The sequence below is a fragment of the Macrotis lagotis genome, chromosome 7 (genome assembly GCF_037893015.1).
Source record: "Macrotis lagotis isolate mMagLag1 chromosome 7, bilby.v1.9.chrom.fasta, whole genome shotgun sequence".
NCBI lineage: Eukaryota > Metazoa > Chordata > Mammalia > Peramelemorphia > Peramelidae > Macrotis > Macrotis lagotis.
This window is the reverse complement of record NC_133664.1, coordinates 113,827,700-114,116,057: the sequence shown is the minus strand read 5'-3', so window position 1 is coordinate 114,116,057 and position 288,358 is coordinate 113,827,700. Positions and strand designations below refer to the sequence as shown.

The 288,358-nt window shown below is 37.0% G+C and overlaps 3 protein-coding genes, 2 long non-coding RNA genes, 1 other non-coding gene and 2 pseudogenes across 11 annotated transcripts; 2 read left to right on the top strand and 6 right to left on the bottom strand.

The window, feature by feature from the left end:
* Positions 1 to 28,303: 28,303 nt before the first annotated feature.
* On the bottom strand, positions 28,304 to 28,411 carry LOC141494628 (U6 spliceosomal RNA). Its single transcript, XR_012470520.1, has one exon. It is a non-coding gene; the product is annotated as a U6 spliceosomal RNA (small nuclear RNA).
* Positions 28,412 to 54,957: 26,546 nt separating this feature from the next.
* NUP205 (nucleoporin 205) lies at positions 54,958 to 150,233 on the top strand. 2 transcript variants are annotated; one of them, XM_074193612.1, is made up of 43 exons: positions 54,958 to 55,064; positions 61,364 to 61,506; positions 62,312 to 62,483; positions 65,881 to 66,025; positions 66,659 to 66,818; positions 67,220 to 67,448; positions 69,017 to 69,181; positions 70,693 to 70,868; positions 72,569 to 72,685; positions 73,434 to 73,571; positions 76,240 to 76,390; positions 77,606 to 77,811; positions 80,127 to 80,309; positions 85,441 to 85,491; positions 86,609 to 86,818; positions 91,027 to 91,126; positions 91,585 to 91,722; positions 94,067 to 94,256; positions 95,077 to 95,197; positions 96,478 to 96,559; positions 96,860 to 97,024; positions 97,852 to 97,976; positions 98,746 to 98,860; positions 105,395 to 105,544; positions 106,345 to 106,416; positions 107,647 to 107,804; positions 108,456 to 108,536; positions 109,727 to 109,918; positions 110,255 to 110,540; positions 110,632 to 110,730; positions 114,893 to 115,041; positions 115,768 to 115,959; positions 117,302 to 117,423; positions 125,789 to 125,927; positions 127,808 to 127,934; positions 130,074 to 130,150; positions 132,709 to 132,834; positions 133,005 to 133,131; positions 135,270 to 135,436; positions 137,667 to 137,790; positions 144,545 to 144,673; positions 146,173 to 146,246; positions 147,893 to 150,233. In XM_074193612.1, exons 1-43 carry the CDS (start codon positions 55,037 to 55,039, stop codon positions 148,043 to 148,045), a joined length of 6,054 nt encoding a protein of 2,017 aa, XP_074049713.1. In that variant the 5' UTR covers positions 54,958 to 55,036; the 3' UTR covers positions 148,046 to 150,233. The 2 variants fall into 2 exon arrangements, with proteins under 2 accessions (XP_074049713.1, XP_074049712.1); XM_074193611.1 differs by having other exon boundaries at positions 106,342 to 106,416; positions 147,893 to 150,232.
* On the bottom strand, positions 92,172 to 157,268 carry LOC141492903 (uncharacterized). 4 transcript variants are annotated; one of them, XR_012470072.1, is made up of 6 exons: positions 157,108 to 157,268; positions 156,810 to 156,976; positions 147,498 to 147,594; positions 125,600 to 125,909; positions 122,778 to 122,943; positions 92,172 to 94,267 (listed from the first exon to the last, which is right to left on the bottom strand). It is a non-coding gene; the product is annotated as an uncharacterized LOC141492903 (long non-coding RNA). The 4 variants fall into 4 exon arrangements; XR_012470074.1 differs by lacking the exon at positions 92,172 to 94,267 and adding an exon at positions 116,039 to 118,228; XR_012470071.1 differs by lacking the exon at positions 92,172 to 94,267 and having other exon boundaries at positions 116,039 to 122,943.
* Positions 157,088 to 172,653, top strand: LOC141492902 (uncharacterized). The gene is made up of 3 exons (XR_012470070.1): positions 157,088 to 157,216; positions 170,578 to 170,631; positions 172,023 to 172,653. It is a non-coding gene; the product is annotated as an uncharacterized LOC141492902 (long non-coding RNA).
* Positions 172,654 to 177,891: 5,238 nt separating this feature from the next.
* On the bottom strand, positions 177,892 to 227,332 carry SLC13A4 (solute carrier family 13 member 4). 2 transcript variants are annotated; one of them, XM_074193613.1, is made up of 16 exons: positions 227,044 to 227,332; positions 219,599 to 219,727; positions 202,609 to 202,745; positions 200,018 to 200,196; positions 199,481 to 199,535; positions 198,902 to 198,941; positions 197,317 to 197,388; positions 195,369 to 195,553; positions 194,471 to 194,590; positions 191,156 to 191,257; positions 189,543 to 189,644; positions 186,831 to 186,928; positions 186,169 to 186,299; positions 184,659 to 184,820; positions 183,193 to 183,330; positions 177,892 to 179,648 (listed from the first exon to the last, which is right to left on the bottom strand). In XM_074193613.1, exons 1-16 carry the CDS (start codon positions 227,140 to 227,142, stop codon positions 179,511 to 179,513), a joined length of 1,887 nt encoding a protein of 628 aa, XP_074049714.1. In that variant the 5' UTR covers positions 227,143 to 227,332; the 3' UTR covers positions 177,892 to 179,510. The 2 variants fall into 2 exon arrangements, with proteins under 2 accessions (XP_074049714.1, XP_074049715.1); XM_074193614.1 differs by lacking the exon at positions 227,044 to 227,332 and adding an exon at positions 223,351 to 223,524.
* Positions 227,333 to 234,574: 7,242 nt separating this feature from the next.
* On the bottom strand, positions 234,575 to 263,205 carry FAM180A (family with sequence similarity 180 member A). Its single transcript, XM_074193610.1, has 3 exons — positions 262,885 to 263,205; positions 239,728 to 239,828; positions 234,575 to 238,048 (listed from the first exon to the last, which is right to left on the bottom strand). Exons 1-3 carry the CDS (start codon positions 262,958 to 262,960, stop codon positions 237,704 to 237,706), a joined length of 522 nt encoding a protein of 173 aa, XP_074049711.1. The 5' UTR covers positions 262,961 to 263,205; the 3' UTR covers positions 234,575 to 237,703.
* A 5,337-nt stretch (positions 263,206 to 268,542) lies between these two features.
* Positions 268,543 to 269,339, bottom strand: LOC141494132 (heat shock cognate 71 kDa protein pseudogene; annotated as a pseudogene).
* On the bottom strand, positions 269,336 to 274,907 carry LOC141494131 (heat shock cognate 71 kDa protein pseudogene; annotated as a pseudogene).
* Positions 274,908 to 288,358: the final 13,451 nt, after the last annotated feature.

Genomic DNA, 288,358 nt, shown 5'->3' with positions numbered 1-288,358 from the left:
TTTATGTATTCCCAGGATTTGCATACTTTGGACATAATGGATACTTAATAAATCCTTTTTTTTTTTTTTTAGATTTTTGCAAGGCAGATGGGGTTAAGTGGCTTGCCCAAGGCCACACAGCTAGGTAATTATTGTCTGAGGTCAAATTTGAACCCAGGAGTCAGGAGTACCTGGGTTCAAATCCGGTCTCAGACACTTAATAATTACCTAGCTATGTGGCCTTGGGCAAGCCACTTAACCCCATCTGCCTTGCAAAAACCTAAAAAAAAAGGATTTATAACATCTGCAACTTCTTTAATAGGAGAATTTAGAAAAAAAATCATTATATGATATTTGGTTTTCTAAGTCACAAACCCTCTAATTTCTAACCTGGAATTTATTTTTATAGAAACTTGCAGGAAAACAAAGATTGATTTCATTTTTAGTGTCTTGGGAAAATATAATCTGCTTCTACCTTCTTCCCTGTGTCAAACTTCATTATATTTCACTAGTGCCTCTGTGCCTAGAGAGATATTATTTCAGGGAACTGGGGAAGGATAAAGTGAGATAAACCTGCATTTATTGGGGGTATAGGCTGGGTCCTATATAATGGGTAATTATTAGTGCTGCTAAGTATACAGATGCAGACAAGAAATAAATATGGCTCAAGAGGAGAAACTTTCAGTTACTGCACAAGGATGAAGTGTAAAGGGAATGTAAGAAATATAAATTATGAGATACAATAATTCAGAATGAAAATATAACTTATGGAACAAAGGAAAAATAGACATAGACATAGATGAGGAAAAGGCACAAGGATAGGATTGTGAAAAGAGGGAGGGACACTTTAGTAAGTGATAAAATGTACTGATTGGGTTATTAATCAAATGTTCCAGGTGGGTTACTAATCTGGTACATTTGGATTTTATAAATTTAGGAGTTAGTAGAGGTGGAAATCTAGGCATTCCCTACCATAGTAAAGGAAATTCTCAATATTGCTGGTCTTCACAAGTTCTGGTCAACAACAGTGTTATGAATTTCAGAACCTTTTTTTTCTCTCTCACCCTCATTTTTTTTAATTTTAGAAAGGTTTTATTTATTTTGAGTTTTACAATTTTTCCCCCAATCTCATGTCCCTCCCCCGCCCACAGAAGGCAGTTTGCTAGTCTACATCATTACCATAGTATGGATTGATTTAAGTTGAAAGTGATGAGAGAGAAATCATATCCTTAAGGAAGAAACATATAGTATGAGATATAGCAGAATTACATAATAAGACAACATTTTTTTAAAATTAAAAGTAATAGTCCTTGGTCTTCAAATTCCACAATTTTTTCTCAGGATACAGATGGCATTCTGTGTCACAGACACCCCAAAATTGTGCCTGCTTGCTGCCCTGTTGATATGAGCAAGTCCATTAAGGTTGATCATCGCTCCTATGTTGCTGTTAAGGGTGTATAATGTTCTTCTGATTCTGCCCATCTCGAAAATCCTTCCAGGCTTCCCTGAATTCCCATCCCTCCTGGTTACTAATGGAATAATAGTGTTCCATCACATACACATACCACAGTTTGTTAAGCCATTCCCCAATTGATGGACTTTCCCTCAGTTTCCATTTCTTTGCCAACACAGAGCTGCTATGAACATTTTTGTATAGGTGACATTTTTACCCTTTTTCATAATCTCTTCAGGGTATAGACCCAGTAGTGGTATTGGGTCAAAGGGTACAGAAACTTTTTAAAGCAAATAGGCCTAGGGTATATTACAGAGCAAAGAATGCATCATGTTTTTTATTACCTATTAATACTATTATTTGATTTATTGGTTTTTACCCAAAGCAGTAAATATAGCCTAGGTATCTGATAAAGTAGTTCCCTATCATTATGCCCTGAAAATGTTTTCAATCTCTTCCTTACTTAGGAAGAACTCTTATGAAAAATTCAGTGCAATAATGGTTCATCCTTTGATTTTGATGCTAAAACTTCATTGGGGATATAATATAGCTAAGTAACAAAGGAAACTTAGAAGATTAAATAATAATAATAATAATACTGTAGACTGTGGTCCGGTGCCCCCTACCCTCTAGGCCCTGCCCTGGGTTTACATGAACTTGTAGTAGAGGAAATATTGAATAGAGAAATATGCACTATCATTAATTTCTTCTTTCAGCACTGATCATGTTAAATTAACACTGAAGTCCATCCCATAGTACAAGCTATCAAGATGAAGTCAAGGAACTTTTTAGTAAAGTACTTTGGCCCTCCCAGACAAGGTCTAGGTAAATTACTGCCCCCAGACCCAAGACAAGTCCCTATCAAAAAAAAATGGGTCCCTGCTGTAGCTTGAAAGAATTAAGTCTTTGAGCTACTACCCCTCAACTAAATAATTAATTCATCTTGTCTCTTTGAACTACATTCTTTATCTACATATCCCTCATTACCTCATCTCTGCTCTCACCTCTCCTCAAGTGAGTTGTACCTCTTCCTTTGGGAGACTAGCCTGCTCTTTGGGATACCCTAGATAATCTCTTGGTTATCTAGAAGCAATGGCTGCTGCTTCTGCCTTCTCTCTCTCTCTCTCTGGAAGATATTCCAGGTCCTGATTTTTGCAGACTAAAGGACTGCAGTAGAAGTGCACATTACATGCTCTGTGTCTGAAAAACAATCTTTTTTTTCCATTAACTGTGACTAGAACTCATCTTTAAAATGACTTAACTAAGCAATGACATTGGACTTTCAATAACATTCCTATCTAAGCCTTGTAGTAAAAATTGTAAGGTATACATCCTCCCCTCTCCACACACACACACACACACACACACAGTGAGCTTCCCATGCCTCAGTCTATATGTGTGTGTATATGACTATACACAAACATATAAGTGGAGCAAATAAAAGGCATAGTGCATAGAATTCTGGCAGGCTCATCTCTCTTCTTTCTTTTCTTCTTTTCCTTCTTTTTTTCCCCTTTCTTTGTTTCTCTTCTTTTTTCCCTTTATTTTGGGTGCTCTCCCTAAAACCTTGTTCTGGTTCTCCATGATTGATCAACAATGGCTAATTGATTCAGAGTGAATGTAAATAGTAATTGTTTCTGTTTTGGCCAAAAACACAGTTTGACCCCCCCCTTCTTTTTGGATTTTACAAAAGAGACTTTTTGCTTCTTTTCTTTCTTACCTGCTCACCAAGAAACCCATAGGCTCTTATCCTTCCAACTTCATTCTTGGCCTCTTCATCTTCTCTTACCCAGCCTTAATCACTGAATTGTCTCAGTCAAATTGTGACCTGGGAAAGACCTAGTTTTTAAAAGGCCAAGGTTGCCCACTATATCTCGGGCCATCCCCAGTCATCCTGATCCATATCTGGCCACTGAACTCAGATGACTCTGGAAGAGAAAGTGAGCCTGATGGCCTGGCCCTCAAACAGTCTCATAATCAAATTATAATGGCTACAAATGCAAGTAAGAGCATCATCAATAGTCAAAATATCAAAGCATATATAGTACAGTTTTTATTTCATAGAAAAGAAAACAGGAGAAATATATAAAGCATTCAAGGTAGTTTATAAAAGATCAATGTAATTCTTCCTTTCTAACTAGCTCGACTTTTCCCTAGAAGTACATAAAGGAGGCAAGTCCATGCAATGACTTTAGTATCTTTCTGTCTCTCCAATTTTAGGGCCCTGGTACAATCCTGCTCCAGAAACTAGCAATGGTCAGGAATTAGACCTTTCTCTAGAAGTCTTGATTCTTGAACTCTCCAACTCTGAGGCAGCTATAATAAAAATGTTTTCCTTCACTTTCGAAGAAGACCATGACATCAGGGAGGTGATGCCATGAGAAGCACATGAATTGGATTTGAGTGACAGGGTCCTGTGCTAAGTCACCAGCCTCACTTTCTCATCCATAGCCACGCTTCAGTGGCCCGATATGGATCAAGATGCCTGGCGATGACCCTGGATGTAAGGTAGTCAGGGTTAAGTGACTTGCCCAAGTTCACACACCTAGGAAGAAAAGCAACCCTAAGAGTGATACTCTCTGGGAGATCCCTTTTTGCTCTCTGGGGTTTGAATCTTCCCACTAATGAACCTCATGATATCCTAAAGATAGATGTTTCAAATTCTCCATGCCTCCTTCACTGACCCTTAAGTGGGCTCTAGGCCCCCTTGCTCTCCTCCAATCTCACTTTGGCACAGAGACTGTCATTTCAGACTTGGAGAGGTACAGCTGGTCAGTGCCTGAGGCACCATGCCAATTTCACAGACATCTCCCCTCCAGGAACTGTTAACCATAATTTTCTTAGGCTAAAATTGAAAGAAAAAAACAAAAGTCAGTTTTATCCATGAAGTTTTATTTTCTAGGATCTTACCAAACCCTGGATGGGTAGTATCATTAAAAATACCAACCATGATACAAAATTTGGAGGGCATTTTATACAGAAATGACAAAGAATTATAAAAGTGAGTTAGGTTGTGCAGTGGACCTGAGTTCAAATGTGACCTGAGACACAATAATTACCTAGCTGTGTGGCCTTGGGCAAGCCACTTAACCCCATTTGCCTTGCAAAAACCTAAAAACACAAAAGCAAAAACAAAAAAGTGAGTTAGGTTACAATGAGTTTTCATATAGATGATCCATTATGATCCTCTTACACATTTTATATTTGTTTCAAATTCCTATTGATAAGAATCCCACTCAGGCTGTTTACAAACAATCTCCTTATCTTTTGATTTGTTGACCCAAGTAAAGGAATTTATTGATGCCTTACAAAGCTGACCAGGTAGTATTGACATAGACCAGATATAGGAGATTAAGTCTTTTTTTAAATATTTAACATTTATTTATTCTCATTTTGTACAAATAATGTTTTTATACATTAATAAAATATTCTTGTTTAAGAGTAAACAAAATACCCCCTCCCCCAAAAAATATAGACTCACTTAAGCAATAAAGGGGGGAGATTAAGTCTTGACATAACAGATTGATATTTTTACACCCAGAGAAAAATTCAGATTTGTAATTCTTAGTTGGAAGCTAAATAACCAATTTTTGATTAGAAATACAGAATGAGACTTAGAACCAATGATACTCTCAATCTCTGGCCTTTGATATGCTCAGAAAAGAACTGGGGGAGAGGGATCAAAAGTAATCCAACCCGGATGACTCTGCTTCACCAAGGCCCTCAAATTAACTAAAAATTAGAGTTTTCAGCAAAGACTCACCATCTCATTAAGCCCTATCAATTTGAACAACCTCCTACAGTAACAAGTCATGTTGATAAAGTCTTTCAGTTGTAGTATGTGCTAATAGTTACATTTTTATTGTACTTTATAAAGTACTTTGCATTCACTGTTTCATTTTATCGTCTCAACAATCCTGAAAAGGAGAATAAATACTAGAAAACAAGGATGAGAAAACCAAGGCCAAGTTCACAGAAGCAATATTAGTAGTGAGCCAAATTTCCACACTAACATCCTTCCAAACTTAGTAGTATCCTCACTTTACAATTTAGAAAACTGAAATTCAGGTGATTTGAGTAGAGGTTATAAAGCTAGCAAGAGTCATAAAGACTCACCCGGATCTGATTCTAAAAGCAATGTCCTTTCCTCTCCTACTATTATCTTGTAAGCACTTCTTTTACTTCTCTTCTGAATTTGTTGCTAAGGCTAAGGACGCATCTTAACCGAGACTGGTCAATGAATAGGTTAAGCAGGAAGTCACATCTGTGCTGAGTGATTTGAGAGACCTTAATGATCAAGTACCACCTGCCCAGGCTTCTCTTTCCTACCAGATGCCTCACTGCCTTAAATTCTTCCATGAAATATTTATTACTCTGAGTAAAATATTCCCCTCTCCAGGCCTTTTTTTTAAAACATTAATACTAACAATAGCTGACAATTTGATAGTACTTTAAAGTTTGCAAAGCACTTTCCTTAACATTATCTCAATTTGAGTCTCATAACCAAATTCAGATACCTCTCAGGAAGTACCATATTGTTACCCACACCTTAGTGTACATTCAATTATCAAATCTTTTTCCTTGGTTCAGGAACACCCAGGGCAGCATGAGAGTGAATACTAGACACCTGAGAAAGCAAGAAATGCTGAATTGGGGGGCGGGGGCGGGTGGGTAGGAAACATGTGTACCCAGGGAAAGGTGAGAGCACTAAATAGAAACTTTTTCCACTTCAAAATTGTCTCCCCCCTCCTGCCTCTGGTCTCTCGATTTAAATCTGTAAACTGGAGAATAGAACAAAGGACCATAATTAGGTCAAGAGAAGCAGGGTTTTGTTCAAGGGCACGTAAAAACAACTAAGCTTTACTCTTACATTAGCAAGAATAATTAATTGAAATAGCAAGCTACCAGTTGGCCATTGACTGCTCCACCCTAGGTGCACTCTTCCCCAACCCACAGCCTCTCACATATCCTTCATACAGCTTCCCCATCAATTATTTTCAAGCTATATGCCTGAGCACAAAAATTACAGGTGACACCGGAATCTTCTCATCAGACTTGGCTTAAAGTCAACTTACACATATTTAGTTAACTTAAAAAACATCCAATCTTTCAGGTATTAAAAGGGGAAAAGGAGTGGGGATAGAGAATGGGAGGGAGAGGGGAGAAAAAAGGGGAACTAACAAAAGGAAGGGAAGGGAAAAGGGAAAAAGGGAAAGGGGAAAGAAAGGGGAGGGAGTGATATAGGAGAGCAAACACACTGAAGAGGGTGATATTCAGAAACAAAATATTGGGGAATACGGATAAAAGGGGGGAAGGGGGAAATACAAACAGAGGGAAGATAGCATGGAGGGCAATAAAGAATTAGTAATCATAACTTTGAATGTGAATGGGATGAACTCTCCCTTAAAACGTAAGCAAATAGCAGAGTGGATTAAAAACCAGAACCCTACAATATGATTTCTCTCTCAACACACTCAATTTGGATCAATTTGCAACATAGAAACAAAATAAAGATTGACAGATTGCTTTCCATGGGGGATGGGGGGTGGGAGGTAAGATTGGGAGAAAAAATGTAAAACTCAAATAAAATCTGTAAAAAAAAATTACAGGTGACAGCTTTGAAAAAAAAAACCTACCATAGATGTTTGTCACTCTCAAAGGATTAGAAGGAGGTGGTATTTCAGGGCATTGCTCCTCTTAGTCACTGCAATAATCCCCTATTTGCTTACAACTTTTCATTTGTACCTATTGCTTATGTTTTTCAGGGATTATTTTGTATTACCATTTTTTATCTAAATGTCATATCTCCCTGTGAGACCATATTGGACTGTGTGTTATCTAATTTTTTTCATCTTCCCCAGGGTCTAGTGAAATGCTGTGTTCACAGTCGGTATTTAATGTTTGTTGAATCAAATTGAATGAAGACTAATCAAAATGATGCTGAAACATAATGGGAATATATTTGATTTCTACAACAGTGAAAGAAAGGAAATCATAAAAATGTGAGCATATGTCTTACAAAAATTAGCTGGTGACTAGGTTTGTGTAGCATGAATGAAATGAATGTATGACCAAAAAGATTCATTCAGAAATTTTCCCTAATGACTTGCTCTCTTGATGAAATACCAGTTTACAATCTAGTATTTTCTAGTTTCTGCCTGCCACTTATGGATACACCTGTATGCACAAAGACAAAGTGGGGCAAATGGAAGGGAATATTGAACTTGTTGAAACTTGACTGATTACCAAGATTTCATGGCCTTCATCAAGCAGACCAGACCAACCTTCATAATTCCAGACTAGGTGAAGTTTCAGTTGCTGGAAGGTCACTGTTTGACTCTATTCATCCACTCTTCCTGCACCTCTTAATAAGACCAGTAAGTATAGGTTATCCCAGAAGCTACCAAGCAAATGCTTAATTGCCTTTTGAGATAGTTTGACTCTAGTTGTAGCATAGTAAGATCATTATTAGGTCATGGATAATGATGCTTCAATCCAAAGCATTCCCCATGTGTACCCTAAAATTGGGAAATAGTAATGTCATATTTCTATAGCTTATTAAAGTTTTTTCAAAGTTCTTAACTCAGTAATTCTGTGAGAAAGGTTATATGAGTATTACTGCCCCTGTTTTACAGATGAGAAAATTAATATTACAAATGAGAGAGGTTGTGACAGATCAGACAAATAATGAATGGGAGAGCCAAATAACTGTGAAGAGATGGAAGGAAATGACAACTTAAATCAGCATTTTATTTATCATGTGCCATGAACTATGCTAAATACTAGGAATACAAAGAAAGGTAAAAATTTGCCCTCATGGAGCTTATAATCTAATCAGGTAGCATATATTTGAGATCATTTTAGAGGGAAGTCACAACTATTCAAGGAGACCAGGCTCAAATTTGTGTTCTAATGCTTGCTGTCTCATCATGTATGGCCCATACTCTTATTTCTTGTAGAATGAGGTCAGGAATGGGCCCCTGGAAGTTTTGTAATCAACATTCCCCTTCCACACAGCACAATGGCATCCAAAGCATCTGAATGAGCTGTGTACACTTTACAAATGTTTCTTAAATGAATCTAGCTTTTTTAAAAAAAATGAGATCTTGTACTTTAAAAAAAATTGAGAGTTTTTAAAAAGTTGAAAGTACTAAAGAAATACACTATGTGACTGTTAATATTGTTATTATGTGCATATTAAAATCATTGCCATTATAAATTGTAAGATTCTGGAGAGAAGCAACTGACTGTGTATCTTGCTTCTTAGAGTGTCATGTGGCTTCTTGTACATATTCCATTTAGTACTCTATAGACATAAATCAATGATGATTTTGTCTCCTGAGACCAACTGATTTCTGCTTTGGTGGGAGTAGCTGTGCACTCTTATGGGTGTAAAGGAAAGAATGAGTTGCCTATATCCATCTGACTCAAAGATACATACTAGTAATAAGGCTGCAGGCTGAAGAGGGGCATAGATAGATAGATAGATGGATGGATAGAGACAGAGATATTGCTTCAAGTGTTCAAAATGCTCTCTTCATTAAGGAGGGTGGCAGAAATAGAGAGTACACTGATAAAATAACTTAACTCCACTCTTGGCCTTTTCATCTTACCCTGGAAAATAGCTTCTGTTGGAACTACAGTGTAGCATTTGAGTGTCAATCATCCTGCAATACCTATAAATTGAAGAAGGGATTCTCTTGTGTTTAGGCACATCAGCATACATGTATGTGTACTATACCCAGAAAGTTAATCAGTTTTTGCATTTAGTTCTCTTTTTTTCCTACTAGTTAAAACTGTTCTTTTTTGTACTTTTATTTATTTACTCATTTATTAAATAATAATTTTTTTAACATTCATTTTAAAAAATTTTCTCCTCCCTGAGATAGTAGGCAGTTTGATATTATGTTTAATTATGCAAAATCTATTTATATTTAATTTTATATAGGATTCTTATGTTTAATCATGAAAAAATTACTATAATATTAGTCTTGTTGTTAAAGACCGAAAAGGAGAAAAACATGAAAAAAATACAGAAAGTGAAAAATAGTTTGCTTCTATCTGCACTCATATTTCATCAGTTCTTGTTCTGGAAGTAGCTAGCAGTTTTGGTCATGAGTCCCTTGCAATTGTCTTAGATCACTGTATTCCTGAGAATAACTAAGTCATAAATGGTCAAAGGATATGCAAAGGCAATTTACAGATGAGGAGATCAAAGCAATCCATAGCCATATGAAAAAATGCTCTAAATCATTAATTATTAGAGAAATGCAAATTAAAGCTTCTCTGAGGTACCACCTCACACCTCTCAGATTGGCCAATATGACCAGGAAGGATAATGATCATTGTTGGAAGGGTTGTGGGAAATCTGGGACACTATTACACTGTTGGTGGAGCTGTGAACTCATCCAACCCTTCTGGAGAGCCATTTGGAACTATGCCCAAAGGGCAACAAAAATGTGCATACTCTTTGACCCAGCAATACCACTACTGGGTCTATACCCTGAAGAGATGAAGAAAAAGGGTAAAAACATTACTTGTACAAAAATATTTATAGCAGCCCTGTTTGTGGTGGCAAAGAATTGGAAATCAAGTAAATGTCCTTCAGTTGGGGAATGGCTTAGCAAACTGTGGTATATGTATGTCATGGAACACTATTGTTCTATTAGAAACAAGGAGGGACGGGATTTCAGGGAACCCTGGAGGGATTTGCATGAGCTGATGCTGAGTGAGATGAGCAGAACCAGAAAAACACTGTACACCCTGACAGCAACATGGGAGTGATGTTCAACCTTGAAGGACTTGCTCATTCCATCAGTGCAATAATCAAGAGTGCCATCTGTATCCAGATAAGGAGCTGTGGAATTTGAACAAAGTGCTAGGACTATTCCCTTTAATTTAGAAAAAAAAACCAGATATCTTATTGTCTGATCTTGTTACCTCTGAGACTTCTATTCTCTTCTTTAAGGATATGATTTCTCTCTCATCACACCCAATTTGGATCAAGGTACAACATGGAAACAAAGTAAAGACTGACAGAGTGCTTTCCAAGGGGGGGGGGGAGGGAAGCAAGATTGGGGGGGAAATTGTAAAACTCAAATAATATCTTTAATAAAAATAAATTAAAAAAAGAATAACTAAGTTATTCACAAGTGATCATTGCACAAAATTGCTTTTGCTGTGCATCAGTTCATATAAGTCTTTCTAGGCTTTTCTGAAAAATGCCTGCTCATGATTTCTTATATCATACTAATATTCTATTACAGTCATACTACAGTTTGTTTAGCCATTCTCCAATTGGGATACAGACCTAGTTGTGGTATTTGTATTTTTTTTAGTTTTTTTGCAAGGCAAGCGGGGTTAAGTGGCTTGCCCAAGGCCACACAGCTAGGTAATTATTAAGTGTCTGAGACCAGATTTGAACCCAGGTACTCCTGACTCCAAGGCTTTATCCACTACGCCACCTAGCCGCCCCGTATTTGGTTCTTAATCCAGGCTCTTTAAATGCCAGGGAAGGAAGGGAAGGAAGAAGGAAGAGAGGAAAGGAAAAAGGAAGGGAGGAAGAGAGAGAGAGAGAGAGAGAGGAGAAAAGAAAGAGAAAGAAGGAAAATTTATATTCTCTAGTATATTCAGGTATATTTACTCCCCAATAAAATGCATCATTTCCCAATTTTACAAAGAAACCGTTTCCAATTTTCATACCAATGACTTTTTTTAGTGAGGAACTCCCTATTAGAAACTTCAGAGCACAATTGTTTCTAAATATGTATCACAATGTTATTATGCAGTCTTAGGCAAAGCAGCAAAAGAATGTTACATATGCTGAGATAAAGGTCCTCTTCTCTCTTTTATTCCCTGTTGACCAATGCTTCCACCCACCGAAAATTTTTCTTTCTGTCTTTTGCAAAAATCTTAGAGAAATCGTTTCCAGCTCAAGACATTTGCAAAGACTAAACAAAAAGCAAAGAAATTGAGACAGAAATATGCACTCCTCTATCCAGCCAAGTTCATCCTGCAATGTGTCTCTTCTTTTCACTGGGAGAGGTCAATGAAAATTTATTGCCCCCCCCATACACACACAAAGAAAGCTGCCACTAGTAAGGACAATGTTACACAAACCACATCACATCCCCCCCCACACACACACATACACACACACTAACAAACATATAATTGAAGATGCTCACCAAGTCAATACAATGTGCTATGGTGTTTATATGTACACACAAGCACATCATTTTCTTGTTCCAGTTTATTTTTTTAAAGGGTTCTTCTTTCTCTTCTTTTTAAATAGTATGAGATTTGGGAAATATATGATCTTCCTTCAAGCTCTGTCTAAGGCAGTGACATGACGGTAAACAAATCTATATTGAATATTTTCTATGTGAAAATTATTTTGCTGGGGATACAAAGAAAAAAATAAGAGACAGCACCTATCCCCAAGGAACTCCCAGGCTAATGGGGAAGATGAAATGCACATGAATAGTTACAAACAAGATGCCCCCCTTTTATTTTAAATAAAATTTTAAAACAATTGTAATCACTATCAATCAACAAACATTTAGTATTTACTAGTATTTACTATGGGTTCAGTAGTGTTACAGAGCTCCAGTGATACAAAAACAGGTAAAAATATGATCCTTGTCTTCAAGGATATCTCTCTCTCACCTCAATCTCTCTCTCTCTCTCTCTCTCTCTCTCTCTGTATTAGAAATAGAAGGTGATCTCAGAGAAAAGGCACCAGGACTGGGAAATGCTTGGGCATAGGCAGTTGCCAGTTCAAAGGTGTAGGGATAGAAGACGGAACTTTGTGAGTAAGAAATAAGCACTTTGGCCAGTAGGATTTATCCATAGAGTACTGGTGTACATGTAATGGAGTTCTGTATAAGAAGACTGGAACAAAAAGAAGGAAATAGCTTGTGAAGAACCTGCATTTTCAAATAGAAGACCTTATGTTTGAGGCTAGAGGTGATATGAGTCAACTGGAACATATTAAGTAGGAGTAATATGATCTTACCTGCATTTAGGAAAATCACTTCGGCAGTTGTGTGGAGGATGGGTTGGAATGGGGAAAGTTTTGAGGCAGGGTACCATCTCCAGTTGTTGATCTCTTGTCTTGGCTTCCTAGCCTGATAACCTTACTAGGAGGATTCTTGTGCCCCAACATTGCAAGGTCTAAAATTGACTCAAATAAAGCCCATACTTATAAAATGAGATCACTTTCTTTTTCATTTTTCATTTCAACTGAAAAGAGAAGCCTATCTCCCCAAATCAAAGAGAAAAAGAAAAAGCTAGAAAAAGAAATATTGCGTGTCCATTCCATTTCCCAGTTGTTGTTGATCCTTCATTCTGGAAGAGGACCAATTGACTAGTACATTGTACATTGACTTGTAAATTAATTGGATTTAACCAAAGTAGAGCTGTACAAAGTTACAGCCTCACTCTCTCCTCCCTAGAACCATTCTTCCATGTTCCCCAATTACCCACCAGATATTACTTATACCCAACCTACCTATCCCGTATCAAAAATGAGAGAGAAGTTAAAGAAGAGAAACTTGGTTGTAACACTCCTAAAGCTAACCCTGGTAATTCAGGTAATCCAGCCAATAGATCTAGTCCTTGACCATGATGTCCCACAATTCTGAGTTGTATCAATATAGTTCAAATCCAGAAAGGTTCCATGAATTTGGGAAATAGAAGACCAGAAAACAGAAAGAAAACTTGACAGTTTGTTTTGTTAAAGGTGTATCTCTAGAATAATTTCTGCTAATACAAACTGATACAGAAAGTCTGTTTTGTTTAAGTGAAAAGCAACATAAAGTGTTAATGTCACCTAAGGTTCAGTCCTAGAACCTCTTCTCCGCTCTCCATAATCTCTCACTCTACAATCAGCTGCTACAGCTGTTATCTCCCTGGGATGTGGAATGGTAACAGGACCTATGGTTTCATTGAGAGAAAGAACTGCTAAATAGAAGTATGTATAGAATGATTTTACAAAAATGTGCATATTTGTGACTAACATGATAACTTTATACACATTTGAATTGAATATCAAATTGGACAGAATCGATTTGCAGTTTCATGTGAATTTTTGAAATTATGATGTTATGTATCTTACAGTCTTATAAAGACTTGTCTAGAGATTAAACAGTTAAACGAATTCCCTTTAACATCCTGTATGAGTCAGATGTCTGCCTTGTCTCTCAGGCCAATTTGCTATTCATATTGTGTGTGTGTTTCTGTCTGTACAAATGCCTATCAAATTCATCTTTCTTAACACTCTTGAACTCCAATCCCATATTATGACTATATTACTGAATAACTTTTTTTCTGTCTGTTTTGTGAGATTCTCTTACTCAAGTAATTCCAATGACTTTTTTTTTAGGTTTGTGCAAGGCAAATGGGGTTAAGTGGCTTGCCCAAGGCCACACAGCTAGGTAATTACTAAGTGTCAGAGGTCCATCTCTCCAGGATAATATCCTTATCTCTGAGCAGTGTGACTCTATTAGCCCTGTTTAATTGAAATTCATCAAAAGTCTTTGGTCCACAGATAGCCTTCAGAATATCACAAAAGTTCTTTTGATTTTCTGAAGAATTTTTTTTTTGGCAAGACAATGGGGTTAAGTGACTTGACCAAAGTCACACAGCCAGGCAATTAGTAAGTGTCTGAGGCTGGATTTGAACTCAGGTTCTCCTGATGCCAGGGCCGGTGCTGTATCCACTGCACCACCTAGCTGCCCCAGAACTGTTGAATTGAATGTATGCTTTGGTAGGCACTGACACATGGTCTCCTAGCATGGCGGACCCTCATCAAAGAAGGTGTTGCGCTCCATGAGCAAAGAAGAATTGCAGTAGAAACATAAGACATGCAAATTTAGAGAACCTACTTCAAATATTCATATAAGTTATTTGTGCTTAACCTGTGGGTATTCCAAACTCATATTAATCTGATCAGCCACTCTTGGACATACTATAACTTGACTCTAATATGGTGATGCCATTTTGATCCTCTGAGAATGAAGGACAACAATCAACCAACATGACTCTCCCTCTTATATTCTGTGAACCAACCAAGCTGGTCTTCTCTCTGTTCCTCATAATACTTCATCTCCCTGTCCATGCCTTTGCACTGTCTCCATACCTGCAATGTACACTCTCTTTTCTAATATATTCTCTCAGATTCCCTCCTTTTATTTAAGATACAGGTCAGAAGTCATCTTTTTATTGAATCTCTTCTTTATTCCTAGATACTAAATCCCTCCTTCCTATACAACAACATATTTAATAGCTTTGTATATATTTGTATTTGTTAGCTTTATATTTGTGGGTAATATATTTTAATATATAATTGACTACCTTTTTAATATGTAAGCCTATAAGAAACAGAGTGGTGGACCAGTGGAATAGACTAGGTGCAATAGCAGGAAACGATTATAGTAATCTGCTGTTTCATAAACCCAAAGAGACCAGCTATTGGATAAAAACTCCCTCTTTGATAAAAACTGCTGGGAAAATTGGAAGTTAGTATGGAAGAAACTTAGATTAAACCAACATCTCGCATCCTTTACCAAGATAAGATCCAAATAGATATAGGATTCAGACATAAAAAAAATACTATAAGCAAATTATAAGATCACGGTCTATGGCAAGTGAAGTAGTTTATGACTAAGGAAGAGATGGAGAACATCACTAAAAACAAACTAGATGATTTTGATTACAATAAATTAAAAAGATTTTGCACTGTAAAACCACTATAGCCAAAATCAAAAGAAATGTAGGAAACTGGAAAACAATCTTTACAACTAATGTTTCAGACAAAGAATTCATTTCTAAAATATACAGAGAAATGAGTCATATTTTAAAAAAAACATTCCCCAGTTGATAAATGGTCAAAGGATATGCAAAGGCAATTTACAGATGAGGAGATCAAAGCAATCCATAGACATATGAAAAATTGTTCTAAATCATTACTTATTAGAGATGCAAATTAAAGCTTCTCTGAGGTACCACCTTACACCTCTCAGACTGGCCAATATGACCAAAAAAGATAATGATCATTGTTGGAAGGGTTGTGGGAAATCTGGGACACTATTATAGTGTTGGGAACTCATCCAGCCTTTCTGGAGAGAAATTTGGATCTACTCCCAAAGGGCAACAAAAATGTGCATACCCTTTGACCCAGCAATACCACTACTGGGTCTATACCCTGAAGAGATGATGAAAAAGTGTAAAAACATCACTTGTACAAAAATATTCATAGCATCCCTGTTTGTGGTGACAAAGAATTGGAAAATAAGTAAATGTCCTTCAATTGGGTTCTGGCTTAGCAAACTGTGGTATGTATGTCATGGAAAACTATTGTTCTATTAGAAACCAGGAGGAATGGGAATTCAGGGAAGTCTGGAGGGATTTGCATGAACTGATGCTGAGTGAGATGAGCAGAACCAGAAAAACACTGTACACCCTAACAGCAACATGGGAGTGATGATCAACCTTGATGGACTTGCTCATTCCATCAGTGCAACAATCAGGGATAATTTTGGGCTGTCTGCAATGGAGAATACCATCTGTATCCAGATAAGAACTATGGAGTTTGAACAAAATACAAGGACTATTCCCTTTAATTTAGAAAAAAACCCCTGCTATCTTATTGTCTGATCTTACTATCTCTTATACTTTATGTTTCTTCCTTAAGGATATGATTTCTCTCTCATCACACTCAATTTGGATCAATGTACAACATGGAAACAATGTAAAGACTGACAAATTGCTTTCTGTGGCGGGGGGGAAGGAAGTAAAATTAGGGGAAAAATTGTAAAATTCAAAATAAATAAAATCCTTAATAAAAATAAATAAATCAAATGTAAGCTTAGTGCAGGTAGGGATTATTTTATTCTTTGTCCTTATCCCTACCTGCCAACACACAAAAAATGCTTAATAAACATTTGTTGATTGATTAATGGAAGTAATAGAAGTAAGAAGACTAATCTAGACTTATAATTAAAGGATTGTATGTAGTAGGAGAGTGGTTATATAAATAAAAAGGAGGTCCCAGAAAGAAGGAGAGGGTAAAGTTCTAGATTCTAAATCCTAGGAAATACTATTAGTAGCATCATAAAAACTGCATTAAGAAGGAAGGATGGGTTTACTGGAGTTACAAGTTTGGTTGCAGACATCATCTATTAATTCTGTTCAGAGGCAAGGGAGAACTCCCAGCCTGAATATTTAAGTAAGCAGTTGTTTCTCTGAGGTAGGTGATACCTCTGCTGCCTCAGAACACTAGAGATCTGAAGTCCCTAAGTCTTTCTATTGGGTTAAATGCTGCCCTAGAGTCAGAGATTTATCAAGTTTGAGAAGGTGGGAGAGGAAGGAGTAGCTAATCCTGTATGCCCTCTATTTACTCAGGAAGTCTCTTTCCTATTAAAATGCCCAAAGATACCTGCTCTTTAGGCATTTCACTCCTGGGGAAATTCTTTATTGACTCATGGCAACTCTTCTTTGTTTGGAATCTAACCTGATACATCTCCACCTCAATTTCTAGCTTATCACAGTCATATTTGAGGTCCTCAAGGAACATCCTACTGTATAAATTTATAGGTAATTTGTTGTTTTGTTTTGTTTTCTTTTGCAAGGCAATGGGGTTAAGTGGCTTGCCTAAGGCCACACATCTAGGTAATTATTAAGTGACTGAGACCGGATTTGAACTCAGGTACTTCTGTCTCCAGGGCCGGTGCTTTATCCACTTCGCCACCTAGCAGCCCCATAATCTATAGGTAATTTGATATGCAGGTCTAGAATTTGAAGAAAAGGACAACTTGAATTATGATTTTATTGTCATTGATATGATTTTATTGTCATATTTATTTAAACTATAATTACAGGATTATTAAGGAGATATCAAGTCCATGTCAAAGAGTTCATGAGTATGCTGCACATCTGCAGGGATATAGTGCCTAAGTATAAGAGATTATCCTTGATCATTCATTGTAATTTATTCCCTCTGGACCTAGAGCAAGGGTCTTAAAGTTATTCTTGCACCAAACATTATCAGTAAGGTAGAACAGTTGATCTATGGGGCAAAAATACAGTAGCTATTAATGGGTACAATGTTCTCCTGGCTTTGCTCACTTTTCTCAGTTCTGATCAACTATGATGGACTCAGCTTCTCTCAGCAGTTCATAGACCAAGGACAGTCCTCAAAGACTTGTGGTGGAAATGCCATCTACTTCCAGAGGAAAAACTATAGACACTGACTGCAGACAAAAGCATACTATGTTCCTTTTTAAAACTTCTTTTTGTTTTTTGTCTTTCTCATGTTTTCCCCTTTATTTCTGATTCTTCTTTCACAACACAACTAATATGGAAATGTGTTAAACACAATTTTATATTATAACCTATGTCAGATTACTGGCTGCTGGGGCAGCTAGGTGGCATAGTGGATAAAGCACCGGCCCTGGAGTCAGGAGTACCTGGGTTCAAATCCGGTCTCAGACACTTAATAATTACCTAGCTGTGTGGCCTTGGGCAAGCCACTTAACCCCGTTTGCCTTGCAAAAACCTAAAAAACCCCAAAAAACCAAAAAACAGATTACTGGCTGCCATGGGGAGGGGGGGAAAGAAGAAAGGAAGGGAGAAAAATGTGGACCTTAAAAACTTACAATAATGAATGTTGAAAATTATCTTTACAGGTAATTAGAAAAAAATAACATTAAAAAAAGAATGAGTAATTATTGCCAATTCAGCCATTATTCAGCCACATTCAACTCTTTATGACCCCATTTGGGATTTTCTTGATAGGATATTTTAGAGTGTTTAGCCTTTTTCTTCTCCAGCTCATTTTACAGATGAAGAACTATGACAAACAGGGTTAAATGACTTTCACAGTAAGCATCTAGGGCCAGAATTGAACTCATGAAGATGAATATTCCTTATTCCAAGTCCATTCTCTATACATCACCTAGTTACCCTATGGCTTTTGCCAATGGCTTACAGAATACATTAGAGTTTTTTTTTTCATTTTCAGGCTGAAAGGATAAAAATAGGAGATCTTAGACCTCTAAAATGTTGAACTATTATGGCTATTATACTTTGATAGTAGAACTGTATTTGGGGAAGAGGAAGAACAAGGTGAAAGAGCTTTTATGTGCCAGTATGGGACACTTCTGGGCATCCAATTATCCCAGTGGTTTGAATAGTTCAGCAAGAGGCTGAGCAGCAGTAACTAAATCCTTGACAGAGGCTTCCCAGTACTCTGAGATGAGCTTATGTCAAAAATCCCATGTCCTGACCCCAAAATTTTGGGATTATAGGATCATAGAAGTTAAACTGAAAGGAATCTTAGAGATCTAGTCCAATGCCCTTATTTTACAGATGAGCAAATTAAGGGTCTTGCCCAAGATCATGGAAGTAGTAAGTGGTAAAGTCCAAATTTAATCAAGTTCAGCTTTCTTTCCTCTGTATCTGTATCCACTATCTCCAGACTTGGTAGTCTAGAAGATCAAAGTCCACTGAGAAAAAAGTAATCCATTCTGTTCCTCTCTCTCTCTCTCTCTCTCTCTCTCTCTCTCTCTCTCTCTCTCTCCATATACACACACACACACACACACACACACACATATGTATATATGTGTGTGTGTATGTGTATTGTGTGCCCTTTGGAGAAATAGTTTGCAAAATAGTTGTCTGGTAGGCTGCAATTCAAATGGAAGCTTTCTTCCAATCTCTCTGACTATCCTACAGGAATCAACTATGAAAAAGTCCTTCCCCCAGCTACATAGGCTCTTCCTGGTCAAACATGGTGAAGCTGGATGGGGCTGAGAGGGGCAATACAATATATAAAGGGGTAGGCTCACTTCAGGACCAGATTTCTGAGAGAAAGGTGATTACCATCTAGACTTAGACTGACAGTCCCTCTCTTTAACTAGTCCAGTAATTGTAGTTCATTTCAAGTCAAGTTCTGGCTGAGAACCTAGAAGAAGCTGGCACAATCCAGGAATCTTAGTTCTATAGTGTGTGTGTACTGCTCTGCAAAATTATAACTTGCAGCCTGTTATCCCTGGGTTCAAAGGAATGTATAACCAGATTAAGAAGTCTTTATGGCAAAATGCTATCCACCTTTAGAGAAAGAATTGATGAAGTCTGATTGTAGATTAAAGCATACTTTTTTTTTTTGCTTTTTGCAAGGCAGTGGGGTTAAGTGACTTGCTCAAAGTCATACAACTAGAGAATTATTAAGTGCCAGAGGTTAGATTTGAACTCAGGTCCTCTTGAGTCCAGGGCCTATGCTCTATCCACTGCACTACCTAGCTGCCCTATAGTTTTTTTAACTTTCTTTTTCTTTTTATCTGTGCTTTTTTTTTGCATCATGGCTAATATGGAAATACGTTTTGCATGACTGTACATGTATAATTTATATCAAATTGTTTGCCTTTTCAAGGAGCAGGGAGAGAAAGGAAGAAGAGAATTTGGGACTGAAATTTTTAAAAATGAATGTTTAATGTTATTACAAGTAATTTGAAAAATAGAAAAAATTTTAAATCAAAAAAGTATTTATGAATAGAAACAATATTCAGTTAGCAGTAAAGTATTTAGGGACATTAACTTGGATATGTAATTTTATTTGCTTATCACTGGCATGATTTTGCTTTCTATTATGCCAGAGATTCCTGATATATTGTTTAGAAGAGGTAGTCCTAAAAGGAATGTCAGATCCCTACTGGAATAACTGAAGGCAAGCCTCCTATTTCACCAGTAAAAGGCTACCCTGAATTATACATGGTGTATCCTAAGATATGTGCCAAAATTGAAAGCTCTCCTAATTAGATGTATTCTTCCTGTAAGCACAGCTTCACAAAATGACCGACCTGAGTGAGAAACACCAGGATCCCTTTAACCTACCCAATAAATTTATCTGGAGAACTGACAGAGTATGGTTTTATAATATATTTGGACATCTTACTCCACTTGCTTACAAGGTCATAGCATGGACATTAACTGAGCTTTATAGGATTGCTTTTCCAGGCATATTTTCTTTCTTTCTTTTTTTTTTAAAGAAAGATTTTATTTATTTTGAATTTTACAATTTTCCCCCTATTCTTACTTTCCTCCCCCCACCCCCACAGAAGGCAGTCTGTTAGTCTTCACATTGTTTCCATGGTATACATTGATCTAAGTTGAATGGGATGAGAGAGAAATCATATCCATAAGGAAGAAAAAATAAAGTATAAGAGATAACAAAATTACATAATAAGGGTTTTTTACTATATTGAAGGTAATAGTCTTTGTTCTTTGTTCAAATTCCACAATTCTTTCTCTGTATACAGATGGTATTCTCCATTGTAGATAGCCCGAAATTGTCCCTAATTGTTGCACTGATTGAAGGAGCAAGTCAATCAAGGTTGATCATCACCCCCATGTTGCTGTTAGGTTGTACAATATTTTTCTGGTTCTGCTCATCTCACTCAGCATCGGTTCATGCAAATCCTTCCATGCTTCCTCCAGGCTTATTTTCAATAGAGAGAACAAGTGTAGTAGCCAAAAGTCCTCAGGACCTGGTACTAAAATGGAGCACAGCAACTATACCATATCTCACCAGTGCCATAACCAGGAATCTTGGTGCCTTAGGTAAACTTCATTAAGTCAGAAAGTGGTGGTACCAGAGGAGAGGTTAATCTTAGATGAAGTTGTTCCAGGAGGGAAGATGATCCATATCCTAGATAGTCTGGCCTTTTCCTTTAGGAAATTTATGGTGTAAGTGAAGGTCCCTAGGTTAGTGACAAAACAATGATGGCATTATTGGGGTGGTGCCATAGAGGAGTCTGCTGCATGGAAGACTGGGAAGATGGAGGAGACTTACATAATGGGATGTGAGAAAGAAGCCCAATTTCCCAGGAAGAAAGCATGCCTATTTACCTGCTAGAAGACAGTGTTCCATAGAAAAACCTCTCACTACTGATGCTTTGTGTCCCACCAGTATGTGATAGTTAATCAAAGGTTAATAGTCAGAAATTCAGCAAATCTAGGCATCTGCCATAAAGGAAAAGGAATTTGCTATTATTAGAATTTTGAGCAAAGATTAAAAAGATTAGAATCTTTTGTATAAATTATATAGTTCAGAGAAAGGGGGCCTTGGTTGAGAATCTAAAGATCTTTTATTCAAGGTTTATTTCTAACATTGGAGGACCTTTAATTCCTCTGAGCCTAAGTAATAGAAATAATATACATTTCTATACCATAGGGTTGGTGTATACATGGTGCATAGGGATAGTGGACCATGAAATATTCAGATACAGCTTTTAACAAACTCTTTAGTTTAAGAGCTCAGGTCCTATAGAGAGATGAGCATTTGTAGCATCCAACATTTATAGCAGGTCAGAATCTTCTTAGCAGTGAACTAACATATGTTAGCCATATTTCCTTCTGCTCCTTAAAAGGGGCAAGCTTGAAACAAGCTGAGTTCTTTTTTTTCAATGCCATCATTTTCCAAGTTTGGCTAATTCATTCACTTGAAGACAACAACCAATGTTTCTTGAGTAAGGGAAAAGATATTAAATTTTCAATAATAAAAAAATAAAAAAATTTTCAGTACAGATGCTATCAATAATCTGATCTAACCATGGATAGTTAAAATTCACATATAACTTTTAAACCTCATTTCATTCAATGGTTTCCATTTTTTTCCTACCATAATATATATTTTTTTGCTGTCAAACCTTCAAAATACCACAAGCAATTTAGTTCATATAATCTTCTATCTATCTGTAGATAACTCATTAGTATCAATAATTTCTCATTGGATGTCAATTTGTATCACAGGACATTAGGACTCTATAGACTAAAACTAGGGAAACCACAGTGCACATTTCAAAACTTCACTTTGGATTGGAAAGCCTGCGGTCCCCCTCCAATCCAAAGATTCTATTTCTTTGCATTCCAATTCAATTGGTACAGATAATACAGAGTTAATTATAATTATATAAGAAATGGGCAACAGTGCCTGTTCAATCATTTTGTTTTCTCTAATACTCAGATGGGAAAAATCTATAAAGTCTGAAGTCTATATAGCATAGTCTTACATGTATGATACTGTCTTCTGCTATGAAGACACTTTTCCCCTCCTATGATCCCTCCTGTTAGGAACACACTAGCAGATAATGAGGTCCCAAACCTGTCATTTTCTTATAGATTTTCTTATAGATCATTTTGCAATCATTATTTTCTTAAAAGGTCTGAAAGAACAAATAGGTTTAGGAGGTAGGTAGTTTAGCCTACTGGAGAAAATGAATAGCTGAATTCTGGAGACACTGGATTTATTGATCTTTGGTCCATTGTCAGTAGGAATCCTTTAACCATTTTATACCGCACAGTCAGAATAATAGGGGACATGCAATTTATTCCTTTATCATCCAGTTCTTAGTATAAAGATATGAAGTAAAAGATGAGAGCTATGGGATTAGAAGGAGCATATTAGCAACAATATTTTACATGTGTTACCCATGACCCAGAACTCACATTCTGGGTTTACATAGACCAATCTTCAGCTTGGAAGGCACTTCACATATCAGTCCTTTGTGCTAATTTTGTCTTCTCACAAGATTCTGCCATAGAGATATCAGAATGTAATTCATATCTAGATCTCTACAAAAGAGATGAAGACTCTCTTTTATAATGCTAGAACTTGGGCTAACTACACGCAAGGATCCCCGTAGGCCCATATGACTTAGAAAACCACAATCTAATATTATTTATGTTTTATTATTTTTTTATATTGTCAAATATTTCCCAATAACATTTTAATCTGATTTAAGTCACGTCACACTCAAGAAAATTGTAGACTATGTGTTTGACACATTTATAGACAAAAATAATTTTGAAAGACTGTAGAGCTCTGACCAATGCAATAAGAATCCAAAAGAATGAAGGATGTCCTTCACTTTCCAACAGAGAATTGGATTTTTTTAAAAAGCTATTTTCAGTTACAAAGATATCATTATAATATTACTGTTACTGTATATGATGCTCTAGTTCTGCATTCTTCACTTTGTGATAAATATAACATGCAGAAACAGACATATTTTTAGACATGACCAATGTGGAAATTTGCTTTGCCATAGTATACAGTTATGTACTGAAGTTTTTGGGGGGATATTCTTTTATTATTGTTATTCAGGGCTTTTAGGGGAGAAGGAGCTACTCATTCGGGGCCAGAGAGAGAGAGACAGATCAATCAAACAAACAAACGAGAAATATATATTGCTCAGGGTTGCTCTAGGAGATCTAATGTTTGTTAGATCAAGTGGTTTTTAGACTTTTTGGAATTTCTTGAATAAATTGATATACATGTCAAACTTCCTTAAAGAATTCTGATATCCTGTGATGATGTCATTTCATATGTTCCCCATTTGGAAATATCAACTTTGGAGTCACTTCTATTATATACCATGATCCTTTTGTTTTAATTATTCTTATTTCTTTTTGCTTTTGACTACTACTCTAACAAGCCAGTAGGTTGACTGCTAACAGACTGCTGACAGAAATAACTTTCAGATCATTAATAGATTGTTTTCTACTGTGAAGTTATAATCAATTTAATACTTGCCAATAATGCCTCTTAACTCTCTGCTTGATGAAAGCTTTCATGTTCAAATGGTGTGAGGTTTATATATAATGTATAAGTCTCTATGTTTTTTCCTACTTTCTTACTCCTGAGACAAGTTTTCCAATATATTTTTCATCATCTTTCCTTAAGATAACCTTTTCACTTGTCATCAAGTATGAAAAGTATATGTTGATGTAATGTGATGAGTTCTTGGCAGAGTTTTTATACCTCCTCATCTTCTGTCACAGATATTGATGCATTTGGCCTCAATTATCTACATGGTGGCTTTATTAGATGATATAAGTCCAATTAAGTAACTTTCATATTACTTTGGACACATGATGTAAGAAATCCTACTAACTCCTTCATCTGCCTCTCCAAGGAAGACCTGTGAGTCATCTACTATTAATTTGCTTCTACTAATGTATAAAGATTATCAAATATGAAAGGAATTAGGATTGGAATAAATGTAAAAATGATTCTGAATGAGGTTACAATATTTATCATAGAATAAAATATCAATTACACCTGTTTAAAATTTGATAATACTGCCAGGACCGTGTCTTAATATTTATTCTCTGAACCTCTAGAAAGAATATATCCTAGCTTACATCCCTTTCTTCCTTTTCATTCCCTATCCCAGATGTCCCTTACACCAATAATATTCAATCACGAATTATAATTCACATAAATACCTTTCTTTATCCCTCATTCTTTGAAATTATTAACCTTGTCATCTTTTTTCCAAGTAATCAATTTTTTAAAAATTTTATTTATTGGGGGTGGCTAGGTGGCGCAGTGGATAAAGCACTGGCTCTGGAGTCAGGAGTACCTGGGTTCAAATCCGATCTCAGACGCTTAATAATTACCTAGCTGTGTGGCTTTGGGAAAGCCACTTAAACCCATTTGCCTTGCAAAAACCTAAAAAATAATTTTACTTATTGGAGCAGCTAGGTGGAACAGTGGACAGAGCACCAGCCCTGGAGTCAGGAGGACTTGAGTCCAAATGTGGCCTCACTTACTTAATAATCACCTAGTTGTATGACCTTGGGCAAGTCACTTCATCCCACTGCCTTGCCAAAAACAAATTATTTCTTTATTTTTCCAACTACATGTAAAAATAGTTTATTTACAATAACCATTTTTTTGGTAAAATTTTGAGTTCAACATTTTTCTCCCTCCTTCCCTTCCTCCCTCCCTTCCCTCACCCTTCCCTTAGAGAGAGAGAGAGAGAGAGATCTAATACAGATTATACATGAATAACTGTATTAAACATATTTCCATATTGATCATGTTGGGAAAGAAGAATCAGAACAAAAAGGAAAAAACTGAGAAGAGAAAAAATAAACAAATTTAAAGGATTGAAAGTAGTATGTTTTGGTCTGCATTCAGAATCCATAGTTCCTTCTCTAAATATGGATGGTATTTTCCATTACAAGGCCTGTCGAATTGTCTTTGATAATTAAAAAATTGAGTAGAGTAATTCCATCATAGTTGTTCATCATACAATGTATATAATGTATACAATATTCTACTGGTTCTGCTCTCCCCCCACTCAGATCAGTTCATTCAAGTTCTCCAAGCAATTCTGTTGGGTTTTTGTTTAATTGAATTTTTTTTTTCAAATTTCATGTAATGATCGTTTTTCTACTACTCTCCCTTCCCTTCCCCCTCCGCATGGTGACAAACAGTACAGAAAAAATAGTACATGTACATTCCTGTTTAACATATTTACATATTAGTCATGTTGTGAAAGAGGAATTAGAACTAAGGAGAAAGAAAAAAACTCATGGAAAAAAGGGGAAACATAAAGAAGTTTTTTAAAAGTGAACATAGCATGCTTTATTCTGCATTCAGACTGTAGATTTTTCTGTGAATGTGAATGGCATTTTCTATCACAAAACTCTCAAGTTGTCCTTGATCTCTGAACTGCTGAAAGGAGCTGTATCCATCATAGTTGATCATCTTACAATGTTGTTGTTAATGTATACATGTTCTCTTGATTCTGCTCACTTCACTATATCAGTTCATGGAAATCTTTTCATGCTTCTCTACGTCTGATCAATCATGATTTCGTGTAGAACAATAGTACTCCCTAACATTCATATACTGTACCTTTTTTCAGCCATTCCCCAATTGATGGGCATCCCCTGAATTTCCAATTCTTTGCCACTACAAAAAGAGCTGCTATAAATATTTTTGAACATGTAAGACTTTTCCCAATAGCTATAGAACTAGCATTAGTATTGATTGATGGACCAAAGGGTATGATGATCAGTTTTAATGCTCTTTGGGCATAGTTCCAGATTGTTCTCCAGAATGGCTGGATCAGTTTACAACTCCAGCAACAGTGCACTATTGTCCCAGTTTTACCACATCTTGTCCAACATTAATCATTGTCTTTTTTTTGTCATCTTAGCCGATCTGATAGGTGTGGGGTAATAGAATTGTTTTAATTTGCATTTCTCTAATCAATAATTACTTGGAGCATTTTTTTCATATGACCAAAAATAGCTTTAATCTCTTCTTCTGAAAACTGACTGTTCACATGCTTTCTCCAAGCAATTTTTAAGATAACAAGGTCCTCCCTCCCCCCATAGGGACACATATGCCTATAAGAAGAAATCATTGTATAACATTGTTGCAAAGATATATCATGTATTAATAATATTTTAAAATGTGAAGATGAAGATAAAAGAGAACCTAGACTTCAAATTTTTCTAGAGTACGTTATATTTTTATTTTTTAATTTAAAATTAAATTTTAAAAGGAGAATTTCTATATAATAGAACAAAAAAAGAGCACTATATCTGGATTTGAACCCAGGTACTCCTGACTCCAGGGCCAGTGCTTTATACACTGCACTTTATACACTTTATACTAGCTGCTCCTACACTTTACTTTCAAAACTGTTGTGCTTCTCCAGTTTATGAGCAAGGAAAAGATGGAAAGCATCATTAAAAACAAACTAGATAATTTTGTTTACATTAAATCGAAAAGCTTTTGCAGAGACAAAGCCACTGTAACCAAGATAAAAAGAAACTTAGTAAATTGGGAAACAATTTTTAAACCAGTATTTCTGACAAAGGACTCATTTCTAAAATATTCAGAGAACTGAGTCAAATTAAAAAAAAAGTCATTCCCCAAATGACAAATGGTCAAAGGATATGCAAATGCGATTTACAGCTGAAATCAAAGCAATCCACAGTCATGAAAAATTGCTCTAAATCATTACTTATTAGAGAAACGCAAATAAAAGCATCTCAGAGATACCACCTCATACCTCTCAGACTGGCCAATATAGCCAGAAAGGACAATGATCAATGTTGGAAGGGATGTGGGATATCTGGAACACTAATACATTGTTGGTGGAGCTATGAACTCATCCAAACTTTCTGGAGAGCAATTTGGAATTATGCCCAAAAGGCAACAAAAATGTGTATGCCCTTTGATCCAGCAATACCAGTACTGAGTCTATACCCTGAAGAGATGATGAAAAAGGGTAAAAACACCACTTGTACAAAAATATTCATAGTAGCTCTGTTTGTGGTGGTAAAGAATTGGAAATTAAGTGAATGTCCTTCAATTGGGGAATGGCTTAACAGATTCTTTTTTTTTTTAGTTTTTTTTTTTTTTGCAAGGCAATGGGGTTAAGTGGCTTGCCCTAGGCCACACAGCTAGGTAATCATTAAGTGTCTGAGGTCGGACTTCAACTCAGGTACTCCTGACTCCAAGGCCAGTGGTCTATCCACTGTGCCACCTAGCTGCCCCCAGGGGAATGGCTTAACAAATTGTGGTATATGTATGTCATGGAACACTATTGTTCTGTTAGAAAACAGGAGGGATGGGAATTCAGGGAAGCCTGGAGGGATTTACATGAACTGATGCTGAGTGAGATGAGCAGAACCAGAAAAACACTGTACACCCTAACAGCAACATGGAGATGATGATCAACCTTGATGGACTCACTCATCCCATCAGTGCAATCAGGGACAATTTTGGGTTATCTGCAATGGAGAATACCATCTGTATCTAGAGCAAGAATTGTGGAGTTTGAACAAAGACCAAAGACTATTACTTTCTTTTTTTTTTTTTAAATATGGAACACTGGGGTGGCTAGGTGGCGTAGTGGATAAAGCACCGGCCTTGGAGTCAGGAGTACCTGGGTTCAAATCCGGTCTCAGACACTTAATGATTACCTAGCTGTGTGGCCTTGGGCAAGCCACTTAACCCTGTTTGCCTTTCAAAAACCTAAAAATAAATAAATAAATAAATAAAATATGGAAGGCTTCATGAATTTACATGTTATCCTTGAGCAGGGGGCCATGCTAATCTTCTCTGTATCATTCCAATTTTAGTACATGTGCTGCTGAAGCGAGCACTATTACTTTCAATTTAGAAAAAACAACCCATTGTCTTATTATGTAATTTTGTTATCTCTTATACTTTATTTTTCTTCCTTAAGGATATGATTTCTCTCTCATCACATTCAACTTAGATCAATGTATACCATGGAAACAATGTGAAGACTAACAGACTGCCTTCTTTGGGGGGTGGGGGGAGGGAATCAAGAATGGGGGGGGGGAATTGTAGAACTCAAAATCTTTCTTAAAAAAACAGTGGTGCTTCACTTCTATGATTCCTTTTTGAACTTTCTTTTATTCTCTTCTGTGCCTTTAAAAAGATGTTATAATGGGGGGTGGCTAAGTGGCTCAGTGGATAGAGCACCAGCCCTGGAGTCAGAAGTACTCCTTGAGTTCAAATCTGGCCTCAGGCATTTTATAATTACCTAGCTGTGTGGTCTTGGGCAGGCCTTGAAAAAAAAAGCTAAAAAAAAAAGATTTTATAATGAACCTCTTCTTTCTTTTTTTCTTTTCTGCCATCTCTGTTGATGTGAGTGGTGAAGTGAATAAAAATGAGTATTTGGAGTTAGGGGGAATCTGAGAGCAATTTCTGCATCATAGTATCTATTGATCAAATCTCTTAACCTCTCAGCTTCAGTTTCTTTTTATGGAGGCAGTAATAACACCTCCCACAGGATTGTTGTGAAGATCAACTGAGATTGAGACAAATTTGCAGATTTTAAAGCACTATATATAATTCTAGAATATTATATATTTCACACAATACTATATAAAACACTACATTAATTCTCCCTTTAAATTAAAACAAATAAACATAAGTAAAATGAACATACTCAGTGACTGTGTTCAAAAAATGTTTGCCTCTACCTTGTGTCTATCACTCTTGTGTCAGGAAGTATGTAATAAATTTCATCACAAGTCTGTCCACTGTAGACATGGGTTGATTATTGCCTTGATCTGAGACTTTCAAAGTTATTTTTCTTCATAATGTTGTGCTTGAACATATTGTTTTCCTAGATCTACTCACACTAGAGATCAGTTCATCCTACCTAGGATTCGCTGAAATCTCCTATGTTGTAATTTCTTACAGTATAATAATAATATTCCATTGCATTCACATACCACAGTTCAATTACCCAGTTGTCTAAAATGCAGTCTAAAGTACTCTGTTGCATTCTCATTCTTTTCTTTTTTCTTCCCCCCCCCTTTTATTCTTTTTTTAAAAATTTATTTAAGGCAATGGGGTTAAGTGACTTACCCAAAGTCAAACAGCTAGACAATTATTAAGTATTTGAGGTCACATTTGACTTCAGGTCCTCCTGACAACAGGGCTAGTGCTCTATCCACCTAGCTGCTCCCTTTTTATTCGTTTTTTTGTTTGGTTCCAAAGTTCTTTATTTAATATTTATTTATTCTCATTTTGTACAATATTTTTTATACATTAATAAAATATTCTTGTTTAAGAATAAACAGTAAACCACCTCCCCCGAAAAAAATAGACTCACTTGAGTGATAAAGTAAAGGGGAGAGAAAAAAATTAAAATTAAAAAATAATAGTAATAATTGTAGTTATGGCCAGGTGGCACAGTGGACAGAGCACTAGCCCTGGAGTCAGGAGTACCGAAGCCCATATCCAGCCCTGAACACCCAACAATGACCCAGCTGTGTGACGTGCAAACCACCCCAACCCCACTGCCTTGAATAAACCAAAAAAAAGAAAAAAAAAAGACTGGGTGGTGGACAGAGCACTGGCCCTTGAGCCAGGAGCACCTGGGTCTGAATCTGGCCTCAGACACCCAATGATCACCCTCCTATGTAGCCCCAGGCAGGCCACCCAGCCCCATTTGCTCTGCACCCCCCCCAAAGAATAATAATAAAAAATGTTCTTCAGTCTGTGTTCCAACACCACCAACTCTGTTGTGGGTGGAAAGTTACTTCCATACTTTTCCAGGGCTGCCATTGCTGATCGCAACTCCCTCCTTTTGTATTTCTCCACTACCATGTACTATATTTTCTCTCTCCTTTCACTGACTCTGCTGTAGGGTAGCTGAGTGGCAGCAGATAGATCCCTGGCCCTGGGGCCAAGAGGCCCCGAGCCCCCCTACCACCCCTTAGGCCCAGCTTCCACCTGGCCCTATGGACCCGGACAGGCCATCCAATCCCAGCCCCTTGCAAGAAATAAAAAAGAAAATGTGTTATATCTGACCACTCTGCCCCCATGATCTATCCTCTCCTCCTTCATTCACATCCCCATCCCTTCCTCCTGTCCCCTCCTCTTTCCTTCTTACTCCAGATGTCTATACTCCATTGAGTATATATGCTGTTTCTTCTCCTAGCCACCTCTGATGAGAGCAAAGATTCTCTCATTCCCCCTTGCCTTCCCCCCTTCCATATCATTGCAATAGCTCATTGTAATAAAGCAAAAACTTATTATATGAGATATCTTGGCCTGTTCCCCCTCTCTGTTTTCTTTCTCCCATTCCATTTCCCTTTTTTTCTATTGACTCCATTTTTACACCATATTTTATCTCCAAATTCAGCTTTCTCCTGTGCTTCTAGTATAAAAGCTCCCTCTACATGCTCTATTGACTGAGAAGGTTCATATGAGTATTATCAGTGTCATTTTTCTATGCAGGAATACATGCAGTTCATCATCAAGTCCCTCATATTTTCCCCCTCTCCTTCAATCCAATTCCCATACTTTACCCAAGTCTTGTATCTGAAGATCAAACCTTTTGTTCAGCTCTGGCCATTCCAACAGGAACATTTGAAATTCCCCTGGTTCATTGAAAGTCCATCTTTTTCCCTGGAAGAGGACATTCAGCCTTGCTGAGTAGTTGATTCCTGGTTGCATTCTAAGCTCTTTTGCCTTCTGGTATATTATATTTCAAGCCCTACAAGCTTCCAATGTAGTTGCTGCTAAGTCCTGTGTGATCCTGACTACAGCTCCATGATATTTGAACTGTGTCCTTCTGGCTGCTTGTAATATTTTCTCTTTGACTTGGGGGTTCTGGAACTTGGCTATAATATTCCTAGGGGTTGTTTTTTTGGGATCTCTTTCTTGGGGGGGATCGGTGGATTCTCTCCATTTCTATTTTTCCCTCTGCTTCTAGAATATCAGGGCAATTTTCCTGTAGTAATTCTTTGAAAATGATGTCAAGGCTCTTTTCCTGATCATGACTTTCAGGTATTCCAATACTTTTAAAATTATCTTTCCTAAATCTGTTTTCCATATCAGTTGCTTTTTTCAATGAGATGTTTCACATTTTCTTCTAATTTTTCATTTTTTTGGTTTTGAAGTATTGATTCCTGATTTCTGGTAAATTCATCAATCTCCCTGAATTCTATTCTTTGTCTGAAGGATTTGTTCTCCTCAGGGAGTTTTCTTATTTTTTTCCATCTGACCAATTTTGCTTTTTAAAGCATTCTTCTCCTCAATAACTTTTTGAACTGTTTTATCCATTTGACCTAAGCTGGTTTTTAGCATGCTATTTTCTTCAGCATTTTTTTGGATTTCCTTGACTAGGCTGCTGACTTCATTTTCATGTTTTTCCTGCATCTCTCTCCTTTCTTTTCCCAGTTTTTCTTCCAACTCCCACATTTGATTTTCAAAGTCTTTTTTGAGCTCTGTCATAGCCTGAGCCCAATTTCTGTTTTTCTTGGAGTCTATAGATGCAGGAGCTTGTGCTTCCTCATCTTCAGACTGAGTATTTTGATCCTTCTTGGGCTCATGAGCAAAATATTTCTCAATGGTCTTCCTCTTGTTTCTCTGCTTGTTCATTTTCCCAGCCTGGGCCTGGTTTTGGGGTGCTTCCTGAGCTTTTGGGACACTCCCACAAGGGTCTCAGTGTGTGAGGCTCTGTCCTCCCTCCTGGTCTGTGAATGACCATATGAGCCCCCCTCTGCCACAGGGCTGAGGTGGGGGTGGCCCTGCTCTTCTATGGGGGGGGCCTAGACTGCAATCAGGATCGGAATGTGGTCAGAGCCCCAGAGTCCTGTTCCAGGGGTGGAGGACAGAGCTGGGCAGTCTCTCTTCACTCCCCTCCCTAGGTTCAATGGGCTCATGCCCTGGGGCCTCCTGCTTATGGGCTCCACCTGCTTCTGTTCCCTCATCTGGCCTGTGGAAAGACCATGCTGCTTGCTGTGTGCCCTGAGGGCCAGGCTTCACATGCTTGCTCTGGCAGAGGTGCCCCGTTGTTCCCCCAATTTGTGCCTGGAACTCCCCAGGGGCATAGTTCAGGAGACTCCCCCACTGCTGTGAGTCAGGGCTCCCAGCGCCCTGGGGCTGCCTCCGGGAGGCTGAAGTTCTTTTGCTCTGTCGGGCCACCCCTCTGGGGGGCCACCCCCTCTGACCCTGGGGAGCAAAGTCTTTCTGCTCTTTTTCAGGTTACCTTGAGTAGCAGAACTCCCTCCTTGGGTCCATCTGTGGGTTGGGTCTCTCGAAAGTTTAGTTAGAGTCCTTAGTTTCGAAGTTTTATGAAAGAGCTTCTAAGAGAGGTTCCTCTTTTGTCGCCATCTTGGCTCCACCCTGGAAAGAAACTCTTGAAGGGTTCAGTCTCTGGTTGCATGGAATGAACTGGCACTGGTTTTGTTTTGTGAGAGTACCCCTTTCCCTTTGTCTGGTGAGTTTTTGTGCCACTCTCAGACAAAAGTTGCTTTTACCATAGTTTCTCATTAGATTTATTGATCATTATTTAGTCTGATTGATCATATTTTGGTCTGATTTTCTGGAGCAAACAAGCTAGGGTTGGGGGGGCACAGGGTTGCCTATGTCAGGTGACCATTTTAGCCATTGGTTTTCTAGAACAGATGAGTCAAACATGCAGTCCATAATACTCCTGAATGTCACCAAACCATAAAATATAGTTGGGAAACACTAAACAAAATAAGAAAAAAAAACAGTAAAACATGAATAACATCACATTTTATTTTACTTTTTTAAATTACTTCCTTTCTTTTTTTAAAAATTAATTCTTTTTTCCCAATTACATGCAAATATAGTTTTCAATATTCATTTTTGGGTAAGATTTTGACTTCCACATTTTTTTCCTCTATCCATTACTCCCCTTGACAGTGAGTAATCTAATGTAGGTTATACATGTATAACTAAATAATATTACACTTTAAAATTGAATCAATATGCTTATCTGATGGGATTCTTATGTATGGATTAATAGCACCCATTTCTCTTTGAGTTTGATACCACCATCCTAGAGGTCCTCTGAACCTTACTTTCCTCCTTTAGTACTGCTATATATATCTATACATGTATACATATAACTATATATATATATATATATATATATATATATATATAATATATAAAACTATACCTATATGTTTGTAAGCATCCTATCTCACTAGTATAATATAAATGCTTCGAGGATAAGAATGATCATTTTTTAAAACTTTTATATCTCTGGTATGCCTTGAATATAATCTCTAATTAGGTTTAGATGAACAGTAGGTGACAATAATTGAGTTTCTGGTCAAGAAGTGGTATTCTAATCTTTCCCTAAATACTTTTAATCCTTTATATTTAACTTAATTTGAATATCATGTTATTTATAAATAGAGATTAGAATTTTATTAATAACATTCCATTAGAATAGATATTTCAGAAATATTTGAATTGAAGGACATGGAAAAGAAAAACTGCCATGGAAACCTAGCAAACAGTATTAAAAGAGATTTATCATAAGGAAAGCTTGGATGAGTGAAGTAGATATCTGTACCAGATGGACCACTATTTGGAAAGAAATCTTCTTGGAAAGTCAAAATGCAAATGTTAGCATGTAACATGTTTTTGTTTCAGTGATGGTTTACTTTTCTACCAAACTGAGAGCTGCCAGAACTGAAAACTCAGAACTTGGGCTTTTTTTGCTCTGGAAAAAAGTGTAAACAATCTTTCCTAAGGAGCAGAGACTGTAAGTGAATGAAATGCTGAGTTTTAAAAAAAGAGGGCTTAAAGGAGGCAACTAACACTTTCATTCCGAAAAACTAGGTAGAGAAAGTCAACTCTCTTTCTAATTATGTTTAGATGAATAGTAGCTGACAATAATTGAGTTTCTGGTCAATAAGAGGTATTCTAATCTGTACCTAAATACTTTTTTTGAGTAATATTTTTTTAGGGTTTTTGCAAGGCAGATGGGGTTAAATGGTTTGCCCAAGGTCACACAGCTAGGTAATTATTAAGTGTCTGAGACTGGATTTGAACCCAGGTATGCCAGGGACAGTGCTTTATCCACTGCACCACCTAGCTGCTCTGACTTTTTTTAAAAAGGATTTTATTTATTTTGAGTTTTACAATTTTTCCCCCATTCTTGCTTCCCTCCCCCCACCCCCCACAGAAGGCATTCTGTTATTGTTTACATTGGTTCCATGTTATACATTGATCTGAGTTGAATGTGATGACAGAGAAATCATATCCTTAAAGAGGAAATATAAAGTATGAGATAGTACAATTACATTATAATATAATGCTTTTTTTTTCTAATTTGACAGGAATAGTCTTTGGTCTTTGTTCAAAGTCCATAATTCTTTCTCTGGATACAGATGGTATGCTCCATTGCAGATAGCCCAAAATTGTCCCTGGTTGTTGCACTGAAGGGTTGATCATCACCTCATGTTGCTGTAAGGGTTGTACCTAAATACTTTTAATCCTTTATATTTGACTGAATTTTAATATCATGTTGTTTATAAAAAGAAGTTTGAAATATATTAATAAAATTCTAATATTTTAATAAAGAGTTCAGTTCTTTTCAAGTAAAAAAATGTGAATATTTGTTCTATTCCAGATTCTTTAATTATATGTAATTTTTTTGTTTTGTTTATGACATCTATCCTCTTGCTCCTAACTCTTCCTTCCCTAAAAGAATGTCTTTTTATAAATTTTCTTTGAATTTTTTACAATTTTCCCCCCTAATCTTGCTTCCCTTCCCCCACTTTCCACAGAAGGCAGTCTGTTAGTTTGAACATTGTTTCCATGGTATACATTGTTCTAAGTTGAATGTGATGAGATAGAAATCATATCCTAAAGGAAGAAAAATAAAGTATTATGCCTGATTGTTGCACTAATGGAATGAGCAAGTCCATCAAGGTTGGTCATCACCCCCATGTTGCTACTAGGGTGCACAATGTTCTTCTGGTTCTGCTCATGTCACTCATCATCAGTCCATGCAAATCTTTCTGGGCTTCTCTGAATTCCCATACCTCCTGGCTTCTATCAGAATAATAGTGTTCCGTCATATACATGTACTAGATTTTGATAAGCCATTCCCCAATTGAAGGACATTTAAATTAATTTCCAATTCTTTGCTACTACAAACAGAGCTGCTATGAATATTTTTGCACAAGTGATTTTTTTTATACATTACTAGAATATTCTTGTTTAAGAGTAAACATAAGGGGTGGCTAGGTGGCGCAGTGGATAAAACACCAGCCCTGGAGTCAGGAGTTCAAATCCGGTCTCAGACACTTAATAATTACCTAGCTGTGTGGCCTTGGGCAAGCCACTTAACCCCATTTGCCTTGCAAAAAAAAAACAACTAAAAAAAAGAGTACACATAATACCCCGTCCCCCCAAAAAAATATAGACCCTCCTGAGAAATAAAGTAAAGAGAAAGAAACATGTGTTTCAGTCTGTGTTCTGATACCATCAACTGTGTCTCTGGTGGATCATATTCTTTATCATAAGTCCATCATAAAAGTTACTTCATAATGTTCCACTGTTGTTGTTGCTGATTGTAATTTCTTCTATCCATTCCTCCTCATTATCATTATATTTTCTCTCTCCTTTCACTCCATCCCTCTTCTAAAATGTGCTTAGGGTAGCTGAGTGGTGCAGCTGACTGATCACCATCCCTGGGGCCAAGAGGCCCTGAGCCCACATACCACCCCTGAGACCCAGCAACCACCTGGCCCCATGGTCCCAGCCTCTTGTAAGAAGTAGAAAAGAAAATGTGTTATATCTGACTATTCTCTCCTATGATTTACCCGTTCCTCTATCACCCACATCCCTCCTTCCCCCCTTTCCCCCTTCTCTCCTTTTTGCTCTAGATGTCTATACTCTATTGAGTGTGTATGGTATTTCCTCTCTGAGCCATTTCTAATGAGAGTGAAAGTTTCCTCATTCCCCCTTGCCTTTCCCCCTTCCATATCATTGTAAAAGCTCATTGTAAAAAACAAAAAATCTTTAAAAAAAAAATCGTGGCCTATTCCACCTCTCTTTTTCTCTTACTCCCAGTGCATTTCCATTTTGGTCATTGATTCCATTTTTACAATATATTATATGTTCAAATTCAGCTCTTTTGGGTGCTTCATCTATAGAAGCGTCTTCTCCTTACTCTATTAAATGAGATGTTTCATATGAGTCTTATCAGTTTCATTTTTCTATGCAGGAATACATGCAGTTCATCATCATTAAGTCCCTCATATTTTACCCTTCTCCTCTGCTCTCTATGCTTTACCTGAGTCCTGTATTTGAAGGTCAAACTTTCTGTTCAGCTCTGGTTCTTTCAACAGAAACATTTGAAATTCCCCTGGTTCACTGAAAGTCCATCTTTTCCCCTTGAAGAGTATGTTCAGTTTTGCTGGATAGTTGATTCTTGGTCGCATTCCAAGCTCTTTTGCCTTCTCGAATATTATATTCCAAGCTCTTTAAGTCCTTAATGTAGTTGCTGGTAAGTCCTGTGTGATCCTAACTGCAGCTCCATGATACTTGAATTGTGTCCTTCTGGTTGCTTGTAATATTTTTTCTTTGACTTGGGAGCTCTGGAACTTGGCTATAATACTTCTCGGGGGTTGCTTTTTTTTTTGCATCTCTTTCCAGGGGAGATTGGTGGATTCTCTCAGTTTCTATTTTGCCCTGTGCTTCTAGGATATTAGGTCAATTATCCTGTAGGATTTCTTTAAAAATGAGGTCAAGATTCTTTCCTGATCATGGCTTTCAGGTATCCCAATAATTTTTAAATTATCTTTCCTGAAACTGTTTTCCAGATCAGTTGTTTTTTCAATATGTTTCACATTTTCTTCTAATTTTTCATTATTTTGGTGTTGAAATATTGTGTCTTGACTTCTTGTAATGTTATCAGCATCTTTTAGCTCCATTCTACATCTGAAGGATTTGTTTTCCTCAGAGAGCTTTCTTATCTCTTTTTCCATCTGGCCACTTCTGCTTTTTAAAGCATTCTTCTCCTCAATAACTTTTGAACTGTTTTATCCATTTGACCTATGCTGGTTTTTAACATGTTATTTTCTTCAGCATTTTTTTGGATTTCCTTGACTAAGCTGCTGACTTCTTTTTCATGTTTTTCCTGCATCTCTCTCATTTCTTTTCCCAAGTTTTCTTCTATCCTGCTTACTTGTTTTTCCAGAATATTTTTTGAGCTCTATTATAGCCTGAGCCCAACTTTTATTTTTCTTGGAGTCTTTAGATGCAGGAGCTTGTACCTTCTCATGTTAAGATTGAGTATTTTGATCCTTCTTGGGATCATAGACAAAGAATTTCTCAATAGTGTTCCTCTTTTTTCTCTGTTTACTCATTTCTTCAGCCTGTGCCTGGTTTTGGGGTACTTCCTGATCTTTTCAGTATTATTGGGACACCTGCCTTGGGGGTTTTTTTGGGACACCCCACTGTGACCTTTATTCCTCCAAGGGCATATGCTCTCTTGCCTGTGCTTTGATATGTAAATGAACACTGCCACTCCTCTCTGCCCTGGAGCTGTGAGGAGGATCCCTGCTATCTTAGTATGGAAGGCCAAATTGCAACCCGGATCTGAATGTGGGCAAACAGTAGAGTCCTGCCCCAGGGAGAGCAGATAGATTTCTGCATTGTCCTCTGACCCCCTTACTGTCTCTGGGCTGTGTTCTGGAGGTGCAGGCTGGTTTCTCCCAATTCTTGCTGCACATTCTGCAGCTAGTGCTCTTCATTCCACACTCATTCTGGTGTAGCAGAGTTCTCTAACTGCCCCTTCAAGCTGTTGCAGGTGATCCCTGGGCTGTGCTGGTCTGCACTGCAGCTGCAACTTTTTTCCAACCCCTGGTCCTGGTAAAACACACCTTTCCAGTGGAACTTCTAGGTCTTTTTTTTTTAGGTTTTTGCAAGGCAAATGGGGTTAAGTGGCTTGCCCAAGGTCACACAGCTAGGTAATTATTAAGTGTCTGAGGCCGGATTTGAACCCAGGTACTCCTGACTCCAAGGCCGGTGCTATATCCACTATGCCACCTAGCCACCCCTGCTTCTAGGTCTTGAACTGGGGAAATGTATCATCCAGAATTTCTGTGGGTTCTGCCCCTCTAAATTTTGGATAGAGTCATAATTTGTTGGCTTTTGGAGTTTTGGGGGGGAAGGAGTTTCTGGGAAATGCTGCCTTCACACTGCCATCTTGGCTCCACCCCCCCCCAAGAGCCAAGAATAAGTCTTTTAAAAGACAACTTTTCAAATATATAAAGATAGTTATTGTTTATCCTGTTTTGCTTCCCTTCCTCATTCTCCATCCCTCTTGGGTTAAGTGACTTGCTCAATGTCATGCAACTAGGTTATTATTAAATGTCATGTCTGAAACTGGGTTTGAACTTAGGTCCTCCTGGCTCCAGGACCAGTATTCTTATCCATCTAGGAGCCTCAATTATGTATACTTTTTTTTTTTTACGTTTTTGCAAGGCAAATGGGGCAAAGTGGCTTGCCCAAAGCCACACAGCTAGGTAATATTAAGTATGTACTCCTGAAGTTCAGAAGCTAGATTATGAATATAGTTGTTGAAACAATGACAGTGAGATTTGAGATTGTGGAGGAAAGGGAGAGTGATGGATTGGAGAAGGACAAATGTATGAATTTTTCATAAAAGCTAATAGAATAGAATCTATAGATTTTAATTATAAGGAAATTTTTAGAATATATTATTAAAGAGATGGCCAGTATATATCTTAAAAAGGAAGCAGAGATCATAATGACATAGTCTGAACTAACCCTATTTCTTTTTTTATAAAGTTTGTAACCAGATAAATCATGTAAATGCTACATATATAGTTTAGTTCAATTTTAGTAAAGTGTTAGATAATCCTATACCTTTCATTGAAAGAATCTTTTCCATAAAAGATGGTTAAATGTGGACTAGATCACAGCACAGTTAATGCATTTGGATCAGGTTGAATGGTCAAGCTCAAAAAAGTAATCATTAAGTGTTCTATTGACTTGAAGAAAATCTCCAGTGAAATACTCTAAGGATTGGCCCTGTGCTTCTTAACATTTTATATCAATGCACAGATGGCATGATTATGAAATTTGCAGATGACAGAGAGCTACCAGGAATAGCTAACACACTGAAAGATAGTAAAATTCAAAAAAATCTTGACAGGCTAGAATACTGTTCAATAAAATGAAATATAATAGGAACTAAATGCAATGTTTTATGTCTATTGATTAAATCAATTTCACAAGTATAAGATAGAGGGAATGTGGTTTGATAGCAGCTTATTTGGAAAAGGACTGGTAATCTATAGTATCAGAAGCATTGTGTCAGGCAAACAATGTGACATGACAGTCAAAAAAAGGTAATGTAAGCTTGGGTCACAATAGAAGAGTCATACCTTCTAGGAATAAATAGGTGATATATGCCATTATTAGGCCCTATTTGGACTGCTGTGTCCAATTCTAACCACTCAGTTTTAGAAAAGACATTAATAAACTGGAGAATATTTAGAAGGCAAATAGAATAGTGAAGGAATTCAAGTCCAAGGCACATGAGAACCTATTGAAGGAAATGGGAAATTTAGCCTGGAGGAAAAAAACTGTGGGCTGGGGGAGGAGCCGGGAAAGGATGGAGGGATGGAGAATGAGGAAGGGAAGAGAAACAGATAAACAATAATTATTTTTATGTATTTGAAAAAGTTGTCTTTTAAAAGACATTCTTTTAGGGAAGTGTTAGGAGTAAGAGAATAAATGCCATAAAGTTGCTCATTTATATGAAGAAAATTTCCTAATGTTTACAGATATTCAAAAATAAAATGTGCTCTCTCAGAAGGTACTTTCATAGGTTCACTTTTATAGGAGATCTTCGAGCATAGATTAAATAAATATTTTGGATATATTGTAGTAGTGATTTGTTATTGAATATGTCTTGGACTAGATTCCTCTTAAGGTCTTTCCGAATAAGGAATTTCTATGATTCCTCCACTAGTAGCTAGAACACACACACACACCATTGTATAGTACTGAATCTGTATTACAGATTCATACTTACATTAAGTCCTCTTTTATCTCAGTCCAAGAAAAGCTACTTCTCTTTAAGAGCAGAAGTTTCCAATTGTGTTGGGATGGACTGAACCGCTTTGAGTGCTATGAGTTGGCTAGGACAAACCAAGAAGTAAAAATGATGATCCTCCAATTGATGCCAGTTTGGAGCAACTCTCCCTCTAAGGGAAGTGTAGACTAATTCGTAAAAGATAATAGCTGACTTTTATATAGGAACTTAAAGTTTGCAAAGTATTTTACACATATTATGTCACAAGTCTAAAAAAAAAACCAAATTCTGTGAGGTATTATTACTACTACAGATTTTCTAATTTCTATTTTAGAGGTGAGAAAGCTGAAGCTCAAGAGAGAGTAAATGACTTATCCAGGGAGATACAGCTGTTATGTGTCAAAGGTGAGATTTGAATATAATAATTCCCAACTATAAAGAATGAAAAGCATTTATTAAGTATTTTATACTTGAAATTATTATGTATTAAATAGTGTGCTAAGTGCTGGGTATACAAATATAAAGGTCAAAACATTCCCTCAGTGAATTTATATTTTAATAGGTAGAGACTGAAATTGATTGACATGTCCTTTTTGATAGCAATAATGATTTATGTTGCAGAATCAGAAAATAATTGGATAGAATATTTTAAAGTCCAGTGGTCTTTCAATTTCATTGTGACCCTCTCAAGTTACCAAGGCAGGGGGTGGCTAGGTGGCACAGTGCATAAAGCACTGGCCCTGGAGTCAGGAGTACCTGGGTTCAAATCTTGTCTCAGACACTTGATAATTACCTAGCTGTGTGGCCTTGGGCAAGCCACTTACCCCATTTGCCTTACAAAAACCTTAAAAAAAAGCATGCCAAGGAAAACTATAAACTTGATTAGCATTGGTTTGTGGGGAAGCCACTCTTCTAATGCATGCCTTGATTTCAGCCTAAACTTATCAGTATCATTTTCCAGTTTCCCTGATCAAATGTTTGCCTCGTGTTTTGCTAAGTATTCATCTTTGAAACTAGTGCACCAGCCTATTTTTTTGTTTATCCATTCATAATATTTGCTAGGTCAAACTCATAGAAGGACCAAATTTCATTTTTGGAAGGCAACTCAAAGACCATCAAGTCTAACTTGTACCTCAACAAGAATCTCTTCCATGATAGTCCTAGCAAATTGTCATTCTAATTCTATTTGAAAATCTCCATTAAGGAGGAATCACTTACTCCAGGGGTGAACTGGAAATTATTGCCATTCAACCAGTTCAGAATCTCCCTAAATTTATTGTCATCCAGTCTAAACTTTATCTTATACACAAGGATATTATGAGATACTGTCAAATATCTTGCTGAAATCACTGTATGTCTGTAATTTTTCTTAATCTACCAGTACAGCAACCATGTTAAAAAAAGGAAATGAATTTAGCTTAGCATGACTGGGTCTTAATGAACCAAAGTAGTGATTATTTTACCGTCCCTTTAGTAAAGAATTTCACAAAGAAGTAATATCAAGATAAACAGTTTAGAATTTGAGATCTTCACTCTTTTTTCTTTTTTTAAAAAATTGTGACATCAGTTGCCCATTTTTTAAACCTATGGAACATATCATTTCAACAATCACATCAACAATTTATTTCCTTTGAATGCAGTTGATCAGAACTAAGAATCTTCAAATTATTGATGGCAGCTGGTGTTTTCTTGCTACCTTTCCTCACTTCTCTTGGATTTTAGTCAGTAGTGTGTTGGAAAATGTATAACAATCATGCCTCTGGGAAATTTGTACACATACACCCCACACACTACTCCCTCAGTTATATATAGCATGCATATCTATGTATATTAAAATTTTGAGATTAAAAAGATTGGAGAGACATAATTTCTGCATAATTTAATCATTTTATTAAACATGCCTGCATTTTAACAAAACAGTGGCCATTTGACTGTCTCTTTCTTAGACTAAAGACAATTATGGCAATAAGCTCACAGCTTATATACCCATTGGAAGACAGATCTCAACAATGGCAATCAACTCTGACTGGTAAACAATTGATGAGAGAAGAATATATTACAATGAGAGTTCAAATCCTATTTCACTTACTTAGCTGTGTGACCCTAGGTAAGTCATTTAACCTCTCTTGACTTCAGTTTTCTCATCTCAGTAGCATCTATTTTATAGGGTTGTAAACGTTAAAGAACCATATATGGTAGATAGAGTACCAGCCCTGGTGGATAGAGCACCGGTCCTGGAGTCAGGAATACCTGAGTTCAAATCCAGCCTCAGACACTCAATAATTACTTAGCTATGTGGCCTTGGGCAAGCCACTTAACCCCATTTGCCTTGCAAAAAAAAAAAACCGAAAAAAAAGGAAAAAAAGAACCATATGAATGTTAGCTATTATTATTGATCTATTTAGTTTCCCCCTCTGTTTTTCCTCTCTGTTGTCCCCTATAACATTTATCAGAAGTCATAAGTCATAATTGTTTCCCAGATATTATTCTTAGAGTATTGTTATATTTTGTTCATCCTCATTTACCTGCCCCCATTATTCCCCTTTTTGTTTGAGTTCATTGAGGAAATGTCTCGAAATTACTTAGGTCTTTGCCTTTCATGCATTTATAATTTTTTGCTATCAGAATATAATTTTTGAGTCTCTAACAATTCATTTTACCTTATTTCTCTTTTAGTCTCAGATCATGGAACCATATCTGTCTTGTTTTGAAATTCAGTGAAAGTGACCATGGCACTATTACAACTGTAATCAATTTTTGTTATGACCATTACTTTCTAAAGTTTTTCTTCCTTACCAACTAGCCTCTCTTTATTGGTTATATTTAAGCCTCAAATACCTATTTTCTTTTGTACTTTCTTTAAGTTAAGAATGACAAAACCATCCAGAATTAACAGATATTTTCTCTTTGTTTGTATTTGTGTGTGTGTGTGTGTGTGTGTGTGTGTGACAGAAAGAGACAGAGTGAAATAGAGAGAGAGAGAGAGAGAGAGAGAGAGAGAGAATGGTTCACCTGTCTGTCAATGCATACTTGCTATTCCTTGTAATAACAATATTCTGTCTCTGTATGTATTCTAGGTCAACTAAGTGGCACATTAGATAAAACACTGGAGTTGGAATCAGAAAGACTTATCATCATGCATTCAAATCCAGCCTCAGATACTTAATAGCTGTGTGAGCAAGTCACTTAACCCTTTTTACCTCAAGTTCCTCATCTGTAAAATGAGTTGGAGAAGAAAATGATAAACCACTCCAGTATCTTTACCAAGAAAACCCCCAAATGGGTCCCAAATTATTGGACATGACTGAAATGATGTATCAAGAAACCCACTCTATGATTGCATATGGATGACATCATGCATTTTTTTCTAGATAATGATAATGTACATGTATATGAAATGCTCTTTCTATATTGTTCTATATAAATACCATTATCACCATTTTGTCAATGAGGAAATTGAGTCTTAGAGAAGTTATATGAGAATGTCCATGGTGACATAAACTAAGTATTAAAACCAGGACTTTGACACAGGTTTCTTGCCTCCAAACTCTAATGCTATTCCATTAAGTTAGAATGCCTTGGGACATTATTTTTTTATACCTTGGTAATATTTCTGTCTCAAGATTCAATCTTCATTACCAAAATATCCCTTTCCCTAGACAGTGCTGGCAAAACACTGACAAATTTTTGGTTCTTTTCTTAGATTGCATGGGGATTACCAATGATGTGCCCTCTTGTTATGATAATTTTATCTTAGATATGCTAAAATATTTTCATATAGATTAGTTTTTTAATTCTAGAAAACAAGACTAATCATTATTACACATAAGTAAGACCTTTTACCTTTTCCCAATTTCTGGTTATACTCTATCGAATGCCTTTGTCCTTCATGTACTAACTATAACATAGTACTAAAAGAGGAATTGCCTTTCTGAGTAATTTTTCTTCTATATGTTATGGGATGGCTTATGTCTGAAGGTAAAGGAATTTACTAGGAATGTGTTTAAGGTCTCCTCTAGCCTTAGGAAGCTATAATAATCAAGGATTCCCAACATCATCATAAAAAAATAATCATTAAGTGCCTAGCTTTATGTTATGTGAAATGTAGAGTTAATTTTTAAAAGCCCAAGAGCAACAATGTTCCAAAGAAGTAATCATGAGCTTTTTTTTATCAAATGCAAAAATAATTGCTTATTTTACCATTTTACAGTGTTCACATTAATACAATTTTATGGTTGGAAACTGAAATTTTCAAAAGTCATAGAAAATGGCAACTGTGAAGTTTCCTGAAGCAATATTAATTTGGTATCTAATTTTAACAGTATTTTAAATCGATGTGTCCATTACTACTTAGCCAGTTATTAAAATGTACATTTAAAAATGTTCAGCGATCTGCAATGTGGCCAAGTTAAAACTGCCACAGGATGCTCAAGGCTAGATAATTTAATAACATTCAAGGGAATAATATACTGCTGTGGCAGTAGATTTCAAATAATTTTTCAAGTCTTTCCTAGGTGATTAGAAACCATCAACCTTTGGCCTCCTTTCTTTTCTTAATTGAGGATATGTGGGAACTCCCCCTCTAGCCTTCAGTGTTCCACAAAGATGCTAGAGGAATTCAGAGCACTTTTTCCTATCTTATAATTGCTGAGCCTTCTTATCTCTTTAGTAAGACTAGTCTTGCAGTCTTTTACTTAATACATATTTTTGTACTTTTGACTAATTATTGTGGCAACAGTGGGTGAAAAGGATGAACTAAAGTACGGTAATAGACTTTAGATCCAGAGAGACTAGGTAGGACATAGCACTATTACTGAAGTTAAGGGAATAAAAGTATCTAAGACAAAGGGGTAGATAGTGCCCTAAAACTACAGAGAGATCAAGGAGAATGAGGATGAAAAAACTATTTGGATTTAGTTAATAGATCTTTGGTAATCTTGAAGAAAGCAGTTTAAATAGAGTGATGTGGTCAGAAGTCTGATTGAAAGGGGTTGAAAAGGGAATGGGTAGTTAGGAAATGTAGTTCATAAGAGTCAGATCTTGGTAGTAAGAATGCTTAGAAATAGATGACATGAACTGATGCTGAGTGAGATGAGCAGAACCAGAAAAACACTGCATACCCTAACAGCAACATGGGGGTGATGATCAACCTTAATGGACTTGCTCATTCCATCAATGCAACAATCAGGGATAATTTGGGGTTGTCTGCAAAGGAGAGTGCCATCTGTATCCAGAGAAAGAAACGTGGAGTTCGAACAAAGTTCAAGGATTATTTCCTTTAATTTAGGAAAAAAACTGATATCTTATTGTCTGATCTTGTTAACTCTTTTTTTTTTCTTTTTAGGATTTTGCAAGGAGATGGGGTTAAGTGGCTTGCCCAAGGCCACACAGCTAGGTAATTATTAAGTGTCTGAGACTAGATTTGAACCCAGGTAACTCCTGACTCCAGGGCCAGTTCTTTATCCACTGCACCACCTAGCCACCCCTTGATCTTGTTATCTCTTATACTTTTTGTTTCTTCCTTAAGGATATGCTTTCTCTCTCATCAAACTCAATTTGAATCAATGTACAACAAGGAAACAATGTAAAGATTGACAAATTGCTTTCTGTGGGGGGGTGGGGGGGAGGGAGTAAGGGAAGTAAGATTGGGGAAAAAATTGTAAAACTCAAAGTAGAATCTTTAATAAAAAAAAAATTAAAAAAAAGAAATAGATGATAGCTAGAGGAGATGGCAGGGTTAAATAAAGATTTTTTTTAAAGACCAGATCTCATCGTGTCAGTGGTCAATAGAAAAGAAGCCATTAGAAAGAGGGAACATGAGTAATTGAGGAGGTAAATTCCCAGTGAAGACTGGAAAACATGAGGCCAAGAAGGGCTATGTTGTTTGTGTTTTGTTCTCCAAAAAGACCTTTGACTTTAGGAGGGTGATGTCTTGACTTACAAATGAATTGGATTTTAAGTGAGGCAGGGCAAAAATAAAGTTGATTAACTGATTGACTGATGATTAATTAACTGACAAGCATCACTGATGAGTATTAGAACCCTTGAACTAAATTTGATCAACAGCTCAAAGGATTGAGACTGGACTAGGAATGGCTATGTGCATACCCTTTGATACAACTTTTTTATGATGGTAAAGAACTGAAAACTAAGGAGATAAACATCAATTGGGGAATGGCTAAACTATGGCATATGAATGAAAGAAATTATTAAGGAGCTTCCAAGAACCCTTGGAAAAACTGATGAAATGAACAGAACAAGGAGGACAATTTATTCAATAACAATACTACAAAGAAAGACAACTTTGAAAGATTACAGATCAATTGATGCATGGGGCTGCTAGGGGGCCCAGTGGATAGAACATTGGCCCTGTAGTCAGGAGGATCTGAGTTCAAATTCCACCTCAGACACTTAATAATTACCTAACTGTGTAGCCTTGGGCAAGCCACTTAACTCCATTGCCTTGCAAAAAAAAAAAGATCAATTGATCAACCATGATTCCAGAGGATTTAAGATGATAGCTGGCTGGGATACACAGATTACTAGACTTGAAATCAAGATGATGAGTTCAAATTTGACCTAAGACACTATAAGATTTGACCTCAAACACTATATAAGCTATATGATCCTGGGCAAGTCATTTAAATTCTATTTGCTTCAATCTTCTGAGTCTGTAAAATGGGAACATTGTTATAAGATTAAATGAGATATTTGTGAAATGCTTAGCATTTTATACAGCTAACTGTTATTAGCTTGTGATAATCATGATGATGATGATGAAATATACTTTCTACCTCCTGACAGATGATGGACTCTGGAGAGCAAATTAAGACACATACTTTTTTGCTTTGCTTGACTGCTTATTTGTTGGTTTTTTCTTAGAGATAAGAGCAAAGAAGGATAAAATAAGTGTAAAGTGATTCTCAAATGTGGACTAGGAATAAATGAGCCTCAATTTTTTAAAAACAGGAAGTGAAGTCATATCTGAGAAACAAGTTTTTGGGGATGTTAAGGTCTTGAGGAGAGAGGAAAAGTTTGGAAAAACTACAGTGGGAAGGATTGACTGAGAAGCCATAATAATTGGTAAGGGTCTAGTTGAAGTTAGGTAACATAAATTTGGTTTGGTCAATCTTCTTTGTTTTATATATGGTTTTCTTCAGTGGTACTCAGTATCATATGAGAATGAGAGAAGATGGTGGAAGGGAGGTGATCCATCACTGATGAAGTAGAAGGATTCTATCATGGTGAAAGCTATGTGAACTGATTATGAAACCTGTAGTCCAAGATTATGAAATGAAATTATGAAACAATAGTTTGTCATGCTAGTAGAGTATTACATAAAACTAGGTATTAATCTATTATTTGATTGTTACTACAAATACATCTTGGCTCTGAGATTCAATACAGAAGGCAATTTCAAACCTTTTTTTTTTAATTTTTTTGCAAGGCAGTGGGCTTAAGTGGCTTGCCCAAGGCCACACAGCTAGGTAATTATTAAGTGTCTGAGGCTGGATTTAAATTCAGGTACTCCTTGGCCCAGGGCCGGTGCTCTATTCACTGCGCCACCTAGCTGCCCCCAATTTCAAACTTCTTAAGACAGTCCACAGAAAGTGAGATTCAGGTTATTTTAGGTCTTGTGGGGCACACAAGAATAAGTATATTGGGTTGAGTTATTTGGGGGAATTGATGAATATTCTTTATTGAAAGTGTCAGCTATAATATTGAAGAAAAATAACTTGACTTTTTCCTTTTTAAGGATTCATTTAAATCAAGCTGGAGTCTTAGGGGTGGCTAGGTGGTGCAGTGGATAAAGCACCTGCTCTGGAGTCAGGAATACCTGAGTTCTAATTCGGTCTCAGACACTTAGTAATTACCTAGCTGTGTGGCCTTTGGCAAGCCACTTAACCCCATTTGCCTTGCAAAAACCTAAAAAAAAAAGCTGGAGTCTTAGGTTCTAATCTTGACTATGCCAATAGCAAGGTAGTCAATATATTTGGACTTCAATTTACTCATCTATAATATGAGGGGTCTTGGACTAGATAGCAGAATAGTATTTCATCATAATTTGATGTCTTTTTTGATGAAGTCATTATACTTTCCTTACAACACAACTTTGACTTCACATTTTCCAGGATAGCTTTCCTTATTATCATCTCAAATCAGCCCCATCATTGTTCTATCCTTACAAGACAACTTTAGTATTATATTTTCCTGGATATCTTCCCTGGTCACTACTCCCCACCCCTTCCTCATCTAGACACCATCCTTGTAGAAAACTCCTTGAGGGCATGAACTATTCTTGGGTCTTTTGGGTCTCTGATCTTTTAATAATGTTTAACCATGGTAGACTTCTTTCTCCTGGACACATTTATTAGGTACCCTTGAATCCTCCAGAAGAATGCTAACTCTTTTTAAAATTTTTATTTATCTATCTATCTATCTATCTATCTATCTATCTATCTATCTATCTATCTATTTATTTATTCATTCACTCACTCACTTATTTATTTATTTAAATTAAAGATTTTATTTATTTTGAGTTTTACAATTTCCCCCCCAATCTTACTTCCCTCCCCTCACCCTCCCACAGAAAGTAATTTGTCAGTCTTTACATTGTTTCCATATTGTACATTGATCCAAATTGAGTGTGATGAGAGAGAAATCATATCCTTAAAGAAGAAACATAAAGTATAAGAGATAACAAGATCAGACAATAAGATAGCAGCTTTTTTTTCTAAATTAAAGGGAATAGTCCTTCAACTTTGTTCAAACTCCATGGTTCTTTATCTGGATACAGATGGCATTCTCCATTGAAGACAGCCCCAAATTGCATCTGATTGTTGCACTGATGGAATGAGCAGGTCCATCAAGGCTGATCATCACCCCCATGTTGCTGTTAGGGTGTACAGTGTTTTTCTGGTTCTGTTCATCTCACTCAGCATCAGTTCATGCAAATCCCTTCAGGCTTCCCTGAATTCCCATCCCTCCTGGTTTCTAATAGAACAATAGTGCTCCATGACATACATATATCATAGTTTGCTAAGCCATTCCCCAGTTGAAGGACATTTACTTCATTTGCAATTCTTTGCTACCACAAACAGGGCTGCTATGAATATTTTTGTGCAAATGATATTTTTATCCTTTTTCATCATCTCTTCAGTGTATAGACCCTGTAGTGGTATTGCTAGATCAAAGGGTATGCACATTTTTGTTGCCCAAATTTCTCTCCAGAAAGGTTGGATGAGTTCACAGCTCCACCAACAGTGTAATAGTGTCCCAGATTTCCCACAACCCTTCCAACAATGATCATTATCCCTTCTGGTCATATTGGCCAGTCTGAGAGGTGTGAGGTGGTACCTCAGAGATGATTTAATTTGCATTTCTCTAATAAGTAATGATTTAGTTAGCTCTTTTTAAATTTTTTTCTGTTTTTTAAAATTGTATATTTTATTTATTGATATGCTCATTTATTGATGTACATATTTAGAAAAATAAATTTACCCCTAGACAGTACTCTAGTTACATCCCACAAATTTTGGTTTGTCATCTCATTCCTGTCATTTTTTTATGACATTATTGATGATTTCTCTAGTTTGTTTTTTTAATTTATTTTTTATTCTCATTTTGTACAAATGTTTTTTTACATTAATAAAATATTCTTGTTTACAAGTAAACAAAATACCCCTCCCCCATGAATATTGATAGACTTGCTTGGGCAAAAAAAGGAAAGGGGAGAGAAAAAAATTAAAATTAAAAAAAATAATAGTAATAATTGTAGGTATGGCCAGGTGGCGCAATGGATGAGGCACTAGCCCTGGAGCCAAGAGCACCTGAGTCCATATCCAGCCTCGTAAACCCAACAATCACTCAGCCATGTAACATGCAAGCCACCCGATCCCCACTGCCCTGCAAAAACCAAAAAGAAGAAAAAAAAAGACCCAAAATAAAATAAAATAGTAATAATAGTAGGGGTGGCTGGGTAGCAGACCAAGCATTGGCCCTTGAGCCAGGAGCACCTGGGTCCAAATCCGGCCCCAGACACCCAAGGATCACCCTGCTATGTGGCCCCAGACAGGCCACCCAGCCCCACTTGCCCTGCACCCTCCCCCAAATAATAATAACAAAAAATGTGCTTCAGTCTTTGTCCCAACACCAACAACTCTGTCATGGGTGGATTCCATTCTTTATGATAAGTCCATCACAAAAGTTACGTCCATATTTTTCCAACGTTGCCATTGCTGATCGCAACTCCCTCCTTTCTTATTTCTCCACTACCATGTACTATATTTTCTCTCTCTCCTTTCACTCTGACTCTGCTGTGGGGTTGCTGAGTGGTACAGCAGACAGATCCCTGGTCCTGGGGCCAAGAAGCCCTGAGCCCCCATACCACCCCTTAGGCCCAGAATCCACCTGGCCCTGTGGTCCTGGGCAGGCCTCCCAATCCCAGCCCCTTGCAAGAAGTAATAAAGAAAATGTGTTATATCTGACCACTCTCCCCCCATGGTCCATCCTCTCCTCCTTTATTCACATCCCCACCCCTTCCCCCTGCTCCCCCCTCCTTCTTACTCCAGATTTCTATACCCCATTGAGTATATTTGCTGGTTCCTCTCCTAGCCACCTCTGATGAGAGCAAAGGTTCCCTCATTCCCCCTTGCCTCCCCCCTTCCATATCATTGCAATAGCTCATTGTAATAAAAAAATCTTATTACGTGAAATATTTTGGACTATTCCCCCTCTCCTTTTTCTTTCTCCCATTCCATTTCCCTTTTTTCTTTTGACTCCATTTTTACACCATATTTTATCTTCGAATTCAGCTTTCTCCTGTGCTTCAACTATAAAAGCTCCCTCTACCTGCTCTATTAACTGAGATGGTTCATATGAATATTATCAGTATCATTTTTCTATACATGCAGTTCATCCTCATTAAGTCCCTCATATTTCCCCCCTCTCCTCCAATCTCCATGCTTCACCTGAGTCCTGTATCTGACAATCAAACCTTCTGTTCAGCTCTGGCCATTCCAAAAGGAACATTTGAAATTCCCCTGGTTCATTGAAAGTCCATCTTTTTCCCTGGAAGAGGACATTCAGTTTTGCTGGGTAGTTCATTCTTGGCTGCATTCTAAGCTCTTTTGCCTTCCAGTATATTATATTCCAAGCCCTACGAGCTTCCAATGTAGTTGCTGCTAAGTCCTGTGTGATCCTGACTGCAGCTCCACGACATTTGAACTGTGTCCTTCTGGCTGCTTGTAATATTTTCTCTTTGACTTGGGAGTTCTGGAACTTGTCTATAATATTCCTAGGGGTTGGTTTTTTGGGATCTCTTTCTTGGAGGGATTGGTGGATTCTCTCCATTTCTATTTTGCCCTCTGCTTCTAGAATATCAGGGCAATTTTCCTGTAGTAATTCTTTGAAAATGATGTCAAGGCTCTTTTCCTGATCATAACTTTCAGGTATTCCAATACTTTTAAAATTATCTTTCCTAAATCTGTTTTCCATATCAGTTGCTTTTTCAATGAGATGTTTCACATTTTCTTCTAATTTTTCATTTTTTTAGTTTTGAAGTATTGATTCCTGATTTCTGGTAAATTCATCAATCTCCCTGAATTCTATTCTTTGTCTGAAGGATTTGTTCTCCTCAGAGAGTTTTCTTATTTTTTTTCCATCTGACCAATTTTGCTTTTTAAAGCATTCTTCTCCTCAATAACTTTTTGAACTGTTTTATCCATTTGACCTAGGCTGGTTTTTAGCATGCTATTTTCTTCAGCATTTTTTTGGATTTCCTTGACTAGGCTGCTGACTTCATTTTCATGTTTTTCCTGCATCACTCTCCTTTCTTTTCCCAGTTTTTCTTCCAACTCCCACATTTGATTTTCAAAGTCTTTTTTTGAGCTCTGTCATAGCCTGAGCCCAATTTCTCTTTTTCTTGGAGTCTTTAGATGCAGGAGCTTGTACCTCCTCATCTTCAGACTGAGTATTTTGATCCTTCTTGGGCTCATTTGCAAAATATTTCTCAATAGTCTTCCTCTTATTTCTCTGCTTGCTCATTTTCCCAGCCTGGGCCTGGTTTTGGGGTGCTTCCTGAGCTTTTGGGACACTCCCACAAGGGTCTCAGTCCTGTGAGGCTCTGTCCTCCCTCCTGGTCTGTGAATGACCATAAGTGCCCCCCTCTGCCATGGGGCCGAGGTGGGGGGGCCCTGTTGTTGTATGGGGGGGCCTAGACTGGGATCAGGATCTGAATGTGGTCAGAGCCCCAGAGTCCTGTTCCAGGGGCAGAGGACAGAATTCGGCAGTCTCTCTCTCTCTTCACTCCCCTCCCTCAGCTCAATGGGCTCATGCCCTGGGGGCTCCTGCTTACCTGCTCTGCCTGCTTCTGTTTCAGGGTCTGGGCTGCCAAAAGACCAAGCTGCTGGCTGTGTGCCCTGAGGGCTGGGCTCCATGTGCTCACTTTGGCAGAGGTCCCCTGCTGTTCCCCCACTTTGTGCTGGGTGCTCCCTGGGGTGCAGCTCAGGAGACTCCCCTGCTGCTGTGAGCTGCAGCTCCCAGCGCCCTGGGGCTGCCTCCAGGAGGCTGAATTTCTTTGCCTCTGGCGGCTGCCTCTCCGACCCTGGGGAGCAGAGCCTTTCTGCTCTTTTCCAGGTTACCTTGAGTAGGAGAACTGCCTCACTGGGTTCCTTTTTGGGTTCTGTCTCTCGAAAGTTTAGTTAGAGCCCTCAGCTCATGAATTTTATCAGAGAGCTCAGAAGACTTGATGCCTTCTTGTCCCCATCTTGGCTCTCTGCCCCCCACCTCTTTTTTTAAAAAAATATTTTTTGGTTTTTGTAAGGCAATGGGGTTAAGTGACTTGCCCAAGGTCACACAGCTAGGTATTAAGTGTTGGAGGCTGGATTTTAACTTGGGTCCTTCAGACTTCAGGGCCTTTACTCTATCCACTGTGCCAGCTAGCTGCCCCAGAGTGTTAGTTCTTTTGAGGTTGGGGACCAGTATTCCCTTATTTTCTCAGAAAAGTGTAGTTGATTAATAAATACTGGATGAATTGAATCTTCCCACTAACTTCTAGGTGAACTGTAAATCCTTTAATATGTGTGTTTCAGTTTTTCCATTGTAAAGTGGTTGCAATGACTCCTGTTTCCCTTTTAACCTCTGTGGAATATTGTGAGAAATTAATGTGACTCCTAAGGCCTATGGAATATCTTTATAATAAAGTCATGGAAGTAAAGTCTCTCATCCCAGCCCTTTGCAGAGCTCAGAGATCCACTGCACACATTTTCACACTTTTCTGATGTATTGATTGATCAGTAATGTTAATTTATCTCTCATTTATTTCTATTGGTTTTGTACTCTTTGGGAGGGTGAAAGATTCTAAGGAAAGCTACAGTAATGTTTTATAAAAGTAACAAAAGAGGAAGGGAGAGCATTTAGAATTCAAAGTTTTGCAAAGTGAATGTTGAAACTTGTTTTTGTAAAGGGGAATAAAATAAAATTAAATAAGGGAGAAAAGAAAAAAGAAGAGAAAAAAGATTCCCTCCCATGAACAAACACACAAACAAATACATAAATAAATAAATTCCTTTTCCAGAAAAGAAAATATTTCTGTTAATACAGATCAAGATATTTGTGTCTACTATGGTAATGTAACAGAGGTAAGTAAAGCAACAAGCATATTCATAAAGTCTTAGTGATTTTTCTTTGCTTTGCACAGCTTACATTGATAGAGGATGCTGAAATACCGTTTTGTTTTCCTTTTTGGACGGTTGTTAACAGTAGTTGCTGGGGCAACTAGGTGGTGCAGTGGATAGAGCACCGGCCCTGGAGTCGGGAGAACCTGAGTTCAAATCCGACCTCAGACACTTAATAATGACCCGGCCATGTGGCTTTGGGCAAGGCACTTAACCTCATGGCCTTGCAAAAAAAAAAAATCCAATAGATTCAGAATCTGGTGTCTGTGTAAAGTTTTGGTAAAGACTGCCGGACAGAAGGCAGTAAGGAGAAGAGGACTTTAAACAGGCCGGACAGAAGAGCTGCGTACACGCGTGTCTCCAGGTTAGGGAGAGGCAACAGTAACAAGCGCCAGACCCTTCATCCCGCGGCTCCTGGCTGCGCTCGCTCACTGGTGGTCAAGTCCGCGGGGCCGCCTGAACTACAAGTCCCAGCATGCCCCGCGCGCAGCCGACCTTCCGTCGAAGACCCCGTCCCTCCCTGCGTGGCCTCATTTGAAAAGAAACATTCATGACGAAAGTCGCTGTTTTAGCGCCGGAGGCGGCTCCCCCGGCCGCGCCTCGCAGCTCGCGTCGCGGCGTGAGGTTGGCGGAGCGCGGGTCGGCGGGCATTTTGTGCAGGCAGCGCCGCGGCCTGCCCCCGGGTCCTCCGTGCGCCGGGAGAAGCCGGGGAGCCGCGCTCCAAGATGGCTTCGCTGTTGGCGGTAAATTCGGGTAAGCGCGGCGGCGGGCCCCGGGCCGGCCCCGGGTCCCCGTGCGGGGCGGGCGGCCGCAGGCCGCGGGCCCGGCCTCGCGGCTCGGCCTGGACGCCGCGGGCCGGCGGGGCGGCTGGGCCGGGGCTCCCATGGGCCTGGCGGGGCCGCACGCCGCCCAGCCCGGGCCGCCGAGGGGGCGGGGCGGGGCGGCGGCCGGGGGGCGCCGGGGCCCCCCCCCGCGTCGGCTCGCCCTCGCGGAAGGTAGGGGCGGCCCTGCCCCCTCCCCGGCCCCTCATCCTGGGCGTCCTGATGGGGAGCCCGAGCCGCTTGTAACCGGCAGATGGGGAAACTGAGGCAGGGGAGCCGGGGGGCAGCCCCGCGGCCTCTGCGTTCCCCAGCCTTGGGTCACCCCTCTGCCGGGGCGGGGGGCGGGGGGCCCCGGAATTGTGAGAGGTCTGAAAAGAGCCGAGAGGCCCTGGGGAAGGGGCCGAGCCTGTCACTTTGTGTGTGTGTGTGTGTGTGTGTACATATGTTTACTTATTCTTACATATCATGCATATTTATTTATATTCATATATTTACTTTGTATATTTATGTATATTCATATATTTATTTCCACATATTTATTTATATCTGTATATTTACTTTATATATTTATGCACATTCATATATTTATTTTTATATATTTATATTCGTATATTTATTTTATATATTTATGCATATCCATATATTTATTTTTATGTATTTATTTGTATTCGTATATTAACTTTATATATTTATGCATATCCATATATTTACTTTTATATATTTATTTGTATTCGTATATTTACTTTATAGATTTATGCATATCCATATATTTATTTTTATATATTTATTTGTATTCGTATATTTACTTTATATATTTATGCATATCCATATATTTATTTTTATATATTTATTTGTATTCGATATATTTGTATTCGTATATTTACTTTATATATTTATGATTTGTATTCGTATATTTACTTTATATATGTATGCATATTCATATATTTATTTTTATTTTTATATATTTATTTGTATTCGTATATTTACTTTATATATGTATGCATATTCATAATATTTATTTTTATATATTTATTTGTATTCGTATATTTACTTTATATATGTATGCATATTCATATATTTATTTTTACATATTTATATATTACTTTATATATTTATGCATATTCATGTATTTATTTTTATATATTTATTTGTATTAGTATATTTATTTTGTATATTTATGCATATTCATATATTTATTTTTATATATTTATTTATGCTCATATATTTATTTTATATATTTATGTATATTCATATGTTTGTTTTTATATATTTATATTCATATATTTATTTTCACATACATATGCACATCCATTTATTTATATATTTATATAAATATAAATATATGTGCATTTATATATATAAGTATATATGCATTTATAGTGAGATCTAATTGTGTCACGTGCCAAAGTAAGTCCAACCAGGTGCTTTGATGTCCTGTGTGGGATGGGGAGGCCAGCCCGGCCTCCTAGACAAGATAACTGAGTCTCAGGAAGGCAGAGTGACTTGCCCAAGTTCGCAGAGGTCATACGCCTTACCTTATACAGAATGGGTGATACAAAGAGGGCTAAAAATATCCCTGTAATGGGGCAGACAGCATGCCAACGGGACACCAGTGGAGATGAAAAGTCATCCCAGAGGGAAGGGGAGCATTAGCAGAGGCTGCTTTGAAGGAAGCCAGGAGGCTGAGGTAGGGAGGCAGAACATTTAGGCAGTGAAGGACTACTTGGAAAGACCCATATTGAAACTGCACTTTACTCAAAGTATGTGAATACCAAAGATCTCTGATCTGTGACATAGAGAAATCTCAGAGTGGCCTTGAGGCATAATGGAACATAAAGTACTCATCCAGAATCACAGTCCACAGAGGGATTTGCACCCACAGTTTGGTGATTCTCAGTCCATTCCTTCATGAATTCATTCAATTTCTTAGGCATCTACTCCAAGCTTGGTACTGAGGATTCAAAGAAATGTTATTTGAAACAATCCCTATCTTTGGGGAACTTGTAGCCTCTAAATAAGCTAAATGTGTGAATATTCAGATTTGCAGAAATAGTAAATGAATGCAAAAAGTGATTTCAGTTTATTTGTTGTAGGCTTTACATAAAACATTTCTTCATTAAAAAAATTTCATTGACCCACAAGAATAGGAACAAATGCCACCTACTGGAAAAAGTGAGATACTACTGTGCTGTCCACTCAGTCACTGGAAGAGGACTGAAGCAAGGAGATCTTTGTTCCACGGAACTGCCTTCCTTTGCCACTGTCGCTCAGAAGCATTGATTAAGTATCTGCTGAGGATGCAAAGGCAAAAATGAAAGGAACTTTATGGAGACACCCAAATGTCTATAGAGATGTAAAATAAATGAAAGGTGATTGGCATTAAGGAAAGTGAGGGCAGCACTGAGTAGCTGGGGAGATCAGGATGGACCTCATGAGGAGGTAACATTTGAATGGAGCGATGAAGGAAGCTTGGATTTCAGAAGAGTTAGGAGGGAATACATTCTTTGAGAAGCCAGGAGAAAAAGAGATAGCACATCCAGACTATCTCACAATACTGTTCTATCTCTTTACTTCATTAGTGGATTTTAGTCAGATTGTGAAGCATTGTCAGTGACAGAGTAATTTGTGTTTGTTCCTAGAGGTAACAGGAGTCCCTGGAGTTTGTTGAGTAGGAGAATGACCTCATTGTACTTGGGCTTTAGGAATGTATTGAGCACATCTTTTTCCTTTGAATTCCTTCCATTTCCCCCATTTCTTCCTTTGCCCAATTTCCTTCTCAGGTAAGGTGGTTAGGGATTAGGCTGGACTTTTTCATACAAATGTAACTATGGGCCATATTTCAGTCTTGCTTGATGGATACTTTCTGGAGGTTTCTGCTCCTTTATTGAAGGATTAATATCTTTGATTCTGAATGCCACAGTTTAAGAATGAAACTGCTAGGAAAGAATCCAGAGGAATTCATCCATAATTGTAAAGTTTTGGAATCCATACAATTTGAGGTTAAGTTGAAGGAAATTGGTTAAAAAAAATACTTGAAAAAGAGAAGATTTAGGGGCCATAATAGCTGCCTTCAAGTACTTGAATGGCCTGTTAAGTAGGTGGGTGACTATATTCTTTTCTTTTTGGCTTTAGGAGACAGAACCAGGAGCAAGGAGTAGAAATTGCAGAGGCAAATTTAGACTTGAGTTCAGGAAAAATTTGGGTATATCATGGGGAGAAGATTGATACTAGATGACTAGATTTATACTAGTCCAGATCTTCAATTCTGTGATTTTGTAATTCTTAAACTTCTTAGATTGAGTGAACCAGACTCCATAGACTTGTTCCTTCATATTTGCAACCAGTTGTGGAGTGTGGTGTTTAATAGTATCCTTTTACTATCTTAAAACTTTGAATTAAAATCTTAGATCTAGAAAGGACTTTAGGGGTCACAGTCCTCCACTGTCCAGTGTTTGCTTTAACATATCCACTGATGAGAGACACTCATTCTTCTCACATTTCCATTTTGGTTGAGTTGAAATCTGTTATATAATTCTTTGAAATCTACCTTTTTTATGCTTTTCACCTTATTAATTCTAGTTCTGACTTTTACAAGCTATAAAGAGTAAGTCTAAACTTTATTCCATATGCTAGCCCTTCCAGTATTTGAAGACTGTTTATGTTCCTCCTTTCTCTTGACTTTTAAATGGATTAAAATGTACCTTTATCATTTAGTACTAATATTAGGTCTGTGGTACCAATGTCAGTTTCTTCAGCAACTCTTCATGTTTCATTATTCTGGTTGTCCCCCTACTCTTCCCTCTGCATAATACATTTTGCTCTAATTTCCTTTACTTTTGTGCCCAGACAAATGCCTTTGCCAAGCCACATTTTAGTACAGTAGGAATACTATTTGCATTAGTTTTTTTAATGAGCACATCATATCTTTTCATCTTTTGAACTTGAAGGCAACTAAGCCTAGATCTTTTTCACATGAATAGTTAGGCCTCCCTGAATCAGTATTTGTACAGTTGATTTAAAAAAAAATTGACATGTAGGATTTTACTTGTGTCCCTATTATATCTAATTTTGGGCACATTGTTCTAGCCTTTAATCTTTTTTAATCTTGCTGTTATCTAGCATCTTAATTTCCTCTCCCAGCTTCATACTATCTCAGCTTTGATAAGAATTCTTTCTTTACCTTTATCTATGCTGCTAATAAAAATTTTGGACATAGCAGGGACTTGGAAAGTGCTTCAGTGCTTTGGTGCTTCTGTTGATCCTTCAGTCCATTGGTGACTTAACCCAAATCACTCTGGCTCTCATTGACTGGCCAGTAGTTCCCAGTACATGTCTTATTTGGTCATTGTTTGGGCTCTGAGTGGGTATAAATAACTGTTTCTGTATGGTCAGAAACTGAGGGTCTTCCCTCCCTAATTGATTTTTTTTCACTAAGTAATAGAGACCATTTTTTTACTTCAGTTTTTTTACCTACAACAGCCTCCATCACTTAAATCTAATTCACTTTCAAGTCCTCCTTGAGAATGAAAGACAAATAATAATCACTGAATGGATGTTACTGAGAAAGACTTTAACTTAAAAAGGCCAAGGTCTCCCATTGCATCTGTGGCCATCTCCAGTCATTCTCATCCATATCTGCTTACTGCACTCAGATGACTCTGGAGGTGACAGTGAGATTTAGTGTCACCCTCCTGATGTCATGGTCCTTTTAGAGAATAAAGGACAAACTCAAATAGAAATGGGTTTCTGTGGCAGCATGTATTAACAGAGAAAACTATAAGTTATTATTTATCAGTTTTGTACTATATTTATTTTATTAAATAAGGTTTTAATTGGGTTTGGGTTTAGCTCTTGAATGATTTGCTCAGGCTTCCACAGTAGTAAAACTTGTGACTAATGCCATGTAGAGTCTTTGTGAACCAAGACTTCAGCAGCCTGTTTTCCTTCTCTTGTGTGATTGTTTCTGTGATATTTTGCTTGCAAAATTTCTGACTTAATTTTTTGGATATTTTGCCTTTGCATTTCCAGTCCTCTTGATTTTCCTTTGCAGGGTTTCTAGTGTCTGTTCATTTTTATTTTCAGTGCCAACTCTAGTCCCTGTGCTCAAATCTCGATTGCTGTAATAATCTCCTACCTAGCCTTTGTGCCTTTAGCATCTCTCCAGTCCATTCTGTACAGCACTGCTATATTAAACTTTCAAAAACACCAATTTTGCTAAGTATTCCCTGACCTCCAAATCCCACAATGGCATTCCATTGCTTCAAGCATAAAATCCAAACGCTTTAGCCTGACCATTCAAGGCAATAAAATTGCTTCCTCTATATGTACTTCCATTTTCTCTATCATATCAGTTTTTATACTATCTTCATTATATGAATTTGTAGTAAGTATTGTAGTCAGTGCATCCTATCTGCACAGTTCCATCCTGTGTGGCTTGTATATTCCTCTATAAGTCATCTAAGAAAGTTCATTTAACCTATATCTATATAAACTTAGTAACATTCTCAAATAGCTTCTCAGAAAAGTGGCTAATTTTTTTCCTTCTTCAGATTCCTAAACTATCTTGTTCACTAACATTTCATAAAATTATCCCTGTTTTTCATATTTTTTGTATATTGTGTTCCACTGTTGTTCTTGTACTTTTAAAAGCTATGGGACTAGTATGGTGAATAGAAAACTTGCCGTAGAACTAGAAATACATGGATTCAAGTTCTGCATGAGGTGGTAAGAGAACAGGACTAACCCCTAAGTAAAGATCCCTGTGGATGACATCTTGACTTAATTTTAAATTATGATGTAACCTATGTTATGTTTTACTGTATTTTTACTTATTAAATATATTGTAATTAAATTTTAATTTGATTTGGCCTTCACTTAGAATGTTGTATCCTGTTTTTAATCCCTCTAGAGTACTCTTAGATGGTTAAGTTATAGAAAAAAGTTCTGATCTGCATTGATGAAGAGAGTTTACTATAAGAATGAAATCAGACCTAGTTTCTGTCCATCCTATGTAGGGATAAAATATCATGTATTTTTGTTCCTAAGAATATCACCATTTCTAAAAGTGTACCTCTAAGTTTGTATATAATTTACACAAAGCTTCATGTGTTTAGAAGTAGAATCATCTATCTTCTGCCAAATAATTCTCTTCATTTAAGAGTGAAATTGGAGTTTTAGACTTACAAGGTTGCATTCCCAATATAGATTTTAATTTGTTAATTTTTCTTTAAGCTGCTAGCCTCTGGGGTCCATACAAAGACATCTGGCAAACAGTGGGAAATGCCATTTGGAGAAGACAACCTGAAGCTGTCCACCTTGTTGACCTGATTTTAAAGAAACATAAACCTGATTTCATCTCTTTATTCAAGAATCCAGTAAGGAATTTTCTTCAGAGAACTATATGAGTAGAGAGGGAGTATTAACTATAAGGGAGTTGAAGAATTGAGGTTGTGATCATAAGAACTGATAGAAAAGAATGGATGGTCGAGATTTAATAGAAGTAAAATTGCTAAAACGAAGTAACGGTTTGGATATATGAGGTCAGAGTGCTGAATATGACTCTGAGGTTATGAATGGGAGAGAATTGGAGTATAATAGTGATTTCAGTGGAAATCAGGATATTTGGAGCAGTAGTAGATTTAGGGAGAGGATCATGAAATCTTTTTTTAGTTTTTTTTTTTTGCAAGGCAAATGGGGTTAAGTGGCTTGCCCAAGGCCACAGAGCTAGGTAATTATTGTCTGAGACCGGATTTGAACCCAGGTACTCCTGACTCCAGGGCCAGTGCTTTATCCACTATGCCACCTAGCTGCCCCTGAAATCTTTTTTTTAAGATATGTTGAATATCAGTTGCATATAGAATGTCAAGCAGGTAGTGAATTGGGACTAGAGTTAGAATATAGGTTAGGGCTGGGTAACAAAAATGTTTGGGGATTTTCTCCATAAACATCATAATTAAACCCATGGAAGATGAGAAAATGGTTAGACTGAAAGGAGGAGAATTAGAGTAATAATGTTTTAGATTACTACCTCAGGGCTGTCAATCTCTTTTCAGTTTATTTAAGAAAAATGTTTCTGCTAGTACTTATGTCAAGGCTTGGTTACCGAAGTCATATTTTTAGAGGTGATATGAAGCCTCTTGCTAAACAAATATTCCATTTATCATCATTTTCCCCTTTCAGGCTAAAAATGTTCAGCAGCATGAGAAGGTTCAGAAGGCAAGTACAGAAGGAGTTGCTATCCAGGGTCAGCAAGGAACCCGACTTCTTCCTGAGCAGCTCATTAAAGAAGCCTTCATCCTGAGTGACCTTTTTGACATTGGCGAGCTAGCTGCTGTTGAGCTTCTTTTGGCTGGTAAGTTGGAATTAAACCAAAGTTCTGCTGAATGCATGGGGCTGTGGTAAGTTTGGACAATTTTGTATAAAGGTGGATATTGTGATGTCATAATGTGGATGATTGTAATTATCAGTGCATATTTAGAAAATGGTAAATGATCTAGATCTAATCTGTATCTGTCCATTTTAAAAAATAAAGGAGCTAATTCACTTAATGGTCAGGGTATATCTTTTTTTCCTTTGTAACTGTTCAAAATAGTAAACCAAGAGATTCCCTGATTACATAATTCTGTGTCATAAAGTATGTATGTTCTATGTGTATATCCACACACACATATATCATTGGGTATTTATTATTATCCAAGGCATCTTCTTTAGAGAATGAATATCTTTTTATTTTTGCATATGGGGAAATTGAGGTTTTAAGAAATTCCATAAATTTTCCTTTGCCACATGAGAGACTTAGAATGGGAGAAATGGAATTAAGCTTTTCATTTCAGCAACTTTAACAAATATTTATCAGAATCTGACAAGGGCAGAACACTTGGCAGGGTGAAAGAATAGATAGATGGAACCCACTTCCTATCCTAATGGAAAACATAGTCTAGAAGGGAATTATGACATTTGCATTAGTAACAAGAGTATATGATGGTGTGCAATAAAAGCATAAGAAAAATACAAAGTTTACAAGGTCTTAGAAAGCCAGGATTGTTGTTAGCTGAGAATCTTGAAAGACTTAATGGAGGAGTTAGCATTGTAGTTGGGCCTTAATTGCCATTTAGGATTAATAAGAGGCAGACTTTGAAGGAAGTGGCATTACGTAGAGCATGCAGGGCATAGGAAATAGTATGAGCAAAGACTCAGAAACTTGACAGAGTGGGACATAGGGAAGGCTGAAAGGGAAGCAGGTTTTTTTTTGGGGGGGAAAATGTGATTTTGAGATACTAAAGGGACAAGCAGTAGGTTTTTGGTGATGTGTGGATTTGAAGATTGAAATATATATCAGGACTGTGGTCCTAGTATACCAGATTTAGTATATACCATTAGTATATACCATTTTTGTCTTATGTGGACATGTTCTTTGGAAAGCTCTGAAAACTGTAAATCTGCTTATTTTATGTAAACCCAACTACAAGCTATTAATATGATTGTATTGTTTTATTAAGGCACTTAATTGCACACAAGCACACATTCGCTGACACTCACACACATGCACTCACACACACTTATAGGCATTGACACTTGCACACTCACACACACTCACAATTCACTTGTACTCATATGCACACACACACTCATACTCACACTCTATCCTGGGGTGATATATTTTTTTTTAGGTTTTTGCTAGGCAATGGGGTTAAGTGGCTTGCCCAAGGCCACACAGCTAGGTAATTATTAAGTGTCTGAGGCTGGATTTGAACTCAGGTACTCCTGACTCCAGGGGTGGTGCTCTATCCACTGTGCCACCTAGCCTCCCCAGTTTTCTTTTTCTTTTTTTTTTTAGAAAAATTTTATTTTGAGTTTTACAATTTTTCCCCTAATCTTGCTTCTCTTTCCCCCTTCCCCCACAGAAGGCAGTATGTTAATCTTTACATTTTTCCATGGTATACATTGATGTAAGTTGAATGTGATGAGAGAGAAATAATATCGTTTAGAAAGAAAAATAAAGTATAAGAGACAGCAAAATTACACAATAAGATAACAGTTTTTTTTTTTCTAAATTAAAAGTTACAGTCTTTGGTCTTTGCTCAAACTCCACAATTCTTTCTCTGGAGACAGATGGTATTCTCCATTGCAGACAGCCCAAAATTGTCCCTGATTGTTGCACTGATGGAATGAGCAAGTCCATCAAGGTTGATCATCATCCCCATGTTGCTGTTAGAGTGTACAATGTTTTTCTGGTTCTGCTCATCTCACTTGGCATCAGTTCATGCAAATCCTTTGATGCTTCCCTAAATTCCCATCTCTCCTGGTTTCTAATAGAACAATAGTTTTCTAAGACATACATATACCACAGTTTGTTAAGCCATTCCCCAATTGAAGGACATTCACTTAATTTCCAATTCTTTGCCACCACAAACAGGGCTGCTATGAATTTTTTTGTACAAGTAATATTTTTACCTTTTTTCATCATCTCTTCAGGGTATATACCCAGTAGTTGTATTGCTGGATTAAAGGGTATGCACATTTTTGTTGCCCTTTGGATGTAGATCCAGCTCAACCAGATTTCTCACATCCCTTCCAACATTTTTCATTGTCCTTTCTGTCCATATTGGCCAATCTGAGGTGGTACATCAGAGATGCTTTAATTCGCAATTCTCTAATAAGTAATGATTTAGAACAATTTCTCGTAAGACTATGGATTGCTTTGATTTCAGCTGTAAATTGCTTTTGCATATCCTTTGACCATTTGTCATTTGGGGAATGGCTTTTTTTAAAAATTTGACTCAGTTCTTTGTATATTTTAGAAATGAGTCCTTTGTCAGAGATACTAGTTGTAAAAATTGTTTTTCTTTTAATTTCTTGGTTACTGTGATTTCTTTTGATCTTGGTTACAGTGGTTTTTGTCTGTGTAAAAGCAAAATTATGGAATAAGATAGCAGTTTTTATTTTTAAATTAAAGGTAATAGTCTTTGTTCTTTTTAAACTCCACAATTCTTTCCTCTGGATACAGATGATATTCTCCATCACAGATGCCCCAAAATTGTGTCTGATTTTTGCACTGATGGAATGAGCAAGTTCATTAAGGTTGATCATCACCCTCATATTGCTGTTAGGATGTACAATGGTCTTCTGGTTCTGCTCATCTCGTTCAGCATCAGTTCATGGAGGAAAGAATATAAATATAAATATATATATATATATATACACATACATACATACATATATATATATATATATATATATATATATATATATATATTTTTGCAAGGCATTGGGGTTAAGTGGCTTACCCAAGGCCACACAGCTAGATAATTATTAAGTGATTAAGTGTCTTGAGGCCGGATTTGAACTCAGGTACTCCTGACTCCAGGGCTGGTGCTCTATCCACTGCACCACCCAGCCACCTCTATCCACTGTGTCACCTAGCTGCCCCAGGAAAGAATATTTTAAAACAAATGTTTAACTGATATTTAAGGGCAGAGTTTAATCTTATATTTTGTATTCCTCTTTCATATAGTGTAGAGGTTTAATAAAAACATGATGGTTGCATTCTGCACGATAACTTGACTTTTAAAATTAAAGTAAAACTAGTGATCATCTTAAATGGAAATGCATTATTAAATAAACTTATATGACCTAAATAATTGTTACATTGTGTTGTTTTTCAGCTGTATATTGATCTTTCCTTTATCTTTCATATGTGTTATATTTTATTTTCAAATTTTTTTTCTTTACTGTCTTTTCACTTGTAGGAGAACACCAGCAGCCTCATTTTCCTGGCCTCACAAGAGGATTAGTAGCAGTCCTTTTGTACTGGGATGGAAAGCGATGCATTGCAAATTCTCTCAAAGCCTTGATACAGTCGAGGCGAGGCAAGACATGGACATTAGAACTCAGGTCTGTCTGTTTCTTTGAATTTCATTTGATTTTATAGATTTAAATTCAATTTAAAAGTTATGTAGGAAATCACTTAGGAAGTGATATGCAGATTTAAATCAAATATTTACAATAATCTGTACATTGATTTTTATATTCTGCCTGAGAACTATGTGATAGATTTAAAATGTGTATTATATTCATTCTACATGAGAAATGACGAGAATGTACCATGGATAGATGCCTGTTGAGTTTTCAAAACTTAAGCATTATTTAAGGGATAATTTTTTCTTAAAATACAGTTTTATTTTTTTTATTTTTTTGCAAGGCAAATGGGGTTAAGTGGCTTGCCCAAGGCCACACAGCTAGGTAATTATTAAGTGTCTGAGACCAGATTTGAACCCATGTACTCCTGACTCGAGGGCCAGTGTTTTATCCACTGCGCCACCTAGCTGCCCCCCAGTTTTATTTTTAAATAAAATAAATAGTTTTAAAATAAAAAAAACAAATCAACTAAAAATACCTTAAGTTATAAATGATCTGTTTTTGACTGTCTTATATGTGTAGCTGATATTAGCAGAATGAAGTTTCATGGTATTTTCGGGGTATATGCACAATATCTCATTTTAAACTATTTATTTCTTATCATTACAGTCCTGAACTGGTGACTATTACAACACGTTTTACAGATGAACTAATGGAACAGGGATTGACTCATAAAATCCTCACTCTTGTGTCACAAATTGATGTGAACAATGAGTTTGAGAAACTACAGCGAGAGAGAGGCTTGGGTAGTGAAAAACATCGCAAAGAGGCAAGAGTTTATCCATATTATATCTTAAGCTGTCTCTGAAAAATAAAAAATATAAGTCATTTCAAGTTATTTCAAATATATATCTAATCAAGCCCCAGGGAATAAATGCTGTGACATCTTAAGATGACTAGGGAAGTCAGCTGTAGGGAACTGCAATTGTTGTATTTTCTGTCTCTTGTTACTCTTTCTATGCATCTGAGGTGAATTCTTCAGGAAGGTCATACTACATATGGCAGTTTGGTTTCATATGGTACAGGGTTGAACAGCAGGAGCTGGCTAGACTTTTAAAAGTAGTTTAAAAATGACTCGGAGACTCAGATATTTTTTAGTTAATTAGGCCATATTAGCTTTTAGCTTCACTGTAGTTGATTCATAATGTGAGTTGTATTTTTGACTTTTAGGTTTCTGATCTCATCAAGGAATGTCGACAGTCTTTGGCAGAAAGCCTATTTTCCTGGACCTGCCAGTCACCTTTAAGCAAAGATGATACTCTTCTCCTTATTGGCCATCTTGAAAGAGTCACAGTTGAAGCTTCGGGCTCCTTGGATAGTGTGAACTTGGCTCTTGTCATGGCTCTCCTTTACTGCTTTGATATCAGTTTTATAGAGCAAGGAGCAGAGGATCGAGAAGGTACTGCAGAGTTGGAAGTGTGTGTGGGGGGGAAGACAGAGAAGCAAGAAGAAGAGAGATTGTTTTTGTACCTGAGTATATATGTGTATGCATGGGGGTTAGTATATATGTATGTGTATTCATGTATTTATTTGTGTGTATTCACTTGCATAATTGTTTTTTGCCTATGACTTCATTGCAATGGGGAGTTCCTGGTGTGGAAACTCCCTCTACCAATTACCATGGGCAATCAATTGCAACTTCATTTTCTTAAATTGAAGAATTCAGTGACTTGCCCAAAGTCTCACAGCATGAAAACAATAGAGCTGGAACTTGACATAATTTTGAGATTGACTATGTTACATGTAAAGATAATCATTTAAAAAAAGTTTTTGATATTTTGGGGTTAATGTTTACAAAATTCAGTTAAAATGAGAAATGTTAAAAACTTGTTTCCAAATAAGAGTCATTTCTTTATCAATATTTTATTATTCACATGTAAAATAATATTTTAAATATATATATGTGTGTATATATATACATATACATTTTTGTATTGATTAGTTTATATATGTAATGCATACAATTCCATTTATACTTTTGACCCTTGGAATTGGAAAAGAATTGGCACAAATGAATTCTGTATGCCCAGTACCTAATTCTAATTCTAATTGCTTATTTTTTATTTAAGGTTCCTAAATATTTCAAATATTTCCTAGAAATTTCAAAAATATATATTCTATAAGAGAATCTTGAGACTGAATTTTCAGAAAGAAATCATTTTTTTTGAGTCCTACAAAATGGGTAGAATTTCACTTTGTTTTTGTTGTTCAGTAATTTGTGACCCCATTTGGAGTTTTAATTGACAAACATTTAAAAAACTGGAATGGTTTGCTATTTCTTTCCTCCTGCTTATTTGATAGATAAGGAAACTGAGGCTAACAGGTTAAGTGATATGCTCACTTTACTAGTCTTTAAATAGATTTTCTTTAAAACTGAGAAAATCTAAAAGAAATAGTAATCTCAATTTTTATTCCTAACAAAATTATAATCATAAATATTCTCACATAAAATGTTCTCAGTTTTGTTTGTTAGACCAGATCTGATGTCATTGTATAAAGAACTAACTCTTTATGAGGAAATTCTTGATCAATGCAGATTAGCACTTCTACAATTTAGGAGTTCCTTGGGGCATTGTTGAGGTTAATGACTTATCTAAGTTCACATGACCAACATGTGTTAGTTATCTGACTTGAATTTCCTCTCTGCCAATCTGCCCTTTAATTGTCCCTTCCTTAAATTCTTTATCTTATTCTAATACCCTTAATCTGGACAGTTGATAGAATGTTGACATCTTCACCTTACCTGTGGACTGTTTCTCCATGTCTTTCCTCTTTTACGCCCTCTCTGGTGAGTAGGATAAGCTAGACACATTTTCTAACTCCTTTCTAGAGCTTATGGAGTCATAAAACTTGATTCAATAATTAATTGATAAAGATAAACCAAAGCTCTGGTAGATAGTCTTTATTTAGAACATGAGAATAATTATTATGCAGTTTTTGATATAATCATTCACTTTATAATTACAGATATAATTCATCAACTACCATTATTAACAGAGAGACAGTATATTTCATCAATTCACTCACGCCTTCAAGATTCACAGCCTTGGAAACTACCTGGCCTTCAAGCCACTGTTAGACTTGCCTGGGCATTGGCATTGCGAGGTATATCTCAGCTCTCTGATGTGCCAGGTAAATTGATTAGCAATATTGTCATTTCTGAAGTCTTTAAAACTAAAACCTTCAGTTTGTTTTACCTAGTGCAATTTCAATAGAGATGGCATCCGTTCATTGAGAAATGTCTATTAGTATAGGAAGCTATTTAGCATTATATCAAATTTAAATTTTTATGGTATGTTTTTCAGAATATAGACATCTTAAAGTTAACTTTCTTCTTGTATAAAAGAAAATTCTGAGGTAAAGAAATTCAAACTTTTTTTCTGATGAGAATTATTAATTTTATGAAAAGAACAAATAGAATTCAAGTGTATATTGAATGCCTTCTTTGAGCAAATTCCCAAGTTGGATTAATTGGAATAAGCTGTGTAAGATACTGTCCTTGTACTGAAGAGATACATTTGTATTTGCTGTAGAAAAATATTTATTTGAGGGATTATCATTTTTTGAGTATTTAATCTATTAGACTATAAATGATCTATTCTTGTTCTTCATCTTTGATGCTGTAGAGAGATCTTTTTTTGCCTCACATGTATGCTAACATTTATGCAACTCCCTCTAAAGACTTGACTCTTCTGCGGTCTGAGACACTTCTGTCCTGCCCACACAATTTCTGGAACCTAAAAGTCAGTGAAAATATCTATGTGAGGACCAGTGGGAATAAAGGAAGAGAGCTTGCTTGCCATCTGGTTCTCATTATTGTGAAACTGATGGCCACATTCAGTATTCCTTTGCAAAGGCAAAAATTATAAAAAAAAATAAAAATCCACTAACTTTATTTGAATTTTTATTAGGAAAGGTGATTTAAATTTTTGGGTTTAAAAGCTCAAGTTAATTTTATTTATGCATATTAAAATCTATTTTTAATACATTTTTATTAGATTTCATAAGGTTCTTTAGGTAAATTTAGGTCTGTTCCTGTGCAGTTTTCACGCACAATCCTTAGTATCATGCTAATATAGTAAAACTAGGATTAGTGATAGTCCAGAATTTATCTTATCTTTGATTATATCAGATCCTCCCTCCATTGTTATCTATCATCCAGTGGAGAAAACTACCCCCACCCCACCCCTACCATGTTTTTTTTTTTTTTTTTTTTTTTTTTTTTTAGTTTTTGCAAGGCTTTGGGCTTAAGTGGCTTGCCTAAAGCCACAAAGCTAGATAATTATTAAGTGTCTGAGGCTGCATTTGAACTCAGGTACTCCTGAGTCCAGGGCCAGTGCTCTAGCCATTGTGCAACCTAGCTGCCCTGAGAATGGGATTATTACTGAGACTTGATAGAAACCAGGGGAGTCAATTAGGTAGAGAAGAGAAATGAGAACATTCCAAACATGAGGGATAGCTAGATAGAATGTGAAGAGGTGAGACATGGTTGTCTTGTTCAAATACACCAGTTTATTCTGTTGTTCATTTGCACATCAGCAAATAGCATTATGACAACTTTTTTATGCAAGTATGTATTGGTATGTTACCTTCTCAATAAATAAATTTAGCATTATTTTGTTATTTTTCTAATTTCTTTTAAGCTCTCGCTGAATTTACAGAAGCAGATGAAGCAATGGCAGAACTTGCAATTGCAGACAATATCTTCCTTTTCCTAACTGAGTCTGTAGTGGGGTCAGAAAACTTCTACCAGGAAGAGTTTTATATCCGCAGAATTCATAACCTCATCACAGACTTCCTTGCACTTATGCCAATGAAGGTAAGTTATATATGGAAACCCAGAATAGCGATATAATTATCACAAGCCTAAAATTTGGTTTTGGTAAATTAGCCTTGTTTTGGAAAGAAACCCAGCTTTTCAAAATGGGCAAAACTTTGAATGTATTCACTAAACTATTTGACTTATTGTGAAAATGTGGAGGTTTGTTCTTGTGTTATGATTTGGTTTTTTGAATCCTGGAAATTGATGGCATATACTGCTAATTGAGTTGAACTAATAGGAAAGAATTTTTATCATGAGAGAGAACTGACTTTGAAAAAGGAAATAGCATATTAATGGATGATTCTATGAACAAAAATGTATGAACAATATGATTCCCAGTGAACAATGCTAGAATAGTACCAGTGATTTTATTTCACATTTTTTAAATGAAAGGGGAAAAAACAGAATACCAAAAAATCTAGATATATAATCATACCAGATCCTTCTAGGTACTAGAATCAGCATCTGTGAATTAGCAAATTTAGGAGAAAATACAAACTTTGCTTATATATTGATTTGATTTTAATCTTCCAAGGAGAGTCCTTGTAGGATTCAATATAGTTCTGTAGCCAAAAAAAGCCATCAAATTCACTTGAGGTCACTAGGGAGGACATTAAAAAGAAAGCTTCACATTGCTCAACCTTTCTGACTCTTAGTTTCCTCATTTGGAAAATGAGGGGATTTGATCAGTATGATCATAATGTCCTGTTTGCCAAAATAAAGGCTGTAATATCTATGCCTGAAATACATTTGTACAATTTTGATTGTGGTACTTCCAGAAAGAAACAATATGATTCTAAATGATGATAGCATTTCATTTGGAAATGAAATATATTTTATTGTTTTGAGGAAAACAATTATTACATGGTATCCAAAAGTCAAGAAGTTTACTTGCTATTTTGTGGGTTTTCATTAAACTGGAACTGTATTTGCTTGCCAGCTAGAAATTAACAAAGATAACTCCCATTCTTTTGTTTTTTTCCCACATTCCAGTGATTTTATTCTAGCTTTCATTAACTACTTTAATATTTCTTTTTTTATATATTTATTAAAGATTTTATTTATTTTGTTTTACAATTTTTCCCCCAGTCTTACTTCCTACCCCCCACAGAAAGCAATTTGTCAGTCTTTACATTGAATAACTCCCATTCTTAGATATTGATTTTGTGTGTATAAATGCTATGAAGATTTTGGCTTTCAGCTTTCCCAAGACAAATTGGAAATGGAAAGACTCAGGAGGAGTATAATTAATTGATACCATTCTACTGTTTGTACATGGTAGTATTTTTAATGTAAATTTGATATTCTATTTTTATCTTTTTGGAATATGTTGTAGGTTTGGTAGTAGTTGATCATAAAATATTGTTATATGGGACATCTAGGTGGCACAGTGGATAGAGCACTAGCCCTGGAGTATCTGAGTTCAAATCTTGTCTTAGGCACTTAATAATTGCCTAGATGTGTGACCTTGGGCAAGTCACTTAAGCCCATTGCCTTAAATAAAAAAAATTGTTCTATATCATAGTTGATACTGTGTGATAAAAATTCAACTGCTTATTTCTTCATTAAAATAGTGTGCAATGGGGTTAAAATTCAAAGAAAGACATTCTTTTGTACTTAGTCTCTTTAGATTAGCAGCCTATTAAAAAATAACATTACCTTTGATAAATGTTTTTAACATGTGTGATGAATAATAGGTGAAACAGTTGAGAAATAGAGCAGATGAAGATGCTCGAATGATTCACATGAGTTTGCATATGGGTAATGACCTTCCAATTTCGCTTCGGAGAGATCTGGAACACCTTATGCTTTTGGTAAGCCAACTTATTAGATACATTTTAACTTTGTTTTTGACTTATGAACTCATGAGCTGTTTTATCTTAAATTAGCTCATACCTGGAAGAAACGTTGTGAATATTTTAGATAGGCTTATTGTCTCTAAGTCTCTCTTAGAAGAATTAGGATGGGAGTTGGATTATTGAAAGTTAAATGCATTCCTCTTTGTCTAGATTCAGCTTCCTGGTAATACTTCATTAACTTTTCTCAAGTACCTTTATTTTTTAGTATTTTCTCTTACCTTTTTTTCTGGACCTGATCTTCATGGATCTCCTGTGAACAAATTCTCTTTAGTTAATGACATAGGCATCTTTTTGATATCTCATTGTGTCTTAGAGTGTAGGGGCATATGCGTGTGCACGTGCGCGCACGCACACACACACACACACACACACACACACCTACCTTAAATTACATACTTTGAGCTACATATCTATCCTGTATCAGAGATGCATCTTGAGTACAGGTTTTTGCTATCTAGTACATGGCACAGTTTCTGTTTATTATTTAGTACACCTAATTGCAGGATGAATTGGATGATGAGAAAGTGTGAAATGAAGTCATTAACTCTTTTCAGACATCCATGATTATTTCATAATTTGTAATTATAGCTAGTGATATAAATTTTTAACCTCTTTAATACTAGGATTGTAATTATTATATTTTTAAATGTTTTGTTAGGAAAAAATGGATATTTTCCCTCAAATCTTTGTTCACTACTTTCAGATTGCTGAGCTGTATAAAAAAAACCCTTTTAATTTGGAGCTTGCTTTGGAATATTGGTGTCCTTCAGAACCTCTCCAGACTTCCACTGTCATGGGATCTTATCTAGGGGTAGCTCATCAGAGACCCCCTCAACGCCAGGTTTGTTATAACATTCAAACTTTTCTTTAGTTAGATTTGTTAAGGTAGAGCCTTTAATTAAATTGTGTTTTAGTGTTTCCTAGTTATTTCCTTGATTCTAAATTTTCCAAGGTCAATGTTTTAAAATAATTGAAGCTTTTTATTTTGTGCCACTCCATACAGTGGAGCTGGAATTAAGGCCTATCTATGTACTTTCAAAAGCTCCCCTCTTATTAAATATTCTTTTTTTCAGGTTATATAATTGTCTAAATTATTATCCACCTCAGAGAATTATTTGTTGTTTTCTTAAAACTCTCCAGGAATTGAAACTTTCCTTAGTAACCCAATTGAAGTATAATATTATAATGATTAAAGAGTGCTCATAATTTAAGAATTTTAGAGTTTAGAGAAACTTAGCAGTCATTTATTTGTTGCATTTATAGATGCTTATTTCTTTTTAGCTTTCCAGAATTCCTTCTAATTGAATTCATGTTCTTCTTATTCTATTTTCTTTGAACATAAAAGACCAAATGGGAAAGCATCCTCCTCATAAAATTTAAAAGGGCACTAGGAAAAAATACAAAAGAAAAAAATTAGAGATCATAGTAACTATAAATATATTCCAGGTCAGCATTGCTATGTTGTCAAGAATCAACATGATGCTGGCATGTATTTTTAAAAAATCCAATATATAAAGATCAAGGAATTGTTAAACTGGCACACTGTCATCTCATCTTACCTTTGTGTTAATTTGATGTTCTAAAGGTTATTACACATTCATAAATATTTTGTCATATAATCTAGCCCATAATTAGTAATATTTAGAAAGATAGCATGAGTACATAGTACATGGTACATGAGCCAACCAAGTGACACAGTGGATAGATAAGAGTGCTGTAACTGAAGCCAGAAGGATCTGAGTTCAAATTAGCTCTCTGACACTTAGTAGCTGTATTATTCTAGGCAAGTCACTTGACCTTTGCCTGCCTCAGGTTCCTCATCTGTAAAATGAGGATAATAGTAGTACCCTCTTCAGAGGGTCATTATGAGGATAAAATGAAATAATATTTGTAAAACACTTTGGAAAGTTTAAAGCCATCTTTAATGCTAGCTCATAGCTGCAAGGGAAGGTATATTTTATTTGGAGTTTGAGGATTTGGCTTTGAATTCTGACATCATTTATTAGCTATGTGACCTTGAATAAGTCACTCTCTGGCTTTAGGTTCCTCATCTTATAAAATTGGAAAGTTATACTGGTTCCCTTCCTGTCAAGAATCTATGAATCTAAGAATATTTCTGAACTTGACATCTGCCTAAATTTGCGTAGAGATATATAAATATATGGGATTACACTACATATAGGCTAAGAAAAAAGAAGCAAACTAGCAAGAACCCACATGTGAGAAAAATATTTGGAAAAAATAATGATATGGGGTTGGATGTGTAGGTAAGATACCCGCTCCATTGTTTTAAATAAATTCCATATTTTACCTAATCCATATATTCCTATTCCTTATTTAACTGATAAATTGAACTAGGAGTGAAAATTTTGGTGTTTTAATTCCAAAATATATCTATGGATTTTCTGTATGCCTCTTATGTGAATTTTCTAGAGTTTCTAGAGTTGTTTTTTATTTTTAAGATGTAAGTTTTCTAGAAACATTGTTAGGACCTTCTTCATGAGTTTATTGTCATTATTTTAAATAAATGACATTTCTAGTCCATAAAGCAATTCTTTTCAATATAAGTTGATTCTGTTCACATTTGAGAGTGAATTTATGACCAGGAAGCATTTTGAAAATTAGCTTATTAATCAGCAAACATTTATAATTTGCTTGGCACATTAGCATTGGTGATATAAAGAATAACAAAAGCCAGACTGATCTTGTGGAAATCCTACCTTAGCTACTAAGCAGAGACAGCTTGCAAACAATAGCGTACAATTTTTTTGTGTATATGTGTGTGTCTGTGTTTACATTTCTATGCATGTGAGATGAATTGAACATAATCAGCAAAGTGGAGTTACTGAGATTACAGAACACTGCAAACAGCTGGTTATAGAAGGACTTTAGCTGGCACTTGAAGGAAACCAGGATGATGAGGAGGGAGAGCATTCCAGGCATGAGGGACATAGGGAATATATCTGGAATGTGAAGATGGAATCTCTTATGAAAGTAATTGCAAGGACGCTATTGTTAAAAGTTTGTAGTGAACTTGGAAATGTGTAAGACCTAAGAATTTTGGATAGTTTGGGGCAATGGATGCAGATTATAAAGGGCTTTGAATGCCAAACAGAAGATTTTATATTTGATTTTGTAGATGATAGGGATTGTCTGAAGTTTATTGAAGTTTATTCCTATACCTTAGGAAGATTTGACAGTTGAGTAAAGAGTAGATTAGAGTGAAAATAGACATGTGCAACCGTGCTAACCAGGAGCCTATTGCTGTAGTCCTGGTGGGAGGTGATGTACTGGAGTGGTAGTGAGATATATTATAAAGGTAGATATAATAAGATTAGGTAGCTGATTGGACATTGGGAGAGACAGAATGAGTTAAGGATGTTACCTAGGTTGGGAGCCTCCTATGAAACTGGAACTATTATTGATTTTAAACTGAACCTGGCCATAATGCTCGCTTAACATAGAAGAAAGATGTATTTGATGTAAATTTCAGACTTTTTTTTTTTCAGGTTGTCTTGTCAAAGTTTGTTAGGCAAATGGGAGACCTACTTCCTCCTACTATTTATATTCCATATCTGAAAATGCTCCAGGGATTGGCCAGCGGTCCACAGTGTGCTCATTACTGTTTCAGTTTGTTGAAAGTCAATGGCAGTAGTCATGGTAAGAACTATTTAGAAACTTCCCAGACTGATTGTAGTATCCCCAAGCAGAGTATTGCCATATTTCTATAGCTATTGATGAATTTTACATGGCAGTGGGCATTCTTTTCTGTGTATTTAAATTCTTTTTCAATTGTATTTTTAATGTTGAATAAGACAAAATGACAAGATTAGACTAATCTATAGTAAGGAAAACAAGAAAGAAGCAAATTGTTAGCAGAAAGGGCAGGAGCATGGGTTATTGGGAAAATGTAACTTGTGTACTGTTAACACGTGGTATTTGGTAAGTTTTGTTTTATTCTATTTTTAAAACATGGTTCAGTTTGCCAAATTTTAGTTTTCACCTACCTTTTCAAGATCACAACTATTGTCAAAAGTAAAGTATATCTGTTACACTATTCTTACACCTAGTCTTCCTGCAGTTATGATTTTACAATATTTCACTTAGTTTCATTGTTTTTCTCTAATCCTCAAGCTGTTCCCTTAATTTGGAGTATAAACTTCATTTGATCAATACAGATCATGACAAAACAATTATTTCGTGGTTCTAATGTTACTCTAAAATCCCGAAAACTTGGGAAATTTTAGATGCATGCATTTATCTCTCTGGGTACTCCCTTTAGTGTTTCAAGGTGCATCCATTTATCCCTTCTTGTTCTGTGGGATATTTTTGTCTATATAACTCCCTTAAATCCTCCAGGGAAACTATATCTATTATGCTAAGGCTTATGCTTTAAGATCTCTTGACATCAAATGATTTCCAAAAGAGCACATGAAATGTTTATCAGTTATCTCTCATGGTATGAAATAATAAAATTTAATTTGAAATTATTATCCCTTAATAATGTTATACATTACATTATAGAATATTTTTCTATTCTTTGTGGGATGAAGCAGCCCTTTTTGTAACTATAAATGACACAGGCATTCTTTGTTGTCAAAGGGTGAACTTTGTGTGACTAACCCATAAATCATCAGCTAATTAAGAAATGCATTGGCATGATCTCATGTTAGAAAATCTATGAAAATTAATCTGAATGTCCCAAAAATGTGATGTGGTATTTATAATCTTATATTTTACAACATAGTAACCTACAAACTTACAAACAGGCATTTTATCCACATGTAAAGGAGAATGAATTCAGCATTTTAAAGTTGTTTTTTCCCCCACCTTCATTTCCAAGCAATTAAGAAATTATATGTTATGTCTTAACAGCTGAAAATATTCAAGGAACAGGTGGCAGCCCTGTTTCCTGGGAACATTTCTTTCACTCCCTGATGTTGTATCATGAACACTTAAGGAAAGATCTGCCAAGTGCAGATAGTGTCCAGTACCGTCACCTGCCTTTACGAGGCATCACCCAGAAGGAGCAAGATGGATTGATTGCATTTTTGCAGCTCACAACTACAATCATTACATGGGTAGGTGTGATTAAGCCCCCTACAAGTTTCTGAGTCCTTTCTATGTGCTTTCAAAAAAAAAAAGACCTCTTTAATTTAATATTGTAGTAGATTTCTGTAATCAAAACTTTGGAGTGATAAATATGACCTGCACCTAAAATGCTATATTGAGCTCTATGTCTTCATAACCATCAGAGGGAATGGTACTCAGATTCCTTAGGATAAGCTGAACCCTAGAATCAGTTCAATATAAATAAAGGCTTTATTAAAAATTCATAATATAATCTATGATTTTGGAACTGGAACTTGATAATGAATGATATTTATTCATTGAGAAAATCATGTTATTTCAGCAATGGCATCTATACCATTGAAGAATTTTCTATGTTGATGAATTCTCTCTTGGAGAATAAGCTCTCTTGGAGAATTCTTATTCTCTAAAGCCTCAAATAGCATAGAAGTGACCCTCTGTTCTTCAGGGCTATGCCCACAGAGCGAAGCTTTGACAGGTCCTACCAGGTGTTCTTCCAGAATGGGTCTTGTGCAAAAGATAGTTTTCTGAGGACCAGCCTAGCTAAGTTTGGAAGAATTCCTTACCAGCTGGGCAAAGGGCATATGACTTTTTTGGCTAAAGGAGCTGTCAAAGACCATCTGCTAAAAGTAGAGGAGTTGCAATCTGTATCACCAGAAAATCCCAGATGCTGATTCAGAGTTAATGACTTGGTTTCTTCTTTCTCCTCTCCAGTCAAGCTGTTACTAGATGGGTTTTACTAAAACACCATTTTAAGGCGATCAGAATAAGTTGTTTCCTTAGCCTAGCCATTATCCAATGGACCCAACTTAACCATTCTGTTTTGTTTCTTTCCAATATGGTGCTTTAAATTAAGTTAAGCTACTGTTACACATATTCTCTAAGCACATTTTTGCTTTTTTCCCTTTGTTCATGTTGTCTTTTGGTATGCACTACCTTTTTTTTCCTCCCCTGGAAGTAGAAGATACATGCTTTCATCAAAGCTCCACATCACCTTTTACTTTCTTCATGCTACTTTTCCTCTTTCTTTTAGTGTCTTCAGTACTTAGCTGAACTTTCATATTTCATAAATTACTTGTATAGAGTTGTTCTTTGGTATTACATCAATGGTGTTACATTGTCTTACATCAGTAATAACAGCTGATATTTATGTACTGTTTTAAGGTTTACAAAATACAGGTCACAGTATTGAGATGTTTTAGTTTATTAGTCTCTTTGAACAAAAATATTCATTATGTAGCCCAAACTTCTTTTGATGATGCTGAGTCTGTGCTCAGACCTTGTGCTCTTGCTTAGACTGGAGTAGCCTGCATACCACAGTGGGCAGGGTGGGGTCATAAGAAAGAGAGCCTTCAGCTAGACCCATGCTTCTCCCTAGAGGTCAGCATGTCTCAGTCTGGTAGCAGTCCTATCTTGTGGTATAGTAACCAAGTGGAAAATATACAAACCTGATTTTACCAGCTGATCTTCTTGCTGGTAGAGCTCTGAATAGTACTATTATAACTTAGGTGAAGTACTGTTATAACGTAGGTGAGTCTTAGGTAAAAATCTTGTTCTTTAACTTTTTAAGTCATGGAGACTTTAGTTCAAACACAGCATTAGATGCTTACTAGTTGTGTGACTCTGAGCTAGACACTTAAACCTTTATTGCTTCTTTTCCTAAATTGCAAAATGGGGATAAGATTGGCAACTCCAGTGTCCAACACATTGTAGTCAATTAATGCTTGTTCCTTTATCAGAGTCTCTTCCCTGCTTCTGGTCTAGCACTCTTCATCACACCATCATACCTTTTAGGGAGAGAGACCATTTTTTTTTTTACTAGTTTTGTGTCCTTTGTAGTGTATAGCACAGTCGTAGCTGTACAGTAGTAAAACACTTAAGTTCTTTTTTGAATTTTTTGAATTTTTTTGCACTAGGAAGTGTAAAGGTGGCTAAAGGAAGCTCCTACTCAGGATGTTGTCATGTTCCATTTCTCTCACTGAGGTGTGAGTTCCTGAGATGAGATTCCCTTGAGTTTTTGTTTATATTGTAATTTTGAGTTCCACACTGGACTTTAAGTAAAGCTGTTTCCTTCTTTGAAATGGGAAATTGATTGAAGTATACTGATCTGATGCCAAATACTGATATCTTTAGCAGTGTGATAAAATGTTTCCCTTTATTAGTGCTAGAATAATGAATAATCATTTGGGTTAGCAGATGTTAGTAACCATTTGTCTCTTACTGATATTTTCTTTAGCTAATCAGTAATAAGCTAGACATTGAATGTTTGCCTTTTAAATTTTTATTTCTGTTTTCAATTCTTCAGAGTGAGAATGCACGTTTGGCTCTCTGTGAGCATCCTCAATGGACCCCTGTGGTTGTCATCCTTGGACTTTTGCAGTGTAGTATACCTCCTGTTTTAAAAGCTGAGTTATTGAAGACACTTACAGCCTTTGGAAAATCTCCTGAAATTGCTGCTTCCCTCTGGCAGTCTTTGGAATATACACAGGTAGAATAAATCTCAACTCTTCCATTTTAATAAGTGTACTTTGCAAAGTATTTCTTGCTAACAATGCCAACAAAGACAAGAACTAAAGCATTAGAGTATACACTATATCAGAGCAGACTTGTGTTCTACTGGATGACTCTTGCTGAAAGCCTCCCTAAATTACTAAGGGCAGATAAGGATTTCTTTATTTTCCATTATCTATTAAATGTTAATAAATAATGAACAAGATATTCTAACATCTCGTTTGTAGACTAGATTTGTACCTTTTGAAGAATCTAGTTTTACCATAGAGTAATATAGTTAAGTGATTGTAATACCCCTTTGGGACCTCTGTGTCACTTTGTGACACACTCTGGTGTCATTCCATTCTGGGACATTATCACTCACTGTTAAACTTTGTATTTAATTAATTTATTTAAAATTTTATTTACTGAAGGGAATGGGGTTGAATGACTTGTCCAATGTCTTCACTTCATTTAAAAAAATTTATTTAAGGCAATAGGAGTAAGTGACTTACCTAGGGTCACACAGCTAGGCAATTATTCCCTACCTAGCTGCTCCTTCACTTCATTTTAAGAACACTATAAAAATATGTTTATTTTCTGATGCCAAGAATTGCTTGAGATTAAGGAGAAGAAGTTTTATGGTTATTTTTTCTCATTATGTATTTCTATGCATAAAAGGAAGAATATATTTAATAATTCATATTTGCTAAACATTTTGGGGTCTTTGGGTTTAAATAATGAAGTAATAACATTTGTATTGCTTTCTATAAATGCCGATAGTGCTGGTATTTTTGTATTTGGGCTTATCTTCAGATAGTGTAGTGATGGGCAGAAAAACTTTATAAATGATTTGTAGGAACTAGTTTGAGAAACTGCAGAATGAATGAATTTTTAGAAATAATGAAAAACTTAATTCTCAATATTTCATTGTTCATTGATTTTGTTTTTGAACCTAGTTTAGGGGACGTGAAATATAGATAACCACAAAGGATTTTAGATAGTTCTAAGTTTTTAAACTAAAATACAGGGGGGCGGAGCCAAGTTGGTGACAGGAGAGGACCGTGTCTTAGTTGCTGTGGAGCAAAACTTATAAACCAAGGACTCTAACTACATTTTTGATAGACAGAACCCACAGAGGGATCCAGTGAGGCAATTCTCCAACCCAAGGTAACCTGGAAAAGAGCGGAAAGGCTCAGCTCCACGGGGTTGGAGGGGCGGCCTGCCAGAGGGGTGGCCCACCAGAGCGAAGGAACTTCAGCCTCCCAGAGGCAGCCCCAGGGCACTAGGAGCTGTGGCTCAAGGCAGCGGGGGCAGTTTTCTGACCTACACCCCAGGGAGCACCAGGCACAACTTGGGGGAACAGCGGGGGGACTTCTGTCAGAATGAGCATGTGAAGGCCAGCCCTCAGGGCACACAACAAGCAAGGTGGTCAGGGCAGCCCAGATCCAGGAACCAGAAGCAGGCAGAGCCAGTAAGCAGGGACCCCCAGGGCATGAGCACTGAACCTAGGTCTGGGAGTGAAGAGAGAGAGACTGCTGAGCTCTGTGCTCTGTCCCTGGGACAGGACTTTGACTACATTCAGATCCTGATTGCAGTCTAGGCACCCCTCCCCCCACCTCAACCCCATGGCAGAGGGGTGCACTTGTGGTCTTTCACAGACCAGGAAGGAAGACAGAGCTTCACATACTGAGATCCTTGTGGGGGTATCCCACTAATATTCAGAAGCTTAGGAAGCACCCCAAAACCAGGCACAGGCTGGGGAAATGAGTAAGCAGAGAAAAAAGAGGAACACCATTCAGAAATACTTTGCCTGTGATCCCAAGAAGGATCAAAATACTAAATCTGAAGATGAGGAAGCACAAGCTCCTGTAATCTAAAGACTCCAAGAAAAACAGAAATTGGACTCAGGTCATGACAGAGCTCAAAAAAGACTGAAAATCAAGTGAGGGAGATAGAAGAAAAATTGGGAAAAGAAATGAGAGAGTTGCAGGAAAAACATGAAAAAAAGAAGTCAGCAGCTTAGTCAAGGAGATCCAAAAAAATGCTGAAGAAAATAACATGTTAAAAACCAGCATAGTTCAAATGGATAAAACAGTTCAAAAAGTTATTGAGGAGAAGAATGCTTTAAAAAGCAGAATTGGCCAGATAGAAAAGGAGATAAGAAAGCTCTCTGAGGAAAACAAATCCTTCAGACAAAGAACAGAACTGAGGGAGATTGCTGAATTTATGAGAAATCAGGACTCAATACTTCAAAACCAAAAGAATGAAAAATTAGAAGAAAATGTGAAACATCTCATTGAACAAAACAACTGATATGGAAAACAGATTTAGGAAAGATAATTTAAAAATTATTGGAATACCTGAAAGTCATGACCAGGAAAAGAGCCTTGACATCATTTTCAAAGAATGATTACAGGAAAATTGCCCTGATATCCTAGAAGCAGAGGGCAAAATAGAAATGGAAAGAGTCCACCGATCTCCCCAAGAACGATCCAAAAAATAACAATCCCCAGGAATATTACAGCCAAGTTCCAGAACTCCCAATTCAAAGAGGAAATATTTATTACAAGCAGCCAGAAGGACAAAACTTAAATATTGTGGAGCTGCAGTCAGGATCACACGGGACTTAGCAGCAGCTACAGTAAAAGCTTGTAGGGTTTGGAATATAATATACTGGAAGGCAAAAGAGCTTAGAATGTAACCGAGAATCGACTACCCAGCAAAACAATGTTCTCTTCCAGGGAAAAAGATGGACTTTCAATGAACCAGGGGAATTTCCAACAGGAGTTGGAATAGCCAGAGCTGAACAGAAGGTTTGATTTTCAGATACAGGACTCAAGGGAAGCATGGAGAGTGGAGAAGGGGAAAATAATGAGGGACTTAATGGTGATGAACTGCATATATTCCTGTATAGAAAAATGATACTGATAATACTCATATGAACCTTCTCATTTAATAGAGCAGGCAGAAGGAGCTTTTATAGATGAAGCACAGGAGAAAACTGAATTTGAAGATATATTGTAGTGTAAAAATGGAGTCAATAGATAAAAGGGAAATGTAATGGGAGAAAGGAAAAAAGGAGAGGAGGATAGGCTAAGATATTTCATATAATTAGATTTTTTTTCTTTATTACAATGAGCTATTGCAATGATATGGAAGGGGGGAAGGTGAGGGGGAATGAGGGAATCTCTGCTCTCATCAGAGTTGGCTAGGAGAGGAAATGGCATACACACACACACACACACACACACACATATACACACACTCAATGGGGTATAGACATTTGGAGTAAGAAGGAGAGATGTCTGGGACCACAGGTCCGGGTGGATGCTGGGTAAGGGGTGGTATGTGGGCTTGGGGTTTCTTGGTCCCAGGGCCAGGGATCTGTCTGCTGCTCCCCCCTCAGCTACCCTACAGCAGAGTCAGAGTGAAAGGAGAGAGAAAATATAGTACATGGTAGTGGAGAAATATGAAAGGAGGGAGGAAAATATAGATGTAACTTTTGTGATGGACTTATCCTAAAGAATGTGATCCACCCACAACAGAGCTGGTGGTATTAGAACACAGACTGAAGCACATTTTTTATTGTTATTATTTTCTGGGGGGTGTTGCAGGGCAAATGAGACTGGGTGGCCTGCCTGGGGCTGCACAGCTTGGTGATTGTTGGGTGTCTGAAGCTTGATTTGGATCTGGGTGCTCCTGGTTCAAGGACCAGTGATCTGTCTGCCACCCAGCTGCCCCTACTACTACTACTATTATTATTATTATTATTTTATTTTATATTGGGTCTTTTTCTTTTTTGGTTTCTGTAGGGCAGTGGGGTTGGGGTGGCTTGTATCACATAGCTGGGTGATTGTTTGGAGTCTGGGGCCGGATTTGGGCTCAGGTACTCCTGGCTCCAGGGTCGGTGCTCCGTCCACTGTGCCAACTGCCCATATGTACTATTATTATTATTATCATTTTTTAATTTTAATTTTAATTTTTCCTCTCCCCTTTACTTTATTGTTTATGCGGGTCTATATTTTCTTTGGGGTAGGGGGTATTATGTTTACTCTTAAACAAGAATATTCTAGTAATGCATAAAAAATTTGTACAAAATAAGAATAAATAAAAAAATTTAAATTGAAAAAATAAAATACAAGGGAGTTGGCTTTTGTTGAGTTACAGTATTTTAACAAATTTATTATTGTTCTGTTATGTTATATATATGTCTTGGCTTGGATAAATGTAATTATATACTCAATTCATGTGCTTCATGGAAAACTTAGAATTTGTGAGTAAATAAGGTTTTTTTTTACTGTTATAAACATTTTAGGATGTATATATGAAGCTTTTTTTTTAAAGAAAGATTTCATTTATTTTTTATTTTTTTATTTTTTTAGGTTTTTGCAAGGCAAATTGGGTTAGGTTGAGTGGCTTGCCCAAGGCCACACAGCTAGGTCATTATTAAGTGTCTGAGACTGGATTTGAACCCAGGTACTCCTGACTCCAAGGCTGGTGCTTTATCCACTATGCTACCTAGCCACCCCAGATTTCATTTATTTTGAGTTTTACAATTTTCCCCCTAATCTTGCTTCTCACCCCCACCCTCCACAGAAGGCTGTCTTTGAAGCATGTCCTCGGAATTTGTGTTTTATTTTATACTTTTAGCTATAAGGGGCAGCTGGGTGAAACAGTGGATAGAATGCCAGACCTGGAGTCCAGAAGACCTGAGTTCAAATTTGATCTTTGATCCTTTTCTAGCTGTGTGACCCTGGGCAAGTCACTTAACCCTGTTTGCCTCAGTTTTCTTATCTTTAAAATGAACTGGAGAAGGAAATGGCAAACCTCAAATTATCTTTGCCAAGAACATTCTAGAGGGTGTCACAAAGAGTGACAACAGTATAGGTCTACTTGTAAATTCCTATTTGAAAATCAGCAGTTTAACACTAAATAAGATTTCATCACAGAAATAGTTTTTCATCTTCTATTAATGGAGTAATGGTGAAGACATTTGTTTGTTCCTAATATTTGTAAAATATAATCAATGATAATGGTATCTGTGATAATTGGTGACATTTGAAAACCATTGTTTCATGGACAGAAATAAAATGTCCCTAATTTCTTTTTCTTCCTATTTTTAAAAGATATTACAGACTGTAAGGATACCAAGCCAGAGACAAGCAATTGGCATTGAGGTTAGTTGAAGTGTTAATTTCATTGAATATTGGAGTAAGTTGTAAGTATTTTTTTTCTTATTTTATTTCTATATTATTTTCAGTTGTTATGCATTTTCCAATCAAGAGTAGTTTTCTGTCAGTGTTGAACTGAAACAAAATCTCTCTATATATATCTGAATTAAAGTTAACTAAGTGCTTGATGTAGAGTGGCTCTTTTTTTTTATTTTTAAAGATTTTATTTGAGTTTTACAATTTTTCTCCCATCTTACTCCCCCCCCCACAAAAAGCTATCTGTTAGTCTTTATTTTGTTTCCATGTTGTACATTGATCCAAATTGAGTGTGATGAGAGAGAAATCATATCCTTAAGGAAGAAACATAAAGTATAAGAGATAGCAAGATCAGACAATAAGATGTTTTTTTTTTTTTCTAAATTAAAGGGAATAGTCCTCGAACTTTGTTCAAACTCCACGGCTCTTTATCTGGATACAGATCGGATTCTCCATTGCAGACAGCCCAAAATTGTCCCTGGTTGTTGCACTGATGGAACGAGCAAGTCCATCAAAGTTGAACATCACCCCCATGTTGCTGTTAGGGTGTACAGTATTTTTCTGGTTCTGCTCATCTCACTCAGCATCAGTTCATGCAAATCCCTCCAGGCTTCCCTGAATTCCCGTCCCTCCTGGTTTCTAATAGAACAATAGTGTTCCATGTAGAGTGGCTCTTTTAATGGAATTTCAACATGCAAAATGGATTGCCAGATGAAATGCAGTTTCTAGATTCACTGTGGCAACCTAAGTTAGTCAACCTAAAGTTAGAATTTATTCTTTTGATTGTATTTCCAGTGTTTGAGTTTTGTCCTTTTAAAATTATTTTAGTTGAATTAAAGGTTTTTGGAGATATACAGTTCATTAAGGGGGACTCTGGATGGGAAATTTGAAATTTTTGGTTCTGTAATACATTTATTTACTGTATGTACATATATGAACCCTTTTTGCATTCTTTGAAACATGAAAATATTTGTTAGTCCTTATATTGTAGAAATGTTATGACTTGAGAGCCTCTGCTTCATTTCTTTCAGTATCAGATTTTTTTATTTTTTAGCTTTTGTCTTTAATGTTTGTTTCCATTGATAAGGTTGAACTAAATGAAATAGAATCCAGATGTGAAGAATATCCACTGACAAGGGCCTTCTGTCAGCTTATTAGCACACTAGTAGAAAGTTCATTTCCATCTAACTTGGGGGCTGGACTACGTCCACCTGGATTTGACCCATACTTGCAGTTCCTCAGAGATTCTGTGTTTCTCCGATTTCGTACGAGAGCTTATCGCAGAGCAGCTGAAAAGGTAACTTCTCAGAAGGTTTTTAGCTTTTTAAAAAATCCTGTTTTATTTGTTGTATTGTTTTTCTGTTAAAAATAGTTAAGTACTATAAATTTGCTTGATCTTTGGAAGAGACAATGATGTCCATTGGACTGTTTTCATCTCATTTTAATTTTTGAACTCTTTAGTATCAGGAGTTGATAGCGTATGATTTCTTTTTTTCTATTTTTTTAGGTTTTTTTTTTTTTAGGTTTTTGCAAGGCAAACGGGGTTAAGTGGCTAGGTAATTATTAAGTGTCTGAGACCGGATTTGAACCCAGGTACTCCTGACTCCAGGGCTGGTGCTTTATCCACTACGCCACCTAGCCCACCCCTCTTATGTTCATTTCTGTGAATCAGAAAAAAAATCTTGGTTTTTGGAATTAAAACCAGAATATTTTTATTATTTACTTATATCAGTAAGTATTTCTATTTGCTCTGACATTTTCTCCTTGATTTTGTGAATCAAATGCCATACATTTAAAGTGCGTCAGTTCTTTGACATTTTATAGATCATTGATATCACATTTATTAGATTGAATAATTATTCAGAGGTTTGACAGGAAAAACAGATTTTCTGTTATGTTGAAACTTTGACCATTGAGAACTCATCTTCCCCATGTAGTTTGATTCAAAAGACCTTGCCTTGAGAGGATCTTATATTTCCTGGACAGCACACACCTTCTAAAGCCTTATAAGACCATTTTTATTTGTAGTGCTGACTCTACCCACCTTTAAGTGAGAACTTTCAACTGGGTCTTGACTCAGTTTGGCTTAGAGTTTGCCTCCTGGGGCCTGAGATTTCATAGTTTATAAAGAAGATTGCGTTATCTTTCCAGGGAACTTTTCAGATGGATTATTTTTTACTGTCTTCTGTGGAGTAAGAGTGAGCTTTTAAAAATGTACCTCTTGAACTCTTGAAAACATATTACTAGGGGCAGTTTGGTGGTGCAGTAGATAGAGCACCGGCCCTGGAGTCAGGAGTACCTGGGTTTAAATCCGGCCTCAGACACTTAATAATTACCTAGCTGTGTGGCCTTGGGCAAGCCACTTAACCCCCATTGCCTTGCAAAAACCTAAAAAACCCCCCATATTATTAGCATTTCTTATAGTATTACAATTAATACCAAAATAATATTCATGTTTTATTGTCAAACATTTCATTATCAATTAGAATCATCAGTTAAATGCCATATAATATTTTCTGATTTTCAAAAAAATATTTTCACTTCCAGAGAGATCAGTATGACTTTAGCATCATTTACCCTAGTAAGCACTGTTTCAATTATTCTTAGTTGTAATCCAGATCCAATTAGGATTTCTTCTTTCATTAGTCAGTCATAAAAATTTTATTAAAGGTTTACTACATGCACAATATTATGCTAAAGTCAAAACAGTTCTTGTCCTTAAGGCTGACATTCTTATGATGGAGAAAATAAGCAAAGAACTATGTATACATAAGATTTATGCAAAGTAATCTTAGGGGGAAGGCATTAGTGGGAGTGAATGAGGGGAAACCTGGAAAGAAGATCACATTTGAACCAAATCTTCAAGTAAACCAGGGAATCTAGGGGGTGGAGGTGAGGAAAAGAACAATTAAGAGATCATTAATAACTTTGGAAAAATTAGTTTCAATTGAAAGATGATTTTAAAAACCAGGTAATAGAGGATTTAGAAGAGAAAAGGAAGTGGAGGCATTGATTATAGATAGATTTTTTTTTTTTTTTTTTTTTTAGGTTTCTGCAAGGCAAATGGGGTTAAGTGGCTTGCCCAAGGCCACACAGCTAGGTAATTATTAAGTATCTGAGGTTGGATTTGAACTCAGGTACTCCTGACTCCAGGGCTGGTGCTCTATTCACTATGCCACCTAGCTGCCCTGATAGATAACTTTCTTAAGGACTTTAGGCAGTAAGGGCATTAGAGATATAGGATTATAACTAGTGGGAATTGTAGGATCCATGCAAATTTTTTAAGGATAGTGGAGTCCTGGACGTTTTTGTAGCCATCAAGAAAGCAACTAGTAGAGAGGGAGAGAAAAGGAGAGATTAAAAATTAGGAAGGATAAGGTTAATAGAATGGGATAGCCTGCTAGAAAAGACAGGAGTGGAGTCAACAGTAAGTGTAAAAGGGTATGCCATCACAAGGGGAAGGACATCTCTTCATTAAAGAGTGAGATGAATTAGAAGATAGTGGGGAATGCTATCACTGATGTTAGGTAGGAATATGGGGTATCATATAATGTCTAAAAAATGGAAAAACTTTGGAATCTTCCCTGTTATTAATGGAATATTTAATTGGTTAGGAAGGTGTCAAAGGGATTGCCTTGCTGTAGTGAGTCCCCACTTGAGATTATGCAACTTAAATTTCTTTTTTTTGTACTTAAAAATTTTATTTATTTTGAGTTTTACAATTTTCCCCCTAATCATCCTTCCCTCCCCCACCCCCCACATGGTATACAATGGTACAAATTGAATTTGATGAGAGAGAAATCATATCCTTAAGGAAGAAACATAAAGTATAAGAGATAGCAAAATCAGACAATAAGATCAATTTTTTTTCCAAATTAAATTTAATGGTCTTTGTTCACACTCCACAGTTCTTTCTCTGGATACAGATGGTATTCTCCATTGCAGACAGCCTCAAATTGTCCCTGATTGTTGCACTGATGGAATGAGTGAATCCATCAAGTTTGACCCTCTCCCCCAGCAACATAAATTTCTAATGGAGCCAGTCAGTATATGATAATTCTGATTTTCTTCACTTAGAGGCATGTGAACAGTAATGGTGGCCAATAGGAATAATCCAAAATTGGGATTTGGGAGAACATAATTTGCCACAGAATAAGGGAGTAAGAGACTCAATGAGAACTGGTACACCAATAGGTAATGGGTGAGGGTATAGTCTATGCAGGATTGATGGTCTGGGAAAGAGCTGAGGGATTGATGGAGGAATTGGAGGACTTGATCAGAAAGAAGAATAAGTTTCGGAGTTGTTAGATTATGGTCAGATAAAGGAATTTCAGCACTATTTGAAATGAAAGTGGAACACTTGTAGTTGTTCACAAGGTCAAGTGAATCAAGTGTATCTCTAGATCTGCCTGAGGTAGAGAAGAGTAAGTCATGGAAAATGAGTTGCTTGAGGAATTGAGAGATTAAAATGATTGCGGGTGTGTCAATACGTATGATGAAGTTATCCTCATAGGAGGGCAGACATTGGGAAGGAGAGACAGACCTTAAATCAGGCATTGAACTCATTCTGAAAACTAGGAGAGTCCTGGCAGTGGGTTGATAAAGAGATATGGGAATCTTGATTGGGTAATCACCTTTTCTCTGCCCTTTACAGTTAATATTTGCTTCATGCCATTTTCCTTATGACTTCTAATTCTTTCATTTACACATTAGAAGATAAAAATATTTAAAGAAATTTGCTTCTTACTGAGCATATTTAGTGCTTTGGAGTGGAGTTTAGGCATCATCTTAAGTGGTTAACCAGAGCAAGTCACACACTAGGTTCACTGTTAACTATCTTAAATATATGAATAGTGGGAGCTATTTTGGGAAGGAGCAGGACAAAGCATAAGAATATAGTTTTAAACTGAAAATGCATGAAAGTAATAAGCATACTTGACTCTTACACTTTTGCACGTGAAATAAAGAAAGACAGTAAAACAAAAGTGCATTGTAATTTCATTTACTTTTAATGGGAGAAGAAAAAGAATGTAAAATGAGACAAAAATGCTGTCAAGCTCATATAAAGAATGCTATTCATTCCATAGTCAGAGCTGGTGATCTGAATACAGACTGAAGCATACATTTTTTGACTTTATTTTTCTTGAGGTTTCTCTTTTTTGGGGGGGTTATGTTTACTTTTACAACATGACTACTGTATTCATGTTTTTCATGGCTACATATTTTATAGCAAGTCATTAGCTTTCTTAATGAGGGGGAGTGGGGTGGGAGGAAGGGAAAGAGTTTGGAACTCAAGGTTTTTGAAGCAAATGTTGAAACTTGTATGTGACTGGGGGGAAAATTTTAAAATAAACTCAGTTAAAATAAACACAAAAATGTTGTCAAGAAAGGATTTTCTTTTTCTGTAAATTCTCTAAGAGTTCATGTTCATAAGTTGAAATCTTTATCTTGTCTGTCCTGTCTTCACTCATCTCCTTAATGATGTTAATATTTGATTTTCTTTAGTGGGAAGTTGCTGAGGTAGTGCTGGAGGTATTTTATAAACTGCTTACAGATTATGAACCTCAGCTGGAAGATTTTGTGGACCAGTTTGTGGAATTACGAGGTAATTTGATTCTTTTTTCTTTATATTTTCAAGCATATTATAGTTTGGAATTTAAAAATTAGGTGTTTAAAAACATTTTTCTTTTTTAAAATATATCTGTATCTGTATTTATATACCTGTCACATCAGAAAATGTAGTTCAAATCCTTTCACCAAATATGGATACTTCCTTATGGAATTCAGTTAATTGACAAATTTTTTTTGAGCATCTACTGTGTGTAGATAGATGCTTGTTGAAATTTCTCCCTACCAGGATTTCTAAGTTATTAATTAACTCTAAGCTCTTTACAAACAAAAATAGTCATTTAAGTTAGATTTTGATTTGATTTTATAATGTAAAGTTGTGCATGGTTTTAAAACAATAGGTTTCTTTTTAATACTTAAATACCTGAATGAAGAAGAATGTGAAGATTATTGATGATTCAAATCCTGGTCCATCTTTTGCTATATCCTTTTTAGGAGAAGAAATCATAGCCTATAAACCTCCAGGATTTAGTCTGATGTATCATCTTCTGAATGAGTCACCTATGCTGGAGCTCTCTCTTAGTTTGTTGGAAGAAGGGGTTAAGCAGCTTGATACCTATGCACCTTTTCCTGGTATGTATCTGGATACCATTTTATTTAATTTTCTGGCTTCATACAGTGGTAGTTTTCAACAGTCATTTTTTTGCAGGATTTTGATCACATTTTCTCCCTCCTTCCTTTCCCTCCCCTCTCCCTCAGACAGAAAGCAATCTATTATAGGCTGTATACATTTATAACTATGCTATTTCTTACATATGCAGTTTTTTGAATATAATTATTTTTTTTTTTGCAAGGCAGTGGGGTTAAGTGATTTGTTCCAAGGTTACACAGCTAGGTAGTTATTAAGTGTTTGAGGTCGGATTTGGACTCAGGTCCTCCTGACTCCAAGGATGGTGCTTTATTCTCTGCACCATCTAAAGTTGCCCCTTGAATATCATTTTATTTTTTCTAGTTACTGTAAAGAGTTCTATGACTTTTTTAACCACCCTCCTTTCCCCTCCCCTATCCCCAAGACAGCGAGTGATCTGATGTGAGTTATACACGTATAATCATCTTACACATACATTTTGATACACATATATATATATACAACACACACATCTACTGTTTACATTACCTTAGGCATTCCTGCTCCTCAAGATTGTATGAACTGCTGTTGATTCACACTTTCAGTCACTTGGTGATATACTATATAATTTCACTTCTTTAAAGTTGGAAACCAGAGATCTGCCAAAATTACTGTATTCTAGCAGAATTTATTATAAAATATGTAATTGTTGGAAATGTATTTATTAGAAGAATAATATGTGAAATGTAATATTATAATGGAGTGACTATTAGAGTGTAATAAAATAGTATTTTAGACTATTAAATAGCCTTTAAAGATTAGGTATTTAAAGGAAATATGATAAATATGATTGTAATATAGTTGTACTAGTTTGAATTTTTCCCTCTCTTTGGATCAATTTTTTTTTGAAAGGCAGTGGGGTTAAGTGACTTGCCTAAGGTCACACAGCTGGGTTATTACTGTGTTTGTGGTTGGATTTGAACTCACATCCTCCTGACTCCAGGGCTGGTGCTTTATTTACGGTGCCACCCAGCTGCCCTCTTTGGATCAAGTTTAACACTTCTCATAAAACTTTTTTATTTGGGCAGCTCAATGGTGGGGGGCAGCTAGGGGGGCAGCCTAGGTGGTGCAGTGGATAGAGCACTGGTTCTGGAGTCAGGAGGACCTGAATTCAAATTTGACCATAGACACTTAGTCTATGACACTTAGTCACCATAGTCACTGTGTGAACTTGGACAAGTTACTTAACTGCTTTGCCTTGCAAAAACCAAAAATCAAATCAAAAATAAAAAACATTCATGATGACTAAATTTACTCATTCCCCCATTATCTGTTTGTTTTGGACATTTTTACCTTAAATACTTATCTGTTGCCTTTTGCCTTATTTTGCAGTGAGGAGATAAGTGTATAAAATCTTAAATATTAATGTCTATTCCTTAGTAATCCTATTCCCTCTTGCTAGAATATGTTACTTGACAATAGCAGGCTGTTTTTCTTACTGAACTGAAAATTAATGAGTCTGTATTTACTGTTTTAGTAATCTTTAAGGTTTATTTATTAACTGACAGCTTTTGTACTCATTTTGATCTATTAGACATGAAGCTATTATCTCTTGAATCTGGTTGGGGGCGTCTAGGTGGCTTAGTGGATAAAGCACTGGCTTTGGAGGCACCAGTACCTGGGTTCAAATCCGGTCTCAGACACTTAATAATTACCTAGCTGTGTGGCCTTGGGCAAGCCACTTAACCCCGTTTGCCTTGCAAAAAACCTAAAAAAAAGAAATAAAATGGTTGCTGGAGTTTAGCTATTTATGGCATAAAGAGGGGAGAAGTTGATGCTTCAGGGTATGACAGGGTCAGGGAGAAAATTTTGCATTCCTTAGGTTAGTATGAGAACATGTAAATTTTTATTGATGCTTAGAGTTTGTGACTCAGCTTCTGAATTCTGTATACTGAAGATAATTGAATTTCTATTAAGTTAATGAGTTGTTTGATTTAGTATTTGCTCTGTAGGATCAGATATTTGTATTGTACCAGGTTAAAACATTTGCAAAATTATTCTGTGTAGCATAGATGTATGGATATGGGTTTCTACTAACCACTTTTGCATTTATATTAGATGGTAATGGATCATTAGGACCATTCATGGTTAAGACCTTGTCCATTTGTGATGCTGGGCCATTTCTCATTGTAGAAAGACATTAGTGATGAGAAATTTATTTTTCTGGTCTTCAGGAACTGTAGCTGCTTGTGGTTTGTTTTGAAGAAACTTCAGAAGTTGCCAGGCCATGTCATGTTTTAATAACTATGCCCCAAATTTTAGAGACTAAGTTCATTTTGTCAATTATAGGCAAGAAACATTTGGAGAAAGCAGTGCAGCACTGCCTTGCTCTTCTCAATTTGACTCTACAGAAGGAGAATCTCTTCATGGATCTTCTAAGAGAAAGTCAGCTGGCTTTAATAGTCACTCCATTGGAACAGCTGTTACAAGGCATCAATCCCCGAACTAAGAAGGCAGATAATGTGGTTAACATTGCTAGGTAAGTGGCCCCTGGAAATAGAAAATCACATAAAAAGATGTTTTGATTTCTATGTAGTATTTTTTTTTTAGTTCCTTTTTAAACATGATGATTCTTTTTAATGTACTTTTATTTTTTTCCAGTTACATGCATGGCTAGTTTTCTTTTTGTTGATTTTTGACTTACATATTTTTCTTTCTCCTTCCCTTCCCTTCCCTTCCCCCTCTCCATGACAGTCAATAATCTGATTTAGCTTATACATATACAATCATTAAACATGGTGGTTTTTTTGATAGAATATATTACTGTTCTGCTGTTTCTAATATTTTTGTGGTTTCAACATTTTCCAGGGTTTGTTACCTTTAAAACAATTTAATTAATCTTGAGTGTTTAAAAATGTCAAAGTCAGTACTTCTCCTTATCAGCAGTTTTTAGATTTTTACAAGGCAAACCTATATATCCCTTCACAATACCCTCAAAGCCCATTTTTAAGGTTTTTGCAAGGCAAACGGGGTTAAGTGGCTTGCCCAAGGCCACACAGCTAGGTAATTATTAAGTGTCTGAGTCTGGATTTGAACTCAGATACTCTTGACTCCAGGGGTGGTGCTCTATTCACTGTGCCACTTAGCTGCCCCCCCCCATATCAGCAGTTTTGTAAACTGTAAGAGTTCATCCATGATTTCACTATTAAAGATTTAAAAAAAAAAGATTTCTCCTGAATGCTGTATAACATATTTGGTTAAAAATAGTTTTGAATTCTTGTTTTTCTGTTCTGAGTCTTGAGAATTGTGGGAGGCCAAAATTTTCACTTTAATGTACTTCTAATATTAATGTTTTAAAGGTACCTCTATCATGGCAATAGCAACCCTGAACTGGCTTTTGAAAGTGCCAAGATACTCTGCTGTATTTCTTGCAATTCTAACATTCAGATAAAATTGGTAGGAGATTTCACACATGATCAGGTAAATTGTGTATGTGTATGTATATGTCTACTGGATGAATATATTGTCAAAATATCTTAGCAAAATTTACTCTTATTGAGGAAAAATTACCTGAAAGAGGGAAAAAATGTTCTTTTCTATTTAAGTATAATGCTACAAAAAGTTACTTTATACATCAGTGGGACTAATTGTCTCTTCTGAGCATACTTAAAGACCTAAGTCATATGATGACTTTCTAGCTCCAGATACAATTTCTGTTGCCTATCATTTTTGAATGTTTCTTTGTCTTACCATCATTCTTCTGCCTTGCTTGTAATTGAGTCATTCTGGCTCTGATTACTACTCATTGGCTTGGTTTCCTAGCCGTTACCCTCCATGCCAAAACATTTGATATTGTACTTTATCATCATTTTTATATCTTGGTTCTCACTTTTCTTTGTACAGTTTTCACATTTCTGATGATTGTTACACTTCGACTTACCAAGGAATAACTGTTTAAAGGAGCCTCTTGTCACTGAGGTGATCTTTTAGGAGATTAGAAATTCTTTTAAAGGATAAGAAGAGTATCTAAACCATGGGCTCCAGATGTATAAAATTGATGATAATGATTCTGTAGAATGTGTAAGTGAATTTCATTTAGTCTTGAGAAATAGAATAACATAATGTCACTTTAAAAAGTGACTTCATTTTTTTTTTTTTTTTGCAAGGCAATGGGGTTAAGTGGCTTGCCCAAGGCCACACAGCTAGGTAATTATTAAGTGTCTGAGGCCAGATTTGAACTCAGGTACTCCTGACTCCAGGGCCGGTGCTCCTATCCACTGTGCCACCTAGCTGCTCCCTCATTTTTTCAAAGAGAAGAGTAGCAGCGACATTTTTAGACATAGAATAAATAATAGATAATTAAAAGAGGAAAAATGCTAGAATTGAATGGGAGTAGGAAAAACTTCCTGTAGGAGTTATGATTTTAGTTAGTTAGGACTTAATGGAAGGTTAGCAGTTAGAGTGGAGAGAGAACATTCCAGTATGGGGGACAATCAGAAGGCCCAGAGCTGAGAGATAGCATCTCTTGTTGATGAATAGTGTGGGGAGCAGTTTCACTGGATTGAAAGGTATGTGTTGGGATATGTGTGTAAGAAGATTGGAAAAGTAGGAGGGGGATAAGTTAAGAAATATTTAAATAAATTTGTTTAATTTGTAGGAAAAGTTCATCTATTCACTTGGATAATATTTTTAACCATAGCATCCCTAATATGTGATTCAATTTTTGTAGTTTTTCTTCTATTTTTTTGTGATGATTTCAGAGTGTAAGCCAGAAGTTGATGGCTGGATTTGTGGAGTGCTTGGATAGTGAAGATGCAGAAGAATTCATTAATCCAGAAGAAGGTATGCTTAATTCTGTATTATATTAAGATAATTATTGTTTAATACTAATGAAGTTAATTGAATAAAGGAAAATAGATGAAACAAAAACAATTCATTAGTAGAGTCCAAGAAAATAGAAAAAACTCACAAAGTTTCACAAAAACTAATAGGGAAAAAAGAAATAGTGCAAATTAATGAAAGATTAGGTCAGTTTTAACTATTAGGAAAAAAAATTTACTGATATGTTTGTGTAGAATAATTATGTCACTTTATTCACATGATCGTTTTATGTTGTCACTTTTTAAAAATTTCTTAATGAAGAATTAGAACCTGATAAGAAACTAGCACGAATCCGTCATGAAACAAGAATTCACATTTTGAATCTTCTCATCACTTCTCTGGAGCGCAACCCACCTAACCTTGCCTTGTATCTCCTGGGCTTTGAATTGAAGAAACCTGTTAGTACCACTAACCTCCAGGATCCAGGTATGGGAGATCAAATACATGGACTTAAATTTATTTCTCAATTAGAGTGACTTAATTAATTGTATTGGATGGGGTATGTGTGTCTGGAAATCTGATATGTCTAGCTGGGATAATTGGTTGAGTTGAATCTTGGGCTCTATTAATACCCAATAATAATAATAATAATAATAATAATAATAATAATAATAATAATAATAAGTTTAATCCTTAGCCAGTTGTTTGAGATTGACCAAATTTTTTCTTCAGTTTAGCATATAATAATTACATATCATGTTTATTAATTTTTAATTACTGGCTTTATTTTGAGAGGGTGAGGAAAGGGCAGAATAGGACTAGATCTTCCTGTGTCAGTCAAGCTATAGGTCCAGTGACCCCTGAGTTCTACCACTCATGGGCACAGAATCTTTGGCCTCCTGTTTCTGAACTGGATTGGTTTGCCACTCCTTGGGTGGTCTGGTAGACCCCAGTCTTCTCTTGGGAGCTTCCTGTATTCCTGAAGCATTTAGTTCAGTCATTCCATTGATTGAAGTGTACTCTAGGCAGGGGTTTTTATAGGTGGGTGCAACCATGCAGGACACTTGATTCTCCACTCTTATTGAATGATATCCAAAAATGTATCCCCTGCTATTTTAAGTGGTTTTTGTTAAATTCTCAAATATTAAATTTAAATGTAAAAGAATATATGGAATTTATTATAAAATCAAACTTTGCAGTATCAAATAAGAACTTTACTTCTGTTAACTGTTTTGTAAAGAGTTGTTTTTGTATTGTTAATTGAATTTCATTAAAGATACTAAGAAGAATCTTTGCTTTTACTTTTCATTCAGGAGTCTTAGGTTGTCCTCGGACTTGTCTTCATGCTATATTAAACATTTTGGAGAAGGGAACGGAAGGGAGAACAGGTCCTACGGCAGTAAGGGAATCCCCTCAACTTGCAGAGCTGTGCTACCAGGTAGAGAGAATACTGCTCATTTGTAAGATCAGTAGCTAAAATGGATCTTGTGAATACAGAAAGAACTTAGGATGATTGTGTGATTAAAGTGAGCATGTTAAGTAAGTGTTCTCTTATTTGTGTTGCTAGTTAGTCATTGAAAGGTCAAATCTTGCAAGAAAAGAACCAGAAGACACCAAGAGGTGGCTCATGTTCTTGTGTTGTACTTGGATTTTTGGTAATATTTGAAATAGATAGGAAACTTTTTGTTCTGCTAAGAATTTTCTTTTTTTTGGAGGGGGGGGCGGTATTGCAAGGCAAAGGGATTAAGTGACTTGCCCCAGTGTCTGAGGCTAAATTTGAACTTGGGGCCTCCTGACTCCAGGACTATTACTTTATCCACTGTGCCATCTAGCTGCCCCATACACCAAGAATTTTCATGTAGTTTTGGATATAATTGTTGGGATTTGACTTGTATGAATCTTTGTCCACTCTGCCTCAGTCTTTATCCCTTAATTGGGAATATTTCAGAAAGTTAAATTAATGCAAAGCATAAAAGAATTTTTCTACCATCTCCCTGCATTAGGGACAAATTAATGATTTAGATAACGTGAGGGGTTTAATCATAAATGTTTTTGCTTTATAGGTGGTGTTTAGTCATGAAAGTGTGTATGTTCATTCTTTTTGGTTAAGTTTATAATGTTGTGGAGGCAAGAAAAGTCACTTGAAATTTTGTAACTGATTTAATATTTCTGACTGACTTTAACATCTGTTTATTTTAATTATATAGGTTATTTATCAGCTGTGTGCATGCTCAGATACATCTGGTCCAACTATGAGGTATTTGAGAACCAGCCAAGATTTTTTATTTTCTCAATTGCAGCACCTACCTTTTTCTAATAGAGGTATGACTTTTTTCCTCGTTCCTTCAATAAAGTTTATTAAGTATTTATCAAAATGCCCCAGGCACTGTGCCCAGTTGATAAAGATACAAAAGAAAGAATGTAATTATGTCTATCTTATATTCTATCAGGGAGGCCACAGAAATATGTGCAATACATGCAGAATGAGTAACTGTGTGCAGAATTGATACAAAAGTTAATAATTGGGTAGTTATGGAGTAAATACACTAATTTCATTTTAATTTGTCTACTTTCTTTTTGGTTCAACCATAATATTGGTAGAAGTTTCATTTTCCATTTAGATACCTTAATTCCTTTTTTTCCATGATCTGTTATTTTTTTTCCAGTGAGTTAAAAAAGTTGCTCTTTGAGTTTGTAGCATAAAATTTTAAAAACCCATGGCTTGAATTAGTTATCGAAATTATGAAATTACATTGAAGGAATAAGAAAATAGAAGAAAGTGCTAGGCATATTTCAGGGAGAAAGTTTGAAAAATAACTATTTTGTCCTGGGTGCAGTGAAATTTAATATTTCAAATGACCAAACCCTTGTTTCAAAACTAGTTCAGTGTAATACACTCCATTTATGACAGAGATTAGGACATATGACTAATAATAATGATGATAGATGCTAACCAAGTAATTTCATATTTTTTCTTTCCATACATGTAAAAACAACATATAAAATGGCTCTCATAAATATCACTTTCTTATAATGTATTATAATAATGTCCTATTGAAGTCTTCCCACTAATCTTTTGATACATGTTCTGAATATTTGCTCTCTATTGTTGCTGTCACATATCATGGAGTTTATGTTAAAAATTTCCTAAGTAGTTCAGTTAGCCCTCTTCATCACTAAGTGACATTAATACAATTCATCTATTTAATGAGTAAAGCAAAAGTGAACTTTAAAAATACCCCAAATGTCTTGAATCCCAGCTTACACACATTCAGAGTCATTGTCCCTGCTTTATTCTCTTGATAAACAGGGTCCACATCTCTAATTCCAGGCATTAACTCTTGTCAGTTGTTGCACCAAGGTTTAACACCTTTTGATTTTTCTCAATCTTTTGGGAAGATTGGATGGATTTGGTCTTTTCCTGATGTGAACATTTTCTTTTTAAAAGAAACAACATCTAAACTCATTTTGGAACCCTTAGTTTTTAATTCAGAAATACTTAACCTGACCTGCTCAATGCAATTTCCCTCTGATCTTTGTAAAAGCATTGTTAGATGTTTATAATAGTAGTTTGATCTCCAAGAATGTTACAACATTTGTAATTTTGTTACTATTAATATTATTTGTCCCTGCAACATTGTTTTGCCCACAGTTTCCTAACTTTAGCTCATTTGCTAACATTGGATTTTTTTTTTTCAGATTTTTATGATCTGTTATGTGAACCAATTAAGGTTCACATGTAGAATATACCTCTGATTGTTTAGTTTAGGGATAGATTTTGAAGGATATCCAAATCCATTTGAAAACCGGCCTATTTAATAGTATTCTCTTAATGTGTTTTTAAAACTTGGATTCTTATCTTATTTAAACCTAGTAGTGTATATTTAATAGTTATTTTCACAAATCTCATTAATTTTCTTTCACTACTTTGCCATTTTAATGAGTTAATAAGTATTAGAGGTTAGCAAAGCAGAAATAGGCATTCTTGTGGCTAGTAAAGGAGACTTTCAGTAGATTATAAACTTGAAAGCAATGCCACTTCTTTTGTCTATGCATTGTGGTCTATAGTAGATTTTTAATGAATGTTGGTTGAATTGAGCTATGAAATAAGTATTAAGATAGAAATCACAATGGGACAGTTGATTCTCCACTATTATTGATTGATACCCAAAATGTACCCTGTTATTTTAAGTGTTTTTTGTCAAATTCTCAAATATTAAATTTAAATATAAAAGAATATATATAGCATTTATTATAAAATCAAACTTTGCAGTATCAAATCCATTGTGTGATACTCATTCAGGTGTCCAGAAGTATCATCTGAATTCATTTTAAAGTATGATCCATGTTTAGAGTTTTAGTTAAGCATATCTTATGAGTTTGTGCTGTGTACCTTTCTTGGTTCTGGAGATATAAAGAAGCAAAAATAGGCCTCAAAAAGCTTACATTCTAAAGGGAGATGCTTCATATATATATATATATATATATATATATATATATATATATATATATATATATATATATATATAAAGTATGCATGTTTGACTAATATACATCAGACTGTGCCACTAATGAGAATTTTAGTTTTTCCTTTGTCTGCATTTCCTTTTTTCTTACCTTTAAACATACTGGTATTTTCAAGATGTTCGTGATAGTTCTAAGTGAAATATAGCTCTATTGAATTTACATGAAAAAGTCTTGTTACTAAAGACTCTCACCTCATTTTTCTTGAATTCTTTCAAAGATTTGGCTTGATTTCCATCTTCCTCTAGAGACTTCCCCTGTTTTCCAAACTGCTAATACCTTCCCATTCTTTCATATTCCATTTGTTTTTATGTGATAGTTGTTTCTACATTGTCTCCCCCATTAGAATGTAAGCTTTTTGAGAGCAGGGTCTGGGTTTTTTGCTTTTCTTTGTTTCCTAGTGTTTAGCATTGTACTTGGCTCATATTAAGTGGTTAATACTTGTTTGACTGACTGCCAATTAGCAGAAACTTTGAGCTTTTTGCCTAGATTAATTTATCTGTTTTTATTTTTATGTATTCATTTTTGTCATCATTCCTTTCATCTTTCATTAATAATAGGAACATTATGTATAATGGATAGAGCTCTAGCCCAGAGACAGGAAGACCTGGTTCCTGTGTCTTGATGCATACTGATTGTATGACTTTGAGCAACTTCTCAGTGGCCCAACTAATTTTTTTATTTAGTATTTATTTATTCTTATTTTGTACAAATAATGTTTTTTATACATTAATAAAATATTCTTGTTTAAGAGTAAACAAAATACCCCATCCCCCAAAAGCATAGACTCGCTTGAGTGATAAAGTAAAGGGGAGAGAAAAAAATTAAAATTAAAAAAGAATAATAGTTAATATTTGTAGGTATGGCTAGGTGGCGCAGTGGATGGAGCACCAGCCCTGGAGCCAGGAGTTCCTGAGCCCAAATCTGGCCCCGTACACCCAACAGTTACCCAGCTGTGTGACATACAAGCCACCCCAACCCCACTACCCTGCAAAAATCAAAAAAAAGAAAAAAAGACCCAAAATAAAATAAAATAATAATAATAGTAGAGGCGGCTGGGTGGTGGACAGAGCACTGGCCTTGAACCAGGGGCACCTGGGTCCAAATCCAGCCTCAGACACCCAACGATCACCCTGCTATGTGGCCCCAGGCAGGTCACCCAGCCCCCATTTGCCCTGCACCTTCTCCCCCAAAATAATAATAATAAAAAATGGGCTTCATTCTGTGTTCCAACACCATCAACTTGTCGTGGTTGGATCACATTCTTTAGGATAAGCCCATCACAAAAGTTACTTCCATATTTTTCCACCTTTGCCTTGCTGATCGCAACTCCCTCCTTTCTTGTTTCTCCACTACCATGTACTATATTTTCTCTCTCCTTTCACTGACTCTGCTGGAGGGTTGCTGAGTGGTGCAGCAGACAGATCCCTGGTCCTGGGGCCAAGAGGCTCCCTAACACCCCTTAGGCCCAGTATCCACCTGGCCCTATGAACCTGGACAGGCCTTCCAATCCCAGCCCCTTGCAAGAAGTTAAAAAGAAAATGTGTTATATCTGACCACTATCCCCCCATGGTCCATCCTCTCCTCCTTTATTCACATCCCCCCCCTTCCCCCTGTCCCCCCCTTCTTACTCCAGATGTCTATACCCCATTGAGTATATATGCTGTTTCCTCTCCTAGCCACCTCTGATGAGAGTGAAGATTCCCTCATTCCTCCTTGTCTTCCCCCCTTCCATATCATTGCAATAGCTCATTGTAATAAAGAAAAATCTTATTATATGAAATATCTTAGCCTATTCCCCTTTGCTTTTTCTTTCTCCCATTACATTTCCTTTTTTTTCTATTGACTCCATTTTTACACCATATTTTATCTTCAAATTCAGCTTTCTCCTGTGCTTCATCTATAAAAGCTCCTTCTACCTGCTCTGTTAATTGAGAAGGTTCATATGAGTATTATCAGTGTCATTTTTCTATACAGGAATACATGCAGTTCATCCTCATTAAGTCCCTCATATTTTCCCCTTCTCCAATCTCTATGCTTCACCTGAGTCCTGTATTTGAAGATTAAACCTTCTGTTCAGCTCTGGCCATTCCAACAGGAACATTTGAAATTCCCTTGGTTCATTGAAAGTCTATCTTTTCTTGGAAGAGGACATTCAGTTTTGCTGGGTAGTTGATTCTTGGTTGCATTCTAAGCTCTTTTTGCCTTCCAGTATATTATATTCCAAACCCTACGAGCTTTCAATGTAGATGCTGCTAAGTCCTGTGTGATCCTGACTGCAGCTCCATGATATTTGAATTGTGACCTTCTGGCTGCTTGTAATATTTTCTCTTTGACTTGGGAGTTCTGGAACTTGGCTATAATATTCCTGGGGGTTGTTTTTTTGGATCTCTTTCTTGGGGAGATTGGTGGATTCTCTCCATTTCTATTTTGCCCCCTGCTTCGAGGATATCAGGGCAATTTTCCCTGTAGTAATGCTTTGAAAATGATGTCAAGGCTCTTTTCCTGGTCATGACTTTCAGGTATTCCAATAATTTTTAAATTTCAGTTGTTTTTTCAGTGAGATGTTTCCCATTTTCTTCTAATTTTTCATTGTTTTGGTTTTGAAGTATTGTGTCTTGATTTCTCATAAAATCAGCAATGTCCCTCAGTTCTGTTCTTTGTCTGAAGGGTTTGTTTTCCTCAGAGAGCTTTCTTACCTCCTTTTCCATCTGGCCAATTCTGCTTTTTAAAGCATTCTTCTCCATAATTTTTTGAGCTGTTTTATCCATTTGACTTATGCTGGTTTTTAGCATGTTATTTTCTTCAGCATTTTTTTGGATTTCCTTGTTTAAGCTACTGACTTCATTTTCATGTTTTTCCTGCATCTCTCTCATTTCTTTTCGCCTGTTTTTCTTCTGTCTTCCTCATTTGATTTTCAAAGTCTTTTTTGAGCTCTGTCATAGCCTGAGCCCAATTTCTGTTTTTCTTGGAGTCTTTAGATTGCATGAGCTTGTGCTTCCTTATCTTCAGACTGAGTGTTCTGATCCTTCTTGGGCTCACAGGCAAAGTATTTCTCAGTGGTGTTCCTATTTTTCCCAGCCTGGGCCTGGTTTGGGGTGCTTCCTGAACTTTTGGGACACTCCCACAAGGGTCTCAGTGTGTGCGGCTCTATCCTCCCTCCTGGTCTGTGAATGACCATAAGCTTCCCCCTCTGCCATGGGGCCGAGGTGGGGGGGGGGCCCTGTTGTTCTATGGGGGGGCCTAGACTAGGATCAGGATCTGAATGTGGTCAGAGCCCCAGAGTCCTGTTCCAGGGGCAGAGGACAGAGCTCTGCAGTCTCTCTCTCTCTTCACTCCCCTCCCTCACCTCAATGGGCTCATGCCCTGGGGGCTCCTGCTTACTGGCTTCTGCTTCTGTTCCTGGATCTGTGCTGCCCTGGCCACTCTGAGGGCTGGGCTTCACATTCTCTCTATGACAGCCCCCCCCCCCCCCAAAGTTGTGCCCAGTGCTCCTCAGGGTGTGTAGGTCAGGAAACTCCCCCTGCTGCTATGAGCCTCAGCTCCCAGTGCCCTGGGGCTGCCTCCAGGAGGCTGAAATTCTTTTGCTCTGGCGGCTGCCTCTCTGACCCCGGGGAGCAGAGCCTTTCTGCTCTTTTCCAGGTTACCTTGAGTAGGAGAACTGCCTCACTGGGTCCCTCTGTGGGTTCTGTCTCTTAAATTTAGAGTCCTTAGTTTATAAGTTATATGAGAGACTGCCTAAGAGAAGATCCAATTCTCTCTTGCTGCCATCTTGGCTCCACCCACCCAACTAACTCTTAAGACTTGCAAAAGTTGTAGAGCAGTTCTTGATCTACATTGGTATTCCTTATGCCAATAAAAATCACAGATCAGAAAAAATTAACAATTGTAACAATAATTATATTTACATAGCGTTTTCAGGTTTGCAAAGCTCTTTTGTACACATTTCATTAGAGCTTTAGCAAGGGAAGGATGGGGTTAATAATAGTGCCTGCTTTCAGTTAATGTATCAAGCAGTTTTGCAAATCTGAAAGAGACATGATGTGAGTTATTATTAAATCCTGATGATAACCCTGTGAGGCACGTACTATAAATATTATCCTATTTTAAAGATAAGCACTCAAGATCAGAGCCGCTCATTTGCTTGTCACACAGAAATAGTATCTGAAGTATGTATGAATTACCCTTGTCTCCCTTGACTCAAAATCCAGGGCTCTTTCTACTACCCCATGTTGATTTATTATATTGTTATTTTTATGTTGAGAAAATATTTCCCCATTTCATTTTATTTTTTCCATATGGGTTCCCTTTTACCCACCCATTGACTTGCAGAATATGAAATATCCATGCTGAACCAGATGTCATGGCTCATGAAGACTGCCTCAATAGAGCTAAGAGTAACTTCTCTTAATCGACAGCGTTCTCACACTCAAAGACTACTGCACCTGTTGCTAGATGATATGCCCGTCAAACCCTACTCAGGTGAATTATGAATATGACAGTTTGTTTTATTGTATTTTTTAACTATATATTGCAGGGTAAACTATTCTTATTCTCCTAGCTATTCACAGTGTGCAGAAATATATATAAAATATATATATATATTATATATACATATTATGTATATATAATATATATATATATATATATATATATATATATATATATATATATATATGTACTCTGTACATTCTGAGGCCCCCTCTACTGAAGACTTAATGTTATCAATGTTGTAACGCATTTTGTATTTGCAATAGATAGATTGATATCACATTTTAAAACATAGACTAGGTATAATAATCACTTCTTTGACTAGAATTAGTCTTAGATAATTCCTCATTGTGACTTTCCCCATGTGGTCTCAGTATATTACTAGTCAACATAATAAATTAAATGGGAATTTTTTGGGAGTTTTGCAGAAGTCACATCTGATGAACAAAGACCAACAGACAACACAAAATCTATGATAAGATACTTAGACCAAATTTTACAACAGAGTACTGTAAACACTTTGTAAAAGAAAAAAGAAAAAGATTTACACTTCTCTGTTATAAACAGGGAGGGCTACTCTTTTTAGTTCTGTTTTTTTCTTTTGAATTTTAAGATAACTGTCTATCTAGATTGAACTACCCTATTAGTAATTTGTAAAAACCATCTCTTGGAGTTCAATTAATTACCTTGAAATAAAAGACTATATTTGATGATTAGTTCATTTTACATTGTTACTGAAGTGAATTTTTGAAATTTGAGTATTTTTTCTTCCTTTTTTAATCCTATAGCAGATAGTGAAGGAGGAATAGAAGATGAAAATAGATCTGTCAGTGGGTTCCTTCATTTTGATACTGCCACAAAAGGTAAAGCCCTTTGGAATTTTTAAAGATAATTTATTTTCTAATCATAATCTTTTCCAGAGTCATTTCAGTAAGCTAATGGGAGAATTTTTCTTAGTGTGAATAGGTAAGTTATACAAAAGGGCTGTTTGTCATCTAAATTTATAAGTAACTTGGAACTGCCAGCTCATAGGAAATGAGATGGTTAAGTATATTGAAAATATGAAAGATTGAAATAGAAATTTAAGACCATATGTCTTGGGCATTACACAGTCTTCAGCTTTTGGTCTAATATCACTTCTTAACCCTAGCACTATCACTGCATGAAATGTTTAAGAATCTAGCCATTTTCTATAAACTAAAAGAACTGGGGCTACAGTGGGTTTGCTATAATATTGGGGTCTGCATAGCTTTCTTTTGTGAAGTTGATGCATGGTTGAAACTGGCATTGGCAGCAAGAATGCAGAAAGTCTACGTGTATTGATTTAAACAGAAGTGTTAAGCAACCTGCGAAGGTCTCAGGGGTCTAATGAGTTGTATTGAGAATGGGAGATAAGAGGAAAGATTCGGGAACCATATTGTAAATTTGGGCAGTGACTAAAAATGAGAAGTACTATAGTGGGCATTATATATAGTTAGTGAGATTTATAGTAATACTACACTGAAAGGAGATATGATAGTAAAATAGCAATTAGCAAGGCTTGAGCATTTTATAAGTGGCCTGTGACATGGAATGTTAGAAATTCATACCTGATTTTAGTGTGTAATGCAAATGATGACTTGGAAAGTGGTGTCTAACTTTTCTCTGTTGCCTATCCATGGGGAAATACATATTCCAGGACCAGTTGAAATTTCTATCGGACATTGCAACCATATTACATCAAAAAATTCTGAAAGTGGGTCAGTAGCTACTGTCAGATTGGAATTTACTGAGGGGTTTAGCGTAGTAGTAGAAAGGAACCCCAAAAGACTTATGCTATAACTATTCACACTGGGGGAGAGGTTAAGGGCTACATAGTCTTCCCCCCTTGACATTTTGTGACAACTGCTTCATTAGACACATATATGCTGACTTCTGGTAAGTTGTTTAGATATGTTTTAGAGTTAGAAAAATTCTTATTCATTTAACTCTTACTAAAAATGACCTTTATACACTTAACCCCATTTGCCTTGCAAAAAAAGGCCTAAAAAAATGACCTTTATGCAGTTGTATTTTTTCTTTAACAAAATTTATTTTTTATTTATCTTTCCTAGTACGTCGAAAAATACTAAGTATTTTGGATTCAATTGACTTCAGCCAGGAGATTCCTGAGCCTTTGCAGTTGGATTTCTTTGATCGTTCTCAGATTGAACAAGTCATTGCCAATTGTGAACACAAGAATTTGAGAGGGCAGACAGTTTGCAATGTCAAGGTAAGCAGTGGTTTGACTTAGCTACCATGTCAAATTGGTTGGTCTCAGGACTTTTTCTAGTGATTATACTGATCATGCAGAAGTTTTTCTGACTCCATTTCCCATGTGTAAAATGTAGCATTACATTTGTGTGCCTTCCTTTCTCTGAATTCCTCCCCATCTCTAGTTATTTTCATAGCAGTTGATCCACCCAATTAGAATTGTGATGTGTTTGGAAGCATTTTCTCATCTATAGACAGAAGTGATGGATTTTGCCATTTTGCTGTAACTATTAAGAAGATCCACTGAACTTTGTCACTAACAGCATTCCACAGAAAAAAAACTTGGAACCACTCTTTTCACTTTATAAATTTCTCAGAATTTTGTCTTGAAATTCTATATACTTGTATATATTTGTGCTGACACATTGTCAATAGCATTCTGTAAATATGTGTATGCACCTAGAAGTCGATAGATATATTTAGTTGAACTTTTCACTACCTTTCTCCCTAGTAGAAATTAAGCTCCATGATGGTCTTGTTTTTCATCTCTTAGCACACTAGAAATAGTTGGCCCTTAATAAGTGTCCTGGTTATTGATTGGTTTTTCAATGCTAATTTATTTGTGAGTCAAAAAATAACTTTGTTTCTCCTTCCTTCCCTAAATCTCTAGCTTCTTCACAGAGTTCTTGTAGCAGAAGTTAATGCTCTTCAGGGCATGGCAGCTATAGGCCAGAGACCTTTGCTTATGGAGGTAAGATGGGTTAACTTAAATTTTAAGTGATTTAGTCTCAAACAGTGTTAAGTTTAGATGAAGAAAAGGAAAAAAGGAGTTAAAGAGGACAATTAAATGGAAAGGTTAATTTAATTTTTAATAGGTAATTTTTCACATTATAAATTTAGTGAGGTAGTCCCCTTCATAGTGTTTGATAAGTAGTAAAAAAATAGTCTATTAAATAATATGATGTAGACATGAATATTACGTAGATAGTTAAAGTAAGACATAGATTCATTTAATGGGAACTAGAAAACTAAAGAGTTTAGTTGATATTGATGATGATATTGTTAGACTTTATTGTCAGTTATGTAAAGGTTCTATTTTTATAGCCCAAGAGTCTTATTACTGAGTCACCATGGGAAATTTTAATTTAATTTAATTTAAAGGACAAAGGACAAAAATGTTTACCACTTAAACCAAAAGGTTAAATTTCAATAATATTTCTTCGATTTTTAACTTTTGAACCACTTAGCTGAATTTTATACCAGTATCTGATACATGAGAGTAAATAATTTGTGTCTGGTTTCTAACAGGACATAGATCAAGGTTTGACCTTTCTGAAGTGGCATGCTAAGTCTTCAGTAATTCATTCCTTAATAAAAAGGGTGAGGGAGAAGATGGTGGTGGTGATGGTGGTGGAGATGGTGTGACTCTTCTTCACAGACTGATGGGCATTTGGTACTAGTTGCACACATGGAGAGCTCACCAAAGGGACATATTTGTCCCACAGAAGGGACAAATGTGAAAAACATTCTCCTGATCTTTCGACTTCTCACAAGTGTAGTTGCCTAGGTGAAGAGGGAGGATGGATCTATGTTCCTTTTTATACACTTGCTTATAAAGTCCTTTCTCTAGAACCCTGCTTTACTGTGCCATGAGAAATAACCTCACATGCCACTCTTGCTATTTGTGATAGAGTTTGCTGGCCTATGGTATAGTTAGTGTTTTTGTAGGAAACAAGTATTTAAAAATTACTTATAGTATTGCAGTCTCCATAAACTTTTTGATAAATAATCATTGGAACTATGTAGATAGGGGCAAAAGAGAAAAGGGAGGCAACTTGCTTGATCAATCTGGTCACTGCAGAGGATTCTAGGGCCTACTTGGTTTGACCATGCTTGCTTACATACTAATCTATGACTTCTTTTCAATTTCTGGATCTTTAGGAAATCAGCACTATTCTGCAATATGTTGTGGGCAGAAACAAATTGTTACAGTGCCTTCATGCAAAACGGCATGCCCTAGAGTCATGGAGGCAACTGGTAGAAATTATTCTGACTGCTTGTCCTCAGGACCTTATACAGGCAGAAGATAGGCAACTGATTATTCGTGACCTTTTACAGGATGTACATGATAAGGTAATACATCTCCTTAAATACTAAAACCCTTAGTGTTTTTTCAGGTATGAATAAAGTGTGGTAATAAATAGATGTTCTCAACTTTGATGTCTTATAGGATAAGGTACATTAATTATTAAGAATTTTTCTTTGTGTGATCATATAGAACAGATTGTGCTGATCTGGACTCTTAGTTCATTATATTAAAATCTTTCTCCAGGTTTCTATTTTTTTCCTGTAGTTTTATCTGTTTTACTTTTGCAGTTGTTGAAAAGCTCATAGGACCAACCTCCAATGTATAAAGATACTCTGATCACATCTGAAGGTATTTTTGTTTTTTCTTCTATTATCTTTAAGATACTGGATGATGATGCAGCCCAAGAATTAATGCCAGTTGTGGCAGGAGCCGTGTTTACCCTGACAGCTCATTTGAGTCAGTCTGTGCGCACAGAACAGAAGCAGCTGCAACCACCACCTCTTGCCACAGTAGCAGGACCTGGAGAATCCCAGTTTGATTTGATGCTTGACACTTCTTTCACCTCACCACCTGCACCAGACTGCATGACTGTGGGGTTCGCTTCTATTGGAGATTCTTCCCTTCATATCATATTGAAGAAACTCTTAGACTTCATTTTGAAAACAGGTATTTTTTAGGTATTTTTACACATCATTTTTTATGTCAATTTGCATCTCTGGTATATTTAAGAGGATTAAACTCTGCTTTCTCTCACCAGGTGGTGGGTTCCAACGAGTGAGGACACACTTGTATGGCTCTTTGCTTTATTATTTACAGATGGCTCAGAGGCCAGATGAACCAGATACTTTAGAAGCAGGTAAAATAATTTTGAATCCTGATTTTGTTTTTCTTTTTCAGAACAATTTCTTAACTTTATTTTAAAATATATGGGGGGGGTTGGTTAGGTGGCGCAGTGGATAAAGCACCGGCCCTGGAGTCAGGAGTGCCTGGGTTCAAATCCAGTCTCAGGCACTAAATAATTACCTAGCTGTGGTCTTGGGCAAGCCACTTAACCCCATTTGCCTTGCAAAAACCTAAAATATATCTATCTATATCTATATCTATCTATCTATCTATCTCTCTATTTGGGGGATTGCTAGGTGGCACAGTGGATAGAACACTGGCCCTGGAGTAAGGAGTGCCTGAGTTCAAATCTGGCCTCAGACACTTATAAATTAATAAGCTGTGTGGCCTTGGGCAAGCCACTTAACCCCATTTACCTTGCAAAAACTAAAAAAAACCCCAAGAAGACAAAGTATATTAGGGAAACATTTCATATTTGTCATATATAACAGAAGAATCAACACAGAAGAGAAAAAAACATGAAAAGGAATAAAATACAAAATAAATTTTTAAGAAGTGAAAATAGCATATTTTGGTCTGCTTCCAGACTTCATAGTTCTTTCTCTATATGTGGATGGTATTTCCATCACAAGTCTTTTAGAATTGTCTTTGATTATTGTACTGCTGAAGAGATTTCAGTCAATCATAGTTGATCATCATACAGTGTTCTCCTGGTTCTGCTTACTTCACGTTCATGTAAGTCTTTACAGATTTTTCTGAAGTCCACCAGCTCATTATGCCTATAGAATAATAGTATTCTATCACATTCATATATAAAATTTGTTCAGCTATTTCCCCATTGGTGGACATCACCCCAATTTCCAATTCTTTGCCACTAGGAAAAAAGCTGCTATAAATATTTTTGTACATGTGGGTCTTTTCTTTGCAATATAGACCTAGTAGTATAGTAGTATAGTAGTAGTATTGCTGGGTCAAAGGATATGCACAGTTTTATACCCCTCTGGACATAGTTTCAAATTGCTCTCCAGAAAAGTTGGATTGATTCACAACTCCATCTTCAATGCATCAATGTCCCAGTTTTCCCATATCTCTGCCAACATTGATTATTCTTTTTTTTTGTCATATTGTTAGGTGTGAGGTGGTACCTCAGAATTATTTTGCATTTCTCCAATCAATAATGTTAGAGCATTTTTTTATATGACTGTAGATATTTCTTCATCTGAAAACTTCCTGATGAATAGGACATTTTCCAATTTAAAAAATGTATATTCCTTTCTGTTGTGTTTTTCAGGCTGTTTTAATATATGGCATTGCTTCTAACAATATATATTTCCCTGGCATTGCTTTCTTAGGGTTTATGTCCATTTTTTTCCCCTTTTTTGTTAGGTTTTTGCAAGGCAAATGGGGTTAAGTGGCTTGCCCAAGGCCACACAGCTAGGTAATTATTAAATGTCTGAGACCGGATTTGAACCCAGGTACTCCTAGTTAAGTTTCTTTTAAAGTCTGTAGTAGTTTCCTCAAGGTATGGGACCACTAAATTTACTCTTCTGAGAAAATATTAACTGTTTACAAATGTGTCAAATGTTTCTATTCACATGAATGGCTTTATATTTTAATTTACATTTAACATGAAGAAAACTGTTTTTAGAGGAAATTAAATTGTTAGGTGGCTCAGTGGATAGAATACCAGACCTGAAGTCAGGAAGACTCATTTTTTTTTTAGCTCTTTTTTTTTTTTTTGCAAGGCAATTGTGGTTAAGTGGCTTGCCCAAGGCCACACAGCTAGGTAATTATTAAGTGTCTGAGACTGGATTTGAACCCAGGTAGTCCTGACTCCAAGGCCGGTGCTTTATCCATTATGCTACCTAGCTGCCTCAAGACTCATATTTTTGAGCTCAAATCTGCTCTTTGATTGTTACTAGCTATGTGACCCTGGGTAAGTCCCTTAACCCTATGTGCTTTAGTTTTCTTATCTGTAAAATGAACTGCAGATGGAAATGGCAAACCACTCCACTATCTTTGCCAAGAAAACTTTAAATGAATAACTTGACTGAAATGAATGAATAAAAGTAGCAACAACAAAGTAGCATTGACATGCAAAATAGAATAAAGATTTATGTAAAGGAAAACAATTTGAGACTGTTTTAGAGATCTTCATGAGTTTGCCTTTTTTTTAGCTTTCTTTTTATTGTATTGTTTAATGATCATTAAAAAGAACATTTCCTTATCTGAAGTAGGAACAGAAGAATAAGCTCATTATTTGAAATTTCAATCTCTATTATGAACAGATTGCCTTTAAAAATATTGTAAATTTAGTGTGCTGGTTTCAAAGCTACCCATGTCAATTTACCTTTTAAAATCTTTTTGTTTTACAGAATGGAAAAGATGTGGTTCATTGAACAGAAATTTTAAGTTAGAAAGTAGTGTTGCAGTAAAGAGCTGGATTTGGAATCTGAGGATCTCATTTTAAATTATAGTTATCCTAAATACCACCTTTGTGAACTTGGTTAAGTTACTTCCCCTTTCCAAGTCTCAATATCTTTATTGTAAAATTAGAAGGTTGGACTAGATGCTAAAAGTTTCTTCAAGCTCAAAGTCTATGTTTCTACAATAATATGTGTTATCTATTTCTCCCCTTGCATTGTTTTTAATAGCCATGCTCTCTGAAAAAATAAGTCTCTACATATTCTATCTTTCATGCTTAATGTTACCTTTGAGGCTAAATCCCATTAATCAGATATGTTTGTTTTCTAGATAATCTCATTACGAACCATTAATAATAATAATTCATTAATAATCTCTTAACAGATAGTGATCATATTATAAATTGCATATGGGTAATTTCCCTACTGTAAAATGGTATCCTTAAAGTTTGTTTTCAAATTGATTGCCTGGACCTCACAATCTTTTTTCCAGTGGACTCAATGTTATAAGTAGTGATTAGCTTTCAAGGTCAGTCCACACAACCCAAATGAGTCTTTAATGTTTTCCTTTATATATGTTATGCTTGCTATATGAACTTATTCTGTTTAGCCCTTGAAGAAGCCTTAGAGTTCATTCAAATTTTTCATTTTTTTTTAGAAAGTTTTTATTTATTTTGAATCATATCCTTAAGGAAGAAAAATAAAGTATAAGAGATAGCAAAATTACATACTAAGATAATTGTTTTTTTTTTTTTAAGGTCATAGTCTTTGGTCTTCAAACTCCACAATTCTTTCTTTGCATACAGATGGTCTTTTCCATCACAGATACCCCGAAATTGTCCCTGATTGTTGCACTGATAGAATGTGCAAGTCCATGAAGTCAACCATCTCATTTTACAGAGAAGAAAACTGAGACCTAGAGAAGTCACTTTTCCCAGTATCACATAATAAAACAATGCAGCCAGAATGCTAAATCCAGTACATTTTTTACCACTTATCACTGCCATGTAATATTATTTCTTTAAAAATTGCATTCTGTAATACATCTCTCCCCGTGTTTAGAGAAGAGCCTCCTTGATCGAACAAAGGCTGAAGAGAAAATGGTAGATTATACCAATATAAGAGATGTTACATATAGAAGTCATCCTTCACATTTTCCAAATTGGGTCACAGAGGCAGTTTTTTCTAATGATAATTTGGTATTTTAGATTCCAACTTCCTTGCTGCCTATTTTAATAAATGATGATTTTAATTGGAAATTGTAATCCCTAGGTTATGATATCCTCGAATTCTAATGAATCTTAAAATTATCTTTAAACATAAAGTTTTAAGAAGAAATTTTAAAAAATGGATTATAGTAACAGGTTTTACAAAATTTTAAATAAGTTATTCCAGGCAATTTTTGGAGGGTCATAAGAAAAATTCCACAGGTCTGACTGGGAGAGTTGGATGTATTATGACTGAATGCAAGAGAGGGTAGTTAACACCGTGACCTTGAATTTCTAGGTTATACTAGATTTTTCTAACTCATTTTGGTTCCTCTAAAAGTAATTAGTATCCTTTTACTAAATTTACTGTAATCTCAGGGGATGCTTATGGGATGTAGTGTTCTCTGGAATTGGTTGCTGTAGACTCATTGCTTAGACTTTTGAAAATGATGAAAATTTTACATTGTTGTATAGAAAATATATTCATTAAATTGTTTTGTCCTTTTTGCAAAAGTTTAATTTTTCCATTTCCTTACTGTTTTAGCCAAGAAGACCATGTGGGAACGGCTAACAGCACCTGAAGATGCTTTTAGTAAATTGCAGCGAGAAAACATAGCTATTATTGAAAGTTATGGAGCAGCCCTCATGGAAGTAGTTTGTCGAGATGCCTGTGATGGTCATGAGATTGGAAGAGTAAATTAAGCCATATTTTTTTATCTTAAATAATAAATTTAGTTGCTTAGATATAAATAATAACAATTTCTAAAAAATTGCAATATTATTTTCTGGATTATTATAAAGTTATGATTATGTGGTATGATTGGGAAGTTGTATTCTGATTAATGGAGAGTTACTATATGTTTTGCCAATTTTCAGTTAATTAGAACATATAAATATGTATATTATGTATGTGTGTACATACATATTTATATGAAAACTATGGTGAGCAAAATTCATTGTAACCATTGGTTCAAAAGGTACTTCTGTCCAAGAGGATCATTATGAATAGTAAAAGCATAAAGTATTGCTTTAATATATTTTTCTGCTTTCCAGGATGTAATGAACTAGTAGAATTTTTTTGGGGGGTATTCTAGACCTGTTTTTCCCTGGGAGCGACCTTTTTTAAAAAACAGAATTTCATATTCTGCTGAGATTGATTTAGTACTACCATTTTGTTGACAGATTGAATTTGAAATTTTACATAAAGTTTCTCATTTTCACATAGCAAATTATGATTCCCAAATTTGAAACTTAGGAAGATCCCGAATGATACAAGGAAATATTCATCAGGTTTTAAATTTTTTTTTAAAAGAATAAATTTTATTTTCAACAATTTCCTACTATTAAAAACCATGTAATATTTACTTATTAAAAATTTTATGAATCATTCTTATGTTTTTTGATTTATTCTTTCCTCAGATGTTGGCCTTGGCATTGCTTGACCGGATTGTTTCTGTAGATAAACAACAGCAGTGGCTCTTGTATCTCTCCAATAGCGGTTACTTAAAGGTGCTTGTGGACAGCCTTGTGGAAGATGACCACACACTGCAGAGCTTGCTTACTCCTCAACCTCCTCTTTTGAAAGCTCTCTATACTTATGAATCCAAAATGGTAAGGAAGCTCGGGGATAACACTTAATTTCTTTTTTTAAATTTTTTTATTTTAAAGATTTTATTTATTTTGAGTTTTATTTTGAGTTTTACAATTTTCCCCCTAATCTTACTTCCCTCCCCCAACCCCTCACAGAAGGCAATTTTCAAATCTTTACATTGTTTCCATGGTATACATTGATCCAAATTGAATGTGATGAGAAAGAAATTATATCCTTGAGGAAAAAAACGTAAAGTATAAGAGATAGCAAAATTACATAATAAGATAAGTGATGAGAGAGAAATCATGTCCTTGAGGAAGAAAAATAAAGTTTAAGAAATAGTAAGATTACATACTTAGATACCAATTATTTTTTCTAAATTAAAGGTCCTTGGTCTTTGTTCAGACTCCTCAATTCTTTCTCTGGATACAGATGATATTCTCCATTGCAGAGAGCCCCAAATTGTCCCTGATTATTGAACTGATGAAATAAGCAAGTCCATCAAGGTTGATCATCGCCCCCATGTTGCTGTTAGGTTGTTTAAATGTTGTTCTGATTCTGCTCATCTCCCTCAGCATCAGTTTATGCACATCCCTCCAGGCTTCCCCTAATTCCCATCCCTCCTGGTTTCTAACAGAACAATAGGAAACCAATTAGTTTGATTCAGCCAGTAGGAAAGAATTACAGTTCTATGCATAGGGTTTACAAACCTTCTAAAGATAACTCAGGATTATATGTCTTCAATGTTATTTTCCATCGTATGCGTTATAGATATCACCAAGTTTGGGGTTATAGTATTTAAAGATGATAGGGACTTTGGGAAATTATTTAGTTTAACTCATTATTTTGCTAAAATTAAAGCTAAGGGTTTCTGACTCTAAATCCAATGCTATTTTTTAATGTGTTCAGGATGGTTATATAGTGGAAATTTATTATTTTGGTGTTAAAAGGCAGAGTTTGCATGTTCTGATTAGAATTAGTTGGGTAATGCCCCTGCTGGACTGGTGTAAAAACTTGATTCATTTCTTTGATCCTATTGGCTTGGTTCAAATCCCAAATCAAAGGCCTGTTTCTGATTCTGATTACACAAAAATAGTATACAACATTGAGTGGCAACATAGGCATCCCAGAGCTAGGCACTCATGGAAGAGTACCAACCCCACTTGATTTTCTTAGAATTTTCCATTATTCAAAGTTTTAATCTTTGAGACAATCTGATTTTGTGAGAGAATAATCTGATATGACTTTGACCAATTCTTGTGATTGATTAACTCCTCATGGCATGATCATCACACTTGTGTTTGTTTCCGTCCCACCCCGTACCACCCACCAGGTGCTTATTCAATTTTTCTACCTTGTTAGGCATTCTTGACCAGAGTGGCCAAAATACAACAGGGAGCATTAGAGCTGCTGAAATCTGGTGTGATTGTGAGGCTGGCGCAGTGCCAAGTTTATGATATGCGTCCAGAAGTAGATCATCAGGGGTGAGTATCAGTATAGTGGGAGCCAGTGTCAGTACTTTTTTCAGTTGGAGGATATTGTGTCATTTTTCTCTCCTTACTTTTAGGACAAGAGTCAATCTGCTAGTGAAAATTAAATTTTTCTGGCCTTTTGCGTTTAAGAGCTATTATATTATACTTAGCTATACTCAGTTTTGAGAAAGATAAGGTCATATTTTAGATAAATTTTGTTATGCGCTATACCAACAGAAGTTATTGGAGATCAGATTTGTCCATATAGAATTCCTTATTCTAGATATTATTGAATTCTGTATGTAATTAGTAACAAGTTACACTATTTAAAACCATGTACTCCTGCATTTATCTTCTATCCTTCCTCACTGAAATGAATTTGTAGTAGGGAAGTGATTATGGTTTTAGATTTGGTGTTATTACTGGGTTATAAGATATGTCCTTAGGTCATTATTATCAATAGTAAATGGTGATGTAATGTATGTATAATTTTTATATAAATTATTTTCTGATGATGGAAATAAATACATCATTTTTTTATTTTAAGGGAAAATGCCTAATCTTCAACCTTAACATTTTAATTTGAAATAGTAACCAAATTCTCAGCAGAAACACGATTGTTGCATCACAGCTTGAACTGAAGAGTAGAAGAGAACTAGTTAGTAGTATTCACTATTTTTACCCCTATTTAGTTGCTTCTTTTACTATACTTGGTTCCATACTCAGATTAGGTGATCTGTCATTCTCATTAGAAAAAGTCTTTGCATTGTCCTAGACTTTAATAATTTAGCCAAACTTTTCTGCTCCAGGCTGAAAACTAAAAAGAGAAAGAGAATCATAATCTTACTCATTTTATTATATCACCTTTTAAGTGCTTTGGCACTGTTTCTAACTCCCATAGTCATGTACTTCCCATTTCTGTTTAGCAGTGGACTAGAGCAGTCTTTTCATTTATTCTTTGGCACTATGCTCTTTAATTATTTAGCAGCATTAAATGATGTTTGTTTTCTAGTGGTTCTTTCTGTAAGCATTGTTGTGGTCATTGTATATGAAGCAGCTCAGGGGAGAAAGGACTGGACTTCGAATCAAGGAAACCTGAGTTCAGATTTGACCTCAGAAACATTGTGTATGACCTGGGCAAGTTTAGTTAATCTATGTTTACCATAATCAGCTGGAGAAGGAAGTGGAAAAGTATTCTAGTAATTTTGCCAAGTTTTTGGTTTTAAAAGAGTTGGACATAATGAAAAACAGCAATAGTGATTATGAATTTTGTCTTCTTGGTTCTCTTAATTTGCTTCATTAGAATGTTTTTGTTTCTCTGCATTCATTATATTATTCATATTTAAGCTCTTTTACTTTTTCTCTCTCTCCTATTCTTTTAAACACATCCTTTATAATAGTTTTTTAAAAGTTTTGCTTTTTTATTTTTAAAAATTTTTATTTAATTTAAACTTAAATACAAAATGAGAAAAGGAAAAATAACTTTTCCATGTATACAGCAGGATATAAGGGAGGATTCAAAATAAAACAATAAATTTTCATTTCACAAAAACCTGGGTAATAAATTTTAAACATTTTCAAAACAACTTAGCTTATCTGTGCTTTCTTTACAGATTTTCTTATGTTCTCTGCTGTGTTCTTTTTATTTTTCCCTTCCTCCCCAGTCCCCAACCTATTGAAGGCTACTATTAAACTTTTGTATATATAAAGTTTTAAACACACACACACACACACACACACACACACACACACACATACTTATCTCTATACATATGCAGATATATGTAAAACTATACTTTGCATATTTTTATTTATCAGTTCTTTCTCTGGAGGTACACGATAGCATCTTCCTTCTTAGGTCCTTGTCTTTCAACATTTAAAAAAAATCAACCATTTTCTGTGTTCTATTAGTTTTGGTTTTGTTTTGTTTTTAGTTTTTTTGCAAGGCAATGGGGTTAAAGTGACTTGCCCAAGGTCATACAGCAACGTAATTATTAAGTGTCTGAGACCGGATTTGAACTCAGGTCTCCTGACTCCAGGGCTGGTACTCTATCTACTGAACCACCTAGTCACCCCTCTGTGTTCTATTACAATCACATCCTGTCTGAGAGATTGTCTTTGAAAGATTTTTCAAACTTTTCTGCTTTCTCTCTGATCTTCTTAGAGAACTTACAATTAAATGTGACTACACAGCTATATTTCTCAAGTTATTTGTCTAATTTATCTGACTTTATTTGTATAAAAATTATTTTATATTTATGTTCAGGTAGTTCCTGTGTCTTGTTGTGGCAGGTATAATCTGTTTACTCATTTTAAATGATCTGAATGGATATGGAATATTGGTTGGCCCTATTTTTTCTTTTAATTAAATCTATTTTGGCTTTTAACTGATTTTCATGATTTCTGTACCTGTTTTTTTTGCATATTAAATTCTACAGCCCTTTAACTCCGTATTTCTCATTTTTATTGTTTACTAAAATCAATATATTGTTCAGTTCAGATTTTTAAACCATTCTATTTCCATTTTATAGATAAATAGATAAATAGATAAATTTGTTTCATTCACATTCAAAGTTACAAATTACTTGTGTATTTTCCTGTTTCCTATTTTTCACTACCCACCCTATTTACCACTATCCCTTCTCACCCTCCGATTTACTTCCACCAGCTTCCTTGCTTTCCTATTCTTAAATATACCAACTCCTCTATAAATCATTTATACTCTTCTAAAAGAAGTAGATTTCTTTTTAAATTTAAGAAACTTTTATACCCTTCTAGGTATATATTGTTCCTCACTTGCTTCTTCAGGAGCAATTCTTCCTTTTATGCTTCATTTTATGATATTCTTTTTCATCTCCCCTACCTAGTTTTATCTTTTTAAAATCATCCATTTATATACAGTTCAGCCTTTCAGACTACCTCAATTAATGATGGTCATAAGAGTACTGATATTATTCTTATATTTGAGAAGTAGTGAATTTGACATTTTTGAATCGAATAATCTGCCTTTAATGTTTACCTATAGTATGTTAAATTTTCCTTAAAGTCTTTAGTTAAATGTCATTAGATTATACTTGACTTTTCGGGTAAATTATTTGGTTGTAATCCTGGTCTATGAAATATAGCATTCCAAGATGTAAAGTCCTTCTTTGTAGAGACTGTCAAGTCTTGGGTAATCCTGATTGTAGTTTTATGATTGTTTTTTCTTGTTGTGATGTTTTATCCATAACCTGGGAGCTTTTTTTTCTCTATTTCTACTCTGCTTTCTTATTTTAGAATGTCTGGGCAATTTTCCTTAATTTCTTGTAATATTTTATCAAGATTTTTTTTTTAGTCATAATTTTCAAATAGTCCAACAGCTCTTAATATTGTCTCCTCTCAAATTGTTGTCCATATAGTTGTTTTTTGATGACATGCTTTACATTCTCTTCCTAATTTTTCATTCTTTTGGTTTTGTTTTATTATTTATTGATGTCTTATAACATCTGTTGCTTTTCCTTGCCCAATTCTAGTTTTCAAGGAATCAGTTTTCCTTAAGTTCCTTTTCAGTTGACTTTTCATGATTTTCTTGAATTGTTCTTTTAAAAGATTTTATTTATTTTGAGTTTTACAATTTTTCCCCTAATTTTACTTCCCTCCCTCCACCTCCCACAGAAGGCAATTTGTTAGTCTTTACATTGTTTCCCTGGTATACATTGATCTAAATTAAGTGTGATGGAAATCATATCCTTAAGGAAGAAACATAAAGTATAAGAGATAGCAAGATCAGACAATAAGATATCAGTTTTTTTCCCCTAAATTTAAGGTAATAGTCCTTGGTCTTTGTTCAAACTCTGCAATTCTTTCTCTGGATACAGATGGTATTCTCCATTGCAGACAGCCCCAAATTGTCCCTGATTGTCACACTGATGGAATGAGCAAGGTTGATCATTGCCCTCATGTTGTTAGGGTGTACAATGTTTTTTTGGTTCTGCTCATCTCACTCAGCATCAGTCCATGCAAATTCCTCCAGGCTTCCCTGAATTCCCATTCCTCCTGGTTTTTAATAGAACAATAGTGTTCCATGACATACATATATCATAGTTTGCTAAGCCATTCCCCAATTGAAGGACATTTACTTAATTTCCAATTCTTTGCCACCACAAGCAGGGCTGCTATGAATATTTTTGTACAAGTGATGTTTTTTACCCTTTTTCATCATCTCTTCAGGGTATAGACCCAGTAGTGATATTGCTGGATCAAAGGGTGAATTGTTCTTTTTTCTAATTTTTCCTTCATCTTTCTTATTTGATTTTTGAAATCTTTTTAGTTTTTCACAGATTACTTTTTGAGTTCGTGACCAGTTGATGTTTCTCATTGAAAAAGTAGCTTTTTTAGCTCTACAATCTTCCTTTGAGTATTTCTCTTTTTTCCATAGTTGCTATAGTTCTTCTCCTTTACTTACTCATTTTTATTTCGTATATTTTAATTTTAACAGCTTTTTATTATATCAAGTTCTAGTACTAAGGTTTACGGAGTGATCCCCCAGGTCTCAAGTCCTTCTTAGTACTATTTTCTGAGTTCTGTTCCAAGGTCTAACCTTGAACTCTCTTCTCTACTCCTTAGCCACAGGTCCTCAGCTCCCTGTAGTCCTTCCAAGTGGTTGCAAACTTCAGTTGTTATCTTTGCCTGGAAGTGAAACCTGGAACTCTGTTCTCCTGCAAGTGCCACAGCCTCTTTAATTCTGTACTCACCAGGTCTGTCCCAGCTTCTCCTCCCTGCATCTGTTGGCCAGGACTGCATCCCTATTCTGTACAACTGTGCTTGACATCCCTTTATACTGGTCAGTGCTGAGACCCCCACACTGTCCTTTTAGGTGAATGTATCTGAGGTTTAGATTTAAGACTGTCTTCCCAATTTGGCTGCCCCCAGGGCTTTTTGTTTGTTGATTCTGAGGAGTTGACCTGGGGGGTGTTTGTATTTCATTTTAGCCAAATTTCTATTCTGCAAATCTAATCTTTCCTGGTGTACTCTCCTTTTGTTTTAGGATGAACAATTGCTTTAAAAATAAAATTTTATTTATTTTTATGGTTCTTCATTCACTTTGAAGGCAATGTTCTGATTTTTTCCAAGGAAATTTGGGAACTTGGAGTTATCTGATATACTCTGTCATCTTGCCTGAACTTCTAAAGTGGTCTTTGCAGCAAGCAACTGGGAAAGAAATAGCTTAGCAGAGAATCATAATTTTGTTTGATATATTTGAAGGTTTGTCTGAAGGAGAGAGATTATGCAGGTTCTTCTTGGTCCCAGAGGAGAGAACTAGAATCTGTGGGTAAAGCAGTATAATAATTGACATTTTAGAATAATTTTAGGAAGAATTTACTCACTGTTAGAGCTGTTCCAAGATAGAATTGTATGCTTTCTGTAGCAGTGAGTTTTCCCCTTCATTGAACCAGTGGTAGCGGGATGATCCACCTTTTTTGGGATATTTATCAAGATTTAGACTTCAGGTTGAAGTTAGACAAGATAACCTTGATCTTGCTCTTCCTAAAGCTGTGATTTAAAGTGGAAACATTAGGAGATTTTTAGAGTATGGTTCTATTTGAGATAGTATTATTTCCTAGGCCTTAAGAAATAGTTAATTTTAGTTACTATTTAATGAAGATAACTGAGTAAGCATCAGCAATAAGAAAATATATATAAAGTATATTAGAGGAATGTTTTCTTTTATATTGAAAATATCAAGATGAAAAGAAACATTATGTGAGTAAATATTTCAGTTGGGTTTTTTTTAAAGTTTTGTTAACACTGGAGTTTTTTCTTTATCCTGATATTACACAGTGAATCCTTTAAGGTATAATGTTGGGTAAATGTAACACTTGTATTAAGTGTTATATTATTTTAGGGTTTAACCTATAGTAAAAAAAAATGCTTTTTTTAAAAAAAATAGATGCATATACATTTACAGTTCTATTTAAACTGCTATTGAGCTAAATACATCAAAAATGTAGAATCAATACCTATATAATTGAAAATTTCAGAGTATGGTAGAAAATATGACAATTGGGCAATTGGAGCATAACAATCAGACAAACCAACCAAAAACAAGCCTAAGTAATTCAGAACTTTTATACTAGAATAAGATGAATTATAATTTGTTTTCTCTAGAATATGATAGAATAGCAAAGATACAGATAGGATTAACCCATATATTGAACCCAAATAATTGAGAACTGTATGAATAACTGAAAAATAATTCATTTAAAAATCTAATGAGCTTGGAGATTTAGAGAAGTATGAAACTGATATGATTTATTCATCAATTAGATTCAACTGAGTCTCATTATAAAATTGTCCCCTGAGCATGGGAAGTGGTAGAAAAGACCATGCCTTAGGGCTGTAACTGGCTGTTGCTATTCTAGTAACTAAACCTACTTAAATGATATTCAAATCCCACTGCATAGTAAAGTGTGTTATAGTCTGTAAGTATACTTTTTGATTCTATATTAATCCCTTCTCCAATATAGAGTCCTTGTATAAAACAACTTACTTGCAAGTTATTTGATTCTGTATAATAATGAGTAAAGTTTGCAATATTTCTTTAAAATATTGATTTGATCATTCATTTACAACCATCTTATTAATGGTTCAGAATTTTCTTAATTAACATTTAATTGCTTCATAGTGTTTCTGATTATTGCTGGCTCCTTTGTCTTCATGTTATTGTTGAAAGAGCCAGTGCTGCCTGATGGGGGAAGGGAGGAGTTGCAACTGCTCAAATTAGAGATAAGAAAAGAAAACAAAATTCAAGGTTTGGACAGCTAGGTGACACACTTGCCTCAGACACTTAATAATTACCTAGCCGTGTGACCTTAGGCAGATCATTTAACCCCATTGCCTTGCAAAAAACAAACCAAAAAATCTCAAGACTATCTGTTGATATAGGCTAATGGAACAGAATCTTCCCTGATTTTATTCAATAACAGAGCGTGTGCACACAGATATATTCATATCTAAGTTAAAAAGTAGAGACACAAAAACTCATTTAGTTATAAATTCTCAAATAGATGATTAGGTAGTGGCAGTTTATGAAATTTGATAAATATGAGAAATTAGTTTATAAGGAGGGAAATGTTTATAAAAATAATCACATAATTTTTGTAAAGTATAATTTTATTGTTCAAAAAGAAAATTAAGAATTGCCAAAAAAATCAGTTCCTGTACTCATTTAACTGTCAAATGAAGTAATAAAAATCACTGAAAGAAGTGCACCTCAAATATTGTTTGCATTGTAGCCAGCCTTTGAATTTTGGTATTACAGAATTGTCAGAGATGAAACTAAATAACATTTAGTTGGTGGATCTTTTGTTGTTAAAATTAAAGTTTAAGAATTCATTGTTATTCTGTACTGAACTACCTGTCAATTCTTTTCTTTTTTCTTTTTAAAGATTTTTCAAGGCAATGGGGTTAAATGGCTTGCCCAAGGCCACATGGCTAGGTAATTATTAAGTGTCTGAGGCCAGATTTGAACTCAGGTATTCCTTACTCTAAGGTCGGTGCTCTATCCACTGCACCACCTAGCTGCCAATTCTTAATTTTTAAGTTCTCCATCAAATTTCTTTGCATTACTAAATTTTCTTTTAGCTGAGTGTTCAATCCCAATTTAAATGTAGATTAAAAAAAAGCATTTACTTAAACTCATCAATAATTTAGATGATTAAACTGCATGTCTTCCTGGTTTAACAGTTTATTTGGTCTAACAAGGTGAGGTTCCAATTGCTAAATTGAAGAAATTTGTAGGTTTTAAATTACCTGTCTCTCTAATTCCAAATTTTAGGTCAGCAGTGATATTATAATATCTTGTTAACTTGAGGCATTCTTAGAGGATACAAGATTTGTTTTCCAACTTTACACCTTAATAGTTTTAGTAGTCTGAGAGGAGGTCTTAGAACTCATTACTAAATATTTTGAAATCAAGAATGGGAGAAGGAAATTTGAAAGTGACTGCTTCTGAGACAGTATCTGCATAAAACAGGGATTTAGTTATAGTGGAAATTTCAAGCACTGTTTTATGAAAAATATTTGTTTTTCCTAAGTTGTCTTAAAAATTCATAATAATAGTTCTTGTTAACTTATCTATAAATTATTATGTACCGAATCTATACAATATAGAGAAGATGTTTTTCCTTCGTGCTAAAATGTAGCTCACCGTTGAATAGCAATAATAGAAATTCATGAATTAACAATTAATAGTTTAATCGCTGAACAGCTTCTTCATCTTTCTGTCCTTTGTGTATTTTGCAATTTCTCTGAACTTGAATATAAAAAAATGATCAATTTTCTAAAAACCATAATCTTCTTGTCATATTGCTTTCTCTGTTTATTGAAATGTATAAAGACTGTTTGGCATGAGAGACCCCCCAGTATTCATTCCTGCCCCTGTGGATCGATATCGCCAGATTCTTCTTCCTGCTCTGCAGTTGTGTCAGGTCATCCTCACGTCCAGTATGGCTCAGCATCTGCAGGCAGCAGGACAGGTAAGAAGGATAGTAGAATTTTGGAATTGGAATCAGTCAGCAAGTATTTATTATGTGCTTGATAAATACCAGAAACTGTGCTGAGCCCTTGGGTTACAAATCAAAAAAATGACACAGTACTTAACAGCTCACATTCAATCAAGGACAATATGAAAGACACTATAATAGTCCAACCCTCTCATTTTATGGATGCACATACTAAGTTTAATTGACTAGCCTAGATTTTACAGATTGTTTATGACAAGGGTTAGAACCCAGGTTTGCCAACTTCTTTATTAGATTCCTGACACTATTACTGGGGTTTTTTTTTTAATCTATTATACTAGTTTTAGTACTCGTACTCTCACTTTGCTGGATGTGATATTGTGGGTAATGGACGGAATAAATAAGTGGAATGTAGTTAGATTTAAGGACTTAATTAAGGATTAATTTGAGAGGGAATAGTCTTGAAATTTTTTAACAATTTAATTTTCTTCAGTTAATGTCTACCCTTTCTTCCTTCCCTTTCATCTCCAATTGAAAAAGAAAGGGAAAAAAAACAACCTGTTGTAAATATTCTTATGATTTAGCAAAACAAATTCTGATAATGAGCATGTTCCAAAAAATATGTTTCAGGTTGTATTCTGAATCCATCACCTCCCTATCAGGAAGTGTGAGTGGTGTGTTTTATCATGAATCCTCTGGAATTATGTTGGTTATCACATTGATCACATTTCTCAAGTCTTGAAAATTATCTTTATAGTATTGATGTTAGAATATAAATTGTTCTCTTGGTTCCATTTAGTATGAAATTAAATTCAGTTTATGATTGAGTAGAATACTATTGAGTGACAGTATGGTAGTGAATAGAGAACTGGCCTCTGAGTCATGAAGATGTGAGGTACATTTTATAACTAATACATACTGTCCATATGATCCTGTGCAAATCCCTAAACATTTTAGGGTCCCAGCTAGTATAAAAAAATGGAGTTGCAAAATAATTTCTGATCTGTTTTGGTTGAGGAATTTTTTTTCAGAATTCTCTTATGCTATTGAAATAACATCCAGACCAATTCTATATTTAGAACTCTATTTCACTTACTTCCGTTGATTTGAAATAGGAAATGATCTCCAGGTAAGTGGGTTATTACTATTTAGGATAAGAAAAATAAGGATTTTTATTGTGGAGTCAAGGCTTAACATCTGTGAAATAATTAAAGAGCATTGTGTCATAAAATATTCTGGAGAGCAGGGTTTAGAGATGATAATGGGGTCCACTTTTATGGATGACTAGAATATATAAAGAGGGGATTTGAATGTGGAATACTTGAATTCCTGACTACAATCTAGCCATTATGCCATGCTACTTCTCTGGATAGGAGTTAAAAGGCAAATGCTAAAGGTAAAAACCAAAAAAATAACCCAAGCCTCCTGGCTTAAAGGTTTGCCCACTCCTCATTACACAGCAATAAATTCTTTTTTATTGTTCCTCTGATTTTCTTTATTTACTTAAGTAAATCCTAGCCTATTAATTTCTTTTAAGTATGTGATTGGAGATGAGAGTTACCTAAAGTTTACATTGTTCTTAGCTATCAACTTCAGAAATGCTATGACTTTTATGTAAAATATAGACTCTCTTGCAAATAAAATTTGAAGAAAGAAGGATATTTAGGTGCAAAGGATTTAGTTGCTTTTTCTTTCTTCACTGGAGGGATTTTACTTACCAAGAACTCTCTACATTTGATGAAATCATAGATTGGGTCTGATAAAGTTCTTGTGTTTATTATTTAGTTTATTGAAGACCATGGTTAATTGTCATTAAAAACCCTTCTATAATAATTTATTAAAAAAAACCCTCACTTGTATTCCTCTCTTGCTTCCCTTTCTCTTTTTCAATTTAGGTGTTGCAGTTTCTCATCTCTCATTCAGATACCATCCAAGCAATACTACGCTGTCAGGATGTTAGTGTGGGCTCCCTGCAAGAGCTAGCCCTCCTCACAGGAATCATTAGCAAAGCTGCATTGCCTGGTGAGCTAATTGTGTTAAATGGACTTTTAGTTCTCTCTTAAATGACTCACTACGTTTTTTAAAACATTGATATTATAGATGATTTATTTGAAATTGATGCCAATGATATTATTGTGCTTGTTTAACTGAAATGGACTGAAATCTTTGTCAGTATGATTAAATGAATCTAATTTCCTTTGATTATATGAAATAACTCCTAGGATCATCATTTAGACTTACGATTATTGTGAAAAGGTGGTTTTCAGAACAAGAAGCCACTCTGAATGTGATTATTAAATGCTTACTGTGTGAAATATATAATCAGATACTTTAGGGATAGAAGAAGCAGAAGACTTGGTCCCTGTCTTTATTTGATTTAGCCTCATTAGGAAGAGATCATATAAACATGTGAAACAATTTGGGAACAAAGATGAAGCAAAATATATGACATCTTAAGACTTAGAGTGTGAATAGGTTCATTTTCCCCCACCTCTAATTTCCATTTGCCTATCTGAGGAACAACTAATGGTTCCTGCTTTCATCTTTCATATTTTTGTTCATGCTTGGAATTCTCTCTTCCACTTGTCAGAATTCTAGCTATCCTTGACATCTCTATAAAGCTTTCCCTTACCTACTCTAGGTCACATAAGTTTCTCTCTATAGTTCTGAATTCCTATAATATTTGTATCCTATAATACAGTTTAACATTTGATTATAATCTTATATGGCAGTCTCTTCCTCATTTTCTTGTTTTGTTTTGCTTTACCTACCCTCCATGGATTCTGCAGTTTAGCTCTGCCAGCTTACTTTCAGTTCCTCCAATACCACTCTTCTCATCTTTTCTGCTCTTCCTCCTTGTCTCTGCCTCTTAGTTTCTCTGACTCCTTCTAAATATCAGTTCAGTCCTAGTTGTGGTGGGAAACCTTTCCCAGTCTTCCAGCTGTTTATATCTTCCCATCAAAGATGAGCCCCCCCCCAAACTCATTTATAAATTCTGTTTGTATATGGGATTTTTACATGTTGTTACCTCCTTGCCCCCCCCCCCAACTCCCCCCATCCCCACCCCAATAGGGCAGACTTGGATGTACCCTTCTTTGTGTCTCTATAGTGGTTAGCACAGAACTCAACACAGAGTTAGTGCTTGATAACGGATTTTTGATTGTTCTGTGGGTGTTTTAATGAGAATGTAATTTTGCTTTCATTATATCGTGGACATAATCACCTTAATAGGAGTTTTCTAATTGGTTTTCCAGATTCAGATCTCTACCCTCTCTGATCCCATCTATACAGTTGCCATAGAATTATTCCTGCAGCATATTTCTTTCTCTTGCTCATTAGATGGATGTTTGAACAAGCTCCAATGACTCCCTGGTACTTATAGTATCAATTATACATTCCTCTATAAATTTCTTTATATGACTCCAAAATCCCTCTCTGGTTCTACTATAATGCTTCCCTTCCCACACTTTGAGGTCTGGAGATTCTGGTCGACTTACTGTTCCTCCTGTGTATCTTTGCCATGCTCTTCCTATGCTGAAAGTATTCTTTCTTCCTCCCATACACCTTATAGAAACATTGATTTCCTTCAGAACTCATCTTGAATGTCAACTCCAATTACCCCATGATGTACAGAGCAAATGACATGTGCTGAGATTTCAGAACTACAGCATTACTTTGCAATGATGAAGTCTGTGTTATGTTCATGCTGCTATTAGATGATTGGTTGGTATAAAGGTCAAAGGGAACATTATTCAAGTGGAAATATTTAAAAAAATATTAACAGTATTTTAACTAGAGAATGCTGAATTTATAGATGACAAATTCTTTAATTTTTAATTTTTTGGTGTTTCAGATAGTTCCTCAAAAGTAATTTTCCTACTGAATTTTGAAGTGATTAATTTTTTGTGATATTTCTGAAAATTTTTTAAAATAGTTTTTGTGCAGTCTATTTCTTGTCTCAGTTTACTTTTACCTTAGCATTTTCATTTAATGCTATTTATTCTCATATCATAAGCACTTAAGTTCAATTTCCCTAAAATATCTATTTCACAGACCTGTCTAGGGTATATAAAGAGTGTATAAATATTAGAAGTTTCATAATATTTTTCATTCAATTGATTACAAACTGCAATTAAAGATATCTCAATGTCTATTTTGTAGGAGTACTAAGTGAACTTGATGTTGATGTAACTGAAGGATCTTTGATGGAGCTACAGGGACACATAGGGCGATTCCAGGTAATTCACTTTGTTTCTTTTAACAGTAATTGTTTCCTTGGATAAAACTTTTTGACTACAATATTGCCACTTTGCAAAGCTTTTCTGTTTAAATTCCATGGATTTTTTTGAGAAACATGCAGGAAATCAGTTCTACATCCCAAATTTGGCTTCCATATTTTACTGTGCCAGTTTTGTGATTCATTATAAAAGTGAACTTAGATGCGAACCCAGTAATGAAAGCCAGAAAGTGGTCACTTTACTTGTTTAATTGTACCATTTGCTTTCAGATTTAGATCCTTTAGAAAGAAGACTGAGGTGTTCCTATTGACTACTTCACCTTGTTTTTTGTGGCCCCATATTGTGGCCTACCTTCATTCACTTGAAGCAAAAGTAATGTTTTATTAATTCACCTTTTAAAGGCATTGTTGTTAATTCTCAATGATTCTTCTTTTCTCCAGAAATAGAACCCTTACTTAGGTTGAAGAAAAATAGTTAAATGTATCTAACATCCATCAGATTGGCAAAATTGACAAAAAGGGAAAATGAAAGTTATGAATAATGTTGTGGTGTAAAAATAGAGGAGTTTCAGATAAACTTGAAGGGGAAATGTTTGGATTTAGAACATGGTGAAGTAATTTATTTAGATATGGTCAATTTGAGAATTTGTTTTGTTTTCAATATGGATTCTCTCCCCCACCCCCCGCCAGATGTGGGGGAGATGGAAGAGAATTTAGATAATTTTAAAATAAAATAAATTGGAATAAAATAAAAAATGAAAGAAATATAGTTAAAACAGATAACATAGGTTAGATCTGACAATAGCTGTCTTATTCCACACATAATCTTATTGCTCTCTCTCAGGCTGCATTCCCTTTTAAAGATATTGGCATATCTGCACTTGTAAAATATGTTCTTTAAATTATTCTCTCTTGAGCTAACTTCTCTAAACAAGCTATCAATTACTTTTTTTATAATTTTATATTGAGCTAGGTGGCACAGTAGCTTTGGAGTCAGGATTCGGGAGAATCTAGCCTCAGACCTTGGGAAAGTTACTTGATTGCCTCACAGCCAGGGCCATCTCCTGTCTTATATCTGGCCATTGGACTTGGATGGCTCTAGAGGGGAAAGTGAGGCTGGTGACTCAGCACAGCGCCTTCTCACACTTAAATCCAACTTGTGTGTTTGTCATGGTATCATTTTCCTTCAAAAATGAAGAACAAGGGGCGGCTAGGTGGTGCAGTGGATAAAGTACTAGCCCTGGAGTCAGGAGTACCTGGGTTCAAATCCGGTCTCAGACACTTAATAATTACCTAGCTGTGTGGCCTTGGGCAAGCCACTTAACCCCATTTGCCTTGCAAAAAAAAAATGAAGGACAAAACATTACTTGACATTTGTTCCTTATACTTTGTCTTTGAGGATGTATTTATATGCATCAGAAGCATATTTTTGTATAGTACATGTGGCTGATGATCTTTCTTGTTCTCTTCAAACTATTTGAAAAGCAAATACATCTATACAATTGTGTGTGTGTGTGTGTGTGTGTATTATATTTATAATATATATATATATATTATACATAATAGTTTGACTTTTAGGCCTTTATATCTCAATTCAATCATTAAGCATTCCTTTTTTCACTCAGGTGTAGTTTTACTCAGGTGGCAGTTTATTCTCCACTTTCAGCATCTTCTATATTTGCTTAATTAAAATGTGTTTGTTATCTGGATGAAAGGAAGACATTTGCTTTTAATGGGTCATTAGGTAAGCAGTAAGAATGTTATAGAATTCATATCTGTGAGAGTCATACATTAGGGCCTTAAAATAGACATTTTAAAATTGGAAGTCCTCTTAGTGATTTTGTCAAAATAAATGGCACATATTATAATAGTAGTAACATTTATATATTTCCTCAATATACTATGCACTGTATGAAACACTTTACAAACACAATCTTGTTTTATCCTTACAATAACATTGTGAGGTGGTTACTGTTATTCATTTTATTGTTGAAGAAACTGAGGCAAGCAGAAGTTAAGTGACTTGCTGCCTATATATAAGTGATTCATTTTATGTATGTAGGCTAGGCATATTGATAACTTGTGGTTAGAACTTTCAGGTCACTTCCTCATCTCTTTTTCTTCTGAACTATTGCAGTGGTTTTCTAATTGGTTTCTCCTTTGAGTCTTTAACCTATCCTCCACAGAGCTGCCAAAATTTTTTCCTTAAAGGGATTCCAGTTCAATCACATCACTTTTCCACTCAAATGCCAGTAACTCCAGCATTGAATATAAATGTCTCTTTGGTCCTTTTTCTTCTTTGTTTTTTGTAATTTAATTCCCTCTCTGTCTGTGGTCTAGTCAAACTGGACTTCCTGCTATTTTTGGCACATGGTACTCTCTCCATCTTCTATCTCCTTGCATTTTGCACTGACTACATTCTTCACGCCTGAATTGCACTCCCTTCTTGCTCCCACCTCCTTCAATATACAGCTCAAGTATTTCCACATGAATTCTTTCCTGAACTACCTTGTATTACTCAATGATAATGTCAGCTAGAATTTTGTTACTTTTTTTTAGCGCCAATGCCTAGGATTACTAAGTCGCTTTGGTGGTTCAGACAGACTGCGGCAATTTAAGTTTCAAGATGGTGTGGAGGGAGATAGAATGAACAAGAGAGATGAGATTGAACTGGCTATGCAACAGGTAAGAGGAATAAGGACTTTGGAAGTATTCTTCAAGTTGAGAATCATATAATTTGAAATAGTTTTAAAAAAATAAGTGGTGGCAATTTGTGCTTTGAGACTAGATTTCAGTGATTTGTATTCTTGGTTTTGTTTTGTGTGATACTTATGCCTACCCTTCTTCTACTACAGATTTGTGCAAATGTCATGGAATATTGCCAGTCACTCATGTTACAGAGTTCTCCAACATTCCAGCATGCAGTGTGTCTCTTCACCCCTAGCCTTTCTGAAACCATTAACAGAGATGGACCACGACAAGGTGGGTATTATTACTCTATTTTCTAATGTTGAAAATTTGAGTTTGTTATTTAAATGATTACAATAATTGCAATAATAACATTCTATTTTTATTTTAATGAGTTAGATAAGTCTATTATATTCTAAGTACATTTCTTACTGAACACTGAAGTAATCATAAGTTCAATTGCTTTTTAATTATAAATATAATTTGTATCGATGAATTAGAGCAAAGAGAGAAAAACATGACAGTACTGGGCCTGTGGATTCTTGTATGGGATAAAGTTATCCTACTTAGGACATCCTGGCTAGATTTTCTAAAAAGTACTCTTATTAGAATAAGGGGAAGGTTGACTGATTCAGGTCAATTGTGGTGGAGATTAATAACATACATTGGGAATAGATGAAATTCATGAATTTCTTGGGCACAGGTTATGAACTGGCCCTTTAGTTCAAGTGTTTGTGGAAAGTATAATTTCAGTTGGAAGCCACAAGGAAATTTTTTCCAAAGATCTGGGACAAATATTTGACACTGGGGAGAAAGAGGTCCAGTTATTAAGTATTGTTCTTAAAATTTTCTTAGCTTTTCATAATTTATCTTCCCATTTTTTTGTATGATTAAAATAAGTGATGTATTTTACACACCAGCATTCCACATGCTGGTGTAAACCAAGAAAGACAGGAATGTTTAAGGTTTGATGCAAGTTTGTGGGTTGGACTGGGCTGTTCTCTCAGGGTGTTCTCCAGAGATCTTCCATTCATTCAGTAGTGGAAGAAAGAGTTAGTAGCAATCCGTAGAATTTTGTGTATACAATTTTACCATGACATTCAGGTCTTATCAGTATCATTGAATATTTATGATGCTAAGTCAGAATCTACTGAATGAGATAATTCCCATGTTTGACAGGAAGATGCTACACTTTTGAAATTCATCATTTTCCTGAAGTAGCAAATGATTTAATTATGGTTCAGAATGGAAATATTTCCCTACCTTACTGTTAGTAATTTTTGCTTAATTTCTTTTTTTTATTTTTATGTAGGTCTAAGTAGAGAAAATTGTCAATTGATGTTGAATCTTTTCTTGTAGACAAAACCCCAAAGAATATAAACATAGTTCTCAATTCTAGCCTTCCTCTTTCAAAGCAGCTCAGTTTCAAAATCCTTCAGTGGAGGTTTTTCTTTACCCTTTCAGGAGAAATCTTTCAAAGTCTCCTTAGGATTTATCACAGGGAGAGAATTTCATATTCCAATTACCAATCTCACTATTCCCTTTCCTTTTAGTAATCCAATAAATTTAATTCTGTCTCTTTTCACCAGGTAAGAACTAGCTTTCTAATGATTATAATAGAAGAGGATGAATGGGCATCCCATGAGTGAATGGAAGCAGTAGTCAGTCCCCTGTGATTTTCTTTTTCCAAGGGGAAAAGTGGTTGTTTCTAAACTCTCTTTAAAGAGAGCTCAAAATAAGAATTTTTTTTTCTTTGTTACTTCAGAAGTTTTACAACCTAAATTTAATGGACTACTCTAACACAAACTACTTTAAAGAAATTGCTTTTTTCCTCCTATACTTAACTCCCCAAATCACATTTAAATATATGGTAACAGAGTTTTAAAAAAAATTTATAAAAAGTGATTTTTCTGTTGACTTCTCTCCTGTAGTCTATGTTCATTTTAATAGAAGAACAAAATTTGGATTTCAAACAATTAGCCTTTAGATACATGTTAGTATAGATTTGGTTTGAAGATTCATTTCATTCTTCTTATCCTTTTTGTTAGGAGAAATTTGTTTCTCTTCTTTGAAACCAGATCTCCCTAAACCTCAGTCTCCTCATTTGTAAGACTTAAGACAGTAATTCCTATAGTACCTTTCTTTCAAGGATTATTGTTAGGGTCAAATGAAGTATTGTATTGTTTTGAAAAATATAATAGCTAAACTTTATTGTTATGTAATGGTTTCCAGTTCTCTCACCCTAATTTGTTTTTAGTGATATAAGGAAGTATATTTGTCAGTGGGAATATACTCACAATGAAGTCTTTAATATGGCACCCCTCCTTCAGATTTGATCGGTTTCCCAGGTATTAAAATTGTTCATTATAGATGTTAATTAATGTACTGATATAACAGGTTAAATATTCTCCCACTTTATCATTTCTATTTAGACACTCAAGCTCCAGTGGTTCCATATTGGCGTCTGCCTGGCTTGGGCATTATTGTCTACTTGTTGAAACAAAGTGCTAATGATTTCTTCACTTATTATGACAGTCATCGACAGAATGTCAACAAATTGCAGAATGTAGAACAACTTCCCCCAGATGAGATAAAAGAGGTATGTATTCAATAATAAACTTCCTAGCCTTATTGGGGAAAAAAGAAATTAAAAAAAATATTTTCTTGCTGAAGAAGAGATTGTTCTTAAAAATAGCTGGCCAATGGGGCAGCTAGGTGGCGTAGTGGATAAAGCACTGGCCCTGGAGTCAGGAGTACCTGGGTTCAAAACCGGTCTCAGACACTTAATAATTACCTAGCTGTGTGGTCTTGGGCAAGCCACTTGACCCCATTTGCCTTGCAAAAACCTAAAAAAAAAAAAAAAAAAGCTGGCCAAAGATGGTAGATGAAAAGTGATTGTAAAGTGAAGAGACTGGTTCTTGTGTGCAGCTTATGGAATCAGGCTCTAATATTATGCTTGTACATTGTAAATGGAGTAATTTTTTTTATTAAAATGTGATATGGGGAACCCCTTATGGAATATACCTATCAATCTGGGAGAAAATTTGCTTTTGACTAAATATTTTTAGTAGCTTATAGTCTAAAATCTATGTTAATGAAATTAGGATTTTTTAGGTAAATACATTTCCTTTAAAGATAATTATTTTTAAACTTTCAATGTACCTTTGTCATTTTTGTTGAAGTCCTTTCAGTCTAAATAGGATATTCTATGAAAATGTGCATTTTGCTCATGGGTTTTCTTTTTTCTTTCTGCTAAAGGCATTAGTCATTAAACATAACCTTTTAATCTTTGTTATAGAAAACAGTATTCATTTTTGAAAATAGGTACTGCATGCCTATTTGTAGGTGGGGAATATGCTAAATGTAATGTTTTGTGCATGTGGGGGGAGAGAGAGAGAACACGGACAATTAAAAACCTTAGAAATTAGTAGTAGTAGTAATAATTGTTGTAATAGTTGTAGTAGTGTAGTAGCAGTGTGGTGGTAGTGATATTTTCTTTGAAGTTGGTCTTTAGGAGAGGCAGAGCTTATTATGGCCAATAAAGGATTATTTATGGTACAAGGATAGACACCAAAGGTAGTGGAGAATATTCATCATTGTAGAAAATTTCTTATGACCAGCTCACTGAAACACAGTTATGCTTCCATCTCTCTACTCTACCTCAGCAACTCTGGGTTGATAATAGCTTAGATCTCTATCAGTTGAAACTATCATTTTTGAGTTGTTAATGGTGAGATCTCTATGATCATTGTACTTTCCCTGTAGTCACACTCTTTCTGAACTTTAGATCAGTGCAATAAACACTTAAGTGTCTACTTTGTACAGTCTTCTGAAAGATGCTAATATGTTCTACACTAATGAAACTGGCTTATAATTGAAGAATTAACCTTATTATAGGGCCATTACCTAAATTTATTCAAATATTAATTACTACTTAGTGTATATCCTATAAAAATGTCAATTGAAATTAATTATTAAAGTCCTGAACTTTAAAAATTACTTAAAACTAAAAATTGTTTCAGAAACAATATTTTATCTACAATTTTGAAGGTTTTATAATATTATCTTGTTTTGATTCCTTTAGTTGAGCTTCTTGGTCCTCTTTATTGGTGATATTAGTCTGAATTAATCTACTAATCACACAAAAATCAGCAGTTTATCAAATAATTTTGATATACTAAAAGTTTCCAAATGAGGGGACTTGCTTTTATGCTTCAATGGATCTGTGTTCTCATCAGTGTAAATATTCTTTCACTGTCCCTATAGGATAGATACTTACATCAGGTTAAATGAACAATTAAGCTGTGAAAAGGGTGTTCAGGACCTTTTCAAAATACTAATTTGTTAATTGTTATTGGAAAGCAAGGATTTCCAGACATAGTTCCTGAACCACTAGATATTGAGGCCAGGCCCCCTTGGCCTTGGTAACTAAGGTTTAGCTCTTTTAGTCCTTAGCTTTTATGTACTGCTTACTTATGGGTAAAGAGATGGGTGACACCACAAACTGCATATTAATTACCAGCAACTATCTGGGAAGAAATCATTAAATTCAAGTGGTGGAAAAGGTGAAAACAAACCAATAGCCAAACTCATTTAGAGTTATTTTAGATATGACATTAAAATATCAGAATTGTGATTTAAAAAAAGAGACAAATTGTCAGCACTAAAGGACTGCTTTCCCTGCAGCTGGTGATACTAGGGACAATATTGCTTAAGTCTTTGGGGTTGTCTTTTGCTTGTAACATTTTACTGCCTTGCACATATGATTATGTTATGAAAATTTGATGTATTTTTATTTCATACTTCATGATGCATCCCTTTCTCTGCAGTTGTGCCAGTCTGTGATGCCAGCTGGAGTCGATAAAATCTCCACTTCCCAGAAGTACATCTTGGCGAGACGGCGTTTGGTGAAGTTGATCAATAATCGAGCAAAATTACTTTCCCTTTGTTCTTGTATCCTTACTCAAATGATAGCAAAACTTGGAAAGTGTATACCTGTTGATCTGTTGAAAACTGTAGCATGTTTATTTGCTCTTATTGGACATCACAACAACTTATTGAATTGAAGGTGATTGGGTTTGTTTTTCTCCTGTTTCATTCTCTATGTGAGGAACATCAGGGTGTGGTGGATAGTACCTTGCACACTGGAATAGCAGAGTTCACATCTTGCCCCTGACCCTTAGAAGCTAAATGACCTTGGATATGCCACTTACCCTCCCTGGATCTCAGACTTGTCAGACTTTTTTTTTTATGCCATGATACTTTTGTTGATAGATTTCTAATATTTTCACTCCCAAACCAGCTACTTGTTTCCATGTCCATTCAAAGCTGTATTCAGTTATGTCCCCCAGCTTCTTGTAGAATCATTGGGAAGGCTGCAGAGGCTACCCCCTGCTCCAATCATGAATCTTCTTTTTTCTTTTTTTAATGTATTTATTTATTCTTATTTTGTACAAATGTTTTTTTATACATTAATAAAATATTCTTGTTTAAGAGTAAACATAATACCCCCTCCTTTCCCCAAAAATATAGACCCACATGAACGATAAAGGAGAGAAAAAAATTTAAAAATTAAAAAATAATAGTAATAATTTTAGGTATGGCCAGGTGGCGCAGTAGATAGAGCACCAGCCCTGGAGCCAGGAACACCCGAGCCCAAATCCGGCCCCAGACACTCAACAATCACCCAGCTGTGTGACATGCAAGCCACCCCAACCCCATTGCCCTGCAAAAAAAAAAAAAAGACCCAAAATAAAATAAAATAAAATGGTAATAATAATAGTAGGGGTGTCTGGGTGGTGGACAGAGCACTGGCCCTTGAGCCAGGAGCACCCAGGTCCAAATCCGGCCTCAGACACCCAACAATCACCTAGCTGTGGGGCCCCAGGCAGGCCACCCATCCCCATTTGCCCTGCAACCCCCCCCCCAAATGATAATAATAATAATAATAATAATAATAATAATAATAATAAAAATGTCCCAGTCTGTGGTCCAACACCACCAGCTCTGTCACGGGTGGATCACATTCTTTATGATAAGTCCATCACAAAAGTTAATTCCATATTTTTCCACCATTGCTATTACTGATTGCAACTCCTTCCATTTGTACTTCACTACCATGTACTATATTTTCTCTCTCCTTTCACTCTGTCTCTACTGTAGGGTAGTTGAGTGGCGCAGCAAACAGATCCCTGGCCCTGGGGCCAAGAGGCCCCGTGCCCACATACCACCCCCTTACCCAGTATCCACCCAGCCCAGTGGTCCTGGACAGGCCATCCAATCCCAGCCCCTTGCAAGAAGTAAAAAAAGAAAATGTGTTATATTTGACCACTCTCCCCCCATGGTCCATCATCTCCTCCATCACTCACATCCCACCCTTCCCCTTGTCCCCCCCCTTCTTACTCCAGATGTCTATACCCCATTGAGTATATATGCTGTTTCCTTTCCTAGCTGCCTCTGATGAGAGTGAAAATTCCCTCATTCCTCCCTTGCCTTACACCCTTCCATATCATTGCAATAGCTCATTGTAATAAAGAAAAATCTTATTATATGAAATATCTTAGCCTATTCCTCCTCTCCTTTTTCTTTCTGCCATTACATTTCCCTTTTATCTATTGACTCCATTTTTATACCACATTATATCTTCAAACTCAGCTCTCTCCTGTGCTTCATTTATAAAGTCTCCTTTTACCTGCTCTATTAAATGAGAAGGTTCATATGAGTATTATCAGTGTCATTTTTCTATACAGGAATACATGCAGTTCATCATCATTAAGTCCCTCATATTTTTCCCTTCTCCTCCACTTCTATGCTTCACTTGAGTCCTGTATTTGAAGATCAAATCTTCTGTTCAGCTCTGGCCATTCCAGTAGGAACATTTGAAATTCCCCTGTTTCAATGAAAGTCCATCTTTTTCCCTGGAAGAGGATGTTCAATTTTGCTGGGTAGTTGATTCTCGGTTGCATTCTAAGCTCTTTTTGCCTTCCAGTATATTATATTCCTGACTGCAGCTCCACGATATTTGAATTGTGACCTTCTGGCTGCTTGTAATATTTTCTCTTTGACTTGGGAGTTCTGGAGCTTGGCTGTAATATTCCTGGGGGTTGTTTTTTTTTGGATCTCTTTCTGGGGGAGATTGGTGGATTCTCTCAATTTCTGTTTTGCCCTCTGCTTCTAGGATATCAGGGTAATTTCCTGTAGTAATTCTTTGAAAATTATATCAAGGCTCTTTCCCTGGTCATGACCTTCAGGTATTCCAATAATTTTTAAATTATCTTTCCTAAATCTGTTTTCCATATCAGTTGTTTTTTCAATGAGATGTTTCACATTTTCTTCTAATTTTTCATTCTTTTGGTTTTGAAGTATTGTATCCTGATTTCTCATAAAATCAGCAACCTCCCTCAGTTCTATTCTTTGTCTGAAGGATTTGTTTTCCTCAGAGAGCTTTCTTATCTCATTTTCTATCAGGCTAATTCTGCTTTTTAAAGCATTCTTCTCCTCAATAACTTTTTGAGCTGTTTTATCCATTTGACTTATGCTGGTTTTTAGCATGTTATTTTCTTCAGCATTTTTTTGGATTTTCTTGACTAAGCTGCTCACTTCATTTTCATGTTTTTCCTGCATCTGTCTCATTTCTTTTCCCAGTTTTTCTTCTATCTCCCTCATTTGATTTTCAAAGTCTTTTTTGAGCTCTGTCATAGCCTGAGCCCAATTTCTGTTTTTCTTGGAGTCTTTAGATGCAGGAGCTTGTGCTTCCTCATCTTCAGATTGAGTGTTTTGATCCTTCTTGGGATCACAGGCAAAGTATTTCTCAGTGGTGTGCCTCTTTTTTTTTTTTTTTTGCTTAATCATTTCTCCAGCCTAAGCCTGGTTTTGGGGTGCTTCCTGAGCTTTTGAGTATTAGTGGGACACACCCCCCCACAAGAGTCTCAGTGTATGAGGTTCTGTCCTCCCTCCTGGTCTGTGAATGACCATATGCGCCCCTCTCTGCCATGGGGCTGAGGTGGGGGGGGCCCTGCTGTTCTAGGGGGGGGCCTAGACTGTGATCAGGATCTGAATATGTTCAGAGCCCCTGAGTTCTGTTTGAGGGGCAGAGGACAGAGCTCAGCAGTCTCTCTTCATTCCCCTACCTAGGTTCAGCATTCATGCCCTGGGGGCTCCTGCTTACTGACTCCCTTGCTTTTTGTTCCTGGCTTTGGGCTGCTGGGCCCAAGCTGCTTGCTGTGTGCCCTGAGGGCTGGACTTCACGTGCTCGCTCTGGCAGAGGTCTCCTGCTGATCCCCCAAGTTGTGCCTGGTGCTCCGGGGGGTGTAGATCTCGAAACTCCCCCCTGCTATGAGCTGGGGCTCCCAGCGCCCTGGGGCTGCCTCCAGGAGGCTGAAGTTCTTTTGCTCTGGCGGGTCACTCTTATGCTCTGACCCTGTGGAGCCGAGCCTTTCCACTCTTTTCCATGTTACCTTAGGTTGGAGAACTGCCTCACTGGGTCCCTCTGTGTATTTTGTCTCTTGAAAATGTAGTTAGTCCTTAGCTTACACATTTTAAGAGGGAGCACCTAAGAGATGGTCCTCTCTTGTCGCCATCTTGGCTCCACCCCCCCTTCTCAGACTTTTAACATTGTAAATTATAATTGGGTTGTTGCCTGCCCTGATGGAGGATGTCTACCAACTACAAGTCCTTGAAGTGTGATATTTGTGCACATTTAAATTCCAAACCAAAGTATTTCTTATACCCTTCCAACTGAAAAGTATTATGAGTTTCCCACTGAAATGTGTTCAGTAATCCCAGTGTGAGTGCCAAGAAGGCATCTGGACCCTACCTTTCTTTGAATAAAGTTTTACCATTGGGGATAATGGTGAAGGAAAGTTTAAAAGACTTTTCTCCCACTGTTATGCTTTGTCAGCTGAGCCCTGCTCACCTGAGTAGTCCAGAACCAGCCCACTTGAGATCTTTACTGTACATGTCTATCAGCCAGGGGCTCTTATCAGTATAACTCCAAGTTATTTGTTGATGAGGACTGCAAGTAAATCAACCTTTTCCTTTTCTCTCCTAGATTTCTAAGATTTTTATATTTTGATATTTTTCTTTGCAGCTAGAATCATTCTTTTTTGTTTTACTCTGTCAGGATAAGGTTGAGAATGCTGACCCCTTCCATGCCTCTTTCCAACAACTTTTGCCTTGTTCAGGTGTAGAAGGGGAGTTGATGAAGAATTGATGAAGAATTCTCCCTGGAAAGGATATTTTTTCTGCAAAGAACATTATAAGGAGTCTTTCCTTGGTCTGTTTTATTTTTAAATTCATTGAAATGAAAAGGACTTACTTAAAATTGCCAAGTCAAGATGTTACTCTTTATATAATCCTACCCTTTGGCTTTTTAGGAACTATCTTTTAATGATGCATTACAGTTAAGAAGATTAACAACTTCCTTTTCATCTATCTTCTATTTCTTTCTTCTTCACAAAACAATATTAAGGACCTGAAAAGGTGGCAGTGACAAATAGGATTAGTTGGTCATGTGTAATTGTCACTATGTCATATATAATTGGAATTGTGACAAATGCCTCTAGAGATTCTCTGAAAAACTATCTGCACTGCTTCTTCTCTCAACAGGTTACAGAACTTTTGTCTTGCAGGAATAGCTGTGGGGGAAATGCAGCAGTTGACTTATTTGTTAAGGTTGTGTAATCTGGAAAAATGTGGTCTGTGTACAGTTAGGTATTCTTATTAGAGTAAGGGGAAGGTTGATTGATTCAGGTCAGTTGTGGTGGGGATTGGGAGCATACATGGGAATAGATGAAATTCATAGATTTCCTGGGCACAGGTTATGAGCTGGCCCTTGGTTCAAGTGTCTCTGGAAAGTATAATTTCATTTAGAAGCCACAAGGAAATTGGAGACAAGTTTTTCCAAAGATCTGGGGCAAATAATTGACACTGGGGGTCATTTGATACGGGTTCAATTCATAAAAGCCATTTATGTGTTAAACTAGATGCAGTTACTAAGTAGTGTTCTTAAAATTTTCTTAGCTTTTCTTAATTTATCCTCTCAAATTTTTTGTATGATTAAAATAAATGATGTACATCAGACATCAGCATTCTACATGTTGGTAACCCAGCATGTACAGTTAGATTTACAGTTAATTTTTTTAAGTTGACTTGAATAGCTGAATCTAATGAGTATTAACTTTGTATCTTGGCCCCACTTTTCTTGATTTTTATCGGTCATTTGAATGAAGTCCTCGAAAAGATGGTGATCATGATTTATATCAGATTTGGATAAAGGTGTGGCATGTATTGTAATCAAGTTTGCAGATGATGCAGAAGTGGAAAAGTTTAAATACTGTGTAGAGTGACTGAATTTAAAAATATTTTTATAGATTGTTAGTGGTTTGAAGGAAGAGACTTGAGCAATTTTCTGAAAATAAAATGAAATCTAATAGAGATAGCTAAAATCCTACCTTTATGTTGAAAGCAAAAGAATCCCTTTCCTTGAACTTTAATTAAACTTTTTTTCCTTTAAGAAAAATTCTGGGAACAGAAGGAGAGTAAAATAGGGTTTTGGAGAAACTGAAGGAGACAATCCTCTTTGATTTTTCATTTTGGAGGTGGACAGTGGGGAATGGAGTTTATTAATCCTCTGCTATGTGCCCAGGCTAAGCTCTAGACAGCTTTTATCTTATTTATCTTATTTTATCCTCAACAATCCTGGGATATAAGTGCTTTTATTGTCCCCATTTTACAATTGAGGGAACTGTTTTGCCTAGAATTACAGCTACTAAGTGTCTCACCCTGGATTGGAACTCAGGTATTCCTGACTCAAGACTGGGTGCTCTGCTGCATCACCTTAACTGCGTTTTACAATTTGAATTTTTAGAAGTGTCACCTGTACTTGACGTTTATAATTTACATTATTTCTTTCCCCAATCTTCTCAACATGAGAAATTTTCTTTTCACTGCTTCTTAAATGTAATATATTGAAACTAACAATGTTGACTAATTGGTTAAAAATTGTTTGGGTTCCTGGCAGAGCAAGAGGATGTTCTGAATATCTGAAGGACATAGAACCCTGACCTTGTTTATAATTCCCCTGAGACAACTTTGTAGCCTTGCCTAACTCCTTGGATCTTATACTTGTCTGTTCTTGGAAAATCCTATGGTAATGCCCTGTCCTCCTAATCCCCAAATCTCCAAGCCAGTTTCCTCCCACTAATCCTTCAGCTCTACAAACCTCTGATCAGTAACAAAAATAGCTAAATGAAGTGATAAATTAGGTGGCTCAGTGGAAAGAGCACAACAGGTTCTGGAGTCAGGAGGACCTGAGTTTAAATCTGGCCCCAGACACTTTTGCCTAGCTGTATGACCTTGAGCCAAGTCACTTAACTCCATTGCCTTAAATAAATTAAAAAAAAATAGCTTAGAGTCTTTCACATTTTTAACATATGTATCATCTTAAAAACTCTTTAAGTCTTTTCTGTTCTTCAATTAAAACTATTCCAATAGCTGCTCCATCTTGCATGTTCGTGTGTGTATATGTATTTATGTGCATTTAATATTTAAATATTGTGTAGTCCCAAAAGGACTACATCATATACATAGTGGCAGTAATATTTTTAAAAATGCTTATTTGTACTCTAGCATGTACTAGACTCAAAATCCATTTTAAAAATTAACTCTAACAAAAACTGTTTTCCTTGACCTGAGGTTGTACTTGTAGATATCATAGAGACCTGCTTATTTATTTTTTGGCGCCACTTAGAATACTATCTGTTACGATGTACTCCCACTGATTCCCAAGATTCTCTACTGGCTTCTAGAGCTGCATTTAAAAGTAGGAGGTTACAAGGTAAGACTTCCTTTATATTCAAATTGTTGCATTATGATAGTAAAACTTAAAGGCCTTCAGAGGATGAGATTTACATTTTGACAAGATAATTTTTTGTAGAATTACCACATCACAAACTTGTTGTTGCTATTAAGAACCTAGTTATTACTACCTAGTTTTCTGAAGGTCCGAATTTTAATTTAAAAAAAAAATTTCCATGGGTGGCTAGGTGGCACAGTGGATAGAGAACTGGCCCTGGAGTCAGGAGTACCTGAGTTCAAATTCGGTACCTCAGACTCTTAATAATTACCTGTGTGGCCTTGGGCAAGCCACTTAACCCCATCTCCTTGCAAAAAAAAAAAAACAACAACAACTAAAAAACCCCCAAAACTTATGTAGCCTATAGGCAAATAAGTAGCCAAAGGCTTATATTCCATGCTTCACTTGACCTGGAGTTGACCAGCTTGTGGAGAATGTGAATGGAAGCACTTTTTGCAAAGTCTGCAAGCATTCTTCCTACTCCCCAGCACTCCTTCTGCCCTCCTCCCCACCAAGTTCCTTGAGGCAATATATGCCCAGTTTATTTATTTAATTTTGTTTTTCCACTTACCATAATGTCTTTTGTTTTTGATTTTGTGAGGTAATGGGGTTAAGTGTCTTGGCCAAGGTCACCCAGTTGGGCCTATGCTGTATCCAGTGCGCCACCTAGCTACCCCCTTAACCAATAATTTTTCTTTGCAAGGTTTTAAGTTTTTTCTTCCTCTCATTTCCCTTCCCCAACAAAAAGAAATCTAATATAAGCTCTACATTTATAACCATGCTAAACAATTGATCCATATTGATCATGTTGTTAGAGAAGAATTCAGTCCAAATGAAAGAAAGCATTAGAGAGAAAAATAATGACATAACACATAAGACAACTTTTAAAAATTGAAGATAATAAGTTTTGGTCGTCATTTAACTCCACAGTTCCTTCAGGATATGGATGAGATTTTCTATCATAAATCTTTTATGGTTGATTTTTCTGTTATAAATCTTTTAAAATTTCATTGATTATTATAGTGTTGAAATGAACAAATCCATCATGGTTGATCATCACCCCATGGTGTTTTAGTGTGAATAATGTTCTGCTTCTGCTCATTTCACTCCACATCAGTTCATGCAAGTCTTTCTAGCATATACCCAGTTAATTAAGTTTTTGACCTTCCTCTCTACTCCAGGATTCATGAACTCTCTTTGTAGCTTTCCATTGTGGACTGATTTAACTCTGTAATCCCTTTGGATATCAATTTATCTAGGGGCTAGGGATCTGACTGGCTCTTAAAGTGCTTTCTGGATGCTGCTCTCTATAATAATTGAAAATATTTTTATCCTGTGCATTTTGGCTTCCATGGAGGTTTAGGTATGAAACTGCAAAGTAAGGCTTATCTCTTGGTCAGCAAGTCATAATATCCAGATGAATTGATATCCAGATACATTCTAATTATAAAAAAAAGTAAAAACCTTTATTTTATTTCTAGATGCTTTTACTTCAGAAACAAACTTGGATTTCAGAAGTGGACTGACTAGAGTAAGTCAGCATGATATAGAGCAGGTAAGGTAGACCCTGGAAATTTTTTCTTTAAATAAAAAATTTAAATAACCCTAGAATATAATTTAAAATCAGACACTCAAATTTGGAAGATACTAGATCAATCATTTTAAATGAGCCGTTAATTTTTTTCTCCTGATTAACCCTGTAGCATACTCAGATTCTTAATTAGTTTTTAATGACTTTCTGAGAAGCTGATCCTTAATGACCAAATAGTGGGAAACACTTGGCTAAGGTTGTTTTTTAAGAGCAGCGCTATTATCGTGTATTCTTTGCTCCATTTTCTTCTAAATATACAAGACACAATCTTGTATCGTGAATAGAAGGCTAATAGTGGAATCTGGAAGAAGGGGTTTAAAGTCCCACCTTAGGCAAATAGTGATTGTGTCCTAGGGCAAGTCACACAGGCCTAGATACATGACACATATCACATGTGTCTATGTATTTGTGTGTATCTGTAGACACATGTACTTACATTTGTTGAATGAGATAGTGTTGTTGAAATATGGGTCCAATTCAAGATTGCCCAGCTTTGCTCTCATGCCTGAGTTACCATGTTGTCAGCCTAGATCTAATGACAGTTATGTAACATCTGTTTTATAGAGGTAACTTATTTGCATTTTGATCACCAGACTAGATTTGTGATGTCACATCAGTTTAAAGTTTGACTATATGTAGGATTATTGATTTTTGCAAATTTGATATGTAGGATCATAGATGAGTTTATTAAATGTCAGTTGTGTATAAGGTACAATAACCAAGCACTATGCTAAGTACTTTTAAAAATATGTCATTTGAGCCTCACAACAATCCTGTGAGGTAGAGAAGAACAGAAGATTAAAAGACTTGCCCCAGGGGGCAGCTAAGGTGGCCCAATGAATAGAGCAGCCACCTTGGAGTCAGGAGGACCTGACTGAAATCCAGCCTCATACACTTGATAATTACCTAGCTGTGTGACCTTGGGCAAGTCACTTAATCCGATAGCCTTCAATAAATAAAGTTTAAAAAGACTTGTCCAGGGAATTCAGGTCTTAATAAGGAATAAATAAGCATTACAATCAGTATTTCAAGCAGATTTTTAGTTCTAAGACACATACACATATGTTCCATAATGTTATGCCTTATGTATATACTTAGATACATATGTGGAATTGGTCTTTTGTACATATGTACTAAAATGGCAAAGATTAGATAAAATTGGTGACAATGATTTGTTGGAGGTACCTAGCATTGTAGATAATGGGTTTGGCTTACCTGAGACTTGAGATGTAGGTTCAATTCTATCTCTGGCATGTATTTGCTCTGTGATCATGGACAAGTTCTATAACCTTTCATTGTCCCAGGCAACTTTCTGAGAACGTAAGGGAGAGATGAGTAAACTGATCTGCATTAATCAGGGGAATGATTCTTCATACCAGGAGTTTCTCAAACTGATAAAATCACAGATCTGTATGGTAATACACATTATATACGGGATAGGCCTGTTAAAAAGAGCTATTCAGGTACAAAATGTGAAATATGATTGTGAAATGTAAAATAAACTTGACATACTAAAGGAACAAATTGGTCTAGAAATTTCTGAACTGTATTAAATTGTGAAATGACCTTGACATTGGCATTTTGATAAATGTTCTTTTTATTTCCTCTAGCTTCAGATTGAAGCCATCAATACTTTTGGTGAATCATTGCAAAAGAAACTTCTGGACATTGAAGGATTATATTCCAAACTTCGATCCCGCTATTGTTTCATTCAAGCACTTGTCAGACGCATCCGTGGCTTATTAAGACTGTCAAGGGGCTGAAAGACTCTTTGTACTCCTTTCTTTCTGAACAGATAAAATGGGGGACATTTTTAATTTCAGTTTTATAGAACAGTTTATTTCTAAATTATGGCCAAAAATATTTTCATACTTTTTTTCTTATACAAATAGGTTTTCTGCAGAATTCTCATCTTGATTCCCCATCATTTAAAATAAAAAAATAAAGTTTTTTTTTAAACAAATGGATATTCCATCTTTTCAAAAATGAACTAATGAATGATCTCCTATTCCCTAATGAGGGGTAGAAATGGTGATCAAAAAGAAAACTTTCTAGGACTCTATTCTGTATATAAAGCAAAAGATGTACTATTGAAACTTTGGATTTTTCTTCAGCACAGTAAGACTATAATGTTGCTGTTTTTCTTGGTCCATTTTTATTTTCATGGTTGTGGGGATAGAAATATGGATAAGTAGATATAGCCATACTATTTTATAAATTAGGCCTATCTTTGAATAGTGTACTACAGAAATATAAAACCAATCTTTCAGCAATGTTTTTGAAAGTATTTGAATTCTTTTATACATTATAACCAGAGGAACAACTATTTGAGATTTATTTTTCTAAACTTCCCTTGAAATTTCCCAGATTAATTTTATATATATTTATTTCATATGTGACTAAACTTGATGGAAATGACCAAATTTCACACTACATCTAATTACTCCTTATCTGGTCATCCTTTTTGTATAGTAAAAGTACTTCTTTTTTTCATTTTGCTAAGAAGTAATAATAGTTTCTTTAAACTCAGGTAAGCAAAGAAAATGAAAACTTTGCTTCTGATATTACAGATTTTTCAGGATAATTAAGATGTAAAATAATTTCAGGAGATATTTATCAAAATGCTTGTTTCTCTCAAATAATATTTTGGAATTGGTTTAGATGTCCAAAAATGCTGGTAAGATTCAGATAGAAAAGAGGGAACAGTATCCAAGGGCAGAGGTGACAAAGATGAGGCAAGTTTAGTGACACTGAATAGATTAGTATAATTAGAGCCAGAGAATTTTCTGTAGGAGAGCAGTGAAGGAGAAAACTGGGCCCACCCCACCATGACCCACTACAAGACAAAGCTGTACAAAAATTATGAGCTGAAGAGAGAGGCATCCTAGGATGGGGAGTTAGGAAATCCTGATTTCAAGTTCTGCCTCTGACAAATAACTGATTATGTATGTAATCTTAGTTAAATACCCTCACTTCTCACTATTGAAGCTAACTCTCTTAAGACTAAATTGAAGAATTCTTGCTGCTTTACACTGGAAAAGGTCATTGAAATAAAAAAAAATCTAGACCGTAAACAAAAGGAGGATAGATATAATAATTGAGCTGTATAGGAACCAAGAATCCCTTAACTTAGAAGAATTCTGCTAACAAATTTAAGTGATCAAAGTCAATCTAGTTGAATAAGAAATATGATTAAAAATACCATTTATAATAATGTCCATTTACCATCAGTCTTCTGGCAAAAATGCAATACTGAAATGACCCAGAAAAAAGACAGGAAAAGCAAAAAGAATGAGGAAAGCAGTTGTTTGTCAGGAAGCCTAGTCTTAGGAAAAAAGGTGCCCTTCCATGCCTTTTGACTTTGAATTGTGTTTTAATTAAGATTACGGATTTCAAAGTCACTTGATTAAATCAGCTGAGTTCAGTTCTGAGCATAACAGATTGTGAGGCAATGGTCAGGATCAGTATTTCAAACTAAAGGTCCAGAGAAGCAAATAGTTAAAATTGAGAGAGAAGCTAAGAGAATAACCTCAGTAGCCTGTGGCAATTTTGTTGGCACATCAAGGTCTACTAGAGCATGCTTCTTGTATCCCTTAGACATCCAGAAGTGGATTAAATTCTCTTCTTTTTTTCATACCTTATTTGATAAGGAGGAATGGAGCATATTTTATATATAAAATTTCAGAAAGAAATGGACCAAAGTTTTTTTTAAGAGGGAAAATTCAATTATTTGGTAACTTCACCTGTGTGATAGAATTTATTTGCTATTGATGCTGGATAAATGAAGTACTACATTATCTCTGAATTGCTTATTGTAAGTTTTTTGTCACTTAAGTTTCATTTTGTCAGGAAACAACATATAGAACCTCTATATATTGTTGTTAATTACCTGGGTTTGTAATTTTGGTCTAAATACTTGAAGAACAATGGTTAAGAGAAATCTGTTGTCTTCCCCTCTGGAATTTTTAGATCTGACCAGCTTACCACTAAACTAGTTTTATTAGCCTCTAATAATGAGGCCTGGTAGCTTGACATAATCTCTACACTGGAGAGGAGGAAGCTAACTAAAGTATATTGGAGTTTGGAGGAGAAAGTTAACTCTTAATGCATTTAACTTTTCTCCATTATTTTATATAGTGTATGTAAAATTGCTTAAGTTATTGAAGATCAACAAAAAAAATTTTAAATTTTAAATTAAAAAAATTTTTCTCTAATCTTCATGGTGTAACTTAGGTTCTGGAAGGGCATATTAGCCGGGATTTGATGCCCACCAAACTGGAAAGGCATCAAATGGCAGATGGGATAGGATGTAGACATGTGTACTACATTATCATTGGAAGATTAAATTTTGAGAAACTCTTCACCAGAGCAACTATATATGATGCAGTTATTAGAGTCAGAAAAACCTGAGTCTTGGATAGTCCCTAGCTGACCTTATACAAGTCTCTTAACTTCTCTGTCCCTCAGTTTCCTTTTCTATAAAATGAGAATAATATTGCTTCACAGGATTCTTATTTGAAAACTTTAAAGTGCCATATAAATATTACCTATTATTACCAGAGAATGGATACCAAATGATTTTTTTTCCCATAGCAATTCAGTTGAATCTATTATGTGGAAAGCACTATGCTGAACTTTAAGGATACAAAGATAATGATTGCAATAACTCCCTGCTTGATTCCATTCCATCCTTATTCCAACTCTCAAATATTCCTAAGGCACAATTTCTATGTTGCAACTCCCCATTTAGAAAGTTGATGAATCCTCTGAACTCCTACTCAGATTGGTTTTTAAGTGCATTGAAATCCATGGAATTACAAAGGAAACATTGAAATTTAATGAACTGGGCAGCTAGGTGGTACAGTGGATAGAGCACGGGGGACCTTAATTACCTAGCTGTGTGACCTTCGGCAAGTCATTTAACCCCATTGCCTTGCAAAAACAAAAGTTCATGAACCCCCAAATAAAGACCTGCAGCCTGGATAAGATGAAAACCAAAGTAAAAAGGGACTTTAAAAGTTAGTTGAGCCCCCTCATTTAGGAGAGATTAAGGAGAGGGGAGATTAATTGATTTGTCTGAAGTCCTACAGGTATCAAACCTCAGAAGCAGGTTTGAATTCTGACTTCCATTCTTCAGACTCAATCCAGTGCTCTCCTCACCAGCCAAGTTATTTCTGCTGACCTCTCTTAACTTACAGTTAAAACCTTTCACCATATAACTAACTCCAGCTGACCTTTCTAGACTTAGTGCATGTGATTTTGGTTTCATGGATTCTGCCTTCCAGGTAGAATGGCTGACTTGTCTCTGAACACAACATCATGTCTTGTCTCTTTGGCCTTGCACCAGATCATACTGCATTGTGCCTGTATGCCTTCAGTCTTCTTGAATCTATAGCTTCCTTCAAGACGTCACTCTTGTTGGGGCGGCTAGGTGGCGCAGTGGATAAAGCACCAGCCCTGGAGTCAGGAGTACCTGAGTTCAAATCCGGTCTCAGACACTTAATAATTACCTAGCCGTGTGGCCTTGGGCAAGCCACTTAACCCCATTTGCCTTGCAAAAAAAACTAAAAGTAAAAAAGACTTAGCTCTTGTCTTGTTCCTACAGGAATAGTATCTAGATCCTGTTGTTAGTGCTAATCCTTTTTTCCAAAGGAAATTATATCACAACATATACATACACATTTACATACATATGCAAATATATATGTATATATGCATATATACAATGAACTTTTTTGACTTTTGTATCCCTAACTCCTTGCAGAGTGCCTAACAACAAGCTAAATAAATGCTTATCAATAAATGAATAAGCAGATTGTATTCTTAGTAAGAAACTTAAAAAACCAAATGAGTTAAAAGGTATACAGAAATAACTAGCAAACAAGGGAGAATGTAATAAATGCAAGGAGAGGCCTCAGGAAAACAGGTCATTTACTATAGTAAATGGTCAAACTCAATGGAAGTGAAGACATTCATATAAAATGTAATTTATTTTATTGAATTTTTTCATACAAAAATATTTCCCAATTACGTTTTTTTTGTTTTTGGTTTTTGCAAGGCAATAGTGTTAAGTAACTCGCCCAATGTAATGCAACTTGTCTGATGTCGGATTCCTCCTGACTCCGGGGCCTGTGCTCTATCCACTGTGCCACCTAGCCGCCCCCCAATTACATTTTAATCTGGTTTTGCAGGGGTTCCCTCATGGGTATATGCTTTTAAAAGTAAAAAGAGTTGGAGTCAGCTTTGGGAGCACTCAGGCCAGTAAATGATGCCCTGTTTTTTTGAAGTGTATTGATTTGTTAAAATACTAGATATGCTTTATCCAGATTTCTATTTTATTGACAGTTGGTAGTGGTTTTTAAAGACAAGTGAATCAACGTGGCATTTTAGTCTCTCTCTGGCTCAGGTATCTCATTAATAGAATGAAAGTTACATTAGGTGATCCAAATCTAGGTTTAAAAATATCTAATTCTAATAACATTCCCTTAGAATTTATTGCCAGGATCTTGTAGTTTGAGGAGGTTACCACTAGATGATGCTGTTGTTCATTAAGGTAGCCTTAGGTCCCCAGTTATTTCTTCAGAATCAGGATTTGAGAATCCCGGGGATTAATTACATTATTTCTCTGTGAGAAAATCATAGAATTTTAGACCTAAGTAAAATCTGAGAGATTATCAAGTTTGCAATACTGTTATTCTCTCTATGACAGTTTTCTGCTTACAGAACCATATCTGTTTCTAGTATGTGGTGGCTAATTTATCTCATATTCAGTTATTACTGGTGCTTAGCTACAGATGTCTTTGCAATGAATCTAATACTTCAAAATGGAGAGAATCTCCCTTGTCTCATCTTACTCATGTTTATTTTCTGTTCTAATCAAGACTTATCAACCATAAAGTTAAAAAAAATGATTCTGTTTCATCTGGTGCATATCTCCCAGATTTTCTCTAATTTACTCTCCTAAGTAGAGATATTTAAATACATTCAAGGTTAATTGAAGATACAAAACATTGAAAATAAGTAATATAATCAGTTTTATCCAGAGGTAGATAAACATTTCCCTATTAAATTTCATCTCTGTAGAATCAGCACAGTGCTTCAGCCCTTTTAGATCTTTTTGGATCTTGTCTGTCATCTAGTATGTTTTCTGTACTTCCTATAATCAAACCAGTTCTGTCATTGCTTATGAAAAAGATAGGTCAACCTATGTCCCTATGACTTTGCTCACATTCCTATAACTTTTCAATCCAAAATATCACTTCCTGTCCAGTTCATATATTTCTTCCTTAAGAGCATATATGTGTGTACACACACACACACACACACACACACACACACACACATCCCTAAGCACTTCATTCTTTTAGGAATAGCATGAGATGACACTTTATTAAATTCTATGTCCTTTTTTTGATTGCAACCTTGTAATGAGAAATAAAGTATGACATGATCTGTTCTCACTAAAGTCAACCTGGCTCTCTGTGACCATAATTGACTCCTTTTAAGTAGTGTATTCTAGAATTTTCCCAAGAATTTAAATTAGGTTTATTGACCTATAGTTTGAAGGTTCTTTTCTCTTCCCTTTTTCAAAAATCAGAACATTTGTATCCTCTAGTCTGCAGTAACTCTTCTGTTACCTACTATCATTCAACTCTCATTGATAGTTAAATTTATCATTTTTTTTCCGTATCTGGGAATTTAATTTTCCTCAAGTATAGGTTAACTATGTCAACTGCTACTTAATTGACTTTAATGGTTCCCTGTTCTAGGAAGTATGTATAAACTGTTTGACATTTACAACTCTTAACAATTTGTCCCCCTTCTACTTTTCTAGTTTTTTTTACACAATTCTACCCTTCATGTACTCACTGATCCAGCCATCCTGACCTTTTGCTGCTCTGCCCACTCAATTGCTTAGTCATGATGCTTTTTGTTTTGTTTTGTTTTTGCAAGGGGGGTTTGCCCAAGGCCACACAGCTAGGTAATTATTAAGTGTCTGAGGCAGAATTTGAACTCAGATACTCCTGACTCCGGGGCTGGTGCTCTATCCACTGCACCACCTAGCAGCCCCTTTGATGCCTTTTCATTGAGTTCACTCCTTCCTTCCTTTTGCCTTTTGGAATCAGCTTTACTACCACCTTATCACTTTCATAAAGTTTTTCCTGTTCCCAGTTCCCCCCTCAGTCCTCTGCAACTATGTGTGTGGGATAATAACCACAGGAATCAAGAGTCCACAGTGTGACTCAGAGCAGGAAAAGATCTATTTTTCTTTGAAGAAAAAGGATACAGCCCCCATTGCAAAGTAGCATAAGCCAGGGAGTGTCTAAAAATAAAATCTTGCAGACCTCTTTTATAATAATACTAATCCGGGGTCGGCTAGGTGGTGCAGTGGATAAAGCACCGGCCCTGGAGTCAGGAGTACCTGGTTCAAATTCGGTCTCAGACACTTTATAATTACCTAGCTGTGTGGCCTTGGGCAAGCCACTTAACCCCCATTTGCCTTGCAAAAACCTAAAAAAAAAATACTACTAATTCCTACCTTTAAATTCTGTCTTATCCCACCACTAGCTGATAAGAGAACCTCAATCTTTTTACTAATACTGGTGCAAATTGGTACAAAGCAAATTCAATCCTTATTATCCTAATTATTCATAACTAATTTCTATCCTATTAGTTTTTTTTTTAGGTTTTTGCAAGGCAAATGGGGTTAAGTGGCTTGCCCAAGGCCACACAGCTAATTATTATAGTTTCCATCCCTTCTTACCATAATTATTCATAGCTAACCTATACCCTATTAAAAGTGATGTTTTACAAAACTTCATTAGTCATTCCCTCTGACCAAATTTGGAGACATCCAATCAGAAAGAGAGCTAATTCAGTTTTTCTTGAAATTACCTCCCTTGAATCATAGGTAGCTATGGAAACCAGATAATTGATAAGGATGTATTAAGGATATATTCATGAGGAAGCTTTAGTGAAGATCACTTCTCACAGTTGGGTCTGAGTGTTTTTAGGAGGAAACTTCACTGAAGGTCATCTCTTACACACACACACACACACACACACACACACACATATATACACACACACACCTGCTCTCCAAACTATCTGTCTATATAGGCATACTTTATTTTATTGTACTTTGCTTTTTTGTGTTTTGCAGATGTTGCATTTCTTACAAATTGAGGTTTGTGGCATCGCACAAAACTTTTTGCAACACTAGGTGCTCTCTCGTTTTTGTGTCAATTTTGGTAATTTTCATATTTCTAGCTTATTAATATAGTATCTGTTATGGTGATCAGTGATCTTTGATGTTATTGAAATTGTTCTGGGGCACTGCTAACTGTGCCCATGTAAGACAGCAAACTTAATGTGTGCATTCTGACTCCCCAGACTTTCTCCCTCACCTTGGGCTTCCCAATTCCTTGAGCTACAACAATATCGAAATTAGGACAATTAATCCTACAGTGGCTTCTATGTGTGCAAGTGATAGGAAGAATCAACTGATGTGGCAAACTTCCTTGTCTTATTTTTAGAAACTGCCATTGCCACTGTAACTTTCAGCAACCACTACCCCATCAGTCAGTAACCATCATCATGGAGGCAAGACCCCCCCCTTCAAAAAGATAAGGACTTATTGAAGGTTCAGATGATCATGATGAGCATTTTTTTTCATTTTAGAAAGGTTTTATTTATTTTGAGTTTTATAATATTCCCCCTAATCTTGCTTCCCACCCTTCCACAGAAGACAGTCTTTACATTGTTTCTATTGATCATAGTGAGCATTTTTAGTTATTTTTTAATTAAATTGTGTACATTTCTTTTTAGACATAGTCTATTATTAGACTGCAGTATAGTGTAAATCTAACTTTTGTATGTACTAGGAAACCCCAAAATTCATGTGACTGGCTTTGTTGAGAGTCACTTGATTGCAGTAATGTGGCCTGAACCTGCGGGGTTCCCCAGGGGGAGCCTGGTCTGGGTGTTGTTTCAACTGGTCCCCAGTCACCTGAAACCCTCCCTGACATGCCCCAGGAAATGGAGACCATAAAGTGCAGGGAAGGAATCGCTTGTTTGTCCGAGAAGATCACAACACGGGGGGCGATGCCGCGGCCAGTGGGTGGATTGGCCTGGACTGGGGTGCCCGGGGGCTGTGCTGAGTCGCAGCTTCCCTGCCTTGGGCCCGGGTGCGGGGCACTGGGCAGTGGCCAGCGTGTGAGGCCGGACCCCAGTGCCCCCCGAGAAGGAGCGGCTTCTGGGGTGATCGGCATCTCCCCGCCGCTTCCTCACGTCCGAAAATCAAGAAAACGCCAACTCTAAGCATGATGTGTGAAGTCTGCCGATTCCTGAACTTTGTATAACCGCATAATTTCGTGAAAATCCAACCACCGTCCCGAAGCGGGGCAAAGGAGCGCGCCCCGGGTCCGGTTCCCCCACCCCCACCCCGGAGGAGCGACCCGGGCCCGGGGTGCAAAGCGAGACCCTTCCTTTGGTAACGATGGGGGTGCAGAACCCACCGACACTGACCGTTAGCTTTTTTTGGGGAGGGTCCTCTGCCGCCCCTTTCCCTTTTAGCTATGGCTCCACGACGCTCTGCGTCTCTTTATTTTTGCGTGTCTGGCGGCGCAGAGTGTGCGCAGGCTCAGTGGCGCATCCTGATGACGGCCACGTGCCGACCCCTCCCGCGACGGGAGCTTTAAGGCCGGAAGAGGAAGGAAGGGCTTAAAAGCGCCCGCCCAACCCCCCCCCCCCAGCGCGCCGACCACGTGCGTGACCTCGCCACCCGGAAGCAAACGGCCTCCCTCTGTTTCCCTTGTCTCCTCACTTCCTCCGCCCTCCCTCCGGGGGAGGGCTAGAAGGCATCGGGGCGGCTTCGGGTTCCGGCTGCTCCCGTCGCTCCTGCCGCCAGCGCCGTCGCCATGTTCCAGTTTTTGGTGAGTGGAGGCCGCACGCCGCCGGCCCGTCCGCCTCCTCCCGGGGCCTCGCGGGCTGGGTGGGAGGGGGAGATAATGGGGGGCGGCTCCCTCCCCTCGGCCGGGCGGGGCGGGGCTGGGAGAGGCGGAGCCTGCCCCCCCTCCGCGGGGGGGCCCAAGGCCTCGCTCTTTTTGGTTTATTTTTATTTTTTTATGTTTTTTTGCAAGGCAAACGGGGTTAAGCGGCTTGCCCAAGGCCACGCAGCTAGGTCATGATGAAGTGCCCGAGGCCGGATTTGAACCCAGCTCCTCCCGACTCCAGGGCCGCCCCCCAGCCGCCCCTCTCCCAAGATGCCCCTTGTGGGTGGCCCGAGGTGGGAAGGGGGACGTTGGCCCCCGACCTGGACCCCCGCTAATAGTCTCTGAATCGGGGACGAGAGGAGGCCGGCTCCGGGGAACACACAGGGTCCCAGATTTAAACAGTTTTTACTGTTGTTCATAACTGTTTCCCAAGAACTGTTGGAGGAGAAAATGTATTGCCATGAATAAGAGCGAGATTTGTCATAAACCTTTTTTTTAAAAAAAAACAAACTTCAGTTCTTCATCTGCACTTGATCGATTTCTCCCCCTTTCAAGAAAAATGGGGGGGGAAGCAAGTTTCGGGAGTTCACTTGTCCACGAGTTTACAAATCAAGGCATTGATTAAAGTGTTTATTTTATGATTTATAATTCCATATTCTGTTTTTTTTTACTTTAAAAATGGTTATGCCTGGGCAGCTAGGTGGCGCAGTGGATAGAGCATCTGCCCTGGAGTCAGGAGTACCTGGGTTCAAATCCGGCCTCAGACACTTAATAATTACCTAGCTGTGTGGCCTTGAGCAAGCCACTTAACCCCATTGCCTTGCAAAAACTTAAAAAAAAATGTTTATGACATTTGTTTTTTAATTCACATTTATTTTCCGACATATTCTCCCCCCACTGAACTTTCTAGTATAACAAACTTGGCAAACTCACACTTGACAGCACCCATGGTTTACCTTCTGATATCTGTTTGTTTATTTTGTTAAGTGGCATATGGGAATGGCTTTTGAGTGATCAGTTTAACTTTGTGAAAGGGAAAAAGCCAACAAATTTTAAGCATTTACTGGAATGAAGCACCATCTACTGGCAAGGAGCTACTATTCAAATAGGGAAAAGATGAACTCATAGATATGTACAACAGATAGATAAATAAATAAATAAATAAAAATATATAAAACCCAGTTAAAGACAAGGTAGATTGGAGAGAGAACACTAGTATTTGGGGAGGGATCAGATTATTATTATTATTTATTATTATTTTGCAAGACAATAGTGTTGCCCAAGGTCACACAGCTAGGTAATTAGTGTTTGAGGTCAACTTTGAACTCAGGATCTCCTGACTCTAGGACTGGTGCTCTATTCACTAGCTGCCCCAGATCAGATTACTTTTTAACAAGATATAGCACTGCCATGTTCTTAAACTTTTTTTTTTAGGTTTTTTTTTTTGCAAGGCAACGAGGATTAAGTGGCTTGCCCAAGGCCACACAGCTAGGTAATTAAATTATTAAGTGTCTGAGACCGGATTTGAACCCAGGTACTCCTGACTCCAGGGCCAGTGCTTTATCCACTATGCCACCTAGCCACCCCTTATGTTCTTAAACTTTTACAATAGCTATGTAGTTATCCTGGACCACTTGGTGACTGGCATGGAGTCAGAAAGATTTTTCTTCCTAAGTTCAAATGTGACCACAGACATTTAATAGCTGTGTGACCCCATGGAAGTCACTTAACCTTGTTTGCCCCAGTTTTCTCATCTGCAAAATGAGTCCTAGATGAAAATGGCAAACCAGTCCTTTAACTTTGCCAAGAAAATTCCAACTGAGATCACAAAGAGTTGGACAATAATAACACTTAGTTATACAGGCCAGTGAAAAGAGTCATTGGCATGACCTGTCCCAAGTGGGTCATTTTTATTACTCTCCTCTCAACAAATTTTCTGTAAACTTACAGACTTCTAGTCTGGAAGCTATTTATAATATTTTTATGTTGTTATAGGAAATAATTTAAATGTATTGTTAATATACTTTCATTGTAAAATGGAGACATTTCACCTAATTACAGTCACCTTTGTTATAAAAACAAGGTATAACAATGTTAATGTCAACATGAGCTTTGAAATAATTTTTGTGCTTTAAGTATGGGTTTCTTTAATTTAAGTATTAATGGCTTTTTTTTAACCTCCCTTGTTTTTTTTTGAGTATTAATGACTTTATATATATATATATATATATTTTTTTTTTTTTTTTTGCAAGGCAAATGGGGTTAAGTGGCCTGCCCAAGGCCACACAGCTAGGCAATCATTAAGTGGCTGAGGCCAGATCTGAACTCAAGTACTCCTGACTCCAGGTCCAGCGCTCCATCCAGTGTGCCACCCAGCTGCCCCATTAATGACTTTTTAAGAAAAAAAGTACTCAGAAATAGCTGAAATTCTGACTTCTCTTTTCCCTGTTTCAAAGTGTAGGAAAATAGGAAGGCATTAGATTATAAAGACCTTAAAAACCAAACTGAAATTTTATATTTAATCTTGACAATGAAAGGGGAGCCCCTGGAATTGATTGAATAGGGAGGTTGACAAGGTCATACTTGCATTTTAGGAAGATTAGCTGACAGCTGAGTGAGTGAGGAGAATCTTAAAGCAGGCAGACATCAGTTTCGGACAATCTTCTCAAAGAATTTAGCCAGAAAAAGAAAACATAGAATGATAGTAAGGATGAATGGATCAATCAAGTGAGGGTTTTTTGAGAATGGGGATGACACGGGTAAGTTTGTGGCAGTGGGAAAGCAGCCAATAGAAAAGGAGAGACTGAAGATAAAGGAGAGTGGGGTGAGCAGGAAATTGACACAGATCCTGTGTTTAGGAATATTAATTTGACAACTGTGTAGAAGATAAACAAGAAGCAAGGAAACAATCTGTTGTAGTTTTTGGTGTTTGTCCTTCATTCTCGAAGAAGACCATGATGTCAGGGAGGTGATGCTATGACAAACAAGTGAATAGGATTTGAGTAAGGGGGTGCTGTGCTAAGTCACCAGTCTCACCTTCTCCTCTGGAGCCAGTGGCCAGATATGAATCAGGGTGACAGGAGACCACCAGAAGTTGAGGCAGTTGAGTTAAAGTGCCCAGGGTCACACAGCTTGTAAATGTCAAGTGTCTAAATCTGTATGTGAATTTGGGTCCTCTTGATTCCAGGACCACTGCTCTATCCAGCATGCCACCTAGCTGCAAGTGAGAAATGAGAACTTAAACAAGGGGAGTGACTTGCTGATTGTAGAGAAGGGACTGAATGTGAAAGATAAAGGTAGAATTGACCCAGAAATGACTGACTTCAAAATTGCAGATGAGTGTTTGGAGGAAGAATGATTGGAGAAAATGAATATAATTTTGGACATATTGAGTTTAAGATGTTTCTAGGACTCCTGGTAAAGATGCCAATAGGCAAGTGTCTGTGTGTGTGTGTGTGTGTGTGTGTGTGTGTGTGTGTGTGTGTGTGTGTGAAGTTAGAAATAGATTTGGCATTTATCGGCATAAAGATAATAAATTCATGGGACCTGATGAAATCACTGAGGAAGTATACAGAGAGAACTGGGCACAAGACAAGAGACATTTGTGCTTAAAGCATGGATACCCTAAGGAAATTTAAGTGGAGATTATTAAGAGAGTAGTTTAAGGACTTTTTCTGGTAACTGATCTTGAATTTATAGAGGAAACCTTTCTTGCTGCCTAGCTTTAGATTTATCTAATACCTGATCACTAAGCCCATAATATCTGACACATTAGGTAAATAGCACATTTACTGTTGGTACATTACCAAGCAATCTACCAAGTAGACTGATTTTAGAATGGTACTTCTTAGGGACCTCAATTTGCTTATTTCTGAAATAGGGAATCTGTCAAATTATTGAAACTACCTATTTCAGTTAAGTAGATACAATAGAATTTATATATTTATTTTGTAAATTCTTTGCTATTCTTCATGACCCCATTAGGAATTTTCTTGGCTAAGATGCTGAAGTAGTTCACTATTTTCTTCTCAAACTCATTTACAGATGAGCTAGCAGGGTTAAGTGACTTGCCTAGAGAACTGGTGTTTTTTACTAACACAATCCACAGACTCAGTGGTTTTTAACCTTTTTGCTATCATGGGCCCCTTTGGTAGCCTGGTGACCTGGCTCAGATTTGAGTTTTTTTTAAATTTTTGAAGGAATTGCTTAAATTTCAGTTCAAAGTTAGTAAAAATAAAGAAGTGATTTTTTTTTCCTGTTCAAGTTCATGCCTCAGTGAAATTTTTCCATGGATCTCAGTTTAGAACTTCCTAAGAACTAGACAATTTGCCTCAACTTTATGAAATATTATGTCATATTAGCCAATCTGATAGCTGTTGATACCTTAGAGTTGTTAAAATTTGCTTTTCTCTTATCAGTAGTGTTCAGAACATTTTTTATATGACTAGTTTTTGTTGTTGTTTTTTATTTTTGAAAATTTTTTATGATCTTTCCTCTAATCTCACTTTTCTCCCCCACCCCCCACCCCCACCCCCCACAGAAGGCAGTCTGTTAGTCTTTACATTGTTTCCATTGATCTAAATTGAATGTGATGAGAGAGAAATCATATCCTTAAGGAAGAAAAATAAAGTATTGTGCCTGATTGTTGCACTATTGGAATGAGCAAGTCCATCAAGGTTCGTCATCACCTCCATGCTGCTGCTAGGGTGCACAATGTTCCTCTGGTTCTACTCATCTCACTCAGCATCAATTCATGCAAATCCTTCCGGGATTCCCTGAATTCCCATCCCTCCTGGCTTCTAATAGAACAATAGTGTTCCATAACATACGTATATGTATACCACATTTTGGTAAGCCATTCCCTAATTGAAGGACATTTACTTAATTTCCAATTTTTTGTCACCACAAACAGGGCTGCTATGAATATTTTTGTACAAGTGATGTTTTTACTCTTTTTCATCATCTCTTCAGGGTATAGACCCAGTAGTGGTATTACTAGATCAAATGGTATTCACATTTTTGTTGCCCTTTGGGCATAATCCCAAATTTCTCTCCAGAAAAGTTGGATCAATTCATAGTTCCACCAACAATATTGTTAGTGTCCCAGATTTCCCACATCCCTTCCAACATTGATTATTGTCCTTTCATCCAGTCTGAGAGGTGTGAAGTGGTACCTCAGAGATGCTTTAATTTGCATTTCTCTAATAGTGATTTAGAGTAATTTTTATATGATTATGGATTGCTTTGATCTCCTCATCTGTAAATTGCCTTTGTATATCCTTTGACCATTTGTCAGTTGGGGAATGACTTGTTTTTTTTTTTTTTAATTTGACTCAGTTCTCTGTATATTTTAGAAATGAGTCCTTTGTCAGAAATACTGGTTGTAAAAATTGTTTCCCAATTTACTACATTTCTTTTGATCTTGGTTACAGTGGTTTTGTCCATGCAAAAGTTTTTTTTAACTTGATGTTATCAAAATTATCTAGTTTGTTTTATGATGTTCTTCTGGATGTATTAGTTGGTCTTTTGTTCTGAGTTTGTGTTTTTTTAGTTTTTTTTTTTTGCAAGGCAATGGGGTTAAGTGACTTGCCCAAGGCCACATAGCTAGGTAATTATCAAGTGTCTGAGGCCGGATTTGAACTCAGGTACTCCTGACTCCAGGGCTGGTGCTCTATCCACTGCACCACCTAGCTGCCCCTTGAGCTTGTGTTTTGATCTTCCTTGTCACCATAGTAACTTTCTGTGGCCAGGTTCTTTTGTTGTTATTTGCATATTTTTTCAGGCTACTTCTTGATTTTTAACTATGTTAAAGTTTGACCCTGCTCCTGGTATGGAGGGGAGCTGTTGTTCCAAGTTTCAGATTTTTTTGTGCAGTTGTTTTCAGAGCTAGTTCTGGAGGGATCTCCATGTTTTCAGTTCAAATGTGACCTCAGACACTTGTTATGTGACTCTGGGTAAGTCACTTAACCCTGTTTGCCCCCTGTTTTCTCATCTGTAAAATGAACTAGAGAAAGAAATGGCAAACAGTTCCTGTAACTTTGCCAAGAGAATCCCATATGGGGTCACAAAGAGTCAGATGTGACTGAAACAACTTAACAAAAGCTACACTGCCACTTTGAGTCAGGCTTTCTATTTTTTTCCCCATGTCAAAATCCATGATGTATTGGTTCCAGACTAATGTCATTACCTGCCCTGAAATTATGTAGTGACTTCCTTTTGTTTGCCTTATTGATTCTAATCTCCTCTCTCTTCTCCCATTTCCCTGGATTTTGGGATATTTGATCCTGCCTAATGATGTTATCTATGGTTTTCAGGAGACCTTTCAGTAGAGAGTTCTATTTTATACCATCCCCTGATAATAACTTTTTGCTTCATTATCAGGAGTTATCTCACCATCTCTCGCTACCTGTTTATGTTTTGTCTAATTCAAGTCTGACTTTCTCTATGAACTCAAGTACTGCATGAACCTGCAATGAGATATATTTTATATTTATTGTTTGTATTATCACATCATTACCCTTAATTTTTATCAAATCAGATATTTTTGAGCATCTCCTAATTGTAAGATAATATGCTAGTGCTCTCTTGCATTGTTGGTCAACTCTTTTATTTGTATACATCTAGTCCTTCTAACTAGATTATATGCTTCTTGAAGGTAGGGACCGTACCTTATCTTGATTTTGTAGTACATTGCTGAGTTACATGGGTATTCAGATCATATTTGGCAATGGAATCATAACTGAAGATCTCTGCTTTTTGTATCCATCTCTCTTGATTTCTAGGACAGTTTCCTTGTTTCAGATTCTTATATGTGTACTACTCATAGAGGCAGTAACCTGTTTGGTCAGCCAACCTCTCATTTCTTCTAATTCAGACCAAACCGTTGTTAACTTTATTTCAAAATGTAAAAACCTTTCTTAGCTGTCTAGCTATTTAATGGAAGGGACTGGTGGCAGGATTCAACCTTAAATAGTATTGCAGACTGCTATTTTAATTTATTCAACAATTCAGTTCAAAAAAAACAAATTACCTTAAGTTGGGAATACTAAAACAAACCCCTAATGTTATATTCTAACAGGAGATATAAGAAGTAGATAAGTGAATATAAAGTAATTTGAGAAGGATAATATCACTCATTATTGTGGGCATTAAGGAAGATTTCAATAGTAGGTAGAACTTGTGCTGAACCTTAAAAAAAAAGGAAGGATTTTGTGTAATGTAGAAGATGACTTTTACAAATAGAGGAACTGGAGAATAGATTGTTGTTCAGTTTTGCTGGATCAGAGAATATGTGAAGGGGAGTAAATATGAAGTAAGACTGGAAAGGCAGGTCAGAATCAGACTAAATGTCTTAAGAGACCATAAAGTATAGTACAACAACACATTTGTGGTCCTACATTATCTACTGGCATTAGGTGTTTTGAAATAGATGAGTTGTAGCTTCTTCTTAACCTCAAAGTGCACAGACCTGAAGTCACTTGCCTCCTTTTTCTGAGCTTGCTGTTTCTATTGAGGGCATTGTCATCCTTCCAGTAACCCAAGCTTACATACTTAATTACCACGGGCTTCTCTCTTAGATTCATTCTTGTTTCCAGAAACTCCTCTCTCTGCAAGATTGAATCAGCTCAGAAATTCATCTTCCTCAGACTTCCTGCCCCTCCCTCCTTTCTTTTCAGCTGTGTTGCATTCCCCCAGTAGCTTGAGGACTGGGCCTGTCTTTGCCTTTCTTTGTATCCTCAGCTCTTAGTCAGCATCTGGCAGAAGAGGTGCCTAATAGTGTCTACTGGATGATAGCCTGGCCTCACCCATCTCCCAGCTCTGATAAGTATTACCTTTGCATTATTCTAGCATCTCTTCCACTTAGGTTGCCCATGACCCTAAAGCCCCGTCAGGTGTGCATCCCTATTTCAGTGGCCTCCTGATGGGTCTCCCTCTCCAGCAGATCCAGTAAATCCTACCACACAGTTGCTGAAGTGATGTTTCCTAATGTGGAGGTCTGGTGATGTATCTGCTCCCTCTCTGTACATTATAAAAGATAAGCTCCTCTGTTTGACTTAAACCTTTTCCAGCCTGGGCCCAACCTTACCTTTCCAGCTGAATACCTTACTTCCCTTCCCATGTTCTGTGGTCTAGGTAAGCTGTATGCTTGCTCTTCTTCTACCTCCTGTCTTCATGCCTTTGCTCTGGCTGGCCCTGCTGCTCCTCACCCTGCTTTTCTTTAAGGCTCATCTCAGCAGCATTTTCTACTTTTCTGATACAGCCAGCTGGATAAAGAGCACAGTGAATAGGATGCAGGCCCTGGAGACAGGAACACCTCAGTTCAAATTTGGCCTCAGACGTGTACTAGCTGTGTGGCCCTGGGCCAGTCACTTAACTTAATTACCTCAGTTTCCTCATCTGTAAAATGGGGATAATTCTAGGACCTATCTCCTAGGCTTGTTCTGAGGATCAAATGAGATAATTGTAACGTGTTAGCACAATGCCTGGCACATAATAAGTAATATAATTGTTATTATAACAATTTGGCAAATGAGGAAACTGAGGCTGAATGATTTACCTAGGGCTATTACAACCTGGGAGAGTCTGAGACAAGAGTTAATTTGACCTGGAATTCCAAATTTAGTTCTTTATTAACCATGCCTCTTAATTTCCAGCATTCTCTAGTCAGTATTATTTTGACTATTTTGTGTTGGATTATCTGGATAGGGACAGATTGGAAGTAGGGAAATCAGTTAGGCTATTCTAGTAGTCCAGTAGGACTTGAATGGATGTGGTGGTTGTGGGAGTAGAGGTAAGGGAGCAAGTGACTAGAACTGTGGTATAGAATTGACAGGATTTTTTTTGGGGGGGGGGAGAGCCAAGAATTGGGAAATTAAGTAGTTTATGATTGGCTTTAGTTTTTTCAGGAAAGTAGGAAGCACAGTTATCTGTCTACATATCAGTCAATAGATTAAACATGATGCTCCTGCTTCAAAACTTTTGGTGCCTCCCCATTTTCCTAGCTTTTGTAAGGATTAATGTTCCCAAAATTTTGACATAAGATTTTGATTATCAGGAGAAAATACTTGTAGTCTGAGCCAGCAAGGGAAGAGTCTAACTTATGTCCAGATTTTCCTTCCCCCGGGGAATTTTGAGAAATTTTAGACTGGGGAGGTGTGTTGCTTATCAGCTGGGTAGACAAGATAAAAACTTTAGCAGCTCCTAGTCTAATGTGGCCTACTAGTGGAGAGAATTGGAAGTAGTTTGAGTAGGACACATAATAGGGAGACCTCCAAGAAGTACACTGAAGGCATGCCCCTCCCAAATTGAAAGGCTTTATGTTGCAAAGCCCAGACATCTGTCTAAATAGCTATAAGCAACCTGGAAATACTTATTCCTGACTAAATGGGCACCTGGTGTTTCAAAAATCTTTCTAACTTTTCTCATGTCAGAATTTGGTCTTGGTAAAGTTCCTGGGGAATAGTATTATTAGACTGAAGTTGTGTGAATTATTTTTTAACCTTTGGTGTTTAGATTGGTTTTTAGGTCCTGAGTTATTTATTTAGCCCTGGTAGCCTGGAAAACAAAAAAAAAATGCAAAATGACCTTAATTCCTGTATGACCTCTCCTGCTTTACACAGTAGTGGTAACAGAATGGTCAGAAAACCCCCAACAAAAAACAGGGACAAAGAGTACTAGGAATTGTACAACATCTAGTTAATTTGTAATATGAATTCAGTTGTTATTTCTCTAAGTGAGATCCATTTCTAGTGACCACTAAGTGGACACATGATAGGCATGATTGAATCATATCAGTTTTGACATTCTTACTATAAATAAAGCAAAGAGATGAAAAGGAATTGCAACTAAATGGAAAGATGGCTCACAGACTGTTTTCAGAGAGGCAAATAAAGAAGTTGGCAGGATTAGTTTTAGATTCGGTATGAACAAATGCAGCAATAATTTCTATTTCATGGTATGTTTGATATTTTATTTGAATACTCAGTATGAAAATTTGTTTTAAAAAAGACTATCATGAATATAATTGTAGTTTGGGCATTTGGTGCTGACAATGATACAAAAATTCTGTGAAAGATTTAATAAAATCTAATTTGATTTGGAGGGTCTTAATACTCCATGATTTATTTGCAAAGGTAGGTATAGAGGTCAGCAAAACTTTGGAGTGTTCAAGGTTCAAGATTAAGAAAAGGAAAAGGACAAAGGTTTTGACTTCATAGAAGACTTACTCATCTATCATGAATACTTCATGAAGAAAGCACTAATTAAATGAAAAATCATACTGACCATGTCTTAAGAGACAGGAAACAACAGGTTACTTACATCTTATCTGAATTGATTGATTTATATTTAGTCTGACCACTGATTTATTAAAGCAAAGGGTGATTTGTTTGACTCAAATCTGAAAAGGGGGAGGATACCAAATGCTTGGGAAACAAAAGAATATTAACTATGGACAAAAAGTGATTGAGAACATCAGTCTCTTATGGAGTCCTTGTCTGTTTTCCTTATTCTACAGGGGCTTTGTGAGAATGATCTACCCATGTATTGACGGGCTCCTTGATGATGATATGGGAGAAGAGGCAGGCTTCTGTAGTCAGTGTTGTGTAGTATGCTGTATCTTTGTAGCAGAGCTGTTAATCAGGAGGTTCAGAATCCTTCTATGTTTACTGATTATTAAGAGACATTTGAATGGTTAGAGAAGGTCCGCTGCTTCGAAGATTGTTCTCCAGCATAATGTGTTTCATACTTATGTTGAGACCATAAAAGAGTTCTTGAAAGGTGCAACAGAGAGACATAGAGTTTTTTTTGACCTTCTAGTTGTTACCAATTGAAAGACAGAGCAGGAAGACGCTACTTGCCAAGGATTTTTGACACTACCCTGAAAGATGTTGAGTGCAGATTTCAGGTCGAAGAAAGGGAGTGGAAGTGGGTAGAGATTCCATGTATTTGCTTAGGTTTTCCAGATTCTCCTGTTTGTAGATAACATTGTGTTGATTTTATTTTTAAGTCCCAGAATATTGTAGAGCCTCCTTAACTGATATCCAGAATCAATCAAGAGTTTGATTTAACTCTGCTTGGGACTGGAGGGAAGGATGCTTCTTGCTCACCTGATATGTAGCTGAATGAATAAATCTGTTAGTTGTCAGTATATATATCTTGGACAGACACTGTAGATGAATAATAATAAAATGAGATCAGAATTGAAAAGGAAGAATCAGATAATGCTGGAAAGTGGGAAATTGTGTAGTGCTTTTCATGACTACAAACATCTCAAAAACAAAATCCTTTTTATTTTTGCTTATTGATACCTTTTCTTTTTACATGAGACACTTCTGAATATCTCTCTTCTACTTAATAAACTTTGCTAAGAAGAAAAACAAGTTAAATAAATCCAACTTCATACAATTGTGCTTGCAACATTCTTTACCTTTCTAATAAAAGGAGAGAGGCACATTTCTTCATCTTTTCTCTGAGACTAATTTTTTCTTTTTCTTTTTTTTTAGGTTTTGCAAGGCAAATTGGGGTTAAGTGGCTTGCTCAAGGCCACACAGCTAGGTCATTATTAAGTGTCTGAGGCCGGATTTGAACCTAGGTACTCCTGACTCCAAGGCCAGTGCTCTATCCACTGCGCCACCTAGCCGCCCCTTTTTTCTTTTTTTTTTTAGAGACTAAATTTTTTAAAATATAAAATCTTATTAGTATGTTTTGTTCTTACACTTTCTATATATCCCAGTGTTGTTTTGTTGTTTGTCCTTTGTTATGAAGAGGACCAGTGACATCACAGAATGATGTCTTGACTCTTGGATAAATTATATTTAAGTGAAGTAGAGTTGCACAAGTCATTGAAGTCCAGTGGTAAGATGAAAGTCAGGTAACTGGCAATGGTCCAGGATACAGTGAATGGCCAGGATACAGTTTGACTACAGTATTTATTACATCAAAGAAACTTTGCAATAATTGAATAATTAATTTCTGATTTATATGCTTAGCCTCTTTTCAACTCCTTCCTCCCAATCATTTCAAATGTATGGCACTGAGAAAAAAATTGACTAATAGAAAATGAATAGATCAGAATTAAAATGAAGAATGGAGGGTGTTAAAAAGATTGTAAAGTTCAAGGAGGAAGACTGAAAAAAGGCAAGTGATTGAGCAGTTAAGAGCTTTTTTGGAGACCTAGGACTTGGAGAGAACAATTTCAGGAGAGTAGGTACAGAAAGCTAGATTATGGGGGGGCCATGGAGTAAAGTGGGGGGGGGAGAAGTATGTCAGTGAAAGAGAAAAACAGCAAAAAAGGAGAAAAAAGAGAAGATATTAGCTTAAAGGGACAAAAGATTTTCCTGCAAGGAGAGATCTGTGCTTGTTTGTAGGCAGATGGAAATAACTTGGGTTGGTAGAGAGAGCAAAGATTGAAGATAGGTGTGAGAGTAGTAAGGTCACAGAGGGAATGGGATTACAGACTCATGTAGAGAGGCTAACCCTGGCAAGGTGGAATTTCATTGCATCTATCTTTAGAGTAAAGATAGCATAGTGTTTGATTTGGTGTAAAGTTTTTTTGGTCATCTTTTCTCATAAGTGGAGAGAAAAAATCAATATTCATAACTTTTTAGTTTTTGCAAGGCAATGGGGTTAAGTGGCTTGCCCAAGGCCACACAGCTAGGTGATTATTAAGTGTCTGGGTCCAGATTTGAACTCAGGTCCTCCTGACTTCCAGGGCTGGTGCTCTATCCACTGTACCACCTAGCCACCCCACTCATAACTTTTAATTAAAAAAAATTTTGTCATGAATTTGTGTAAACAAATCTGAACAAATTAGAGAAAAGAATCTAATGTTAACAAAATAGTTTACTGTCCCCTATTGATCTATTTAGTAAAGTCTTATTTTTATATGGTTGCATTTAATGTCTGTGTGCTAATTCTTTTATTTTTCATTTTTCCACATTTCTTTATATTCCTTATTTGTAACATGACAATATTTTATCACCACGTTATGTCATATTTTATTCAGTCATCCCCAGATCCTTGGATATATAAGTTGTTTCTAGTTTGCTTTTACAAGGAAAGCAATACAAATGATTTTGTGGTTCCTTCTCTTTATTAAAAAGTCTCTGAGATATGTTCCAACTACTGGAATCATTGTGTCAAGGGGTGTACAATTGTTTTGTAACTCCATCAAAAAATAACATCAATTGGGATCAAATGAGAAAATATTTTTAAGTGCCTTTAGTAGATACTGGGTAAACACTTATTCCCTTTCTTTGCTCCTTTTACATCAGTAACTCCTATTTCTTTTTTTCCTTCAGCTAGGATTTACGCTCGGCAATGTGGTTGGGATGTATCTGGCTCAGAACTATGACGTAAGTGGCTATCATCCAAGACCTTTTTGTCTCTATTGAAGTGTTTTATAGTGATTTGTCTTAATTGTGGTTGCTTTTCTTGCCAGAACTGAATCCCTACAAAAATAAGGGCAGTTTCTTTTAAAATTTAAGGATGATTGCTGAGGGTTAAATCTTGGAGTAAGTCCTGCATTTAGTTGATATTTTTCCATTATATTTTAATACAGCCATAGTGCTGTCTCTGCCCCAAGTTACCACAAGAGGGCAACTTGTCAGCAATTGAGAGCAATCTCCCAGTAATTGTAAGGCTGTAATGTGTTAGCCCTGAGCTAACATAGTGTCTCATTTAATTGGGGCTCTTCTTCAAGTCTGTGGAAAATCAAATAGGGCATAAAAGACCTTCAGCAGGATAATTTTTACTTCCTGTCACTTCCATTTTAGAGAAAGTAACTATAGTAACAAATACTGATAATTTCAAAGATTAATTTTTGTAGTAGATTCTACAAGTTGTTTAGATTTCTTCAGAACTGTCTAGGGAAGCAAGATGGTTTCATGGATAGAGTACTGAACTTCAGAGTTCAAATTTGACCTTAGACATTGATTGTGTGAACAAATTGAACCCTGGGAAAATAACAATTCCTCTTACCCTTAACTTCCTCCTTTGTTGAATGGAGATTATAACAATGCCTGACTCACAGGGATATTGGAGATTTAGGAGATTTTAAACATATACATGTGTGTATGTGTACATACACATACATGTAGTTTTGCAAATCTTAAATCATAAAACTATTAATTATCTTCACCCTCATCAATCTTTTCATTAGGAGATGCTGTTAAGCTTTACTGATGGGGAAGGAAGTTTATTTTTCCAGAGTCACAGAATGAGTCATTGATAGAAGTAAATTAGAAACTCAGGTTGCCTTATTATCTATGAAGGGGATGGGTGAATTGAAAATGAATCTCTGAAAAGATTTTTGGAGGGGAGAAGGTTTTTGCTTTAAAGAATGGCAAATAAAATTGTTAGTCCTTAAGACTCAGATTTTTAGTCCCCCAAAGAGCATTTGTAGTAGCAACTTTCTCATTGGAATGATAGTTTCCTAGTTGTTATTTTGTTCATTCATATAGCATTTGAATGGGTGAATTAGTGGAAAATAGGGTAAGAGTCTACATTTTTAAGCAAACCTCTTTTAACTTAATAAATTTTTGCACATCTGATACTCAAGTAGCAATATTAATGGTAGTTTTTAGTTCTGTGATTTGAGAACTCTTTTGGAAAGAAATGTAAATTTGTGAAATTTTTTATGTTTATGAAACTTATCTATCTTTGGAGGACAGATGGGAATGGGAGAGGGACGAGCATATTGGTTAGATGCAAAGTTTAAATCTTTTCTTTTCTTTTCTTTTCAAAGATTCCAAACTTGGCCAAAAAGCTTGAAGAGATAAAGAAAGATGTAGATGCCAAGAAGAAACCTCCTAGCTCTTAATGCCAACATATTAATAATGTTGTCTGGACACTTTCCTATTCAAAACAAAAGCTCCTATTCTCTCCTCCAGGACTGGATGACTTTCCTTACCCTAAAATACACTGAGATGCCTTTGAGCTAAAATATACCCGTAACACCAGAACTACCCCTTATTACTCCTCCTGGACTCCTGACCCCTACACCTGTGTGGGAGATTCTGATACTTGAATAATGGTGCTTGACTAAGAAATGCTAGTTTTGATTAGTGGTCTCTCCCCTTAACTTTTAAATTGTGGATTTCTAGTAATTTTTTAAGTTGCTTTTTATATGGCTGAACAGTTGGCATTAATACTAATTCTCTAATTATGTCTACCGTGTTGGATGCTTTATAAGCATTTAGTATCAAACAGTGTTGTTCCAAATCAATTAAAATCATATAGCAACTGATTTCTGATGACTTCCATTTATTTTATATCATAGCACAGCAGTTTGTATAACCATTAAATACCTCTGAGTTGTTCAATAGTACATGCTTGGGGAAAAAACAAATTGAATATTAAATTTACTCTTGAGATTAGTCTCCTTGAATTGCATTTTATGATTAATATACTTATTTTATCCTATATTGCCTCATAAATGTGATCTTCCTCATATTAAGAGTTTTAACTTTCTGCAATTGTGGATAAGTGAAAGGTTGTATATTAGGAAAATATTTGTTGCACTGTACTTTTATAGTTATTTCAATTATTTCAAAACTATCCTCTCTGGAAAAAAATTTAGCTATGCCTACACAATTTTTGTTTTACAAATTTAGTCATTTACCTCAAGGAGCATTCCACCATTTTAGGCATTTAGTTCTCTTTCATGACACCTGCTTCTGGGCAAATGAACTACCAATTCATAGACTAATTTAAACATATATATTTTAAAATATGCCAAAATTAAATATTTTATTAAGAATTCTGCTTCAGTGAGACTTTTATTTTATTTTTTGTTTTTAGCAACCACAGTGATACTGTATCTTTACCCAAGTTATTTAATGGAACCTACAAACAGAATTTTTTTTTTTTAGGTTTTTGCAAGGCAGTGGGGTTAAGTGGCTTGCCCAAGGCCACACAGCTGGGTAATTATTAAGTGTCTGAAGCTGGATTTGAGCCCAGGTACTCCTGACTCCAGGGCAGATGCTCTATCCACTGCGCCACCTAGCTGCCCTCAGAACTATTTTTTTCCATGCTTTTATACATACCCAGTACAGCAGTGTATTTTGTAACTATAAAGACAGGGATGTTAAAAAAAACCCCTCCAATATCTAATCACCACTAAGGTATCCAAAGTTGTAGACTTATAAACATCATCCCTTTGGGAACCACAAACTTGTCCAAATGATATTTATGTTGCATAATGGAGGCTAGTGAGGTAGGTCCAGTGCTGGATTTGATATCCAGATGCCAGGTTTACAAAGGTTTGCCTTTTAGTGCCTGTGTGACCTTGGGCAAATAATTTCATCTTTCTCAGCCTCAGTTTCTGTTGCCTCTATAATGAACATATCAGAGGGGACAGTCTCTAAGGTCCCTCCCAGTTCTAAAATCTGTGTTCCATCAATATTGTCTTTTGAACTGATTTTTAAATCTCACAGTAAGATTAGTTGTATTACTTTTGAGGGCTAGGGTAGAAGAAAAAAGGGCTTTGACCAGCTGGGGCTATATTGGATTTGGGGAGACCTATTGATTTCATGTTTGTTTTTCAGTCTTTTCAGTCATGTGTGACTCTTCATAACCCTATTTGGGTTTTTCTTGGCAAAGGTACTGGAGTCATTTGCCATTTCCTTCTCCAGTTCATTTTACAGATGAGGAAACTGAGGTGAATAAGGTTAACTAACTTGTTCAGGATCACATAGCTAATGATGTCTGAGGCTGGATTTAAATTCATGTAGAGGAGTCTTCCTGACTCCAGACCTGATACTCTATCCATTGTATTGCTGATCTTTAAATGTAGATCACCTGATGTACAAATTAATTTGTTTAGCATTGTCTGGGGCAGTGAGAAGTTAGGTGACTTACTCAAGATTCCACAGCCATTATATATCAAGAGGTGGGACTGGAAGCAAGGTCTTCCTGACTTCATTGCTTCCTGTCTCTATTGCCTTTGCCAAGCTAGACTAATCCCTTTAGTTAGATAGAACCACTTGGTTCTGAATGACTTTTAGCTGTCTTCAAGAAAAGAGATCTCTTCTCAAAGGACCACTTAGTAGCCTGTCTACCTTAGTTTCCTTATTTGTAAAATGGATATAATAGCATCTGTCTCCCAGGATTTTGGAGATAAAAATGAAAATATGTATAAAGCCCTTTGCAAATCTTAAAAGTGCCATATATTAATGCTAGCTGCTACAATCTTTGTCATTATATAGGGTTTTGAAGCTTGTAAGGAATGTATATAGGTTATCTCATAAGCCTTACATTAGCTCTGAGAGGTAGGTACTCTAGGTATTATTCCCATTTTACAGATGAGGACATAGGCTCAGAAAAGTTTTAATTTGCCCAGGCCTACACAACTGCTAATCATGGGAGGTGGACTTGAATTGAGGCTGGCCTTCTCATCTCCTAAATTTTTTTTTTTAAGGTTTTTGCAAGGCAGTGGGGTTAAGTGGCTTGCCCAAGGCCACACAGCTAGGTAATTATTAAGTGTCTGGGGCTGGATTTGAACTCAGGTACTTCTGACTCCAGGGCTATCCACTGCTCCACTAAGCCACCCTTGGCCTGCTCATCTCAATGTCTAGTGTGTGTTAACCACTCTGTCATTAAAGTACAACAGTTTTCTCAGCATTTCCTAATGGCAATGACTTTGCTTTCTGTTTGCTACTCGAATATTTTTATATATTCAAGACTTTTTCTTCTTTAACCTCCTTGGAATTCTATTCCCAAGAGTAGTAATGATAGGTTAAAGGATTTTTAATTTAGTTACCGAATAATTCCAAATAATTTTTCAGAAAGAATGGCCCAATTCATAGCTCCTCCAACAGTTTGTGTGACTATGTTCCCACAGCGTCTCCAACAGGGTCTACCTTTATCATTTTTAACAGGGTTTTCTAAGAGATTCTGTAGAAACTGGTATATTGAAAGTTTTCACTTTAACTTCTGCAATTCCATTAGAGGTGTTCAGAAGTTTTACCCAAAGGTTGTTTGTTGTTTGTCTTGTTCTCAAAGGGGACCTTGACATCAGGGAGGTGATGCCATGACTTGGCAAGTGAATTGGATTTAAGCGACAGAGGGCCCCAGTTTCTCCTCAGGTGCCATCTAGGTTCAGTGGCCAGATATAGATCAGGATGACTGGAGGTAGCCCTGGGTGCAGTGGAAGACTTTAAGTAGAATTTACTAATTAGCCAAATTTTGTGGGTTATCTATACAAGAATTTAGTCTCAGATCCTACTGTTTCTGCAAAAGAATATGATGTCAATGGAATGACCATTGGATGTAGATTTTGAAGATGAGGACTTAAGTCCTACTTCTACCTTTTTTAAGCTAGCTGTTTTGGTGAGTCTTTGAATCCTGCTTCCCTCATCTGTAAAATGGGGACAATACTTTTATCACCTACCACATAGGTCTCTTGTGAGGATTAAATGAGAATATGTCCATGCTGCACTTGTCCAAACTTTATATAGAATGTACATTCTTAGGAGTAATTTGGAAACTATGGCTGTACTCACCGTACTGTTACATTATGAAGAAACAGAAAAAAATTAAGATGTTCTGCCAAAAAAAGGGAAGGGCCATAATTTCATTGGCTGAAATTACTCATGATTTTAGCTGCTTCTGGTTTGGTATTTTATTCTGCTGTAAATTTCAGCTCCCTGCTGCTTGAGCTAAAAGAACATGTTTTACAACACCCATTTCATTTTTTCCACCTAATTTATTCCCCTTCAATTTCCATTTGTGTGAATGTAAGGAAAATAGAAGACATCCATACATGAATTTTTAAAAATATGTTCACAGTGTATGTATGTATACATATATTTATAGCACGTAATGTTTTCATTTCCACTAGGCGAGACCTCACCCTTTGGAGAGTATTCCAATGTTTGTATTTCCCCTGTGGTCTACTCCTTTTCAGTTTGCTTGGATTAGGCTCTGCTTGAAGGAACATTACATACTATAATGGAGGAAATGAGCTTTCTCTTGTACTCTTTGTACTATAATTTGCACATAACATTTTTTGTTTCATTTTTGCTTCTTCCAACATATTAGTAGTTCTGAGATGATAAACTGCATGAATGATGTTTTTATTCATCAATAGATTTCAGTTCAAGATTTTCGGATCTATATATACTATTAAAGAGAAAAAGCATCATCAATGAGTAAATAATACAATTTAAAATCATTGGGTGAGGGGTGGCTAGGTGGTGAAGTAGATAAAGCACCAGCCCTGGAGTCAGGAGTACCTGGGTTCAAATCTGGTCTCAGATACTTAATTACCTAGCTGTGTGGTCTTGGGCAAGCCACTTAACCCCATTGCCTTGCAAAAAATAAAAATAAAATAAAATCATTGGGTGTCTTTTGTTAATTACCAAAGATTATTTAGCTTTTCCTGGTTCTTTTTTCAAAATTTATTTTTTTATCAAGCTTTGTATGTCATTTTTCTCCTTTGAATAATAATTTAAAAAATAAAACCATTATAACAATTGTGCATATTCCTCCAAATTTGACCATGTCTAAAAATGTATGTCTCATTCTGAATTTTAGAGTCTATCATCCTTTTAGGAAGGAGTAATGGCTCCCTGGTAGTGACTAACCAGATTCAATGTTATTTGGGAAATGTTTAACAAAAATACAATAAAACATAGATAATGTTAATTTGTGGTTTTCCAAATTAACGTGTGACCCAAAGGCAACCAGTTTTGAGTTTAATATGGCTCTTTGGAAGGTAGCAGTTTGATTTTTGATTGAGATGAATTGATGTTCCCATTTATTGCCAAGGATTCTGGGGAAAGGGATATATTGAGCCTTAAAAGGGAGTTTATGTAGATTCTCAAACTCAGGTTACATCTTCTAAGTCTGAGAAACACAATTGTGTAGTCAATTATCAAAATATTGAATACCTTCAACACCGCGAAGGTATATCTAAGAACTGAAGAAATGTCATGGCAGGAGTTCAGAGACCTAAGTACTCATAGTCTCAATACTGCCACTAATTCACTCTGTAACCTTGGGCAAATTCTGTCACCACCTTTCGTCTCTACTTCCTAAGTCATCAAATAAGAAGACAGGAGTTAGGATGGCATGGTGTAGAATGCAGTTATATCCCCTGGTGCAATAACTTGAACTCTTGGGGCTTTGGTTTTTCATCTGTGAAAGGAGGGGGTTGGGCTATACTCCATAGGTCCTTTCTAGCTCAATTTTATGTCCTTCCCGTGTCTAAAAATCTGAATTTAGAAAGAATAGCTTATCTTGGGAGCTTGGCAAGAGTCATACCTTATGGAAAAGGAGTAGATAGGTAATGATACTACCAACTGTTGTTCATATTTAGAAATTATTGTTCAGTAACCATGTATTTCCCAACATTAGAATATTAGAATAGGTGATTTTGTATGGCAGGACATGGTTGGCTTCAATTGATGTCAGGAAGAGCAATTCTATTCTCACAGGCCTAGTTTCTACTTTGCACATGTATTTTCTTCCCCTTCCACTACCCTCAATTCAAATGATCTCTTCTAAAATCCTTAAAACTCTATAGAAATATGAATAATATGGAATGTTAAAATCAGATAGTAAAAGAATCTTTACAATCCAGAAAAGCTAAATAATTGATTTTATTTGGGTTATTCATGGAGAAGTCAAACATACTAAAACCCAATGAAAATAGGTATAGATAACTACAAGGGATTCTTTCAAAGACATTTAACAAATAACACTAACACTTCAGTGATTAGAAATAGCAATGCTGGTTTGCTACAGGAATAATGAGCATTCATTTGTCATGCAGAACACCTAAAATGGAAGAAGTGGGCTAGTTCTCATTGAGTTGATGAAAAACTTGTATTCTGAAATAGTTTTTTTTTGAATATTCATTGGCTACAATCATTTACTGGATTCCTGCTAAGCACTAGGGAAAATAAAAAGATAGGAGGATCATTTGTGTCCTATAGGATCTTACTGGTTTGAAGGGATGACTGATTCCTCATCAGTCTATAATTTCTAACACCCACTTAGTATTAGCTATTACTAAGGGTCTTTGGAAATGATAAAAGCTTCAGTTTCTTCATAGTTTTCTATGGTCCCTTCTAGTCAGTGTGGGACCAAATAGAGTAAAATAATGCATTTTAAAGCAGCTTTATTGGCTTATATATAATTTTTATCTCTGATAAAATAGTCATAAAATTTTTTTTTCCTCTCCCTACTCATTGAGAAGGTTCTTGTGGTATCAGGAAGCTAGAGGCAACTAAGAGAGAGGGATGCCAATCTCTTTGCCCTTTAGTTTTTCTCCCTCTGCCAGCTTGGCATAGTGAAATGCTGAGTTAGGAATCAGAATCAAAATTCCAGTTTTGCCTCTACTGCTTGTGTGACAGTAAGAGAGTCTAATTCTATGGACCTTAATTTCCAGTTTCCTTATCTGTAAAATGAGAGGGCTGGACTAGATTTCTAAGGTCCCTCCCAGCTCTAAATCTTATTTCTGAGCACTCTTTCTTCACTTTGAGATAGAAAACTGAATAAGCCTATTGGAAAAGGGAAGCATTCTTTTTTACCTCAATGTCTCTAGAGAGAAATGCAACTGATAACAAAGATAATCCAGGTAGAAAGAAATTGTAATAGAGTTTTAGCTTGTCAGGAGTTAGGACAATCATCTTGCATTTGGGAGAGATATTCAGAATTGTTCCAACCAGTATGGTTTTACCTTCTGCGCTTATCTACCTGGCAATTTAACTCCCCATCCCCAATTTTCTGGTGAGGGGCGGGGTCCAAGTCAGCCCTTTGTAGGAAGAGAACTCAGCTTCAGGGCTGCAATGAGATATTGCTTTTAAAATACAAGGCAGGTTTGCACAGGCAAGACTGTATGTAACCTTTCTCAGATTTTCTGGCTTTGGAAAGTGAGAAATTCCTTTCTTCCAGAAGGGCCCTACATAAAAACCACATCTCTGTTTTAAGAAGAATATTTAAAGCCAATGGATAGAAAGGAATGAGAAAAATTCATAATTTTCTTAGTGACCACTCTTTAGAAGGGCAGGAAAGAAGTCAATGGAAAATCAGAATGTCTGTCCTTCCAGTTGCTTCATTATTCTTCCATCTCACATGTGACTGGCCTTCGAAGAGAGGAATGCTTCAGAAGAGAGGAATGCTTCAGGTTGCTTGGCTCCCGGTTGGGTGTACATATCAATATCCTTACTTGCCATTTGGACTCTCCCTGCACTGACTGTCTTTGATTTGGTGAGTTTGTCCACATGTGCTAGGCCTGCTGAGTGATGTTACTGACCTTGGCCCAGGATGGAAAGGTGTCCAGTTGGAAGAGGTTAATCCCCCACGTGTTGATAGCCACCATCACTACCACCAGTCCAATTACATTGACACCTAAGCCGGCTTTTACCTATAGGAAACAAACCAATATATATTCCAGCTACTTTGCTAAATGGGAAGACATTCTGCCCTTGTAGCCTTCAACTCTACCTTACAGCTTCCTTTCATCACTCTTAAATGTTCTTGTTGGCCCTGTGTTCTAGTTTTGCAAAGTAATTCTGGAATGGTGAGAAAGGAAGGGAAGTTTCTTAGGAGTTAGGATTAGAAGAAGGTGAACAATGTCAGTTTTATCTACATTATAGAGCTTCTGTCAGTGGAGATTACCTCTATCTTCTTTCCCCTTAGCCCTTCCTGTTGGAGATGAACATAAGAGGGAGGACCTGTGTGGGACTTCTCTTCCTAAGCTATCTTTACCTATATAATTGATGCTCTGCACTGAGCAGAACTATGTGTAGAGTGTGACAGATGTGATGGGAGCAGCATGGAAAGTTGAGTACAGTAAGCATGACCATTACCCCACCCAGGGGAGTTGCCAAGCTTACAAAGAGTATACACAAAACAGATTTTTTAGTCTGGCACCTACTTGGAAAAACTGCAAGGAAAAAGTGTGTGCTAGGAAATTTTTTCAAACAAATGACTGGTCGGAGGGAAAACCTCTCCCTACTGTACCCTAGCCTCGGCTAGGGAGTTATTAATCATTCTGGTTCTTTGTCATCCTTAGTGTAAAGGTCTGCTTGTCCAAATCATAGGGCAGAAAGAATCTTTGCTTTGATACCAGAATAAAATTCTGAAAAAGCAGATGGTCAGTTTGAGAATACATGTGCAGTGGCTAGAGCATTGGCCCTGGAGTCAGGAGGACCTGAGTTTAATCTGACTTCAGATACTTAATAATTGCCTAGCTGTGTGACCTTGGGCAAATCACTTAACCCCATTGCCTTATAGAAACTAAAAAAAAAGAAAAAAGAATACTTGTGCCAGGCAGTGAGGTGAGAGAGGCCACTGGGCACTCCTATCATTAAATGTATAGGTAATAGTATCTTTGGGAATAGGTAAAGGGCATACCTAGTAAGGAAATTCCTCTACCAATGTAGGGCATTGTCTTTTTGGCAACTCACAGCTGTAGAGAGTTAGCTAAAGCACTCAAAGTGACTTGTCCAGGGTCCCACTAGCCTGTATGAGAGATGGAACTTAGTTTTAGTCTTTCTGATTTCTAGGTTAGCTCATGATACCGTGCTGCTTTTTGTTGACACATTTTTACAATTTTTAAAAATATATGAAGCTTTCATAATTTTGTTTCATCTTCACAAGAACAGGCAATAGATTCAACATGATTCAATATTTATTCATCTCTAGGTTGTTGTTTCAGGGGTGTCTGACTCTTCATGACCTCATTTGTGGCAAAGATGCTATAGTGGTTTGTCCTTTCCTTTAGATCATTTTACAAATACAAACTGAAGCAAATAGGGTTAAGTGACTTGCCAAGAGCTGAGTTTGAATCCTGCCTCAAACATTAGCTGTGTGATGCTAGGATTAATTAACCTCTTTCAGACTTGGAGTCCTCCACTGTAAAATAGGAATAGTAATGAAATAACAAGTAAAGTACTCTGCAAACCTTAACATACTATTTTATTGTTAGCTATTATCTATATTGTCATTTGGTAGAGGGAATCTCCACACAGGGATATTTCTGTGCTGAGGACACAGATGCTTCTTCATATAGTGGCTTCATTCAGTGCTGCAACTTGTACAATTGGACAATTAGGATAGAATTAAACTAACCTTTACCCTCAAAGACTTTAAGTTGGTTATGTATTTGGGCAGAAGGGTGTGCATGGGGAACATAAAGACAAAATAGAGATCGAAGGATCCTGGGGGAGGGAAGGAAGGAACACTATAGCTAGGGGCTCAGGGGAAGGCTGCATGGAAGAAATGGCCTTCAAAAAAGGCAAGAATTCTGAAAGGTAGAGATGAGGAGGAGATTCCCCATATTTTGGGGAATGTTTCCCTTTGAGAATACATGGAGCTAGGAGCTAGCATGCTGAACTTGTGCTGAGTCTGTGATAGAGATCTGACAACTGAAGTTATTACATAGATTGAAATGACCAAGATCACACAGCTAGGGAAGGGCTAAACTGGAAACTTAGACAAGGATTTCTGATTCTGCTTCTCTCAAATGGTTGGTATTTGGCCAGGATTCAAATATCTACAAACTACAATAAACTATAAACCTCAAGATTATTCCTGTTCTTTTTGTCAGTGGGTAAGGTACAAATGAATAAAAAAATGATGATATACAGTTGTCTCTTCCACATTATGACTTTCCCCATTGTGGTTTCAATATATTGTGTGTCAATATAGGAAATTAAATGGGAATTTTGGGAGGAGTTTTGTGGAAGCCACAGGTGACATACAAAGGCCAGCAGACAATAGAGAAAAACACAACCCAAATATTACAATAAGGAACTGTAAACACCCCATAAAAGAAAAAGAAAAAGTTTGGATATCTTCTCTGATACAAAGAGAGGGCCAAAAAATTTTACATGAATTTTCCCAGTCTTGGAAGCACTATACTTCTAACCCCCATGATGTAAAAGGGATAGCTGTATTCAGGTCTTAGAAACAGTTACCTAAGGTTTCATTAAAGTTATTAGCCACTCTTTCTGAAAGGCCTCACCCTGGGCAAAGAAAGAAATGAACTCTGCAGGTATCACTTTACTTTTTCTAAAGTCAGAACAGGATGACATTGGTAGCCTGTTCTTTGATGGTAATTTTAATGAAAGGCATTTAAAGGAAAAGAATGTTGAATTTGGAGGTAGTAGATGTGCCTGCATGTGTGACTGCACTTCATTGCTTTTTGTGAGTAGTAAGCCAGTCACTCAAACTCTCTTGGCCTCAGTTTACTCATCTATAAAGTGAAGAGACTGGATTAGGTGACCTCTAAACTGTCTTCTAGCTCTAAATCTATGCTGTTATAACCTTTTTTAATTCTCTGTGAAGGATCAGCTATTAGGCTGATTACCTGGTAGAGAAATAGAGGTGCAAGTACATAGCCCATAAACTGATCATCGAATCAGAACCAATTCAGAGTTAGAAAGACCATCTAATCCAACCCACAACCAAAAGGAACCTCCACTATGACATACCCAACAAGTACCCATTTGGTCTCGACTTGAAGATCTTTAATAAGGGAAATTTACCAATCTCCTAATGCAGTCAATCTAGTTTACTTTTTGACAGAACTAATTGCTAGGAAGTTTTTCTTAACATTATCTCTTGGCAATGCCTACCTGTTGCTTCTGTATATATTCTCTGAAGATAAAAGAACAAATCTAATATCTCTTTCCCCTGGGAATCCCCCCTCTGAAGCTTATAGGCTAAACATTCCTAGTTCCTTCTTTAATCACATAAATCATGAATTCAAGATGTTCTACTGTCTTAATTCTACCTCAATTAGAGCTTTTTTCCCCTTTTAAAGATGAAGATGTCTAACTGAAATTTTAAGGCATTATTATTATTTGGGAAAATTTAGGAGAGAGATTTGGGGGCAAAAGCTCATTTCTCATGGACTTGAACAGGAGAAAGAATTACTGGTGTCTTAGGTATCCATAACTCACCATGTCTTTGATCTGGCAGTGGCCGTAGCTGAAGACAATAGCATTTGGGGGATTGCCCACTGGCAGCATAACGGCGAAGGAGATGCACATGGTCACAGGGATCAGAGTGTAGAGGGGGTTAATATGAAGTGTTTCAGACTAGGGAGAGGAGGGAATTAATAGAGGCATTAAGTTCAATATGATACTTCCTATTCTCCCCCATTCACATATTTTGTTGTATTTGTTTTTTTTTTAATAAGTTCTAAATGACTATAATGTTAACTGCTACTTCTTGGAGAACACTACTATAATGTCAGGTTACCACCTGCAAAGACTATTTTTCTTCATTTGATGTTTTATATTGAAGCTATTGAGACATCCCCAATAAGCGATTTATTCTGAGATCTTTACCCCAGTAGGAATGGAATGTAAGTCATTGGCTTTCTCAGAGTCTTCTTTGTGATCAATGTGACCAACATTCATCAGATAGTTGAATATGCTCAATATGAAGCTTCTAAGGGAAGATGATGACAATTATGGAATTTTGGCTCCCTTGTCTTGACTTTACCAATACCATGCCCAAGGGAAAGAGAGCAAAACAGGATACTGGAGAGAAAAAGGATAAGGAATGGCTAGAGAGGTCAGAGCAAATGGAAGGGATGTGGAAAAGGGAAAAAAAGAGGGGATTTTTTTTTTTGCCTTCTTTTCATCAAGTCTCAAGTTATGTGGAATGTAGTACTTGGCTACCATTTTTCTATCATTTTCTTAACTTCAAATCCTTCAAAACTTCTAGGCAACCTTTTCCCCATCTTTTTTGAGTTGAACCTGGTAGAAGGTCTCTCTTAAGTGAGGTTGGGGTTACTCAGTTTTCACCTGCTCCTTCTTCCCTTGGCCTTATACACTCTTATTAGAGTGGTTATGGTGATCAAGGGCCTGGATTTATTTGTACTGGGATAAATGGACTTCTGGGCAAATTCCCTCCACTTCTTCCCTAACACTGTTGGCTGTCATCTTATGCTGTTCAAAAAATGTGGTTTTATCAATGGAAATGACACAAAAGAAGAGGCATTAATATCTGCTTTGATGTTTAGCCCTAAGGACACCTACCTTTTCCATCCGATTTGTAGATGAAACTGCTTTAAAATGTTGTCTTTTCAGTTGGAATATGAGTTTCTGGTCTGTTTTGCTTTTCTATGTGTATCTTCAGTATAGAAGATAATGTTTTCCACACAATATACTTAATAAATGCAATTTCAATCATTCACTCTGGAAAGGGGATTCTGGCAGGGCAATCATGCCTTTCTAATGTTTATCTATTGACCTCTCTCCCATCATTTAAGCTTATTTCTCTATTCTCAGAGTGAAACTCAGAAGGTTGTAGGAATTAATCAAAGATGAAAGCAAATAGACTCTCATCCTTTTTATCATTTCCATTGATTTGAGGCAATTTGACTAGGGAAGTGAGGTTACCCCCTGTTTCTACTCACCAAGCTGCAGAGGATCGGCAGGAAGATGGTGATGGTGGCAGGGTTGCTAACGAACTCAGTGACCACAGACACCAAGATGCATGCTAGCAAGGTGATTGCCCATGGTGGGAGGCTGCTCAAGGATAACATCTGGTTCCCAATCCATGTGGACAGACCAGAGGACTGAGAGAAGGGGATGCAACAGGGTAAGAGTGAGATGGAAATACCAGAGATGACCAGGAATCTTCATTTTGACTCTTGTAAGGGATTTTGAGAGATTAAATAGGGCACTCCTGCCCTTATACAGATCAGGACTGACTCCATCACCTTCATTCCATCACCTTCCATGGCAATAGAATTCCATTCCAGAGGCAGCTAAGTGGGCAGCTAGGTGGTGCAGTGGATAGAGCACTGGCCTTGGAGTCAAGAGGGTGGGAGTTCAAATCCAGCCTCAGACTCTTGAACATGTTAGCTTTGTGACCTTGGGCAAGTCACTTAATTAATGATTTCCTTGCATCCAGGGCCTTCTCCAGTCATCCTGATCCATATCTGGCCACTGGACCCAGATGGCTCTGGAGTAGAAAGTGAGGCTGGTGACTTAGCACAGCCCCTTCCCTCCATTCATATCCAATTCATGTGCTTGTCATGGCATCAGCTCCCTGATGTCATTGTCTTCGAGAAGGAAGACAAAATCATCATTAAGTGGTAGGTAAGAACTCTAGACTTGGGGTTAGGATAGATCTGAGTTCAAATCCAGTTGCAGACATTTAACTGTGTGACCCTGGGAAAGTCACTTAACTGCTGTCAACCTCAGTTTCCTCATTTGTAAATTAGAGATAACAGCACCGTGCTACGTAATTTCTAGCTTTTATCATTAAATCATCCTTATGACTGAGAAATTCTTAAGATGCATTTTCATGTGTGAAAATGATGCTGTCAATAAGTGAATGTGGCTTAAGATAAAAAAGTTAAAGCAGATTAGGCTGTAATAAGAGAAATGCAATGCCCAGGATTAAGATGATTATAGGCCTGCTATATTCTGTCCTGGTTAGAGTACATCTGGAGTATTATAGTTAATTCTGGCACCATATTTTAGGAAGGAAATTGATAAAGATAGAGATTATCCAGAGGGGGTCCAGGATGGTCATAGAAGACTTCAAGATGGTGTTCTACAAGAATTGGTGGAAAAAATGGAAGACCATTATCCTGGATAAAAGAAGACTCAGGATGGATATGACACCTGTCTTTAGTATTTGATGGGCTGTCACCTGGGAGACAGAAAAAACTCATTACGCTTGACTATAGATGGCAAAATTAGGACAGTCTTGTATCCTTAGGACATATCACAGTGCCTAACCCAGAGTAGATTCTTAATAACTATTAATTCATTCACTGTGGAGTAGACCCTTAATCTTTCTTTCTCAATTCTGAGAAATCACCTGTTAGATCTTCCCTCCCAACACTAGTATATACAATTTAACTAAACATCTACAAAAATCTTCAACAAATCAAACCCAGAAAAAATTGTTACCTTGCTTCCAGATGCTAAAGCATAACCTCCTCCCACTAGGATGACAATTTCCCAGGGCATAGTCTTCTGGAAGTCCTTCCATGTAATGATAGGTTCCATTTCCATTGCATCTTCTCTGTTCTCTCCTGAATCTAAAGTTTCATGAAGGTACAAAATCTATATTAAAACCTAGGAGCCACATTAGAGGAGATGAGTATTTGAATGGATCTGCTAATCAGTATGACTACTTTGATATTTAGTAAAGGGTCATAAGAAAGCAGAAGCTTTCTTTGAAGATTTTAAAAACAGTTTATTGATAATGGGTTTTTTAACATCCCATATCCTGATATACCTTCCCCCTCACTAAATCCTCCCTTGAAACGCAGAAAAAAGGTAAGCCAGCCCAACACAAAAAATAACTACATATGACAGCTCACATACCTATCCCTAGTCTCCAACTCTAATGAGATGAGGAAACTTATTTTTTTTCCTCTGTTTTTGGGACCATGAATGATACCTAAAATTTGTCCTAATTTAATTGTCTTTCAGTGTTGTTTTCATTTATATTAATATGCAAGGTAGTCCTTTGGCATTATTATTCTTCTGCTTCAGTTTATCTTTGAAAACTTCAGAATTAGGTATTATTTGATTATTTTTTAGCCTTTAGGACCTAGTCCTCTTACCTTTATCTTTTTTTCCAAAACAGGGTTTCTTAGCTGGGATTAGGAAGAGGAGGAAACCAAGGAAGACAGAAACCGTGGCATCTGTACGGTAGCCTTTCCTAAGCAAAGAACCAGATATGAATGTCAAAGACACTATAGGACATTGTAGATGTTTACTCCAGAGACTGATTGAGTCAAGCTAATATCTTTGATTTCTTTAAATTTTAAATTATTTCATCTATTTTACAGGAGAAGAAACTGAGACCCAGAGAAGATAAATAGCAAGTGGACAAGTTTGAAATTGCATTTAATTTCAGGACTTTTGAGTCCAAATCTGGTATGAAGTTCAGTTTAACTTTAGGTCTTGCTTAGTCTGGAAAAGGGAAACCTTGGATTGGGAGAGAAACTCAATAGCTATCTGAAAATGTTGGAAAGACTATCTTACAGAAAAGGGAAATGGATAAATTCTCTTATGCTTTGGAGCAGAGAACAAAAGCAATGAATGGGAGTTGTTGAGATGATTTCTACTTGATATGGGGAAAAAATTCCTGATGGGCAGAGCTATTTATTTCTTCCTCCTCCAAAAAAAGAATGATCTTGGGAAATAGGAAATTCCTTCTCTTTTCAGATTGCCAGGCAAGTCTGGATGATCACTTTTTAACTATCTTAAACTTGACTTCTTCCTGGAAATAGCTACTATGAAGGTTTTGACTAGCAATAGTAATAGTCTCCAGAAATGTGGAGTTCCACCGATCTTGAAGGCAGAACATAACTTTTCAGCCCTGACCAGGTTGAGGATGGGAGGTGAAGGAGTCAGATTTTCTTTTAATCAGTGTGGGTCATTCATTTAGGACAAGAAGGGAGAAGGTTGGTCTCAGGAAGTGACAGCCTAACTGGGGAGCAAAGAGAGACCTGCTTCCTCAAACTGGAGCATGAATGTTAAGGTGAGAACACTATGTGCTAGCATCACCTTGTAGGAGAATAGTAATGAAAACAGTGGCCTTCTTGATGAAGGCAGTTTATATTTTATTACATCTAATGCTTACAAAGCCCTTTCATGTAATTGTCTGGAGGTAGTGCCAGTAGGGAGTGTTCCAAAAGTCTTAGTGTATTTTAAGCTTTTCAAGTTTTTAATTTTTTTAAAAATTTGATTTGATTGATTTAAAATTTTTAATATTATTAACATTTTAATTTAAGTTTTAAAAACTTAAAACTAAAACTTTTGGGACACTTTCACAATCTAGATTATACATGAGACTCAGAGAGGAGTTAATTGATTTGTGTCCAAGCTCCCACATGAAAGTAGCATAGGTAGAACCTGGATTTCCAGGTTCAAATTCCCTATCATCAAATTCCCTGTTGTTCCTCTTTCAGAATGTTGGTTTCTATCAAAGAGCAATACATCTGTGTATAGTAATTATTGTGTCTGTTTACAGGGGTACCTCATTTAATTTCATTGACTAGTTTATTGAATTGAAAAAATTAGGATCTACCCTTTAAAATGACAAAGTAGGGGGCAGTTAGATGGTGCAGTGGATGGAGCACCAACCTTGGAGTCAACATGAGTTCAAATCCAACTTCAGACACTTATTAGTTGTGTGACCCTGGGCAAGTCACTTAATCCTAATTACCTCACCCCCCCAACAAAAAAAAATCCAAGCAAAACCCCCTGCCAAGACAGGACCATAAAACCATCAAGTAAAATAATCAGTATCATCTGACTGGAAAAATTCTGATGGCACCAGATCTAAAAACATGGAAACATACTTATAGCTCTTATTCCCAGCCTATCAGAATATGAAATAGAAATTATTCACTGTATCCTCCAAACATAGCTTCCCAAAAGGTCAGAATAAGAAGAAATTGGCAAATTGCAGTAGGAAGACTTTAGATTAGGGAGAGAAAAACTTTTTTTCTTTGTTAAAAAATTTATCTTAAGGAAAAGAAGAGAAAGGAAAGACAGTCCCTGAAGTATCTTTTTTAAAATAGAGAGAAAAGACTAGGAGAAGGCCCAACAAGAAAGCAGGACAAGCAGGATGCTTGAGAAAGCTTTAATTTGGACTTATTATACAATTAAAGAAAGCCAGTCGTTTCTCCATTGTCTTTTTCTGTTTTATGATGTCCATGAATATGCCCATTTTGGTTTTTTAAATCACAACAAAGATAAAAAGTAATAAAAATTATCTTTTCATTGTTACTTTGTTTGTTTGCTTTTTTATATCAACCTCTCTCCTATCCTTCCTTTACCCTCTCTTATTCATCCCTCATAACTTAGATTAAGGAGAGCAAAAAGTCTGATCAGCAATATACCCAGCTCTTCTTGATGGAAGAGATGTCTAATAGTATAAAAGCAGGATTTTTTGAAACAGAGAGAGAGAGAGAGAGAGAGAGAGATGCAATTTCCCACCTCTTCTTCAGGGCCAAACTTTAAACAGCATTCTTCTTTTGTGGGGAGAAGGAGGAAAATTTAATTCTTGGAAAAGGTTCATAATTCTCTTGCCTTCCCTCCTTGTCTTTTTCTCTCATATAACAGCAAGGTTATAGGGTATAGGGAGAATCAATGCGTCTTTTAACTCTTGAGATTTCAAGGTGGAGTAAGTTAGTTCTACGTCAGTTCTTCTGGGGAGTGGGGGACAGGGAGAGTGGAGAAGGGGAAGAAGGGAGAAAGAAGAAAGGGAATGAGAGATTGCACTGTGAGGAGTCAGTCACAAAGAAGGAGGTTCTACTACTTACTTCTCAAAGAATGAATCCCAGCCAGGGACAAAACCAGGCTCTCGGGTAAACCAGAGGAGGGTCATCAGAATGAAGAAAAATGCAGTCACCATTTCAGGGTAGCTAGAAAACAATAAGGAGACATCTGCTGACTGATCCTCAATCCTCTAATTCTCTCATTTCCACTGTTGGGTTCTGGCAAAGCATCCTAAGAAATAGAGATTCTGAGCAGCTAAAAGATTTGCCTAAAGTCACACAGCTGGTATATATGTGTTTGAATCCACATCCTATGACTCACATTTGATCACTTCAAGCCATATATATATATGTATATATATGTATATATACATATATATATATATATATATATATATGTTCCCCACCAACAGAAGAACCATCACTAACCATGACTTTGGTTACGTGGAAAGAATTGGTAAGATACATACTTCGAACCTTTTTGCAAGACTGCATTAAATATTTCCTTATGTAGTTAATACAAAACAAAAGTCTTTTTGTGCCTATAAAAGTAAAAGCATAGATTTACAGACAAAAGAGACCTCAGACCAAATAGTCTGGTATCTAGACCAGGGTTGGGTTAAATATGAAGAAGCTGAGTCCTAGACAATTGAAATGGCACTTGGGTATTAGGTGGCTTGGGTGCTAGGTGTTAAAGGTTCCATGACTTTAAATCTAGTAATTTTTTAAAAAGTTTTTTACAAGACAGTGGGGTTAAGTGACTTGCCCAAGGTCATACAGCTAGGTAATTATTAAGTGTCTGAGACTGGATTTGAACTCACATCCTCCTGACTCCAGGGCCAGTGCTCTGTCCTCTATCTGTGCCACCTAGTTGCCCCTAAATCTAGTATTCTTTCTACTTTACTCTGATAAGTCATCTCCACTGTCCAAAAGTAAAGGTGCTGTAAAAATGGAAAGAGGGATAATTCGAGATGGTGCCTTTGAGGGTATACTTTGTGTTATATAAGGGTGTTTGAGTTTCCTTTCTCTTGAGTTCTCTTTTCTCCAACCCCTTATCTGTCACCAGGTATGGGAATTTATTTAGAGAAATGCTTTTGGGATAATGGTAGTGAGGTCATCTGAATTATGGCTCAATAGTGTCTCTTGAATGCTTGGGCTGATAGTAATGGAAAATCCTTGGATTTAAGAGACTCTCAAGAACCAGCTTTGGGCAGTTGGTTTGGTCAGTGGATAGAGTTCTGAACCTGGAGTCAGGAAAAGCCGAGTTCAAGCTAGAGTGGGAGGACCTTAGTTTGAAACTAGTATCAAACACTTACTAGTTATAAGCATTTAACCTTATTTGTCTCAATTTCCTCCTCTGTAAACTGAGCTTGAGAAGGAAATGGCAACATTTGAGTTTATTTGCCAAGAAGACCTCAAATAAAGTCATGAAAAGTCAAATGAGACTAAAATGCCTGAACAACAACAATGAGACAGCTAGGTGGGTAGTACAGTACTAGTCTCTGAAGTCAAAAGCACCTCAATTCAAATCTGACTTCAGACGCTTACTAGCCATGGGACTCTAACCTAATCAACCCTGAGTGCCGCAAAAACCAAACCAAAAAAACCAAACCTTCTTTTATGTGTTATCTTCTAAAAGAGATAAGGTTGATTTTTACCTGATGTCTCCCAGTTTTTCATATTCTGCTTTAATCCTCCGTTCTGACAACTCTTCTCTTTTTGTCTTCTTCTTTTTACTCAAGGAACAGGTTTCTTTAAAACTGAGAAGGGGAAGAGAGAAGTCAGAAGAGAAATCAGATTTCAAATCCCTACATCTCTGTAGTCCGGTGCTTGTTTCTCCCTCTCTCCCATATATTCTCTCCTCCCTAGCCCCACTTTATCATTGAATTAGAATGGATAAAAATGTACTTATTAAGTTATTGCTGTATGTAAAGCAGTGGAGAAACAAGGCAGCTCACATTCTAACGAGAGAGAGGCAACACAATTACTGCAAAACATTTTGGAACACAAATGTTCCCACCTGTCTTCATGTTACATACCCCCACCCAAGTAAACATACTATGAAGGGTGTTTGGTTTTCCTTGTTTATCAATATGAGGTGGTAGATCTATGCATATGAGATGTACCGTGATGCTATAGGTAACTTGGAGGAATGGAAAGAATACTAGCCCTAGGATCAATTACTGCCACTTACTAGTCTCTAAGGTTGGGCAAGGCACTTCATCTCCCTGAGACTTAGTTTCTTCATCTTACAAAACTGAGGCTAATAATGTTCTGATCTCCTACCTCAGAATATAAAAGTAAGGAATGCATTTTTTCTAAGCTATCAAATAACATGGAAATGTGAATAGTTTCTGTTATTATAAATGGCCATTATCAATCACCCTGTTTTCTTTCTTTCATGGATGCTGGTGCTCTGATGACTATAAAATTCTGATTCAAGTTTATGGACTTTTTTTAAAAATAATTTTTATTTTATTTTTTCTCAATTTCATGGAAACAAATATTTTTAATATATTTCTTTGAAATTTTTAGTTGCAAATTTTCACCATTTCTCTCCCCATTATTTGAGAAGGCAGGTAATCTGATATAGATTATACATGTGCAGTCCTGAAAAACATTTTCATATTAGCCATGTTGCAAAAGAAAATGCAGATCAAGAAAACAAGAATAATAAAATTTTAAAAAAGCATGCTTTAATCTGCATCAGTTTAAACCTCACCACCATCATAAGTCCTTTAGAATAGTTTTAGATCCTTTGGAGTAGTTAAGTCATTCACAGTTGGTTATAGCATAATCTTGCTTTTACTGTATACAATGTTCTCCTGGTTCTGATCATTTTGCTTTGCATCAGTTCATATAAATATTCCTAGAGTTTTCTGAAACCATTCTGCTTATTACTTTTTGTAGCACAATAGTATTCTGTCCTAATCATATATCTCAATTTGTTTAACTATTCCCCAATTAATAGGCAGCCCTTCAATTTCCAATTCTCTGCTGCCATAAAAAGAGCTGTTATAAATATTTTTGTACATATAGATCCTTTCCCCTTTTTTTCCCCTGATCTCTGGGGGACAGCACTTTAAGGAGTCCCATGAGAGCTTCCCTTACAGCAATCCAGTGAAGTAGGCACTGTAAATATTAGTCCTCAGTTTATAAATGAAGAAATTGAGAAAGAGGAATTGACTTGCCTGTGGTCACACACTTAATTATTGTGTTGTATCAAATTCAGTGCTCTATACCCTATGTCATTCTATACTTTAATGTTGTGGACTTATGATAACTTGGCCTAGGTTGGAGCTTTATCTTTTTATGAAGTTAAACAATACTGCAGGGAGCACAAGGAAAACAAAATGTTTATGGACCTTAGAATAGTCTAAATCTTGCCTCAAATGCTTTCTAGCTTTGTGACCTGTGGCAAGTCACTTAACCATTTTTTGCCTTAGAATCCTCATCTGTAAAATGGGAGAATCATAGTTTCTACCTCACAGGGTTGTTATGAAGATCAAATGAAATAGCATGTGCAAAGTACTTTACAAACTTTAAATCAATGTAAAATTGCCAATTATTGTTATTATTCAAATGGATTTGTTAATTTAAAATGACTTATGTGTTCATTAATCAGGAAAGGATTTGGGGCCATGGAGTTACTTTATGTTTTCTGAAAGTCATTAACCTGTATTCAGATGTGAATCTCCAATTCACATAATTAATTTGACTTCCACTAAATTTAGTTTAAATTGTGAGGGTTCATTGTTATTGTTGCAGCTTAATTATTTCCAGTCAGGTCCAATTCTTTGTGACCCCTTTTGGGGTTTTCTTGGCAAAAATACTGGAGTGATTTTCCATTTCCTTCTCCAAATCATTTTTTTTTTTTTATAGATGAGGAAATCAAGCTAAATAAAGTTAAGTAATTTGTCCAGGGTCATTTAGCTAGGAAATGTCTGAGGCATATTTGAATTCAGATCTTTATGATTCCAGGTCTTGTACTCTATCCACTGACTCACCTGGCTACCGTAGTAAGGGTTCACAGAATATCAACCCATCTCCCAAAAGGAATCTCTGCTTTAATATACCAGACAAATGGTTCTACAACAGTTAGAAAATTTCCAGTGCCCAGAGCTCCCCCATGTTCCCCTGAGGCTAACCATTCCACTTCTGGGTATCTTTAATTGTTAGAAAGTTTTCCATATATCAAGCCTTTAGTTGCCTCTTTGCAGCTTCCACCTACAGCTCCTCAGCCTAAGCCTGGGGTCAAACAGATTGTGTCTAATTTCTCTTCTAGTGGCATTCATTCCAGTACGTTTATTATGTTCCTTCTGAATCTTTTTAGATCAAATAACCCCAGTTCCTTCAGCTAATCCTTATAAAACCAGGACTTGTTTCCCTTCTCCATCCTGATTGTTCTGTTCTGCTCATTTTCTGCCTCATCAATCCTTCCGTCTTAGTTTGTTGTCAACTCCATGTGATTCCCAGCTACAGTAGAATACAGTGGGACTCATCCTCTTATTCCTTCTATAGAAAACCTATCTTGAATCTTCTTATTCCTAGTAGCTCCTTCCCTCTGTTGATTATTTCCAATTTATTATTTGTTTGTACACAGTTATTTGCACATATTGCCTTCCCCATTTCCTGGAGGAAAGAACCTTTTTTTTAAACCTTTTTTTAGTATCCTTAGCAAAGAACTTAGTGTTTTTTAATAAATATTTATTGGCAGATTGACTCCATAATTTTAGTTCATGAAATAGTTGAGACTAGTATGGAGAATTCCTGGATCCCAAACCAATGTATTTTTTTTTTTAGTTTTATTTAAACTAGAGATGTCAGAAGTCTCTTCCTTGAGGAATATGAGCTTTCTCAGGAGTACACAGGACTGTGGCCATCTTCTCCTTAGTGCTTATCACGGAGGAACCATGCCAGTCTTTTGTACTTGAGATTTGATTAACAGGGCTTCTGAATATGAGTCTACTCACTTGCAACCCAAGAACAGCCAATGCATCCAAAACCAGCTCACCACTAGCATGATGAGGGAGATAGGAAAACTAAAAAGGAACCAGGTCCCAAAGTTCACCACCTCAGCACTCGGGTACTGACTGGAAAAGAAAGAGTTGGGTCAGTTGAGATGGTGAAGCTCTGAAAGACAAAAATGATTGGGATGATGCCTTAAATTATAGACTGGCATCTTCCAATCATTTAGACAACAAGTTTAGCGCTTCAGGATCTTTGTAGGAACTAGGAAGTAAGTAAAAAAATCTCCTGAGTAATCAAGATAAAGGACAGTTATTGAATCCTCTCTTTCTCTGTCTCTCTGTCTCTGTCTCTGTCTCTCTCTCCTTAGACTTGTGATTTCATTGGTACAAGGAGCTCCAACGGAAGATATTCCCTTGACCAAAGCAGATTGACTTAACTTAGTCTTAAAGAATTGCTTAGAACTGTGCCCAGGGTCACATAATTAGCAAGAATCTGAAGTTGTACTTAAAAGTTAATCTTTCCAGATTCCAAGGCCAGCTTTCTAAATTTAAAAAAAAAACCAATTTCATATATTTCAGAATTTTATTTTGGGCTGTTTCAGTTTTCAGGAATGTTGACTTAGAAAGAATGCCCAAATGGACCCCTGTGATGTTTTAGAGTTGGGCTTCTGAATTAGGGCTACTGATGGTTGAGATGTCCCTTTTGCTTGACCACTAGGAACCCACACTTTACTATCAATTTTTTTTTCTTCTCTATAAGGATTGGTGTTCACAACCTAGTCTAGTGTTTTGTAATCAAAGGCTACAGGCCTGCTCTGGTGAACCCTAATCTATGCCTTTGGAATCAAAGGTGACATTATTCTACTCAGTCTCTGCCTGTATAAAATTCCATGTGACTTACTTGTTGAAGTGTTCTAGGAAGATGAGGCTGGTGGATGTGCCAATGATGGTGGTCAGGCCCCCAATGGTGGCAGCATAAGATATGCTCAGGGAGAGACACTTGCAGAACATATGATCGTGTTGGGATCTGTACTTGCTTCTCAGCTTCGGGTTCCTAGGGTCAGGGGGCAGGACTAATAGCTGTTCCTGCCAAAGGAAATGTTCTGTACCCCTCCATCCCAGATTTGGCTGCCTGGTATAGAGGGCATCAGAAGTAATGGGGTGCCAGGGTCATACTCCTGCAAAGATATTTGCCCTTTACCTTCATCATTATTACCACCTTCATCACCACCATCACCTTCTTCACCACTATTATCACCATCACCAACCACAATAACTTTACTACTACTACTACTACTACTACTACTACTACTACTACTACTAGTTATTAAACACCTGTTACCTGCAAGTACTATGCTAGAAACTGGGAATACAGAGATAGAACGACACAATCCTTGCCCTATTCATAGAATCCCTGGACTTGAGAGGCCACACTGTCCAACCTGTACTTCAGGAGGAATCTCCTTACAATTTTCCTGACAAATATTCACCAATAAAAGCCAGTGGTAGAGTGGATAGAGTAGTAGACCTAGAGTCAGGAAGATCTAGGTTTAAATCTCACCTTAGATTTACTAGCCTTATGACTCTGGGCAAGTAAATTAGCCTCTCAGCCTCAATCTCTTAATCTGTAAAATGTGAGTTATTATTACTATGATTCACCATCTATTGGGAAACTTCCAGTGATAGTCAATAAATTACTTCTAGAGACAACTCATTCTGTTTTCAGTCTATTCTAATAGACTTCTGGTAAGCTGAAAGCCGCCTTTCTATAATTTTCACCTATTGTTCCTAGTTCTTCCCTAGGGGGTCAAGCAGAACAAGTCTATAAGCCATCTACATGTAGTTGGAGGGCAGTAACTACCAAGATTAAACCCATTCCATTAATTCAGGTCAGAAAAATTCTTGTAGGGTGAATACTAAGGAATATTTCTTGAAGTGCAGAACCAATCTGCCTTCTGATCAGAATGTACTTCTTGGTCCAGATAGAATGTAGAGAAGGGAGGGAGGTTCTTGAGTTGGTCTAGGTGACTTACTGTAGAAGTGTCAAACATCACCTGGTAACACTCTCCAGTGTGTATGTATGAACAGATTAAAATGTAGTTGGGAATAGTTAACAAAATAAATAAAACTATAATAGAATATAGATAATGCTGAGATGCAGTTTTCTAAGTAAATATGCTCCCCCAGGGATCTTTCCTAATGTATAGTTTAGTAACTTTTATTTCTATTTGAATTTGACATCATTGTCTTATGGCCTTATTCCTACTGAATTTGCCTGAGTCATTTGCTGATGATATATTATTCCTCTCTACCATATGTATCTTTTTCTTCCTTTTGTTTTTCCTTTCTTCCTCTCTATTTTTTTTTTCTTTTCCTTCTTCCCTGGTCTGTACTTTGGGTCTACCAGTAGCTCCCATAGGTATTATTTATTTCTGTTGGTGATTCTAAGACTTCAAAGGCTCCTGATCTTTAGACTAGAGCCTGGTCCAGAGAAGATTCAAATCTAACTCACTTCTCCCTTTCTCTTCATTCCCTTCCCTCTCTGCCCCGGCCCATCATTGGGTCAGATTGTAAAGGAATAGTTAGGCCACCTTGCTTGGAGCCAGTGCCATATACTTGTTTCAGGGAAGGACCTAAATTTGACCCTTCAAAGCCTTCATGTGGGTGAGGAAGAGGTTTCTCTATTCTACAGCACACAAGGGTGAGCCTCTTCTATCTGGGTAAAGAGGGCTCAAATATAACACCACTAAGTAGTACGAGACTTGATCTATGGTCTGCATGGATAGGGGCCTTCATGGAAGACAACTTGCTCTTAGACATGCTTCATATATCAAATAGGATTCCCTTACCTGAGGTGAGCGCTTGCTCTGAGGTTTCACCGACTTGATAGAGTTGGGGATCATGTGAACTCCATTCAGGTTCTGTAGGAACAAGAACAGTTAGCCTGCCAGGAAAATGAGGTCTTAGGGTACTACATCTCTTACACTTGAAATGTGTGTGGAAGATGTTTGACTGTGTGGAATCAGTGGGTTAGAAGCCAAAGAAAGTGACCATTTGACTAGAATTGCACATCTTTCATCTTGCTCTATCTTGCTAAGAAAAAAACACTTTAGTAACTTTAAAACCTTATATAAATCTGTTATTATTTTTACTACTGTAAAAATACTGTTGTTATTTCCAAAACTCCCTCTGGGTCAAGTTAGAAGTCTGGTAAAAAGCAATTCTCTCTCTTGCTGATCCTAATTTTTTGTAATTTTATTTTCTCTAAAGAAACTTCATTCTTTCCCCCCCCTTTAAAATAAAGAAAATTGGGGGGCAGCTAGGTGGTGCAGTGGATGGAGGGCCTGAATTTAAATCTGGCCTTAGACACTTAATACTTGCTTGTGTGACTTTGGGAAAATCACTTAACCCCATTGCTTTACAAAAACCAAATAAATAAAGAAATAAAATAAAGAAATCCTATAAACCCAGAGTTCTTTAACCTGGTATTTGTAAGCATTCTTTAATAATATATCAATAACTGTAGTTCAATATAGTAGGTTTCCTTTGTAAGCACATTTCTTTTGCATTTAAAGCCATGATTCTTAGGAGTCCATAGACTAGACTGTCAGATGGATCCATGTTATAAATTAAATTGCTTCAAACTCATAGTATTATATATATATATATATATATATATATATATATATATATACATATATATATATACATAATATGTGTTATGTTAAAATTTAAAATTCTGAATATAGTGAAGTTTTGTAAGTGGAATAGTTTTAAATATAGAGAAACTTGCTGCTTAAAGGGCTACTAAAACTATTTTTATGCCTATTAATGATATTTAAATGGAAAATCCTTTTTGGAATAGTAATACTTTCTCTTTAAAATAATTAATGCCACCATACCTAAGTGTATCTTTATTTTAAATTTGAACTTTCCTAACTCAAGTTTGTAAAATATGAAGTATTGTTCAATTGTATCTGACTCTTTGTAACCCCACTTGAGGTTTTCTTGCAGGAAATACTAGTATAGTTTGCCATTTCCTTCTTCATCTCATTTTACAAATGGGAAAACTGTGGCAAACAGGTGCCTAGGATCACAAATAGCTAGTAAGTGTCTGTGGTCAGATTGGAACTCAGGAAGATGAGTCTTCCTGATTTCAGGTCCCACACACTGTGCCAATTAGCTGCCCTTTTAAATATATTTGTAATTTCTTAGGTAGGGTCTATTATTATAAATAATTCAAGATTGACCCTATAGTCACAAACTTGCCAAGAGTTGGATGCTTTCCCCTACCCCTCCATTTTTGAGTGGTTCTTTGCCTTCTTTAGATAGAAGAAGTTGATGATCTTGAGGGCCAGGGGGATGAGCATCACTCCCTCTTTGCTTTATCCCATTGGCCAGATCCCAGAATATAGAAAGAATAAAAAGCAGTACCTTGCCCTGCATCTGAGAAGGGAAATCTGGGGTTGATGAGCTAGAAGAAAACAAAAAAATAGATGAGGGAGGACTCTGGACTAGATGTAATGGAATTTTAGGGGATCTAATTTCTATTTATTCTTTACACTAAATAATTATTTTTTAATTGAAAAAATAAACATTCCTTAAGTAAGTACTATGTAAAAGGCACTGTGTTCAGAAATGACTATAAATGCTCCTGCTATTAATGAATTTGTAGCTAATAGGAGGGATATTATCTCTGGACAAATAACTAGGGATGGGGATTGGACCTGTGATTTCACTGGCACAGGAAACTTCCTCTGTTAATGCAATTTTCCAGTTTTAGAGAATTGACTAGAACCCAAAGAAGTTAAATGACTTGCTTAGGGTCATATAGTCAGAATATTGAAGTCTTTCTGACTTGAAGGCAAATTCTCTATTATATTTAGCTGCTTCTTGATAACTATAAGTAACACAAAGAGTATAATATAAAATAGCATATGAAAAATGCCCAGGAGTCATATAAAGGGTGGCAGAAACTTTGCCCCCCTTCCTGGTGAAGATAGTTGTACTCACTCTTCATTGACAAAAATGAGCTCCAGAGAAGAGGGTCCATTTTTTTCACCAAGATCTATAGTTGGAGAGGAAGAAGAAGAATCTTTTGGGGCTTCAGGTGACACAGAGCAATAAGTAGTTCTTTAAGGATCTGAGCTTGGTGAGAAGGTATTTGAAGCTTTCAGTTATATTCATCATCATTCCTTCCTAACTCTTCAAGTGTCTTGGTGGATAGCCATTCTTTCCTTCTCTGCTCTGAAGTCCCACAGGAATAACATACATAGATGGGCAATGGATTGGACTGTGGACATAGTCCACAATATTTGAGGGAGGAGGAGGAATTTGTAGTGGTGGCCACAGGAGGAAGAAATGGGAATTGGCAGTTCACAGTCTCAATGGGAAGTGCTCAGGATTTTAGGAGGAAGACCGGAAAATAGAACCATCTAGGTAAGTATGTAAGTCATAGGAGTAGGGAGATATTGGGGTGGGGGGAGACCCAAGAGCTGTATAGGGAAGAGGAGAGTGCTAAAGGGTTAGGAAAACTCAAGTAAACTGTACTGATTGGCTCAGTTTCTTCACTGCTGGAGTTGTCAGGGGCCTCCATGACCTGTTCTTCTTCAGCACTGACCAACTCCTGCAGCACAGCCTCCACAATCGGCATCACCATGGCAGTGGAGGAGGTGTTGGAGAGCCACATGGACAGAAGGGTGGTACAGCACATGAAGCACAGCAGCAGCCTGGAAGGAAGAAGGCCACAGGAAAACTGAGATGTTTTTCAGGGCCTCGTGGTCCCTGAAAGAGGACTGTAATGCAATGTAGAACCTTAGAAAGATTGTTCAATAGCTTTTTCATTGGATGGTCCTAATCTATAGAATTTTAAAATTTTACTTTTTATTTTAATATTTTTCTCCCAATGACATGCAAAAGCAAGTTTCAACATTAACTTCCAAATCCTTGAGTTCCAAATTCTATCCCTTTCTCCTACCCTACTCCCCTTGTCCCCATTGAGAAAGTAAGTTACTTGGTGAAGGTTAAATATGTATAGCCATGAAAAACGTTACTACAATAGTCATGTTGTAAAAGTAAGCATAATCTCTTCCCTCCCCCCGACACATACACAAAGAAAGAGAAACCTCAAGAAAAATAAAGTGAGGGGAAAAAAGTATGCTTTAGCCTGTATTCAGACACCTGTATAGATAAGGTGTCACCTGTCTAGTAAATGATAGTACATATCTATTAGGCTGAAACTTGGAATTGCATTTCATACCAGAGAGCCAGCAAACATAATTTCAAGAATTAATGGTCTTAAGCAAGGCAAAGTCCTTCCTTACATAGATAATATTTTGATAACATGAGATTTGTTCACTAGACATGAGTCATATGATTCTCTTGTGTGTGAACACATGCAAAGGATAATTTTTAAAAATCCTCATGAAGGAGCTCAGTAAGGTATTACTATTGAAGTAATAATAACTAACATTTATGTTGTGCTTATCACTTGCCAGGTACTTGCTATAAGTGATTTGCAATAATACCATTTGATCCTTATAACAACTCTGGGAAGTAGGTACTATTATTATTATTCCCATTTTACAGATGAGAAAACTGAGGGGAATTGAAGTTAAGTAACTTTCCTGGAGTCACATAACTTGTAAGTGTCTGAGGCTAAATTTGAACTTGAATGTTTCCAAGACCTTAAATATAAAGAGAAAATGGCTAAAGTCTTTCAGTAACCGAGTAGAAAACAGAATCTGGAACCCAGTATGCAGTTTATTGTTTTTCTCACTGAACTACTGATCACTATAAAGTCAAATTCTTCCTGTTTCACTCTTCATTTACACTCATTAATGGGGAGGAACAGGACTATGTAAAATTCAAAAATCATTCTATTTGAGTTTTTGATGTATTATATAAGGTTGTGACTAGATGAGTATATATTTTTGTAAGGCATATATGATTTGATATATGACATTATTATTTGATAGACAAAAATATAATGTAATTTGGTGGAGTGGGATAGGCAGCATATCTAATTTCTGAATTATTACTTGGGTAGGCCAATGCTCTAAAGGTGTTTTGAGTAGGCTGACATCCAAATGATTTTTGATATTCCATAAGCTAATAATAAATGTTGGAGGAAGTAGGGAATGGGGAGTGGAAATGATCCAGAAACAGATGGATAATGGATCTAGGAGAATCTAATCTAGGATGAACATTTTTTTGTGGCTACCCTGCAAAAACAATTAAAAAGAGTTCAAAATTCTTTAGGAAATAATCCAATTAATATTTTCTATATACTTAGAAGATACTTCTCTTATTGTGCACATTTTACAAAAAAAGAGAAACAAGTGATAAAGATCAACTATTCAGTGGAAGTAGCAATGCTGGTTATCTGGTAGATCTAACATGAGGCAATGCTAGTGCCTTTTCAGGCATCATTCAAGTGTTTGTCTTGCTTGTCAATGAGTAAACAGTCTTTCTGACTTTAGAAATGGCAAAACAGAAAAAATGTTACTTGAGGGAGAAGGTAGTGAATTGTTGACCTTATACATCCTATGCACCCTCTAAGCATAAATATGAACATAGAATTTGGGCTTAAGAGTGGAAACTACTAACTACAGTTATGTATCCTAGACATTGTGTTAATTTTTTACACTATTTTTGTTACTTTTGAATTTATTATTATTATTATTATTATTATTATTATTAATGCATTATTAACATTTTCCTCCATTACCTTCTTAAGTCTAGAAATCATGGAAAGGAAAAAACCCAAGCCTTGATTTATCACTTTTGCTAATTTCTGAGGGGTAAATGCTTACTCTGAACATTTAACAATCATAGAGAGCTGGTCTAAGCTGGCTCCACTCCATCTCTGAATTCAATTCTTATGTGCCCAAGTTTTCTTCATGCAGAAAAAGTGTCAGTTTCATGACCACCTCAATGGTTGATTGTCATCTTGATGATGCATGTTACTGGTCATAATGGGAATAAGGTAGGAATGAGTATGGAAAGATCAAAACAAATCCATTCCCATTCCTAGAAAAATAGAGTGCATGTTCTAGACAATGTCCCAAAGGAGGAGAGGCATCACATCAATAAAGTCTGCTTATTGTAGGCAGGAATCTACAAGTAGCCTAAGGTCTTACATGCCGGGCTTGGCTCCTGCCATGATGACCATACGTAGGGCAATCCTTTTGTGTAGGTTCCATTTCTCCACTGCTGCTGCCACACAGATAACTCCCATCAGAAGTAGGGTGGTATTCTTAAAATATTCTGCAGCCACCTGTAGGGAGACAAGAACAGAGTCCAATCATCTAAAAGGATAAGGATTTCTGGAGACTTTCTTTTAACTTTCCAGTAAATATTTAGGAACTTGATTTGACTGATTTCTCTTCTCAATGGGAAGGGAGTTCCTTCTAGTTCTAAATCTAGATACTTCATAGAGAATTTACAGGACAACATAGACAAGAATATAGAAGAACCACACAGGATGCAAAGTCATGGATGAATTGTGAGCAGCACTGATGGGAGTATGTCTACTTATTCATGGAAGTGTTGAAATAGAGCTATATGTAAAGTACTATGCTAGAGTCTGAGAATGTTAATAAAGACTTTTGTTGTTGAATCATTTTTTCAGTTCAGTCTTTCTGACCCTTGTGGTTTTCTTGGCAACAATACTGGAGCGGTTTGCCCTTTTCTTCTTCAGTTCATTTTACAAATGAAGAAAATGACATAAATGAGGTCATGTGACTTGCCCAAGCTCAAACAACCAGTGTCTGAGGACAGATTTAAAATCTAGAAGATGAGGTTTCCTGATTTCATGGCCAACCTTCTATCCATTGTACCACCTACAGTGGTACAAGAATAAGAATAGCTAACATATATACAACTCTCTAAGGTTTGTAAAGCACTCATTTTATCATCACGACAGCCTGAGAAGAGGAAAATAAAAGAGGAAAATGAGGCAGAGAGAAGTTAAATTCTTTGTCCAGAATCACATAGCTGGAAAGTGTCTGAGGCTGGCTGAGTTCAGGTCTATCTGACTCCATGTCTACTGAGAGAGTTGCAACATGAATCCTACTCTCAAGAAAGTTATAATCTAATGGAGGATGTGAGTGATAAGTGGTAAAGACATGAAAATAATTTTGACACAAGGGAAAGTGAATAGATGCATAAGGGCTCAATATGAGAAATTCAAGGAGTGAGAGATTTTGTATGTTGGGAAAAGAATGAATCAGGGAATGGTTTTATGGGCAAAATGGGTCTGGAGCAGTGAAAGGACTTCCACAGTCCAAGATGGGGGGAAATGTGAAATGGAATGTTTCAGGCACTGGAGATGTCATGACCAAAAACCCAGAATTTGGAAAAGGTAGTAATGAAGGTAGAATGGTGAGTAAATCAGATTGATTGGAATGTAGAATACATAGAGGAGATGACATAAAGGTGGATTAGAGACATATTTTGGAAGACTTTGAATGCAATGGGAATTTCCTGGTAAATTTTAAATAAGAGAAGTTTTTTGACCCAAGAATAACAAGGAATCAATGAAAAATAAAACGTGAAACTCAGCTTAGGAATTCCAGATTTCAACCTATATTAGAAAGTGGTAACCATCAAAACAATCTGGTACTGACTAAAAATGGAGAAGTGATGGAGAAGTGGAATAGATTCCATAATAGTCTAATGTTTGATAAACTTAAAGATCCAAGACTTTGGAACAAGAACTCAACATTTGACAAAAATTACTGGGAAAACTGGTTCTTCACTAGAAGAACCAGTTTTCCCAGTAATTTTTTTTTTTTTTTTTGAGAATCCATCTTCCCTCTGCTGGTGACTTGAATGACTTAGGCCAACATCAAAGTGTTAGTCTCCTGAAGGAAGATGAAAATGTCATTGAAATGGCTTTAGAAATAGTCTAAACAACCATCTGAAGAGTCCTCTAGGACTCATCCTGCATCCTAGCATGAAAAAAACACCAGATAAGAAGGCAGATAGACTGAGGTTCTATTCTGACTTTGTATGATTCCTTTCTAATTACTAGTTTTATTTGTATACTACTTTCCTATACTCCTGACATGTAATTCAGTAGTATCAACTCTAGTTTATAAAAGACTGACCCACAGAGAACTCATTTTTTTTTGGATATCCAACTGATTGGACCATGCTTCTTCTATCTCTTGGTTCTCTGAAGTGGCTGCCTTCAAACTATTTATTTTGAAGGTAATTATCATTTTTATCTCAAAATACTGGCACTTTTCATCACAAAATACTGCTCTGACTCTGACAGCCCTTCAGGAAGTCCAATATAGGTATTAGAGGTGATATGTGGGCTATGGCTTCTGGAAAATGGAAATACCTAGCAGTCCCAAAAGCAATTGAATTTACTCGGGCACCCCAGACAAAGCTGAAGGCTATGGCTATGACTTAAGCATTCTCTATAGCATTTCTTCAACTCGTTCCTTCTCTTTCAATTTCACAGTCATAATCTTGATATCTAAGTTCCAATTTGCTAGTACCTAGAAGTTTTTAGCTTTCAGAACTGTGCTATGATTTTAAATCCAATGGTCTTACTGATTACACCAATGGGACCCTACCACCACCTGTCAGCAATGTAAAGAGAGAACTAGAATTGAATTTTTGTTCTTGGAATCCTCAAGGAGCTCAGTGTTGAGCTTGGATTGGTGAATAGAATATAGAGCTTAGACTCAGGATGACTTGGTTTCAGATTTCATCTCCAGTACTTACTAGCCATATGACTATGGGCAAATCACTTTGCTTCCCTGAACCTGTTTTCCTTTATAATGATATCTGGAATGCCTACTTCATGAGGCCCAAATTAATATTCAGTAAAACATTTTGTAAACTTCAAATTGCTAAATAAATCAGTTATTATCATTATTAATAATAATAATAACAATAATCTGTGAAGTATACCTACACTAGTCCCTTGACTATTGTTCTGCTACTGAACTTCATTGATTTAGGAAGAATTCATATGCAAGTCAAGTTATCATCCATAATGTCATTTGTCCTCTTCAAAAACAAAGGTCAAACAGCAATGTAGAGCTCAGTCTCTATACACATAGCTCCAAGAATCAATCAAGAAGCATTCATGAAACATGGGCCATGTGACAGATTTGACAAGTCAAAAATGAAAGTCCCTTTCTTCAAATAACATTCCACCAAGGTAAACAATTTCCTTGCCTATACATAAATATCAGATCTCTAGTATTCCATGTCACAGGGTACTGTCCTTCTTATCTGTTCAATATCTGTAGAATACAAAGAAAGCATGTATATCATAGCTGTATATGATAAAAATAGCTAATAGAATGGGTGACAAGATCCAAAATGGTCTCATCAGGATGGAATGACAGGTCAAAATAAGGAAATTCAGTAAGCATCAATGTCTTCCATTTTAATAATAAATAAATGTTAATAAATACATCCAATATTTAATTTCAAAAAATTATAAAATAATGGCTTAGGAAGATCTGATTTGACATAAATTCACAATGTCTTTGTTTGAATTAGCTAAGAAATGATTTTCTAAGTGGAAGCAATTAGGTAGTATTGATAAAACCATGTCCATTTTGGGAAATAATATCTCCCCTGTTCTCTCCATTGGTCAGACTATATCTGAAGTACCATGTCTAGCTCTGGATGCCACTTTTTAAGAGGGACATTGAAAATAGACTGTATCATGTTGAAAAAAAAGGTCAGACCAGGGTCATGAGAGATTTAGAAGTATAGACATACCTTGGATATATTGCAAGTTTTCTTCCAGACTACCACAATAATGCAAAAATCATAATAAAGTAAGTCACATGATTTTTTTGTTTCCCAGTGCATATAAAACTTATATTTATGCTATACTGTAGTCTATTAAATGTACAGTAGTTGTTGCTGAGTCATTTTTTTCAGTCATGCCTGAGGGTTTCTTGGCAAAGATCCTGGAGTGGTTTGTCATTTCCTTCTCCAGCTCATTTTACAGAGGGGGATACTGAGGCTATCAGAGCTAAATGACTTGTCCATGTGAGACTGGATTTGAACTTAGGAAGATAAGTCTTTCTGACTCCAGGTCCAGTGCTCTATCCACTATGCCATGTGGCTACCCATAATAGTATTAAGTCTAAAAAACAATGTGCATGCCTTAATTAAAAAAACACTATTTCTAAAAAATGCACTTTTAATTTTCTTCAAGAATGTTTCCTTTGCATTCACAAGATGGTTAATTGGTTGGTATAAGAGGCTTCTCTCAGCTTTTCACATGACTTGTTCACTAAGCTTAATCATTTTTAGCTTTTGATTTCAAATCAGAGACATGTGATTCTTCCTCTCACTTAAAACTTAGCAATCAATGAAGGGTTATTGATTGGCCTAATTTCAACATTGTTGTGTCTCGTGGAGAGAAAATGATCCAGGAAAGGTTGATCCAGTGTGCATTTGGGAAATATTTCCCCTTTTCTCCCAACTGGTCAGATAATATCTGGAATACTGTGTCTAGCTCTGGGTGCTACTTTTTAAGAGGGTCAGTGAAAAATAGACTCAACTATGTCAAGAAGAAAGTGATCAGAGCAGGGTCATGAGAGATTTAGAAGTACAGACATTTCTTGGAATTTATCATTAGGTCATTAAATATGGGCAGCTTGTGGTGCTCCAGAACAATTACAAGAGTAACAAAAAGGATAATTGATCACAAGTTACTATATAATAATAATAATAATGAATAATAATTATGAAATAATAATGAAAAAATTAGAAATATCGTGAGAAAGATCAAAATGTGACACAGAGATACAATGTGAGCATATATGCTCTTGGAAAAATAGTGCCCATAGACATATGAGACAGGGCTGCCATAAACTTTCAATCTGTAAAAAAAACACAATTATCTCCAAAGTTCAATAAAGCAAGCTATGTCAATGATATCCTCTTAAGAATCTGAAGAATCACAGAATTTTGTAATCTTAGATTTAGAAATGGAATCACGGTAATGTAGAATCATAGAATAGAAGCTGGAGGGGATGTTAGGGGCCATTGAGATTAAGTGATTGGCCCAGGCTCACACAGCTTAAAAAGACTATCGAAGGTAGGATTCCAACCTAAGCATTCCTCTTATCTATAAATTAAACCACAGAGCCTTTTTTTGAGGGCATCTTAGAGGTCATTCAGATAGAATGTAAAATCTTTAAGGGCAAAGACTAATTAGTTTTTATCTCTGTATTCCCAACACCTATCATATGGTTAGTGCTTAATAAATTCTTATTGCTCAATTGAAGTAGTCCAACCCCTTCATTTTATATATAAGGATTGCCCATGGTCACACAAGTTCTAAATGACAGAATCAGGATTTTAACGAGAATCTCAGATCTCTTTTCACTGTACCTTAGAGAAGATATTACAGTATAATATGATAACCAGCCTCCAGTATCTTAATTGTTGTTGTTCAGTTGTTTCAGTTGTGTTTGAGTCTTCATGATCCCATCTTGGGTTTTCTTGGCAAAGATATTGGAGTGGTTTGCCACTTCCTTCTCCAGCTCATTTAACAGATGAGGAAACTCAGGCAGAGTTAAGTGACTTGTCCAGGGTCACACAGATAGTAAGAGTCTGAGACTGGATTTGAACTCAGTAAGATAAGTCTTTCTGACTGCAGGCCCAGAATCCTATGCACTGTAGCTGTCCCCAGTGTCTTATTAAGCCTGCACATAGAAGAGGAAACAGTCTGGTTTTGTTTTTTGTTTGTCTAAAAGACATGACCAGAATCAGTGGATGGAAGTTTCAACAGATTAAATTTTGCTTAACATGAGGAAGAACTTTTTAAAGAATAGGCTCTTCTGTGGAACAATAAATGGGCTGATTAAGAGGCACTTAGATTCAATGGAAGTATTTAGAGAGAAATTTAAAGAAACTAACCATTAGTAAAGACACAACAGAGAGGATTTCTCAGGGGCTAACGGATAGTCAAGGTATAACTAACCCTAAAATTCTATGATTCTGTATTCTTCCTGAAGTGTTTTTTGATCCCACGTTCTCCTTCCTACACAATAATTGAGGATCCTAGTTACAGCTACTATAAAACCTGGATGCCCAAGTCATGTACTTTCTCTCAAATATAACAAAACCTCTATTTATCCTAATCTCAGACTGTCTGCTTCCTCTAAAGAATTCTGCTTACCATCATCTCTTCCCATTTCCCATGAGAGCTATCTCTCTGCCAATTTTTCTCTTTTATTTCAAATCTTAGCTAGAAATCTTCCTCCTCCAAGAAATCATACCAGACTTACCCCACCCAACTCCACTCATACCAACGACCACGCAACATTCATGTACAGTAGGTAGTTCCAAGCAGCTGCTACTAGTTATGTGCACTTAACATAACATTCATTCTAAAATAAATTTAAGTTTAATTCTTTTGCACTGATTTCAATTACAAAAAAAATGAAACTTTATTTTGGCAGAAAAACCTGATGAAATAACATTTCATTTAAGATCATTATGACACATTAAAATAAAAAATGTCAGGAAAAACTTCTGATAAAACATTGATTATTTAAAAATATTACAGTCTGGTATTATGGATGGATCACTGTACTGGGAGCCAGGAGATGTGGCTTTTACCTTCCTGGTTTTTCCACTAACTAGCCATGTGATCCTAGGTTTGTCACAATGTCTCTAGACCTCAACTTTCTTATTTGAAAAATGAAAGGTTTGGACTAGATGACACTTAAGGTCCATTCCAGCATTAAAATACTACAATTATATAATTCATACTGTACCACAATTCTTCAAGGCTTCAAGTGGTGGACATTCTCTAAGTGTCAGAGAGGAAATTGTAAGTGGGAGTTGGTTCTGAGGGAAATGGTCTTTGTAGGGTACAGACCTCCAACTGATCTATTTCAGACCCACAAATTATTGGTTTCCGGGTTATAGTTTCAGTTCCACACTTTCCTCTTCCACTTTCCAATTCCAAAGGAATTGAGGCTGGAAGTTGCTATACCACCCTCCCTGCAGTTTGATCCTTCTCATTAATATAATCACCTTCCTATTCCACTCCCAATGTGTACAAGAGTAAGGAGAAGGCTGGATAATTATATCTGGCATATAATTCAAATTTAGTCAATGCTTCAGATACAATTTATTAGCTGTCTGACTCTGAGCAAGTCATGTAACTTCTGTGAATCTCAGTTTCCCCATCTGTAAACTGGAGACCTATGCTGTCACAAATTTGTTGTGATGGTCAGATGAGAATATATGTGAAATACTTTGCAAACCCTAAAACATGACACAAACATTATTAAAACAAACATATTAACAATATCAATATTATTATTATTAATAATATTTTTGAGAGGTGAATGACATCTCTAAATTATTTCAGTGATAGTCCCTAAAGTGGGGACTCTGACATTTTTTGCTCTAAGTCTATAGGGCAGTTTTGGGGATGGTGGGGGATATCTCAATCTGCTTTTTTTCTGAAACATATCCTTGTAGTCTACAAATTTTTTAGACAGTTTGAATTGTTTTTCTCTCTGGAAGGGTTAGAATAATTCTAATCATGATTCACAGAAAACAAAGAAATCATTTATAGATTATAGATGAGGAAACTGAGGTCTAGAGAGGGTGACTTGTTTATGGTCACATTGTTAATTAGAGGCAGATCTTGGGCTCTTATTAAATTTTTTTTGACTGTTCTCGATGGAGTACCTGTGGATTGGAGATCTCTGGTGATGATATTGCTAAAGCAATAGGGATCTTGGGATTGTGAAGGTCGGCAGCTAGATTGATTAAACAGTGGTGCCAGCTGAGGTAGGCAGTGTGCCCATAGCAAGACTACAACAGAATAGAGGATCACTAGATTTTGTATTGATCTGATTATTGTGAACTGGGGCTGTGAAATGGGTGGTTGGTGTGGGGCACCCCCCAACCAGGAGAACTTTTTTTGGAATTATTTGTGATTAGGGACTCTTTCTGGATTTCTTTGAGGGAGGTCATGTGGAATCACTTCTGACTTTTCCATCTCCCCCCCACTCCAGATGTCCAATCAATTCTCTAATTCTTCCAATTTGGTCTTCACAGTATCTCTTTGTGTCTAGTTCCTCTTCTTCATTATCCTGGCACCTTCCTAGTTCTCTCATCTCTTTCAGGCTTTTTCCTACCTAATCTCCCTGATTAATCTTTGATCACATCATTTCTGCACTCAAAACCACCCACTGTTCCTCATTGATTATTACAATATAAACTCCTGATCTTGGCATTGAAGACTCCTTGTTATCTTGCTCTAACCTGTTGGTTAGTCTAGTCATTACTCTCCTTCCCATGATATATATACATATATATATATATATTATCTATCTATATATTATATGTAATTCTTATCCTGCCCTTGTTTTGTTTCCAAGACTTTTTTCATGCTTCTACCCTATTGAATAAACTCTCTTCTACATACGATTGTTGAAAATCTTCCCTTCTTCAAGTCTCAACCCAAAGGATAACCCCAATTCCTTCTCCTTCTCCTTCCCCTTCCCCCTTCATTCCTCCCTCAACTTTCCTCATAGCATTTTGTTGGTTCATTTCTGACTGCTATTGCATTCTATCTTTTGTATGCTTTTACTATAGGTATTTAATAAATACCTAAATGAATATTTAATAATATCCACATTGAAGTGAGCAAAGTGCTGGGTTTGGGGCCTCATGCGTTATCACAGATAGATCACTTGACCTCTCTCAGCCTCAATTTCTTCATCTGTAAAATGAGGACAATGCCTATCTCATATGGTTTTTGTAAGGAGCAAATAAGATGCTTTGTACATTTTAAAGTGTTTCTATAAATTCCAGCTGTTAATATTGAGTAACTGAATTGAATTGGGATATGTTGGGGCTACTTTATCTGCCCATAGTATAGGGCATGGTGCATTGCTTCTGGAGTAAGGACCAGTGTTCACATTTTACCTCTTACTTTTTTGTTGCTTTTTAGTTGTTTCAGTCATAGCTAACACTGTGACCCCATTTGGGGTTTTCTTGGCAGAGACAGTGGAGTAGTGTGCTCATTTTACAGATGAGGAACTGAGGGAAATAAGGTTAAGTGACCTGCCCAGGGTCACATAGTTGATAAGTATCTGACACCAGATTTGAACTCAGGTTCTTCTGTTGCACCTCTTTCTTATTTACTCACTCTTACTTGCTTTCTACCTCTACTTGGGCAAATAACTTAACCTTCTCAAGTCTCAGTTTACCCAGCTAGACTCCTATTCTCAATTTAGGATCCTATCATCAAATGTCTGAGTTGATTATGATGATGATGAAGAACTGTTTTCATCTGGGAAACTACCGGTGTGAGGAGAGCTGAACTTGTCTTCTGATGCTCTAGAAGGGCTCACCCTAGCATGCTCAGAATGGAACATTTCTCTGAGAGGAGGCTGGTTGGTACTGAGTGTTCTGCAGTATGAATGCAGGATGAGGGAACAACAGCACAGCTCTCTACCTCTGAAATCCAACTGTGTGTCCCTCATATTAGCATGGGCTCCTTAGATAATGGTAGAGTCCTCCTTTCAGCTGATGGGGGCCAGCTGGATATATATGGTCTTCCTAATTCTCATGGACTTGCCCTTGAGCTATTTGTAGAGAAGTCAATGAAATCCCTGAGACTATTGGGATTGGGGAGTTGATAGTTTGAGCAAACTCATGCTTCAGGATTTGAATTGAGTCTTTGAAAGAAAGAGGAGCACTATATTGTCTGATTCAACAGATTCTGTGCATCTGAATGTTTCCCTGATGTAGGTCCTAAAGGACCATTTTTGTTCTTGGATTGAGTTCTCCATATCCAAATATTCAGTCAGGTTTTGGGGCATCGGGTCAATTTTCTCTAGGCTCTACATTCTCTGGATTTGGTTCCTCTCTACCCAGGGAAGACAACGTGAATAATGGTATAAATAAAGACTTAAAAAAGGATACTATGACTTTGTTCTTTTTTGAGGGATATATCAGGAAGCATTGATTATTAAAAGCTCATAATTTCTTTGATTGTCCACTGAACTACTACAACTGTAAAAAAAAACCCAGCACAGTGGGAGTGGGGAGGAGTTAGATTCTGAATATAGGAGCTACAGGGTCCATAGGAATTAGATTTCCCTCGCCCCACAGGGGCTTCAGCTTAGATTGAAAGCTATGAAAGGCAGAGTGGTCCAATAGTGTCTTTCAGAAATTCACCATTCATTCCATTTTCATTTTGCTGCCTGGTTCTAGTAGAGCTAAGCAGTTTTCTTTTCTGGTTTCTTAGGATCATAGGACCATAGACTTTGGAGGCCATTGAATCTACTCTCCTCATTTTACAGAGAAGGAAACTGAGACAGAAAGAGGTCAAGTTACTTGCCCAGAATTTTGATATATGACATCCAGATTTAGAACTTGGGTCATGTTTTCTAGGAGTCTAATGATTCTTAAATCCTCCCTCCTTGCCCTGCTTCTCAGGACAACTGTTCTTGAAAACAGAGAATAGGATCATAGGAGCATTAAAACTGGAAGGGACCTTCTGAGGACATTGAGGCCAATTTTCTCTATTTACAAATGTGGAAACTGAAGGTTAGAGAAGTTAAACAGGGTCAAACCACTAGTAAATGTTTGTAGTAGATTTTGAACTCAGATCTTCCTGACTCCAAATTCTGATACCTCACATGTTCTCTTATTTACCAGAGACCATGCTGGCTTTAAGGTCCCTTTTTGAATGGTCCTGAAATGGATGGAGGAATTTATTGGTGTTTTTTTTTTTGTTTATTGATGATTGAGAAGCATCATAGCTCAGAAGATGAGACACAACTTTAAAGCCAGGGAGATCTGGGTTCAATTCTCACCCCTAAAGCATATTAGCTTTGTGAGCAAAACACTTAACTTTTTGTTGCAGTAGACAACTCTTTAAGATTACAAGATGTCAGACTTCCTATATGGATGGAGTTTCTTAATTCAGGATTTCTCTGCACTAATAAAGTCTTTAAAAAAAACTTTTCTTAGATTTTTGCAAGACAAATGGGGTTAAGTGACTTGCCCAAGACCACACAGCTAGGTAATTATTAAGTGTCTAAGGTCGGATTTGAACTCAGGTACTCCTGACTCCAGGGCCAGTGCTCTATCCACTGGGCCACCTAGCTACCCCCTAATAAAGTCTTAACAGGCAAAGTCCCTATCCCTTATTGATCATCATTTCATCTGGCACCCTTCTTAGGGGAGTCATTATCAGCTATAACCTACATTTTTCCTACAGGCCATATCTCCTCCTGGTTAGGGTCTAAGGTTTGGGTCTAAGTTATGTTGTCACACTGGGTTGAGGGCTGTCTCTAAGTGATAGACTGATAACAACAGTTGTGCAAGTTGAGAAAAGAGGAAGTAAGAGCAAGGTCAGGTGTACAGAAAGTGGACAGGGTAGAAACTGGTTCACCCAAATAGCTCAGGGTTAGATGAGGATGAAAATCCTAAGTTATGGCAAGTGATTAGAAAGAAAGAGGCATGTCAGGAGAATTAACAGGGCCTTGATGTCGGGCACCTTTGCTATCTAATTTTTGATATTTTCTTTTTGTTTTAACAAGAATATTTATCTCTACTTGAAGGTGGCCTTCGGGATTGAAAGAAAAGGTCCCTGGGAACAGCATAATAAGTTGAGAAGGTAGGGAGCTCTGACATACTTAGAAATAGCTATCAAAACTCAGACATAAAAGCCTCCCTCATAGAGACCTTTAGGTTATCTTTCATTTGCAATTTTTTTTCCTAATTAAATAACAGTTTTTGAGGTTTAGTTATCTAATTTCCTCCCCCTAGATTAAACTGCAATAATGGAAGATTAAAAAGCAATAAACCAGAAAGGGATCTTTTACTTAGTGGCCAAAGTGAGAATTTATAACTGAATGCCTAAGGGTGAGGGATACAGAAAAATGACAGAGAAGACCCAATCTGGTGAGTGCTATACACTATAATAAAATATAATAATGGATTAATATTATCCTGGTCTCAGACATGTGTTAGTTGTGTGACCATGGATAAATCACTTAACCTCTCTTTACCTCAGTTTATTCATTTGTAAAATGAGTATAATAATAGCCTCTACTTCCTAGAGCTTGAGATGATCAAATGAACAAATAATTGCAGTGGTTAGTACAATATCTAGCCCATAATCAACATCATATAGATGTTAGCTATGATGATGATGATTATTATTAATTAAATGGGTATAATAACATTACCTACCTCTCAAGATTGTTGTGAGGATTAAATCAGATTCTAATTGTAAATTACAAAGTAAGGATTATATAAATGTTGTTGGGGTTTAAAAGAGAGGAGAGTGAAACAAAGGCTTATCTTTTTAATACTGATCCTCTCCTGATAGTGTTGTATGAGCACAGGGAACCCCCAATAGGCCCTAATGAATTGAAAATGAGAAGACAATGGAGAGGCATGTTGTGGGTAAGGAGCAGACCACAACAAAGAATTATGAAGGAGACTTGAGCTAAGTATGGGATGAAGGAAATGTATGGACAGAAAAGATGGGTTAGTCATATGGCAAGAGCCAAGGATAAGTGATGGATAGCATATGAATTTAGTATCTCTGTGATATTAAGGGAAAGTGAGGAAAGCTCCTATTACCACCTTGTGGGAGGACATAGATTTGAATGACAGGAAATGCAGGCATGATTGCAATCTGTTTCTTTGGAAAGAATTCTCATATTGATGAGATCACACACATAGACACATATACACATACATGCTTATATATATATCTGTATATGTATGGGTATATGAATATGTATATTCAAAATGAAAAATCATACACTTTTAAAAACTGTATGATTTTTCATTTTGAATATACATATTCATATACCCATACATATACAGATATATATATATATAAGCAGCTGTCTGATGCCATAGAGGAATCTTTTTGGGGATAGTAGTAAGTGTCAGAAAGTCCAGTCAAAGTACACCTTCTTATAAACTTCCTGTCATTTGCCTGATTCTGCTCCCTTGGAACTACATAGAATGAGACTAATCTCTCTTCCAAATGACAATCCTTTAAACTTGAAGGCAGTGATCATGTCCCTTGCTTTCCTCACCCTTTCTCCAAAGACATTCCCAGTTCCTTTTCCATATAACATCTCCACATCCAATCTCCAATCACCATACAACATTATTATGAGACTCCTTGACCATTTTCATTGCTTTCCTTTGGTCAAGTTCCAGGTAATAAATATTTCTTTAGAAAAATGTGGCACCTGAAAAGGAACACATTACTTTAGAAGTGGTCTAATACATGTAGAATATAATGGACTATTATTGCCTCCCTGGTTCTGGATGTTTCTATCATGCATACTTATTTTTTCACTTGTGCAAGTCAATTCAGAAGGTAACTAAGCTGTCATATAGAGTATTGCCTGGGACACAGAGTTGTTCTTTGCTAAGGTCACACAGAACCGGTATGTGTTAAGAGTTTGAAACTGAAACTTGACCTTTTATCCCACTACCTTTGTCAGTTGGGTGAGACCCATGGACCCCAGTCAAAGTAAAATTTGTAAAAAAAATGGAAGGAAATGTTAAATTTCAGTTAGAAGTTAGTTAAAATAAAGAAATTTTTTCCAATTCCAATTCATGACCCCCCTGAAAACCATCCATAGGTTCCTTGGGACTCTGTGGACCCCAGGTTAAAAAGCTCTTCTCTGAAGCTAACCTTTGATCTTCTACACTATGATATCTCTCTCTTTACTCTTATGGGCATTAAACTTCTTGTAATGTGCTTTAAGAATGAGCTTTTTGGTTGATATGTGGGAGTGTTGGTTCATATTGAACTTTTAGTCAACAGCTAAAACCTTTAGGTATTTTTCATATAAACTACTGACACGTGTCATGACAATTCTTAGAATTTCATATTGTTACACACTTATTTAATCTACCATACACTAATTTTATGTTGTTTACTCAGAGGATTGAAGGGAGCAAAATACTGAGAAATTTATAATGAATTCCTATTATAAAGTCTGTCCCAAGTGGGAAAACATTATAACAAAAGGTCCTTGCCTTTCATGCACTTATCATCAAGCTGAAGAGATAAAGACATATGGATAAAAATTTATCATACAGGCAGAAGGGTTATTGATTATTTCAGAAGAAGGAGAAATCATTTCTAATTGGGGTGAACAGGATGATCTTTGTCAAGTTTGGAGGGATTGGAGTCAGTCCTTGGAGGGTTTGATAGGCTTGGGAAGAAGACATTCTGAAGGGGTGGTGGTAGCTTGTACAGAGGTAGGAATGTAGTTGATAAGTAGAGGACAGGAATTGTTATTTTCCTTTTGTCTTAGTATCCCATGTGCCTACCATATTGCTTTGCTTGTAGTAAATATTTGTTGAATTGAATTGGTAAAGTACAATGATCATTATTGAGACATCACATGGGCTGGTTTGACTATAAAGCAGAGGCTTTCTGTAGGGGATTGTATTCAGTTCTTTCTATGGCCAAAGTCATAACTTTAGGAGGATAGAGGTTCATGAGTGTGGAACTGGTTTCCTCATATGAAAAGTTACCATTTTATACAAAAGCTAGACCCATGTGCTTGGTCCCACTGCATTAATCAACAGAGTGAAAGCCAAACTAATCACTCTACTACTTCACTGGGAAATCAGTTCTGGTAAATTTGTGATTCCTGTTCTTTTCCTACTCCATCCTCACCAGGGAAATGAATATTTTAGCATTTCTAAGGAGAAAAAAAATTTATATTTTATCTAGATAACTCTCCTCTTCTACCTTTGAGTGGCAGCATCTTAGTCTCCACCTTGCCTTACAATGATGCCACCACAGACTCTGCCTGCCTCTCTTACTGAGTTGACCTTCTTGACTGTTCACAATCAATGACCCTTTATTGGACTGTTGCCTAGCAACTCCCTTGCAGCAATCGGAATCTGACCTAGCTGCTTTTCCAGAAAGATTTTACTTTCTCAGAGCTCTAGAGTCTCATCTCCCTTCTGAGCCTAGGACATGTGTCTGGCCTCTGTCCTGCTTACAATGAAATTAAAAACTTTATCCTTTTTAATTAAATGTTGGCTTATTTGGAAAATTCCTGCTCTAAATTAGCAATTTGTTAAAATAAATTTTATTTTTTTTAAGACAATGGGGTTAAATGACTTGCCCAAGTTCACACAGCTAGGCAATTATTAAGTATCTGAGGCTGGATTTGAACTCAGGTCCTCCCGACTCCAGGGCCAGTGCTCTATCCACCGCACCACCTAACTGCCACCCCTAAATTAGCAATTTTTAATAAAAAGAATAGAAGAATGAACTCCAGAAGTAAATTTGTTCTTAGGATTTTTACACCAGAAGTATCAAACACATCCCAAACACTCCTGAGGGGAGCTTGAAACACATTAAAATATAATTGGTTCAAATTTAACCAAAATAACTAAAAACCTTAATAATACATGGAATTCTCAGTTACTATGTGGCCTATAGGGATCCTGATGTATTGGTTAGGGGTCCTATTTCCTTTTGAATTTGACATTGCTATTTTATTTATTTATTTGCAGGGCAGTGGGATTAAGTGACTTGCACAAGGTTACATAGCCAGGTAATTATTAAATGTCTGCATCTAGATTTGAATTCAGATCCTCCTGACTCCAGGGACTGTACTCTATCCACTGAGGTACCTAGCTGTCCCAGACACTACTGTTTTAGAAGACATTTAAATTTTACACCCAGGAAAGGTTAAAGGTACCATGGTATTTGTGAAGTAGGATGAGGAAGAGACTGAAGCTGGTACCTTATAAGATTAGATTGAAGCAACTGGAAGTATTTACTCTGGAAAAGTGGGGGGAGGGGAATGATAACTATCTTCAAGTACTTTAGGGAGTGTCCTATAAAATACTCTGCTCCAATAGGCAGAATTAGAAAGAAAGGGTTGAAGCTGCAAGTTTCCCATTTTTAGGTACTTGACATAAGCTAAGACTTCTCAACAATTTACAAGTATGGAAAAGTGAAATGGGAAGTAGTAGGCTGGATGTCACCGGAGGTCTTTAGACAGAAGCCAAATGACCTTTTGTCACTGGTTCCACAGAGCAGAATCTTGGTTAGGAACGAGTTAGACTGGATGACCTCCAAAGTCCCTTCTAGTTCGGAGCTCCTGTGTGATTCTAGGATCCTTGGAAAGAAAAATAGTCATTCCCTTTGCTTCTGGGATCTAATTCTACTTTGCTTTATGTAGGCTGAGGTTGACATCTAAACGCAGATATCTATGCTTAACCTTATGCAGCTTGGACAATATGTGTTGAGGAAGGTGGAAAATACCTCAAAAAGAGAAAAAAATGACAGTTTAAGGATAATGAGTGAGGAGAAGACAATGATTTGAGGTTAAATGCATCTAAGAAAGAACCATCTAGTGACCTAAGAAGGAGGAAGGAACAGATAGATATACACTAAGGTCAGCTGCAAGACTATTATGTGCATTCTGGGAAACATCATCAAGTGATCAATGAGTGCTGACTGCTCAATTCTTGTCTTCTTAATATTTTTTTTTTTAGATTTTTGCAAGGCAAATGGGGTTAAGTGGTTTGCCCAAGGGCACACAGCTAGGTAATTATCAAGTGTCTGAGACCCAATTTGAACCCAGGTACTCCTGACTCCAAGGCAGGTGCTTTATCCATTGCACCACCTAGCCGCCCCTGTTCTTAATATTTTCAAGAAACTTGATTTCAAAAGAGCATGTTTCTGAGATGTCTACTCTGTAATTGGGGGGGGGGGGGAAGATGGACACATGAAAAAAAGATTTAAAAAAAATCAGTAGCAACATATCATTAAGCATAAAGCCAAAGTGGTAATTGGATGGATCTCAACATTCAGGAAAGGCAAATATTTTTTTTAACATTTTGAGAGTATTAAAGAAGAGAAAGATTGAACACCTCAAGGGGAAGGGCTGGCATGAACAAAGGTTTACTAAATTGAAGGGTACAAAAGGCCACTATTCTGTTCATGCTCTGTATAAGTACTCCCCACCCCCCAACATGAAGAGATCCCTTACTCAACTGGTAATTGGGTATGATTTAATTGTGAGATATCCTGACTCTCTCCTTCCACCAGGCCTATATAAGCAGGGTTCCATGTTGTTGTCTAACCTCACTGGTTCGTAGGACTCCCAAAAGAGGGTAGAGGAACGCAGGTACGAGGGCCGCAGCTCCAAGGGGGACTGCTTCAGACACCCAGTATACAGCTGTCACAATCAGGACATAGGCACAGGCTGCCTCCTGCAAGATAGGAAATGGAGAGATTAGTTGAAGTAAACATTAATGACTGCTCCCTTCCCAATCGTCCCCTAGAAACCAAGAACAACCTAGAGGGAAGACTGGGACAGTGGGTGGGCACAGGGGCCCTGCCAGGTTTAAAAATTGGAATCGGGATACACTATAGAAAGTGGTCCAAGGACAGATGAAGTCAACTGAAGACTAGGACCTGGCAGTATGTGGAGTGGACATTTACCCTCAATCCCCATTTTTGGTGGGAGAAGGTTTCTATGTCTTTGCTTCCTGTGGGCATTCCCACTGTGATTTTCTGCGTCAAATTTGTCTTTGTATGTTAATGTATTCTACTAAGCTGGCATCTTTGGAGGGTCTTAGCAGATCTGCTTGCTCTCACTCAAAGGACAGAACTAGGACTAATGAGTGGAAATTGTTTAGAGGCAAATTTATTTTTGATATTAGGAAATGCTTCCTTATAATTAGAACTACGCCAAGGGAAATAGGCTCTTTTTTTTTTAAGGTTTTTGCAAGACAATAGGGTTAAGTGGATTGCCCAAGGCCACACAGCTAGGTAACTGACTCCAGGGCCAGTGCTCTATCCACTGTGCTACCTAGCTGCGCCAATGGGTTCCTTTTTCATAGGAAATCTTGAAGCAAAGGCTGAATGGTTCTTGTTGGTTATGAAGAAGATTCTCCAGGCATAGGTGGAGCTCCATGGACTCTGAGGTTCCTTCCTGCTCTGAGATCCCATGATTCTGAGATCCAAGAGGGGAGTGGTACCATAAGGAATACAGTACAGGAGAGCTCCAAGCTGAGGAAGAAACTCAGCTAAGAGAACTCCCAGGGAGTCAATGGGTTGAGTGACTGAGAGAACTCAAAACCAGGATGAATGTGGAAGGGATCTGAGGCTATGTTTACAAATTTGTCACTTCTTAAATTTATGTTTATTTTCACATGACTATAATAGTCTTGTTGTAAAATTAAACATAATCCCCCTTTCCCCCACAAAGAAAGAGAAACCTCAAGAAAAATAAAGTGAGAGAAAAAGAAAAAAAATTGTACTTCAGTTAGTGTTCAGATACTATCAGCTCTAGGATGGAGTGCATTCAAATATGCCAATTCTTATGGATATTTGATTAGTCACTACTAGTTATTTGATTGAACTGTGTTTGAAAAAAATACATATTTTAAATTGAAGAGACCAGTCAATTCTGCCAAAAATCATCAAATCATCAAATTTGGTTTATGTGTGGTACACACAGTCCAAGAGTTAGATGCCCTAAGTTTTTATCTGTGTTCTTTCCCTGGGTGGGCACTCACGCTTGCTTTGTTTGCTTTATTATATAAAACCAGGGTAGCCCGTTTTTTTCTTCTACCTGGTCCCCAAACTGTTGAAAGTCTTATTAACTAGACCAGATCAGGAAAAAGGAAGCTTTATTATGAATCAGAAAATTCATAGCATTATAGAATTAGAGCTGGTAGAAATCATAGAGGTCATCCAGTCCTGCCCATTTATTTTTTTAATAGTATTTTATTTTTCCAATTACATGTAAAGATAATTTTTAACATTCTTTTTTAAAATAAAATTTTGAGTTCCCTTTCCTTCTCTGCCCTCCCTATTCCCTAAGACAGTAAGAAATTTGATATAGGTTCAGCTCCCTTATTTTTCTTTGGATTATTATTTTATTTTATTTTATTTTTTCAATTACATGCTAAGATAGTTTTCAACTATCAATTTATCATTTTGTAAGTTTTTGAGTTCCACGTTCTTCTGTCTCCCTTCCTTCTCTTCCCCCCCTTCCCTAACAATCAGTAATCTGATATAGGCTATATTTATACAATCATTTTCAACACATTTCCATATTAGTCATGTTGTGAAAGAAGAATCAGAAATAAAGGGGGGAAAAACCACGAGAAAAGGAAAAACCCCATAAAACAAGTTTTAAAAAGTGAAACTAGTATGCTTTGGTCTGTATTTAGACTCCATAATTTTTGATCTAGATGTGTATCCGCTCCCTTATTTTTAAGATAAGGAAACTGAAACTAGACAAGCTGAGATTCCACAAGTGGCAAAATTGGGATTTGAACCCCAACCCCTTAACTCCCAAGTCAAAAGTCTTGCCACTGTACCACATATGTGAATGCCAGCTGGCTGTGTGAAATCCATGAGTGTCAAGCAATTGGACTTATTTTATGTGGCCACCCAGGGCAGAACAGGAACAAATGGGTTGAAGTTGTAGAGGGGCAAATTGAGTCTCAATGGCAGTAAACCTTTCTATAAATTACAGCTGACCACAAGTGGAATGCTCTCAGGAGAAGGCGAGACCTTCTGCTTGGGGGTCTTCAAGCACAGGCTGCTACTTGTTGGGGGTTTTAGAGTCAGGATTCCTTTTGTGTAGGGATTGATCTAGAGCAGCCACTGAGGTTCTTTTCAACTTTCAAATTCTGTGATTCTATCTAGGAAACAATATCATTCCAGGAAGATTGTTGACCCGAAGACCCTGAAGACTAACGAGTGAGAAGTGTTAAAGTCATACAGAAAGTAAGAAGCAGAAACGAGACACTATCCTAGGTCTTTTGGTTTTTAAGTCTGGGACTCTTTCCATAATATCATTCTAAAGGAGTTCTGAGTGAACCAAGAAGCAAAATTTACAAATAATCTGATATCTTTTTTATATAAAGTACCTCCTAATTTCAAAAACAGCTCAATTTGTTGGCAAAACAAAGGGGCAGCTAGGTGGTGAGGTGGATAGAGCACCAGCCCTGGAGTCAGGAGGACCTGAGCTCAAATCCAGCCTTAGACACAATAATTATCTAGCTGTGTGACCTTGGGCAAGTCACTTAACCCCTACTGCCTTGCAAAAACACAACCAAAAGCACCTCCCTAAAAAAAAATAAAGGAAGCTCTTCTGAAATTGTGTTGGACTTAAATTTAGTTTATCTTCATGATATTTGATTAATTTATTTACTTTTGGGGAGGTTACTTAAGCTGAATGGGAGTGGTTAGGTGGCAGTAGATAGAGCACTGATCCTGAAGTCAGGAGGACCTGAGTTCAAATGCAGACTCAGTCACTTACTAGCTATGTGACCCTGGACAAGTTATTTCACTCTGTTTGCCTCAGTTTCTCCATATGTAAAAATTAGCTGGAGAAGAAAATGATAAGCCACTGTGGTAGTTTTACCAAGAAAACCCCAAATGGAATAATAGAGAATTGGACACAACTGAAATTCCTCAACAACACTTAAGTAAGCTGAATATAGACAGTGTGGCTTCCTCTCCCCTTTTCCCACATAAGTGCCACCCTTAAGACCACTGTGATTGAGCTTTGTAGCAATATCAGTAGCTTGGGGACTTAGGCAGATCAAGTAAATAAATCCATCTGGGTATTTCAAGGACTAAACATTAATACTAGTGCTCTATTTTCCTGAGATACAGTCCATGTTGAAGGAAGAATTAAAGTTTTGAAGAACATCTCTCAGAACTAATTAATACAGATTTTTAAAACATGAACATTTCAAGTGAATGTTAAAGAAGATAAAAGAGAAGGGGGGAGCAGAAGGTCAAGAACCAAAACTCACAAATAATCTGAAAACCGGTCAAAACAGAGTTTCTCTAGGGATTCTTTCCTCACCTTGCTTCATCATCCTCTTCTCCTCTCTCATTTCTCTTCTGTTTTTCCTCTCTGAGCTCTTCTCTTCTCCTATCTTTTTTTCCTTTTCTCTTCTTTTCTTTCTCTACTTTTGATTGTCCCAGTGAACATAAATGTCCAAGGACAAAACCTCTCTGCCTTCTTGCCTTTAGTGTGCATGTGATCTCCCATCTCCAGAGTCATAACAAGCATTGAGCAACTAATATCTTACCTCAGGGTAATCTCTTTCTCTCTTCTCCTCCAGGATAATTAATTGAGATAGAAATTACCAGACCCAGAGCATTGTTAATCACATCCATCTGTGAGCCACTATCAAAATTAATTCCCACTCCCATTTAACTGAATTACCTCTATTATTTTTAAATTATAAGTTGCATGATAAATTTGAGGGAATGTTTTATTCTTTTCCAGTATGTTCTGGGCAACAAAATTGTGAGCTATAGCTCTGCTTACTCCCACCCCGTCTGTCACAAATCACATTTGCTTCTGGAAGACCTCTTAGGTCACAGAAAAATTAGATATCCAATTGAAGCTAAAGAATGAAGAGGGCTGGCTAACACAGTCCTAGAGTGCTTTTGACTAATAATATTCACGGCTGACCTTTGTAGAGTCCTTTACAATTTACAATGGACTTTATATTCAGTTATTCCTTACTGTAATACTATGAGGTAACAGTGAAGTATTATTATCTTTGTTTTACAAAAAAGAAGTTAAATAAGTTGTTTTGAGTTCTCACAATCGCCAAGGGACAGAACTAGGGCCAGGACAACATCCAATGTCCCTTTCGTTAGACCACATCATCTCCCACAATGGTTACTCCCTTGAACAGAAATCTGAGAAACTGTAAAGTTCTTTTGGAATAAGAGGATGATTTTCTTCAAGAGAGAAGTTTCTAGGGACCTCCTACACATGAAATTGGGGAGACTATTACAGATCCCCCTCAATTTCATTGTTCAGTCATTTTAATTGTATTCCAGTCTTGCTGACCCCTTTTGGGATTTTCTTGATAAAGGGCCCAAAGGCTCCTGAGCAGTTAGGAGGCACAGACTGCTGGGTCTGGAGTCTGGAAAACTCATCTTTCTGAGTTCAAATCCAGTCTCCAATTCTTAAATCACTTAATCCTGTTTACCTCAATTTTCCTTATTTGCAAAATTAACTGGAGAAGGAAAACATTAAACCACCTCAGTATCTTTGCCAAGAACCCCCAATTGGTGACACAAAGAGTTGGCTACGACTGAACACTAACTTAATTTTTTCTTGATAGATTCCCATGTATTCCCCTCTTCTATCTCCTCCTTTTCCCCCCCTCCCCAGATGCATTGGATTAAAGAAAGGCATCTGGGGACAGAGCACTGGATTTAGGAAGTACTACCTCAGACACCAGCTGTACAGGCACATGCATGGCAAGTCATTTAGTGTCTTAACATTTCCGGGTCCTCATTAGCAAAACAGAGTTAATATTTTGCCCTATCATACCATGGAAACAATGTTAAGACTAACACTACCTTCTGTGGGGGATGGGGGGGAGGGAATGGAGATTGGGGGAAAATTGTAAAATTAAAAATTAAAAAAATTAAAAAATATTTGCACCACCTATTTCACAGGGTTGTTGTGGAGAAAGCATTTTTCAACCTTAAAGAGCTATTTAAATGGAAGTTATTATTAAAATAGAAAACCAGGTAGCAGCAAGGGGATATGGGGAGGGTAGAGGTACCAACTGTTTGAGCAGCAATAAATCCTTGCCAGCCAATCTCAGCCAAACCTTAATCAGCTTCTCTCTGCCTCTCTGGGGGTATTCATTGAAAGATTTAAGCCAGTTTGTTTCCAAGAGGAACCATCCTAATCTCCTCTATTTAACTTTTTTCCCCCTTTGGCTTAATCTTACTGACCAAGTTATTTTAGCTAAGGGGAAGGTGATTTTTTTTCTATCTGTTTTTTTTTTCCACGTTTTTCTCTTATCCAGTATCTCAAAGGACTGATCCAGTTTGATGGAAATTTATCGAGTCACAATTTACATAGGACTATGGGACTAAGGACTGTGTTTGAAGAGGGAAGGAAGGAGAAGAGGGGGGAGGAGAGGCAAGTGAGAGGAATTCAATGTGGGGAGCCAAAACTGTTTGCTCAGAGGACTCTGACTGATCTGTTTCCAATGAACCCTGCTGAAAGTCAAGGTCATGCTCTAGGGACTTCAAGATGGATCTTCTTTGTTTTTGAATGTGTCATTAGTTAGTCCATGTATTTTGTTTCTCTGCTTCCAAGAGCACTGACAGGGAATCCACAAAGAACAAAAATAATCAGATGAATCATGTGCCTAAGATCAGGGCAAAAAGCCACACTCAATTTTTATCTCACAGTATCCTCTGGAGTGAGAATTCCAAAGAAGTGTTGACTTTCTGGGGTCCACTGTGACTCAGTGCCATAGAAGTGGATCCTCAGACTCTGACCTTCTAGCCAAAGAAATTTTACTAGAATTGAATTTGGTCCCTGAAGGCTAAATCTTTTCATTAGCAAGATAAAATATCATAAGCTTCAAAGCTGGAAGGTAGCTCCACAGTTATTTAGTTCAACCATCTATTTTAAAAATCAGAAAATTAAAACCTAGAGAAATGAAATGACTTGCTGAAGGTTACTTTGCTGTGTGGGATTTGAATCCAGGACCACTGGCTTCACATCTTGTATGATTTTCTGATTTACCAAAGTGACTATTCTACATCATTTCACTATATCATTACTATTCATTTCTAGGCCTAGACCAATGATTCTTAACCTGGGATTTAAGGAGACATTTCAGGGGGTCCTTGAACTTGAATGGGAAAAAAAATCTATCTTTATTTTCACTAACCTCTAACTGAAAATTGGTTTTCCTTTAATTATAATTAATAATGGTTATTTTGAGAATGGATCCATAGGCAACCAAAGGGTTTCATGACACAGAAATGGTTACAAATTACTGGTCTAGTCTATTTCTCTGATCATAGATCTTAGAGCTAAAGCTGGAAGGAGCTTCAGAAGACATCAAGTCCAATCCCCTCATTTTGCAGATGAGGTAATTGGGTCTTGGGATTGGGCAAATGACTTGCCCAAGGTCACTCAAGTAGTAAAGTCTCAGAGATGGAATCTGAACCCAGGTTCTGAAGTTCTCTGACTTCAGAATCATTTTGCATTCTGCTTATGGCACCTGGCAGCCACGTGGTAATTCCCAACAAATACCAGCTCATCATTTGTTACCGGATCTAGCCCTGGAAGGGCCTCAGAGTTCTTCTTGGCTCAACTCCCTATTTTACAGATGAGTATCATTACCCATTTCCAAAACTTGTAAAGGATCTCTGAAGATGCTGTCTTATAGAACTGAATGACTTTTTTTGTCTCTTTGTCTCAAACCATCTTTCTCTGATCTGTCTCTGTGATCTCACTAGGTTAGCATAGACAGACCAAGAGGGCATGAATGACCAATTCAAGATGGAAAATTCTTTAGCATTCTCTCTCAAATGCAAATCATTCATTCCTTAAAAGGAATGGTCAAAAGTCCAAGAATTGTGTCTCATTTATTTGCTACAAAAGAATCCAAAAGGGTTTCCACCCTTCCATCATCTGACATGGTGACCCCTTCTCCCATTCACCATGCATTTGTAGCCCATGTAGACATTGGAGGGAGGAAACAAATGAGATACTTACACTATTGGGGTGTAGAATCGGTAGAGGCAGCAATAGAAGTGGGATAAAGATGACCAGCAGCAAATTCCTCACTTTCCGCAATTTCTTCAGAAAAGCCATAGTCCACTCTTCTTCCTTGTCCTCCCTTTTATTCAGTCCTACTTTTGCCCTTAGCAAGAATCCTGACTTTCTCCCTCCTCCCCAGTTAAAAAAAATGAACAGAAAACAAAACAAATGAACAAGCCTTGAATTATTCTTGTCTCCCTTTTTTAGGTAGCTGATTTTAGGGGTGACTCTGTCTTAACTCTGATTTTAGAAAAAACAAACCAAGAAATGGTACCAAGGCCTCTATGCCCTTGAATGCTTTAGGTGGGATTGATGAGCAGGGTTTTCTGAGCAGGAAAAGGGAATTGGCTAAGGATTACAAACTGGGACATAGTGATTTCCGTCTTTGTTTTGGCTTGAATGAATTAGCTTGGGCAATCCTAGAATTTGGTCCCAGGATTTTAGCAACTGCCTTCTTCCATGGAGTTGTTGTTATGGTGGCTGTTTGAAATTTTTGTTGATCCTAAGACTGACTCTAGAAAAATCACAGGGGAGCTTATTATTATTATTTTTAAAGAAAGCCTGCACACACTGTGATTTTTCTTGGTCTCTTTCTTCCCTTGAAGGCTATTTCCAGAGAGTACAGTCTTTCTTGGCTACCTCTGTTCTCTCTGATTCTATGAAATCTATCCTTTCCTTTCCTTTTAAGCAATAAACAAAATGAGAAAGAACAGAGCTGGATGGAGGAAGATGATGATTTCAGATAAGGCCAATTTTCTTTCTTCTAGGGCTTGCCACCATGCTAGATTCAAATTCTTCCCCTTCAAATTGGTTTCCTACTTGAGCCAGGACTTCCCAGAGAAATCCCTGAAGACATTCCTTTCTGGAGCAAGATAAAAAGCTTTTGGGGACCCTCCTTTACTTTGAATCCACCTATGGAAAGCCTGGGACAGGTTAGTGGCCCTGCCCCAACTCCCCAACCCAATCAGGACGTTTCAAAGAATGACCCAACTTTTTCCCCCCCAAGGCTTCTCCTGATTTGTCACAGCAGGGCCCTGTGTCTGCTGACTTTGGAAAATAGCAGCAACTGGCAAAGCTTATTTTTAAGACCTTTCTGTAACATTCCAAGGGCAGAAATAACAATCCTCCTCCTCCTCCTCAACATAATGCCACTTCTCCAAGCGAACATATTGTATGATTTGAATATAACTTTTTTTGGGGGAAGGTAGCACATGCCCCTCAGTCCAGTTGTAGGTAACAAAGTCCTGTGGGAAATGTGTTAAGAGCCTAGGACCACAGTTTTTTTTTTCTTTTCCCTTAGTCCTAATTCCTCATATACAAAATGACTCTAATATGTAAACATGTTAAACACAAATGCACGTGCACAATATACTAGACTATTTGCTGCTGAGGGGAGGGGAGTGGGAAGGGATGATGGAAGAAAATTGTGTAACTTATAAATATACCAGTGTATAAGTGTTGAAAAACTTTCATAACATGTAAATGGAAAAATAAAATATCTAGCAAAACAAACAAACAAACAAATAAATGAGGAAAATGGGGAAATAAAGAGCCTAGGACCAGGTACAGTGAGGCATGGGGGGAAACCTAGGTCTTAGGGAAAAGTCAATAGCCTATAACAGTGAAAGAGTTTGGAAGCTGAGATTAGGGAGTTATGATGCACTCCTATTGTAAATCAGAAAGATGTCCTCTAGGACTCTGAGAAAGTTCCAATTTTTAATGAGTTCTGAGGAGATGTTGTCCTTCTCTTCTATGTCTTTTCTGAGGTTCCATCAGAGAAATTGGGCTAACCTTGTCTTATATAGAAAGAGATTTTATATCAGATGAAATAGTCCATTAGTGAGGCTCTCAGAATCTTCTTGTGAAGAATGGCAGACTGTGTCAGGTTTTATTAGTCTTTGGAGATCACTTGTGGCCCAAGAATTGGACAGAAATACACTGTGGAGTTGTGGAGTGAAGTGGTAGTTCATACTGAACCCATTGTCTCTGAGTTGGAAATCAGTCGGTGAGATAGTCAACACACTTACTGTGGGTAAGTGCTTGGTCAGGAACTGTGCAAATACAAATGGAAGCAGAAAGATAGTCTCTGCCCCCATGAAGCTTATATCTAAGAGCAGACAGCACAGAAAAGGGAATTGGAAGGGTGTGTGTGTGTAAAGTCCTGTAGAGATGAGTCAGCTAGAGAAGGATGAAGGTAGAAGTCATCTAGACTAACCTCTAATGCAGCAGGAATCCCCCCTTTATACAATCCCTGGCAAGTCACTGGACTCATGTTCAAATCCTGCCCCTGCTGCTTCCTACTTGTGTGACTGCTAAATTGCCTCATCTTCCAGGCCTGGGCTTCCTAATTGAGGGGGTTGGACAGATAATCTAAACTCCCTCCCAGCTCTATCTTCTAGGATCCCTTCCCACACAACCACACGGATTCTTCCTTCAGGCTATTGTCTCAGTCTTCTTCCCTGCCACCCTAGACTCTGCCCTTGGAAGTCTGGCCTTTGACAGGGGAGCTTTTGCCTACTCTTGCCTATAACCAGGCCATCATGATGATACTGCAGCTCATGTTTATATGATCTGCTGTCCCACAAGTATTCTCCCAACTACTTTTGTTGTTTTAGCACCTGCCCCATTAGAATGTAAACTCCTTGTGGGTGAAAGATGAACTTTCTTCCTTTCATTTATATCCCTCGACATGGTGTCTGGTTACAGAGAAGGTCCACAATAAATAAACCTGTTCACTCATTTTATGACTCATTGACTAGAGTAGGTGATCAGCTACTGAGGCGTCATATGTGAGGAGGCTGGGGATATTCCTGGTAATTCTTAACTAATCTTGAAGCCAAAGGAATCCAGGGAAGGAGCTGCTGAAGGAAAAGGATGGACTAGAGGTCATCTACTTGGGTGGAAGAGGGAAAAAGAGTTATTTGAAGAGTGTTGAGACAGGACTCATTCTACCCTCCATTCATTGCAAGATTTTGATTAGTAAGTCTGGGACCTGTGGATAGATTTAAAGGGGTCCTTGAACTTGTATGGAAAAAAGAATATATCTTGATTTTCACTAACCTGTCTCCCTTCATAAACTATGTTCTAGCCAAGCTATTCCCAGTATATGACACTCCATCTCCTGACTGCCTTGAATACTTCCCTTCTCACTTTTGTCTCATGGTATCCTTGGTTCCCTTCAAGGACCAGCTCACATCCAGCCTCAGATGCCTTTCAACTGGGCAAGTCTCTCAACATCTGTTTGCCTTAGTTTTCTCATCTGTCAAATGGGGATAATGATAGTTCCCATCTCCCTGAGTTGCTGTGAGGATAAATAAAATAATATTTATAAAGGACTTTACTAACCCTCAAGCAATGTGTTAATTCTATTGTTGTTGTTATGATTATGATTATCAAGGTGTTTCCCAATTTCCCTTTGTGTCTTTGTGTCTGTTTTGTATTTTCTTAACTATATTGTATCTGTCTCTCTTCTCCCCCCTCTTAGTAGAATATAAACCCCTTGAGGTCTGGGATTATTTAGTTGTTTTTTTCTTAATATTTGTAGAGCCCAGCATAGTGCCTAGGCATAGTAGGCACTTGAATTTTATCATATTGAATTGAATTTCCTTTCATATATTTCTTTTTTTCTTTTTGATGAGGCAATCAGGGTTAAGGAAATTGCCCAGAGTCACACATTTATGCTTGTATTTCTTACAAACTCATGGCACCTAACTCCTGCTTCCAAATCCTTTGGAGAGAAGGCAAACACTACAACTACTAGTTCCCATTAGAGAAATCCTTTAAGGCCTTCTAAGGATGAATAAGAAATAAATCATGTAATTAAACTTAGGTCAGATATATTGTCATCCCATGTCTGGTCATGAAGTGGTTAGTAAACTTTTGTTTGAGATGATAAGTGATATAATGTAAACCGCATGCTATGGATGGAGAGCCAGCCCTGAAGTCAGGAAGACTCCTCTTCCTGCATTCAAATATGCTCTCAGGTACGTGTGTGTCCCTGGACAAGCTAGTTAACTATGTTTGTCTCAGTCTCCTCATCTGTAAAATGAGCTGAAGACAGAAATGGCAAATCACTCCGGCATCTTTGCCAAGGGAACCCCAACATGGGGTCAGAGTTGGACATGACTGAAAAGCAACAATGAGATAAAAATTACTTCTCTTATTTAGAGTTCTTATCCTGTACATAAGTAATAGCAAAATTTGTTGATTTCAGGGAAATTTAAGAGAGTTAGGAGGGGAGGATACCAAAAGTCAGGGGAAAATAAGTGGTTCCATAGTCCTGAAGGTACAGCCTCATGGTCTAGAGACATTGTGTAAGTAGAAGGATACACACCTGTCTTTGTTACATCCCTGCCTTTTTCCCTTGGGACACTGAGGCAGAGTTAAGTGACTTGCCCAGGGTCACATAGCTTGTATCTAAGAGCATATCTAAATGCAAGAAGAGGAGTCTTTCTGAGTTCAAGGTTGGCTTATCCACTACAATGGGGCAGCTGGTGCTGGAGTCAAGAGGTCCTGAGTTCAAATCCAGCCTCAGACCCTTAACACTTACTAGCTGTGTGACCTTGGACAAGTCACTTAAACCTGATTGCCTCACATCCAGGGCCATCTCCAATCCACATCTGACCACTGGATCCAGTTGACCCTGAAGGAAAAAAGTAGGGCTGGTGACTTAGCACAACCTCCCCTCACTCAAATTCAATTTATGTGCATGTCATGGCATCAACTCCCTGATATCATGATTTTCTTTGGAAACAAAGAATAAACAATCTTTTCCCCTTAGAGTCTTATTGTGGGCAAGAAGGAGGGAACAATCTAGATTCTTTTGTTGCAACGAGGATTCCATGTTGGTTTAGTTGAACATAGCTTCTTGTTATTGGTCATAGCGTTCATTTGAAGTAAAATATTTCAAAAAGGAGATGGATTGGGGCAGCTAGGTGGTGCAGTGGATAGAGCACCGGCCTTGGAGTCAGGAATACCTGGGTTCAAATCCGACCTCAGACACCTAGCTGTGTGGCCTTGGGCAAACCACTTAACCCCATTGCCTTGAAAAATCTAAAAAAAGAAAGGAGATGGATCTCCTTTTTACTACTCAGGAACCCATGTCAACAATCTGAGTCAGATCCTTTAGCCAATCAAGGAGATTTTTAACTTTAAAGACCTCTTAATGAAAAGAACTAGTCAAATTTTCATGAGCTTTAGAAAAAGCTAGTCCAGACTGCATGGCAGAGTCCTGGATCACATTTCTCTTATTCTACTAAAAAAAGTGTATTTCTTAGGACTGACTATATGTACAGCTGAACAAAGTTGGAGAAAAATTATGGAAGTATACTGAGTAGGGCCATTACAAATTTATGCTATATAACTTCAATTGGGCTCTAATTGTTTCAGTGCAAGCCTTTTATATCTCTTGAATGAACTCACAATCCCACAAACTAGTGGTTCTTCCAAACTTTTTCATCTCTCCTCAAATCTTCTTTGACTCTGAGAACTTTATTTCATATTTTACTCAAAAAATTAGAGGCCATTTATGAAGAGCTCCTAATCTCCTCCAAATCTCATATCATCTAGGTGTCTTCTGCAACTATCTCTTCCTTTACCTCTGTTTGCATCATGAAATGGGTCTTTTTTCCAAGGCAAATCCTTCTTCATGCATGTGATCCCTTTTCACTTTGTCTTTTACAGTAGATTGTTCCCTCTTTCATTTCTATTCTCTTCCTTTCTGTTGGCTGCTTCCATACTGCATATGTATGTCTTCCCTATCCTCAAAGAACCCCAACTTGATCCATCCTTTCCTATTAGTTATTACATATCTCTCCTTCAATTTGTAGCTGAATTCCTTAAGAAGATTCCACAAATAGGTACTTCCACTTCCTTTCTTTTAAATCTCTTCTTAACTTTTGGCAATTTGACTTTTGATCTCATTATTTAACCAAAAATCTGTCTTCAAAGTTACTAATGATCTATTTGCCAAATCTAATAGTTTTTCCTCAACCCTCATCTTTTTTTGACCTTTCTACAGTCTTTGATGTCAAACATTCTCTTATTGATAATCTTTTCTTTCTGTTTTTTTGGGGGGGGAAATTATTCTCTTCTGGTTCTCCTTCTACCTCTCTAACACCGCCCCCCCCCCCCGCCAAGTCTCTTTTGTTGAATTTGAATCCAAGTCATATCAGCTAACCATGGGTATCCTACAGGACTCTGTCTTGGGTCCTCTGGCCTATTCTCCTTCTATATTATTTAGTTTGGTGATCTTATTAGCACCCATGGATTCAATGATCATCTCTATGCTATGATGCTCAAATTTATTTATTCATCTCTAAACTCCCTGTTGCTCTTCAGTTTTGCATCTCTATCCATTGGACATCTCAAACTGGATATCCTATAGAGATCTTAAACTCAAAATGTTCAAGGCTGTATTATTTTTCTACCAAATTCTTCACTTTTCCTGACTTTTCTATTACTGTCAAGGATACCACCATCCTCCAAGTTACCTAACTTTAATTACAATTAGATCCTCAACTCTTTATTCTCTTTAAATTCCTAAATGCAATCTGTTGCTAAGGACTGTTGATTCTAACCGCCTACACATGTCCCTTTCTCTCCTCTGGTATAGGACTTCATCATGGATTAATGCAATATCCTACTCGTTGGGCTTCCTACCTCAAATCTCTCTTTGGAGCAGGCTATTCTCTACTTAGCTGCTGATCTGATCTTCCTAAAGCACACCTCTATCTATCTATGTAAGTCAAATAAACTATTCAATAAACTCCAGGCATTCCCTATTAGAATGAAAGAGAAAATCCTCTGTTTGACTTTTAAAGTTATTTATATCCTGGCTCTTTTCTACTTTCCCAGGCTTCTTACATATTATTTCCCTCTATGTACTCCATGATCCAGGGACATTGGCCTCCTTGCTTTCCTTCTTAAACAAAACATTCAATCTCATGACTACAGGAATTTTCTCAATATGTCTCTCTTTCCTAGAATTTTTTCCCTCTCTACCTCCTGTCTTTCTTCAAGTTCCAGTTAAAATACCACCTTCTCCAGGAAATCTATTCTGATCCCCCAAAGAATGAATCTTCCCTGTTGATATTTCCAATTCATCTTGTATATAGCTTATTTATACATAATTATTTGCATACTGTGTCTCCCATTAGACTGTGAGCACATTGAAAGCAGGGTCTCTCTTTTACCTTTCTTTTTATCCCCAGAACTAAGCATGGCATTTAGTATCTAAATGTTTATTGATCAACTGACTGACATTTTGGCCTTACTTCTATTCTGGCTTTTAAAATTCAACGTGAGCCATGAAGTATGTGACATATTTTGTCTGCCAATATTGAGAAGAGTGGGTAATAAAATAACATATCTGGGGCTAAGGCTGCCATGTGCCAAGATCTCAAAGCAGCTGCTGCAGTCAGCATATGTTATTAAACTTTTGAAGCACTTTAAATTCCTTGGTAAAATAACTCGATAAAAAAGACGCCAGTGAGATTCATCAGTCTGGAATATGTGGAACAGTATCTTTATTACATCATATATGATAATCTGTTAAATAAAAATGGGAAGGTGAGTGACAATAAGATCAGGAGTTCTCTTTTGGGGCTATATCCATTTCTGAAAAAAAAAAAAAAGTAAATCATTTCCAGAGTATGATTTTGTAAGACATAGGAAATCAAATTGGACTGGGAAGAGGTCCTTTCAGAATTTTTTTAATCTTTGTTTTAAAATGAAGCTAACCTTAGGCTAGCATATCCATGGAAATCCATTCTGACAATAAACCCCCAATTCCATATTCTCTTTTACTCTATTTTGGACAAGAGGGCATGGCAGTGAAGGTTAATGAATACATTACTGTGGTTCCTTAGTATTTAGTATGGTGTTCTGCTCACATAGGTTTCTCAAAACATATTGACCAATTGGTTGAGTGTCTCTAGAGAAGGGAATGAATATCTTAGCTCTTAGAATTTCCTAATAAAAATTATATAGGAGAATTATATAGAAATGGGGCAAAATAATACTGTATATGGCAAATACCAAATGGGCACATTGACCATATTATTGTGACTATAATGTTCAGAGCAAGATTAAAACAATTTGGGCCAGCTAGCTTTACTATATTCATTGGATTTTGGGTTTTGGTAGGGGAAAAAATGAGTATTTTGATTTTGCATTAAGAGAGGAGGGAGGCTTTCAGAGGTTTTTCTGAGGTAAAAAAAAAGTTTGATTTGTATCCAAGCAAATCCAGCACTTAAAAGTTTATTACCTAAATCTTATTTTCAAGGAGAGCTTTATTTTTTAACTCCCCCCCCCATTTCTTCAATCATTGATTGCCAAATAGAATATGCAGTCTCTTAAAGGACATTATTTATTTTACATTTTTAGTTAATTAATAGGTAGATTGTACCAATAGACAGGTCAGAATAAGCAATCAATTCTATATCTAGTTATCCCAATTGTTAGATATTTAGAAGTCATTGTCCTCAGAGCCTAGCATGCCCTGTGTCTGGCACCTAGGTGAGTAATCAACACTTATTGAATAGGATGGAATGTAATAGAACTGATATATCTATCTCTGTAATGGATTGGTTGGACCATGAGTTGTGGTCAGAATAATTCTTGAAAATATTCTGCTGCAATTTCAGAGTAGTATATTCCAGAGAATAGGCTTAGAACATTCCTTGGATACCTGGTCATTAGAGAGGAGTTCTTCAGGATCCAGGCCACTGCTGCTTAGGAAAAGAGCAGACTGCAGGTTGCCCCATAGGCTATGGAACAAATACTAATTGTTTCCCTAGAGTCCAAAACATTGGAGATATGAGTATCTTGGTATGTTGAAGCAATCAGCTGCTTCCCATTCACCCAAAAACACACTGAAAGAGACTCAGAGGACAGGTTAGGGAGACAAAAAACAGGTAGGCAGAGAGAAGCAGTCAGGCATATAGATAGAGAGATATGAACACAGATATATGTCTCCCTTCCCACCCCTCAAACAAAATCGAAGGAAAAGAGATTGAAAAAGAAAAGTGAAGGAAAACATTTCAGTGAGATGTTCCATTTTTTCTAGGAAAGACAGAAAGAAAAATAGTACATAACAAGGGACTTAGAGAGGGAGAGAGACAGGGACAAACAGACAGATTCAGAGGCAGACAGATAGACAAAAAAATTGACATTGTTTTTCTGAGGCAGAGCAAGATAGAGCTTTGGAGGTTGGAGCAAAGATAGGTAGAATTTTTTGATGGTGACTATCTTCTTTCTGCCAGTCTACTACTATTTCTCTGAAAAAGCTATATTTAGCTTGGGTATACAAAGCTTCATTTATCCCAAGATTTATAGAAATTCAGACCAGACTTGTATCATTATCAAATCACAGTCCTTAGAGGCACACTTGAGATAAACAAATTCAAGGCCTCAAAGTCCTGCTTATCTTGAGGTCAGTTTTGGAGCAATTTCAGCCCTTTAGAATGAAGCAATGAACTTGCAGGTAAGCCAAAAAGGACCTCTTTGCTGCTGAAATAGCTATTTACAGAGTCCTTGAAGAAGGTCCCTACTCAGAAAATTGACAGACTTACTCAGTACACAGTTCTGACAGAGTGAAGTTATGTGATGTTTTGGTCCATAGCAAGTTAGACATAAGAGTTAGGGAGGAAAGGATATAATAGGAAAAAAGAGAAAACTGATAGCCTGACAGACAGGGAGAAGAGAGAACAATTCAAAAGTCAAACACAAAATTAGCAGTAACCTGGAAGCATTTAGTATGGGGCAAATATTCCTGCAGTCCTCATAACCTCCCCAGAGGAGATTATCACATTACAGAATACAGTACAAAAACTGATTATCATAATGAACCACAGAAATAAAATTTAAGTTATTTTCAGTATGCTCTGTTTAAGGAGGCAGGGAAGTATTTAATATATTTAGAAAAATTTCTATAGAGTAGGTTTAAATATAAAAGACTTGACATGTGAAGAGGATCTTTTAGTTATCTGGAAAATTCATTTGTATAGAAAGTTCCCTCCTTGAGGATGCTAGAAATTAAAATGTTACTGTATTTTGCTCCAGTTCAGACTTAGGTAATGTCAGATCTCAAAACTGATGATATTCTATCTGGTATATATCTCATGACTTTGGTGGAAGAAGTTGAGAAACATCAATAGGTTAACATATTTTTCATTGTTCTAGTATCTTGTTTTCTACCAGTGAAAATTTGGAAAAAGAGGTCCTTTTAATCTTGCTTTTCAGCTAATCAGCACCAAAGAAGAGGGTCTTGTCCAGTCTCCTTTTTTTTCCTTGCTCTGTGCTCAGTCTAGGATAATTTCTCATTTGGGACCCTTGTCACATGCTACTGAGGATGAGCCATTTTATCTTTAGAGGTATTTGAAAAATACTGGCCCACAAAAACTTGACCTGAAGTCCACATATTTATTAGAAATAGTCTGAGGTAAAGGAAGGCGGGTTTTTTTTTTCCTGATTGCTACCTCTCTTTCCTGGTAGAATGTGCTTCAAATTCCCAATTCCACAAGAAAGCCAATGGGTAAGAGAAAAAAGATCTTTGGGTTATTGTGTGACAAGTTAGGAAAAGCCCTGGGTTGCTGCTCAGTGTTCCAGGTGTCTCTCATTGAGAATGTTTGGACGTAGAAGACTTCATCAAGTCTTGTTTCAGAGCATGGAAGAGGCTAAGGAGAGACTGGGCCCATATGTCTTTCTGGAACCCTTGGGCTAAGGCTGTTCTATAGGCCGTATAGGCTAGGGTTAGTGCTGTCCGTTCAAAGTCTTCTCTCTTGAGGACACCAATCCGTTCAGAGAGATGGGCACTCAGCCGTCGTATATCTGTGATGCTCTTAGGGATGATTTCATTGCAGATGGTGTTGAAGTCAGAGGCCTTCCGCAAGGAGGAGAGTTCCTCATCTTTGATGGAGATTCTTAGGTCTTGACTGATCTCAAGTTCAGCTAGAAGAAACTAATATGAGAAATAGAATATGGAAAAATAGTTTAGTCCGTTATTGATAAAGACTTAGCAGCATTCATTATTCTCATTCTCATCACCCTGCTTCTCTTTCTCTTTCATAAAATCAGAATTTTTGAGCTGGAAAGGAGACTTTGGACTCTAGTCCAACCCCAACATTTTTTTTAAAAAGAAGAAATACAATAAACATTTATTAAGGGCATAGTCTGTTTCAGGCACTATGCTAATAAGAAAGGAGAGGCAGTCCCTGCCCTCAAAGAGTTCACAATCTAATGGAGGAAGACAAATACACAAAAGGAAGTTAAAATGGTAATGACAGTGGAGTGGAATCCAAATACAGTTAATGGGAAATGCAGAGTTGGCTAGCTTCTGAACCCTCATTGAACCCCCATATCTAATCATTTCCAAATCTTGCTAAGTATATCTCAACTATCCCGTGAATCTTCCCCTTCTCTTCATTCACACTATCCCCGCCTTGATGTTTCTCACTTTTTTTATTGTTTTTTGAATTTTACAATTTTTTCACCCAATCTTGCTTCCCTCCCCCTACCCCCACAGAAGGCAGCTGATAGTGTTTACATTGTTTTCATGCTTTATACATTGATCAAAATTGAATGTCCAACTCCAACATTATACAGTTGAAATAACTGAGGTACAGAGAGGTAAGAAATGATTTGCTCCAGGTTATGTGGATGTTCTTAGAGCTCTGATCTCTTGACTATGAGTTTAATATCTTTTATGCTATATTGCTGCTGAGAATATAGAACCCTTATCCAATAATAGTAACAGTAGTAATAACTGACATTTATAGTTGACTTAATATTTGCAAGATTATATTATTTCATATGATTCTAAATATAAATCACTGATAACCTTGGTCAATTAACAAACAAACATATACTGAATACTTACTGAAGAGTTCCTTGCTAGGATCTGGGGAAGAGGTTAAGGGAAGAAGGTTTCCCCTTAAGCTTTCTTTACTTGGGGCAGCTAGGCAATGCAGTGGATAGAGCACTGGTCCTCAAGTCAGGAAGACCTGAGTTCAAATTTGGCCTCAGATACTTACTCTGTGATCCTGGGCAAGTCATTTAACTTGCTTGCCTCAAAACTCCCAAAACTTTCTGTTCTTCACACCTCTATTACAGTTCACTTCTGACAGAAACCTTGAACTGATTTACTTGTCCAAGGTCCCATACAACTGAATAGAATCCTGTTTTTTTGATTCAAAGTTCAATACTAAACTGCTAGATAGAAGTTTTATTTAAAAAAGTTTTAATGAGATTTGTTCCTTTTCTTTTTTCAAAAGTATCATTTCCCATAACTGTTTTTCCCCATAGAGGACCATTCCTTATGACAAAGAAATACAGTTAAGCAAAACAAATGTACTAATCATGTCTGACCTCATGTAACAGGTATCGGCCATTCTACTAAGAGAAGGGACTTCTTTGTTATCAGTTCCTGAGAGTCAAGACTAATCATTTCATTGATCAGAAATTTGATACATTTTAATGTTGTCTTCCTTTACATTTTTGTGGTTATTTTGTAAATTCTTCTCTTGGTTCTCCTTTTTTGCGCATAAGGGTGAACTAAAACTTATTGTTGTTACGTCCCAACCTGTCTTCTTAAAAAAAGGATGGTATCCTCCGAAGGAGGGGGGGAGGGCCATAGCCTACCTCATAGAGCAGGTCTACTTCCTCTAGAGAGTTCTGCAGAACTGGATTTGCTGGACCTGAAGATGATCTCTTTGATCTATGAGCCGAGGGGAAGAGCACAGCTGAAAGTGGAAAAAAAAATACACAGGGGTTCAGAGACAGGGATCTCAAGGTGTTGGGCATTAGCCAGGCAATTTTGCAATTGGTTGAAGGAGGGAAGACAGACTCTTTTGGTAATAAGCAACTAGTCGTGTGTGTGTGTGTGTGTGTGTGTGTGTGTGTGTGTGTGTGTGTGTGTGTGTGTGTGTGTGTGTGTGTAAAACTCCATCATTTTCCAAGGATTGAATATTGGACTGGGAAGTACCTAGTTACATATAACTATGTACTTATTACATCCTTACTTCACATATATTAAATTGCTTAGTATAGGACCTGATACATAGTGGGTACTATAGAAATGTTATTATTATTACTATTTTATTATTATTAGAATTCTTTCCTTGAGAAGGTTTGCTAGAAGCAAAGAGAGTCAAGACTATGGAATACATTTTTCAACACCCAGGCCTGATGTCCCTTCAAGGCAACACCTCTCATGTCTTGGATACCTTGGGCCAAAGATGTCTATTCTGCCACTTGGTTTTTCCTGGGGCTCTCATTTTCTAGCTCAGCATTTTACCTGGACTGACTTTCTACCCCACTGTACTAGGAAGGAGCCAGTTTTTTAACTTCCATTGATTTACTGTTCATTTCTGATGATTTTCCAGGTGAGAAGTAAAGAGGTTTTTGGTCAAGGGCTGCCTTCCAATAATAGGAAATTTGATGTCCATGACTGTCGAGGAGCCTATGCCAATGGGCAGCCTGATTACTCATAACATTAGTAGGATTCATAACTTCAGGATATGGTGTTCCTGGACACTGCCTTCCAGAGCAGTATTTGGCCGGAGGCTCTCTGGAGACCAAAGTCCTTTCTTTATTTAGGATTTTAGTGGTATAACTGACAGGTAGGAATTTCCACATTGGCCTTTTCAAAGAGTAGTCAGAGGGGATCTGTAACCTTAAGTAACAGTTGGAGTTGACATTTGTACAGCATTTTAAGGTTTTTGCATTTGTTACCTCATTTGACTGTTCTCTTGTCTCTATTCCTAGAGCCTAGCCTAATGACTGGAAGATTCTATTTTTTCAAGAAAATTTCTCTTAGATTTACTTGAGCAAACTAACCAGGAGGGTCTTACAGGTCTGGAGGTATCTTCTATCCCTCCTGGCATCCATAGGGGACTGGCCACCTCTTTGGCTTCTTATAATTCTTTTTTTTCTTTCTTCTTAACTTTTTTTTTCTTTTTTTAGGTTTTTGCAAGGCAAACGAGGTTAAGTGGCTTGCCCAAGGCCACACAGCTAGGCAATTATTAAGTGTCTGAGGCCGGATTTGAACCCAGGTACTCCTGACTCCAGGGCCGGTGCTTTATCCACTGCACCACCTAGCCACCCCTTTCTTCTTAACTTTTGTAGAATATAGTGGGTCAACTGATTTATAGGGGATAGAAGACAAAGATACTCAACCTTCTCTATTTTATCTTTTTCATAAAGTCTTATCTACTACTGCTAAATGGCTCAATGGATTGAATGTTGGATTAGGAATCTGGAAGACCAGAGTTCAAATGTGACCTAAGTTATGTACTAGCTGTATGACCCTGAGCAAGTCACTTAACCTCTGCTTCTCTCAGTTTCCTCATCTGTAAAATTAAGATAATAGCAGCTAGTTTGAAGGGATTTTGTAAAGATTAAATGTGGTAATGTTTATAAAAGACTTTGTAAACCATTAAGAACTATAAATATTGGTTGTTATTACCAAAACTGTGAAACTTGAGTTCCAGAAACATTCCTGGGAAGCAGTATCTTTTTTGCAAGGGTATAATAATATTACATGGAGATTGGGAGACCTTGTTTTCTGGGTAGAGGTAGAAGTTTTTAAAAAATAAATATTTATAGATATATTTTGTCTTTATATTATTTATATTTCTCACTGTATTTTTCTCCTGTTCCTCCCAACCTGTAATACTTATTATTCCTTAGGATAAACTAAGCAAAATTTGATGTCATATGCAGTAATGGGGTCCATAAGGAAACCAAAGTTCTTTTTCAGAGTAACAGAATCACAGAATTCTAGAACTGGGAAGGGACTTGGAGATCAGCGTCTGATGTCTTAACTGTAGCCCTGGTTATTTTTTTTTTGTCCTTTGTTATCAAAGAAGACCAAAATGACATCACTGTGTTTGAGACAAATTACAGACCAATGCAAGCTTGGAACGCTCTACCACAAGTTGGGCACAAATGGTCCATTACACCTGGGGTAGATACTCTAAACTGTAGCCCAAGAAGAAACTCAAAGTGATCACAGTGTAACTTAGTTGTCCCAAAGTTACAAAGCAAACAGGAATGGACTGGAGTAAGTGGATTGTTCAGTTTTCATTGTGAGCATTTACAATTCAGAAATCAGAGAATGCTACAAAGCAGGGCTGGATTTATTGTTGTGTTGTTTTGAGACTTTAGACAGTGTTGGAGAAAATGCTAATATGTAGAATAAACTTAAAATTGTCTTTTTTTTCCCCCCCACAGAAAGTCAAAGGTTTTGAATCTTTACCAGCACACATCGCTGAAGCTTGCACATCTGGGACCAGAATTCTAGCCTACCGGACTTCTAGTTTGGCACACATACCAGTGATGTCAAATTCAAACAGAAACAGGACTACTAACCCATACAGAAGGATCTCTGAGTTGCATATTAACTTGACTTTAAAATGAAATATTATTTATGCTTTTTAAATTTATTTTGTTGAGCATTTTTCAATTACATTTTAATCTGATTCAGATCTCTTGTCTCTCTTTTGTGTCTCTATGCATCTGTCTAACTGTATGTCTCTTTCCTTTGTGTTTGTCTTTGTCTCTGTTCATCTCTTTTTTGGTAGACTTTGCGTCTGTCTGTCTGTTCCTGTCTTTCTTTTTCTCTCTGTCCCTCTGTTTATCTCTTTGTCTTTCTCTAAGCTGAACAGAAACCATATATCCTGAGAAGGTACCTGGCTTGCTGGGGTGGGTGAGAAGACAGGTAAAGTTAGAGACTAGACTGGAGAAGATAGGTTGGTATGGATGAGATTGCTAGGGGTGGTGTGTATGTGTGTATGTACTGATGTGTGTATGTATACATACATTTATTATTTTTGGGGAGAAGAGAGCTGCAATACAATGGGGAAAAATAGAATAGTTCCTTTCATAATTAGAGATAATTGGTTCTTATCCTTTGTTATGGAAGACCAAATTGAAATTGATCAAATTGAGTCATATTACCTCCTAAGGGACAAAGGAGGGAGATGGTCCCACGGGTCCATCAGCCAGGGCAGTTGTAAAGGAGATCCCTGTGTGGGGCTGCAGATTGGACTCTATGGCTTCTGGGGGGTTCTTTCAGCCTCCTTGAATCTGTGGGTATCAGGGGGTGAGTGGTGCTCTTTAATTTTCTGCTGCCACAGAAGGAGCCCATTAGACCGTGGGCACCTCAGGGCCTATCTCTGATTGATTTGCTGCATGTGTGTATTTATTGGAAAAGAGCTTGGAGGCTTTGTAAGGTAGAAAAAATGTCAGAATCAATTGAGTTTTCTGTAATACCCAGGCCTCTTAGTTCTATCTAACTGAAGAGGAAGAATGTCCAGGCTCTCCCTTAGTCTCTCTGTCTGTCTGTCTCTGTCTCTGTCTCTTTCAGCCCTGTCCGTTACTCCTAGATCACATAAAACAATTTTCAGTTTGGCTTTTAAAGTCCTTCATAATTTGGTCCTTTCCTCCCTTTCCAGTCTTCTTAATCCTTTGCTCATTTCTATATATCTTACCCTTCAGCAGCCTCTCCCATCATGTCTGCCATTCTGCCCACTGGGTCCTCCATACCTGGACTCCATACCTACTGGTGGCTATTCTTTGGGCCTGAACATCTTGCTGCCTCATCTTGACCAGCTGACCTTCCTGTCTCAGTAAGACTCACTTAAATCTCACCTTCTGCAGAAGCACTTCCCTGTCCTCCCCACTGCTAGTTCCTTCTCTCTGGGAATACCTTCCATTGACTCTGTATGTACATAGTTGTTTACATCTTAATCTTGCTCCCATGATAGAATTTTTTTTCCCTTCCGTGTATTCTTATTTAGCACAACATACTTGTGGACTAATCGACTCCTTTATCTGCCACCCTATGGTTCTTCACACCATCTTGGTTCTAAAACTTGGCTGAGGGGCAGAACCCAGGGCTCATTTCCTATACATCTGTATTCTACAGAATACAATCTGTATTCTACAGAATAACAAAAATAACCCCAAGAGCTTCAGCTAACTATAAAGAGTAGCTTCAGATTATTATGATCCCTGGGTCTGTTTTCCATTAAGGAATCTTTAGACAGGTCTCTCAAGGTGTTAAGGTTTACCAGTCCCTCCTGAGCCTAGGTTCTGTACATTCTCCTCAGCTTATTGTAGACTTTGCCCAGTGTGTTTGTGTGTGTGCGTGTGTGCGTGTGTGTGTGTGTGTGTGTGTGTGTGTGTGTGTGTGTGTGTGTTCAACTCAGGCTGGTGACTAACTGACTAGTAATTCATTGTTCTGTCATTTTCTTTGGCTGTTTTGGGTTTTTCTCTCTTATATTTCAGAAAAAGAAACAACTCAGTTGGCTTTCCAGTTGTCAGTTTTGCTCCAAATGTCTGTACACTTACTTCTTTCTGTGATTTTATTGTGAGACAAACAGCCCAAATGGAGGGAGAATCTCAGCAAAGTGACTCCATTGAACAATGAAGGTAAGGAAATGAAGGGAAAAAGATGGAGTCTACATTCACCTTTTACCTTTTATCCTCCTCAAGGTGAAGGGACATTTAACAGAGTGCCCCCTAGGCCCTTCCCTGGCCCTGAGCTATTGTTCCTTTGAAATACCCTGTCTTTGGGAAGAGACCCTACCATCAAGATTCCTCCTTTGATCAGGTATCTTGCCTGCTCACATTCCTTCTGAAGAGATAAAGGACTAGGCCTTTCAATAGACTCTGCCTCCCAAAATATTGCAGGTCTTATCAACTGCCCAGTCTTAGATCCTATAATCCCCTATTATTAACTTCTTATGAACCTAAGACCCTCAGGACCTTGTTATTCACCCTGCTGCTGAACTCTTAGTGTTTCTGGATCTTTCTAGCTGCCCTTTCTATTCTGTGTTGTCTCCCCCTAATTAAAATGTACTCCTCTTGAGATCAGAGACTGTCTTGATTTTTCTCTTTGAAGCAATGTTTTAACCTGGTGGTTTGTACAAAGTAAGCATTTAAATGTCATTCATTTTTTTGTAGTGAGATGGATTTTAAGCCCCTCATTTTACAGATGAGGAAACTGAAGTCAAGATGAGCAAAAGGACTTGTTTAAGGTCACACAGCAGATAAATAACAGAGGCAGGATTTGAAGCCAGATCTTTGGACCCCAAATCCTGTGCAGTTTCTATCCTAAAGATTTGCTTTGTTCCTCACTGGGTCCTGCTCTTTTTCTTCTTTGTTGATGAACAGGGGGCTAGATTGGGTGACTAGGTTAGAGGGTCTGACTACCTACCAACTTTTGACCTCTTAGTTGGCACTTCTGGTTGGGGCAAGAATGAAGGGCCAGAAAAAGACAGAGTTCTTGCAAAGGATTCAAGGAAAGGAAGGACATATCCAACATCATCAGCTCATTGTGCCAGAAGAGATAAGCTTGCCTAGTTCCCTTCCTCTTACCCAGAGGGCAAGTAAATAGCCACTTCTCTAGAGTTGCAGGTCACCCTTGAGGGCAAGTTGTGTATCAGGACAAAGGATAGAAGATAGTGAGCTACAGTCACATCCAGGAAATACCTGTAGTTGAAATCCTGCCTTCAATACTTCCTTACTAGGAGGTCATGAGAAAATCACTTAGTCTGTGAGCCTCAATTCCTTCATCACTAAAATAGGGACAATCTTACCTCATTCATAGTGTTGTTCTGAAGAGAAAATAAGGCAGTGTAAGTAAAGGGCTTTGTAAAAACTGTTAAATATTATGATATTTAAGAGGCTATAATATAATTATTATATGGGCAAGGAAGATGGAGAAAAGAAAGTCAGAAAGATAGGGAGAAATAGAAGACAGAAAAGGAAAAAGAGGGTCTTTGGTAAGATTTGGCAAAGAGCACTTCCCATAATCACCTTGAATTTTATTTAATAGTTTTTGGTTTTGGATGTTTACTAAATGTTTGTAAGGATGATAATTAATATTTATATAGCACTTTTCTATGTGCTAAACATTGTACAATTATTATTTCATTTGATCCTTATAAAAAGGATAATAATAATAATGATATTGTTATCTCCATTTTACAGAGGGACAAGCGAGATAGAGGAAAAGTTAAGTCATTTGCCCAGGGTTTTTCAACTGACTTTAACCTCAGATCTTCCTGACTCCAAGCCTAGGGCTCTGTCCATTGTACCACCTGATGCTGAGGGGTTGATGATAATCCAGGTTTTTGAGAGTTGGGTTTATGGAACACTTTGTGTTTTCAATGTTCCTGCATTTAAATTATTCATTTGATTTATTTTCCTAGTAACCCCTAGAGGACAACCTGAGTCTACTTTGACTCTAAGTGAGTGCTGGGTCAATATTCTCAACCCCATGTCCCAATGTGAGTCTTTTTTTGGATTTTGCTCCTGTAATTTCTTATGCCTTCTTTCACATCTCTGCCATACTTCAAAAATCCACCTTCTTTGTGAATCCTTCCCAGATGTCTCAAGTCGTAGTGCCTCAGATCTCTTGGAACCTTTATTTATACTTCATTAGTACAATGATCATTTTCTAATTGTATAATAATAATAATAATAATAAAAAGTCGTGTAGTATTGTAGAAAGACCCCTGTATCTGGAATCCTGGGACCTGCTTTTGAGTCCTATTATCTGTCTGATGTTGCACAAATCGATTTGCCTCTCTGGGTCTCAATTTCCTTATCTATAATATGGAGTTAAATGAGGTAGCCTTTATAATGCCTTCTAGCTTTAAAGCCATGTTGTTGTGAATCTGAGTTTTCCTGTCTTTTCCTTCCTGGAATATATTATGTTGCTATTTTTCAGTTGGTTCAGTTGTGTCTGACTTTTTGTATCCTCATAGAATTTTCTCCATTATGTTATTGCCACCAGAGCTGAAACTAGAATAAGGCAGTTAGGGCTTTTTTCCCTAGGGTGTCAAATTTAGAGGTCCCTGATAGCACACAAAGTCCTTCTGTAGAAAAGACAACATAGCCTAGCACCTAGTTAGCAAGAAGAGGTAATTAAAATAAGAAGCTACCAAATGGTCCCATTCTTAGGAATCCTTAGCAGTGGCCTTACAATGTCCTAGAAGCTCTGTCCATAAGGGTCTGTATTCAGGCTTGAGAGGAAGTACTCTCATACTTCTTGTCTCAAGAATAATCTGTGTTGTCCCACACAGCACAATAGTTAATAAAAATTATCTCCTCTTGTCATGTATTATTTGGCATTCAGAGTTCATATTGGTTATTTCTCAAACTTTACCTTCTCCTTTCTCTCCTTCCTCTTATCACTCATGGGAAGAAGAAAGGCTGGGCTGTCTACTTGAATTTTTTTTCTCTAGGTTTTCTTTTTTCCAGGTAGGTTTTGAATTATATATATGAAGTCTATAGCCGATGGAGAAGATACTGATTTGAAAGAAGTCCAAGAACGCTTTCATTTGGAGGCCATTCAGTTGTTCCCCAAAGTACAACTAATTTGCTGCATGGCCCTTCTCAAAAGCAAGATAGAGTGCTAGTGTCCGAACCTGGCCCTGCTGTCTATTTGTGATCTCAAGATAGCTTCCAGAACATGTGCTTCTGCCAAAAAATTGTAGTTCAGTTGTTTTCTACTTCCTGAGGAGTCCAATCCACACCCTTAACTATGGAACCTTATACTGGAGTGAGAGTCTCATTTCTCCTTTGAAACACATGTCTTTTCTTTCTTTGGTGGTTGATGAAGCCATGTGTAAGATTTTTAAAGTGATTACTACTTCTCTTTCTAAATGCTCACCAACTGTGATAGTTGTGGTAGCATTCCAGGTCATTTATTCCACAGGCTAGGTTCACATAAGGTCACTGCTTACACTAGAGAGAATTGTCTCCATCTGCTCTTATTGTCAATGAGCATTTTGAATATGTTTGTATGATTCTCCTATCTCCCCTATACCCTCAAAGTAGACACAGAAGAGGTTTTACTCTTGTCTTCCTTAAGCAGATTTTAAGTTCCTGTAACTTATTTTAAGTTCCTTTAAGTATCTAGGTGCCATGGATAATGTTTCTTTAAAATAAGATAATAATGATAAAAGTAGTAATTTTCTTTTTATCAATTCTTTTTGTTGTTCAGTTGTTTAGCTGTGTCTGACTGTTCCTGACTCCATGGACCTTCTAACTTTCATCATCTCTCAAAGTCTGTCCAAGTTTATGTTTATCATTTCCATGACACTATCTATCCATCTTATTCCTTCTCTGTACCCTTTTTGTTTTGCCTTCAATATTTCCCAGCACCAGAGAGTTTTCCAGAGTCTTTTCTTTTCATTATGTGATCAAGTATTTAAGCTTCAACTCTCAGTATATTCCAGTGAATAACCTGAATTTCCTTTAGGATTGACTGATTTGACCTCTTCTGTGAGGCTCAGTTTTCCTTATAGCCCAATTTTCACAGCCATATGTTGCTACTAGAAAAACTAAACTTTTGACTATATGGACCTTTGTTGGCAAAGAGAAGTCTTTGCTTTTTAGTATTCTGTCCAGACTTGCCATAGATTTCCTTCAAGGAGTAATTTCATGGCTGCAGTAGCCATCTGCAGTGATCTTTGAGCCCAAGAATATAAAAACTGATTCTGCTTCCAATTTTTGTTAATTACTGAAATTTAGTAGCTTTTACATTTTTGTAGTATATGACTATTTATAAAGCCTTTCCACAAGATTGCACATTTGATCCTTACAACAACTCTCTGAAGTTGGGAGGTCAGGCTTATGTAATCCTATCAAAATGAGGCAGCTGACCCTCAGAGGGGATAATTGACTTAAACTCATGGAATGTTAATATTAGAAAGAAACTTATGAATGATGTGGTCTGAGTCCTTCATTTTACAGGCGAGGAATCAGAGTCAAAGAGATCATCAGGAGAAGAGCTGGGAATGAGACCTCAGTTCTTTCTAACTCTGTCTCACTACCTATTTTTTAGGATACTTTGGGAAAATGACTGGATAAATAATTATGACCTAATAATGTAACTATTCTAGTGCCATAAAAATAATGAGTATAATGCACATAGAGAAATATAGAAAGATGGCTATGAAGTGATATAAGGTGAGAATCAATGGAACTGGAAATCTAATCATGCTTCAAAAATTCTTTAAAAACTGGTAAATTAAGTAACTAATTATGTAAACAAAATTTTCAGTAAAACAATGTTGCAAAGCACTGTAGGATTAATTGCTAAATGAATGTTTCAGACAATAAATGTTCTAAAAATTAGAGATTACTTTAGACTTGGGTCTAGGTGAGAGGAAGCAGATGTGGTAAATATAGGTCTTAGAGCTATTATTATTCTCATTTTACAAATAAAGAAATTGAAGTTCAAATAATTTGATCACAGTCAAATAGGGAGCAGACATTAGAGGTCTCTCCTGATTTCATATTCAGTGTTTTTTCCATTTCATGGTATTATCTCCTACTGAAAAAAGAATTCAAAATGAACAGTAATAATATTATTGTTCAGTTGTGTCCTACTCTTCCCCATTTGGGATTTTCTTGGTAAAGAAACAAGAGTGGTTTGTCATTTCCTGCTACACAGCTCATATACAGATGAGGAAACTGAGGCAAATAGAATTAAGTGACTTGTCTGGGATCACAGAAAGTATTTGAGACTGGATTTGAAATCAGGTCTTTCTGACTCAAAGCCCAGTGCTTTATCTACTAATCTCAATCTCCACCCTAATAAAAATAATTGCTAGTCTTTATATTGGGCTACAAGGTTTGTAAAAAACTTTATAACAACCCAGAAAGAGAGAGAGGTGTTCTTGTTATTCCCATTTTTTAAATTTTTGCAAAGCAATGGGGTTAAACAACTTGCCCAAAGTCATACAATTAAGTAAGTATTAAATGTCTGAGACCAGATTTATTATTATTATTCTCATTATACAAGTGAGGGAACTGAGGTAGACAATGATTCAGTGATTTGTCCACAGTTACACCATTAGTAAACATCTGAGGCTAAACATGAAGTTAATGTTTCCTGACTAGCCAGATCCAGTGCTTGACCCTCTGTGTTACCTAGATGTCTATTAATTTTGGATTTTTAATAGAGGGAGAACAGCACCTAAATCCAGATGCAGAAGTGGAGGGCCAAAAAGAGAATGCTCTAGTGAGCCAGAAGTGAAATTAAAATCAAAGCTGGTCAGAGATCAGGATTTAGAATCATTGATGATTTATGATTTAAAGGGGAATCCAAAACTGATTTAGTCTTGCCCTCCTATTATACTGGTAAGCTGCTAAAATAGAAGTGGGACTCCAGCACTCCCAGAAAAATAGGATACAGTTCTGGAAGTGATTTAAAAGATTTTCTAGTCCATTTTCTTCATTTTTATAAAGAAGAAAAACTGAGGTGGGAAGAAATGCTTTAGGTTACATAACTAGCAAGTAGGAAGTAGTAGACTAGAATTTTTGTTTCCAATCCCTTTGCTGCATGGAAATCTCATCTCCCCCCCCTCCCCACAATCCCACATCTCTGCCTGGCTACCTTTGTATCCTTCCTTTACTTCTATAAGCTTTGGTATGAATTTTTGCCTCAATGTTTTCTTCTTCTAGGTATATTTGCATTTAATACTATCTTTAATTGTGGAAGAAAAGTCTTTGTACCCTGATAGAATACTCTTCCTATGCCCCTAAAAATCATTCTTCTTTGTTATTTGGCTTTGCATGAGATTGGCCCTCTCTTGAGCCAGGTCTTCAGATTTCCAGACCTGTTCTGCCTGCATTCCATCACACCCCAGATATCAGGAGTCATAAACATTGCAGTTGATCTGAAAGTTCTCAGAATATTGAAGAGAAGACTTCATGATTCAAAGGCGGGTTTAAAACCAGAAACCATTTAGTTTCTCATAGCTCTTGTTCCTACTCTACCATCAGGTAGTACTCTTTTGTGGAAACCATCTGTAATATGTTAAGTTGTCAGATCTCTTATCTTTTCAGAACATATATGAAAAAAGTTCAGATAATCTTAGAGAAATACGACTCCCTATTGTTATGGAAAGAATGTTGAATTTGGAGTCAGAGGTTTTGTTAAGTTTTTTCAAGTTGTGTCTGGCTCTTTGTGACCCCATTTGAGGTTTTTGTGCCAAAGATACTAGGGTGGTTTGTCATTTCCTTCTCCAGCTCATTTTACAGATGACAAAACAGGCAAATAATGTTAAGCAATTTGCCCAGGGTCCCACAGCTAGTAAGTGTTGGAGGCTAGATTTGAATTTAGAAAGATGAGTCTTCCTGACTCTCAATCTGGTGCTGTATGCCTTTTGGCAATTCCTAGTGACTCAGTTTCCTCATTTGTAAGGTGATAAGGCAGTACTAGAAGATGACTAAGAGACCTTCCATCTCTAGCTCTGTTATTCCTTGATTCTAAAGATAATAGAGTAAGGTATTACTTTCTCTGTGGTCAGAAGCATTGTTTGGTCAGTCCTAGGGTGGAACTGCCCAGCTGCTCAAGATTTACACCCTTTTAACATCCAATACATCAGGAGAGTAGGAAGGTCACTATATCTCTCTTGGAAATGTCAGAGATTCTGGATGGAGGGTTTTATTGTGAAAGAGACTATTTATCTAATGCCAAGACAGTTCAATGAAAAGGGAAACTGAGTCCACCATTCTGATATTTTGGCTTATCCAGTGGAGGTATAAATGCTCTATGTATTTAAGTTAATACTGTTTCTTCTCCATATCTCAATCTTCCTCATAATATAAACCATCCCTTTTCTTCCCTTGAAGCCTTCCTTCATGGCTCCATCCTATATGTCTCTCTTGTCCTTTAATATCTATTGTGTTTTACAAAATGTAAGTTTCCTGAGGGTAGGGATCATTTCTTTTTTGTCTTTTTGTCTCCAGTAACTAGCATGCAGTAGGTGCTTAATAAATGTTTATTGATTAATAATATTATATTTTATAATCATTTCATAATCCCAAGTCTTGTAGTATGGTAGGAAGAACTCTAGCATTTGAGGTAATGGGATAGATTTTAGGTCTAGACCTACAAGGGATTTCAGAGACCAATTAAATCCAACTCCCTCATTTTACAGATGGGGCCCACTGAAACTTAGGAAGGTAAAGTAACATTCCTAGTAGGTTAAATCAACAAGGATTTATTAAAACCTACTATGTGCTAGCCATTGTGCTAAGCACAAAAACAATCTTTGTCTTCAGGGAGCTCACAATCTAATGAGGTCACAACCTGCAAACAGCTATGTACAAAGAAAAAGTAAATTGGACCATTTGGAGATCATCTTAGGGGGAAGGCTCTAGCATTAAGGGGGCCTAACTTTTCTCCCCAAGCAGCTGTAGAGATCAGAGAAGGGAGAACAATGAATTTTTGACTTCAGAGGTCATATGACAGTTGATCCTTGACAGGGATAGAGTGCTGAGCTTGGAGTCAGGAAAACCTCATCATTTTGAGTTCAAATCTGATTTCAGACACTTTGTTAAGTTGTGTGACCCTGGGTAAGTGAATTAAACCTGTTCCTCCATAAAATGAGCAGGAGAAGGAAGTGGCAAACCACTCCAGTCTTTCTGTCAAGGAAACCCCAAATGGAGGTCACAGAGTCAAACTGAACACTAATAATAACAAAAGGAAAGTTTCTAAAGTTTTCCTAGGATTGCAAGATCCTATCAGTCCTGATAGTCCATCTCATTACTCCCTCAGGCCCCTCTGATTAGAGAGTGGGAACATGACCCTCCATTTAAAGGAGTGAACTCTCATTTCTTACCTGATTGCATTATTTTGGGATTTTTCTGACTTCTTCACCAGTCCTTTAAATTGAAAATCTCCCTGTTTCCCCTCTTCCCAGATTTCCAGCCTCCTTTTGTGTATTTTCTTTTTCTATTTGATTGTAAGATGCTTGAGGAGAGATACTTTCTTTTTTTTTTTTTTCATATTTGTATTCTTGGCACAGTGCCTGGCCAATACATAGGGCTACAAACAAATTTGGAAACAAGATAAAGAATTCAAGCTTACTAAATAGTGTTAGACTGTTTCTGTTATTCTTTTTGGAACTCTGCTGAAACTTCGGGAGTCAACTTTTCGGTGAATGTATAGTTCCTGTAATTAGACTTTTGTTAAGGCCCAGATCATTTAAAAATGAATAAATGAATGACTAATGAAGAAAAAAAAATTATTAAGCTTTAACTTTGTATAAATGCTGAACTAAGAACTGGAAATGTAAATACAAAATCCTCAAGGAGCTTTTAATAAGTAGAGACTGTACTTATAGAGGGGAGTGGTGGTTAAGGGGTGTTTTGGTTGGGAAAGACACTGGGGTAGTGAAAAGATGAAGCTATTAGAAAGTGCATTGACACACCCTTTCCAGTTACAAAAGCAGTATTGATTTGATTACTGTTCCAGTAATGGAATATTTATGTGTGTTTGTGTGTGTGTGTGTGTGTGTGTGTGTGTGTGTGTGTGTGTGTGATTGGATATGGGAAGGGGCAGTATGCAACAGTTATATGCCACATGATTCACTAACTATTTTCTACAAACATCTTTTTATGAAATTTATAAACACATTTTTATTAACCTTTAATTTTTCTTTTGAAATTATTAAAGCACAGGTTAAAGTCAAATACTTTTATCACTAAACTTCACTGTTCTAAATAGTGCTTATCCTAGTCTTTTTTACCCGCAGGACTACCCTAAGACTTTTTCTCATTTTTCATTCAAATGTACATGTTGACCATGTCCTTCATACCATACTTAATTCTGGGAAACATCAACTATCCCCCCTCTGCCTGGAAGTCACTGCTTTTAATTTCTCCCAAGAATGACTATGCTTATCTACTGTTCTGAACTCTCAAGCACTCGATGTACTTCATGACAGAATCTAAACAACTCCCCAAATTGGAAACTTTGGAATAATTTCCCCAGATGAACTTTCTCCATTTTATAATCTGATTTTTGTCCATCATCTACGACTGATTGCTATAGATTTTTCCAAAGGCAGCAGCCTCCTCCATATTTTACACCCTCAACTCCTGAACTGTTAAACTATATCTGAATGCAACAGAACAATTTGTCAGATTAAGAGCATGGGAAAACTGCCTTCTCTATTTAGCAGCAAGTAACAGTGGTACTAGAAAAATCCTTTAGCAATGAATCCAACTGCATAATATAGAATGCCATTTACATTATTACATTACAGTGTTACATTCAATATGTTTTTCATGAATCAGATGAAGCAACTTTTTATGGAAATGAGAGTGGGTGTGGAGGGGAAACGCTCTCATTTATAAAAGAGCCTATTTCAGGTTCTGCTGATGTAATTTACTTTTTTGCTTCTGGGCCAGGCCTTTGGAAACAGAGTCCTGTTCTGAGGAAGCTGGAAGCAGAGCCCAATACAGTGGGGTCCTCCAGGAGCACACATGTGGCCACTTGTGAAAGGAATGGATGCTGGCCAGCTTCCCTTGGCTTGAGCCTGAGTCCTCCAAGCTGCACATGTGGTTAACTGAATGAAGGTGCAGTAGAGCACCAGAGCAGAATGAATGGAGGAGTAAATGAGGGGGATAAAGAATGGTCTGACTGTAAGCCATCTTCAAGCCACTGTTTCAAGATATCCATGAGAGAAGATGGTGTGAGCCAAACTGAGTTAGAAAAGAGACTTGTAAGAATGCTTGCTCTCTATTGATGACGGTAGTGCTAGCATCCCATGGAATCAAATAAAATTTTCTTTTCTTCGATATTAGTGACAGTTTAATAAATTCTTCTTGTATTATTTTGAAAGCTGACAGCCTACTAAGGTTCAGAGTTTCTGAGTTGATCATTAGTGGAATTAGACTTATGCATGATGTTTCTATTTTGGAGAAGATAGGAAAACCAAGTTTCAAAAACAAACAAACTAACAAAAACCATATAATTATTATTCCCTATCACATGGTGCTTAAGTAGGTCCCAGGATGACAGTTTCCTAAATCACTGCATTACTAAATGGTTCAGAGTACTTGCCCGAGGTCACACAGCTAATCTATCATCTATCTATCTATCTATCTATCTATCTATCTATCTATCTATCTATCTATCTATCATGTCTGTATATATACCAAAGGAAGAATTTTTACCTCCATCTTCTAGATTTCAAAGTTGGTCCTCTGACCTCTATGCTATGACATGTTTTGATGTACTTAGTTGGATAAAGAAATTATTTATTGGGAACTTACTAGGTACCAGGCATCATCCATCTAAGTGCATCCAAGAATAAAGAATGGGAGAGTCAAGGAAGAAGAGAGCTGATAAAAAGGGTGGGGCCAAGAGTCAAGAATGGAAGTGAGCATGGTGGTTTGGGCTCTTCCCCAAAATGAGGTTCTAGGCCAAAACTAACAAAATGGAGATGACTGAGGAGATGGAAACATCTGTACAGCTTGAGAAGGCACCTGGGAAGCTAGAGCAGAGGTGTACAAGACAAAAGGTAAGGGATTGAGCTGATTTGAAAGTAATCACCTAATATTATGTTCACAGTTATAACTATTTGAAAATAGTACAAAGTAAAGCATATCTTTTTCTGTTTCTTTTTTGTTTTTTATACATATGTGACAATATGCTTTGCATGACTACATATTTTGCAATGAGTTTTGTTTTTATTTAAAAAATAAGTATTTTATTTAGATTATAAGGCTTGTGAGGTCAGGGATTATTTAGCAGGTGTTTGTTGGATGCATGAATATGATAACTAGACCATAATGAATGATTATCGCTGATTCTAGTGGTGCAATTGAATCTGGAATCCTGGGACCTACTTTTGCACCATGTGATAGGGAATTCCCTTAATCTTGGACTAGATGATTTTTTTTTTCTTTTTCTTTTTTTTAGGTTTTTGCAAGGCAAATCGGGTTAAATGGCTTGCCCAAGGCCACACAGCTAGGTAATTATTAAATGTCTGAGATCAGATTTGAACCCAGGTACTCCTGACTCCATGGCCGGTGCTTTATCCACTGTGCTACCTAGCTGCCCCAGACTAGATGACTTCTAAGGAATCTTTTATCCCTAAGTCTGTGATCCTTTGATTCCATGAAAAGTCACTACATTAAGGAGGGGAAGAATTGATCTAGCACCTGGATCTTTTTAATCTCATTCTGGAATTCTTTCCCTATAGCACTACTTTGGTCCCAGGATATTCTGTGGACTCTTGGAGGCCCAAATTGGTTCCCTACCCTATAACTCCTTCAAAGCAGTCTGAATTTTCTAGAGCCATCCTCTTGAGACCCCATGGACTAGGGTCTAGACTAGACCCCAAATAATCTTTCCCTCTTCTTGCAATGTGAGTTTCATAGCCAGTGAGTCTCATGACTTCCTAGTCTAATTCCATAGCCTACTGGGCCTGAAGGGTGGACTCAGAGTGCTATACAACCAATTTTTGTAATTTCTTGGGTGGAGGGTTTATGCAGCATTGGAATGTTCTATTCTTCAGAGAATATCAATCAATGGCAGAAGGAAGGGAGGAGTGCTGTGAAGAACAGAAGATATTATGAAGGAATGGGACCCCAGGCAAGAAAAGAGGATTTCATTTCTGCTTTTTTTCCTACTGTCATGCTTATTCTTTGTTGGGCTTGCATACAGACTCATATGAATGGGGTCCTTTTCCTGCCATTGAGCTATTAAAAGTACCTTCAAGATCTTAAAAGTAAATGAATTACCCCCAAGTCATGTGGCATAAATTCATATATCTCCCCCCCCCCTTAAGCATTATTCTTTGAGGTTGGGTTTTAGATAGGATTTTGTTTATACTTAGGGAAAACCAAGAAAAGTAAACAGAATTACAGTGTATACAATTGTGAAATGACTGACTTGGAAATTTGACTCTAAGATACCCTTAATGTGGTCAAAGAAGCTGGCATTAGTCTGCTAGATATCCATCTGCCTTACATCTAGGTCTGACTAGATCTGACATGCAAGCAGCCAATACTGTGCTTTAGGAAAAGCAAATATTTTTTCCTTGTAGAGGTGTTGATTTTGTAGAAAGGTGACTATTTAGAATCAGAAGAATTAAGTTCAAATTTTATCACTGTCCATTAACTAACCAGATGAGCTTAAGCATATCATTTTAAGCTAATATCTTGTCACAAGAAGGAATTGGAGGGGTAATTTATAATTTATAATAGAATAAATGAGACATTGATTTACCTTCTCCCATTATATTTTATTTAAAAGCTAAATCCTACTGTTTTCTGAATATAATTTTAGTTGTCTTGTCAGATGCAACTTATCTCAATCTTGGAACCTGGTTCATTTTAAGGGCTGAATGAAAAATTGTTACTCCTAGATTAAAGAATATTGAATGACCATAAAATATCTTAAAAATTCTCTGAGCCTCAGTTTCTCATCTGTAAAATGGGGATAATCATCTTTTATTACCTCCCTGACCATGGTATTATAAAGAAAATACTTTGAATCTTTTAATGTACCATGGAAATGTGAGATATTTTTAGATTTTTCTCAATCCCATACAGGTTCCTTTCTATTTTGAGGCTGGCTGCTTTCTATCATTTTCCAAAATCAGACTTTCCATTTGTCATGAGCAAACCACATTAGCATGACTCCACCCAGATTTACTGTATCATGGTGTTCCACCCTCATCACCATGGAAATGTTTATAGGTTTACAATACACACCCAATACTTTCTAGTCACATAGTGTTTACTCCATATATTGTGTATTGATATAGAGGATCAACAATTAGGGAAGGCCTTTTCCTTATAAACTGAATTAAGGGATACTTTTAGCCACATTCCAAAGCATATACAGTATCTTTTTTAATCCCAGTGTAAGTAGACCAGAAATTCTGTATCTGAGAATTCTAGTTTGCGTATTCAAGCTTTGCCCAGAACTGAATCTTTAAACATGTTCTTTCTTTTACATATTTTATGTCTCCTTGGTTTCTGATCCCACTTTTGTCTCTGCTCACTCCTTCTGACTCCTCTTTATCTTTTCAACTCCTTTCTCTCCTAAGATATCCATACTTCCCTCTTATAATGGGAAGCATGCGGGTTACATGAAAGAAAATGCAGAAAATATTATGAGAAGTGAGCATGACTTCCAGTCCTAGACTGTAGTGCAATCTTTGATAAGCACCTGGAAATTTCTTCCTTCCTTCACTCAGTTTCCTTCATCAATCACCTTCTTCACATAGCAAATAGTGATTTATCAGAAATTTAACATGGAGATACAATGTGGCTTATTGGATGGAGAGATATCCTGGGCACCAGGCAGCCTGATGCCTTTCACACATATTGGCTGTGTGACCCTTGGCAAGTCACCTAACCTTTCAGTAGTCTAAGGCTTCAACAGTTAAGATTATATGGTCCTGATTTGCATTTAAAGGAAGTTCCTCACCAGTGCTTCCCATGTCAATGAAATCACCATTCTAGTCCTCATCTCTGTCCTGCAAGGGGAAGAAATTGAAGCATCTCATCCATAGTCCTTAAAAAAAATTATAGAGAAATCTGAAAAATCTTGTGTTATCTATGGCAAAAAACTGAGACAATAATCGTTGAGATGAGATTTGAATCCAGGTTCTCTGATAACTAAACCCTTCATATTTTGCACTATAGCATAACCATCTTCATTTGTTCTCACTCATCTTTATTAGAAGAAAAGATGAGGGAGGTATGTTTGTTTTTACATTTAGAAAAGGGGATAGAAGGGGAATATTCTAATAGAACTATGTGAGGATTTTCAGCTCTCAGTCTCCTGAGAAGCCTCCTAACTTTACTTAGAAGGAAGAAACCTGGAACCAAAGAAGAGGCATGGAGGAGAAATCAAATGAGAGACATTTTCTCATGGGGGTGAAAATTATAGCTGTTTTTTTTGATCAAACAATATGTTTATCTATGAAATACTTTTAAAAAATTTCTAATAATAACAATAATGTTCTTGTTATTCAGTAATTTCAGTTATGTCTAACTCTTTGTGATCCCATTTGGGGTTTTCTTGGCAAAGATACTGGAGTGATTTGTCATTTCCTTCTCCAACTCATTTTACAGATGAGGAAACTGAGGCAAACATAGTCACTAATAATAATAAAAATTTATAATAATACTAATAGCTTGCTTACATTTATATAGAACTTATAGGCTTACAAAGCACTTTTAACATTATTTCATTTACTCTCAGAACAATGTTGGGAGGTAGGCGCTATAATGATTTCCCACTTAGCAGATGAAGAAACAAAGAGAGGTTAAGTAAGCTGCTCAGAATCACAAAGCTAGTAAATTCTGAGTCTGACTTTGAACTCAGCAGGTTTAATCAACAATCCATTCATTTTATGAGACTGCCTCCTATGGCATGCACAAGTTTACACATTTACCTGACTCCACCCAGCACCCAACTCAGCTTCTTATTCCTAAAGGGGACTCAAAGAGTATTTGATGATTGAATGAATGAATGAGTGAGTGAGTGAATGAATGAATGAATGAGAATACACTTTGCCTCCATTTCTGAGGTGTGGAGGATAGAGGACATATATCACTTGGTCTAGAATATGATGATGTTTGTCCTTCGTTCTCGAAGAAAATCATGACATCAGGGAGGTGATGCCATGACAAGAACGTGAATTGGATTTGAGTGGGGGGGCTATGCCAAGTCACCAGCCTTACTTTTTCCTCTGGAGACATCTGGGTCCAGTGGCTAGATATGGATCAGGACACCTGGAGATAATCCTGGATGCATCTAGAATATAATTAAATGCTAAATGATATGGTAGAAATTAGTGTGGGTAAAGTAGGCCACCTTCTTTCCTCAGAAAGACACTAAGTATCTCTGTGAACCAGAATTACTTTCTTTGTGGAATTGTGGAATTCCTTTCTTTGTGGAAAGGGTGTGAGTAGGGTTTAGGTGGGATGAGGGCATTCAGTCTCCAACTTCTGATTATTTAACTGTTTTGGAAAGGGGAAAGTGTGATTTGGGGAAGCTGTCATAATCTTTTTTTTTTTTTTTTGCAATGTAATGGGATTAAGAGACTTGCCCAAGATCACACAGCTAGGTAATTATTAAGTGATACCGAATCTGAACTCAGGTCCTCTTGACTGCAGGGTCAGTGTGCTATCCACTATGCCACCTAGCTGCCCGCTCATACTCTTTCTTGCCATCCCTTACTTCTTTCCTATTTGAATGAATGAATGATGTACTAAGGCTAGTGTTTTTAATGAGTAATCTGTCCAGAGGATGAAGGGATGTGGCTTACCTATTTAGGGCTTCCTTTCTTGTTTGAATAAATTAGTGGAAATTCCCTTCTGAAGTTTAGTATAAAAGAAAGTTAGTATCCCTGGAAGGAAAAATCTCAGCCTTTTGTTAGCTTCTTTTCAGAATTTCACTCTCTGAAAGTTCATGTGATCAATTGAATTTTAAAAAGAATTTATTTATCTTATACTTATTCTAGTTTCCCATTTTTATGGATGAAGAAACTGAAGTCCAGAAAGGCAGAGAAGTGATTTTTCCAAGGTGACTGAAATAAATAGTAGAGTTAGAATTTGTATTAAAGTCTTCTGACTCCTGGGCCAAAATTCTTTTCATGAATTCGTCCCATTTCCTTTTCTGCTTAAGGGAGTGATGATGTTTGTCCTTCATTTTCGAAGAAGATCATGATATCAAGGAGGTGATGGCATGAAAAGCAAGTGAACTGGATTTGAGTTAGCTATGCTAAGTCACCAGCCTCACTTTCTCCTCCAGAACCATCTGGGTCCAGTGATGAATATGAATCAGATATGAATCAGGATGACTGGAGATGGCCCTGGATGCAAGGCAGTCAGAGTTAAGTGATTTGCCCAAGATCACACAGCTAGTACGTGTCTGAGGTCAAATTTGAACTCAGATCCTCCTGACTCCAGGGCTAGTCCTCTATCCTCTGCAACACCTAGCTTAGATACAGCCAGGAAAGGGAAGAATATGGTGTGTGTGTGTGTGTGTGTGTGTGACATGTGGTGATAGTGGGTGTATGTGTGTGGTGTGTTTGGAGAAGGTGGTGGTTATGGGGGTGTGTGAGTATGGTGAGTACAGTGGATGCGTGTGTATGTGCATGCGTGTGTGTGTGTGTGTGTGTTTGAAGGTGATGGTGGGTGTAAACAGGGGGGTGGGGGGGTGGGGTACAGAGCATGAATGAACAGTGTTGTCATCAGAAAGAAGGAAGGTAAAAACCAGATAAATTCTACCCTGTAGGGTAACAGTGCTTCGTTATTTCAAAGCCTTTTCAGGGAAGAATTTTTAATCTCCAAGATCTCAGGTTTAGAAATGATTTAGAAAGATTAAGATGGAGAAAAAAAGGGGTGGGGTAGGGAGGTGGGTGATTCTTTTGTTTTGCTTGGGGAACAAATACCTACGTGGAGGAAATGTTGCAATATTGTCTGCCTCTTCTTCTGATTCCCCTTCCCCATCCCTCCTCAATCCTCCTCTCTCTCTCCTTCCGTTCCCCTCCCTCCCAGGCTTAGGAGAGTCTGCAGATCACTCTGTTGATTGCCTTACCATCTGGGTTTGCATTAAGCACCTTCTCCACAAACACCATCCAGCCTATTATCAAAGGAGTTCATTTCTAGGCACCCATGATCAATTCCTGACTCAGGAGAGGTTCTAATTAGAAGTGGAGGCTGTGGGGTTGGCATTATTGGTCCCTCATTTCCTCAAAGGGATAAATTTAACATGAACTCGGAGGTCTTGTCAGCCTCAGCTCCAAGAGGGCTGTGGGTCACAGGAATTCAAAGTGGAACTTTTTCCTCTGCCCCAGCTGCTAGCCCAGTTTCTGAGGAATCAAGTCTTGTGAGAAAGGATGTTAGCCACAGGGGAAAAGTTTTCCCAATAGGGAGGTCTTAATGATCTAGTCCCCATATAGAGAAAGTTTTTTTTTGCAAATAGAAATGGCTCGTTATTTTATTTGATAATTACAGCAATATGATGAGATTGGTGTGATCCTTCTTTCCATTTTACATATGAAGAAAATGAGGCAGACAGTGGTTAAGTGACACAGTTAACAAGTGTCTGAGGCAGTATTTGAACTAAGGTCTTCCTGACTATGAGTACAACATTGGATCACCTAGCTAACTCATTTGTTGTAAGGGTTTTTGTTACATACATACATATATATATATATATATATATATATATATATATATATATATATATATATATAAAACCTTCAGGGGAGGAGGTGATAGAAGGAAGAAAAAATATCTCTTAATTTAGAAAAATGAAATTAATTAAAGTTGAAACTAGCTTAAAAAATAAAATACACCCCCCCCAAAGAGAAATAGCATGCCTGTGTTAGACATGCCTGCCTTGCCACAGTGACAGCTCTGACAAGCTGGAGAGATGACCAAAGTTCCCACCAACAGGCCACCTTGCTTTTCTATTCTAGTGAGTTGGGTAAGACTGCCTGCTGCCCTCTAGGATGAAGGAAGGATCATTCTCCATCTCCATCTCAGGCCTGGCTGGTCCCTTGGGAAGTAGAGCACAGCAGCACCTGTTCAACAACTGGACATAGGAAGGGTCATTCCCAGTTAGAGCAGCCAGGGTCTCAGTGAGAGAGCTGGTGATGTTTTATTGGGGGAAAGGAAGGACAGAAAAGACTCTGCCCTAGGGCACCAAAAAGATCCACTCTCTGGTTCCTGTGCCAGTCTCTCTCTCTGCTGCCTGAGTCCTTCCTCTTTTTTTTTTTGTATTTTTGTTTTGTTTTGTTAAAAAGTATCACTTCTTTCTGCACCTGCTATTATGAGGCAAAAAAGGCAGATATCAGAGAAGAGTAGTCTAGTGAAATTAAAAGAAAATAGAATAGAAAAATCAGAATGTTCTTCTCCTTCCCCCCCAGCCCCCATTAGCCACTTCCTTTTTTTTTTTTAAAGTATTTAAGAGAAAAAAAGCACCTTTATCAATAAAAGAGAACTCACCTCTACTCCATCTGTGGGCCAAGGTAGCTTGAGCATTGTAATATAACAGCAGAAGCATTAAGGTCTTCCAGCACATCTTTTACTTCAAGAAGAGAAAAACACCTTCAAAAGCACTCAGAACCCCAATACCTGTGGCTGTGGCAGCATATAATTCAACTAAGAATTATATATCTTTCTTATTGCCCTTCCCCTCTCAGAAATGGAGAAACGCCTTCCCCTTTCCTTGGAAGGAAGGACCTGCCTGCCCTCTTGGGTGGGACAGAAGTCAACACCTCTTAATCCAGCTCTCTCTGGAATTGGGGGACTCCGCTTCCACAGACAGACTCTGTTTTTGAGCACATCTGGAGTGACTCATGGGGCATGTGATTTCCTTGGCAGAAGGGTGGATAAATATAATTTCTGTACTTAAGTTCCATGTGTTGGATGGACCCACTGGAACTTTTCTTTAGCAAACAGACACAGAGAACTTCGTTAAAGAGCCTGGTGAAAGGTTGGCTGAGTTCTCCACAGTTCCTGGGACATAGTAGCAGGAATTGGAGAGAAGATGAACAAGGATGCTTAGTCTAGGATGGAAGGATCACAGCTATAGAGACAGAGCTTCGGCAAAATTGTCTTAGGATAGCAAAAGCATTTCACTGTCTGAGGCAGGATGTCAATCAGATGTTTTTCTCTAGGGATCAAGCTAGGAATTTCTTCTCCTGGGGCCAAGCCTGAGAGCTGATCCTTGGAGTATGTGAGGGAGGAAAGTTTCATCTTCTTCAGGCGCTCTCTCTCTCTCTCTCTCTCTCTCTCTCTCTCTCTCTCTCTCTCCTTCCTTTTTCCCTCTCTCATCCATTCCTCCTTCCCTCCTTTTTTCCTTTCCCTTCCTTCCTTCCTTCCTTCCTTCCTTCCTTCCTTCCTTCCTTCCTTCCTTCCTTCCTTCCTTCCTTCCTTCCTTCCCCTTCCCCTTCCCCTTCCCCTTCCCCCCCTCCACTGTTTACCTAATAGATTTGAGGAAAACAGAGATCTGACACAGATAAGGAAGTTGTGACAGAGGAATATGGGTAACTTGCTTTACTTTCCATCTCTGTAGAGTCAGGACTCAAGTTTTTTTTCTTTTCATCTGGTCAGACCTCTGGTCCAAGTCTCCAATCCACCACTTGTCATTTATTTAACCATTTTCTGTGTCTGTAACTAATACAGGATAAGATAAAGTATCACTTTCTCCTATTACTATGATCTGATATATGTAACATATCTCCATAGATTCCAAAGACTAACAAATCATGGAAAATTCTGGCATCCTCCATCTTCTCTTGGTTCTTACTCCACTCCTGCTTTCTTTCTTTTACTTTTTTTTAATTCTTTTTTGGTTTTTGCAAGGCAAATGGGATTAAGTGGCTTGCCCAACGCTACACAGCTAGGTAATTATTAAGTGTCTGAGACCGGATTTGAACCCAGGTATTCCTGACTCCAGGGCCGGTGCTTTATCCACTACGCCACCTAGCTGCCCCTACTCCTGCTTTCAAAGGCACATAACTGCTGTATGAATTCTCAATGTAGGTACCAATGGCTTGGTTTTAGTAGGTCACTTTTTGTTCCTGTGGACATTGATGCTGAATTGGTTGCAACATAGTTTGGAAACCAGGATCTAGAATGACAAGTTGCTATATATAGTACTCTCAGAATAACTTTTCAAACTGACAAAGTCATTAACTTCCAATCTCTTCCTCCCCTCCCTCCTCCTCCTCCACCACCTCCTCCTCCTCCTCCTCTTCCTCCTTCTCCCTCTTCTTTTTTTCTTCTTCTGACCTATGTTCTTTACAATTATGTCACTTGATCTATATAGAAACCCTAGGAGGTCAGTGCTATTATGACCCCCATTTTACAGATGAGGACACTAAGGCAAATAGAGATTGCACAGGGTTACCTAGCTAGTAAATAAGAGAAGTTGAATTTGAACTCAATTCTTCCTGATTCTAGGCCCAGCATTTTATCCACAGTGTCACGCTGCTACCTTATCTTTGTCCTAGAATAGAAAAGAATAAACAGAAAGACCATGGACTGAAGCCTGTGTTTCAGGGTCATTGGCCTCAGAGGAGAGAAGGATCTAAGGCTTTCCCTTTTACTGTATGATCAGTGACCAGACATCATGAGTGAAAGAGCCACTGAGCTCCTTTAGATGTGAATGAAATCAAGAGGCTGTGGTTGATGCTGAGAGATCTTTTGAATGTCCAGTCTAAGAACCTCCTTAATACCCCACGGCTAGCTGACCATTCCAGTTAAAGAATGCCTACACATATACCCAGTTATTTTATATGTCTTGTCATTCCCTTCTATGTCATTATTATTTCCTCCATGGGGAGATGTTGTATCAACCACACAAGTTGATGGGTCTGTATATCCTCTAGACTTCCATTAAGTAAACATGATTATGAAAAATATAACTGCAGAGATAACTTTCATAATTCATAGGATATTTACTTCAAGTGGGAACAGTTAATACACTCCCCATTTCCCCTCCAGCTTCACCCCCCCAAGTTTGTGACACACTCTCCCCCCAATACATACAGAGAAAGAAGAGGGGTAACATCTTATACCTGGTGGAAGTCCTTTTTTCCTTTTTGTGGGGTACATAAACAGTCCTCCACCCCTTCCAAGAAATCCCCCCATGGCATGTTTTAATATTCTGTTAGATTTTTTAGTGGAGACTTGAATCTTTTTTCCTTTTCATGTCTAATCAGTCCTTGGCTCCCAGTGCAGACACTGCTTCTAGCTACTGCTATTTCATAGATATTGCAAGAATGCTGATGGAAAGCCTAGATCCTTTGATACTCTGACCAAAGCAGGCGGTAGAGACTGAGGCTGAAACTGGGGCTCTTCTCTCCTCGCTTCAAGCAGGCCCTGCACAGGGGCTTGGCAAGAAGGTTTCCACTACTTTAGTTACCAAATGGACTAATCCTCTCTGTTCTAAACTGACTTTTTTTATCTTGAAGATGACCCACAGGGTACAACCAAATTTTCTCAACCAATCTGAACACACTTCCTGTTCAATATCACTCCTGCTCTTGCAAATAATACTCAAAAACATCTAAACTGATTAAAGTATTTCTCCAAGGTATTCTTCAACCTACACTTGGTTCACTTGAGAAGTGTTCTTACCTGGTTAAGGTATCAGAGCAAAGCATCTCATTACTTAAAGGGAAGTGGTAATTGATTTATTAACTCTATGGTTTTCCATGTTATACATATAAAGAGATGATGAGGGGTGGCTAGGTGGCATAGTGGATAAAGCACTGGCCTTGGAGTCAGGAGTACCTGGGTTCAAATCCTGTCTCAGACACTTAATAATTACCTAGCTGTGTGGCTTTGGGTAGGCCACTTAACCCCATTTGCCTTGCAAAAACCTAAAAAAAAAAGAGATGATGAGTTAATTAAAACCATCATTAACTGTTTCCTAAACCTGGAGTTCTGAGAATTGCTACTTGACAATATTTGCCCTCACTAGAAAGTGTCCTGTGCTCCAGAATTCTTTCTACCTTCTCCTATTAGAGCCCCATTTCATCCTCTTTACTGATTACTATCATGACAGATATCAGAATATAATTTTAATATAAAGCATGAATGATCAAGAAACTTTTCTTTTTTTCTATTATTCCGTCTACAGGTTATTTGCATTAAAAAAGCTCAAGTTAAGCAAAGAATGAATATCTAATGGGAGAATTTAAGATGAAGTGGGGAAATCAGAATGGGGATGATATTTCTGGATAATGGCTTTTTAGTCATTCCCTCAATTCACATTATAAAGATAATTGCCAATATATTACACGTATTGTGTAACTTTCAAATGTTAACACTTTCAATATATAGGCAGGAAACTAAGGCTCAGAGAGGTTAAATAATGACCATTATGATACAAGACTGTGCGAGTAACAGTACCTAAAATTTTCTCTTTACTGAATAAATGGTACTTATGAAAAACTAATTGCATGTCAGCTAAAAATATAAAAAAGATTTAGTTCTTTCATTCAAGGATATTTCCTGATTTTCCTTGACACAAGTAACCTCTTCTTCCATCAAATCAATCAGTCATTTCTAATATTTTATCTTCCAGTGGTTATGTCTTAATTTACATTGCTATTATTTGCATACATGTCTCCTCCTGGAGATTGTAAGCTTATGTGATTGGAGTATCTTGGTACCCTTTTTAGTACCATACATACTGCACATTAGACACTGAATTGAATTGAATATAACTACATTGCTTCTCAGGTTAGGGAGGAATCATACTGTTGGGCTACAGATCTCTATTTTAGCTTGGTGATGAAGAAGAGAGATACCTGGGTTTCTAACAGTCTTTGTGCTTTTTTGAAATAGCCTGGCACCCACATCCACCCACCCATTCCTAGCCCAGCACCTCATCTTTGCTCCACAGGGATTCTCATAGTTCTGAAATCTTTTTTGGTCTGCCCTTTGCCAACACCTCAATCTGTGATTCTATTTTTAGGCTGTCAGTGAGGTCATTTGGTATCATAACTGAGACATTGCAGTAATTATGAAGTCCCAGCCTGTAAAGCATAGGTGGGTAAGTCATTTCAATTCCAAGTGTTGCCAACACAAATGTTGCTGTGGCGGGCACTTCTCTGCCACGTCCAAATGTGGCCATGTGCCCTAACCAACTCTCCTACAACAGAGAAGTCCTTGTGCAGACAGACTATCCTTCTTTCTAGGTATAAGTCATTTCCAGGTGGCTTAGAAAATTGATTCTGAGCTTACATGAGCCTAAAACATTCAGTTGATGTAGTCAACTTAGCCAGACACACCCATCAGACCAGTTAAAGATTCTGTCAAACCACTTGTTGGACTAAATCCACTGGTCAATTAAGTAAAATGAGTCCAGTGGGTCAATTAATGTTGGCACAGAAAGAATCTGGCTAAGAAAGCATAGATCCGAGGTTGAGCTTCCCTGGTGCCAAGTGATCTTGACAAGTGAGGTGAAAATTCAACCAGTCCAGCTGTTTGACACAATTTAAACAAAACAGCTGAATAAAATCTAGGTAGAATAAACATGTAGATCCTTTGCCTACACAATACCTACCAGTTATATTAACTCCATTTCTCCCTTGACTAATCTAGAATTTTTGTCTTGTCTAAGATTACAGATATTATTTTAAAATCATGTTTCAGGAATTTAAAATAATTAGAATTTCCTCTACTTCTGTCTATCCAGAGGCATCATGGCGTAAGGGACAGAAAACTAAATTTGGACCTAGGAAACCAAGATTTGACTCATGCTTCTGATACAGATTGTCTGTGTAACCCTGGATAAGTCCCTTAAACTCTGTGTTCTAGGTAGCTCTCTCTCTCTTTTTTTATGATGCCAATTTGAAATAGATTTTATTCTCCAAGACAAAAATTGTATTTCCACTTGTTTACAGTACTGATAAAGTGCAATGTTGTTCATTTCTCTCCCCAGCACAGATTCAAGTATTCAGAGTTCCCAGATTTATACAATAGTGTAATGTTACTTAAATGTTACTTTTAAATTGTTTCTGCCTTGGCTACAAATTTTGAGTCCTTCAATTTTTGGAAAGTTGTGTAGAATGCTCTTTCTTCTGGTCCATTTAGTCAACGTTTTCAATGGTGGGTACAGAAGAAACATCTACAGATGGGACTGTTCTACCCCCTGGGAACCCACCAGGCCTGCCTCCTTGGCATGTCTCCTGGTATTCCTCCTGCACTCTGATATAGTTTAGTAATGTTGGGGTGGCAGATCTTCGATTCTTTCTGCTGATGCTTAAATTCTTTCTTCTCAGCAGTTTGGTACTTATCCAGCCAACTGATTATTTTATTACATTTACCAAGGATCTTCTATTTGTCTCCATCACCAATGTTGCCTTGCGTTTTTTCATCTTCTATTGTAGTCTTCATGTTGAAAGCATAAGACCCCTTGTCTCTCTGCTTCTCATCCTTGCTCTTGTATTTTTCAGCTTCCTGGACCATACTTTCAATGTCTTTTTTTGCTTAGATGACCTTTGTTATTGGTGATGACAATCTTGTTCTCCTTGCCTGTGCAGAAACATTGAGAATTCCATTTGCATCAATGTCAAATATCACTTCATTGTAAGGACCGCCCCCCCCCCCGGGGGCTCAGGATGGATTGCTGTGAGCTCAAATTTGCAAAGTAGGTTGTTTTCTTTTGTCTTGGCTCTCTCACCTTCATAAAACTGAATAAGCACACTAGAATGGATGTCTAAATGGGTGGTAAAGGTCTGTATCTGATTAGTGGGAATGGTGGTATTACATTTGATTAGAATTATCATCACTCTACCAGCAGTTTCAATTTCAAGGGAAAGAGGAGTGACATCCAAAAAGCAGCAAGTCCTGCACATTCTTAGATTTAGACAATATACAGCCTGGACAGCTGCACCACAGGCAATAGCCTCATTAGGATTGATACACCAGGATGATGTCATGAACCTATTCTTAATGCTTTTTCCAAAGCGTCCAGAGTACCATGGAAAAGATCAGCATTCAGCTATTCAAAATGGACTCAAGTGATTGATATATAGACATCAATATCTTCATTGAGGGAGTCAATCTCAATACTGACCTGGGCACTGGAAGAGAGAGTATGCTTTGCACATTCACAAGTGATATGCAGACAGTAAACAGCCCTCTTGTTCTTACTGATGTTCTTTTTGTGCTTTCTCTTGAACTTGGCAATGTAATGACTGACCATGCAGTTGCAAAGTCTTCCCCACACAAGAGGGTGTCCCTAACTGTGAACTTAACTTCAAGGATACCATCTTCAATGGTAAGAATGGAGACATCAAAAATACCACCTCCAAAGTAAAAAATTAACACATTTCTCTCAGCACCCACCTTTTTGTCCAAACCGTAATAGCAGTAGCATTTGACTCATTGATGATTTGAAACTCATTGAGATCAGCAATGGTTCCAATATTTTTGGTGGCCTGACGTTGGAAATCATTGAAATAGATTGGTATCATGATCACAGCATTTGTGACAGTTATCCCAAGCTAAGTTTCAGCAATTTCTTTCATGTTGGTCAAGACCATAGAGGATACTTCTTCTAGGTAGAAACTTTTGTTCTTCCCTTTGTACTATACTTGGACCTTAGGCCTGTTTGCATCATTCACCACCATGAAAGACCAATGCTTCATGTTTGGCTGTACAACTGCACATCAAATCTTTAATATTTCAGACATTTGGCATCAAAATCGATGGCAGTCGAAACATGATTTTGATTTCAATGTCAGTGAAGGCATTGTAGCTTGGGGTGGTCCTGTTTCTTTGGTCATTAGCAATGATCTTCATTTTCTCATGTTGGAAAACTCCCACATAGGAATATGTAGCAAGATCAAGCCAACTCTGGGTCTCTTTGACATGTTTGCTGTCAGAGATCGTACCTGACTGCTGTAAAGGAAAAAAAAGGGCTGCTGCTGTGGTGAGTAGTCCAAGGCAACTCATCATAAATTGCAGAGAAGATGATGAGATTATCTGGGAGGTCCATATACTAATGAAATCACAAGTTCAGTCTCTATCTTTATTCATCTTTTTAGGATTACAGGATTGGATCAAAGCATATACTGAACTCCAGGAGGAAGGAAATCCATGCTTCTTTTCATGCAACCATCTGGTTGCTCTTCCTAATGCTTCTAAAAAGCCTAGTTGTCTTTATCAGGTCCATCCCATCCAATTTCATTCCATCTGACCTCACAAATATATATTTAAGTAGTATCATATACAAGATATTGTTTGTTGATAGCATACTATATGTAAAGTGAACTGCTGGGGGGACGAATAAGACATATACTTATAAGAAGTTATTATAGATTTAGAATTCTAATGAGACAGAGTGATATAGTAGATAGAAGCCTGACCTCAGAGACAGGAAGCCTCTTGGATTTAGGTCTCTTCCTCCTCTAGTACTTCTGGACTGTATGATCCTGGGTAAGGGCAAGTCACCTAAACTTTCAGTGCTCAGTCAGACAGTTAACAAAAACTGATTATGGGCTCATATTTTGCCAAGCAATGGGCTAAGCGTTGGAGTTACCAATGTTTACCAGGAAAGGTTACCAAGAAAGGCAAAAACAATTGCTGTCTTCAAGGAACTTCTACTGTGATGGAGATAGCTCTCTAAAGCTATAACTCATCTGGAAGCTGCCAACATGTGTAGTTCATCCCCAGGGAACCCCAACACTCCATTCTAATGAATCACGAGTCCAGTCCCTATGTTTAGACTTATAAATGTGTATTTTTTTAAGAAACCGTAGAGATCACTTGGCTTAATCCCCTTCATTTATTTATAATGAATCTGAGGTTCATAGAGGTTGTCAATGGTCATACAAATAATGAAAGGCAGGACTAAAAATCCAAATCTCGCAATGTATGGTTTTGTGCTTTTTCTACTAACAAAGACAACACATGATAATAACAGCTAACATTTATATGGTGTTTATGTAGTAGGCACTCTTCCAAGTGTTTTACAATTATTGTCTCATTTGCTTCTCACAACCTTGGAAGGTTTAAGTGCTATTTTCCTCATCGTATAGATGAGGCAAACAGAGGTTAAATGATTTGGTCAGAGTCACACAGCTAGTAACTGAGTAATGTTGGATTTGAACTCAGGTCTTTCTGACACTGGACTAGCATTCTATCCACTTTGCCTCCTCATTGGCTTTTATGGTAAGTATCAACTAAGTGTCAGATAAATAAATTTCAGGCTAGGAAGTTTTGACTTTATCTTGGAGGCAATGGGTTATCTGATGTTTTGTTGTTCAGTCATTTCAGTCATATCCTACTCTTTGTGATCCTGTTTGAGGTTTTCTTTGCAAAGATACTGGAATGGTTTGCCATTTCTTTCCATCAGCTCATTTTACAGGTGGATAAAACTGAGGCAAACAGGGTTATATGACTTGCCCAGGATCATACATCTAGGAAACATCTGAGGCTGGATTTGAACTTAGAAAGATGAGTCTTTCTGACTCTAGACCCAGAGCTCTATTCATTGTGTTACTTAGCTTTTCTTTTTGACATTTTAGTCTTAGAATATTATGAAAGTATTGTTTGAAGAAGACTAATATGACAGCATGGTGCAGAGAAGATTGTAGACTTGAGTAAGAATTGAGACAAAGGAAATACTCAGGATGAAGGAGATTATGGACAGGACTTGGTGACTCATTTTATGTTGGGAAAGGGAGGAGTTCAATAATGCCTTGAAATTTTAACCTAAGGTGATCATTGTATCCCACAGGCATCCTGGGTTATCACAAGGCATCTTGACTTTTGTCCTGCCAGTGGACTTCAATGACTCGAAGAGAGAGTGAGACTGATGACTTTTCCCAATTCTGCCTTACTTAAATCCAAGATATCACTAAGAGATGCCACTGGTCCTCTTCAACAACTCTTCAGATAAAAAAAATACTTGTTGATTGATTGGTTACACTTAGAAAGTATTCAGTCATTATTTGTTCACTAATTTGAAAGATGACTTTGCTGACAGAAACAGGGTTTTTTTTTTGTTGTTGTCTACATTTATTTTTTTCTTTTATATTTCTTTTTATTTTGTACAAATGGTGTTTTTTATACATTACCAAAATATTCTTGTTTAAGAGTAAACATAATACCCCCCTCCCCCCAAAATATAGACCCTCATGAGCAATAAAGTAAAGGAAAGAAAAAAATAAAATAAAAAAATAATAAAAAAACGTACTTCAGTCTGTGTTCCAACACCACCAGCTCTGTCGCAGGTGGATCACATTCTTTATGTAAGTCCATCACCAAAGGTGTTTCCATATTTTTCCACTGTTGCCATTGCTAATCACAACTCCCTCCATTTGTACTTCCCCACTACCATATACTCTATTTTCTCTCTCCTTTCACTCTGTCCTTCTTCTTAAATGTGCTGTAGGGTGGCTGAGTGGTACATCAGACTGATCACCGCCCCTGGGGCCAAGAGGTGCCAAGCCCACATACCACCCCTAAGGCCCAGCAACCACCCGGCCCTGTGGTCCCAGACAGGCCATCCAATCCCAGCCCCTTGCAAGAAGTAAAAAAGAAAATGTGTTATATCTGACCACTCTCCCCCACAGTCCACCCTCTCCTCCATCATTCATATTCCCCTCCCCTTCCCCCTGTCCCCCTTCTCTCCTTCTTACTCTCGATGTCTATACCACATTGAGTATATATGCTGTTTCCTCTTCTAGCCACCTCTGATGAGAGCAAAGATTCCCTCATTCCCCCTTGCCTTCCCCACTTCCATATCATTGCAATAGTTCATTGTAATAAAAAAATCTTATTATATGAAATATCTTAGCCTATTCCACCTCTCCTTTCTCTTACTCCCATTACATTTCCCTTTTATCCATTGACTCCATTTTTACAATATATTATATCTTCAAATTTAGCTCTCTCCTGTGCTTCATCCATAAAAGCTCCTTCTACCTGCTCTATTAAATGAGAAATTTCTTATGAGTATTATAAGTTTCATTTTTATATGCAGGGATACATGCAGTTCATCATCATTAAATCCTCATATTTTACCCTTCTCCTCCACTCTCTATGCTTCACCTGAGTCCTGTATTTGAAGATCAAACTTTCTGTTCAGCTCTGGCCATTTCAACAGGAACATTTGAAATTGCTCTGGTTCATTGAAAGTCTATCTTTTTCCCTGGAAGAGGCTGTTCAGTTTTGCTGGGTAGTTGATTCTTGGTTGCATTCCAAGCTCTTTTGACTTCCAGAATATTATATTCCAAGTCCTATGAGCCCTTAATGTAGTTGCTGCTAAGTCCTGTGAATCCTGACTGCAGCTCCATGATATTTGAATTGTGTTCTTTTGGCTGCTTGTAATATTTTCTCTTTGACTTGGGAGTTCTGAAACTTGGCTATAATATTCTTGGGGGCTGTTTTTTGGGATCTCTTTCTGGGGGAGATCAGTGGATTCTATCAATTTCTATTTTGCCCTCTGCTTCTAGGATATCTGGGAAATTTTCCTGTAGGAATTCTTTAAAAATGAGGTCAAGGCTCTTTTCCTGATCATAATTTTCAGGTATACCAATAATTTTTAAATTATCTTTCCTGAATATGTTTTCCAGATCAGTTGTTTTTTCAATGAAATGTTTCACATTTTCTTCTAATTTTTCATTCTTTTGGTTTTGAAGTATTGTGTCTTGACTTCTCATAAAGTCATCAGCTTCCTTTAGCTCCATTCTAGATCTGAAGGATTTTCCTCAGACAGCTTTCTTATCTCTTTTTCCATCTGGCCAATTCTGCTTTTTAAAGCATTCTTCTCCTCAATAACTTTTTGAACTGTTTTATCCATTTGACCTAAGCTGGTTTTTAACATGTTATTTTCTTCAGCATTTTTTTGGATTTCCTTGACTAAGCTGCTGACTTCTTTTTCATGTTTTTCCTGCAACTCTCTCATTTATTTTCCCAATTTTTCATCTGTCTCCCTTACTTGATTTTCAAAATCTTTTTTGAGCTCTGTCATAGCCTAAACCCAATTTTCATTTTTTTCTTGGAGTCTTTAGATGCAGGAGCTTGTACTTCCTCATCTTCAGATTGAGTATTTTGATTCTTTTTGGGATCATAGACAATGTATTTCTCAGTGGTGTTCCTCTTTTCTCTCTGTTTACTCATTTCCCCAGCCTGTGCCTGGTTTTGGGGTGCTTCCTGAGCTTTTGAGTATTATTGGGACACCCCTCCACAAGGATCTTGGTATGTGAGGCTCTGTCTTCCCTCCTGGTCTGTGAATGACCACAAGAGCCCCCCTCTGCCATGGGGCTGTTCTATGGGGGGCCTAGACTGTGATCAGGATCTGAATGTGGTCAGAACCCCAGAGTCCTGTTCCAGGTACAGAGGATAGACCTTAGAAGTCTCTTTACACTCCCCTACCTTTGGTAGGCTGAGCACTCAAGGTTCAGTTTCTTGGGGGCTCCTGCTTCCATTTCTTGGATCTGGACTGCTGTGGCCACCACTGCTTGCTGGGGCTGGGCTTCATGAGGTCTGGGCTTCATGCACGCTCTGGAAGAGGTTCCCCCCCATCTTCCAAGTTGTGCCCAGTGCTCCCTAGGGTGTATATCAGGAAACTGCCCCCACTAACGTGAACCATGGCTCCCAGGCACCCTGGGGCTGCCTCTGTGAGGCTGAAGTTCCTTCACTCTGGAGGGCTGCCCTCTCTAACCCCGTGGAGCGGAGCCTTTCCACTATTTTCTATGCTACCTTGTTCTGGAGAATTACCTCATTCGATCCCTCTGTGGGTTCTGTCTCTCAAAAATTCAGTTAGAGTCATTATTTTATGAGTTTTGAAATATTATATAGAGAGAGAGCACCTAAGAGAGGTTCTTCTCCTGTTACCATCTTGGCTCCGCCCAACAGGGTTGGTTTTAAGCGTTCTTAGTTTAGGGTGGTGAGGCTTTCATAATAGGAATATCTATAGGAGACTGGAGATTGTAAGGTCATAGAATTATATTCTTATGAAAGAATATTTAGTTCAATTCCTTCTTTCTATGGATGAGAAAGCTGAAACCTAGTGAGAATAAGTGACATGGCAATCAGTTACATGGGAATAAATGTCTGAAATAAAATTTGAATCCAGGTCTTCATGATTATTAGTCCAGTGTTCTATCCACACTGCCATACTGCCTCTCCTATAGGTTTGGAATTCAGGAAGAGTCATGATTTAAAAATCTTCTGCATAAAAGTTGTCATTGGATCCATCAAAATAAATGCAATTTTTCAGGGAAAGAGTGTAAAGAGGGAAGAGCAGAAGGTAAAAACATTTAAGATAGGGACTCTAAATCTTTTGTTTTTTTGGCTCATGGAACCCTTTGGATTCATGGATCCATATGGTGAAATCAATGCATCTGATCTCAGATTAATGTTTGTTATCTACATTTGTAGAGGTTGACAAAAATAAAAATGTAGTTTTTTCCCCCATCCATGTTCATGAACCTTCTATAATTTACCCATGAAATGTACCCTTAGAAATCTGTGGACTCCAATGGAAGAACTCTACTCCTGTTTTCAGAGTTAGTAGGAGAATGGGTAAAAATTATATGATTAAGTTAGTCAAAGAGAATGCAAAGAGGAGAGAGAGAAAGTGTGTGTGTGTGTGTGTGTGTGTGAGAAAGAGAGAGAGAGAGAGAGAGAGAGAGAGAGAGAGAGAGAGAGAGAGAGAGAGAGAGAGAGAGAATACAAATAATTTACACAGAGAAGGAGATGAAATTCAAAGCAGATAAAGGTTTGAGCTTTGGAAAGGAAGAAAGCAGTAAGGTAGAAAATAACATTTTAGAAGATCTTTTCAATTCTTTGAATTGAAACAGCCTGAAGTGAAAAAGATTAACAGAGTGTGAGGAGTCATTACAATATAATAAAAAATAGGAAGCAAAGACCCATTGCCATCATGATCCTCTTCTTACCCAAACAGTCTGAGCCAAAGGGAATGGGTTATCCTGGTTGTTGTCAGTCCATGATAGACTTAGAATCAGGTTTTTGACTGTTTGACTCTACTGAAAACTATTCACTCCAAAGTGATCTCTTTTTTAAAAAGATTATTTTATTTTTGTAAGGCAATGGGGTTAAGCGACTTTCCCAAGTTCATACAACTAAGCATCAAGTGTCTGAGACTGAATTTGAACTTAGTTTCTCCTGATTCCAGGGTCAGTGTTCTATCCATTGTGCCACCTAGCTGCCCCTGCAATGATCTCTTAACTGCTAAATCTGGTGGTCTTTTCTCTAATCCTTATCTTGCTTGATTTCTCTACAGATTTGGACACCTCTAGACTCTTCTGAACATTCTCTCTTCAATTGTTTTTCATGATACTAATTGTCTTTAATTCTTTCCAGTCTGACCATCATCCATCCTCACACAAAGTATATAGATCCTAAAAGAGTCATACTGGACCTTCTACTATGTTCTCTTTATATTCTCTTCTTTGAAATTCTCATTAATTTTCATGGATTAAATTATTCCTAGGAAAATGATAATTAAATCTGGAATCTAGCACTAATTTCTCTTGTGAACTCCAGTTCTGTATCACCAACTGCTGACTGGAGAACTTTACCTAGCTGTCCCCCTGGCAATCTTAAATTCAACATGTCCAAACTAATACTGAATATTTATCCTCTTTATAAAATTTTCTTCCTAAACCCTCCTAATTCTTCCAAATCACTCCCTAAATTATTTCAAACCATTTCTGTGGGGGATGATACCATATTCTGAATCACCCAAGGTCTTAACCTCAGAGTCATCATTGACTTCTTCCTTTACCTACCTTGTTCAATCTATTATTTTTTGCAAGGCAGATGGGGTTAAGTGGCTTGCCCAAGGCCACACAGCTAGGTAATTATTAAGTATTTGAGACCGGATTTGAACCCAGTTACTCCTGACTCCAGGGCCGGTGTTTTATCCACTGCGCCACCTAGCCGCCCCCTTGTTCAATCTATTGCCAGATTTTGCCAACTATAATTCATTGCTCCATTTCTTCCATCCATCTCCCTTTCTCCCCAACCTTCTAATTGGTCCTCCTTCTTCCAGTCTCTCTCCTTGTTGTCATCTATCCTCCACAAAGCCATCAAAATAATCTTCCTAAAGCACTGAAAGTGCTGACCATGTAGCTCCATTGCTCAAACTTCTTCAATGGCTCTCTGGTGCCTGTAGCATAAAAATATAAACTCTTCATTCTGTTATTTAAAACTCTCCACAGTCTAGCTCCAACCTGCATTTCTAGACATTTCATGTTGCTCTCTTTCATGTATAGTCAGTTCTGCTAGAACGCCTGTTTTGAAAACTCAATTTGTTCCAACTTGATTGATCTGTTAGGGACATTTTGAACATAACATAAATTTCTAGTGTTTGATTTCCTTTGTGAGAAATATCAAGAATGAGAAACCTGTACCACTTCAATTACTCACTAACTGAAACCTTTCCTATTTCCTCAACCACAAGTAAGCTTCTAGTCTTTGTCAAGGTAAAGGACCATATATATTATATATCCACGGGTGCAGCAGGAGCAGTGTGGCTGAAAAGGCTGGTCTCTACTACCCCACCTATGCACTTTTGCCTTGGTCTCTTGAGTAGAGGAGATTCAGTCTATCCAATTTGTTAGTGCACTTTAAAGGCTAATAGCAGCCTGAAATGAACCACATAGCAATTATTTATTGTAGTGAATATGTGTGTGTGTGTGTTATATTATAGCCATTTCACACTGTAAAACTGCAACTTTTAAAAACATTAGATTCCTATCTTTTTTTTTTATGTCAATGATGACATTTTTGAGCATTGTGTCTATCCTCATTTTCTCCATAAATCTTATGGTTCTCATTGTACTATTTTTCATAATTCAATGTTTTTGGGGATGTTGAGTTACAGTTGTACTTAATGTTTGAATGAAACTGGCATAATAGCTTTGGTGAACTCCACACTGCATCTCCCACCTCTGTGCTTTTGTATAGTCTATTGACTATTTTTGGAATGCACCCTCTCTTAGTTTCTGTCTTTTAGATTCAAAGGTTTATTTTACAACTCACCTAATGAAGCATTTCTTCATTTCATCCTTCATCAGTGCTCTTTTCTTGTTTAAATGACTATGCTTTTATTTATTTGTACAGATTTCACCCTCCAAGTAGAATGTAAGCTCCTTGAGGTCAGGGACTTTTTGTTTTTCTTTTCCTTTTCATTCCTAGTGCACAGCAACTTAGCAAATTGAATTTGAATACTGATCAGTTAATCAGAACCAATTAATTAGAACTTTTGAACTAGAGAATCAAAATTTTAAGAATGAATAAAAGGATACCGAAGAGCTGTAGGGCTCTGCTGAATTTAGGCAATGCAAATTTGTAGTGGCTCTAGTTAGCATTTCCATGGCTTTCTTCTTTAGTGGTCCATGATCCCTTAGGAGAAGAAGAGGAAAAAGTGGGGGTGGAGGAGAATGTTAGAGGTGGGTAGTGAACAGCTGTAAGGTGGAGTCAACCAGGAAGAGCCAGGACTGGAGGTGGAGTTAGGTGGGTGGGTACAGATAATTTTATGAAGTGAGAGACAGGCAAAGGGTATGGCTGGGAGATCAGTTTCTTTGGGTGGGGAGTATGAAGCATGTATGGGCTGGTGGAATCAGGAAGGAAGCAAAGTCTCAAATAGTTTAGGATCAGCATTTAAAGGAAAATTAGGAAGGAAAAGACAAATAGTTGATTCTAAATGGGGAAGGGAGGAGGAGGAGGAATGATGATGAGGATGGCACACACATATATTTAATATAGATAAATAATAGAAAGGGAATCATAGGTGTTCCAAGGATGGCTAGCTAGTCTCTCCTGGGTGTGCTCTGAGGAAAGGTTATAATGTGGTAGAAACTAATGAGGAGGGAAGATAAGTATTGGCTGCTATTTATTGGAAGCCATAGAGAGTAAAAGTCTAACTCACAGGGATCATAGGAGCTGTCACAGCAAAAAGGTTGCACTTATCAATCATCTGAGGAAGGGTATAGTGATTGCAGTAGAAAGCAAAGGAGGAAAGGGTGTCAAGGTTTATTTGTAAAGAAAGGATTGAAGTGATGGACAATGCAGAGTTGGTCTAGGTAGATAATAAGAGGAAGTCAGACAGTGGACTGATAGATGAGATTATGCAGAAGGAATTGAACAAGTGAAGTGTGTGAAGGTACACATACATAGATTTAGAAGTTAGTAGACAATAGGAGACTTAATAGACAAGGTTGCAGAGAGTTCAAATGTAAAATAACTCAGCATGATGGTTAGGGGTGTACTGGAAAATGTTTAATAACCAGACCTGGGGGCGGGGGAAAATGCATGACAAGATGAATTTTTAAGTTTAGTCTTCATTATTAGCACAATCGATAAAACAACAAATCAAGGCCTAGTTTGTAGTAGTTGATAATTTCTGGGGTGCAAATGCTTACACTGAAAATTTAACATTGGGTTCAAAGTCAGTAAGAATTGGCACCAAAATATCCCTGATATGGTTATAGTTGTGTAGGTGGGAAGTTAAAGAGATGGAAGACTTCCTAGGACAAAGCTCGATAAATGGAATGGGTTAGATTTCAGACATTATCCAATTCAAACCTCTTATTTTTAAAATTTGAGGAAACAGGTTCAGGAAGTTTCAGTAACTTTCAGGTTACAGATTCATTAAGTACAGAGCTGGGAGAGACCTCAAAGACTATCTAATCTCTCTCTCTCTCTCTCTCTCTCTCTCTCTCTCTCTCTCTCTCTCTCTCTCTTTCTCTCTCTCTCTCTGTCTCTCTCTCTCTCTGTCTCTCTCTCTCTCCTCCTTTCCCCTCTCTTTCCTTTCCTCCTTCCCCCTCTCCATTTTATCACCTCCCTACTCTCTGTATTCTTTCTTTCTTTCTTTCTTTCTTTCTTTCTTTCTTTCTTTCTTTCTTTCTTTCTTTCTTTCTTTCTTCTTCTTCCTTCCTTCCTTCCTTCCTTCCTTCCTTCCTTCCTTCCTTCCTTCCTTCCTTCCTTCCTTCCTTCCTTCCTTCCTTCCTTCCTTCCTTCCTTCCTTCCTTTCTCTTCTCCTCCCTCCCTCCCTTCCTCCCCCCTTTCTTTTTCCTCTCTCATTCTCTCTCCCTTATCCTCTGTTATTTTCTTTCTCCTCCCTTTCATTCTCTCTCTCCCCCTTCTCTCCTTTGTCTCTCTTGTCTCTTGTCTCTGTCTCTCCCTTTCTAAAATTTCAGCCCAAGGTGCAAAAATACATCTGAAATGGACTCCTCTTGAAAGTCCATGCTCTTTCCTGACATCAAGGAGGTGATGTCATGACATTCATATGAATTGGATTTGAGTGAGGGTGTTGATGAACTAAGTCAACAGCCTCACTTTCTAATCTGGAGCCATCTAGGTCCAGTGGCCAGACATGAATCAGGAAGATTGAAGTAGTCCTGGATGTGAGACAATCAGGGTTAAGTGACCTATCCAAGGTCACACAGCTACTAAGTGTCTGAGACCAGATTTAAACTCAGGTCTTCTCGACTTCAGAACTGGTGTTCTCCCTATTTCACTATCTAGCAACATATCATCATCATCATTACCATCACACCTCATAGACAGAATTTGAAATCAGCTCCTCTCTAGAGCCTGTGCTCCTTTCCTCTGAAGCAAGCTGTTGAAAGTCAGTGGATGAGAACAGGATGTCAGATGTACATAGTCCGACTTGTGGTAGAGCACTTGGAGCTTGTATTGATCTGTTGAACACACTGTAATTTGTCTCTAACATAGTGATGTCATTTTGGTCTTCTTTGATGACAAAGGACAGGAACCAATCAACCATATACCTCCTTATGTAAAACAGTTTTAATGATGATTGTGAGAACAGTTACAGTCAATACAATGTGTCATTTTGCCATCTATGTGTCTTAAACTCACAGTGCTTTAAAATGAATATAAGGCTTCTTATCATCAATATTCATTGAAACAATGAAAAAAATCAACCTGCCTGCTAGTTGGCTATTTTTTCTTCTTTGACATGTCAAAATAATATCTGAACAGCAGCTTTAAAATGTCTTACATGGTATTCCTCTAATTCCTTTTATTGGACATTATAATTTCATTAATAAGTTTGAAGGTACCTCATTAAGTTTGGTTTAGCGGATAGGTTGCAACAGGAAGACTTGAATTCCAAGTTCTACCACCTCTGACTCATTCTGGCTATGTGACCCTTGCCAAGTCACCTTTATTCTCAGTGACCTAGATAACTTTTTTTTTGTAATTGATATTTTATTTTATTTTTTCTAATAAATGTTATGAAAGTTTTTCAACATTTGTCCACATGTGTATTTATGTTACATAAGTTCCTTCCATCCTAGCTACCTACTTTCTTCCCCTCAGTGGCGAGTCTAGTGAACATTGTATACAAACATTTGTGTTTAATATGTTTAATGGGTTAGTCATTTTCTAGGTAACATTCTAAGAGCATTCAGTTGTTTTTCAGTCATGTCTGACTCTGTGACTCCATTTTTTTTTTATTGGTGAAGATTCTAGAGTATTTTACTATTTCTTTTTCCAGATCATTTCACTGATGAAGAAACTGAGGCAAAAGGGGTTAAGTGTCTGAGGCTGGATTTGGATTCATGAAGAAAAATCTTCCTGATTCTAAGCCCAGGGCTCTATCTACCGCGCTACCCAGATATAAAATGCAGATAAAGTTATAAATTCATATTGGTAGAGGGAGTTCTCTACACCAGAGGTATCTCACTTGAGTTTGACATCACTGCTCTATCTATTGAAATTCCAAATCTGCCTCCTCTCTATTAACTTCCCAACATTTCACCTTCCCTCCTTCCCTGAAAAGAGCATCCTATGGAAATGAAACTGCTCTTGGGTAAAAAAAAGTATAGCAGAGAGCCCTTAGGAAGTAAACAAAGTTGAAGGTTCCTTTAATTGTGTCTAATTATCTTTTTGAGAGAGCTAGATTAGGTAATTTTTAAGGTCCCAAAGAGAGGATGCTCTGACATTTTGTGATTCTGAGAAATCATACTCTTTAGAATAAAATCTATAACTGGGGACATAGAAACTGGGAAGCTGTGGGACTGAACTGGTTCTTTGTAGGATTTTTTTTAAACTTTCCCTAAATAGTTAGTCAGACATACTTTGAGCCAGAGAAGGTGGGGGTGATGTTGGGAGAGAAGGGAGTTAGTGAGAGGGCTCAGGCTCCAGATCCCAGCAGGAATCAGAAAGGGAGGTTAGCTATGCAGGGCATTTCCTGACTTTTCAATTCATAATGCCAATAACCACAGTCTTGAAATTTCACCTCCTAGGGACTTGGAGTTTTTAGAACAACTGCAGAAACAACATGGGGTCTCACCATAAAGCCTACAGCCAAATCAGGGCTAGCCCATTCCCCAAATTACAGGTAGAGACCACCTACATGACTTGATCATTTTTTTTCCTCCCCTCATTCACAGCAGACATAACAGAGCAGAAGTTTTACATTTATTTTCTTCCTTAGCTAGGAACATTTGGGCAAAAACATTTTTCTCTTGGAAGAATAAGAGGTGGAAGGGAAAAGCTATAATGGGAAAGAATTAGAAAATACCCATTTAGAAAGACTCAATATTGGTAGAGAATGTGTGAGAGGATAATACTTCAAATTACTGAGCTAGAGAAGATTAAGGCTGAGATAACCAATGATGCTTGTGGGACATGATTCCACAGTGTTATCAGGTTAAGAGCAGGCAGGTTGGTAGGAGTGGGCCTGATACTACCAATTTGTTAATTAAGCTTTGATGTTGAGATGAAATGAAGTCTGTAAACAGTTAACAAGAGGAGATATACTTAGCTATAATATAGTTAAGATATGGAACAGTGACACTTAGCTTCAGTGCAGTCTCCCTGATCTCCAGATAGGAGTCTGGTCAACAGAGCAAGTGTGTGATGACTTGTGTGGTCTTCAGATATCCACCTAGGCAGAAGGACTCCAGACTCCAACAGAATGGGATTTTTTTTAATGCCTTTAGGTGACCAGAGAGCACTGTCAACATAATCAGAGGCTACCAGGAAGCTGTGTCAAGGGAGACAGGGGCCACTCACATCCCAGAGAAAGTTTATTAAGCTTTTAGGGGAAAACTAATCTATTCTGTAGATACTGGTCTATCACAGTGACATTAGTAGGGGAAGGAATAGTGTCAGGGTAATATAACACATAAATCAAGTGCTTCTTAGGATGAGAAGGGGGTTATATTGACCCTTCCATGAAGGCCATTTTCTTCTCCAGCTCATTTTAAGATGAGGAGCTGAGGCAAATTGGGTCAAGTGTTCTAGTGTTTCGTGGTAGAGTTTGAACTTAGAAGATAAGTCTTCCTGACTCCAGTCTAATGCTCTGTCTACCACACCTCCTAGCTGTACCTTTTTATCTTCCTTAGCAAATGGCAAAAGGTATCCTACAGTCTTCTCTATATCTCTTGGGATAATTCATGAGTCTTCTTCTGAAACCGAAACAAAGTGGTATCTCCTTTCTAAGATTTTTTTGGAGAAAAGGGTGGGAAAGAGTTGTAGTTTCATTGAGGTAGGGAATTCCCTACCTCAATTGATCTCTAATTTTCAGATAGCTTCCTTTCTATCCTAAGCCATGACATATAGAAAACTCTTAATAAATGTTTGTTGCTTAACTGACTTATAATTTTTGAGACACTTGCAATCCAAGAGCGTGCTGCTAGTATATATCTAAGGTAGGATTTGGACCCAGACTTCCTGACTCCAAGACTAGAACCCCCTTTTCATTCCATAATTGTCTCTGAGATCAAGTGTAGTTAAAAAGTCTCACTACGCTCTTTCCTTTCACTCTTGTTTTCCTAGGATGCAATGAAAGGAGGCTTATAGCTGGCACAAGAGGCAGAGTACTTTTCCTCCTGTTTTCTCCCTTGATTCCCTTCTGCTATTTGCTACTACAGCTGCTCTTTTTCCCTGAGCCTTCTTGGCTGTGAAAGACTCTCTGTTTGCTGAATGAATTGAAAGCCACAGAGACAGTTGTCTGAACAGTACCAGACTTATACCTAAAATGGTGGCCAGGAATTTGAAGGTAACCAACATTCTCTTCAGGGAGAGACAAGTGACAATAGTGTTATTTGACCTAGTTGTAAGGAGACAGTCCCTCCAAGAAGCAAAATGAATCATAAAAAAACCCCTCCCTATCCTAATCCCTAGAGAAGGGGGAGAAAAGGGACATTCTTATTTGGGTACCAGTTACAGTTACAACATTTATGGATTGTTCCCTGTCTGGCTTAGCTCATTTGCACCTCCTCACTGAAGCTTGATGCTTGCAATGGAAGTGTTCTCTTGTTCTCAGATTTTCCTAGAATATTTTGCCTCGAATCTCTCCTTGGTATTATAATTGCTTTATAATTACAGAGGCAGCTAGGTGGTACAGTGGATGGAATGTTGGATTTGTAGTTAGGAAGACTTGAGTTCAAAAGTGGTGTTAGAAATTTGTTAGCCTTGTGACCTTGGTCCAGTCCTTTAAACTCTGCCTTAGTTTCTTCACCTGTAAAACAGGGATAACAGTTTTGTAGTGGTTAGACTGCTGGGCCTGGAGTCGAGAAGACTAGAGTTCAAATTGGACCTCAGACACGTACTAGGTGTATGACCCTGGGCAAATCACTTAACTCTCTTTGTCTCACTTTCTTCATCTGTAAAATGAGCTGGAAAAGAAATGATAAATGATTCTAGTATCTCTATCCAGAAGATCCCAATTGGGGTTATAAGGAATTAGACAAGACTGAATAACAATGTATGACTCCCATAGGTTGTTGTGAGGATCAAAGGAGAAAAGATTGCACATCTTAAAGAGCTTTATAAGAATCATCCTTGTACATGTCTTAACCACAAATAGATTGTAAACTCTTTAGGGTTTATATCATTTTTTCATCTTTGTATCCCCAGTCCTAATAGGCATTTCATAAATATTGAGCTGAACTAAATTGTTTTTTCCCCCCAGCTCATTTAATTAATGCAGGAATTCATTTCAGTAACATGCTTTTGTTTATGGCATAGGGACAAAACCAGATTTATTCTCTTTATATATAGGGCATGCTGTAGACACTTGCTGGCTATATGGCCTCAGGAAAATTACTACATTTCTGTCTCCATTTCCTTCTATTTCCTTCTATGTAAAATGAGGGGTCTGGATTTATGACTTCTAAGGTTCTATTAAGCTTTTAACAGTAAGGAGGATTACTATGGGGTCTGAGGACAGAACCACCCCTGTCCTTCATATGGGTTGACCATCCCCAAACTTTAGATGGGGGAGAAGAGTCAAGAAGATAGAATTTAGAGTGTGAGGCAGGGATTGGAGATCATCTTAGTCTCTTGGGTTGGCAGTTAGAGAAGCAGATCTGGGATTCAGATCCAAGTCTTTTGACTCCATATTCAGTGTATTTTCTGAGCAGTGGGCATCCTCACACACTGGGCAGTCTTAAATGGAGTCATGAATGTTGACCCAATAAGGTATTTCCAAACTTGTGAAAGAGTCATATTCAAGTTGTTTGTTTGTTTTGGTCAACTGGTGGTTTGGATCTTGGGATGCCTCTGACCACAGGAACCTTGGACAATAAGACTCTATCATATACCAAGCATTGTGGTAGGCCTTGGGCATCCAAATAAAAAGAATGAAATAATTAGTACTCTCATGGAAGTTAGATTCTGATCAGAAGACATTATAATGGGACATCTAGGTGGCACAGTAAGTGGATGGAGTACTGGGTCTGGAGGTTTGAATTCAAATCCTGCCTCTTACATTTACTAGATGTAAGACCTTGAGGAAGTCACTTAACTTTAGTTTGACTCAGTTTCTCATCTGTAAAATGTTTCTCAAGGTTGTTTTGAAGATCAAATGAAATAAAAATTGTACTTAGCTTAGTGTCTAGTACTTAATAAGATTATCTATCTATCTATCTATCTATCTAATCTGTCTGGATCATCTATCTCTCTCTCTCTATTTATATTTGTATCTCTTTATATATCTTTGTATGTGTGTATGTATGTATGACTGTATATATTTACCCTACTATCTGTTTAGCTATTGTTGTTGTTTTTTTAATTAATTTTTATTAAAGATATTATTTGAGTTTTACAATTTTCCCCCCCAATCTTACTTCCCTCCCCCCACCCCCCCATGGAAAGCAATCTGTCAGTTTTTGCTTTGTTTCCATGCTGTACCTTGATCCAAATTGGGTGTAATGAGAGAGAAATCATATCCTTAGAGAAGAGACAAGAATGCTAAGAGGTAACAAGATCAGACAATAAGATACCTGTTTTTTTCTAAATTAAAGGGAATAGTCCTTGAACTTTGTTCAAACTTCACAGCTCCTTAACTGGTTACAGATGGCACTCTCCTTTGCAGACAGCCCAAAATTGCTCCCGATTGTTGCACTGATGGAATGAGTGAGTCCTTCAAGGTTGATCACCACTCCCATGATGCTGTTAGGGTATACAGTGTTTTTCTGGTTCTGCTCATCTCACTCAGCATCAGTTCATGCAAATCCCTCCAGGCTTCCCTGAAATCCCATCCCTTGTGGTTTCTAATAGAACAATAGTATTCCATGACATACATATACCACAGTTTGCTAAGCCATTCCCCAATTGAAGGACATTTACTTGAATTTCCAATTCTTTGCCATCACAAACAGGGCTGCTATAAATATTTTAGTACAAGTAGTGTTTTTACCCTTTTTCTTCATCTCTTCAGGATATAGACCCAGTAATGGTATTGCAGAGTCAAAGGGTATGCACATTTTTGTTGCCCTTTGGGCGTAGTTCCAAATAGCTCTCCAGAAAGGTTGGATGAGTTCACAGCTCCATTAGCAGTGTAATAGTGTCTCAGATTTCCCACATCCCTTTCAACAATGATCATTATCCTTTCTGGTCATATTGGCCAATCTGAGAGGTGTGAGGTGGTACCTCAGAGAAGCTTTAATTTGCATTTCTCTAATAATTAATGATTTAGAGCATTTTTTCATATGGCTATGAATTGCTTTGACCTCCTCATCTGTAAATTACCTTTGCATATCCTTTGACCATTTCTCAATTAGGGGTAGCTATTGTTATTGTATGGGGTGTTCAGGAAGAACTGGCACCTCTGATGTGAGGGCTGCTGAGCCTTTTTCCGGGCTGCTCATCCACCTTTGATGTCCACCTTTACTCAACTCTCACCTATGGCTACATGATGTCGTATAACATGGGCAGCAGCTACGCCATGATAAACCCATTTCAGCAGGCAGGCTAAATCAAACTGAGGGTAACCTCAGCTCTGTTAGTGAATTGGGGGGTGTGTACCCCAAGCATGTGAAGACTTCCCCCAAAGAATGAGCAGATGAGAACAATTTGCTCCAGTGGTCATAAAGTTATCTGAAGCAGGCACTGTGGAGTACTTTGGTCAGATATTGAAGAGACTGAGGTCATCCTCTGCATCCCAGGCCATTGCTTTGACTTTTTTCCTTACCTCTAGACTTCAATGACTTTGAATGAGAGAGTGAGGTTGATGACTTTGCACAACTCTGTCTTCCTTAAATTCAATTCACAAAGTTAAATCCAAGTCAGTATATCACCTTATGATGTCATTGATCTTCTCCAAAACAAAAAATGAAGAACAAGAATAAGTACATATATTAGAATGTATAGACTTGATATAAAGAGAATACAAGGTAGGGAGAGAGGTCATTAGTTACTGAGTAGGATCAGGAAAAGTTTCATGCAGAAGCTGGGGCTTGAGTTGTATCCTGAAGGAAGAGAAGGATTTATTCGAGGCAGAGATGAAGAGTGGGATACATTCTAGGTATGGAGGGAAAGTCTATTTGAAGATACAGAGACAGGAGATGGAGCATGATATGAACAGCACGTCAGTCAGTGTGGCTGGCCAGTAGAATGAGTGGAGTACTGACTGTTCCATGTAAGAAGGCTTGAAAAGATAGGGAGGGGTCAAAATGAGAAGAATTCAAGGTCACACACAGGTAAAAAGTGTCCAAGA

Bases quoted from the DNA above. Each gene is read 5' to 3' on its own strand.
- SLC13A4 (XM_074193613.1), bottom strand. From the start codon at position 227,142: ATGGCTTTTCTGAAGAAATTGCGGAAAGTGAGGAATTTGCTGCTGGTC. The intron at 202,746-219,598 runs GTTAGACAACAA...GTCTCCCTACAG, and splicing joins GAGTCCTACGAACCAGTGAG to GTGGCTGCAGAATATTTTAA. The intron at 184,821-186,168 runs GTAACAATTTTT...CCCTTCTCTCAG, and splicing joins CTTTAGCATCTGGAAGCAAG to TCCTCTGGTCTGTCCACATG.
- FAM180A (XM_074193610.1), bottom strand. From the start codon at position 262,960: ATGTGCTGGAAGACCTTAATGCTTCTGCTGTTATATTACAATGCTCAA. The intron at 239,829-262,884 runs GTGAGTTCTCTT...TTCCACTTTCAG, and splicing joins GGCCCACAGATGGAGTAGAG to CTGTGCTCTTCCCCTCGGCT. The intron at 238,049-239,727 runs GTAGGCTATGGC...TTCTCATATTAG, and splicing joins AAGTAGACCTGCTCTATGAG to TTTCTTCTAGCTGAACTTGA.
- NUP205 (XM_074193611.1), top strand. From the start codon at position 55,037: ATGGCTTCGCTGTTGGCGGTAAATTCGG. The intron at 66,819-67,219 runs GCAAGAGTTTAT...TTTGACTTTTAG, and splicing joins GTGAAAAACATCGCAAAGAG to GTTTCTGATCTCATCAAGGA. The intron at 133,132-135,269 runs GTGGGTATTATT...ATTTCTATTTAG, and splicing joins CAGAGATGGACCACGACAAG to ACACTCAAGCTCCAGTGGTT.